At 44.6% G+C, this 288,358-nt stretch overlaps 1 protein-coding gene across 1 annotated transcript; it reads left to right on the plus strand.

The window, feature by feature from the left end:
* The first annotated feature begins 64,868 nt into the window (after positions 1-64,868).
* On the plus strand, positions 64,869-207,558 carry LOC144821643 (uncharacterized). Its single transcript, XM_078678877.1, has 5 exons — positions 64,869-64,874; positions 69,202-69,433; positions 204,625-204,714; positions 206,210-206,353; positions 207,266-207,558. Exons 1-5 carry the CDS (start codon positions 64,869-64,871, stop codon positions 207,556-207,558), a joined length of 765 nt encoding a protein of 254 aa, XP_078535003.1.
* Positions 207,559-288,358: the final 80,800 nt, after the last annotated feature.

Genomic DNA, 288,358 nt, shown 5'->3' on the forward strand with positions numbered 1-288,358 from the left:
ATCAAAGATTTCCAGAAGAATGAGGATATTGGTCAATGGTTTAAAGCATATGCGTTAGCATTGTTGGCCCACCGGGTCCCTGAGAAGGATTGGGGAGCGGGGTTGTGGGGTCGCTTTGTGAATGAGGGAAGAGATACCCTGTTAGACATGCCTGTTGAGGATAGGATGTCTTATACTCATATGAAAGATGCTTTAATGTTAAGGTATGGCCTAACCCCAGAAAAGTACAGACAGGCCTTTAGAGAATGTAAGAAATTGCCTGGTACGACGTGGGTGGAATATGTGTCATATTTTTGCAGAGCCATGGATGGTTGGGTAAAGGGCAGCAAAGTGGAAAGTTATGATGCTCTTTATGATTTGTTTGCTTGGGAGCACTTGTGTAATAACTGTTTGCCAGAGCTGCGCCAGCACCTTATTGATAGCAAGCTATCTAATCCTAGAAAACTTGCTGAGGATGCGGACCGCTGGGTCAGTACCAGGGTCCACAAGGGTCCAGTGGGAGACTCAGCCAAAGGTGGGCAGGGTCCCCAGCAGAAGAGTGGGGGGACAAGGGTAAACAGAGGGAGTTCCAGAAAGGGCCCCAAAGTAATCCCCAAGGGAAACAAGGGAAGGGTTCCCAGCCTCCCCCTGTAAAGAAATCAGAGGCCCCGCCAGGTAAACCTGGTCATAGGGGCCCAATGACCTGCTTCGCTTGTAAGCAGGTGGGACACCGTTTTTATGATCCTCAATGTCCCTTGAAGAATTCTGGTGCACCACCCAGTGCACCACCCCGTCAGTTGGCGAGTGTAGCCCTGGGAGGGGAGGAGATGGTTGCCCATGGTGGGGAGGGTCCCGCAGAGATGTCCCTGGTCTCTCTAGGAGACATGGAATTGGTCCCTCCACCCCCTCTGCCTAGTAACACTAAGAAATATAGGCAGTGGGTGACCATTAATGGCCATAGAGTGGAAGCTCTCGGAGACACCGGAGCGAGTGTGACAGCTGTCAAGTGTCACTTGGTGTCCAGAGAGCAGGTTGTTCCCCACGCATTCTACCCTGTGATAGCTGCTGACAACTCCCAGAGAGAGTGTGAGGTAGCTCAGGTTCCCTTTGAATGGGGGGGAGTTTCAGGTACTCTTCAAGTTGCTGTAAGGCCCGCCATGCCTGTTGATTGTCTCCTGGGCAATGATTTGGAAGACTCCCCTTGGGCTAAGGTGGAGAGGGAGACACATTTGAAAATGTTGGGTGTACCAGAGTGGGTGTGTGCAACCACTCGATCCATGACAGCAAGTAAGGGTGTTGATGGGGTTCTGGAGCCTGAAAGTATGGCCCAGGACCCAGCTGTGTAGAGAAGAGGCAGGGGGCGCGGGAAACCGTCCCCCGTAGTTCCCGTGGTCCAGGAGGAGGCAGACCTTGAGGGGTATGCCCTGGAACCCACAGGTGAACAAGTTGCTGAACTGGGAGACCTGCCCGAGCTGACCCACTGGCAGCAGGATGGTGGTCCCTCCAGGGAAGAATTTTGTGCAGAACAGAAAGTGTGCCCTTCTCTTGTGGGTATGAGGCAGCAGGCCTCAGCCCAGACAACAGGTGATCAGTCAGGGTCACATTTGGTCTACTGGGAGAACGATCTCCTGTATAGCGAGCCTAAGGCTGCTGAGCCTGGGTCAACCCGTGTGCTGGTGGTACCCCAGCGCTTCAGAGCCTTCCTACTGAGTTTGGCTCATGACGTTCCGTTAGCTGGACATCTGGGGCAGGACAAGACCTATGACAGGCTTGTCACCCATTTTTATTGGCCTCAGATGAGAAGGGATACAGATATCCATTGCAAGACCTGTCAAACTTGCCAGGCAAGTGGGAAAAGCGGGCGGAAGCAGAAGGCTCCCCTCCAACCTTTTCCCGTGGTCAGTACCCCCTTTGACCGGGTGGGGATTGACATTGTTGGGCCCCTGGACCCCAAGACAGCCCTGGGCAACAGGTTCATCCTGGTCTTGGTGGACCATGCCACACGGTACCCGGAAGCCATCCCTCTCAGAACAGTGACGGCCCCCGTGGTGGGACGGGCGCTGATGGGTGTTTTCTCCCGAATGGGGTTCCCCAGAGAGGTTGTGTCAGACCGGGGCACCAACTTCATTTCCAACTATATGAAGTCTCTGTGGAAGGAGTGTGGGGTAACCTACAAGTTCACCACTCCTTACCACCCTCAAGGTAATGGGTTGGTTGAAAGATTCAACCGTACCCTTAAAGGCATGATTATGGGTCTTGAAGAACCAATGAGGCGTAAATGGGATGTCCTCTTGCCATGCCTGTTGTTTGCTTACCGTGAGGTGCCACAGAAGTCTCTAGGGTTCAGCCCCTTTGAGCTGTTGTATGGACACCCGGTAAGAGGACCTTTGAGTCTGGTCAAAGAAGGCTGGGAGCAATCTCCCAGGAAACCTCCCCAGGATGTATACAGCTACATGCTGGCCTTTAGGAACCAGACTAGGTGCTTCAGAGATCTTGCTCAGGCAAATCTGGAGGCCAGCCAGGAAGAGATTAAGTGGTGGTACGACCAGAAGGCCACTCTGGTAGGGCTTCAGCCTGGACAGGAAGTTTGGGTCATGTCCCCTGTGGAACCTTGTGCGCTCAAGGACAGGTGGACTGGAACATTTGAGGTTGTGGGGAAAAAGAGCGATGTCACCTACATGGTGGACTTGAAGTCTCCCAGGAACCCCTTGCGGGTCCTGCATGTCAACCGTTTGAAGCCCCACTTAGAAAGGTCCGAAGTGGGCATGCTCCTAGCTACAGATGCTGGAATGGAGGAGGAGAGTGAGCCTCTTCCTGACCTCCTGTATGCAAAAGAGCAAGATGGGTCAGTGGATGGTGTTGTCCTCTCTGACACACTGACCCCTGAACAGCAGCAGGATTGTCGCCAATTGTTGGGACAATTCCCTGATCTGTTTTCCTTGATTCCTGGTGTCACTCAGTGGTGTGTCCATGATATGGACACTGGGGACAGCACTCCTGTGAAGCACAAGGCTTACAGAGTGACTGACAAGGTCAGAGCATACATCAAGGAGGAGGTCTCCAAAATGTTTGCCTTAGGGGTGGTTGAGTCCTCTAGCAGTCCTTGGGCCAGCCCAGTGGTATTGGTCCCAAAGGCTGCAGCGCCTGGTGCTTCACCGGAACTTCGGTTCTGTGTGGATTACCGAGGACTCAATTCAGTCACCAAGACTGACGCGCACCCCATCCCCAGAGCTGATGAGCTCATAGATCGGTTAGGGGCTGCCCGGTACCTTAGTACGTTTGATCTAACGTCTGGGTACTGGCAGATCGCCTTGACTGATGGGGCAAAAGAGAGGTCAGCATTCTCCACACCAGATGGGCACTACCAGTTCCGGGTTATGCCCTTTGGGATGAAGAATGCCCCTGCCACCTTCCAGAGGTTGGTCAACGAGGTCTTGGCTGGACTGGAGGATTTCAGTGCCGCCTACCTGGACGACATCGCAGTGTTCAGCGCCAGCTGGGAGGAACACTTGCGCCACCTCCAGGAAGTGTTGTTGGCCCTGCGCAGAGCAGGCCTCACAATCAAAGCCAGTAAGTGCCAGATTGGGCAGGGTTCAGTGGTGTACTTGGGGCACCAAGTAGGGAGCAGCAAGGTGGCCCCCCTGCAACCCAAGATTGATACCATCCTGGCATGGGCACCGCCCAAAACCCAGACTCAGGTGAGAGCCTTCTTGGGTCTCACGGGTTATTACAGGAGGTTCGTCAAGGATTATGGTAACATTGTGCACCCCTTGACTTCGCTGACTTCCAGGAAGCAGCCAAGACTTGTGATCTGGACTACAGGGAATGGACTTCACGGTGGAACACCGCCCTGGCACAGATCACGCCAATGCTGATGGTCTGTCCAGATTTTTCCGCCTTAGTGATGAGGACTCCCTAGGGTAAGGGTAGTTCTCCCCACATTTCAGCTGGAGGGGTCACGTGTTAGACCTGGCATCATTGGCATGAGTCTCTCCTCCATTTTTTCTGTTTGCCTCCTCTGTTTACGATGTTTTTGCTGGTATATTGCTTTGGGCACTGTGCCACTGCTGATCAGTGCCACAGTGCAAGTGCTCCCTATGTGAAATTGCTGTATTGATTGACTTCCATGTTTGGCTTATTTGGTTTACTGTCAGTCCCTAGTAGAGTGCACCAGGAGTGCCAGGGCTTGTAAATACAAATGCTGCTAGTGGGCTTGCAGCACGTGTTGTGCCACCCACAAGAGCGGCCTAGTAAAAGTATGTCTGAAGGTCTACCATTGCTAGACCACGTGCAGTCTGACTGTCACGAGGACTGCGCAAGTACACCTACTTGCCAGTCTCTAAACCTTCTCTTAACTTCATGTTAGTCACCCCTATGGTAGGCCCAAGGGCAGGGTGCATTGTAAGCATAAGGTAGGACAAGCCTGACAAGGTTGGCATGTCCTGATAGTGAATTACAGCCATATTCGTTTTTCACTCTTATAAGGTAACCTGCTCTCCATCAGTTAGAATGGGCTGCCAGGATTATTAATGCTATAATCCTAGCGGGCTCGGGGAGCATAGTGCAATGTTGAGTTTGGTATCCCTGAACTCAGGGTTTAATAACGCATCCGTTTGGGTGGATGGTTTTTAGACTCCGTGTTTTAAAATAGCACTTTTAGAAAGTAGCTATTTTCTTGTCTAACTGTCTACCGGTCTCTGCTGGTTCTGGTGTGCGTGTGACAGGAGCTGGGTGGCTCCAGAGGTCTGAATGAGTCAGTGTGGGATGAGTGGGGCATTTGCATTGAGAGTAGGGGAAGAGTAGCTCCTGGTAGCCTGCCCTGCCTGATACAATGCTGGCTCCGCCCCCTGCCAGGCGACTGATGACTCTGTGCCTGCCAGGGACTTTCCTGGCCCCACCTCCTGCCAGGCAACTGATGGCCCTGCCCCTGCCAGTAACAATGCTGGCTCCGCTCCTGCTGGGCGGCTGAGGACTCTGCCCTGCACAGTGAATAGGCCAGGTGCCTAGGCCTGGCAACACCCACAACAAACCCAAGATGGGGGGGAATTCCCCTGCATGGACAAAGGGATCAAAGCCAAAAAGGGGTATAAGAGAAGGACCCCTGAACCAAGAATTTAGATCACTTCTGACAAGGAAACCTGAACCAAGGACAAGAAGCCTGCTGATCCAAGGACTGTCTACCCCTTCTGCCAGAGTGCTGTTTGTTGGGGGAATCCTGCAGTTGCTTCTTTATTTTTGCCAAGGAACCAGGAGAGAGGAACTGAGTGTGTACTCTCAAACTTGCTAAGAAAATCTCCAAGGGCTGGAAGAAGTGCCAGCCTCCTGTTGAAGTCACAGGGTCAAAGGACTTCATTTATTTGCTGAAAGTGCTTGTTGCTGGAAACCTGAAAATCCAGCACCTCTGAAGAATCCAGCAATCTCGACGCCGACGGACGTCGCCGAATCCAGCTCGACATCGTGAGTAACGGCTCCAGTGTCCCGCACCTTCGCCGCCGGCCGCCGAGCCCGATCGACGCCAGTAGCAACGCCAGTGAGTAGCGAGTTCGGCTCCAGCTCCAAGTGACCCTGTGTGGACGCCGCCGCTGATCGCATCGACGCCGAGCCCTCTCGACGCCGTGAGCGCTGCTCACTCTTGCAACATCGACATCGACGACGACGTATCCTGCTTCATCCCGTGAGCGCTGCTCCCGCCTGACTTCGGTCAACACCGCTGCAGATCGCCCCGACTCCGAGGCCCGATCGACGCCGAAGACGCGACGCCGGACATCTCGACGCCGCTGATCATCGAGTGCTTCACTTTTCCAAGGTACTGTGTTGTTGGGGTCTGTGCGACTCCGGGCTCGACGTAGCGCTCCTCGCGGTCGACGCCGAACCTTTGGATTAACTTTGCCTCGACGTCGTGTGACTCCCGTGTGGGTTACATTGTTGCCAAGAACTGTGTTTTAGAGAAGAAGAGTTGCTTTTGATACTAAAGACTTTTGTGCTAAGAAGAAACCGTGCTTGAACTATTATTTTTCCTTCCAAGAGTATTTATTAAGATTGTGGTATATTTTTGTCGTTATTTGGTCTTGTGCTAAGCCTTATATAAAAATCCTTATTTTTATAATACTACTGTGTCGTGTCCATTTGTAGTGTATTCACTTTATTACTGTATGTGGTCATAAATGCTTAACGCACTGCCTCTGAGATAAGCCTGTCTGCTTTGCCAAGCTACCAAGGGGGTGAGCAGGGGTTATCTAAGTGTGTGATCCCCTTGCCCTGACTAGAAAAGGTGTGTCCCTATTTGTCAGAAGTGTATACCTCTGCCAACTAGAGACAGCCGCTTCTAACATGATGATATTTACTTAATACAATATTATAACTTATGCAGAATGTTTAAAACAAGATTCAGGAGAAAGGCTGATTGAAACTAAGGAACCGTAAAAGAAGCAAGAACAAAAGAAACAAGTAAAGAGATGAAATCGGAAGAAGGATTGAAGAATCGCAGAGGCGGGACAGCTGCTCCGAAGTTACGAACGTAGGTAGGAGAGGGAGCGAGAGATAGTGATACACACGGATATTCAAGAATGGCAGAAAAATATAAGAGCGTATGCATAAGAACTAGAAGTAGAAAACAGTCACAAGCACGAACAGAGAAAGGGAAAGAAAGGATGGAAAGGGACGTGCTTAAATAGACTCTGAACAGAAGATCTTCCGAGAGTAAAGTCTGAATCGAAGAGGAACGTGGTTTTTGCGTTGGAGTGGACGCTGCGCACGGGGAAGAGTTGCCATCGAAGGGGTGAAAAAGGTTCGGGAATGGGCCGCGGTGCTTGAGCATTGGCACCGCTGGCCCACAGATGGAGCACCCGCTGTCCGCCACCACTCTGGCAGCACGCGGCACACAAGCATGGAACACACCCGCGGCACAGATGAAACCAACACACGCATCAAACACGCAGGCCAAGCTACAGTGCACACGCCCCTGACAGACAGTGCACACTCTACCAAAACACACGCAGCGATACACAAATATACATCCATATTTTTAACACACTGCCCAGCAAACATCTCAATACTAGCACCCCGTCGAAGCCACAGACCTTTGGAAACACACACAATATAGAACATATATGCACTTGTATCCAAACCTACAGTCACAAACGCATACCAGAGAAACACATACATTCATACACTACCCATCAATATTAATGTGAAAACACCACTACATACACACAACTCGGAGAAGACACGGGACTGGGAAACTACACATAGCACCTACACAAATATGTGCACACATATCCATGACCACACACTCGCACACACTCCCCAGACAAGCACATGCTCGCCATATAAAGAAACACACTTAGGAGTACGCGCACACTACCGTCAAACACACCACAACACACGCACTTTGGGGAGAAGACAAAAGACTACGTAAACAAACACACACATCTACATGCAAACATACATATCCACGTCCACAATTACCTAAATTCACACGTACTAGACTAACACGTACACACCACATATACAAACGCACATCGAAAAATGCATTTTACTCCACCCATCAAAAGTTCATGTACGTCGCAAAACATATGCACTCACAGAAGACAACACTCACAGAATTATAACATATGTACATGTATATTCAGTGTTCATAAACTCACAATAACTTGAAACACGTAAATACATTATATCCAAACACACATAAGACTATGCACACACATACACACAATCTATTAACTTTATATGCAAACATACCACAACACACACTCGCCACTAGGAGAAGACACTGGTCGACGGAGACGCACAGGACACAGTTGGAGTCATGTAAAACTACCGCAAGTTGATTTAAGACTCACACATCCCACACACACTATTCACACACACACACACACACTGCACATCAGTCTCTGAGTCTGTTTCTATGGACCCCCGCCACTGCCAAGCATATACATTGCACAGGACCCTGGGTGACCTAGCGCAAAGCTAAGATTTAACAGTGTTCAAAGCACTGAAAGAATCTTGCGGGTATGTCAAAAAGGACTGCACAACTATTTTTTAATATAAACACGTATCCGCATAAGTTTCGGGTCTGTTCAGGGCACTTGTCAGTTTCAAAAACTCAATTTAAAATTATGATTTCAAATAGGCTTTGTTGTGATAATGCATTTAATATAATATATTCGGTTCCGGTTAATTACACTCGGGTGTTCTTTGAATGCTTGTATCTAAAGAGTGGTAATGGGAAAGCTGTTTAGCATGGCCCAGAGATCACAATTGAATTTAAAACACCTATGCATAGGGTTTCAGTTCTCGCTAGTGCTTCTCTTCTGATGATATTTACTTAATACAATATTATAACTTATGCAGAATGTTTAAAACAAGATTCACAGGAGAAAGGATGTGAAAATAGAACCGTTGAACCCAGATGTTGCCTTACGGCCATACATCGTGAAGTCCAATTGACCCCCGATTGGAAATGTTTTTCCTACACAAGGTCTTAACAGCAAGGGTGTGTGTGACGGAGATCTATGAAAGTGTAGACGGGAAAAGCTATCGGCGGTATTTTACTTATTTTACTTCTTCTTTCCGTGTTGAATGAAAAACCCTCTGAGATCGGAGGCACAATATGCTGCGAACTGGAAGCTCCGCAGAGTTTGCTTCTGACAAATGAAGATTCAGCCGTCACCTTTTACTGCCACTCAAATACTACTCACAGACCTATCAGTACCGCTGAGAAGTTTAAATACCGCCGGCAGCGCTCTTTGCGTGACGCTGCCCCTCAGAGCTGGGGATGGCGAAGGTAGACAAATTCGAGATCAGATTCTTAAAAAAGATATGCTTTTATTAAAGAGCAAAGAACAAGATATTTATCCAAATGCATCTTAAGATTAGTTTCAATGACATTAGAAGTGAGACAGCACTGCCGGTGTCTGTCATCATGATAAAGTTACAGATCGCGGAAAACAACTTTATTCTTAATCAATAAGGGGGAGCGGAGCGGGGCCGCACTCTGTCCAGGACTCGGGAGTTAGAAACGCGCTCTATCAGTGGCGCCTGCAGTTTACCCTTCTCGCTGTGCTTGGTTATTCGGTATTATATACCCTTCTTTCTATCGCCTTCTATATCCCTTCATCTTGCCTTTCGCTCTCTCCTTCCTTACTTCCATACTTCATCCTCTTGGCCCCCACATCCTTTATCCAGTCTCCCCGTCCTGTGCCATGCTTTCTTTCCCCTTCATTCTTCCTTCCTCCTCGCCCCTCTCTCTAACACCTCTTTTTATCTCTTTCATCTCCACCTGTTGCTCCTTCCCTTTAGTCTCATCTTTCCCGTCCTTTCCATCGCACAGCTTTCCTTCTACCCTGTCCATTTCTTCTCCCCAAACCACAATCCACTCCTCCATCCCGTTCCTTTCTTACTTCCTCCCTAGGCACTTTCTTTCCTTCCTCTTCTTTTTTCCACATCCCTCTCCCCATCACCTCTTCCTACACTCATGAACTCAAACCTACTCTACCCTCCCCTTCATCATCATTTGAGGGAACAAGCGCACATGCCAGGAGGTGAAGGTTCCTAAAACCTTCAATAAACAGCCCCCTCTCTTTTTAGGTTTCGACCTGGCGAAAAGCTGCGCTAGCAGCGATTCGCGCAGGCGAAATCTCATGTCTTACAGTGTGGCGGGGAATCTGCCCCTCTGTTCCATTGGCTAGCTCCATAAATGGAGGCTAGCCATTGGAACAGAGATCTGTCCGTCAATTGCGGAGCAGATTCGGGGGCGTTCCGGCCATTTTTACTCATCCTGCCCCTTCTGATAACGTCATGTGGCCGTGGGCGGGGTTTATTTTTTTTCTCCTCCATGTTTGTTTTGGCCATTCCGGGGCCGACCGCCGCCGGAGGAAGTCCAGGTCTAGGTGAGTGCTGGCTGTTCCCGCCGCCCCCCCGCCCCCCCTCCCGCTGTCCGTGCTCCGCCCCCCTCCCGCTGTCTGTGACCGACCATCTGTTTGTGTTTTAAGGCCCTGCAATAGCCCGAACATGATACTAGCCTGCTCTAAAACATTGTCATGTATGTTACCCTACCACTTCATATTTTTCTCTCCTCCTTGAGGGGGCGGTCACCTCAAAAATAATGACTCGGAGGAGGACATGAAACAAGCCTAATCTCTTCCTCATCTTCTTTCCCACTCCTTCCGCCTCCTTAGCCCTCCTCTGCCCGTCTTCTCTTCAGTCTGCCAGCCAACTACGCACCTTCCAATTCACTTTCCCTTTAGTATCAGGCCTCTCGCTTCAGCTTCTCTTCCACCCAGCAGAGCCCTGCCACCTCCCGCCTTCGCCCCAAAGCCGTGCCGAGAACCCCACATCACCTTTGCCTCGGTCTCCATCTCTATTCATCATATAAAATATGGTATCGTTCTGTTGCCACAGCAACCGCAACTATCGAATCACAGCTAGGAATCCTCTTCCTTTATAACATGAACCAATAGAAAACCAGCACGGTCTCAGAACCATGGCTTTCTTTTACGGCGCAGAGCTAAATGAGACTACCGGAAGTGACATGTATGATATACTGTATGCCCCGGGTGGCACACATCAGCGGAAGTACACAACTAGGAGTGCAGGAAGGGGCTACCGGAAGCTATTCTCTCGTGACGAAATGTACAGGCCGGGTGGCTTTTGTCAGCGGAAGTTTATTGACCGGCACCGGTGCTAGGGGGTCTTCCAGCTGGCCCAGGCCCGGGTGCCTGCTCGTGATAGAGGCAGGCAGAATTCATCCAATGAAGAGACAAAAGTCCGTTGGGAGACGAAAGGCGGGACTCATAGCAGGTACTTACTGTCCAGGGATACTCTGTCTGGAAGGAAGCAGGCGTCTTGTCCGTGCATTACACATTAACAACGGGAAGCCACGGGCTCCTTCTCCGGACTTAATTGCGACAGGCTCGACCTGGTCACTGACTGTAGGGAGTGGCATGGAGTACTGTCCCCGCCACGGCTAGGGTGTACTTATTAGGGCCAGAGAACAACCCGGTGAGAGTAGCAACGACAGTCATTCTCCGGACCACATGAGGACGCAGTAGAACGTCACATGTGTGCTCTTTCAGAGTGAAAGCCAGTACAGCTTCTGGATTGCTGTTTTTTCAGAGCAGATTATTTCCATTAGAGTACCCATCTGCTGGCGATCCATCCGCTTTTTAATCTGGCCGAGTACAATATACCAGGAATACCACCCTTAAACCAGGGAAAGCATTATGTTAGGGTAAGCATTATTATAAAATGCCACGTGGCTCGGAGTAAAGAGTCTTCTACATATTATCTGTCATCTTTTTAGCCCCGCGGGCGGCTATTTAATGAACCCTATTCTCTCTGCATTGAAGATTTCACACACCTTTACAGCCCTGGTGTTCGCCGAAAGGCTGCGCAGCGCTGCGGGGCTCTGTGTGGGTGTGTGAGGCGGGGCTCACAGTATGTGGGGGGGCTCTGTGTGGGTGTGTGGGGGCTCTGTGTGGGTGTGTGGGGGGGCTCTGTGTGGGTGTGTGGGGGGGCTCTGTGTAGGTGTGTGGGGGGGCTCTGTGTGGGTATGTGTGGGAGGCTCTGTGTGGGTGTGTGTGGGGAGGCTGTGTGTGTGTTTAGGTGGGGCTCTGTGTGGGGGGCTCTCTGTGGGTGTGTGTGTGGCATTTGCGAGATATTGCCATTGTAAATAACAATGCCATTTATTTATCTGTTTTCAAAACCAATACATAAATAAAAATTTTGTCATTTACAATGCCAATAGCTCTAACTTTTGCAAAGGCGAAACCGTTGCATTGTAAATGCTTGTTTTAATATAGTACTTAGCGACTTAGTTGTGGGACTTCATAGTACTTTAAAAGCTGACTGGGTGGTGCTCATTTTATTGACTTAAAAATTAAGGCATAGAATGAAAGAATCTTTTGCTGTATTCAAATCTTTGCTACTGGGCACTAACCCACTGAGCTATATCACTGATGTCCTAGCTTGAAATTTTAGCCAGTGTAGAAGTGCAAGCGTCTTAATTATTTCTGGCAGCATTTTCCTGTTGCCGTTTTTTATACTCGGAGTCAGCTGTGTGGTAGCTAGCATTGTTACGGGCACTGTTATGTGAGAATCTACTGGAATGTGATTTATTTTCAAAATAGACAGAGGAAAGCACTATGCTTAAAAAAGCATGTTTAATGAATTTGAGAGGAACAGGCTGGTGTTGTGGATTGAAATTTGTGCGGCACTATAGAGTGATAGAGAGACATTCTTGTCATGGGAATGTTATTGGAAGGGATATTATTAATGTATTATAACAACATACCTGTATCTTGTACAGGATCAGCAGACCTGCAGCATGTGTTAGCATTTGCGCTTTTAGTATGTCTCTGTTAGAGGCATCTGTTTAAGCAATGCCGGCTCACTGGCCAGGGTGTGGGGGGGGGGGGTGCAAATCATAATATAAAAGTTGATAGTACAACGTGTCTCCAGGGTAACTGAGATCTCCTTTATTCAATCACTACACTTGGTGCATTTCTTCCTTCTTCCTCCCTTCGTTCCTTATTTTTTTTATTCCTGCTCCTTTCATCCCTTCTTTAATTTCTGTCTTTCTTATCCTCAACCCTTCCTTCTGCTTTTCTTTTTCCTTCCTTTCTTCTTTCTAGTCATCCATCACACATTGTTTGCTACCTGTTTCCCTCTATCCCTTCATTTCTTCCTTTCACATTCTTTTTTCCTCCTTTCATCCAGTACTCATTTATTTCCTCACTGCAGACCAGTACTCCCCTTCCTGCCTGCATTTGTTGCTGCCTTCTTTAATATATTTCTTCCTTCGTCCCTTCCTTTCTTTTAAACAGCACAGTACAAGCACATTCTCTTTAAGTGGCAAAGCTGCCTCAAGTACTAAAATGAGCTTCACAAAGCTGCATTTTGATCTTTACACACATTCACTTTTAAGTTGCTATAGGCTCCTCATATTTTATATTATGGTATATTGATTAGTATAGCGCACTAATCACCCAAGAGGGTATCCAGGTGCTTGGGCTGGTGTGCAGGTGTGAGGTACTCGAGGTGCTTATGTGAAGAGCCAGGGCTTCAGCTTCTTGCGGAACTCAAGAAATGAGGAGGTGGCTCTGATGTGTTGAGACTTGTGGATGTGGGTAGACCCAATAATGGAAGTGGGTGGAGCCACTGCAGGTAGTGCGTCGAACCGGGGAAGCGGGTGTGGCCACCCACAAAAATGTGAGCACCTGTACTTAATATTTTACAAATTAAGCACTGGAGTGAACTAATGGGGCTAGACTCAGCCTCCTGCTCTCCTATGTGCCTAGGAGACACCTAGCAAGAGCATCAGGTTTTTGCTCTAACCTAGTTTCCCTAATCACTTTCTTAAATATACTCTGAACCCATTTACTTGCTGTACTTCGCTCTCTTATTATCCCTTCTTGGTCCTTCACTTCTGCTATCTGGTAAAACATGTGCTGGTGTTTTTTATTGTATCTCATGTGTGATATCTATGAGCCTCTCTAATCTAATTCACTTTTTTACATTTTACTGTTAAATGTAAAGCACCCACATAATTCATAGTGCATGAGTGCTATGGAAAGCATTTACTTGTTTTATCATGATTTTGGCATAATGTTATTGTTTACGAATATTCTGAGCCCTTAGAAATTAAAAAAACACATTTTCTACAGGAAAAAAGTGTAGTTAGTCTTTTAAGACACACTAACATAGTGCTCACTGGTACTGAAGGGAACTAATGTGTGCATGGATGTGTTCATTGTGAAAGGATGGCATTCTGTAAATCATGGGGAAGTCAGCCAATGGCTGAAGTGGGCTAATACATTGCCCCTTAATGCATGCTGGAGTGGGTGAAATTTACATGTGAATGACACCCACCACAGACTAATGGGTGACGCCTGGCTGGTTTTAAGCAACTATGTTGTACACATACTTTTAGTCAAATCAAAAGGCTTTAGCTAACATAAAGTCAATCAAGCAGGCATTGATGCAATTCTATTGCCGGAAAGAAAGAAAGAAAGAAAGAAAGAAAGAAAGAAAGAAAGAAAGAAAGAAAGAAAGAAAGAGAAGAGAGGAGAAGGACAGAAAGATGATGGAAGAAACAAGAAGAAGAAGATAAGAGCTGGAAAGGAAAGAAAGAAGAAGACGAAAGAAAAGGAAAGAAGAGTAGCAAAGAAAGAAGGAAAGGAAAGACGGGGGAAACAAAGAAAGAGGAGGAAGGACAGAAAGAAAGAGAAGGAAGGACAAAAGAAGCAGGCAATGCTGAAAGAAGGAGGAAGAAAGAAAGAAAGAAAGAAAGAAGAAAGAAAGAAAGAAAGAAAGAAAGAAAGAAAGAAAGAAAGAAAGAAAGAAAGAAAGAAAGAAAGAAAAAAAGAAAGAAAAAAAATATTAAGAGGAAAAGAAAGAACAAGATAAGAAAATGAAATAGTAAAGAGAGAAGGAAAGAAAGAAGGCAAGAAGGAAAACAGAAAGAAGGTAAGAAAAAAGAAAGAAGGCAAAAAAGGAAGTAAAAAGATAAATGAAAGAAGGCAACAAAGAAAGAAAGAAGGAAAGAAAAAGAAAGAGAGAAGGATGGAAGGAAGGAAATACATCAGAACACAAAGAAGAAGACAAAGAAACAAGTAAAATGAGGAAAACTTAACACAGAACAGTTTAAAATGAACACAATATGGTATGCTGTGAAATAGCTGTAGTCAGAAAAGCAAAACACTCCAAAAACAAATTTGCAACAGCATTGGCAGGAGAAGGGATTTGCTAAAGATGGAATGTGTATAAGAAACGTCCTGCTAGCACATCCGGCTCTAAACACAAATACAGTAATTCGCATACATCACACTAAAGAAATTATAAAGTAAAAACAAAAACACTGGCACGGAAGGAACTAGATTGTGTGCAGGTGTGTTTCTTCTGCAAGAGCAAAGTGCAGTGACTGACAGTGAAGTGAACCAGTGCGTTAAGTAGGCTGACCCACTGCCACATGTTATATGCTGTAGTGGGCGGAAGCTAAATGTCGCAGCAACAGGCCAATAGATGAAGAGAGGTGGCAAAAAAGCGCCTATATGTAAGTATGATATACAGAGTTTAGTAAATTTGAAAGGTCATGGCTAACGCCAGACCTAGAGCTCAACATCCTCAATAGTAGACAATACCTTTAGTATGGTTCCTTGCGGAGCTGAATCTTTTTTTAGAATCACATAATGCTATATATATGTTTTTGGGGTGTTTTTAGCAGTTTTTATAGTGCAAAGTCGACCCAAAGGTATTGGAAAACATGAGCACCAGTTACTTTACACAAGGAAACATTAATTTTTAGGTCTACCCTAGGCAGAGCATGCGCAGTCTCTTAAAGACATTCCATATCTAGACTATGGGCCTTAAGCACCGCCCTTCTTTCTAATTGGCTGCTTTAACTGTCCTTCGTAAATGGCTGCTTTTTATTGGTTAACATGGTCAGTAGTCCCTCTTTTTTTACTTTTGTAACCTCCCATATGGACTGCCCCAGTTACATGTGGCCTTACTCATCATGTTATTTATTACTTTCTATATATATTTATTTATTTATTTAAACATTTGTATAGCGCGGCTGACACCTTGCAGGTTCCTGGCGCTTAGCAAATACTCAAAACTAAGGGGGGGCTGGCGGAGGGGAGCAACTAAGGGTTAGGGATTTTAAGGGAATAGCCAGGTTTTGATATGTTTCCGAAAGGGGAGGAGTTGTGGGATTTGACGGATTTCGAGAGGCATAGTGTTCCACAGCTTAGCCGCTGCGACTCGGAAAGATCTGCCCCCCATCCTGACCTTGTTGTATCTGGGAACAGTTACCAGGCAGGCAGAGGCAGAGCGTAGGGTTCTGGTGGGGACATACCAAGTAAACATGGCCTGCAGAGGTTTGGGTCCAACTCCGTGTAGCGCTTTAAAAACGAGGCAGAGAGTCTTGAACGCCACTCGTTGCCTGAGTGGAAGCCAGTGTAGCTCGGCTAAGGCCGCTGTGGCTGAGGATCTTCTGGTCCAACCAAGAACTAACTTGGCTGCGGCCGACTGAACTCTTTGGAGTCGGTCCAGTAGAGCAACTGGGGACTCAAGTAGCAGCGAGTTGCAGTAGTCCAGGCGGCTGAGAATGGTGCACCTGACTATCTGCTCCCGGGCTTGTTCTGGGAGGAGTGGCATAATTTTGCGCAGGGAACGCAGGAGAGCTGAGCAGGTTCCCACAGTTTTTGCAACTTGAGTTTCTGTGCTCAGTTTATTATTCAGTATGGCCCCAAGGTTGCGGACTGACGTGAGTGGCAAGGGTTTTTCAGGTGTTTCCGGAGGCCAGAAATCGCAGGGGAACTGGCGAGGTATTCGGCTTCCCGCGCAATACAGCACCTCTGTTTTAGAGGAGTTGAACTGCAAGGAGTTCTTATGCAACCACCCAGCCGTCTCCCTTAAGCAGTCATGAAAGGCTGCAAGGGGGATAGAGTCTTCTCCCTCCCAGGAGAGGATGAGCTGGGTGTCATCCGCATAATTAATTGTTTTGAGTCCGTGGGCCTTTATTAACGTGATCAGGGGTTTTAGATACACGTTAAAAAGGATGGGGCTGATGGAGGAGCCCTGGGGGACCCCGTGGGGGACAGGGGAGAAGGTGGATTGAAAAGGGGGGAGGGACACAGCCTGCCTCCTGTCCCGTAGATAGGAGTGGAACCATAGCAAGGCTGTGCCCTCCACCCCAGCCTCACAGAGTCTCTCCAACAGAATCCCATGGTTAACCGTATCAAATGCGGCAGACAGGTCCAGTAGGATCAAGGCTACTGCCTGGCCCCTGTCTGCCCGCATACGAAGGTCCTCCATGGTTGTTAGGACAGCTGTTTCAGTCCCGTGGGCAGGGCGAAAACCAAATTGGAACTCGTCCAGAATTTGATTTTGCTCCAGATGGGCGGAGAGACAGGCGCTTACCCAACGTTCGGCAATCTTTGCCGGGAATGGCAAGAGAGAGATAGGCCGATAATTGGATAAACACTCAGGGTTTAAGGACGGTTTTTTTAATAGCGGGGAGATTAGAGCCTGCTTCCAAGTAGCTGGCACTGATCCGCAATGTAAGGATTGGTTGCAGATTTTACGGAGAGTGACAAAAAGGTCAGAGCAAAAGCTCTTCCAGATTTTTGGGGGCAACGGATCAAGAGGGGAGCCTGAGGTGATCCCGAGCGTCAGCCCCTCAAATTCAGTTTCAGAAATGGGGGGGAACTCCCATAGCTTTTCATTAGGGCGCTGATCTGAGTGTACAACTATAACCCTCGACTGTCCTAGCCCACCTGGTTATATTGCTCCGCTAGTTCTCACTCCGCTAGCTGAGTTCCCTTTCATTATGCAGAAGGAACTGACCAAGATCACGGACCGAGTTAAATCCGGTTCATTGGTGGATCCATGCCCGCCGGAAGTATTTAAGCTAGCTCTCCCGGGCATGGAAGAAGAAGTCTTGCATTTACTGAATACTTCTCTCCACACAGGACAGGTCCCTTTAGCATTTAAGGAGGCTCGATTGATCCCTTTGTTGAAGAAACCTGGTTCGGACACTAAGTGTCTAAAGAACTTCCGTCCTATTTCCCAGTTGCCTTTTCTGGCTAAAGTAATCGAGCAGCATGTGCTGGTATCGCTCTCTAAACATCTTGACAGTAATAACCTGTTGGAGGCCAATCAGGCAGGGTTCCGTGCTAATCATAGCACGGAACTAGTCATGCTATCGATTCTGGATGAATTGAGGAGTCGGGCTGATACTAAAACACCTAGCGCCCTGGTACTATTAGATCTCTCCGCGGCGTTTGACACCGTGTGTCATGAACAACTTTTGTCGCGGTTGAGGTCTTTTGGTATCAGAGGTACAGCCCTGGCTTGGCTTGCATCATTCCTGCAGGGCAGGACACAAAGAGTCCAACTGGGGGACATGCTTTCCACCTCCGCGCCTATTACCTGCGGGGTCCCACAGGGTTCTGCTTTGTCGCCCCTGCTCTTTAACATCTATCTGCAGCCTTTGATTGCCCTCCTGAATAGGATGGACTGTCTAGTCTATAACTACGCTGATGACACCCAGATCATTATCCGGCTTGAGGAAGGGCCAGGAGCGTCTACCAGGCTACAGGACATACTTAAAGCCACGGTTAATTGGATGTCTAAAAACTCCCTAAAAATTAACCCGGAGAAGACGGAAGTGTTGCCCATTTCCATCACGGGCAACCCCTGGAACGAGAGTTTCTGGCCGGTAGAGCTGGGTGTACCACCGAAACCAGCGGTAGCAGTCAAAAGTTTGGGTCTGCACCTGGATGGGAAACTATCCATGGAAAAACAGGTTACGTCTGTAGTAGGAACCTGCATTGGTTTAATGCGGCAACTGAGGAAAATATCGGCACTGCTATCGTTCTCTACCCTGAAACAGGTGGTTTCAGCGACCATCTTGGCCAGATTGGACTATGGAAACTCCCCGTACATAGGGCTACCCCAGCGGTTGCTGGATAAGCTACAGGGGGTTATGAACGACGCGGCCAGGTTGATCTATAAGAAACCCAGGATGACCCACTCATCCCCGCTGATGCAGGAGCTTCATTGGCTCCCAATTCGGCAGAGAGTAGTTTTCAAGGGACTGTGCATAGTGCATAAGACGCTGTACGGAAATGCACCAAAATACCTTAAGTCCAGAATTTCACTCTATACACCGAGCAGGACTTTACGCTCTTCGGATGCTTCTCTTCTATCCCAACCCCGATTTAGACTGGCCACGGTGGGGGGACGTGCTTTCTCTAAAACACTCCCGGCTCTGTGGAATAAATTGACCCCAGATCTAAGGAAGGAGCGCAATTTGTTGACTTTTAGGAAAAAGCTAAAAACTGTTTTATTCAAACAGGCATGGAGCAGCCACTAAGCGCCCACCAAGATCAAGTAAGATGCTCAGCCCCACTGGTTAATTTGGACAACCAGCGCTTAGAGGCCCCGGTGGCTATAACGCGCGATACAAATCAAATAAATAAATAAATAAATCTGGTCACTGGTACAGGCCCTTGCTATGTTAGGGTCGCAAGAAGGAGGGGAGGAATTCAGGTTGTGGATGATGGTTTCAATTTTGTTTTTGAAAAAAGACGCAAGGTTATCACAGAGGGCTTGTGTGGGAGGAGTAGTTATTGTGGCACATTCAGGGTGGGTGAGGTTTTTGAGAATCTGAAAGATACTTTTTGAGCTATTGTTAGCGTTGGTAATTGTGGTACAGAAGTAGTTGGCTTTACTCTGGACCATTGCAGCTTTATATACCTGGAGGTGGTGTTTCCAGAGTGCTTTATTAGTGTCAGAGTAGCCATGTCTCCATTTCCTCTCTGATTGTCTGCAGGCTAGTTTGAGCGTTTTCAGAGAGTCGTTAAACCAGGGAGCTGGAGCTCTGCTCTTAGCCTTACATTGTTTCTGGGGGACGAGGGAGTCTGAAGTAGAGGAAATTATTGAACAGAAGGCTTTATAATTGTTTTCAACCGAGTTAGTGGGGGTGAAACTGTTATCCACATTAAATACAGTGCCAGCCGCTCTGAGTTTATCAAGGGCTTTCCAATCCCTATACAAAAAGTCGGAGGTTGTACAGTGTGGAGGCCTTTTAGCTCTGTCGCAGAAAATGTGGAATTTAATAAGTGCATGATCGGTCCAGCACATGGGCAGGATGTCACACAGCTGTGCTAACTGAGGGGAGGCAAAGATTAAATCCAATTGGTGCCCAGCTGTGTGGGTGGGTTTGTTGACCAATTGTGAGAGTCCTACACCATCACAGGATAGTAGTAGGTTGTTTAGTGCACTGTCCAGGCTTCCATTGGGCCAGAGATTAAAATCTCCTAAAATGATCAGTTTGTGGTGGGAAGTGGCCATGTTGGTAAAAGTGGTGAGCAGCGATTGTTGCTGTTGGGTATTAAAGGCCCCCGGGGGGCGATAGCAGATAATGGCCGTGACGGTGTCTCCATGATGACATTTTATAGAGAGGCCAAGGAGTTCCGTCCCGGCAACTGGGTCAATGTCTAGTGTGCCAACCGACCAGGATGCTCGGAAAATGGCACCCACTCCTCCACCACGGCCCTTAGGCCTGGGGAGATGCAGTATTTTATAATCTTGAGGGCACGCCAGATCGAGATCAATATTGCAGTCAGCAGTGGTCCATGTCTCTGTAAGGAACAGTACGTCAAGGTGATATGTGTCAATGAGCAATTGAATTTCATTGGCGTGTTTGGGTAGTGACCTGACATTGAGTAGGCCACAAGTGAATAGACCCTGGCTGGTGAAGTCATGTAGGGGGTAGGCGGTATCGAGGAATGACAGGTTGCCCTCGTGCGCAAAGTCTCGAAGATGGAAAAGAGACTCGCGGGTTAGTGGTGTAAGAGGGGCAGCAGCTAGCGGTGAAACCAAAGCCAGGGGGGGTGCCACAGGCACGTCCGAGGCGCGGACGAGCGCAGACGAGCTTGCCTTAAGCGCGCCTTCGGCGCGCATTCGTCGCGCCCGCTGCGCTCGTCCGCTGCGCTTCCGGTTGGAACTCATGTTTTATAGTGTGCGAGAGTAGCGAGGAGGGGGCGTGGCCAACCGAGGTGGGCGTGTCCCTCGAGCTGGAGAATGGCGGCAAGACGCGAGATCAGGGCAGAGACAGCAAGTAGTCTGCTTCCCACCGCTGACCAAGGTAATGACAAGAATGTGCAAATTAGGCTTTCTTTAAAAACACAATAGCAGTTTTACAAGAATTAACAAGTTTAAAAAAGGTTGCTCCCGGCTGCTTTGCCTCAGGAGTATTCACAAGTTCTAAATGAAGCGCTAGCGATCAGCGCGGGTTATATACAGTCCTGGGAGGGGGGCGTGGCCAACCGAGGTGGGCGTGTCCCTCGAGCTGGAGAATGGCGGCAAGACGCGAGATCAGGGCAGAGACAGCAAGTAGTCTGCTTCCCACCGCTGACCAAGGTAATGACAAGAATGTGCAAATTAGGCTTTCTTTAAAAACACAATAGCAGTTTTACAAGAATTAACAAGTTTAAAAAAGGTTGCTCCCGGCTGCTTTGCCTCAGGAGTATTCACAAGTTCTAAATGAAGCGCTAGCGATCAGCGCGGGTTATATACAGTCCTGGGAGGGGGGCGTGGCCAACCGAGGTGGGCGTGTCCCTCGAGCTGGAGAATGGCGGCAAGACGCGAGATCAGGGCAGAGACAGCAGGTAGTCTGCTTCCCACCGCTGACCAAGGTAATGACAAGAATGTGCAAATTAGGCTTTCTTAAAAACACAATAGCAGTTTTACAAGAATTAACAAGTTTAAAAAAGGTTGCTCCCGGCTGCTTTGCCTCAGGAGTATTCACAAGTTCTAAATGAAGCGCTAGCGATCAGCGCGGGTTATATACAGTCCTGGGAGGGGGGCGTGGCCAACCGAGGTGGGCGTGTCCCTCGACACGCCCACGAGCACCCTTTTTTTTCTTTTTGCTTGTTTAGGCTCAGGAACTCACTTTTGGGCATGCCTCCTCCCACTCCTCGTTATTCTGAACAGTGGCTCTTCATATTTGCTAATGCTCACTCCCCCTCTTTGGCTGCAGGTGCTTCCTCATCCCTCCTGATTGTTTTATGTCACCAGAAAGCACTTCTAGCACGGCACCTTGCAACGCTGCGCTTTATCTTTAAATATAGTTGCAGCTCCTTTTTTGTATTTACTAAGGGCACCTATTTGGGTGAGTGAGCGTTCCTGCCTCGCTTCAGGCTTCATGAAGCTCAGCAGGTGTGAAGCGGACACCTTGTCGGTAAAAGAATACATGTCGCTGCTGCTTTAATACCCCAGACAGAGCACAGCGCTCGTGTATCCGTGTTCCACCAATCATGTATGCATGTGGTGATTATTCATTTTGGCATACATGATAATAACACTTGAAAAAGCTATAATACAGCACTATGCTGCATCATTTTACACCGCTTAACAATGGCGGTGACTGATTGTTCTTTAACATTGAGTCCTTTGTTAGTGTTCCTCACTTTCAGCCTACATATGCACATTACTATCATCAGGAAATACATTCAACTACCATGGTGGCCAAAGATCCAGGGCCTGCGTGGGACTGGGAAACCGCATATTCCGTCCAGAAATACCAAGTGAGCTTCCTTTTCCTTCTATTCACTGGGACATTATGGTTAGTTTAATTGGCTGCTGTTTGATTCTTGCTGCCTTGCTTGTTTGTGCCATCAATATTATGCAGCTTTTTTTCACATTTCCAGCTTTGACCTACATTGATAGGACCTATTGAAAAATAGATCGCTCTTTGAAGTAGGGCTCTCGGTGAAATCGTACTAAACACTAGAAAGGGGCTCAGAAGTAGATTGTTAAACCGGTTCTCTTTAAAACAAAATGTTTAATTTGCTTGTATGTAATCGGTGCAGCTGTGCATGGCTCTATTGTCTTCTGGATGTTTCTTCAGACAAATCATAGTTTGCTTTTTCATCTGCAGTGCTTTGCATAAAAAATATATGTATTACACATTAAATTTTTCATGTTCATGATGTCCCTGATGAAGGAATTATGCAGAACTAAAAGCTTGTGTCGCAGCGCAGCCTTCCAAGTCTAAGGTGCTAATGAGACGGCAGCTGCAAAGAGCTATTTGGCAGCAACCCTGACTTTGGTGCAGGCTACGTTATACTCAATAAGTTACGATATAAAGCTTCCCTTATTAATCAGGCATAATACATGCTAAATGTGTGGTAAAGTATTAAAATTAACCCTGGGCGAAGAACTACGCTCCGTTCGCGGAGCTCGCGGAGTTTCGGCAACTCCGCGTTCAGCGGAGAACGCGTAGCTGTTGATTACTCCGCGATCCGGTGCGTAGCATACTTCTCGCGCGCTGAATAACATTATCGCGTGCGCGGCAATGGCTTACCTTGGTTCTGCGTTCGCTTTTTCCCGGTCGCGTGTGCCACCATGTTTGTAAACCCTCCCACACAATCCCGTGCGACTGTGCGAACGCGATAACGTCATTTGGATGCGCGATAGCGTCATAAGGACGCGCCAGGATGCTTGTTGGTAAGATCGAGTTGCCGAACACGCAGAAACTGCAATCTTGCACAGAATAACTCGCGAGCATGTTAAAACCATAATAAATTACCATTTTGGTTAGCAAAAAAAGTGAAAAACCCCTTAAAGTTGTACCTTTGGCTGTATTTTTTGGGGGAAGGAATCCTCTTTTTGTTTCTACTCTTTTTTTGAAGAGTAAGGAGGAAGGGCCCTTGAGTTTACAACTTCCTGTTCCTGTCCACCAGGCTCCTCCCAGTGCTTTGTCCATGTGGTGCTCACTTTCATTTGGATTTTGAGCTGGAAGGATCACTTTCTGTGTGTGTTGGCTGCATTACTGCTTTTTCTTGGATTTATTGAGGAATTTTGGATTTGGAATTCTCTTTTTCAAGTAAGTTTGAGTAATGTATGAGTGAGTATGATGTAGACTTGTGTTTGTTTGATTTGAGATTTTTTTTAACTACAGTATTCAATCCTGGATTTAAATTATTGATGGAGGCCTGTACTTTTATGAGGTCCCAACTTGTATTTTTTTTTTTTATTTCATCCAGGCTACATAGAGAGGTACCCATGGGTCCAATCATGTTTCTGTGGTCTGTGTTTAAATTTTTATTTTTTATTCCAGTTTGTAAACAAACATCATGGATGGCATTGGATTATGGTCATTATGCAATAGCAATGTCTGTTGTGGAATTTCTGTTTGTGTAATTTAAATGTTTTTATTTTTTTTAAGCCAATAGCTGACCCTAGTACTCCATGTAGTTAGTGTGTAGGCATGCTTGAGTTCATTGTATTAACTTTCTGTGGTTGGCCTGGCCATGTGTTGGCGGCCATTTTATGTTTCCAGCCACTTTGCTCTTGCCATAGGCCTCCAACCTTGTGGCCTACTCTGCCAGTAGGCCATAGGTACTACTCATAGGGTCATGAAAGTTAATCAAATGTTTTTGTGGTGTACCCTTAATTTTAAAATCATGGATGGCTTGGATTGATTTAGAAAATCTTATTTTTATGTGTGGGGTATTTCAGGTTTTGGGTGTGTTTAACTAATCTGTCAATTTCTGCCATTAGGTAACCCTAGGAATACAGCTTGGGTAGTTTTGGTAACTTCGCACAGTGTGAGAACGTGACCTTACATTTTTTGTCTTGTTCGCGCGCTCAATGTACTTGCTCGGGAACGCGATAACGACGTTTTATTCCATTCGCGCTGCCGAACACGCCGATTTTGCAATCTCGCGAACAATATGTCTCGAGTTGCATAAAAGTTTCTCGAAAATGTTGAATGTGTTTCTTGTGCTACAAAAAGTCCTCATTTCTGTTGTCATTTGGTTGTAGTTTTCTCTTTTTGGAGCATGGTTGGACCACTTCCAGTTTCTGTCCTCTATGTAATGATTTCTTGTTTATGGGTGGGGTGACCAATTTGGGCGGTGGTGTGTCCATTTTGTGAAGCAAAGCATTGTCCCTTTGCCATAGGCATTTATTGTCTGTCTTCTCTTTCTTTTCATGTTGTTGTGGGTGGCCAGGCCATGTGGTGGGGGCCATTTTGTGTGTACTTCCTTTGTGATGATTTTGCCATGTTGTTGTTGGTGGCCAGGCCATTTGGTGGCGGCCATTTTGTGTATGCTTCCTTTGTGATTTTGCCATGTTGTTGTTGGTGGCCAGGCCATGTGGTGGAGGCCATTTTGTGTATACATCCTTTGTGATTTTTCCATGTTGTTGTTGGTGGCCAGGCCCTATGGTGGCGGACATTTTGTGTGTCCTTCCTTTGTGCTTTTGCCATAGGCATCCAAGGTTTTTGACTATTCTGGCAGTAGGGCAGAGGTACTACTACTCATAGCCATAGGTGCATTAAAGTTAATCAACTCTTTTTGTGGTGTATCTTTAATTTGTACATCGTGTATGGCTTTGGATTGCTTCAAATTTTTTTTTTTTATGTGGGTACTTTTCAGCTTTTGGGTGTGTGTAACTAATATGGCACTCCCTGCCAGTAGGTAACCTTAGGAATACAGCTCGCGTACTTTTGGTAACTTCGCACAGTGTGGACACGCGACATTACATTTTTTGTCTTGTTCGCGCGCTCAATGTACTTGCTCGGGAACGCGATAACGACGTTTTATTCCATTCGCGCTGCCGAACACGCCGATTTTGCAATCTCGCGAACAATATGACCCGAGTAGCATAAAAGTTTCTTGAAAATGTTGAATGTGTTTCTTGTGCTACAAAAAGTCCTCATTTATGTTGTCATTTGGTTGTACTTTTCTCTTTTTGGAGCATGGACCACTTCCAGTTTCTGTCCTCTGTGATGATTTCTTGTTTATGGGTGGGGTGACCAATTTGGGCGGTGGTGTGTCCATTTTGTGAAGCAAAGCATTGTCCCTTTGCCATAGGCATTTATTGTCTGTCTTCTCTTTCTTTTCATGTTGTTGTGGATGGCCAGGCCATGTGGTGGCGGCCATTTTGTAGGTACTTCCTTCGTGCATTTATCATTGGCCTCCCAGCTTTTGGTCTGATCTGACAGTAGGCCAGAGTCCCAGAGGTAGTAGTTAGCGGGGGTGCTTTATGTAGCTCTTTCCATTCGGTCTATTCAATTAACATCATTAGGGCATGTGTGTATGGCATTGCATTCCCAAATGTGTTGTCTGGGCAGGGGTGTAGGTAACTTTTTGTGTGTTTAATAATTTTATGCCTTTGGATGTGTTTTTGCGGTGTAGGTTTACAACCTCTTAGCCATGGGGTATTTTATTTTTATTCCTTGCATTAACCTGTCATGTCTAGCAGGCATCCTCCTTTTTCTGTCCATATTATATAGGCCTGCTTGACTTTATTGGTTCTTTCTGGACTTCATGTGGCTGGGAGCTGTGGTGCTGGTAGTATTAGTCTTCTGTTTTGTCTTTTATACATTGGCCTGTGTGTCTTTCAATTGTTAATGTTGGCTTACTGCTTGTTTGACTGATGTTGTTCTGCCTTCTTTGCTTGTAGGTGCACAAAAAAAGACTGAGGAGGTGCTGGTTGTTTCCATCCATCGCCCGTTCTACTGCCAGACGGACGTCCATTAGTTGTACGCCACGTGTGGTGTGTGACTCATCTGACCAGACATCTCTGCAATTTGTGCTGCTGTGTGCTGACATCAGAAGAAGATGGGCCCTAAGAAAGCTACCAGGTCCTCCACCACCAAGAAAGTTGCTGAGAAGAAGGAACAGAAGAAGGAAGTGTCACTTAAGTCTGGTATGGACCCCAAAACCTTTTTTGGGACCCCAAAAGGTACGCCTGCAGCAGCGGTGTCCGGGGTGCAAGCTGGGGCCAGCACATCCGCATTAGTGGGGGCAAGCCACCAACCCAGGGCCAAGCACATGATGAGGGTCGAAGAGGTAGCCAGCCTAATGTTTGGAAGCAGTGATACTGAGCCTGAACTAAACTTATCGCTGTCTCAAAGTAGTACACAATCCACGCAAGATGGAAGTGCTCAACAACCACCGCCAGCAGTAGATGTTCAACAACCACAACCACCGCCCGCAATAGGAGTTGTTCAACCACAACCACTTCCCGCAACAGTTGTTGAACAACCACAACCACCGCCCGCAATTGGAGTTGTTCAACAACAACAACAACCAAATCCCACAATAGTAGTTGATGAAGAACCACAGCCCGCAATAGTACTTCCTGAAGAACAACAACCACCATCTCCGCACGCAATAGTAGTAGTTGTTCCTCCCGAAGTCGGGGCAGTTCAGGAAGTAGAGCCTCATTCCGAGCAAGAAGAAGAGGAAGCCACTTCTGGAGGTGATCTATTGTCTTACAATTCACCAAGGGAAAGGAGGGTTAGTGCATCGAGTTCTTCGCCAAGCATCCCTTCCGATGACCTTGATAAGGATTGGCAGCCACAACTATCTGAGCATTCAAAAGAGAGACATCCCAAGACCAGGCTAGGAAAAAGGAAGTTTCCAGCAAGGCTTGAACTTATGGAGGCCGATGTAGGTGAGCAGGATACTGCTGGTGATAAATACGGGTCTGACACTGTCATCATCACGAGCGTTATTCCTGGTGCAGAGGATGTAGAGACCAACATTTTCACCCTATCCAGAAAGGCTGCCATTAGTGATGAGCAGGTAGCACGCATAACTCCTACACACTCAACACCCAAAGTAACACCAGCTCCCATTTTTTCATCAGCGAAGGCCCGGCAGCATCCGACATCCAGCACAAGCGCCACTTCAACAGAAGGAGGTAGTGGCAGTACTAGGACTGAGCTGTCACATAGGGAAATTCAACAAAAATCCTCCAGTCCATCCGGCATTGGAAGTGGGTCCTCCTCTTCCTATGGCAGGAGACAAAAGTTTACCTCCCCAGTGTGGGACTTCTTTACGGTTCACCCAGGTCAGGAGAACATTGCTGTATGCACCATTTGTCATGTCAATGTTAGTCGTGGTAAGATTGGTACACACTATGGTACTGGAGGCCAAACGACCCATTTGAAAAAAACACACTTAATCAGGTGGGAGAACCACCTTGCAAGCTTAAAAAATGTGAGCACTGGTGTTAGTGGGGATACAGTACTGCAAGGTCCACTCATGGTTGACCGGGAGGTAGAAGAAGAGGGAGACGATGACCTTCTATCGGGGAGTGGTACACAAATGAGCCCTGTCGCCAGCACTGGAGTGGTAAAGTCCACATCCTCCGCATCAGCAACTTCTCAGTGGCACCAGAGTCAGCCGGAGACACCAAGGAGTGCAAAGTCTGCGATGCAAGGTGGTCCGTCTAGCATAACTGAAAGAAATACAAAGCAGCGTACCATTACTCGCATGTTTAGGCAGGAGGGAAAGTACGAGCGGAACCACCCAATAGCACGTTTGTACAATGCGAAACTTGCAAAAATGTTGGCACTGGACCTTCTCCCATTTTCATTTGTTGAGGCTGTGGGATTTCGGGAATTAGTGGCAACCCTCTGCCCAAAATGGAACGTTCCCAGTCGCTACTATTTTGCCAGAGTTGCTGTTCCAGCACTACACCACGACGTGCTGGAATTGATTGGGAAAGCCTTACAACAGAGTGTTGTCCATTGTATCCACCTGACAACAGACATGTGGAGCAGTTGCGATGCTACAGATTACATGTGCATCACCGCACACTGGATCTCTTTTGCAGGTGTTAAAGACAAGTTAACTTCAGGCCTTGACGTTGCTGGGATTTTTAATGATACTCGCAGACATGCAACTGTAGCCATGTTTGCTATGGAGAAAAGTCATACTGCTGAAAACATTTTGTCTGAGTTTAACACCAAGGTCTTTGAATGGCTGCAACCAAGAGGCCTTAAGATTGGTTTTGTTGCCACCGACAATGGCAGTAATGTAGTGAAGGCAATGAGAGAAGGACATTATTTCAGGGTACCCTGTTTGGCACACTGCATTAACTTAGTCGTGCAAGACTTTCTGAAAACTGAAGCCAAAGTCAGCAACATACTGACCATCTGCAGAAGAATATGCACGCATTTTAACCATTCTTTTAAAGCACGGAAGCTGCTACGGGTCATTCAGCGTGAGCATAATTTGCCAGTCAAAGCACTGATCCAGGAGGTCCCAACACGTTGGAACTCTACTTATTTCATGCTTGAGCGTCTCTTTGAGCAGTACATACCACTGAATGCTTATGTCATGTCAAGAAGATTAGGGGATCCTACTGTTAATCTTAAAGCCCTGACCGTTGAGATGTGGCAGTGGGACCTCATTAAATGCTTCACAGAGATGCTACTACCTTTTGAGGTCTTCACACGTGCAGTTAGCAGGGAGGACTGTACTATGGACCAAGCCATCCCATTGTTGTACATGCTTGAGCAACAGCTGAAGGAGGTCTGTGAAACATACGAAGGTGACGAAGAAAAAGTTGATGCATATACCTTGGCCAAGGCCTTAGCCAACCGCTTATCTCTAAACACAAGGCTTCAAATGATTGTGTCAGGTCAACATTACATAACTGTAACAATGTTGGATCCACGGTACAAATTATTTGTCAGCAGTAGCGCAGTAATTCCTTTTTCAGATGGGGATGTTGCCAAGTACAAAACTTCCATAGCTGCGGAAGCTAGTGATTTAGAAACTGAACGGCTGTTACTTAAAGGCCTGCCGGTGCCAGCCCAGGCCAGTCAAAGTACTCCTGAGGCAAGTTCTTCAGAGCATGAGAGCAGTGCGGCTGCTTCCCAGCAGGCACCAACAGTACCAAAAGCAGCACCTACACGATCTGATTCAGCAGACACAACCAAAAGCATAACTGCTTTTTTTCTACAGAAAGGGATGGGTAAGTCTGTTGCTGTTGCAAAGGGGAAAGAGGACCAGCAAAGCCGAGCCCCAATGAACACTGAGCGGATGGTTCAGGCCTATCTGGATGACACAACAGAGGTGTTCATGGAGCAAAGCCCATTGGTCTATTGGTATGAAAGAAGGAGACAGTGGCCAGTGCTGAGCAGGCTGGCGATAAAGTATCTGGCTTGTCCTGTAGCCAGTGTCTCTTCTGAGCGGGTTTTCAGTGCTGCTGGTGCCATTGTGACATCGAAAAGGACTAGTCTCTCCCCCAAAAGCGTGGAGAGGCTGACAATGATAAAAATGAATCAACACTTCATACCACCAGACTATAAAGTACGTGAATCAGAGCAGGATGAAGAAAGCGAGTCCGAAGACATCATCACTACTGGGTTACATGACCTACTTCTGTCCGAACCCCCAGAGTTTGAGGACGAGCTCCTCTTCCCTGACAACTAGGCTTTTAAATTGTTACTTTCTCCCTTCCTTTATTTGTGTTATTTTCTTATTAACAATGGCTTTCTGGTGCAAAACTGCAAATAAAAACCACAACCAAATCCATCCCCACCACTGATTCTTTTTATGTACCTACTGGAGTTGCACGCCTGTGCATTTATTTTCACTGTATCTTTTTATTTACCTACTGGAGTTGCACGCCTGTGCATTTGTTGACTGCACTCCTCAGAGTCTTGCTCCATCTTCTTGACTCCCACTCAAGTCAATACAATTCCATCTTGCCAGCCATACATTTGATGTTGTAGATGGAGTATAGTACAATAATGTAGCCTCTAACAGTCCCTCCATAACAAGTGAACCGTACAGTCATGACTACAGCCATCCTCTATTTCATTTGAAATCTGCAACTCATCACAGTCTTACTCTTAAGGCTACCACCTCTGTATGCAGGCATTCATAGACTACTCTTCAGTGTCAAAACTTGAGCAGGCATCCACAACTGAAGTCAACTTGTTGTGACTCGTCATTACTTTTAAAAGGCTCGGCACTCGGCAGCATCTGTGATCAATCATCTGACAGTGAAAGACAAGAGCAAGACAGGTATATTAAATGAATGATGCAATGCATTGCATTGGATGTTTAGCTGACTCTGAACAAATGTGCATGGAATTGAAGTATACTAGTAACTTCAGACTCACGTGATAGCCAATTTTTCCATGTTATTTAATAATATAAATTATTTACGCACTTGTGTTCCTACTACTACAGGTGCAGTCAGGACTTAATGTATCGTAGTCACTCACTACAGACTGAGTTGCTGTTGCTGTTGGACTAGACGTGCCACACCTGATAATGATGGTGACACCACCATATCTTTGCAAGCTGTCAGGCAGTTGGATCTGAGCTGATTGATGTACGATGTTTCTTGGAGTGGAATACAAGGTAAATACAAATAAGAGGCACAGCACAGTAGACCCAGGCTACTTCATGTGTGTGCACTGTGCAGTGGTAGAGTACAATAGTGGTATGATTGATGACTGAGAATGACGCATTGATTTTGTTGATTAATTTTGAAAACGCTAGGTTGCTTTTTTATGCCCCTTTCTCTGGCTCAGTCAAATTTTTAGGGAAATGCAGTTTGTGTTACGGGCGACCCTGTGTCGGGGCGTGGGTCTGTTCTGTGCTGGCTCCTGTCTTTTCTTGTACTTCTAGATTAATAATGATGTGCAACTAGTAGACTTATACATAACATATTGTATCAAAGCCGCCTCAGTCTGAAAGTCCTCTCTTACGACTACTCCGCTTGTATTTTTTTTTTGATCTTCACTGTATTACAAATACACTTTGTTTAGGTCATTCACATTCTTTTGTATTTGCCTTTTCTTTTCCAATCCACACAGGCTGGACGTTTTTCACCCACTGCTATTATGAGCATCAACTCACCCTTACCACTAATCCTCATCATCAAGCAATTGGATGGCGGGAAACCAAGAATGATATTCAGCGTGTCCTTTTCCTACGTATTCCTTACATTCATTGGCTAGTGGATCATCAACATCATAAATCATCGTCTTCATTGTTTTGCTTTTGTTGTCTCCATGCGTACTGTTTTTCTTTCTCAAACCTTTCCCAAACCCCCGTACCCATCCACTCAACAAACCCTAACCCTCTTCCCCCGGGCTGCGTGGTTTCATTGAGGTGTGATGTTTGTTACATTAAATACACACCAACAATTTGATCACGCGCTTGCTGGGGCAGATGTGGTGAAAGCAACAATAGTGAAATTTCAACAAGGCATGGCCAGGATCTTCTTCTGCTTCCCAACTCAAGCTCTGTGTATAATGCCAAATAATTTACCATTACCATCAAACAACGAATACATCTAATTGGCGTCATTGTTTGGGTTTAAGTTTACAGCATTATGATTTAGAAAAGTTTGACGTTGACGTGAGTAGTACTACAACTACAGTTGAACTTCTTATCTTCTCTTGCACTTATTTTCCAGTCCCAAAAGCATTGTTTTGTTTCAGTTTAGCAGTTGCAATATTGTTTTGGATCAGTGATGTAATGAGTGTACTTCTACCCCCACGTTGTCTATCACGCAAATGACTGCCTCTTTCTTTTTGTCTCAAAATGCTACTGGCAGGGTCTGTCTACTACTACTATCACAGAAGTTCAGAACCACAGATTTTTCTCCATTGTCTTGGGAAACAAATGCAGCCCTTGCAGTGCCACACTTCATCATCAATCATCATCAGCAATCACAGGTAAGATAAGTTTGCTGTGAGGTGTATAACGCAAGACAGACTGGTAGTTCTTCTATACTACAAATATAACTCGGTGAGGGTTGACCTCATCTATCTGTCTGCATGTTAAAGATGTGGCCAATATATTTTTTTATTCGAAAGCACTGTCCGCTGACCTGCATGGCCAATTAAACCTTGCGATGTTGCACAACGTACATTATTTGGTGAAACAGTCCCCCCTCCACCCCCCCAACAAACACAAATGAACTTCAAATGTTTTCTTTTGAAAATAACTTTGTGTCTCATTTATTTTACCATAATATAAAGAAAGATGATACAAAAATAAAATATATATGAAATCTCACCCCACAGCTGTCCCTACCCTCCCCTAACCCCAACCAAATTTCCAAGTTCAATGTAAACCCCAACACCCAATTCCCACCCACCAACAAAAGGATTGAAAAAGGGGCAAACAAACAGGGTCCATCTCAAAGCCGGCGGGCTTTCAAGTGTTTGTCCACAATGAGCTTCACCCGCTCCTCCATTTCATCCTCGAGCCTCGCTACCCTGAGGAGAATCTTTTTTGAAAATCACGGCACTTACACTGGCATGCATGTTGTGGGGTGGCGGCCGATAATGAAAAAATCCGGCGGCGGGCGGCTGCCTGACCACGGCGACGTACTCCTGCAGGCTTGGGGGCCGGGGCATTGGAAGAGGCAGCAGCTGCTGCCGCCGCCTCCTCCTCCTCCTCGGCCTGAGCCACCAGCCGGCGGTAGGCCTCAGCGATGGCCTGCAGTTTCCGCTGCCGGGCCCGGACTGCCAACTCCTTTCTTGTTGGTTTTGAAGGAGTAACTATAAAGAAAGAGACAGAATTGTTGTAATCCAAAATCCCAGCAAATTAATAACACAAAATGTATTCAACACATAGTGACACAGTACAGTAGCACTAGCAAGCAAGCTGAGTACAAAAAATTGTGTTGCATCTACGGCCTATATAATTAATTTGTTGGACTTTTTGGCACGGCATTTTAGCCTGCCCTATTAGCATGGGTGTACTTCAACGGTCACACACATACGAACAACTGTCTTTTTCATATCTCGTTTTATATCATATACTCTGCTTCCAGGAACAGTCTCAAACTAACATTAATTAACAGGGGGCAGCTAGTAGTAAATGTCTAGTAGAGACTATCATTCTTTATATCGCGCAACAAACCTTAGGTGGTTTGTGTTTCACCAGCAACGACCCATACATCCAGTCGTCCCCTCCTTCCCTTGCCTTTGGGTTTGACCAAAACACCGCTGCAGAGACTATACTAGCCACCGATATTGGGTGTGTCTCCCAACCACGCAGGCAGCTGTGTTTTCCCCTTTCCATGCTTCCACAACAACCCATGCATCCGACTGCTATCAGCCACCTGCATTGCTGTTTCCAAAGTATCCTTCTATATTAGATGAATGGTGCTTTTTCCTTGCTCCTTTCATCATACTTAAAACCGATCTCCTTAGTGTTGTTAATCCATCGCGGTCATGTTGTGGATAAGACTTAGTCTGCCACCAACCTTTCACAGCTGAGTTGTAGTCAGATAGAAGAGGCCTGTTATTTTATCAATTCTCGCCGGTGGTAATGCTAAGCATGGTAAATTCGCTAATGACAAATAAAGGTGGCGTCATATACTGTCCAGTAGAACTTCAAGTTCGAGTACAGTAAGGAAGTTTTCCCCTCCCACCAAGTAATGCGGATCACTATTGAATGTAACTTACCATCGCCCACCGCTGTTGGATCCTCCCCCACTGCTGCTGGTGCTGGTGTAGGTGCCTCTGGTCCTCCTGTCCCCTCCGGGATCGCCTCTGCTGACGCTGCGCCGCTGTCCCCGTCGGCACTGGTGGATGGTACCGGTTCTGCACCTATAAAAATAAGTACACCTTTTTAGATGGATGCACAGCCCCCATTGTACTTGTTCACCAAGAATGGAGTTCTGCAAAACAGTTAAGTACAACGTAATCAGTAGTAGTCCACATTGCATAGTACAGCAGAGTCATTTGTTATGGTATGGTACCCAAGCTCATCTCATCTGCTAATCTAGTCCTTGGAAATTTGAACTGAACCATGTAACCTTTGTACATCAATGTATACAGTTTTGCGCATGCTACCTCGCAGCTTGTTGCGCAGTACGAGAAGACGCCTTTGAGGCCACATAATTGTTCAATGCATACACCTGAAGAGGTTGGAAAATAAAAAGGCCCGTATTTACTTTTTTATGTGGATTGTGGAATCGAGTTTGCTTAAAGGTTACACCTTTTTTTAGCATGACTGGAAAAAACTTGCATAAATGTATTTCATACTGTCTAACGTGCACCACTTTTGTCATTATTTTTCGGCAGATGAGAAGATTTCCTTCTACGAAGCAGAGATTTCCAGAGCTTACCAAAAAGAGGCATATGTAACCAGTATACGTTCAATGGTGAGGGGTCTCTGACATTTCCCACATTTCCCTATCGTGCACTATTAGCTGTACAAATGTAGATTACTTTATTCAGCCTTTTTTAACTCTGGATTTTTTCTGGTGGGCCCCTTGACGTATTTCACTGAACAACTTAAAAACATTGATGTTACTTAGTTACTTCTAACAAAATAAAGCTTTTGAAGTACCACATTGACTCTGAAGTATATTTTCAGTGTCTGTTGTCTTGTAGACTTACACGAGTGAGTGAGCAAAAGGGGGTTACTTAGGTTATGGATTGTGTAATAAAAAAGCATTGGGCATCTTGGTATTGGGGTTCAGGAGTGGGATAATTGAATAATTGACCAATGACTGAGCCCATATAGGTTGGGGTTTCAGTGAATTGTGGGTTCCTCAGAGTTCTGTGACTGAGGTGTAAGTAAGGTCCAACCTGCCTATCACCAACATCCAATGTTCTGGTGCATACATAGTTATGTATGTGACTGCATAGAAGAATACCCACAAGAGTAGTAGTGGTATACTAATGTTTACAAAATACTAGACCAACATCTGGATGCATACTTGGTTGGTGTCAATTGGCAAAGCAGAGACATTACAGAGGAAAAAGCATAAGACAGGAGTGGACCCTGTGCCTACAGCTATTCTATCACAGATTTTTTGAAAAGATTAATACCTTAACTAAAGAGTGGGCAACAGGGCAAGCTTACCTACAGACAGTCTAATACTAGTAGTAGCACAGAGAGTCATAGCAGAGGCTCTTTGAAGGAACAGAAAGGCAGGGACAGATACCCAAAATTTTGAAAACATAATGAAAATCAAAAAAGCATTTGTCAAAATATATTTAGGAAGGAAATGTCATTAATCGGTTGGAAAAAAAAGCTCCGTTAGAAAGTTAGGGAAATATCATTGTTCCAAAAGAAAGCACTGTTGGACTTACTGGGGACAGCAGCAGGATCCTCAGTAGAGGAGCTCTGTGCCTGTGGTTCACCCGCCGACTCGGTCCCAGCCTTCTGCTTGCCCCTGGGTTCTGTGGTTCATGTAAGAAATAATAAAGAAAGAGAAAAACATTGAGTGCTGTGAAACATAGACATCATTTCAAAAACCACTGCTAGAACATTAAAAGAAACAAACATTGATCTACCATGACTACTGCCTTGCAGGATTCACTGACTGTATACTTGGAGTAAACAACTCAAATGTTCCATAAACATTCTGCTTGCAGATTACTAAGTAACACAGAGGCAGTAACACCTGAACAACACCACCGATTCAAGAATGGGGTAAGCAATTATCTGTAAGTAGGCATTTCTTTTTTCTTTTTCCCAGCAAAATGCATAGATAGTTCGGCTACTGACAGAATGCTACTGCTGCTAAGCCTACCCACTCACTAAACAAACTACATCAGTTCTATGGAGGGCTGAGGAAGGGGCAGCTCTAGGCTCATGGTGGTCCTGGGCATGGAGCGTAGGTAGGGGGCCCCGGAAGAGGAGGTCGGGGCGGAGCACGGAGGCCAGTGAAGTGGGGGGAGTCAGGGTGTTTGGAAGTGGAACAGAGCCGGAGGCACCAAATCCCTGCAAGGGGCCGCCACGCAAATATGTATCCATCCATCCTCAGAGGATTATTAAATTAAGGATATATATTGATGTGGTGGCCCCTGGCGTTTGGTGGCCCTGTGCAGTTGCACAGCTTGCACATGCGAAAGCCGGCCCTGGCTGAGGTAAAGTAACTTTAGCATTCATTGCCAGAGGAGGATTCATGCAGAAGAGAAGGCCGTGAAAAAAATGATACAATATGCAAACTACGTACAATTATCCATCCACCGCTATTTCACTGACGGACAAAGGAAGGACAAGACTCTATTAATAGCATTAACTAACTTCAGTTCTCTACAATAAAGAAAATATCACATCAATAAACAGCAAAAGCTAGCGCCAAGTTGAAACAACACGCAAGAGTCAGTGAAGAAGAGCAGCACAGACCAGTGTCATACAATTACAGTAGATATAACGGAATACATCGGAAATGTAACTAGGAGCACCACTCATCGCGTTACTTATTCAGCCAAGATTTAGAAAGATACAATAACAATACTTATACTACAATAGAGATATATATATATGTATATATATATATATACATATATATATACATATATATATACATATATATATACAATTATACACACATTTTTTTTTTGGGTAGCCACTCACCAAGACCCACGACCTCGACACCAAGCAGGTCCAAGAGGTCCTGCTCCCGGTCCAAAATGTCTGCCCAGCGGTGGGTCAGCTGATGGTGGGTACGCCGGATACCGGAGCAGCGGAAGACTGCCCGGCGCACCTTCGCCCACCGCCGGAGACGCTCTTCAATCTGGTAGCCGGAGCCGGGCCTGCCGCCTGCTGCCAAGGTCAAGGGGAGGTGGCGCTGGAGAAAAAAGACCAGGGCAGCCAGCTCCTTCTCCCCAAAAAGTTGGCGGGCCGTCACCCCTGAGGGGCGCATTCTGACGCAAGGCAGCCGGGTTTTTTTGGGCACAGGCGCCTTGCCCTTTGAGCCGCCGATGCTGCTGGCGCCCTTCACCATGGTTCTGGGTGGAGGGGAGAAGAAAAGTTCAAGACAAAAAGGTAGGGGAAAGAAGAAGCAAGGTAAAAGAAGGAAGTAAAATAAAACAATAGAAAAGTTGAAAAAAAGTTGTAAAAGTAGAAATAAAATGAAAAATATAAACCTAGGCACAGAGAGAGATAGGTAATAACTAAAGAAAGTTTGAAAAAGTGGGTAAAAAGATCAGGATTGAAGAGATATCAGCTAGATGCTAAAGTAGGCCCAAAACCATAGCCAGAGTGTGAAATCCAAGATGGCTGCGCCCGTCGCGACCACGTGGGTAGGTTCGCGCGATATTTAGCGCGATCACGCACTTTTGTAGTGCGAACGAGAAGATGAGTTCCCGAACATGTCTTGCACAACGCGAACACGTGACTTGTGACCCGGAACAGGAAATAAGGGAACGCAAGCGGGCGGGACAAACCTCTTGGGTAACTTAGCGCGCTAGCCATCCCGAGCATGCAGGCAGCGCCCCGAACACGCGCACCGCGCTCCCGAAGACGAAAAACGGCGCACGAACGGGTCTAGCAAGCAACTACGCATGTCCGCCGAGCTACGCGTAGCTCGCGGAGTGCAAGTGCGTCTTCGCGTAGCTCCGCGGAGTGCGGCTCCGCAAACTACGCCCAGGGTTAATTAAAATGGCTGCAGTTGATTTACGATTGTTTTTGTTTCCGGCGATCTTCAGCTTCATCCATCACTTCCTTTCCACATGCAGTACCCAAATCATCACTCCACTGCAAACAAAAATAAAAAACGTCATTCACAACGCCAATAGCTCTAACTTTAACAAATGTGAGATCAATTGTATTGCAAGTGTTTGTTTTATTTTTTAGTAGGCACAGGAAGATTAAGAGATTTGCCCAGAATCACAAAATGTTGAGCTGACCCCAAGACTTGGAACTGGTTCCCTAGATCCAAATTCCACAGCTCTGGCCATTACGCCACATTCTCTCTATACATATAGTATCATTCTCTTAAGTTAAATGCAGAACACTGTCTTTATCCTGCACAAACACTTCTGCAGACAAAAGACGTGTAGTTCTGAAAAATGGTTTACATTATCATGAAATCAGTAGAAGCAAAACCATCTCAATTCTTTAGTTTATTGCCACACACTTTCAGCCTGAACAAACATTAGCTCTCGACCTGGTTTGGGGCATGCATCTTTCAAATACCAACTTTGTCTCAGAAAAACGAATTGCAAAGCAGCTGATAGACGATTTCTGTTCCTGACGCTGCTCTCTTGAATTGCATCAAGATAGACTTGGATCCCTTCCTTACTGCCTGATGAAATGTGTTTGATGTATGTGGTGCAGCAAAGGTTGCTTGGGCCCTAATGCAAGTGCCTAATATAGCCCCGCTGTGATCTCTGGTTGAGCAGTAAAAACATCCATAATTAGGTGCAGTGGACCGCTCAGGACCCTGGGCCCGGTTTCACTGCACAGATAGATAGCTATGTGTCTGATGCAGTATGACCGGCCATGACTGCAGGGTCTTTTTCAAGAGCTGTTGGATCTCTGAGACACTCTGCTTGATCTAGCTCTCGTGTAGCGCAATAAGCTTAAATCGGAAATTGACAGATTGCTCACTTAAATCCAAATTAGCGTAGAAGCAGCAAGCAATTCTGTGCCCCACATGGGAGTGAGTGGTAAGCACTACATAAATGCTGCAATACAATACAACACAATACAAAACAATACATTGAGTATATTAGTGCTTCCACATCCACAGGCAATGTGCAGCAGTTTCTATGGAAGGTGCATCTTCTATTGCCACACTACTTTTGATTGTCAAACAAAAGCAAACTATAATTATCTTTACTCCACTGGCATGTGAACTATAGAGAAACTGGGAAAGCTGGGGAATCGGACCAGCCCTAAGTATGCACCCTACATGAGTCTGAAGAAGCAATGACACAATAAGTACACCTTATCACCATATAATTATATTTGCTGTTGCTAATTATCCAAATGAAACAGGTGATGGAGCGAGATGCTGAATGAAATTTTGTTCAAACTCGTAAAGTTAAAACTTCCATGAAACTGTAACCGTATTAACAAGCATGAGATGAAAAGTATTAACCAACTTAGTTTTAAAATGCATTTACACACAGAAACATGAGGGACTAACTTATGTGCTCAATGTTGCAATTGCAAGTGCGTGGAAAAATAATAAACTAACCTTGTCTATTGTCTTTGTCAGTATTAAAATGCGGCAGTTTAACTAATGGCATGTGCTTATTTGTGTGCTTATGTTATGTCTTTTCTGTGGCAAAAGCTTGTGGAGAATCCTGTGGCCTAAAAGAAGAAGGTAGATATAAAATGCAGCTTTGTGTGCACAGCTAGGTAACATAAATTAACGGGTTGATAAATAGCAAAGGGGGTGGGTAACAGAATGGGTCTCAATACTCTAATTAATTAATGTTTTGTGTTTGTTTGAATAATAGTTTCTGAGAGAGAGAGAGAGAGGCCTAAGGCCTGTAAAAGATGGCGTTTAGAATCCTGTCCAGAGAAGAGCCTTGCACAGAAGTGGAAACTTTTACCACATCAACAGTTTTGTCAGAAAAATGCAGTTAAATAAGTTGTGCTAAACGTGCTCTTGGAGAGACAGATTCGGGACAGGAAATGGCAAGATTGCCGAGCCAAGGAAGTCAAGAACTGTAACTCGAGTGAAATGTTTCATTTTCGAGAAAGCAAAATGACACGAAAGCAAAGGACAATAGAGCTTAAGAAAAGCTGATCTAGGTTTGAAAAACGGTGATGACGCATTATGAACTGACATAAGTCAACCAATGAGAGTTCTGGATAGCAAAGAAAAGTGAACAATTTTGAGGAGATTAGCTAGTTAGAAAGGTATAAAACCTGGCCCCATGGGCAGGAGGGCGCTTCTCGCTTTCCGATTCCTGAAGGGCGTGACGTGCTGTTGGACTCTTTGGCGCACGTAAGGACAGCAGTCTTTAATGACTATTCTTTTTAGGTGGAGCGAGTTTTAGACAGGGAAATAGAATTTTGAGTATGGAAACTGTTATTTGATTTAATTCATGCTAACTGATTTGCCTTTGAAATGTCAGTCTAATAAGTCTATTCTTTAATAAAATGTTGTTTTCATTTTGCTAATAAAATAAAGATTCTTAATAAAAATGCTCTTTCTTTGAATAATAAAGTAAATAAAAATTAGATTTTGAAATGACAAGCTGGTCTTGTTTATTCATGGTCTAGTTACCATCAGTTGATCCATTTACCTTAGTGACTTAATTAAAATGTTATATGTTTAAAACCATGGTAAGAAATGATAAACTGCAGTTGTATATAAATATGTAAATAGTTTTGTGAATAGTTCTGATTAATTAGGTCACAAGATTCAGTCGCTCAAAAATTGTCTCGTTGGTTTATGGGCCTTGGTAAGTGATTCATGATTAATGGTGAGTATTGTGGAGATAGGTAGCGTTTGTGAGACAGTTTTTCATTAGGAGCGCTGAATCAATAACTTGGTAGCAGAGTTACGGTTACTATGGTAACGGACATGCTACATGGTAATTACATAGTATTAATGACTAAAACATGTTAAGTTTGTCTAGTTGTTATATGTAGTCGATAGGGTTTTTCCAGCAGTGTGAAAATTCCTGGCTTGCCGGCAAAAGTGTAGTGTAACAGGTGAAGTTGCACTGTGCATTTGTTCTGTTTCAAAGTAGTGGTATTGTCATATATCACTAGTGTTGTGGACGTACAGCACAAGTTTAGGGATTTAGGTGTGTAAGGTAGAATGTATAGTGAGGATTGTCTATGAAATCGTAGCTTTCGAGTATAGGGACAGAGAGTAGTAGAATTTATCCAAGCTTGAGTGAAGGGTAAGGAAGCGTCGTCTATCTTACTGGCGAGTGAGGATTTCCATGGTGGGTTAAAGTCCTACCGAGATTTATGTATGCATGCTTAAAGTTTCTTCCGTTTGAATGTGCGTAAATGATTTTGTAATATCCGATCGAGTGAAACTTTGAATTGTCACTTTATGTGCATTCAGAGGGAAACAAGTTCGTTATTACTTGTTAGAAGGGTAGAGTAGCCTTACTTTATCAACGAATTTGAATATTCTGTGAGAATAGCGTCGTCTATTTCACATAAAAGAATACTTGAATAACTGAAAAAGCTATCACTTTATTTTAGCAAAACAGACAAATGGTTTGTTTTTGTGGAGTTAACTGAATTCCATTGAAAAGATTTGTAAAAATGGCGCTGTGAAAATATTTTGTAAAGGAGGTGTCATTGTCAGAGCGGAGCGAGGACAGAGAAGCTGCAGCGGCAGTATACGTCACTAGTGTTGCGCTGTGATTGGCTAGCATACCTCACAGTATTCACGCACTGATTGGCTCATGTGACTAGACAGGCATGCAGCTGATTGGCTTATCCTGTAAAGCAGTAATTCTATTGGTTGAGCAGAATACGGACGAAGCTTAACCTGATTGGCTTGTTGGTGAGTTTCGCACACAGATTGGTTGATTTTACGAAACAATAATTTCCTGGTTGAAAATAGTTACGATCTTTTTCGAAGTAAGCGGAATTGTTTAAAAACATGGATTATTATTACATGAAAGAGGAAAAGAAGCTTTCATGGTTTCAGAAATTGAAAAATATATTGAAACCTGACAAGAAAATTGAAACGCGAGGCAGAAGATTACTTCATAAGTACAAAACACCCGCAGCTTATATGTTAGGTGAATATGGTTATCATACTTGCCTTTGGATGGAGAATTGGATGGAATATACCTAAAATGATGGTGTATTAGCATGGCTGGAAGATGGGTCATTTAACATTAAGGTTTGAAAAACTTAAGAGAAAAAATGATGACTCTTGTACCGAAGCCTAGACCTACTCAATTTGAGGCTTTAGCTGAATGGGAGGATGAGATGTTTGAATTGGAACGAGAAAGTAGAGGTGTAACAAAAGGTACTAGACTAGACATAAATAGGGAAACTCATGAGGATAGAATGCGTCGATGGAGACGTGCAGACATGTGTGATGGTCTGTATCCTGCAAGATTTGGTGAGGCTACTGGTCAAAAGAATGCCCAAAAGAAAAATAATAATGATGAAGAAAATGATTCAGAAGATGCGGTTTTAGAAGAGATTTATATTACAAAACAGAAACCGCCACCTTACCAACCAGTTTGTTCATGGTCTTCCCCGAGAATTCCTCCAGGAACTTCTCCAAGTGCTCCTGTTAGAGAAATTATTGATGAGACACCACCCAGACTAAATTTGAATATTGCAAAAACTCCAGAAAGAGTAGAAACAAGAACTAATTCTAGTATATCAGGAGAAAATAGAAATTATGCTGAACCCCCAGTTCAGAGAAATGAAACCCCAAGAAATGTAATGAGAACAGAAAGATGTGAGGAAATACCAAATACCTCAGAATATTTTCGATGAAAAGATGAATTAATACAGCAGTTAACTAAAAGCATGGAAGCAGTAACAGTACCAGTAACGATTGGACCTGTTCTTCCAGTATTTGATGAAAGGGAAGTTAGACATTAAGCTTTAACTGTTCCATTAAATGCGGAAATTCAGAAAGTGGCTGAAAAATTTTACTCAGATTTATCTGAGATTCACCGAGAGAAAACAATGATGCCTGGTTTAACTTTTAATCAAAGTTTGACAAATAAAACTCCAACTGGTGCAGAATCTGATTCTGGAACTCCAGAAAAGAGCATAAATAAAATAGATTTAACGCATACCCCACAAACCCCGGAATTTAAATTACTTGATGTTGCAAAACTGAAAGCAGATTTGGAGGAATTGATTATTGGCACAATTGGACCTGACAGATTGAAGCTATATCAGGATGATGAATTATTGTTTATTTGTAAACGCATACAATGGAAAACAAAAACCAAGTATGACCAATTAGAGGAAATGACTGCTGAATTAGAAGTTGATTTGAGTAGACAGAAACATTTGCAGAAACATTACATAGTGGATTTCTCTGAAAAAGACATTGAAAACATGAATACCACAGGAAGAATTACTCATATAAAAGATTTAATTGTGTTTCTAAAAAGATTAGGTGAATTAAGTAAATGGAGAGTAAAATGGACACAGAAAAGAGAGGAAGAAAGAAGAGAAAGAGGGGAAGTAGCAAATGAGTTTCCAATGAGAGAAATAGCAGGAGGTGGGTATGTGCATGTTCCATGGACAAGACAGGACATTTTACTGTTTACAAATGATTTTCCTCGGCTGAGAGAAAAACCTGTGGAATGGTATCGACAGGTAGACAGATTTGTTAAGGTTTCAAAAGTTATGTGGATTGATCTTGATGGATTCTTTGACATTGTTGTCCCATCGGATCTTTGGACAGAATGTAAAATTTCTATAGATTGCCCCAAAGAACCTACCAGAGATAGAGTAACAGGTGCTCCTTCAGCAGATGTTATGAATCTGTACGATAAGGTAATTGTGTGGTTGAAAAACAAGATTCCCCCAAAAGAAGTTGATTGGGTTAAAATAGACAGAACAAATCAAGAGCCAAAAGAATCAGTACATTCATTTTATGAAAGATTACTGCTGGTATTTAAACAATACAGTGGTTATGAAAAATTGAGTGAGAAAGATATGAGCCACTTCATATACAGATTTGTTTATGGCTTAAGACCTGAAATTGGTGAAATGATCAGATCTGGAATAGTTGGCTGGCAATCGCTTTTAGTTGATGACATTTTGAGAAAAGCAAAATATTGTAGTGATAAAATAGATGCTAAACAAAAGAAGCTAAAAGAAAAAGCTATTTGGGCACAGGTAAAAGTGGCCGAACAACAAATTGCAACATTAGAAAATAAAAATGTTCATCAGTATCAAGGTAAATTTAAAGGTAATTTTAATAAGCCGAAATTGATGGGAAATATTGAAGAGTTAAAGCAGAAACTCCCATGTTTTAATTGCGGCGAAATTGGACACTGGAAGCGCGAATGTAAAAATCCGCCCAGAAATTTTAAAAATGCATCATTAAATCTACAGATGCAGAATGAGATAAATCAGCAGCAACAGCTACATCAACAGGTAGTGAATCAGCAAAGTCAGATTCCACAACCGCCACTTCCAAACTGTGTGAATGTGCAGAGATACAGTACAGAAACAGGATTCTGCGGAGGTGAACAGGTAAACAGACTGCAAAGAGTGAATGTGTCAAATGTTTCTCAACAATATTGGATGAAAGAAAATGGAGGGAGTGATTCTGAGGATTACTTATGACGGTGCCTGAGAGAGGAAGAAGAGTATGTGCTTGGAGCCACTCTTGAGGTAGATCAGTCTTGTCCATTTGTAAATGGTAAAGTGAATGATGTAGAAATCACTTTTCTAGTGAACACAGGTGCTACCCGTTCTACAGTTAGATCAGTGGAAATAGAAAACCTGCCTCTCTCTGGGGACACAATCCAAGTAATTGGCGTACCAGAAGTAAAACACAGCATTTGACAAGTAACAGGCTAACCAAATATGAGAAAGTTATTCTGGGACCAGATAACGTTTTTATTGCGAGATGTGTGAATTTAAATCCTTCCACATTATTGCCTGATGGTACTGTAACAGAAATCAGAAATCAGAAATGAAAATGATATTGATCATGAATGCTTGGATGTTTTAGAATATTGCACTAAACCTAGGCAGGACATTAAAGATGTCCCATTACCTGAATCAGATTTTGTTTATTTTGTTGATGGTTCATGTTTAAGAACAAATGAAGGTGTTCTGAGCGCAGCATACTCTGTCTGCACAGTTGCAGATGTAGTTGAAGCCTCTTGTCTCAAAGGAATTCGTTCAGCTCAAGTAGCAGAATTGATTGCTTTGATTTGTGCATGTGAAAGAGCAAAAGAGTTAAAAGTTACCATAGTGACTGATAGTCAGTATGGATATGGCGTAGTCCATGACTATGGCCAGCTCTGGTCTCAAACAGGTTATTTAACTTCTGCGGGAACTCCAACTAGGAATGCAAAATTGATCAAAAGATTGATCGATGGTATTCAGCTACCAGAGAAAATTGCTGTCGTGAAATGTACAGCGCATAAAAAAGGAGACTATTACATGACAAAAGGAAATGCATATGCTGATGAAATTGCGAAATTCTGTGCAAAGAATAATATGTCCATTAATCGGGAAAAAGACAATGAACATGTTTTGAACTCACTTATGCTAACATCTGTAGTTGAGACCTGGCAAGGAGTAAAAGATCTACAAGATGAGGCAGATGATGAGGAAAAAGACACATGGTTAAAAGCAGGTTGCAGGCAGCGAGAAGAAGATGAAATTTGGGTTTACAAAGATGACAGACCAGTAATGCCTGATAGCATGATTGCTGACATGGCACGAATGCTTTTTGGTCCAGGACATTTGGGAAGAGATTCAATGATCAGGTTGTTTAGGCAAACATGGTACAATCCAAAATTTAGACTGATTGCAGAATCTTTTTGTCGGAGATGCTTGATCTGCCAGCAGATCAATCCAAACCGAAAAACAGTTGTGAGCATGGGAACCATAGGACGGGAGTGTGGTCCTTTTACCAGATTACAGCTTGATTTCTTTGACATGCCACCCCACAATAAATGGAGATACGTCTTAGTGATAATCTGTCTGTTTTCGAGATGGGTGGAAGCATTCCCAACACGTCACGATGATTCAGTTACTGTGGCGAAATTGCTTTTAAGAGAAATCATATCTAGGTATGGATTTCCGGTGATGGTCGAGACTGATCGTGGCACACATTTTGAAAACAGATTGTTACAATTTGTGAAGCACTGGACATAAAACAAAAGCTACACTGTGCTTACAGACCAGAAGCATCAGGTGTTGTTGAACAAGTGAATGGCACGATAAACAATAGGATAGCTAAAATGTGTCTAGCTAAAGGAATGAAGTGGACAGACGCACTTCCACTTGTTTTGATGTCTTTGATAAGTACTCCAGATAGAAAAATGGGTTTATGTCCACATGAGATACTCATGTGCAGAGTCATGAGACAAGCATTTGTTCCAGTTGACAAACTATTGAGTATTAATGATAGCGTCATATTGGAATACTGCGAGAACTTGTCTGACGTGGCGACTTCTGTGTTCCATCAGGTGGGAACTGAAGTGTTGACAAAAGAAAAGGAACAAGCTCATGATCTCTTACCCGGAGACTGGGTAAGGACAAAAGTACACTGAAGAAGAAACTGCCTAGTACCCAGGTGGCAAAAGGCAAGACAGGTGATACTTGTCACAACAAATGCAGTGAAGTGTAAAGGTTTGAAGAGATGGATTCATGCTAGTCACACCATTCGAGTGCCACCACCTGAAAATCCTGACAAAGGTGACACTACAGCTGATTCAGATTCTGAAGAAGAACCTGAAAGAAATCCAGATCCTGAAGATCGACAAGAAAGTCGACATCTGGAAGATTCAAATGCGAATGAGGCATTGAATGAAGAAATTGAAGAGGTTGTGATACAAGACTCTGAAAATGATGAAGATCTGCTAGAAAAAGAAGCAGAAAAGGAGTCTGAACAAGGAGTGTTTCAAGATCAGGAGAGTATTGAAAAGCAGATTGGAAGCTCTGGAAGAAGGGACGAAAATTCTGAAACTGGTGGATTGGAAGTAATTGAAGAAGAAGAAGAAGACGAATTACCAAGTACCAGCTATAAGGATGATGTTCCTAACAGAGTGAAGCTGCCGAGTAAAGAAGTACCTGAATCTAGAGCTGAAATCACAGACAGTGAAACTGATGAAAGTGATGATGAATCCAAAGTGAAAAGATCAAGGAAAAGAGCTTGGAGAGTGGAGTGTAATCTAACTGAGCCAAAGAAGAAATTATCAAGAAAAGGAGATAATTGGCCAAATGAAAATGAGTGCCTAAAATTCAAATTAGTGGACAGATCAAAGGAGCAAGTTAATGAGGTGTCAAGTCTGAAAAGAGACTCAGATAAGAAAAATCAAGCAGGAAAGAAAATTTAAGTAATTAGCAGTAGGGCAAAGAGGGTGATAAAGCCTAATCAGAAATATAAGTCACCTGAATGGACCTACATTATTATACCACCAGTAGTGGAAGTGAATAGCAGCAGTCAAGAGGATTTAGATGACACAAGTCATAATGATTGAATTTGTTTTGATTCAAGGTTGAAATTTGTTTTTGGCACAAGGCCGAAGAAACTGTGTTAGGTGACACAAGGTCGAAGAAATTGTGTTAGCCGGAAAAACACATTGATGTAAGACGTAAGGTCGAAGAAAAGCTGTTAGAAAGTAGGTTTTTCTTTAAAAAAAAAAAAAAAAAGTAAAAACAGGGGGGTCTATATTTCAAAAATCACTAAATAGATTACTAGATTTATTTTTAATTTTTAATTTTTGATTTTTTTTGTAAGGCTCTTGTTTTTAGAGTAAAGATGCCTTCTACTAATAACAATTCGAGATGTTCTATCTTAAGAAGATGTTGCAAAATGTCTTCTATTTGTGTGATCTTATTCATTTTGGTTTGGTTAATTTTAGCTGTCATTTTTCCTTTTGGAATTGACAAAGAATTGCACAAAACTAATATGACGAGTAAAGTTGTGGCTAAACAAGATAACCATGGTGCAGTAGGCAAAACTAACAGAATCATTGAACACAAGCCAGAGATCCACCAAGATAGATCTGTTGGTGATTTTTCTAGTGATACCTTTTCAAGACTTTTATCTGAATATGTTAAGGTGATGAATGTGAAAGATTGTTACATTTGTGTGAAACTACCTGCTTCTGTTTCGGAAGGGGTAACCTATAATATGCTTCCTCTTACTTATGGCATCACATGTAGTGTAATAGCTAGTTTGTTTTATCGGACAGGTCGTTTAGAGTATTATTACTCTAACTATGACCAGATTTTTGCTAATTTAAAAGTTGACAATAGCCTGAATAAACTGAAACATGCTAAACAGATGAGGGAATTTTTCATAGTAACTAATGAACTTACTTATGAATATGCTTTTAGAAAAAATCTAACATGCAAGTTGAGGTCGGAAAAAAAATCTTTCTTAAACATGGTTGAAGAGAGAAGGGCAATTTACAAACAAAACGAGATGCTGAAACAAACCAAATCTAAGTTTTGGCAGATTGAGGATGAAAAACTCAATGGTAGAACCGAGAATGTTGCTATTCATATAGATAAACCTGTTAGTGGGAAGCTTTGTATTAGAAGAGATAACACATTGTTCGACAATTACTTTGTAGGTGCTAGTCAATGTGAAGATACTTATCAAATCATAGGTGGATGGGGATTCAAAGGTGGAAAAGATCCAATATTTCCTGGAATTTATTTTGTGTGTGGAAGAAAGCTTATTACAATCTCCCAGACCACTGGTATGGGACTTGCTACGTTGGTTTAGTTTTTCCAATTTTTTTTCATGTAGATAGAAATGCAAAAGGTTCATTTGAAATTAGCAATCATCTGAGCAGATTCAGAAGGGAAAGCTTTTCAGAAATTTTGGGTGACATATTTGGTGCAGTAATACCTATGGTGGGTATAACCCTGAATGCAATCAAAATCAGAAAAATGCCTACAATCTTTGATAGGTTGTCAACTGATACTGCTAGTAGAATTCAATGAGTAAATACAGAACTTATTGCCATGAGAACGATGGTAATGCAGAACCGTCTTGCTCTAGACATTCTGCTAGCTAAAGAGGGAGGAGTCTGTGGAATTTTGCATGTCCAACATTGCTGCACTTATATCCCAGACAAGAGCCAAAACATAGAATTGTATATCAAGAATATTACTGAATTACATGCTGAGATCGAACCTATAGAAGATGAAGATTTTTCAGAACGTTTGAGCAAAAGATTTGCAGCAATCAAAAACTGGTTTCAAGAGATTGGTAGTTCAATTTTAGGCAAAATACTGTGTCCTTTATTAGTTATAGTCTTTGTGATACTTTTGTTAAAAAATTGTTGCATGTTACACAAGAGAAAGAAATATCTTAGGGAAAAGAAAAGAATTTACAAACTCAGAAAGGAACAGGTAAAAGAAATAGAATTAGAAGAGTTCCGTAGATCCCAATATGAGAGTTATAAGCAAACAGCAGAATCAAAAGTTTAGAAACACTAATACTGTGAATGTCCAAAACATGTTCAAGGGTTAAAAAAAATTGCTAAAAATTTTGGGTGTAGTTTGGTGATTTTGAAATCACCAGATGAGGGATTTGATGGAGCGAGATGCTGAATAAAATTTCGTTCAAACTCGCAAAATTAAAACTTCCATAAAACTATAACCATATTAACAAGCATGAGATGAAAAGTATTAACAAACTTAGTTTTAAAATGTATTTACACACAGAAACACGAGGGACTAACTTATGTGCTCAGTGTTGCAATTGCAAGTGCGTGGAAAAATAATAAACTAACCTTGTCTATTGTCTTTGTCAGTATTAAAATGTGGCTGTTTAACTAATGGCATGTGCTTATTTGTGTGCTTATGTTATGTCTTTTCTGTGGCAAAAGCTTGTGGAGAATCCTGTGGCCTAAAAGAAGAAGGTAGATATAAAATGCAGCTTTGTGTGCACAGCTAGGTAACATAAATTAACGGGATAATAAATAGCAAAGAGGGTGGGTAACAGAATGGTTCTCAATACTCGAATTAATTAATGTTTTGTGTTTGTTTGAATAATAGTTTCCGAGAGAGAGAGGCCTAAGGCCTGTAAAAGATGGCGTTTATAATCTTGTCCAGAGAAGAGCTTTGCACAGAAGTGGAAACTTTTACCACATCGACAGTTTTGTCAGAAAAATGCAGTTAAATAAGTTGTGCTAAACGTGCTCTTGGGGGACAGATTCAAGGACAGGAAACGGCAAGATTGCCAAGCCAAGGAAGTCACGAACTGTAACTCGAGTGAAATGTTTCATTTTCGAGGAAGCAAAATGACACGAAAGCAAAGGACAATAGAGCTGAAGAAAAGCTCGATCTAGGTTTGAAAAACGGTGATGACACATTATGAACTGACATAAGTCAACCAATGAGAGTTCTGGATGCAAAGAAAAGTGAACAATTTTGAGGAGATTAGCTAGTTAGAAAGGTATAAAACCTGGCCCCATGGGCAGGAGGGCGCTTCTCGCTTTTCGATTCCTGAAGGACGTGACGTGCTGTTGGACTCTTTGGCGCACGTAAGGACAGCAGTCTATAATGACTATTCTTTTTAGGTGGAGCGAGTTTTAGACAGGGAAATAGAATTTTGAGTATGGAAACTGTTATTTGATTTAATTCATGCTAACTGATTTGCCTTTGAAATGTCAGTCTAATAAGTCTATTCTTTAATAAAATGTTGCTTTCATTTTGCTAATAAAATAAAGATTCTTAATAAAAATGCTCTTTCTTTGAATATTAAAGTAAATAAAAATTAGATTTTGAAATGACAAGCTGGTCTTGCTTATTCATGTTCTAGTTACCATCAGTTGATCCATTTACCTTAGTGACTTAATTAAAATGTTATATGTTTAAAACCATGGTAAGTAATGATAAACTGCAGTTGTATATAAATATGTAAATAGTTTTGTGAATAGTTCTGAATAATTAGGTCACTTGATTCAGTCGCTCAAAAATTGTCTCATTGGTTTATGGGCCTTGGTAAGTGATTCATGATTAAAGGTGAGTATTGTGGAGATAGGTAGCGTTTGTGAGACAGTTTTTCATTAGGAGCGCTGGATCACAGGCATTTGTTAAAACATAAACAAATATTCACAGAAAGTGCATGTGCTAAGCAGGAAATTGGTGAAACATTTAACAGATATATCTGATAGAAAACACTTTTGATTGAGTCCTTAACATGGCAAGTTTCATGTTCATATTGCCAATCTGCTCATTTATGAAGAAAGCATAGAAATGGGTTTTGTACTGTTGATAAAATTATCAAAACTCTCCATCACAGAAACAACAAAAATAAACCAAAGTATTTTGATAAGGAAATTGTTCATAGATGCCTGTTTATGAGCCCATTCACCAACTGCACTTTGTAGTATGTTTATTTGTACTACAGTAGAACTATTCATGTAGTATTAAATGCAATGTGCAAATCTACTTGCGGAGACCTCCACACCCACCTCTCCTATATTTCTATGTGGAGTTCTCTGTCCGGTAGCAAATGTAGGTATATGAGTTAGCAGAAAATGTGGGAGAAGCCTGGGGAAATAAATGGAGAAAGGGGATACTTATTCCTAGATGGGAGGGGATTGAGGAGAAGTAATGAGGGGTTTAGGAAGGTTCAAGGAGGGTTTAGGGAGATGTATGCAAATACGAGCACTGACCCAGAAAACAACAAACTCACTACTGTAAGAAATTGGGTTGTAGGTTGAATGGGGGGAGATCCCAGTTCAAGCAACAGCCACAATTTCTGTCAGGGTGAACCACAGAAGTCACTAAATAATAATGTGCTTTACTATCTGGTAGCTTGGCATGAAAAGTAGTCAGGGTTGACTTAGAGGCAATGTGTAAAATTTTTGAGTTTAACTCATTGGATTCATACAGTGTTTGGCTGTACAACTTGGTGGAACCCTAGCCGGCTCTCCGTGTTTTGGTTTAAATTGCAGCGCAATGGGATGAAGCGCGAACAAGACTGCACGCTGATATCGTGACGAATCAGTGTTAACACGGATTAAAATGGCAATATGAAGGAGTGCATCTCTCACCCCCCCAATATTCATTGCATGAACTGTTCGTCTCAAAGTTGGGAGTTTGCACCCATGATGAAAAGGATGAAAAATGTTCAGATAAAATATTAAAAGAATGGTCTGATGTAAGTAAGTGGCTAATGCACAGAGATCACAATGAGTGGCTCAGAAATCGGGTCTCCCATCATGATGGATGTTTATGGACAAGAGCAAATGCAAAAGAAGGAATAATGGACTTTACCATCAAAATGAACTTATTTTATGTACTTTGTAATTTATTATTGATTTCGGGCAGCGCGGGATTAAATCGGGTTCAATTTCCATAAATATCATATTAAGAACGACATGGGATCTCCGGCTTTGATCCAGGGATTGTGTATTTAGAGTAATGTGGGATATTGCATTTTGGGTAATGTAGTCGAGATTACGTGAACAATGTTAAATGTAGAGAGTGAAAAGCAAGAAGTTAGCCCGTTGTTGAGCTTTATTCAGAAGGTGGGAGAAGTAAGTAATCACCTGGCTATGACTAATGAGGGCGTAGCTTGTATATAAACGGTTAGTTCCAGGGAGTGATGCAGTTAATTAAACATGCGGGCCTCGGCAACAGGGCCGGACTGGGAACTGAAAGCAGCCCTGGTAAATTTTGACAGACCAGCCCCTGTCCGACGAGTGGCGAGCGAGCGCAGCGAGCGAGGCCGACCACCACTAGGTGGGTTTGGAGGGGTTCTCCCCCCACGAAAATTTTGAAAAAAGACAGACCAAAATGGTGAATTTTACAGCAAGTTTTTCTTTACATATTCAATTGTATCAACTTTCAAAGCACAGTAAATAGTACATGATGACCTTAAAGAGCACCAGTTTACCCACCCAGTCATATGTACCCATAGTCATTTTTTGAGAGAGCACCAAAATAGACACAAGTAGTGAATCAGAGAGAATTAAGTAAAAGTGAGACCAGTCCCCACATGGTATGTAGCGAGCAAGCCCAGTAAGCAACCACTACTAGGGGGCATTTTGGGGGGTTGTCCCCCCCAAGAACATTTTAGAGATAGACAGGCCAAAACAAAGCATTTTTCAACACATTTTTCATTACATATTAGATTGTATTAACTTTTAAAGCATAGTAAATGATTACCTTATGGAGCACCAGGATACCCAGTTATAAGTCAGAGACATTCCTACAGAGCCTCCAGGTCACTGAGGCCAGAAACTATGGAAATAGCACACATAAGCACACAGGCCAGAAAGCATGAACAATTCCCACAAAGGCACCCAGGCCAGTGGCACTAGAACATTTTTCAGAGTGTGGGTGCTGCCATCAATGTTGTCTGTACATCACTGAAGTCATGGGATTGTGAAAAATTCAAGAATTACACAAATAACAAGGGTAGCAATTCAGCCCTGCCTATTCCGGGACATATACAACTTAAAAGTATATGCCAAACCATTTAAATACACTGCACACAGCACTCTGCCTTATGGAAAGGGCTTGCACTAGTGGTGACATCCTGGTGACATATGTAGTAAAAGGGAATATTTTTAGGCCTGGAAAAAGGGTCCTTTCGCCAGGTCAAAATGGCAGTTTTACAACTGCACAGGAAGACTGCAATGACACGCCCTGGCCTTGACACATGTTTAAATAGGCAACTTACGTGGGTGGCACAATAAGTGTTGCACGACCACTAGCAGCATTTAATTTACAATCCCTGGGTACTTGTAGAGCCACATTTCCAGGGACTTACAAGTAAATTAAATGTGCCCATTCGGTGTAAGCCAATTTTACCACGTTTAAAGGAAAGAGCACAATCACTTTAGCACTGGTTAGCGGTGGTAAGGTTCACTGAGCCCTAAGAGCCAACAAAAATGGCCTCTTTTGATGTAATAAAGCAGATCAAACAGGAATTTAATTTCACGCAGATCAGGCTGCATGGGACTTTACACATCGATTCATCCATGGTAAATGGTAAATCAGTTGTGAAGTGACTTCACAACTGGTTTACTAATTACCGTGGATTGATGAGTTTTGTGTTGTGTACACCGTGTATGAGTTGCGCCAATTTGATGCCCTATTTAGCAGAGGCTCTGACAGCTGACATTGTGCACCACTTGCCTGCTCTGAAAATTAGCCGCAATGTCACGGTGTAAATTTGAGGCAAATCCCCCCTCACAGAGGAGCTGCAGCAACAGCCCAGGATTTCCCACATTCTGTGCGCTCCACCAGTGATGCACCACAAAGCCTTAAGCACCATGAGCAATGGGTTAGCTCCCTGCGGGCCGGCCGCCAGCCACAGACCAGGCCGGCAGCACTGTGGCTGACATACACCTACCAGCCAGCGGCTAAATCCACATCAGGGGTCACACCCACGGCGAGCGAGAGGGCTCAAAAGACCACATGGGGTGGTCATTGTCTGCCCCCCAATGTGGCCTAGAGAGGAGGAGATAGACAGAGAGATAGATAGAAGGGTGGGCGCAAAGGTGCAAGGAATGGATGGGTGGATGTATTGAGGTATGGATGGATGGGTGGCTTGATTGATAGATGGATTAGGTAGGTAGTCATGTAGGAAGATAGATAGACAGATGAAGAGACTCCAGCACCACCAACAAAATGTAACTTTAAATGTGGATAGACACTAACGTTTACATTTAAATGTAGATAGACAGACAGAAAGACAGGCTGACTGACTCCGTATAATACATAGCATGGAAATGACCATATATGCATACAACAGAGTATATTGAAGAAAGAATGTGTGAAATCAATATTAAGGTAGAATCAAAAAAAAGAGGGAGTAAACAAAGTTAAATGGAGTAAAATCAGGTCTCGACAAATCAATGCATAGTAGTGTTACTAGAGAGACAACACAGATCACACGAACTGAGAGGGAGGCACGCAGGACGTCTTTATGGAGGTAACTGGGAAAAGATGCGCTCCTAAACAGTCAGACCCCTGCGTTTAAAAACCGACTAACTGGTGTTTTCCGTGAGCACTTCATTCCAAGCAGTGAGTGTGACTCAAGCAAGACACATCATCACATTTAATTAAGGTCATCAAACATATGCCCTTAAAACTACAACTAGAGTAGTCCTCCTTGTGGCCTGTTTGGCGTGAACGCGTGTGCCTTGAGCACCCGCACCACCCCCAAGGTTTTGGTGAAGCGATAAGAAACAGTGTTTTTGGCATTTTGCTCCGTTTTATGCCTTTTTGTTCTCACTTCTCAGGCCCCATTCAAAGTGAGGATAATGGACTCTGCTTCCTTTGCCCTCACGAAACAACTTCAGCTGTAACTGCTGTGCGTGTCACTCGTCTGGTGATCATCAGACCCAGGTTCTGAGTAGTGTACAGACATGGATGGGCGCAGACTGCCTTGCCTTTGGCGCCCCTTCAGTACTTCAAAATTTAAAACAGGAAGAAATTTGTCCAAGATAAGAGGCTATCTTCCAACTGACTTCCAATTACCACTCACTCCAAATTCCCTCCCCATTCTAAATTCCAAAAATCAACCCACATTCATTCTCACTTTCCCTTTTCCAGTTAGGCAACATTCCAACGACAACTCAACTAAAACCTACAATTAACCATCATAAAAAAGAAGTGGTTTGGCTCTTGTTTATGCACAGATCAAGATTTAGAGCTCAGGCAGGGCTGGACTGGAAGATGTTTAAACCAGCTCCAAACAACAGGGGGTCAGAACTGTAATTGGAATATGCGGCAACGTGCAGGTCATAGGAGCCCGTCCTGCTCTGAAAGCAGCCATCTAGCCTGTAGTCTATTTGGAAAATGACAGTGGTTCTGTGTTCAGCTCAGCCCGGGCTCAGAATGTTATCCTACAGGGCAAGTGTGCTTATGAGCACAGTCTGTTCCCTCTAATCTGAGGGTGTGAGTGGTCACCTATACTGTGCTTTTAATCCGCGCAGTGAGCCTGGGGAAGCGCAAACCACACTGGATGCTCTGACTGATAACCATAAATTACTTCATTAGTCCCTATGTAGTGCAAAGCGGTGATAAAATCTGATAGTGTATTTTTTATCAGCTAAGTAGTGCACAAGGCCTACATAGTTGATTGGGGAAATAGAGAAGTGGCTCCCAGGGACCATTTGTTTGTAGGGATGTGACCAGAAGAGGAAGCTACAGCATATATGTACTGCCAGGGCAGCTTTAGTTGGTGATTCTACATTTAGATATGCAAATAGGGTGAATGTGAACACCTGGAGTGAAACACATTCCTGATTCAGCAGGACAGCATCCCCAAATGCCTTTAATGGAGTCCAAGCTAGTTGCCAGTTTTCAATTAGTAGTGAATACAGTATGGCAACAATCCAAGCCCAAGCCTCATTAGAATGCGCGAATATGAAGCTGCGTCCTGCTCCAAGTCCGACCTCATACCCTAGAGCCAGGAGGCCAGGCCCGCAAGTCAGCCACCACTTCCCCGAACAGTCGCCGGTAGCTTCCTATGGACAGCCTCGAACTCAGAGGGTAGCTTACATCTGTGGATGTGCCTGGAGTCCACAAGAGATAAAAAGAGGCACTCTTTGGTGAAAAGGATGAGGATTTTGGACTGAAATGCCTTACTAAAACCCCACAGTAAGGCCGTGTAAGGTGCAGGGTGCTCTAAAACATGTACAACACCTTTTACCGTAGACTCCCAATGGGAGTTTAATTCAAAAGAAGCCATAATGTTGTTTATTTGGGAGCAAAAAATGCTAATTTGCCATTGCTTGTGGTTCAATTCGCAGACTGCCCATATTTATCCAGTGAGGGGAGGGTTGGGGGGGTTTAGGAGTCAAGTGGCCCGTCTAGTGCTGTCTTGAAGGCACAGTCCGACACCCTACGACCATCTTCACAACCCCCATATGCAGACAGTCCGGTCTCAGCCAGTGGGCCCCACACCCTTCTGCTGTGAACTGTCATCATATTACAGACATAAACATGCTGTAAAATGTGTCCCATCGTTTTACTAGTACATTGAGTTAGCTCAGTGTGTTGAGTGTCTGCGGCAGGAATCTGTGCCTAACCTGCAGATTTCGGACGAGGCCGGCCTTCATTCCCCCAAAATGAGCCCCTGCACTGAGTTGTCTAAGTTCACCCTGTTTTTTTTTTGTTTTTTTTTGTAAATATTTTTTTATTGCAGGAAGTAAATACTATTACAGCATTGGCACCTGTATCTTATTCTAAAACAGTGTAGGCGGTATCTACACAAACTCTATACACGGCCATTCAGCCCACAACCCGGGGGTCGGGCGGCATGTGCCATACTTTTGCAGTGTGTAACCCTCCATTCTCGTAGTACATCACAGGTAGTAGAATAAGTCTCTTCTGCTTTGTCAAAACACCCCGAACAAAGTACCCTCCCTCCCTCCGCCTGTCTCACCCCCCAGAGGAATAAAGTGTTGTTCATCATGATGCATTATTTTAGCGCTTGATGGTCGCGAATGCCGCTCCACTTCCTCTAACCCCCACCCTCCACCCCTCTCGTCATCGGTAGTCTTGTGCCCGATTATCATGTGATATATACGCCGTAGTTCTCCATAGTTGACGCCGTTCGGCAATGGCATGGTATTGGGATCCAGGCTGTCCCTCATCCGTACTGTCTGAGTCAGTATGTGCGTTATGGTCGCGCAGGGCCTGCACTATCGTTTCCCAAGCTTGCGCCGCTTCTAGTGCCCGTTCATCTCGTCGCCACCTTGCCTGCTGGAATCTCAGCGTGCTCTCACTCCCCGCCCACTTGAGTAGTTCATTGCGCCATTTAGTGCCCGACAGACCAACCCGCGCCTTCCAGTGTCTGGTGATTTCCCGTTTGGCCAGTAGCAATCCTAAGTCGATGAATTTGCTAGTAATTTTATTTTTAGGGGTGTGTGGAAACCAGTGTAGAATCCCCACAGCCGCCTCCATTTGCAGCGATCTTCCAGTCACTTCGGTCAGCGTGTCTCCTACAGTCGACCAATAAGAGGTCAGCATAGAACAGGACCACAGCATGTGTAAAAGGTCCGCCTTGGTTGTCCTACATCTAGGGCAGTCTGCCGCCTCCAGGCCGAAGTATTGCTGTAGCTTCTCCGGGGTCAGATAGGCTCTATGCAATACATAGAAGTGGACCAACTGGAATCGTGCATTCCTCGTTCCCTTCCAGATCCTCAGCAGCAGCTGGGACCACGTGGACTCTGGAATTTCCTTCCCTATATCAGTCTCCCATCTGACTTTGAGGACTGTTAGGGGGGTCAACCTCTCATCCACCATTCTGGAGTATAAGCACGACACTGCTTTAATTGTCCCCGCGGACATCATGACATATTGGCATGTCGCTAAGAGCTGTGGTTCCTCGTGACCAGTTCTCCAGTGAGCTTGGAGCGCTCTTGTGACCGCCGCATGGATCAAAAAGTCACCTCGAGGGACGTCGTAGCGGTCCAAAAGTGCCTGGAAGGGCAGCAATGTACCATCCTCGTAGAGGTTACCTACTGTCTGCACACCTATGTCTTCCCAAGCACTCTGTCGAGACCAGTCTCCGCCATGGGGCAATGCAGTGAGCATTCCCAGCGGGATCTCCGGGGCATAGGGTCGCGGTCTGCCCAGTTTGCGATGTACGCGGTTCCAGCAGGAACGTATGGTGCGTTCCTCCTGAGTGAGGTTTCTCAATTCTAGTCTCTGTTGCAGCGCAATATACGATAAAACATGTCTGGGTATGCCACTGCCCCTTGACTCCTCCGGGCCTCGAAACTCACGCGCGACCTCCTGGGTGTAGAACTGTAGCTGGGCTGCTAAATAATACGTCTCAAAGTCAGGTGCTGCCAACCCCACTTCCGCTCTCGGTCTCAGCAAGGTCCGAAGCGCCACTCTACGGCGGCCCGAGCCCCACAGGAACGACACTATCATGGAGTCCAGGCCCTGGAAGATAGATCCGGAAATCCATATCGGGAGTGTCCGGAAGTAGTACAGTAGTCGGGGTAGTGCCACCATCTTTAACAGCGCTATACGCCCTGCCACCGATAGGGGTAGAGTAGACCAAAAGGACATGCTACCCTTGAGTGCCCGGATGCCCCTGGATATATTACCCTCTAGAATGCCAGCAGGGCGATGGTAGACATGCACCCCCAGGTACTTAAAGCAAGCCGGTTCCCATCTTATTTCTCTGTGAATGTCCGGTTGGGGGCTATCTTGGCGGACCGGATATAGGCAGGTCTTAGCCCAATTCACCTGGAGTCCCGATACCTCACCAAAAGTCGTGAGCACCGATTCTGCTCCGGTCAAGGCCGTGCTAGCGTCCTCAAGGAAAAGTAGTAGGTCGTCAGCATATAGGGAGATGTATTGGTGGCCCAACGGAGATTGCAATCCCTTATAGTGGGCCCCTGTACGGATCGAGATAGCTAGCGGCTCTACCGCTAGGGCGAATAGCAACGGGGATAACGAGCAACCTTGTCTCGTGCCCCGTTCTACTGGGTATTGCTGAGATATCAGCGGGCCCGATTTCACTCTGGCCACCGCCGAGGCGTACAGCACTTTGGTCCATCTCAGGAATCCCTCACCCAGACCGAACCTCTCAAGGACCCTGTGGAGATAAATCCATTCTAGGCTGTCGAAGGCCTTCTCCAGGTCTATCGAGAGGATCATAGGATCGGGAGCATCCTCGTGATCTTCCTCCAAGAGTCTAAACAATCGTCGGATGTTCATCGTTGTCTTGCGTTTGGGGATGAAGCCCGCCTGGTCGGTATGTACTAGGGAGCCCATGTGTTCCAGCAGTCGCCCGGCCAGTATGCTGCTCAAGATCTTGTAGTCGACCGTGAGCATTGAGAGCGGTCTATAAGAGGCTGGTTCTGCGCCCTCCCGACCAGGTTTAAGGAGCGGTACCACCAGAGCCTCCCGCATCGAGCTCGGTAGTCGTCCCAAAGACTTCGCCTCTTTGTATACCTGCAGGAGTTTGGGGGCCAGGATGTCTATGTATGCGGAATAAAACTCCACAGGCAGGCCGTCCAGGCCCGGCGTTTTATTACGTGCCATTTTTTTAATCGTGCCTTTGATCTCTCCCAGCTCCACGTCTCGTCCCAGGCCTTTCGCCTGTTCCGAATCTAGAGTGGGGATCGGCAGTTCCCTCAGGAAGGTGTCCGCCGGGGAAGTGTCCGGCGATAACCGACTACGGTATAGCCCCTTGTAGTAGTTCCAGAAGCAATTAAGGATCTCGGGTGGAGTGTAAATCTCCTCATTCTCTTCAGTCCTCATCGCCACAATGGGCGAGGTGCGTTTAGCAGGGTTAGCAAGCCAAGCGAGCAGCGCACTCGATTTGTCACCTTCCGCCAGCGATCTAGTCAGGTAAGTCTTGTAGTCATAGCTACGTAGCCGCTCAACCTCTACCGCCACCGCCTCTTCAGCCGCTAGGATCTGCTGTTGGAGCTCCAGTCGGCCAGGGCGGGAGAGTTCTAGGTCGCGGAGGACTCGATCAGCTCTGGCCAGGACCTCCAGGAGCACGCGGCGCACACCAACCTTTTGCGTTATACAATAGCCTCTAATCACTACCTTAAAGGCGTCCCACTCCGTGGCTCTCTCCGTTGTCGTGCCCTCGTTGATTTCAAAGTATCTCGCGATCCTATCCTCCAGGTCCCCGCGGAACACCTGGTCCTCCAGCAGCTCCGGCCGCAGTTTCCAGGTAGGCACACAAGGGGCCCCTTGGAGCCACCGGAGGTCAATCAATAATGGATTGTGGTCGGAGATCGTCCTCGTCAGATATTCAGACCGCACTGCCGAGGCAGCCACCTCTATCGACCCCAACAGTCCGTCCAACCGCACATGCAATTCGTGCATGCCAGAGAAGTGGGAGTAATCCCGAGTGTGCGGGTGGTGCGCTCGCCAAATGTCCGTCAGTCCCCACTGAGTCTGCCAATTCAATCTACCCTTTGCCATCCCATACGTCGGGGAGTCCGGGAGGGGAGGATGAGATCTATCCAGGGCAACGTCGAGCACCGAATTAAAGTCACCGCCTAGCAGGATGGGTCCCGATAAGTAGCGAGCTAAGGAGCCCGACAGCGTATTTAGGAAGGCGAGTTGGTCCGTGTTAGGCGCGTAAATGCAGCAAATATTCAAATCTCTGCCCCCTAGTTTCCCTGCCAGCGCGACATATCTCCCCTCTGGGTCTATAGTATGATTGTCAACCTGCAAGGGTATCCCCCGCCTTTATCCAGATCAGCGCGCCTCTCGCGTAAGCTGAGTAGGTGGTGCAGTATACCTGTCCTCGCCATCTACGCTGTAGCACAAGTCCCTCAGTTTTGGTGAGATGTGTTTCTTGTAGCAGCGCAATCTGCACTCCTCTGCGCACTAGATAAGCATGGACCTTATGTCGTCTGGACATGGTGTGCAGGCCCCGCACATTCCAGGTGATACATTTCAGATTTGTTAAGTCAGCCATTATCCCATATCGCGTTTTCCTGTCTCTCTGAGCACATCACAGTCATGTGTAAGTTCCCACCGAAACCTGTACCGATGACGAGTCCCCCCCTTATCAACTGTAACTCAACTTGTAAACATGAACCCCCTTCCAACCCCCCAGAACATGTTCCAAATAGTACCATCCAGTCCCCATCCAAACTGTATTCTCCCAAGCCTCCTCTCCTACTAACCTATCGGTAGCCACCGTAGGCGTGCCTTAAGGGCAATGTGGGGGGCCGAGCGTCGACGCGGGGTCCCACTGCTACCCGCATTGCGGCCGAGCTCAACAGCATTAGAGTGTATAGAAAGGAGTCCCCGCGACCCCCCCCGCAAACAATGAATTAACAATTCCCCTTCATGAATCCCATCGTTCCCCCGCATCCGCCCCCTCCCTCAGTCCTCCAACCAGAACCGGCTCACCCGAAAGCTTCATTGTTCATCCAGTAGTCCTTCTGCCGTCTCAGGGGTGACCACCGGGAGCCTCACGCTGTCCGTTTCAGAGCCCTCCGTGTCCGATGGCCCCCACTCTCCCCTGGTTCCGATTGAGCAGTTCCATGGTCTACCTGAGGGCCAGATATGGAAGAGACCATCTCCAGCGCACCACGCCGCTCCGCCGCAGTCTCCACCGTGGAGGGTCGAGTTGTCCTGCCCCTGCGGTGTCTGAACCTCTTAGGTTTCCGCTGTAGTATGTCCTCCATCGTGGCTTGAGATGGGGTTCCGAAGCCATCCTTGCCCGCCCTGTATAATTCCAACCAACTGCATACATCATCTAGGGTGTCAAAGAACTTGGTGGAGTCATCTACAATGATGCGGAGTCGCGCCGGGAATAGTAGGGAGTACTGGATGCCCTCTGCCCGTAGTTCTCGCTTGACAGCCAGGAAGGATGACCGACGTCTCTGCGTCTCGTAGGTATAGTCCGGAAAAATATTTACTCGGCTGTTGTCCACCTGATAAGGGCCCTTCTGTCTGGCAGCCTGCAATAAGAAGTCCCTGTCTCGAAAATGAAGCAACCGCGCCACCACTGGGCGGAGAGGTCAGCCCTGTAGAGGCGGTTTGGCCGGCACTCTATGGGCCCTTCCCAATGTGTAGAAGGGGGACAACCCCTCCTGCGGCACCGTCGTCCGCAGCCAATTTTCCAGGTATGTCACCATGTCCCCCCCTTCAATTTTTTCGGGAAGGCCAACTATGCGAATGTTATTTCTCCTGTTTCGTCCTTCCGCGTCCTCCGCCCGTTTCTCCAGTGCTTCTATGCGGGTTAGAGCGTCCTTCATCGTTGCGTCCAAAGCTTTTTGCGCTGGTTCCAAGTGTCGCATCGACCCCTCAACTTCCTTCACCCTGTTGGACAGCTTGCCATGATCCGCCCGGAGCAGACCCAAGCCCGTCGCAACCTGCGCAATGTCTTCTCGGAGGGCCGATCTGGTCTCCGTGATCGCCAGTAGGATTTTATCCAGTTGCTCCTGAATGTGTGGACCCCCTGGACTTTCCGCGTGCAGTCGCTCTTCGTTGTCCGGCGGTTCTACGTCCGACGCGGTCTGGGTGCCGCCCTTGGGCCCTCTCGGTTTTCCCATGTCGTGCGGTGTTTTCAGCACAGTTGGAGCAGAAGCAGGGGCGAGCAAGGTCGGGTCGATTCCACCGCGGTGCAGCCTCCAGAAGCGGCTCCTCCTCCCAGCTCGTTCCTCCGCGGTCCCTAGGGATCTCCCCGAGGCCACCAGGTCTTCAGGCGGTGGTCAGGTTGTTCGCTCGACAGTGGGCCAGATCAGGGCCCGGGACCATTGGCAAGAGCTCCGCTTGACCACAAACTGCAGGCCAAACGTGCGCACTCAGCTTCTGCAGTGAGGGCAGTCAGGCCCCAGATGAGCGTGGCTCAGGCCCCGGGAGCAGCGAGCCACCACAGTTCTCCGGGGCAGTCTCTCTGTCTCTCGGCCTTTCCTGAAGTCCCCGCAGCCGCGCGGCAACCAGGTCACTCCACAGAGCTCAGCAGTGACCCCCCGTCTGCAAGTCCGGGGTCAGTGCTAGAGCGACGGGCCGCGCCCTTAGACGCCTCACTTCAGCGGTCAATTCGCCTCTGCTTTCCCTACACAACCCCTCCGCTCCGACGGTTGGGCTCACATCAGGGTCCTCCGCTGCTACCGCAGTTCCTCCGGTGGACGCACCTCAGCCCTGCGTCATGGCGCCCAGCGCTGCAGCCACATCGCGGTGGGGGGTCGCAAGGGTGTCCCAGATTTTCCCCGTCGCCACTCCAGCGCTACTCACTTAACTCCAAGCTGGGCGCCAGTGTCCACGCCGCTGGCCTCCGCGACAGCCTCCGCTCGGCGGCGGGCAGATCACTCCGCTCCTCCCCCACTCCGCTCCAACTCAGTGGGTCTCGGCCACAGGGTGTCGGTGTCTCCCCGCGGGGATCGCCAGGGGACAGGTCGCAGGGCGCTGCTTCAGCGTGGAAGGGAACGCTTGGCTCGTCGGGGATTCCGTGTTCCCTGGGGCTCCGGTCGTTCTCAGCTCCGAGGCGATGCAGGAGGAGCCGGCGCCATCTTGGGCTCCGCCTCGCGATCTCCGCTTTTCGTCGTTTCCCCCAGTTCTGAGACCGCCGCGGGTCACTATTTACAGGAGGGGGTGATCAGGTCCCCGAGTGAATTCTTTCGGGGTATAGATGTCCCGGGGACCCCCTCTGCAGCAGGATTAATGAGAGCCCGGCCGTGGAGCTGAGACGCTAGGCGACCTCCGCCATCGGCGCTCAAGCCACGCCCCCGTCTAAGTTCACCCTGTTGCAAACCTTTATAAAGATCATGTCACTGGCCTCACAGACAGACTGATTAAAAAACAAACCTCTGATTCCGGTTTAGATTACTTTAATTTGTTTCAGTAGAGATTAATTTGACCAACTTGAAAAGTTCAAATGGACATGGCTCTGTTCAGAGAATGGGTAATAGAAAGCAATGACTGCATATGAAACAAGACTCTGACCGCGTGAATCTTCAATTTTACCACCAAAGAATAGTTTATATTCTCAAAGCTCTTTGGATTGCATACCACTATTTTCCAAGAGGACACTATGCTATCACCGAACTGTACAATTGGTAATAACAAAACCTGAGGGTTTCTGCCAGAGACGCTAAAGTTACTGGAACAGGTTTTCATTGAGCACAAAGGGAGGAAAAACTATGGCATAGAAACCAGACCAAAATAGACTCTGTACCCTGATACTTATAAAATCTGTTCGCAAACTGGTTGGAAGACCATGAATTAATCTGGATCACTGAACCGTGGCAGCAGATTTTCCCAGCTCTTTGCAGAGCTCAGTCCCGTTATCGGGAATTTATTACAAACATTTATACACAGGCAAGAGCCGAGCCATTTTTCAAGCTAATTATTACCCCAAAAACGTAGAATAGAACACGCAGTTAGAAATCACACTTTTAAAGGGATACAATATCTTATTAGAGAAGACAGTCCCCTCCAAGTGAACATGTCAAAAACAAAATGGCAAAAACAAGATAACTCATCAGTATGATCTGGTGTGTGTGTATAAATGCTGGTATCTATTGTTCTGTTCAATGCAATATGCACAAGAAAAAATAGAAAAACAAGCATCGAACCGGCCTGCTATGTGGGCAAAGTCAAGAAATATACATTCGGGTAGTCAATCATCAAAGAGCATCTCAACAGTACCGATAATGCTCACTGTGTTCCTGAGCACTGGAAAGTGCATGATGCATGATTTCTGTTTGACGCGAGAGATTGGCTTGAGCTTGAACCAAAAGAATTTAAAGTATTGCATATCCGGTCATGGAGGTATGACCGAACCTCAGCCGTCCGCCCTGAGCCTGGTTACCATAGCTGCCAAGGTTTTAGATTGCTATGTGTGACATTTTCATTATTTCAGTGTTACTGTGAGTGACATTTCAACGACTATGAGTGACACTTTCTCTCAAGCTTAAGTCAAGTAATAAAGATGATAGAAGCATATATATATATATATCAGAAATTACACCCATTTCACCAAAGAGAAACTTTAACAAGATATTAATATTACTGCAAAGCAGCGGGTATGGATGGGCACTACCCTAGTCAGTGGTGGCTGTTGACATTTGAAAGTAGTAGGACGATTCAGCACCAGCAGGATTCGGGGTCATGGCTAACTCATACATGCCAATAGACCTGATTCGGGAAGGGGACCCCCAATTTTTCAAGCCAAAAACTACTATTTTAGGAACAGAGACAATATCAACTGCTGTGTTTACAGTAGGCCGGCCAATTGTCATTTGATGGGCCCAGGTAGTTACACCTACAAGCATATATGCATTCTCTGAATATTGTCAGTATTATGAAGTGTCAGGTTGTTCATAAAAGCATCAAACATGGCCCAAATGGTGGTACATGTGAGACACCACTTTTCATCAGCTGGCAAAAATCATTCCACAATTGTGCCTTTCAACACTATTAAGGAGCAAAATAGTTCTGCAAATGGATATACACTGGATATATTTCATTCAAAAGCAAACAATTAGCCCCAGTATAATATATAGCAGTAATAAGAAAGAGGTTGAAACAAATAAAGATGTTGGAGTGTGCGGTACATATCTTACACAGGAGATGATTTATGTTTGTCCAGTCACACGAAGTAAGAAACCTAATTTTCTCTGTTTGTCTGTTGGTGAATATAATTGTGAATTAGTTCAAAACAGGAATGTGAGCACTGGGAGGTTTAGTTATTGTAGAAACAGAAATGCTACTGGCAGTGTTAACTGGGCTCCCAATCTTTCATTTGAGCAGCGCAACAATCATTTTAATTAAATGCTCAGCACATTGGCCCAGCAGCAAATGACAAGCCACATGCAAGAACCCAGGGCATTCAAAGAATTGTTCGGGGAGACTGGGGCTGCATTTAAGCTCTTCTCTTGGCAATGGTTGTCACAAATGTGTACCGAAATACGCTTAACTCTAATAACAATGTACCCTCCCCTCCTACATGCAATCTACCTCACGTTTTTTTTTCCCTGTAGCATTCTGCATACACAAGCACCCAAGAGTAGCAAGAGCCGAAGATAGCCACGCTCCACGCAGTAATCCTGCCATGTTTTATATCTTCAGTCATTTCCACCACCTATCCAATTCTTCTGTTTAAGTAGTAACAGAAACAAAGACATGTAAATAACTGTCTATTGAATGATCTTTAAAGCCAGAGTGACTGGCACGTCAGCAACTCATTCTGCAAAGCAGCAATCCACCTTAGAGTTCGGTCCAGGCTGCCGGCTTCCTCAATGAGTCCTGGCAGGCTGACTCTCAGAGTCCGTTACTACTTTTTGGCCCCGGCCCGGTTTCGTGACCGCAGCCCTGCTCGGCAAGCAGGGAAATGGAAACGCGAAAAACAAACTTTTTATTTACTTAAACAGAAGAATTGGATAGGTGATGGAAATGACTGAAGATATAAAACATGGCAGAATTACTGCGTGGAGGGTGGCTATCTTCGGCTCTTGCTACTCTTGGGTGCTTGTGTATGCAGAATGCTACAGGGAAAAAAAACGTGAGGTAGATTGCATGTAGGAGGGGAGGGTACATTGAAATTAGAGTTAAGCGTATTTCGGTACACATATGTGACAACCATTGCCAAGAGAAGAGCTTAAATGCAGCCCCAGTCTCCCCGAACAATTCTTTGAATGCCCTGGGTTCTTGCATGTGGCCTGTCATTTGCTGCTGGGCCAATGTGCTGAGCATTTAATTAAAATGATTGTTGCGCTGCTCATAAGAAAAGATTGGGAGCCCAGTTAACACTGCCAGTAGCATTTCTGTTTCTACAATAGCTAAACCTCCCAGTGCTCCCATTCCTGTTTTGAACTAGTTCACAATTATATTCACCAACAGACAAACAGAGAAAATTAGGTTTCTTACTTCGTGTGACTGGACAAACATAAATCATCTCCTGTGTAAGATATGTACCGCACACTCCAACATCTTTATTTGTTTCAACCTCTTTCTTACTGCTATATATTATACTGGGGCTAATTGTTTGCTTTTGAATGAAATATATCCAGTGTATAGCTATTTGCAGAACTATTTTGCTCCTTAATGGTGATGAAAGGCGCAATTGTGGAATGATTTTTACCAGCTGATGAAAAGTGGTGTCTCACATGTACCACCATTTGGGCCATGTTTGATGCTTTTATGAACAACCTGACACTTCATAATACTGACAATATTCAGAGAATGCATATATGCTTGTAGGTGTAACTACCTGGGCCCATCAAATACCAATTGGCCGGCCTACTGTAAACACAGCAGTTGATATTGTCTCTGTTCCTAAAATAGTAGTTTTTGGCTTGAAAAATTGGGGGTCCCCTTCCCGAATCAGGTCTATTGGCATGTATGAGTTAGCCATGACCCCGAATCCTGCTGCTGCTGAATCGTCCCACTACTTTCAAATGTCAACAGCCACCACTGACTAGGGACGTGCACATCCATACCCGGTGCTTTGCAGTAATATTAATATCTTGTTAAAGTTTCTCTTTGGTGAAATGAGTGTAATTTCTGATATATATATATATATGCTTCCATCATCTTTATTACTTGACTTAAGCTTGCGAGAAAGTGTCACTCATAGTCGTTGAAATGTCACTCACAGTAACACTGAAATAATGAAAATGTCACACATAGCAATCTAAAACCTTGGCAGCTATGGTAACCAGGCTCAGGGCGGACGGCGGAGGCTCGGTCATACCTCCATGACCGGACATGCAATACTTTAAATTCTTTTGGTTCAAGCTCAAGCCAATCTCTCGCGTCAAACAGAAATCATGCATCATGCAATTTCCAGTGCTCAGGAACACAGTGAGCATTATCGGTACTGTTGAGATGCTCTTTGATGATTGACTACCCGAATGTATATTTCTTGACTTTGCCCACATAGCAGGCCGGTTCGATGCTTGTTTATCTATTTTTTCTTGTGCATATTGCATTGAACATAACAATAGATACCATCAGTTATACACACACACCAGATCATACTGATGAGTTATCTTGTTTTTGCCATTTTGTTTTTGACATGTTTGCTTGGAGGGGACTGTCTTCTCTAATGAAATATATTGTATCCCTTTAAAAGTGTGATTTCTAACTGCGTGTTCTATTCTACGTTTTTGGGGTAATATTTAGCTTGAAAAATGGCTCTGCTCTTGCCGGTGTATAAATGTTTGTAATAAATTCCCGATAACGGGACTGAGCTCTGCAAAGAGCTGGGAAAATCTGCTGCCACGGTTCAGTGATCCAGATTAATTCATGGTCTTCCAACCAGTTTGCGAACAGATTTTATAAGTATCAGGGTACAGAGACTATTTTGGTCTGGTTTCTATGCCATAGTTTTTCCTCCCTTCGTGCTCAATGAAAACCTGTTCCAGTAACTTTAGCGTCTCTGGCAGAAACCCTCAGGTTTTGTTGTTACCAATTGTACAGTTCGGTGATAGCATAGTGTCCTCTTGGAAAATAGTGGTATGCAATCCAAAGAGCTTTGAGAATATAAAATATTCTTTGTTGGTAAAATTGAAGATTCACGCTGTCAGGGTCTTGTTTCATATGCAGTCATTGCTTTCTATTACCCATTCTCTGAACAGAGCCATGTCCATTTGAACTTTTAGAGTTGGTCAAATTAATCTCTACTGAAACAAATTAAGAAAATCTAAACCAGAATCAGAGGGAACCTGTCCCCACATGCTCAAACAACATGCTCTCATTCAGTGGCGTCACTAGGGGGGTACGGGGGGTGCGGACCGCACCGGGTGTCACCCCATCTGGGGGTGACACCAATCTACAAAGTAAACACTGACTACGACGGACAGACTACCGAAGCGAGCGCACCAGTCACACCACCCCGGCCTGATCGCACGTCGTGTGCCTGTCGGGTCACAGTCAGTCACACAAACCAGGCCAGGGAAGGGTTTGCATTGCAATTCTGTGTGACGATTCGAAACCGAAGCCGAACCGAACCCAGTTGCATTACCAAATACCAGGCAGGCAATAGCATGAGCAGCGTTGTTGTTTGTTTCAGTTAATTTCCATTCCCAGCAGCAGTTTGGGTCCCAGGGCCGTCAATCTTAGCCTACTAACAAATTACGTGACGGCCCTGGGACAGGACAGCCCCCGCGCGCTGTGCGCAGTGTGCAACCTTAGCTCTGACGCGTCACCGCGGTCACGCGCCCGCCAGGGAGAGTGCGTGCGCGGTGGTGCGTCGTGTCATGATGAAAGAACAATTAAATACGACGACACGACATCAGAGAGACCGTCGGGCCCGACTCGTCTCGCACTATCTTTTGCTGTGTCTCTCGAGTCGACTCTCCCTGCCCTGACCCTTCAAATTTGGAACGGTGAGACGAGACTGCTGTTGTCACAGAAATAGTATCATTTTAATTTATATATATGAATAATACTGTAACTGTCTGACTGCATAGTACTACTAGTAAGTTAAAAATGTGGCAGCGCAGTGGCACACAATGAAAATAAACACGGCCCCCCCGCCCTGAGAGGGCCCTCTTCGGGCGGGTCACGGGTGCACCACCAGCCAGGCTCAAGCTGGCTTTCTTCTAGTATGCCCAGCCCACCACCACACATGCCCTTGTCGAGGCAGCCCGGCCCCAGCCCATCCCACCCTCCAGCGCTTCCAGTGCCTGCTTTATTGCCAAATTTGCAAAGTCATTCATTGCATATTATATCCATCCAGTCGGCCGGTTTCGAGGATTTAACCCTTCAAAGGCAGGGATGGGTTTTTAATGAGCTGCTGGCTGCGTGCCTGCCTATTAGGGTCTCGGGAAAGGTTGGAAGCAGCGGACAGTATTGCAGGTGTGTTAATAGACACAATTCAATCTGTGAATACAGTGATTATTATTTGACAGGCACTGTTGTGCAGGCCTCGAGTGGGAACATACAATTTCATGTCTTTTTTTGGATATATAATACCAACCAAGGCCAAGAGCTCTGCCTAGAAGTTAGAACCGAGCATGACGCCGGCCGCAGCTGCTGGACAATGACAGCCTGCTCCTGCTGCAGTGCTGCCTGATCGCGCCGACACCGGCAGTGACGCACGCCATAATTCTATTAGGCATTGAAAGGCTCGTACCTCCATCTCTAAAACACGGATCCCTGTGCGTCCTGAGACAGTCCAACCCCTGTACTGAGTCGAGAACAAAGGAGCAAGGTGACAGACGATCTCCATAGGAAAATACCCCTTGTTCAGGCCTCAGTGCGTGAAAATGGAAATATTGAATTGCAGGCACAGGGCACTCACTAGAGTACCTGAGAAGTGCCGGTGCTCTCCCATTAAATATATGTTACAGCAGTGCTGCTGAGAGGTGCAGATACTCTACCCTTCACATTAAGGAAGTGCAGGCACGCAGTACCGGGCAGTATCTTCCCATTTAAAGCACTTCCTGACTCTAACCACTTCACCGAGCCCCTAGAGAAGACTCCACCGAGTCCATCCCCCTGCCTTCTATTTATTCCCTGCGTAGCATGCCCCCCAGAGATGACCTCTGCCTTCTACTCTCGGCACAGCACTGCCCAGAAAAGAAGACGCCTTGCCTTCTACTGCCTGCATAGAGTCCCCCCCCAGAGATGACCTCTTGCCATCTACGCCTTGCATGGCATGGTGTGCCCAATGGGGGTGATGCTCTACAGAAAGACTATCAGATTTTGTGCACTTGATCCTCTTCAGATTAACGCAGTGGGCGTGCGTGGAGAAATATACCTGGCTGGGTGGGAATATAACGATGCTCTCCAGTTGACAAAAAGGGCACCTTGGCACTGGCAGATCTTTCGAGTGAGTGTTGCCTGCGCGGTAATGGCATTTTGTTTGCTTTGATACTTGCACAAATGCCACCATTGCCTACGAACGTAACGTTTGTTCTTGTGCTCGAGTGTCTACCATATATTGCAGTATTATACGTACCTCTTCTAATTATACTTTGTTTTCTCTAGAGCAGACTTCTCTTTAAAATAGTTTATTGCAGGGGATTAGACTGTAGACACCTGGCGCAGAGAGATCTTTGTTTACCCAACAAATTCCAAAGCATGGTAGCTGTAAGATAACTTTGGTAGTGAATACACTTGCTGGCGAGATCTGTGTGCAGTCTAGTTACAGGCCGGCCTCACTAATACAAAATATAAAGAGACAGAGTTAAATGTGATGTCCCAGCTGCAAAGTGAAGCACGCACCATGCAGGTCACAGATTTGTATTTTATATAAGAAGCTCAGTTAGTTACTGCTTTCATTGCAGACATTCTTGAGTGAGATAGGTCTCAGGTTACCACCTTGTAATATACCTGCTTAATGAATTATGAACCATCTTTAAGGAATTGCATGGATGGTAACTGCAAGGTATAAGTTTAGAAACAGTGCTTTTTGCTCAGTATTTCATTATTCAAATGTTTTACAAAAGTGTTCCTTTAGTAATAAAGAGACACATTAGTAGTAATTGCTTTTATACACTTTTTTTAGTTTAATTACTCATGTAGATAATTCATCTAGCATTCAGTCAGTGGATGTGAAGCTCTTACATTCAGGGATTGGAAAATTCAAAACCTGCCTTCAGTCATCTTTTAAGGACTTGTGTAACCTGCACACATGACATGTCACTTTTTCCTCCTGTAATGCACCGTGTGCAACCTCATGTATTTTGTTTGCTCACAATTGTCACTTTTGCCTCTTGTAACTTAACGTTTGCTTTTGTAATTTGTTCACTTGTAATTTTCTCCTTATGTTTCATTACTGTTCCTATTGTGAAGCGCTCTGACGCCTTTGGGTAAAGTCTGCGCTATATAAAAACGCATAAATAAATAGAAGACCAGAAGACCCTGTCCGGCCCGCCCTTCCAGCCTCCTAGGCTAGTCCTGACCCGGGCGGTGCATTGTGCTTGCAGTTGCACCCGGCCGGCTGCATGATTCATTGCTCAAGGCAGGCAGGGAGCAGGCCAGGCCTTTCCTTGAACTCGCCGTCACTTCACTTGCAGATGGTTCACTTCACAGTTAGTTCACTTCATACGTATACTATGAAGTGAACTGCTTAAGTTTGGCTGAAATATGCCTGCTTTGCTGGCCGGTCTTCATCCTGCTGCCTTATTCTCCATCCTGGCAGTGGCAGCTTTGAAAGATGAGAGAGGGACAGAAAAAAAAGGTAGAGAAGGAGAGGTGTAGTAAGAAAGAAGTAAGACCGTGAGAGAGGTGAAGGGAAGAGTGGTAATTTTTAGGACAACACTCTGGAAATTGTTCCGACCAGCGCCACTGGCCTGTTTAATGTTAACATAAATTAAAAAAGACAGTAACATATTTTCTATGTAACTCTTAGTTCTTAACTTCTTCCAATCTTTTACCTCCGACCTTGTTGAATTAAATATTTCTTCTATGGCCTTTATAAATATAGGAACTAAATTTACAAACGTTACTAAGGATTCTGTATGGTCCCGTTATTTGCCATCTGTGTCCACTGGCGGACTCGGAACGGAGGAGGTCCATGCGGTAAGTCGTGAGGGGGTGACACCATGAGTTACCCGCACCGGGTGACACCAACCCTAGTGACGCCACTGCTCTCATTTGTTTTTTAATCAGTCTGTCTGTGAGGCCAGTGACATGATCTTTATAAAGGTTTGCAACAGGGTGAACTTAGACAACTCAGTGCAGGGGCTCATTTTGGGGGAATGAAGGCCGGCCTCGTCCGAAATCCGCAGGTTAGGCACAGATTCCTGCTGCAGACACTCAACACACTGAGCTATCTCAATGTACTAGTAAAACGATGGGACACATTTTACAGCATGTTTATGTCTGTAATATGATGACAGTTCACAGCAGAAGGGTGTGGGGCCCACTGGCTGAGACCGGACTGTCTGCATATGGGGGTTGTGAAGATGGTCGTAGGGTGTCGGACTGTGCCTTTAAGAAAGCACTAGACGGGCCACTTGACTCCTAAACCCCCCCAACCCTCCCCTCACTGGATAAATATGGGCACTCTGCGAATTGAACCACAAGCAATGGCAAATTAGCATTTTTTGCTCCCAAATAAACAACATTATGGCTTCTTTTGAATTAAACTCCCATTGGGAGTCTACGGTAAAAGGTGTTGTACATGTTTTAGAGCACCCTGCACCTTACACGGCCTTACTGTGGGGTTTTAGTAAGGCATTTCAGTCCAAAATCCTCATCCTTTTCACCAAAGAGTGCCTCTTTTTATCTCTTGTGGACTCCAGGCACATCCACAGATGTAAGCTACCCTCTGAGTTCGAGGCTGTCCATAGGAAGCTACCGGCGACTGTTCGGGGAAGTGGTGGCTGCACTGGCGGGCCTGGCCTCCTGGCTCTAGGGTATGAGGTCGGACTTGGAGCAGGACGCAGATTCGTATTCGCTCATTCTAATGAGGCTTGGGCTTGGATTGTTGCCATACTGTACTCACTACTAATTTACTAATTGAAAACTGGCAACTAGCTTGGACTCCATTAAAGGCATTTGGGGATGCTTTCCTGCTGAATCAGGAATGTGTTTCACTCCAGGTGTTCACATTCACCCTATTTGCATATCTAAATGTAGAATCACCAACTAAAGCTGCCCTGGCAGTACATATATGCTGTAGCTTCCCCTTCTGGTCACATCCCTACAAACAAATGGTCCCTGGGAGCCACTTCTCTATTTCCCCAATCAACTATGTAGGCCTTGTGCACTACTTAGCTGATAAAAAATACACTATAAGATTTTATCACCGCTTTGCACTACATAGGGACTAATGAAGTAATTTATGGCTATCAGTCAGAGCATCCAGTGTGGTTTGCGCTTCCCCAGGCTCACTGCGCGGATTAAAAGCACAGTATAGGTGACCACTCACACCCTCAGATTAGAGGGAACTGACTGTGCTCGTAAGCACACTTCGCCTGTAGGATAACATTCTGAGCCCGGGCTGAGCTGAAGACAGAACCACTGTCATTTTCCAAATAGACTACAGGCTAGATGGCTGCTTTCAAAGCAGGATGGGCTCCTATGACCTGCACATAGCCGCATATTCCAATTACAGTTGTGACCCCCTGTTGTTTGGAGCTGGTTTAAACATCTTCCAGTCCAGCCCTGCCTGAGCTCTAAATCTTGATCTGTGCATAAACAAGAGCCAAACCACTTCATTTTTATGATGAGAATTTTAGGTTTAAGTTGAGTTGTCGTTGGATTGTTGCCTAACTGGAAAAGGGAAAGTGAGAACGAATATGGGTTGATTTTTGGAATTTAGAATGGGGAGGGAATTTGGGGTGAGTGGTAATTGGAAGTCAGTTGGAAGATAGCCTCTTATCTTGCACAAATTTCTTCCTGTTTTAAATTTTGAAGTACTGAAGGGGCGCCAAAGGCAAGGCTGTCTGCGTACATCCATGTCTGTACACTACTCAGAACCTGGGTCTGATGATCACCAGACGAGTGACATGCACAGCAGTTACAGCTGAAGTTGTTTCGTGAGGGCAAAGGAAGCAGAGTCCATTATCCTCACTTTGAATGGGGCCTGAGAAGTGAGAACAAAAAGGGATAAAACGGAGCGAAATGCCAAAAACACAATTTCTTATCGCTTTACCAAAACCCTGGGGGTGGTGCGGGTGCTCAAGGCACACGCGTTCACGCCAAACAGGCCACAAGGAGGACTACTCTAGTTGTAGTTTTAAGGGCATATGTTTGATGACCTTAATTAAATGTGATGATGTGTCTTGCTTGAGTCACACTCACAGCTTGGAATGAAGTGCTCACGGAAAACACCAGTTAGTCGTTTTTTAAACGCAGGGGTCTGACTGTTTAGGAGCGCATCTTTTCCCAGTTACCTCCATAAAGACGTCCTGCGTGCCTCCCTCTCTGTTCGTGTGATCTGTGTTGTCTCTCTAGTAACACTACTATGCATTGATTTGTCGAGACCTGATTTTACTCTGTTTAACTTTGTTTACTCCCTCTTTTTTTTGATTCTACCTTAATATTGATTTCACACATTCTTTCTTCAATATACTCTGTTGTCTGCATATAAGGTCATTTCCATGCTATGTATTATACGGAGTCAGTCAGCCTGTCTTTCTGTCTGTCTATCTACATTTAAATGTAAACGTTAGTGTCTATCCACATTTAAAGTTACATTTTATTGGTGGTGCTGGAGTCTCTTCATATGTCTATTTATCTTCCTACATGACTACCTACCTAATCCATCTATCAATCAAGCCACCCATCCATCCATACCTCAATACATCCACCCATCCATTCCTTGCACCTTTGCGCCCACCCTTCTATCTATCTCTCTGTCTATCTCCTCCTCTCTAGGCCACATTGGGGGGCAGACAATGACCACCCCATGTGGTCTTTTGAGCCCTCTCGCTCGCCGTGGGTGTGACCCCTGATGTGGATTTAGCCGCTGGCTGGTAGGTGTATGTCAGCCACAGTGCGGCCGGCCTGGTCTGTGGGTGGCGGCCGGCCCGCAGGGAGCTAACCCATTGCTCATGGTGCTTAAGGCTTTGTGGGGCATCACTGGTGGAGCGCACAGAATGTGGGAAATCCTGGGCTGTTGCTGCAGCTCCTCTGTGAGGGGGGATTTGCCTCAAATTTACACCGTGACATTGCGGCTAATTTTCAGAGCAGGCAAGTGGTGCACAATGTCAGCTGTCAGAGCCTCTGCTAAATAGGGCATCAAATTGGCGCAACTCATACAGGGTGTACACAACACAAAACACATCAATCCACGGTAATTGGTAAATCAGTTGTGAAGTCACTTCACAACTGATTTACCATTTACCATGGATGAATCGATGTGTAAAGTCCCATGCAGCCTGATCTGCGTGAAATTAAATTCCTGTTTGATCTGCTTTATTACATCAAAAGAGGCCATTTTTGTTGGCTCTTAGGGCTCAGTGAACCTTACCACCGCTAACCAGTGCTAAAGTGATTGTGCTCTTTCCTTTAAACGTGGTAAAATTGGCTTACACCGAATGGGCAAATTTAATTTACTTGTAAGTCCCTGGAAATGTGGCTCTACAAGTACCCAGGGATTGTAAATTAAATGCTGCAAGGTGGTCGTGCAACACTTATTGTGCCACCCACGTAAGTTGCCTATTTAAACATGTGTCAAGGCCAGGGCCTGTCATTACAGTCTTCCTGTGCAGTTGTAAAACTGCCATTTTGACCTGGCGAAAGGAACCTTTTTCCAGGCCTAAAAATATTCCCTTTTACTACATATGTCACCAGGATGTCACCACTAGTGCAAGCCCTTTCCATAAGGCAGAGTGCTGCGTGCAGTGTATTTAAATGGTTTAGCATATACTTTTAAGTTCTATATGTCCCGGAATAGGCAGGGCTGAATTGCTACCCTTGTTATTTGTGTAATTCTTGAATTTTTCACAATCCCATGACTTCAGTGATGTACAGACATCATTGATGGCAGCACCCACACTCTGAAAAATGTTCTAGTGCCACTGGCCTGGGTGCCTTTGTGGGAATTGTTCATGCTTTCTGGCCTGGGTGCTTATGTGTGCTATTTCCATAGTTTCTGGCCTCAGTGACCTGGAGGCTCTGTAGGAATGTCTGTGACTTATAACTGGGTATCCTGGTGCTCCATAAGGTAATCATTTACTATGCTTTAAAAGTTAATACAATCTAATATGTAATGAAAAATGTGTTAAAAAATGCTTTGTTTTGGCCTTTCTATCTCTAAAATTTTCTTGGGGGTGGACAACCCCCCAAACGCCCCCTAGTAGTGGTTGCTTACTGCGCTTGCTCGCTACATACCATGTAGGGACTGGTCTCACTTTTACTTAATTCTCTCTGATTCACTACATGTGTCTATTTTGGTGCTCTCTCAAAAAATGACTATGGGTACATATGACTGGGTGGGTAACCTGGTGCTCTTATGTTATGTTAAGGCCATATTTTTAGAGCGCACGGCTGCCCAAAGGGGCGTCCCGGCGCTTTGGCAAAAGAGGCCTGAGATCTACAAACACAAAGGGAACAGCACTGTTATCACAAAATTTACACAGAAAAGAGGAGAGTCTTCAACTCTTTCCTGAAAACCAGGAGGTTCGTAGCTTTGCGTAGAGGGAGAGGAAGCTCATTCCAACAGCGGGCTGCCACAAATTGAAAGGCTCGTTCTCCCATCCGGACCCGCTTAGCCGGGGGCACCTCCAATTTAGCCAAATCGGCAGATCGTAACACCCTCCGCGGCACATAGAAAGCAATCCGCTTCCTAATATAGTTGGGACCGATGGAATGAAGGGCTTTGAAGGCCAGCGTAAGAATCTTAAATCTGATTCTCTTGGAGATAGGCAGCCAATGCAGCCTATTCAGAAGTAGTTGAGCGCTGGCTCTCCTTGGCAAGCCGAAGATTGCTCTGGCCGCCGAGTTTTGGACAATTTGCAGTCTGGCCAAAAGATACTTGGGCAGACCTGCAAAGAGCGCATTAGCGTAATCTAACCTAGATCCCACTAACGCCTGGACTACTGTCTTCCGGTATTGTAGAGACAGTAGAGGAAGAAAGTTCCTCAACATCTTGAGGATGCCAAAACATTTCCCGGATATCCCCATAATATGGGGGCTAAAGGAAAGAGCATCATCAAACATCACTCCCAGATTTTTCACTTGGGAAGATGATTGCTCAGGGGGAAATATATCCTGGGGCCACCAGGTCTTCCAGTCCGGATCAGGAGTACAGCCGAAGAACAGCAACTCAGATTTATCTGAGTTGCACTTCAGGCTGTGTCTCAGAAACCACGCAAATACTGCGCTCAAACAACCCTTAATCCTGTCGCCGTCAAAAGCCTCACCTTTGCTGCAGGTGAACAAAAGCTGGGTGTCATCAGCGTATGAGATGACCCGGCCCCATAAGCCTCCGCTACAAGCGCCAGAGGGGCCATATAGATATTAAATATGGTGGGGCTCAGAATGGACCCTTGAGGAACCCCAACCTCTAGCGCTTGCATTTCGGCGGAGAACGGGGGACCCCAGATCACCTGCCGGCGGTCCGAAAGGAAAGAATGGAACCAATCCAACACCGTCCCCCGCAAGCCGATCTCCCTGAGTCTTAAAAGGAGACCAGCATGAGGGACGGTGTCAAAGGCCGCCGACAAGTCCAACAGGACTAACATAGCCTTACCCCCAAGATCGAGCGTCTCCCTGATGGCGTCGGTCACCTCCACGAGGGCTGTCTCCGTGCTATAGTTCGCACGGAAACCAGATTGAGAGTCATGCAGAATGTTATTCTTCTCAATAAAGGTGGTAAGTGTGAGTTGAACATGCTTCTCAACTACCTTCGCCAGAGCAGGGAGGAGGGAGATCGGTCTATAGTTAGCCAATTGCAGCGGATCTAACTGAGGCTTTTTGATAAGCGGCAGAATGAGAGCATGTTTCCACTCCCGCGGCACCGCTCCGGAACTCAAAGATAGATTGAGCAGGGGGTTCAGCAAGTTGTTAAGTGCCGGAGCCACCCTGCCCAAACATCTTGCTGGACATACGTCCAGAGGCGAGCCAGATTGAAGCCGGGTCAGTAGTTCCAGGGAGGTTGCGCAAGTCATTTGCGGAAAAACCGATAGTGTGGGTACACTTTCGGCTTCTGAGGATGGTACCTGTCCAGTCTGGGCGACACAGTCAGCTGCCCCAGATAAGTCCACAGGGGAAAAGGAGTCCTGAATGGTTTGAATCTTTGTGACAAAGAAATCAGCAAGCTGTCTTATCCACCCTTCGGTGTGAGAGTGTGGGAGAGCTCCTACAGCAGGGTCTACAAACTCCTTGACAATACTAAAGAGTTCCCTACTCGTATTGTCCGCTCGGTCAATCCTACGTTCAAGATATTCCTTTTTGGCTGCAGCAATACTTTTATGGTAGCCTTTAATGGCCACACGGTATTTGGATTTCTCCAATGGATCATATTTACGGCGCCAAAGACGTTCCGCCTTTTTACAGTCTTGGCGCATGGAGTGTAATGTAGCCGTAAACCAGGGAGCAGAGTCGTGACGAGGAGCAGTTCTCGTGAGCTTCACAGGAGCCAACTCCATGAATCTCAGCCGAAGCCATTCCTGAACCAAAATTAGATCAGTTTCTAAAGTCCCTGTCAAGTTACAGGGATATTGGCAAAGAGCGTCGGATAACATATCCGCTGTCACTAGGTGGAAAGCTCTGGATTGACGAGACCCCTCCTTCTGTATTCTTTGCCTAGGCCTAGTCTCATAAGACATAACAAATTTTATTAAAAAATGGTCAGACCAAAGGACTGGAAGCGGCGGAGATACTACTATCGGCGCCGTGGAAAAAAGTACATCTAACATATGTCCTTTGACATGAGTGGGGCTATCAATAAAACCTTTGAGTCCCAAGGTTGTAGTTATTTCCCGTAATTTTGATGCATTAGCGTCGGATATTGAATCCAAGTGTAGGTTTAGATCACCCAACAGCATACAATGCGCAGAACGCAGACAGGGTACAGAAAGGGCTGCCTGCAGATCCTCAATAAAGGAACCAATAGGGCCGGGAGGTCTATATACAAGAATCCCGGTACACGTCTGGGAGGACGAGAGGTTAAGAGTGAAGCCTAAAGCTTCACAGCCTACAATGTTCTCCACAGGAAAGGAGGAACAGTCCAAGGCCTTATCCACTATCAAGGCCACACCTCCTCCTCTGCCCCCTACTCTGTCTTTCCTCAAGATGGTGTAGTTAGGCGGCAAAGTACAGACAACATCTGGTTCGGAGCCTGCCCCTAACCATGTCTCCATTAAAAATAGACATGACATATCAGAATTAGCAAGCAGGTTCCAAATATCCGTTGCATGACACACCAGAGACCTTGTGTTCAAAAGAGCACAATGATGGTTCTGGGTGAGATGAGGACGAACAGGAGTGGGCGAGTGCAAAGGGCGCCATCCACAGGTGGGACAGCCCTTCCCCAGAAGAGGCCCTCCGGGGAAAAGACATTTACACCCCGATGGAAGAGCGCGCAAAGATGTCAATACATCTGCGCTGTAAGACAGCACCCCGGATAGTCGTGCACGACACATCCCCCAAACAAACAGTTAGCCCTGCTATACCTGTAATGTCGTCCAGAGTCCCACCTCGGACGCCTCCGAGACGCTGACGAGCGCAGACGGGCAGGACTCTGGCACGACTCAGGCGCAGGGAGGGCGCGACCGCTGCGCGCGACTGCTGCGCGTAGGGTGGGAGCTTTAACTAGGACTCCCCAAGGGCGTGAGGAGCGCTAGACCGCTCCCTCCTGGAGTGACTCGGTGTCCAGCCCACTCCAAGATGGCGCCCGTCCTTTAAGGTCATCATGTACTATTTACTGTGCTTTGAAAGTTGATACAATTGAATATGTGAAGAAAAACTTGCTGTAAAATTCACCATTTTGGTCTGTCTTTTTTCAAAATTTTCGTGGGGGGAGAACCCCCCCAAACCCTCCTAGTGGAGGTCAGGCTCGTTGGACAGGGGCTGGTCTGTCAAAATTTGCCAGGGCTGCTTTCAGTTCCCAGTCTGGCCCTGGCTGCAGCAGATTTCAGGAAGTGGAAGAGGTTCAAGGAAGGTATCACATGATGTCTGGGGCGCCATCTGGGATTGGTAGGACACTGTGGGCCTCATTTATTCTGCGTTAAAGGAGCGTGCAATGGGTGTTGCTGGGGGCATCCATGGCCTTTTGACACTGCCCCAGATTGACGAGAAATCGTAAATCTGAGGCAGTGCCAAAAGCTTACGCCTCCCCAGGGGAGGCGTAAGGGAGGGGCAACAGAGAGAAATATCTTTATTTCTCCTCGTTTTTCCTTTTTCTATGTGTGCTGCATTCTGCAGCACATATAGAAAGAGGTAAAAACCTCTTGTGATTATTTTTGAACAGAATGGTTTACCTTCCTGTACAAAAATAATCATCCCCGCAGACACCCTAGCACCATTGCGCAAAGGTGCCTGCTTTGGCGCAGGCAGCCCATTGTGCGCAAGCGCAGGGAAAAAGGACAGGAATGCGCCGTATCTTATAGATATGGCGCATTCCTGCCCTTTTCTTTTGCAGTAGGGAAGCGCAGCAGGAAGGCCTGCTGCTCTTCCCTACGGCAAAACCTCATAAATGAAGCCCTGTGTTTGCAGCATTAGCCTTCTGGATTTTAAGTGAATTGAATACGGGATCGTACTTACGCTTCAAATATTCTGTGTATTCCAACATAGCCACAATCGTATCTGCACTTCTTTCTATAGCCACGATTATATCTGCACTTCTTCGATTCTGTGAAAGTTTTACAGAAACTCTGTGTATTATAAAAACTCCAGTTTGGAACAGAGGAAAAAACATTGGAGGGGAACATTGCATTCTGTATGGAAATAGTTTCGCATTGAGGCTTATGGTATAGTTAGTTATTTACGCTTAACACACTTTGTGTTTTGAATTGTAGTTTTGACTTTTAGCACTTATTTCTTTTGTTAATTGACAACATAAGTGCACAAAATCTTTCTTTCGCTCCTCCTCAACCATTTTATTGCCTGCAACAGGGAATCCATGGATGAAGTGGCCAGAGTGGAAAGCATATTTTGAAATTATATTGCTACCATTGATGAACAGAAATATTGAATATTCTTACATTCTGTGGGTTTAGAAGGTTTAAAAAACTTATGAACACATGGCCTGAGATTCCGGGGGAGGTGGTGATGGAAATATCTTTGACAAATCAATTGGTGATTTTGACAGTTATTTTGCTGCAATTGTTTACATGGGGATAGTAAGACGTTTTTTCAAAGGAAACAAGGTCTCAATGGCTCAATTGATGAGTATGTGGCAGCCCTTAAAAGGTTATCATTAGATTGCAAATTTGGAAATTTCAGGAAGAAATATTTAGAGACCATGTAGCTAAGCATGTTAGAGATCATGCTCCACAAGAGAGCTTATGGGTTAATGGTGATGCAGAGTTGAAGGACATACTGGTCACAGTTAGGAAAGCAGAACTATCAAAGCAGGAGTTTGAAAACAATCAATACTGATGATATTGACAAACATGAGGAAATTGGCAGAGTAAAAAGTAAAGTGATTTCAAAGAGTACCATTGTCCAGGGAGACAATGTGAAGCCTATTTGAAGAATAGAGATGGGTTGCAGTGTTATTGTTGCAATAGTGTTTTGCTTTTAGTAAAATGTGTCTTGCGTTACAGTAGAAATATTTCATAAGGGGTATTGTGGTTTGGTGGGCTATTTTTCAAAAGTTTGAAAGAAAAGTAATTATTTGAAAGTAAAGTGTGTTGATGATACAATTCAGGTGATGAGGAGCCTACAACCAGTGAGCATGCATTGATCAACATGGTGAGTAAGGGTTTAGGATTGTTTGCGTTAAACATTGATGACCAAACATTACGGAGAAAACTGGTTTGAACTATGTCTCTGGGAGTTGTGAGTTTGCAAATGTATGCAGATTCAGGGTCTCCTTATACCATCATAAATGAAGAAGTTTAGAGAAAAAAAAATTGCGAACAAATTAGGTCCCAAGTTAGACACACCTGATATTAAACCACAAGGATACTCAGGTGACAAAATGTATTTCTTGGGATTTAGAACTTTAGTATTTAGCTTCAAAAACCGCAACACCTCTAGAAAATTATATGAGGCAAAGAAAGGACCGTCGGTATAGGGGTGGTATGACCGAGAACATTTGCATATAACCTTGAAACCTAACAGCCCTGAATCGGTTATGATATTTGATGAGCGAGGAGAACCTGTGGCGAAGGGTATATTAGACAACTTCCCTAATGTATTCAGTGGCAAGATTGGAAACTTGAAGGATTTCAAACATCGGATTGTACTTAAACAGGAAGCATGTTCCACAATACATAAAATAAGAAATATTCCCATCATGCTTAGAGGTGAGGTAGAGAGAGAACTGGAGAAATTAATAGAAGCAAGGACCATAGAAACAGTTGATTCATCAGAATGTATTGCTCCCATTGTAGTTGCAATACATAACTATGGCAAGATTAGATTGTGTGTAAACTTACATCATTTAAAATAATGATATACTTATTGATAAGTTTCCTTTGCTCAAAATAAGGGAAATGTTAGCTTTAGTCAAGAATACAAATAATTTTTCTACAATAGATTAAACTGCTGCACATAATCAGATTTCCTTGTATTTATTACTCCTATGGGTTGTTACCAATATAGCAGGATGTCATTTGGATTGGCTACAGTGGCTGCTGTTTTTCAATGGCTCATGCACAATTTGTTTGGTAAAATGTACAATGTGAAATGCTTTCAGGATGATATATTGGTATATGGCAAGGACATTTATGAACATAATGAGGTGTTGGAAAAAGTCTTGAGTGTGCTGAACAAAAAAGGGTTACGTGTTAAATATTCCAAGTGCAAATTTTCAGTAGAATCTTTCACTTATCTTGGTCTTGTTCTGAGTGGTAATGGCATATGCAGCTCAAGCATTATTACCATCAGAAGAAAGATATTCAGTGATAGAAAAAGAGACCTTAGCTTGTATGTGGGCATTGGAGAACTTCAGCTGATATGCAGCCAATAAATCTACTGAATGAAAACAATTTGAATTCTTGACTAAAGCTAACATCTTTGAGATTTGGGGTAATGGAAACATATCAATAAGTATATCATTATTTCAATGGTTTGTGTGGGGAAAATTGTGTATACTAAGGAGTGATCATAAACAGTTGGTCAAGTTACTTACCACTGAGAAAATGCACAAGGCCTCTTAAAACATTTCTCGTATGTCAATGAGGTTGCAGGACTACATATATCAAATTGTCTATGTTCCAGGAAGGAGGAATATAACTGATCAGGATTGGCTCATTATCCCTGTTGCTTGGAACGATACTGACGCGTCGATCTACTACACCCCGTATCTTTGATGTCAACACAGTCCGGCTCAAGGTGCTTTTATTCAGCGGGCCTCACTGGGTCCCTGTATCCGGTCTGTTCTCCAGTGTGATTAGCCTGAACTTTTGACTTTGTCCGAGGCTGGCGCGACCAAATATCCCAAATAAGCAAATATTGCTTCTAAACTCTATTTTACAGTTTACTTTTTAAAACTTCATACCTCAAGTTATACTTTTTGCATTTCTTTGTCAGTTTGGTTGGTTTTATTTATTAAATTAATTTCGATTTTTCTAACCTAGCATGGAATCATCATCATCATCAAAGCTTTATTTCGATATACATAATATCATAAAAGCACAAAAAAGTATAAAACCACAATTCATTAGCATTACATTTTTTAAAATAGATTATAATAAAAGACCATTCGTATTTCAATAAATACTTTAAAAAACATATTAAACTTTAGCAGCTTTGTGAATATTTAAAAAAAATCAGCTAAAACTATAGTCATCTAGTAGCCTTCAATCTAATCAGCTAGGCCCAACTAAGAAATTTGGCCACCCCACACACTAAGGTTGTACTAGTGTCAGCCTTTAGTATTCTGAGTGCAGAGGAGTGTCCTTGGTTCCAAGCAACAGACACACAGGTTTGAGCCATTTCTCCCTGGGTTTTGCGTAGGCTGGGCATACAAAGAAGACATGAGGGATATTTTCAGTGACACCTTCACAGATTGGGCAGTCAGGAGAAGTTTGGTACGGGGGCTTCCACTTGCAGGTGTAATCGCGGAGGGGGAGTGTTCCCAACCTAAACTGGATTAAAAGGGATCTGTCTCTTGGTTTCTTGATGAAATCCAAGTAGGACTCCAAGCGAGGCTTTAATTTATGCTGTCTAAATGCCTCAGTCAGCCTACCTTGGTTTGGGTCCCTTTGTTCTTGATCATCAACCCATGTCCAGTAGGCACGCTTCGTTTCAGCCTTGGATAAAGAGACCCCAAGCTCCCAATCAGTTGGCAAGCCAGATTCGAGCAGGAGCTTCTTTATATTACGAATCCAGCTAATTTTGTGAGCACCATGGAGATTCATAACTTCTCTCAAACCATCTAGATACCTTGAGAGCTCCGGGGTCCACCATAACCGAGCCCAATATAAAAGAGGGCGTAAACTGGCTAGATTCTTAATAGAGCTTCGACCCAGATCACTCAATAGTAGTTTGATGGGAGTACCCCTCGGAAGCGATACCAACTCCCTAAAAAACGTATTCTCTGAAGTGACCAGGGCATCAACACACTCAAAGCCCCAGAGCTCTGCGCCATAAAGGGCACAGCCTACTGCTTTTGCAGCGTAAATATCCAAAGCAGGAGCAATGGGCTTAGAGATGGATGTACGATGTTCCCGCCCTAATGCTCCAACTACCCTTTTATGGTTTAATGCCATTTTATCGATGTGGGGCTGCCACTTTAATTTATCCGAAATTCTAATTCCCAAGTAGTCGAATTCTTTTACGCGTTCCAGTGACACCCCATCCAAGGAAAGGGTGGATCTGGATGACTTACTTGGGTTAAGATAAAGGAGCTTAGTTTTCGAGGTATTTATAACAAGGCCCCTGAGCTTACAAAACAGACAAAAGCGGTCCAGCAACTTCTGCAATCCTGTGGGAGTTTTGATACCAACAGCGTATCGTCTGCAAAAAGGAGAGCGGGGACTTTGTCGCCCGCCAGGACCGGGGCATCAGCGTTGATTTCGAGCAAAAAAGAGACTACACCATTCACAAATAGCGTGAAAAGTGTTGGGGCTAACACGCAGCCCTGGCGTACCCCTCGATTCACAGGGATTCTATCGTTTTTTTGTTCTTGTGATCCCCATCTAATACGGGCGTAGGTACCATCATGCATGCATGCCAGGAGATTCAAAATTGGTAAAGGAATCCCCAACTCCTCCATGATCAGCCAGAGGCAGTCTCGGGGGACCAGGTCAAAGGCGGTCTTCAAGTCAATAAATGCCAAATAAAGACCGCCTTTGCCAATGGTGACCACCTTCCAGTGTAAAAGTACCAGCCTAAATGCCTGATCAAGTAAATAAATAAATAAATAAATAAATCTACCGTGCCTGTGCAGGCCCTAAAGCCTGCCTGGAAGGGTGAGATAATGTTGTTCTCCTCAACCCAAGAAAGAATCCTCTCCAAGAGTACCCTGCCAACCAATTTCTGCCCCGCATCTATAAGACTAATTGGGCGATAGTTGGCAGGGTCCTCCCTGGGGCCCTTCTTGTAAATAGGGATCACTTCGGCCTCCTTCCATGAATTCGGAACAGGTGAACCTTCCAGCAGTGCATTCGTCAGGTTTACAAAGTAAGTGGCCCAGCCGTCAGGATTGGCTTTAAAAAGGTCGCCCGGTACACCGTCCTGCCCTGGGGCTTTAGCAGGTACAATTTTAGCTATTGCAGCCAGGACCTCTTTTTTATCAACTCTAATGAGAGCAGCCTGTCCAGAACCAGTGTCCAGGGCACCGCTCAAATGCCCTGGGGCTCCGGGCAGTTCATTACCACCATAGAGTTTACTAAAGTGCTCAAACCATTCACTATCTGTGATATGGTTGGGGATTTGATCCGGGTCACAACCGTTCGATCTTCTGACTAAGGCCCAGAATAGGTCACCATTCTTGATTTTACTTGCAGCTCTAAGGCTTTCCCAATGGGATTCTTCCCACTCCCTTTTAGCTGTTGTTATAGCTTGTCTATAATACAGTCTGGCCAGCCGAACAACTACTGGATTGCATGATTTAATAGCAAGAATTCAGTTATTTTTCGTCATTCTGCAGTTACTATCAAACCATTTCTGCACTGGTTTGACAGTTGTCAAACTCTTTTTACCTGGCTCTATAAACAGTTTGCCAATCAGATCCATAGTAGCAGTGTAAATGGTTTCTACCTCTGCAGGCCCAGCCACGCCATTACATACTACAGAAAGCCTTAAGGACTGCTCGCTAAGGATTCCATCCAGCACACTCAGTCTGATTTCATCCATACTAAACTTAGGCTACTTGAGGAATCTATTGCAATTGGATGGTATAGCTCGCTTGGTTATTAACCTCGCACTATTTGATGAGGTATGTTCCCTTCTCTGCCACAGATCCGCCAGTGTGAAGGACAAGGGGTTATGGTCACTCTCCACTGATGGTATAATTACCATGTCCACCACTGACTTCCAAGCTCTCCTGTCCATCATTATATAGTCAATTCTGCTCTCACACAATACTCTTAGTTTTTGCCTGCATCCTACCCTTACAAGGACTATGGTTGCTACTTGACTTTGGCACATACCCTATCCAACCAACAACCCAATTGCTAACAGGGGGAGTTCAAAGATGTGAGGTAATCAATGCATATATATGACTCATTAATTAGTGAACCCAAATACTTGCTAATTGTTCATTCTTATATGTTATTTATTTTCTATTTATCTATATGCCTTCTGCATTTTCTGAAATGTAGTGGTAAAGTCTGTGACAACAAGATTTCTGTGATATGAGGGAGCATTGTTACAAGAATGCTTCATCAATAAGAAAATCAAGCTGCTATTTGACGCTATTTTTTGCTCTTCAACTGTTGGGTTTGTGATACTGTTTTGACAATCAGTTAGTTTAATTTGCACAGGACCATAAAACCTAAGGGGTCTTGAACATTGCTGCTTACTAAGTAATGTTGCATGGGCACCAGTGAGGTATCAAAAGCCTTCTCTTGGCATGGGGAAGTACTGGAGGCCAATAAGTTGTGATATACTTTCAAACTATAATAAAACTAGAATGCAGCCTGAGGGTTTGTCAACACCAGTTTCTCATATAATGATAATGTCTGTCACCTATGAATCTGCTGATTTCAGTTCCATAAACGTTTTAGCTTTTCCAGTTGTGTGTACTCCCTATAAAGGGAGCAACCAGACAGCACACTTACTGATAAGCATGGTAGCTGTACTGAGAGAGAATGTGAGTCAGAGATACGTCCATCACTTAGCTATTTCCCTTTGTTTCTTCATACTTCTCTTTTTTCATTTTATTTTCTAGATTATTACCTCTTCACAACTGCACTTTATTTGTTAGTCTGGTTAGTACTACTTTTTATTCCATATCTTTTACTAAGTTACTTCACTGTGTAGTACAATTTCTGAACTGGTGCTGATTTCCTTCCTTTCTTACTATTTATCATCTTTCTGATAAATCACTTACAAGTACACCATGGTGTTTCTCAACTGTATTGCCATTACTGTTCAGTTTTATTTAACACAGTGTAGTTTTTCTTTTAACTGCAGTTTTCAAATAGCATGAACTAACTTTACTCTCAATGCTTAAAGTGCACATACCCACAGATCAATCAATAAATCAATCAATCATAGCATTTGTATAGTGCACTACATACCCGTGAGGGTCTCAAGGCGCCTGGGGCGCTGCTACTGTTCAAAGAGCCAGGTCTTGAGGAGTCTCCTGAAGGTTAGGAGGTCTTCGGTCTGCCGTAGGCTGATGGGTAGGGTGTTCCACGTCTTAGCGGCGAGGAGGGAGAATGATCTGCTGCCGGTGGTAACTCTTCGGATGAGGGGGATGGTGGCGAGGGTGCGGTCTGCAGAGCGGAGCTGGCGGGCGGGGGTGTAGAGGCTGAGGCGGCTGTTGAGGTACGCAGATTTGGTGTCGTGGAGTGCCTTGTGTGCATGGGTGAGGAGCTTCAAGGTTATCCTCTTGTTCATGGGGATCCAGTGCAGGTCTCTCAGGTGGCGTGTGTTGTGGCTGTGGCGGGGGGTGGAGGAGGATGAGGCATGCGGAGGCGTTCTGGATGTGTTGGAGCCGTTCAGGAGTTTGGCCGGGGCTCCTGCGTAGAGTGTATTGCCGTAGTCTAGTATACTACAGATGAGGGCCTGGGTGACCGTCCTTCTAGTTTCGGTGGGGATCCACTTGAAGATCCTGCGAAGCTTGCGGAGGGTGTTGAAGCAGGAGGAGGAGACGGCGTTGACCTGCTTCGTCATGGAGAGTGTGGAGTCGAGGATGACCCCTAGGTTTCGTGCATGGTCGGTGGGTCTGGGGGTGCTCCTAGTACTGTCGGCCACCAGGAGTCGTCCCAGGCCGAGGGGGTGGAACCGAGGATGAAGACCTCCGTCTTGTCTGAGTTCAGCTTCAGTCGGCTGTTCCTCATCCAGTCTGCGACAGCCTTCATTCCTTCGAGGAGGTTGATTTTGGCGGTGTGGGGGTTCTTGGTGGGCGAGAGGATGAGCTGGGTGTCGTCGGCGTAGTAGATGATGTTTAGGTCGTGCCGTTGTGCAACGAGGTAGAGTGGTGCCATGCAGACATTGAACAGCGTTGGGCTGAGGGATGAGCCTTGGGGTATGCCGCAGATGATCTTGGTGGCTTCGGAGCAGTAGGCGGGAGGCGGACACTCTGGGTTCTTCCGGAGAGGAAGGGGGTGGTCCAGTCCAGGGCCTTCTCTTGGATTTCGGCATCATGGAGGCGTGCTCTTAGTGTGCGGTGGCAGACTGTATCGAAAGTGGCTGATAGGTCCAGGTGGATGAGGGCCGCGGTTTCCCCGTTGTCAAGCAGGAGCCTGATGTCGTCGGTGGCAGCGATGAGGGCAGTTTCCATGCTGTGGTTGCTGCGGAACCTGCACAAAGGCTTCTCAAACATCAGTACCTTGATACCCTCAAGAAATTAGCACCTACACAAGACGACTTCACAACTGGAATGGTTCCAGTCTGCTTTCAAAACCATTAAGAAATATCAATACTCAAAGCAGTTTTTCCACCACAAGAACACACTTCCATTGGTAAAGGGTGCAATATATAAACAATATGCTTGAGGCTAACTATGAAGGAAATCCTAATACAAGACAGTCAGACATTGCAACAACTCCTCATCCCCATCTGCACATCAGAAATTCAATACAGAAATCCACTAACATCAACAAATTCATTTTTGAAAAAAATGAACACCATTAGATAGAAGATAGACATTACAAATATGTAAATAGTCAAACCGTACATATCTCCCAGTTCCATCCCCATCAGGCAGGCATTCAATCTACATGCCATTCAAACCTTCTCCACCCCCATCAAATTTCTAAAAGCAAACTTCTATGATGATGGTGCTGTCTGCTTATAATCAAACCAAACTCTGTTAATGACCTTCCACTAAATATTGACCTTTCATCCCACATGCTTCTGACAGGTACCTTCCTATGCACTATATAAAAGCCACATATTTGGTGAAAATCCTTGAGATGGCAGTCTCTATCCTGCCCCAAAACCACATTGAATACTAGCTGCCTATTTGATCCCATTGATGGGGCATTCAACCCGTATACACTGATGAAATAGCAACCATCAAGGTAGTTACAGATATTGTCTGTTTCGACAGTAGAGTTATACAAGCATCCTACTATGACTAGACCATTAGAGAATGCTGACCCCAAGGTCCTGCTCACGACCTTCTACTTGCCCAAAATGACTTTGCCCAACACCAGCACACCAAACTTGCAACCCTACATACATGTAGCATCAGATAGTGGTCCTTCTTGACTTTAATCGTTCCTAAACTTTAACCAAGCATGAACGTCCACTACTTACATCCAACTCCACCTGACCAATGCAGAGATCATCCTTGGGATTGGCGGCTTACTACAACCTCGGATCCAATGATGTTTGAAGTTACTGATCCTTAAAGGCTTCCAACCCTTTGTTACTTCTTTGAAATACTTAGTAAAATCCAATCCTACCATTAAATAAAATGTCAAGAATAAATTTGAGACTGCTGAGCTCCTTTAAACCGAGCTCTGAAGGTCACACTGTTCCTGTCAACCAAAACCGTTCACTCCACTGCCCAGTCCCGCACACTCTCTACATTGATGGGGCCCGGTCCCACACACTCTCTACAGTGATGGGGCAATGCCTTGTTCTTCAACCTTCCTGATACCATTGTTGCTACACCGAAAACATGCATCTTCTCACCTCATCATAAGTCACAGAAAACTGTATGGCGCTACACAATTCTGACACAACTACACCAGCCACTCTCCTAGCATCAAAGTCCGAACATAATACATCTTATAGAGAAAACTTCACGACATTTCTATCAATGTCATAAATGGGTTAATGTGTCACCTTAACTATTTCCATGTTTAAACCTGTAAAATTAGCTTTCAATACAGTAAAGTGGAATCACCACACACCTACTGAAGAGACTACAGACCATACAGAACTCAGAGGCCATCCTCGACCTCCCCAAACAACATGCCCAAACGCCCCCAGATTACCCCTCACCTAATGAAACTCCACTGGCTACCCGCCTACAAGAGATGCCAATTCAAGATGCTAACCTACGCGTACAAAACACTGCACAAACAAGGATAATTATACATCAACGACCTCATGAGCTTCCACCAATCTGCAAGGCCCTGCACTGCACCACTCGCTCATACACCCCCATCCGCTGAAGCAAAAGTGGAGAACGCTTGTATTTCTACCTCTCTGTGAAGTCCTGGAACAGACTCCCTCTCCACCTTCGGTAGTCACCTTCCATTCAGGAATTCAGAGAGAAACTCAAGACCTGGTTTCACAACTGATTCCACCTGAGCCGCTTGGCTCTCAGCGCCTGGATACTCTGACAGGTGATTGGCAGCACATTATAAATACTGTTTGATTGATTTATTTACTATGTTAGTACTGTGGTCATTCAAATTGCTTTAAGAATCAAAAATTGTTTTGCCTGTGAACATTAGCACCACTATGTATACGTCCACCCATCTCTAAATGAGGGTCAGTGTGTCATCTATAAGACTGTGCACTCACACAACCCAAACTATCTTGCACAACCTGCAGCTCATCCCTAGCAAGGCAACAAATATGACGCTTTAAAACCTTTTGCATTCTATATCCCGAGTCTATGGAATACGCTACACCTATTAAAAAGACAAATCCTTCAAAATACAGATCCTCAAGAACAAATAAACCTGCCCTGTTCTCTACATTTTTGCCCAACACTCCAGTTCGTCCTTGAAAGCCCAGACTGAACACCATTTTTCCACATACCATATTCCACATCATTGTTCTGATGTATTCCCTATGCTGTGTAAATCAGTGTGAGGGCAACCTGTGACCTCAAACACCTGGCTCGCCTCCATAGTACTTTGTAAAGCATCCTGCTGCGCCCGGAGGACATTTCAGGGCTATACAAATGTTCCCAATAACATAAAAAAATATATTTCTGAATATTCAAGAGTGAAGCAAAAAGCATATTTTAAATTGCACAGCCTAAGACACAGTCCCTGATATAGAGTTTGGCAGATGGATTCTCCATCACATTTGTGACAGATATCCTCTCTGCCTTATTACACGTGCATTATATCCTAATACACGAAGGAAGACGAGATATCCGTCACGTTTGTAATGGAGTACCCATCCACCAAACCCTATATAAGGTCCTTTGTATTTAGAATGTGTCAGTGACAATCTGGTTTAAAAGTACGATAAGGTTTTCGAAAGGCTTCATCTTGTTCCAAAGCAAAGAGCTGACTGATCTTCTAAATATAGAAGACCACATATGCAGAGAGGTGAGAAATACTTCAAGCTGACAGTGAAACTGTTCTATTCTAAAAGGGGAACTGACAAGAAATCATGCCTTATTCAGGAACAGGTGAATTAAGATACGAAATCCCAAGATTTTAGAAACTTCCTATGCCGAGAAAGAATGTGGAATTAAAAAACAGAAATGTAAATTTTAAAAGTGTTGTATTAACTTCCCTTAGGCAGGAGATTCGGAGTAGAATTCACCAGAGAACATGTTAGTTTCTAACTTAAATGAATTTATACGATTTACCGTTGTCCTTATTTTTTAATGTGAAAAATGTTGCTTGGTGTAATTATATTCTAATGTATCACATTAAAAGAGGGGAGCCCTTTTGAGGACATAGACGAAAGAAAGAATACATGTTAGAATTATGATCCTTTAATAATCACATTCTGATAAAAGTGTAGTCCTTTCCGTTTGATCGCCAAGATCGTTTCAGACAAAGTACAAAGAAGTAGAAATGCACTGAAACGATGCAACTCAGCACGTTCTTAAAGGGGCACATGCATCAACCTATTTAGGAAGTGCAAACGGTGCGAATCGGTAAATTCGGCCGTGTGCGCTTCCTAAATACGTTTTTGGGATGCATGAAACAATTTTTCAAAATTCGCTTTTTTTTGCATTTCCTAAAAATGCGAATGCATTTAAGGAATCGCATTTGTGCGATTCCTTAAATGCAATGCATCAATTTTTTAAAAAATGCGAATTTTGAAATAGGAAGTGCAAATTAACACGAGGTTCACCCTCACAAAAATGCATTTTGAAAAGTGTCATGTTACACACACACATGTCCTTAGGACATGTGTGTGTGAAACATGCACTTTAAAATACATTTCAGGGGTGCAATGCATTAACAAATTGCTAATTCCCAAAAAAAGAAATGCAAAACGGCATTGATTCCTATGGGCCTCTAGGCCCATAGGAATCAATGTAATGCCATTCCTTAATTGCGATTCGCAATTAAGGAATCGCAATTTCCGAAAATTAAGAAATCCTAACAACTTTTAGGATTTCTTGATGCATAGGATTTTGCACTTCCTAAATTGCGATTCCTTAATTTTCGCAATTTAGGAAGTGCAAAATCCTACAATGATGCATGTGCCCCATAGTGTCTCCAAGCAGTAGGGCTGCGCACATGTCCTCGAGGCTAACACGATATAAGCAATTTAGAATGCTTCCCCTTCACTGGGTTGCATTTTGTAACAACAACATGAAGTTCACACAAAACATAAAAAAGTGTCAACAGTCTAAAAGACCAGCCAGTGAGTATTTCAGAAAGGTATGTTGAGAGGGGAAGGGACTGGTGGGGACGTATTGGTAAACGTTGTGCTCATAGGGTGAACGTGGGGTCTTGAGACTGGATGGGATAAGCTGACTGGATTTGTTGAATAAATCAGTCAGGGAAAAACAGTCTGTAGAGCAGGGGCATTATATTAAGAGGGAAATGCCTATTCTACAATCTAATGATTTCTTCGTATGTCGGAATGTACCACTGCAAAGTTTAGTAAAACTGTAAAGGTGAGAAGTGTCTGGAGGCAGCTTGGTCTTGCAGTGCTGAACTCTTGCATGTATCTCATCAGAGCAACATATCAAGATTTACCTTTCACCATACCAGCTATATAGCTTTAGGGCTATTTGGGTATCATTTCTAGTTCCCTATGTTTGCATATTTATGGTCTACTTACTCCTTTCAGGCTGCTTCAAACCTCTTTTGTTCAGGATTTCCTTTAAGTTAACCCTATCCTCATCCATATATTTCTAATTGTCTTCTGTTTTTTCTTCTCTGGTGCTACATCATTTCTTTACTTGTGTAAGGTTATGTCTTGACATTCTCTACTCTGATCGGTGCTTGTCCTATTACCATTCAATATTTCCCTTGTTTTATCCTATCATAACCCCAGGTAATTCCTTCTAAACATTGCTCCTGAGCAGTGGTTAATTTGTAAACAAAAACGTACCGGAGCTCACGTGAGGAGGCGGCTTGCACTAGCCCATTTTCTCTGTAAGCGCTGCCTAAAACAGAACTCCTGTGCTGAGCGAAAATGAGACCGTGCTTCATTACCTTTGGGTAGGGTTTGCGCTATAAGCGCCAATGTTCATGATTAAGTGCTGGTGCTGAGCACCGGAAACCATAGTCTCAAACTAAGCACTGCTCCTGAGTCAAAATATGTTGTATTTAAAGATTCTCCATTCATCGCTGCTGTCCTGAACTTTCACAGAGTAATATGTTAAGGGTCCTGCACAATATAGACTTTTTCTGTCCCTACTGTTCGTCTCTGCAGCTCCTTACAAGAGTAAAAGATATTGGTATTACTTGGACCCGCTGTTTTTGGTAGAAGCTGGACTTTGTCTCACTTCAGACCCACATTCATTCACTACCTCTGATCTCTTTATGGCACCGTCTAACTCCCAGGTGAAAAATAATTGCAGTCCCCAAACCCTATCTTGAACTGGGTTCGCTGGGTTATCTGCACCTGTCAGTGAAGTGTAGACACATTCTGATCAATTCAGCGTCGTGTGTGTAGAGCACCAGACATCCAAGGGCATCTCAGAACTGGTAATGCTTGATCTTGTGTGTCTGACTGCTGGGGGTTACATACTAGTTAGCATGGAGGAGTCCATGTCCCTGCTTCCTTATTACAGCCCTGTGTGGCCGTTGTTCTGCCACTGGCCTTCCAGCCTTCTCTGAATAGTTAGCTTGCTGCCCCATCCACCTCTTCCCTATCCTATGTTGTCTGAATCTATGGACTAGCCTCCTCCCTCCTGTCACGCATGGTCTGATGTGCTGCCACTGCCCTCCATTAAGCATGATGTACCAGTCCACTCCTCCTGCCCTCCAATGCCCAATTCTATGCCCCATCATTGACCACCTGCTTAGCCTATGTGCTTAGCTTGCTGCCCCTCTTATCCTTCCCCCTGCCCTCCGATGTCTGTGTGCATGCCTCTGCTCTATCCTTTTTGCCCACCATGTTCCATGGACCTGCCACTCCTATCTACTCTGAGTGTTCTGTTGAGCTGCCACTCCCTTCCCACCTGCCTAGTATTGTCAGATGACTGTAACCTGTCCTTGCCACCTCCACCTTGCCTATTTACATTCCATGCCTCTTTCACCTTCCTCCTGTCCCCCATGATCCATTTTACTTCCACACCCTTCTGCCCTACCTGGTCTGCTGTGCTGCAACTGCTCCTCCTGCCTGCCCCGTGTGGTCTGTTGTGAGACCCCTTCCCCTGAACTCTCTTGTCTGTCTTCAGGGCCTGACCCTCCCTTCTATCCTCCATGGTCCTTTGTGCATGCCCCTGCACCTTCCTTCATGCCCATCATAGCCATTGTGCTGCCACTAACCCTCCAGCTTGCCATGCATGGTCTTCTGTGCTGCCACGGCCCCACCCACCTTCCCTGTGTGGTCAGCTGGCTGCCCCTGACTCCCTGCCACCTTCCCCCCATGGTCTGTATGTATGCCATTATAGTCTCACTGTTGCTCTACATGGTGTGTCTTGCTTCTAGGGCCCATCCTGCCTGACCTCCATCGTCATCTTGCTGCTCTTGCCCTGCCCCCTTGCCTCCAGCCCTCTGTTTCCATGTGCAGACCCCTATTTCCTCCCTCCTGGCTTGTCTGTTCCATTGTAATGTCCCTGATCCGTCCCTCCTGCCCTTTATCATCCATTTTGCTGCAGCTTTCTCTCGTGTTTGTCCATTATGGTCAGCAAGCTACCATTGCCTCTTTTCCCTCTGTTCTCTGTTGTCCATGTGCATAGTCCTGTCCCCTCCCTTTTGCTTTCCATAGATTATTGTGTTGCACTCCCGTCCCGCATGCCCTGTGTGGTGTATTGTGCTGCTGCAAACCCTGATGCCTGCCATTTAGGGTCAGTTTGTGCACCTCTCCATGTCCCTCCTGTCCTCTGTTATCCGAGTCCATGTCCCTACCCCAATTCCTCCTGCCTTCCACGATCCAATGTACCATACTTGCTAACATTTTGAACTTGGTAAGAGGGAGAATTTGAAAAATAACTGTGGTATTGATTTTCCCCTTTGACTTACATTGAAAAAGAGAAGATTGTAGACAGGAGACAGATCAAATAAAGCCGATTTGGGCTTAAAAACATTGGATGTTTCCTGGCTGTATTGGGTCTGTTGGCATGTATTGTTGTACTATCACTACCTCTTCCTTCTGCCCACAGTGGTCTATTATATTGCCACAGCCTCTCTTGCCAGTCCTGTATTGTTGGTTTGTTGCCCCAGCCCCCTTTCCACTGCCCTCCATAGTCTGTTGTGCTGCCACTGCCCTTCCTGCCTGCCCAGTGAGGTCAAATTGTTGCCTCTGCACCCTACTAACTGCCTTCAATTGTCAGAGTCCGTGCCCCTGGCCTCTGCCTCTCAGTATCCTAATGAACAACTAACATTCTATATTTATTACAAAAGTGTGAAATGCCTGACGTCATCTTGATGTAATCAAAACTATAATACCTAGAGCATTTTATTTAGGAATTACATATATGAGAGGGTCTTATTTGCATCAAAATTATGGTTAGTGCTCTAAAAAACTAAAATGAGGACATACTTTCTGAGTTTTCAAATAGCGACAAAGCACTTTTAAATTATTTGTCATCTTCATGTTTTTTTATCCAGTTGACCACTTGATTAAATGTTGCACTTAGGGGAGAGGATATGGTGTTACTTCCAGAGCTGCAGACTTTGCAACTGCCGAACCAGGTTGGAGTTTCTGCTTCAGATCGACATTCTGTGGTTCTGGTCAAATCACTTCATCTCCCCATGTCTAAAACCAAAATGAATTTGTTATTGTGTGATGTAACCAATGCTCATGTAAAGCTCTCCAATACCTGACAAGTCTGCACTATATAAAACTGCAAAAACACAAAAAAATAAAACGTGTTTTGCACACTTCTGTCTTTGGGCTACATGTGGGCTACATCTGGGTGATATTTGTGCTACATTTGGGCTCTTTTGTCTCTGGTGGCCATCTTGGGAGATTTATTTGTTATGAAGTTTCCTAATTTCCTCATTTACTGCAGTCTCCTCAGTAGGAATCAAAGTTTTTTACTTTGATTCCTTCAAGAAGGTATTCAGATATGTCACACATTTGCCATAAATTCTGAATGTTAGCACTCTAGTTGCTCATTAGATCACTGTATTAAAGCTACTGCTCACCACAGAAGTCTGCTGCTGGTATTAAAAGTGCATGTTTCAGTCTGCATGTCACCATTTATTAATGAAATAAAAGAGGATTTGAGAAGTCACTCAAAATGTGCCCTAATTTTTCTTTCTTCAGCACTAATCATAATTTCTATGGCACAATGAACCCCCCATTGTGTTCCTTTTTACATTAAATGTTTTAAGTGTTACCAGTTTATTCCAATCAAGATGGCTTCAGGTGTGCCATACCTTTGTCATAAGTAAGACAGTAAGTGCTCTAGTTGTTCTTAAGAACACTCTGGGACATTCTGTCATTGAGCTATATGTGGGCTACATCTGGATGATATTTGTGCTACATTTGGGCTCTTTTGCCTCTGGTGGCTATTGGGAGACTTATTTGTTACGAAGTTTCCTAATTTCCTCTTTTACTGCAGCCTCCTATCTAGGAAATACTTTCGTTTTTTTACTTTGGTCCATTAAGAAGGCATTCAGATGTGTCACACATTTGCCATAAATTCTGAATGTTAGCACTCTAGTTGCTCATTAGATCACTGTAGTAAAGCTACTGCTCACTAGGGAAGTCTGCTGCTGGTATTCAAAGCGCATGTTTCAGTCTGAATGTCAGATTTTTAATGAAATAGAAGAGGTTTTGAGAAGTCAAAATGTGCCCTCCTTTTTCTTTCTGCAGCACTAATCATAATTTCTATGGCAAAATGAACCCACTCATTTTGTTCCTTTGCAAATTAAATGTTTTAAGTGTTACCACTTTATTCCAATCAAGATGGCTTCAGGTGTGCCATGCTTTTGCCATAAGTAAGACTGTTAGCGCTCTAGTTGTTCTTTAGAACACTCTGGGACATTCTGTCATTGGGCTATACTTGGGCTACATCTGGGTGATATTTGCGCTACATTTGGGCTCTTTTGTCTCTGGTGGCAATCCATGGGAGACTTATTTGTTAGGAAGTTTCCTAATTTCCTCATTTACTACAGTCTCCTCAGTAGGAAATACTTTCAGTTATTTACTTTGATTCTATCAAGAAGGCATTCAGATGTGTCACACATTTGCCATAAATTCTGAATGTTAGCACTGTAGTTGCTTATTAGATCACTGTAGTAAAGATACTGCTCACCAGGGAAGTCTGCTGCTGGTATTGAAAGTGCATGTTTTAGTCTGCATGTCAGAATTTTTTAATGAAATAGAAGAGGATTTGAGAAGTCACTGAAAATGTGCCCTCATTTTTCTTTCTGCAGCACTAATCATACTTTCTATGGCAAAATGAACCCCATCATTTTGTTCCCTTTTAAATTAAATGTTTTAAGAGTTACCACTTTATTCCAATCAAGATGGCTTCAGGTGTGCAATACGTTTGTCATAAGTAGGGCTGTTAGCACTCTAGTTGTTCTTTAGAACACTCTGGGAAGCTGCAGTAGAACACAACTGAATCAACTGACAGTCTTTGCCCTTGTGGCATGTACATGTTTTACTGAGAATGTCAGACTTTATTCTCACATGACTGAGAAAGATAATGTGAATTTACAGAAAATATACTCTTAGTTTAGCTTATAGATCACCTTCCAAACCTCTGTGGGAAAAGCATGAGAAAATAGTTTTCTCTCAAACATGATTCATGATATCCCAGCAGAAGGTTTTTTCACATGGTAGAATCACCTTAGAGCACACCACAATTCCTAAAATGAAAATGGGTTCATCAACAAATGATTTATAATGTAGCTAAAGTCTTAAAACCTTCTATTAACTGCAATGCTTTTTAATGAGGTGCTATCATGTATATTGGTCCCAAGATGGCTGCCAACACTTCTTGGATGAAGTGCTGACAGCCAATCAGATCTCACGATGATATGTGTGGTTAGGCTCCGCCCAGATATATATATTTCTTGTTCCAATAATATTTTGAAAACTACTGAACGGATTTGCAACATTTAACAAAAAGGGCTCTTTCTGAACCAAGGGCTACTTTTTTTGCCAAATTCGGTGTAATTCCGTTCAGCAGTTCGGGTTGTAGCCGTGTCTAAAATTTCCCATGGAAAATTGCATGGAGAAAACACGTTTTGGGACCCCCTTTTTTCTCAGCCCTCGCTTGCTGAATCACCTTAAAACTTTCAAGATAGGAGCAGAACAAAGCGGGCCATAAGTTTTAAAACTTTTGCGAAGATCCGTCAATCGGCGTCAAAGTTATTAGGAATAGAATGTTGCAATTTTCCTATGGTAACTAGGTCCGAACTATAATGACCTACTGGCGACCGCCAGTAGGTAATAAATATATATATAGATAATGTCCAATCCTGTTTCCTTCAATACAAACAGGCACTTTGAACACCAAATGTATTTCTCAGAGAGGCATTGACGCATTTCGAAGGTCAAGCTGCCTTGATCACATACCGGGCGCCATAGTCATCGGCCATTAAATGCTTTTCACATTGACAATCGTCATGTCAACACTGTGGCCACATGAACATAGAAGAGTACACTTCTACAAAATATTAGACATAAAATATATATATATATATTCACTGAAAAAAAGAATGGTTACAGGGACATTATAGTTAGGAACAGATTTCACTTGTAGAAAGTCAGTGAAATTCTGCAGTTACAGTTACCTGAGCTAACTATAACTTACTTCCCGCAATGCACCGCTTATGATCTTGCATATTACTCATGACATGGTCAGTGACATCACTCGTGACATCACTGCCTGCGGGCGCCGGCATTTCTTTTAGACATAGGGAGCTGCTGAACATGCTGTTCTTTCTGTCTACAAGCTATTCTTCTCTGCTTCCAGCATGCAAGAGCATTTTAATGCTCTTGCTTGCTAAAAGCAGAGCATTTGCTGTGGTGTAGTGGGAGCGGTAAAGCTTCCACCAAGCCACAGCATACAGCTCTGTCCCAGTGGTGAGCATTAGACATAGCAGGAGCTGGCCCTGGTGTGAAGGGCCTGCCCCAGGGAGGTAGCGTTATAACCACCCTACTGCAAGCTGTTCTCCAGCATCACTGTGTCAGTTTTATCAAAAACAGTTTTTTCTTTGCATTCTGAGAATTTTAGGTCCACCTAACCTATTAAATATAAATGCAAGAAGGAAGGTACCAGGATGCAAATAAAAAACAGGACTAGATGGCCTGCTCTCACACATAGCATTGGAAAACAAGAGCTGACAAGCTCCAAGTGTCAGTTTTTCTTTAATGTTTTCATTTAAGAGTTAGAGAGACTCTCTGAATTAAACACCATGGCTCATTTATGTGGTGTTCTGAAGTTCGCAACTTCAAATCACATCAAGAATGACTCTTCCTTCCATTATTTCAAGGTCAGTAGATTGACTCCTATTAAAAAACAAAAAAGTCTACAAGAATATACTGGCATATGCACCACCCATATTACTTTACAACAATGTACTACAGTGCAGTGCAAACCCAAGAGCCAACCCTTAGCCTGTTTTAAGGCCCATTAGTCCAGTAGGATTGGATAGTACTACATGTCGAGCACATTTTAAAGGAAAGGCCTTGAGAGTTAGCTCCCCACAGCATTTTCTGATAATTCTATATTTTAACACAGGTTGGTCCAGGAACATGTGAAATGTAAAAGAGTCAAGAGTGGGGTTGGGGTTATTGGGGAGGAGCAGAATCAGCTCCACGAAATTGTCGTTTTTTTTTAATCGACATTTTTTATTTTGAAAGGCTCTGTGTGCATTTTTTCAGTTGTGCTGCTTAGAAAACATGAGCGATAGATTTGTAGTTTAGGCCAGAAAGCCGTGTGATATCTGCAAGATCTGTTTTACCTATGGGATAACTCTGGTGTCTAACTGTTGAGGTATGTGTAACTTGAGTTTTGGCTTTGAGGTGTGCATAATCCGTGCCTATAAGTCCTTTGTTACCTGAGTGTTGTGTCATGTTTGAGCTTGCTATGGTCTTTGTCCACTGAGAGGTAGCGCTACTTTCAAATGCCAGTGCTGTAAGTCTGTGTAACCTACGCTGGCATATGGGACACAAGCCTTTATTTTCTCTGTCACCAGACGCATCAACTCAATCAATTATTATTTTTAAATGTTTCTTAGGGGAAGAAGGGGCATGAACTTCCTCAAAGTTTACTTCTCTCTAACACTTTTAATTTTATATCACAAACCCCCTCTTAAACAACATCTGGGTTGGCTCCTGAAATTGGTGATCCGGAGATGCTGTGATGAGAAAACAAAATAAGAATTAGTAAGAATTATCAACCAAAAAACCCCAGATCTGTTTCACATTTGTTCTCACCAGCAGATTACTCCCAAACCTCTAGCATGATCAATTCCTGATTACATTTAAATTATGTCTTGAAATGATTTATTTATTATTTATTCTGGTGCCACAAAAATTTCAGGTAACATGTTTGAAATGGGAAGTAGGTTAGTTGCCTGGCATAAGCAAGTTAAGAGAGCTCCAGAAGTTCTAACTTGAAGCAATTGCTTTCTTTCTGTGGCAGTAAGGTGTCACATACAACACCCAAACCTCACACACAAGTACACTGAAAACATGGAAATGTCACACCTAAGCAAACTGAAAACTTGTCAGCTATGGACATCTGAATGTATTACTGCTGTTGCGAGGATGTGCGATCATCCCAAAGTTGTTGAGTTTAATTTTCTTGAGTCCATCTAACAGTTCAGGCGGCTGTTTTTGTATGACATGACAGCCAGTGTATTGTTGTTTCCATCAGACTATTTCCTGTTGGCGCCAGGATGCCCGTAGGGTGACAGTTGCGCGTTATAAATAATAAATACAATACAATACAATACAATACCAAAGTGACTGGGTGATACTAGATTTTTTGTGGTCTGATAAATACATGCATCCGTGAAGGTCAGCACTCTAGAGCTACCACAGTTAACAAAGTAACAAATGGAGTGGTCAATAACTGATTTAAGGAGCCCCTTGCAATTTTACTGCACCAGCTGTGTGTGCTCATGCACTTGTATATTCTACTTGCAAGATCAACCACTCCTAGGTGCTTGTTCTTACTTCATCTGCTCCCACTGCTAGCTAAACAAAGATGAGTTAACTTCACCACTTTTGAAGATCCCTTAGTCACACCTCTGTGCTATAATTGATAGCTCAGTCTCCTTGTTTGGTCCTGGTGGAGTATTTTGGATACATGTGCTCCTTCTTCATTGTCATCACATCAACATACTGTACTCCGAGTCACCAGTCCTAATGCCTAGGCAGAGAGGCCAGCACCAAACTCCCCTACCCATTTACAGCTGACAATGTTGTCTGAATCCATCTCATTTGTGTGTTTGGTTACATGTACCCTCTAGCAATCCTAGGTCTCATCTCAGGAACCAGCACACTTGCTCTACAGATTGGATGATGTATCCTCTTAACAAATTCTGACCATAATCCTTTGCCTTCCACAGCATAACATAATTTCTAAACATGCTAATTAGAGTGTTGGATTGTGGAATTCCTGTGAGTCTAGCTGGGTGCTTAGAAAGTCTCTATTAATGTATTCCTTTAGTAAATTCTTTCAAAATGTCATCTTATACACAGGCTCCATATCTTCTTTGATAATAAATCAGTGTGGTAATTGCCCCTCAAACAAGGACCTTCTTAGCAGCACCGTTTTTAAACGAACTCACATTTAAATACAGGCCAAATAACATAGTGCAACGGAATGCTCAGAGTCCAGTGACTTTCTTCACATTATTGGTTTATTTTCTGATTCGGATAATAAACCTTCATGAAGAACATAATTTGGTATTTAACAAGCAAGCAGATTGCTAGGAGCCAGAAGACCCCTTTATCGCACTGAATGTTGATTGATGTCTGTCCTTGCGTAATCTGCAGAACACATATAAGAATCCTTTAACACCTTGGGCGCGGCCGCGATTCTGCGCCTGTGCGGCGTTTTTCAAAGTGGGCGGGTTCATGACGGCCCCCAGCCGTCTTCAGCACACGAGCACCGTGATGCATGATGGCCGTCATCAGCATCGAAGGGGTTAAGGGGCGACTCAGCATGTCAACCCTTCACCTTAGAGAGAAAAAAAGAAGTATTGTGCTGGATTGCAATAACATCTAGTTCCCAAAGGCCAATGGCTATTTTAGTGTAAGGCGTCCATCATTTCCTTTGTTTTTTCTTTGTTCGCCATAAGTTGGCAGGGTCTGCTCAGACGTGAGTCCCTTGCTCACTTTGCCACTGGATTCAAGCAAGCCGGGCTGAAGAAGGCTGAAATGCCAGAAACCGGTCCTCGGTAGCTTGTTTCCGGTCCAGGGAAGGCATGGCTTGGCAGTTCGGGCTGGACTGTTCCCATGAGGCACAGGGTCAGACTGATTTGCATATGGCCATGTCTGAACTGGGGTGGCAGAGTGGGCTAAAGAACGGTGATGGATTAAACCCAGATCAGTTGACTGGGGGTGAGTGCTTGTATTGTCAACGCTCCGTCCATCATTTCCTTTGGTTTTTCTAAGGTGCGTGATATACAGCAAGTTAATATCATTCTTTGTGGATTGATTAGAAAATAGTGACTGTGGGAGAATGTTTGCATTGTTCAGCATTCTGTTCATCATTTGTTCTTTTTGCTTTTATCTCCCTAAGAGGTAAGGGTATGGCCAGATGTGAGTCCCCTGCTCACTGCACCACTGGATTCATGCAAGCCAAGCTGATGAGGACTGATACCCCAAACCCGGTCCCAGGATGCTTCTTTCCTGTCCAGGGAGGACCTGGCTTGGCAGTTCGAGCTGGACTATTCCCATGAGTAGAAAGGCCAAGACTGATTTGCATATGGCTGGGGTGGCATGGTGAACATAAAAATGATGGATTAAACCAGACCTTTGTGACAAAGGATAAATGTTTATATTTTTCAGCATTCCGTCCTTCATTTGTTCTTTTTGCTTTTGTCACCCTAAGTGGTAAGGGTATGCCCAGACATGGGTCCCCATGCTCACTGCACCACTGGATTTAAGCTAGCCCAGCTGATGAAGGGTTATACCCCAAAGTTGGTTCCAGGATGCTTATCTCCGGTCCAGGAAGGACCTAGCTTGGCAGTTTGGGCTGGACTGTTACAATGCAGAGCAGGGTCAAGACTGGGTCCAAACTGGGGGGGGGGGTTGGGGGGCAGGGGGTGGTGAGCAAAAAAATGATGGATTAAACCCAGATCTTTGCGACTGGGGGTGAATGTTTGCATTGTTCAGCATCTCGTCCATCATTTGCCCTTTTTCCTTTTGTCCCCCGTAGTTAGAAAACAGGTCATTTTACATGCGGAACTCCTTGCTCTGAAGAAAGTGATTTACTGCATGTGCTGCCATGGATTACTTTTTAATTAAATCAGTGCAACCCTGTGATTTACAAAAGTGGTCTCCAACTCCGCGTCTTGTTTGTCTTCAGGTTAACTGGACCGATGTCACCATTTTACGGAGCATAAACCAACAACATCTCAATAACCACTATTTATTATCTTCAGTAAATAATGAGAGTTTTAATTTACTTTGAAATACTTTATTCGATAAGAGTTCAGTATTTTCCTATTAGTATCTTTATTCAAATTAGCAATTAGATAAATCCGTGTACAGAAATATCAAGAAAATAATGGTTAGAGACAGTCAAGAAAATTACAGCATGTTCCATAACAGAAATATTAGCTCCATCCCTAATCTACTCTTGCAGATCCTAACCTACCTGAACCCATAAAGAGTCCTTCCAGAAAAGAGTGAGATTCCAAGGAGCACTGAAATAGAATGAGATTGTAGTCGAACTCCTCATAAAGAGTAGTTCTGGAAACTCATCCGAGTCTCCTCTCTCAACCAACATCAGCAAACAGTCACAATAACAACTGTACAAAGTTAGGCTAGGAAAATGGTCACAGTAGTAGCTATAACCATTCAAAAAATTAGACACCCACAAAGTAGTGAGCGGCAGAAATCACCATCAACCGTAGCTCACAGCGATTAGGGCAAAAGGCTAGGGAAAAGGATGGTAGGAGAACAAATAGCTTGGACCAGTCTGGGCAGCATAAAGCTCTTAGAACGTGCTGTAAGAAAGAAGTGATGTAGATCTAACTAGGAACATGTATATTAAACACAAAAATGCATGTATCCATCCATGCCGGAGCTAGGTCATCTTACACCAATGGCATCCGATGGTCTGCTGCTTCTTTCTCCATTCCCACAGTAAGACAGCAAGGTATTATCCACAGAACGCCAACATAGTTGCTAATATTCATGTGCGTTGGATTCACTCTGAGTTCCCATGAGAATCCTGCAATCTAAACTTTTAGCTATTGAGAAATCCACTGACATTTAACTGTTCTAATTCAGAGACTATCTAGTTGTAACTTTACAGAATTAAGTGAGGAGATCCATATTTTTATAAAGTCACCATTTTTTATAATCTACTGCTTAGCATTCATTATAGTGAATATGTGGCAGCTAAAATCTAAATAAATACGAATAGAACAAGTAACACAGTAAGGAAAGAAATGCATTTTTAAAGTCAGCACATTCTACACAGATGACATATCTAATTAAGTCAAACATGAATTATTTATTTAATACAGCACCGTTCAGCTTCTGCTAAAAGCATTTATTTATTTAAGAAGAAAGTTGAAGCAAAGCAAAGAAAGTTTTAGAGAAATAAATGAGGCCTAGTCTGACTTGACAATGTAATTACGATAGAAATGAGTGCTTAATCCCAAAAACTAAAATCATGCTACACGTTTGTACGTTTAAGAAAAGGCACATTTTCTTTTCTATTCTTTTTTAAGGATTCTCATGTTAATATATTGCACAAATTAGGACACTTATTTTAGGCAAAACTTTCATGCTTGGGCTGAAATGTTCCCATGGTGTGCAGGGTCAAGACTGATTTGCATTTGGCTGAGTTTAAACTGGAATGGCATGGGGAGAAAAAAAACAATGGATGCTGGCCAAGATCTCTGTACCGGGGTAAATGTTTAAAATTGTTCAGCATTCTCTCAATCAATTGTTCTTTTTGCATTTGTCACCCTGAGTGGGATGGGTATGCCCTCACGTGGGTCCTGTGCTCTCCCTGCTATAAGAGTCAAACTAGCCTGGCTGATGAGGGGTGATACCCCGTAAAAGGGTCCCAGGATGGTTGTTGGCATACAGGAAGGATATGGCCCCGTAGCTCGGGCTGTACTGTTCCCATGGGGAGGATGTAGGCCTAGATCCCTGTACTGGGGTGGTTGACATTGTTCAGCATTCTGTGCATCAACTATTCTTTTTGCATTATTTGTTTAATACAGCACAGTTCAGCATCTCCTAAAGGCATTTATTTATTTAGGAAGAAAGTGAAAGGACGGGCATGCCCAGATGTGGGTCCGTGCTCTCCATGCCACTGGAGTCGTGCTAGCCTTACTGATGAGGGGTGTTTACCACAATACCGGTCCCAGGATGCTTGTCTCCGGTCCAGAGAAGACCTGGCTTGGCAGTTCGGGCTGCACTGTTCCCATTAGGCACAAGGTCAAGACTGACTTGCATATGGCTGAGTTTAAACTGGAATGGTATGGGGAGCAAAACAACGACAGATGTAGGCCCAGATCTTTGTGCTGGGGTGATTGACATTGTTCAGCATTCTATCCATCAACTGTTCTTTTTGCATTATTTATTTAATACAGCACAGTTTAGTATCTCCTAAAGGCATTTATTTAAGAAGAAAGTGAAAAGACATGTATGCCCAGATGCGGCTCTGTGCTCTCCATGCCACTGGAGTCAAGGTAGCCTGATTGATGAGGGGTGATACCCCGAAACCGATCCCAGGATGCTTGTTTCTGGTCCCAGGAAGAAGTGAGCTGGCAGTTCGAGCTGGACTGCCCCCATGGAGAGGATGGACTGATTGGCATATGGCTGAGTTTAAATTGGAATAGAATGGGGACAAAAAAACAATTGATTTAGGCCCCAATCTCTGCACTGGGGTGAATGTTAGACATTTTTCAGCATTGTATCCTTCAATTGTTCTTTTTGCATTTGTCACCCTGAGTAGGACGGGTACATCCAGACATGGGTCCTGTGCTCTCCATGCCACTGGAGTCACGCTAGCCTTGCTGACAGCGAGTGATGCCCCGAAACCGGTCCCAGGATGCTTGTTTCCGATCCAGGGAGGAGCTGGGCTGGCAGTTTGTGCTGGACTGTTCCTATGGGGCGCAAGGTCAAGACTGATTTGCTTATAGCTAGGTTTAAACTGGAATGGCATGGGGAGCAATAACACAACAGATTTAGGCCCAGATCTCTGGACTGGGGAGAATGTATGACATTGTTCAGCATTATGTCCATCAATCGTTCTTTATGCATTTGTCAGCCTGAGTGGGATGGGTATGCCCAGACGTGGGTCTCATGCACTCTGTGCCAGTGGTGTCAAGCTAGCCTGACTGATGATGTTTGATATCCCTAAACCGGTCCCAAGATGCGTGTTTCTGGTCCAGGGAGGTCACGCCCTGGAAGTTTGGGCTGTCCTCTTTTCATGGGTATCACTATCAAGACTGATTTGCATATGGCTGGGTTTGAACTGAAATGGAATGGGGAGCAAAAAACTAACAGATTTAGGCCCAGATCTCTATACTGGGATGAATGTTTGACATTTTTCACCATTCAGTCCATGAATTGTTCTTTTTGCATTTGTCACCCCGAGTGAGACAGGTATGCCCAGGTGTGAGTAACATGCTCTTCATGCCACTGGAGTCAAGCTAGTCTGGCTGATAGGGAGTGATACAGTGAAACCAGTCCAAGGATGCTTGTTTACTTTTCAGGGAGGACCTAGCCTGGCAGTTCTGGCTAGACTGTAACCATGGCTAGCAGCTTCAAAAATGATTTGCACATGGCTAGTTTTCAACTGGAATGGCATGGAGAACAAAACAAAACAGATGTAGGCCCATATCTCTGTACTGGGGTGAATTTCTCTCCATCAATTGTTCTCTTTGCATTTGTCACCCCAAGTAGGATGGTACGCCCGACGTAGGTCCATTTGCTCTCCATGTTACTGGAGTCAAGCTAGCCTGACTGATGAGGGGTGATACCCTGAAACCAGTCCCAGGATACTTGTTTGCGGTCCAGGAATGTCCTGGCTTGGTAGTTTGGGCTGGACTGTTCCCATGGAGAGCACGGTCAAGACTGATTTGCATATGGCTAAGTTTAAACTGGAATGGCATGGGGAGCAAGAACATTATGGATATATGATCTCTGTACTGCGGTGAATGTTTGACATTGTGCAGCATTTTGTCCATCAAGTGTTCTTTTTGCGTTTGTCACCCCAAGTGGGACAGTTATGCCCAGATGTGGTTCCCGTGCTCTCCATGCCACTGGAGACAAGCTAGCATGAATGATATGGGGTGATACCCCAAAACCAGTCCCAGGATGCTTGTTTCCTGTCCAGGGAGGACCTGGCCGGGCAGTTCGGATTGGAGTGTTCCCATGGGCAGCAGGATCAAGACTGATTTGCATATGGCTAGGTTTACAATGGAATGGTATGTGAGCAAAAAAACAATGGCTGTAAGCCCAGATCTCTGTACTGGAGTGAATGTTTGACATTGCTCAGCATTCTCTCATCAATTGTTCTTTTTGCATTTGTCACCCTGAGTGTGATAGGCATGCCCAGATGTAGGTCCAGTGCACTCCATTATATTAGAGTCATGCTAGCCTGACTGATGAGGGGTGATACCCGGAAACCGATCGCAGGATATTTGTTTGCTGTCCAGGAAGGACCTGGCCTGGTAGTTTGGGCTGGACTGTTCCCATGGGGAGCAAGGTTAAGACTGATTTGCATATGGCTGGGTTTAAGCTGGAATGGCATGGGGAGTAAGAAAATGACAGATGTAGGCCCAAATGTCTGTATTGGGGTGAATGTTTGACATTGTGCAGTATTCTGTCCATCAAGTGTTCTTTTTGCGTTTGTCACCCCAAGTGGGACGGGTATGCCCAGATGTGGTTCCTGTGCCCTCCATGCCACTGGAGACAAGCTAGCATGAATGATGAGGTGTGATACCCCCAACCCAGTCACAGGATGCTTGTTTCCTGTCCAGGGAGGACCTGCCCTGGCAGTTTGGGCTGGATTGTTCCCATGGGGAGCAGTGTCAGGAATGGCATGGGGAGCAGCAGAAAAATGAATTTAGGCCCAGATATCTGTACTGGAGATATTGTTTGACATTAACCAGTATTCTGTCCATCAATTCTTTCTTCTTTTGTGGAATGGGTATTGTGCTCTCCTTGTTATTGGAGTCAAGCTAGCCTGGCTGATGAGGGGTGATACCCAAAACGGTCCAATGATGCTTGTTTCCGGTCCAGGGAGGACCTGGCTTGGCAGTTTGTGCTGGACTGTCCCCACGGGGAGCAGGATCAAGGCTATTTTGTTTAAACTGGAATTGCATGGGGTCAAAAAACTATTGATTCAGGCCCAGTACTCTGTACTGGGGTGAATGTTTTATATTCTTCAGCATTCTGTCCATCAATTGTTCTTTTTCCATTTGTCACCCTGAGTGGGAAGGGTAAATCCAGACATGGGTTCCGTGCTCCTCCATGCCACTGGAGCCAAGCTATCCTGGCAGATAAGGGGTGATACCCCGAAACCGGTTCCTGGATGCTTCTTTCTGATCCAGTGAAGACCTGGCTGGGCTGTTCCCAGGGGAAGCAGGGTCAATACTGATTTGCATATGACTGAGTTTAAACTGGAATGGCATGGGGATCAAAACAAATTTGATTGTCCCTGATCTCTGTAATGGGGTGATTGACATTGTTTAGCATTCTGTCCAGCAATTCTTCTTTTTGCATTATTTATTTAATTCAGGCCAGTTTTTGCATCTTCTAAAAGCATTTATTTATTTAAGAAGAAAGTGAAAGGAAAGAAAGGGTTATTGAAATAAATTAGACTAAGTCTGACTTCTCAATGTAATTAAGACAGAAATTAGTGCTTACTCCCCAAAAAATAATCATGCCACACGTTTATTTGAACTTTTAATAAAAGGAAGGTTTTCTTTTATTTAATCCTTTCAGCATTCTCACAATATTATATTGCACAAATTAGGAAACCTATTTTAAGCTAGATTGTCCTGTTTGGATTGGACTGTTTCTATGGGCAGCAGGGTAAAGACTGTTTTGCATATGGCTGGGTTTAAACTGGAATGGTATGGAGAGCATGAATTTAGGCCCAGATCTCTGTACTTGGGTGACTCTGAATCCGGCGTTGCTGTTTTCACCAGGCTCACCCACCCACGCCTCGCGGTACCCGCTCCGCGGGTCCCGCTTCGTTACCAACTTGCCTGACGCTCCTGTGGTTCCTGCATTCAGCTGCTCCTGTGGGGTTCTGTGAGGCGGCAGGGCTGCGAGCGTGACCCGGGACTCGCTTTCCCAGGAGTCCCGGGGTCTCTGGCCGAGTCACCTGGCCCCGCTCTCCCTAACCGCCTCGCCCCAGCTGCAGTAGGTAAAAGAGGAAAGGAACTCTGCTCCGTGGGACACTCCTTTGCTGACTCTGAATCCGGCGTTGCTGTTTTCACCAGGCTCACCCACCCACGCCTCGCGGTACCCGCTCCGCGGGTCCCGCTTCGTTACCAACTTGCCTGACGCTCCTGTGGTTCCTGCATTCAGCTGCTCCTGTGGGGTTCTGTGAGGCCGCAGGGCTGCGAGCGTGACCCGGGACTCGCTTTCCCAGGAGTCCCGCCCCAGCTGCAGTAGGTAAAAGAGGAAAGGAACTCTGCTCCGTGGGACACTCCTTTGCTGACTCTGAATCCGGCGTTGCTGTTTTCACCAGGCTCACCCACCCACGCCTCGCGGTACCCGCTCCGCGGGTCACGCTTCGTTACCAACTTGCCTGACGCTCCTGTGGTTCCTGCATTCAGCTGCTCCTGTGGGGTTCTGTGAGGCGGCAGGGCTGCGAGCGTGACCCGGGACTCGCTTTCCCAGGAGTCCCGGGGTCTCTGGCCGAGTCACCTGGCCCCGCTCTCCCTGACCGCCCCGCCCCACACTGCCTCATTGGTTCTAGGACCATAAATTTGGAAGCTCCTCGCTGCGCGGGAGCGCCCGGGGCTAAGCCCGGGCAAAGGGCGGGCCCTCTGTGGCCCTCCGTGGCCTGAGGTGCCTGGCCTGGGCACACCTCTATTTCTCCCTGTACTCCAGCCTCGTATTTCCTTTGGACTATTGTCTTTCTGTTTGAAGCCAACCGGACAGCTTATAGTGGGTATTCTATTCACTTGCCCTGTGTTTATTGTTATCTTTGGGTCATCTGTTAGTATTATTTTATTCTCTCTTGTTGTTCTTTACCCTGTCAGAGATGTCTACCCGTAAAACTAGGAGCCAGAGAGCTGGAAACGATAAAACTAAAAAAGTTATTGGCACCCTAGATAACTTCATCTCTCGGACAAACTCTCTGATAGATCAGGGTATTTCTTTAATGGAAAGGAGGGTTTCATTGGATCTTGCTCATGCGAAAAGGTCTTCATTGGGCAACATAGCAATGATACATTCCCCGCCTCAAGGTCTGATTAACCTTGTTACTTCTGCTGGGATGCCCACTAATGATTCCACTCCTGTCAGTTGTCAATCATTAATACCCATCAATGTTCCCGTTATGAGCACATTACCCTCTATCATCCCCCATTCACCCGTGATAGTTAATCATGGCGTCATTGGCTCTTCCCAGGCGGGTGGGTTAGACACTACTATGTTAACTCCAACTGTCACGAACCCAACAAATTCTCCAATTGATAACCCCGCCATAACCTTACAAGGGTCCATGGGCTCTAACTCTGGGGGGGATAATCTAGGTGTGGCGATTGTGAATGATGGGACCTTTCAGGCCCCCATTGATCACACTGAGACTGACCCTTCAGATTCTACTCCGCATTTACTATCTCTAGGGGTTCCGGACGATATAACACACGATAGTAGCCTGGCCAGCATTTTGGATATTAGCGGAAGCAATGACTCACTAATTAATTCAGGGGACGGGCTTGACTCCCTAATGGATTCTATGTCTACCTTGTTAAAATCATTGCTCTCGCCTTTGGAGACTAGGCTCTCTAACATAGAACATCAACTTGCCACTATCCTTGCGTTACAAGATCCCAGGCTGACTACTCCTGGCCCCTGTTCTTCGGTGGTTTCACCGCCTGATACTAATACTGGGACTGTTAACACAAATCCACCCACGGGGAGTATTCCGGTTCCCACAATCAGTTCTTCCACCACTTTTCCGCCGGCAACTAACATAGTGAATAATATCAAACCCTCCACTTCCACATGTCTGAGTGTAGCGAACAGAAATGTACCTAGTGCAGTGAGCAGAAGGACACCTAACAACCCAGCTCCTACTATTCCCCAGTCACAGTCCAGAAAAACCACTACGCGACGTAACATCAATCTACCACCTGATGCATGTCCGTATGTGGTCGCTCTGACGGGGATTCCCGAGCTGTCAATGTCCACCTCTGAGCCCTTTTGGGCGCTTAAAAATAAAATATGCCACTGGCTTGACAAAAATTACCCTCCACCACCTAGTCTAAACAAGAATATACTTATGGTAGAACGGGCACCTTGGGTAGGTGGGAAGAAGAAAAGCATAAAGGGTGATTGTGTTGTTATCACGTTTGAGGACCCACGACTTGTAGAATTTATTTGTTCCTCTCCTCCTTGTGATAGCATGTCTGTGGTATCAGCCAAACCCCTGTCCTTTTTTTATGCGCAAGAGAGCCATAAGGATGCTAGGTGGAGTTGGTTGAGGCCGGTTAAGAAAGGATTGGGTGGAGGCTGTAATGGGAACACTCCATCCGTATATCAGAACCCGCAACAGTGGGGAATGCCTGTAGAGGAAGGATGGAATCTAGTCCATAGGAGGAGGGGGCATCAGTGGAAGGGAGATTCACAGTTCAATGGAGAAGGATGGGGCCCACAGCTCAACTATCCTTTATTTCCTTGTTATAATCGTTTTAGCGGGTTGGAAGAGGTGGATTGACCATCACCTCAGTGTATTGAAGATGCCAAGGGTTGTGGGGCATTTACCCCCGTAGATAGTGGTTCTATCGCTGTGACCAGGGAGGAATTACCCGACCAGGAAAGCATTATTCCAGAGCTCTTTAAGGGGGAAGTTGATTTTCAGGCAACCCCGGATATACTTTTGCTGTCCCCTTCCCTTGTTAAAGTCCTGTCCTGGAACATAGCGGGCTTAAAGAAAAACTTGCCCGATCCGGAATGGAATAAATTCCTAGAAGATTTCCACATCTGTATGTTCCAGGAAACCTGGTGCGTAGAGCCAGAACATAAGCAGGGTTACTCTACATTTTTTGTTCCTGCAACACAGCTTGGGAGGGGGCGTCCATCGGGTGGTCTACTCATTTGGATCAGGATAGATTTGAATTGTGAGGTTATTGTTAACTATATCCCCTGTGATGACATCCTCCATATAACTATTAAAAGGCAGTCGACCAGGAATGCTCTCGAACTTTTCTGTATCTATGTCAGGGGGCTCCCAGGGGGCCATTCGTCTCCAATACTGGAGTTATTGGACAATAGGCTTTCATCCCTCCCCTCTAAATCCTCAGTACTGGTGGGAGGTGATTTTAATTGTACATTTGAGCCTCTTGATGAGGATGAATTTTTGGATTATCATAATAAACCAGGAAACCAGTTAATTCCATCCTTATCTTTGGCCCCAATTAAGAAATGGTCGGCTCGAGCTATCCAGTTAAATGCCCTGGTGTCTGCCCATGACCTATGGGCCCTAAACGGGCGTACTAAATCAGACCGCATGGGCGCCACGACCTTCAATCGAATAGGCTGCCCGTCAAGAATTGACTACATCCTTTTGGATGTATGGTCATGGGCTAAACTTGTTGATATGGAGGTTAGTCAGAGGATCGATAGTGACCACAATCCCCTCTGCATGGGTATGTTCTGGGGAGATAATATTGGTGAAGACGCTACAAATGAGCTGGTTACCAAAGAACTAGTCCCTTCTAACTGTAATCGCAGGATTAAATGGAATGTGGTTAGGTGTAATGAAGGGACACTTGAGAATATTAGGGTTCTAGTTTTGGCTGCCTCATCTGCCCTGGCATCTGTGAATCAAATTTCACTCCAGTCTCAGGGGTCGGTGCTGGAAACTAAGTATAAAGACCTAATAGGGGAGATTAGTATGTTTTTCTCCAAAAAAAACAAGGGATGCCAATTGACTAAATGCACGCAAAAAAAGGGGAACCCTTGGTATACTGTCTCCTGTAGAGAAAAAAGAAAAGCAATCTCAATAGCTATTAAAAATAAGGATGCTTCAGCAGCTAGATCAGCTAGAAATGACTATCGCTCTAGTATTGCGAAAGCCAAAAAAGATTGGGAAGAGGAACATTGGCAGGCTTTAAAGGAAGCGGCTCATGGGAAAAATGCCACTGTATTTTGGAAACTGATTAACGTCCTTGATAGACGAGGCGCTGAGCCCATTCCAAATCATATAACTGAGTCCCAATGGCACTCCCACTTCTCGAAATTATATGGCGTAGGCACTTCGGAAGTTGTGCTAGCACCCCCTACATTAGGTACCGGTTGTTTGGTCCATTTAAACGGTGACTTCACAGATGTATTGTTTACGCCCCGTGAGGTACAGGAGGCCATCCTCAAAATAAAACCGGGTAAGGCACCTGGCCCGGACGGAATACCAGGTGATTTACTGTTGCTTAATCCCTTGGTTTGGGCTGATTTTATTGTAAATGTTTTGAACCTCATTCAGCTGGGCCAGCAAGTACCCGACTCATGAAAGGGTGCTGAAGTTGTCACCATTTTTAAAAAGGGCGAGAGAGAGGACCCTGCCAACTACAGACCAATTAGTTTAATTGATGTTATTCAAAAAGTAGTTGGTAGGGTAATTGTAAATAGGATTGAGGGCTGGCTCATGGAAGGAAATATTTTGTCCCACTTTCAGGCTGGATTCAGAAGTAATGTTGGAGCAATTGATCAAGTTTTTAGATTTTGTGCAGTTTTTTGGAAAATAGTGTCAATAGCCAGAGGGAGTCTCTACCTGGCTTTTATTGATTTAAAAACTACTTTTGATGTAATACCCCGTGTCAAACTCTGGAATGTCCTATTGGATATGGGTTTCCCATCCTATTTGCTAAATTTTATTATTAAACTCCATGAGGGTACCTATGCTAGGATACGTTGGGGGGCACAGGGGCAACTTACTAAAAGTATACCTGTTAACAGAGGGGTGCGGCAGGGGTGCGTGATGGCCCCTACTTTATTCTCCCTTTTTATAAATGGGGTGGTGAAACATCTGCAAGAGACACCAGCAGATGCCCCCACTGTGGCTGGGGAGAAAACGCCATCGCTCCTCTTTGCTGACGACACCCTCCTGTTATCAAAAACCCCCACAGGCCTCCAAACCCTTCTTGATCGGTTTAGTGTTTTTTGTCAGGAACGGGGACTTACAATAAACACAACTAAAACTAAACTAATGGTTATGACCACCAAGAGGAAATATAGGAACATCCATTTGACCTTGAATGGATCTCCTCTGGAGGTGGTCGAAGAGTTTGATTACCTCGGTGTTAGGATTAATAACAACTTGAAATGGGAACCCCATATATGTAAAATGATTTTAAATCTCAAAAGAGTTTCCGGCACTATTTTAAAAAACCAACGTCTCTCTGTGAGTAGGCCAGTTGCCCCTGCCTTATCAGTTTATGAGGGTAAAGCAATTGCCTCAGCTGTCTATGGCTCGGAACTATGGGGCAATGAGAATACCAATGACCATGTCCTAGCGGAGAACAAGTTTATGAGGGACTTGGTATCACTTCCATCTTCTACCCCACTTAAACCTCTATTCTTAGATCTGGGTAGAAAGTCTATCCGGGACATTCTCCAGCTCCGTCCCCTCTTATACTGGGTCCGTTTGAGGAGGACACCCGAATTAGCTAATTATGCCTTAGTGTTAGACGAATTGTTAAAATTAAACACTGCAGGCAAAATTAAGTGGCTAAATGCCTTAAAACATCTTGCAGCAAGTGTGGGTTTAAGTGACGCTTGGGTATCCCAATCCCCTCCACCAAAACTAGTGGTGAAAAAATTATACTGGGACTGGATAGAGGCCAGGGCGCTACAGAACCCAAATTCGGGACATTTGACTGAGACTTTTTTGACCCATAAATGCACTTTAAAACTGGAATTGTTCTTGGATTTCATTCAGATTCCTCGGGAAAGGACCTTATATCTTAAATTTAGATATGGAACATTGCCCCTCAAAAGTTTTACGTCTAGATGGAATAATAGGAGGGAAGAGGATATGAAGTGTCCAGGTTGTACAAATCCCGAAGAATCATTGGGCCACTTTTTCTTTGCCTGTAAGGCATACATCCCGGCTAGGAAGAAATGGTTAAAACCAGTACTAAAGAACCTTGGTGTTAGAGATTATAAATCAGCTTTGCGTATTCTTATCTCCAACACCTCTTCTATGGCTACTATTTGTGGGGTTGCTAAGTTTTTATCATGTGCCTGGATTATTAGGACCAAGATTTTAAAAAATGTTCACCAAGTCAATTTTTCCACATAATTTTTATATGTACCTTGTGTATTTTTGTAAATAATGAACTGGTTTTATAATTATGTGTGTATTATATGTTTGTACTTTTTATGATACATGTGTCGAATAAAAGTATAATGACTTGACTTGACTTGTACTTGGGTGAATGTTTGACAGTGCTCACCATTCTGTCCATAAATTGTTCTTTTTGCATTTGCCACCCCGAATTGGACGGGTATGCCCAGACGTGGGTCCCATGCTTTCCATGCTTCTGGAGTCAAGGTAGCCTGACTGATGAGGAATGATACCCCAAAACCGGCCCCAGGATGCTTGTTTCCAGTCCATGGAGGACCTGGCCTGGCAGTTTGGCTGTACTGTTTCCATGGGAATCAAGATCAAGACTGATTTGCAAAAGGCTGGGGTCAAACTAGAATGGCTTGGGGAGCACAGATTTAGGCCCAGATATCTTCACTGGGCTGAATGTTTGACATTGCTCAGCATTCTGTCCATCAATTGTTTTTTTTGCATTTGCCACTTCAAGTGGGATGGGTATGCCCAGACGTGGGTCACGTGCTCTCCACGCCACTGGAGTCAAGCTAGCCTGGCCGATGAGGGGGTGATACCACGAAACCGGTCCCAGGATGCATGTTTCTGGTCCAGGTAGGGCCTGGCCTCGCAGCTTGGGCTGCGCTGTTCCCATGGGGATCAAGGTCAAGACTGATTTGCATATGGCTTGGGTTAAACTGGAATGGCATGGGGAGCAAAAAAATGGAGGTCGGCTAAGGTCTCTGTACTGGGGTGAATGTTTTACATTGTTGAGTATTCTGTCCATCAATCTTTCTTTTTGCATTTGTCACCCAGAGTCAGACGGGTATGCCCAGACATGGGTCCCGTACTCTCCATGCAACTGGAGTCAACCTAGCCTGGCTGATAAGGGGTGATAACCCGAAACTGATTTGAGGATGCTTGTTTCTGGTCCAGGGAAGACCTGGCCTGAAAGTTTGTGATGGACTGTTCTCATGGGGAGTAGGATCAATACTGATTTGGATATGGCTGGGTTTAAACTGGAATGGCAAAGGGAACAAAAAAACAATGGATTTAGTCCGAGATCTCTGTACTTGGGTGAAGGTGTGACATTGTTCACCATATTGTCCATCAATTCTTCTTTTTGCATTTGTCACCCCAAATGGGAAGTGCATTCCTAGACGTGGGTCCCGTGCTCTCCATGCCACTGGACTCATCCTTTATGCAGTGGCCCGTTCTTTTCCAAACTGGAGTCAAGCTAGCCTGGCTGATGATAGGTGATAGACTGAAACCGGTCCAGTGATGTTTGTTTCCACTCCAGCGAGGGGCTGGCCTGGCAGTTCAGGAAGGACTGTTCCCATTGGGCGCAGGGTCAAGGCTTATTTGCATATGGCTGGGTTTAAACTGGAATGTCATGGGGAGTAAAGAAAGGACAGATGTAGGCCCAGATCTCTGCACTGGGGTCAATGTTTGACATTGTTCAGCATTCTCTCCGTCAATTGTTCTTTTTGCATTTGTTACCGCAAGTGGAATGGGTATGCCCAGCCGGGGGTCCCCTGCTCTCCATGCCACTGGAGTCAAGCTGGCCTGACTGATATGGGGTGATACCCCTAAAATGGTCCAAGGATGCTTGTTTCTGGTCCAGGGAGGACCTGGCCTGGCAGTTTGGTTTGGACTGCTCCCATAGGCAGAAGGGTCAAGAATGATTTGCATATGGCTAGGTTTAAACTGGAATGACAGGGGGAGCAAAAAACAATGGATTTAGGCCCAGATCTCTGTACTGAGGTGATTGTTTGACATTGTTCAGCATTCTGTCCATCAATTGTTCATTATGCATTATTTATTTAATACTGCACATTTCAGCATCTGCTAAAATCATTTATTTATTTAAGAAGAAAGTGAAAGAAAGGGTTATAGAAATAAATTAGGCCTAATCTGACTTGGCAATGTAAACGACAGAAATGAGTGCTTATTCCCCAAAAATAAATCATGCTACACGTTTATTTGCACCTTTAAGTAAAGGCACGTGTTCTTTTATTTCATTCTTTAAGCTTTCTCATGTTAATATATTGCGCAAATTTGGACCCTTTTCAGTTACGTTTTCCTGCTCCTTCACGTGTGTTGCTCTTCTTTACCTTTCATTTCATCGTCTGCCACTTGTGGAAGCCTGAATGCTGATTCTTTAATTAATAATTCAAAAGATTTGGGGAGGCAATCTGGTTGTGGATGCTTCCACTCACTATTTATACATCTGTATATTTTCCAGGCAATCCTTTTAAATTCATATGGTTGTCCAGAGAAGTACTCTTCTACAAATTGATTCCTTTTTCTTCTCTACAACAACTCGCCATCAATTTTGTGCCAGAAAATAATTTTTGTGGTATGCCGCATAAATAGGCAAATGACACTAAATTATTTAAATCATTAATTAATAATTCATTATTTTAAAAAAAAATCTAATTTCCAAAAAGATACATCGATCTGGGAATTAATGTAACAGTTTCTGCAATATGTCTAGAACAGGTTGATGAGTCTAATCAGTAAGAAATAAGGTATAATGTTCTGAAGTTGGCCATTGGTTACTATGGGCCATATTACCAAGATGTGCGTTAAAAAACGCACATCTCGCATTTCCCTATCGCCGGATTTTATCGCCGTGTTAGCGCGTCATTATCAATGCGCAACACGTAGGCGATATTAAATCCGGGGACAGCCGGCGATAGGGAACATTAGCGTGTGAAAACAAGCGTTATTGTCACGGGCTAATGTGTGCCTTGATAATATGGGGGGGGTGGATTCAGCTTTATGATCCACACCCCCATGTTATCAATGCCTGACACCTGATCGGAGCAGGCGTTGGGAGACCTGCGATAAACGAGTTTATCGCAGGTCTCCTTCTCCCAACGCCGGCCTTGGTAATAGGGTGTTACCACCTCCAACCACATTTTACATGTCATTAGCGATGTTTCTCGCTGACATGCAAAGTGGGCTTGAGGCAGGCGTTAGCATGCCCTTGTTAATAGGGCGCTAGAAGTATCGCCGCTTTCTTGGCACAATTCGCCAAAAAAGCGGCGATACTTCACCTTGGTAATATGGCCCTATATTCGGTCTCCAAACTCAAGTAGGTCAATTAAAGAGTTAGTTAATCGGAGCACAAGCCCTTCACCCACCAACAAGCATGTTTCATCATTGGGCTGTGCTCTTTGTTGGGCTGGCGCTGCAATGCCCAACGGGCCCCTGAGGGGACTCTTTGCCACAGATCTTTCTGAAGATTATGGCCTTAATGGTTGCCAGTGTGCAAACCTGTTAACTCCAGAATGAAAGTCAGAGGTGTGAAGTAGGATTGGTGAGGAACTGTGATGTAGAAAATTAACTAAAGAACTATTTACTCATATTTATTATTGGTGCGTATGTTAACGTTTAAAAGTAGAAAGGAGAATGTGCAGTATCATAATGTTCTTTATATTCTCACAAATGGCTGTTGGTCAACACGTTTCTATCCCATCCAGTTCCTAAGAATCTATGGCAATTCGTCAGGACCGTGAAAACTACTTAATCTTCTATGCGCGTATCCTATCCTATTCAGAAATACTATGCAAACCCACACACATGTGAATGTCACTCAGTGACAGCAAAACAACAAGGAATGTTGTTCTGAGGACTTACATCCCTGATTTAGGAGTGTATTCGTTGGCAAAGACTTATGACCTGTTGATAAAAATAAAACAAACAAATAAACAGACAAAACAACCATATATTTATGTTTATATGTTATGCCACGATGTTGTACAATATCTCTCAAGTAGTTTGTTTTAAGTGACTTCATTTGTATTCATCACACACTCACAAAAGATCACATACATCAGCTCATGCAGAAAGTATTGGTATGGCATCACAGTGTTTGAGATACAGGCATCTCCTTTGTGTATAACTCTTCTCACATGCATATAAGCATCTAGTATCATTCTCTCCAGTGCATGGGCAGGAACTGTCCGTACTGAGTAGCTGCACAGATTTAATGCTTTAATTTGAAAGGGAGAGTTCTGGTACTTTTCAGCAGTGCTGCAATACATCTAATGGGGGAGTACCAGCACTTCGCAGAAGAAAGCAGGTACTCTACATAGTAGTACCTGAACTTCTATAGTTTCATTTAAAGAATTGGTTCTCTCATATCACCCTAATCCCTTGGTAAAAGAGCCCCTTGGAATACTTGGAGTACTGAGTATTCAGAGGTCATCTAAATCATAGGAAACAAATACATATTTGCTTAGTCATGAACCCCAAAAACTGTCGATATTGTCCTGATTAAGTTATGGGATCGAATTACAGGCTTCTTTAGCAGTTAACACGTTAAACTCTGTCTATACTATATAAATTAACTTCTATAACATTTTTTATTCCACTAACCCTGTTTTACGTGAGAGTATCGCTTTTATAATATGACGACTCTGATTCCACTCAGGCGATTTTGCCTGAGTAACACTGGACGTTGACACTACATCACGTGTCAGTGTGAACCCATTAGAGAAGCTCTTACAAAGGAAGATGTTTTCTGACATTCCCCATGTTCGGGAATGAGAAAGAAGGGTAGGTGCAACAGCAAGGACTACACTACGGGGCAGTGAGTAACTATTTCCTGGAAGGTATCCCTCATTAAAAAAAGGTCAGACCAATGCACTCTGACTAAGTGAATATTTATTTGTTTCCTATTATCTAGATGGCACAGTGTGGTGGGTTAAACACACAAGATGGTGGACGGAATGTTGCACAATGGCAAAACATTCACCCCAATCACAGATCTGGGTTTAATCCATTGTTATTTTGCACACCAAGCCCCCCCAGTTCAGACATGGTCATATGCAAATCAGTCTTGACCCTGTGTCTCATGGGAACAGTCTAGCCCGAACTGGCAAGCCATGTCTTCCCTGGACCGGAATCAAGCATCCTAGGACCGGTTTCTGGCTATCAGCCATCTTCAGCCAGGATAGCTTGACTCCAGTGGCTTAGTGAGCACAGGACCCACGTCTGGACATACCCTTCCCCCATAGGGTGAACAGCAAAACACACAAGATGATGGACGGAATGTTGCACAATGGCAAAACCTTCACTCTGAGTCACAGATCTGGGTTTAATCCATCGTTATTTTGTGCACCAAGCCACCCCAGTTCAGACATGGCCATATGTAAATCAGTCTTGACCCTGTGCCTTATGGGAACAGTCCAGCCCGAACTGCCAAGCCATGTCTTCCCTGGACCGGAATCAAGCATCCTAGGACCGGTTTCTGGCTATCAGCTGTCTTCAGCCAGGATAGCTTGACTCCAGTGGCTTAGTGAGCACGGGACGTACGCCTGGGCATAGCCTTCCCACATAGGGTGAACAGCAAAACACACAAGATGATGGACGGAATGTTGCACAATGGCAAAGCATTCACCCCCAGTCACAGATCTGGGTTTAATCCATCGTTATTTTGCTCACCAAGCCACCCCAGTTCAGACAAGGCCATATGCAAATTATTCTTTACCCTGTGCCTCATGGGAACAGTCCAGCCCAAACTGCGGATGCGGTCTCAAGTAGGGTTCCAGAACCATGCGTCTCCAGTCTTCAGTCAGTCATGACATGAATGTTGCTATTCATGTTGCCATTCATGTCGTGACTGACTGAATACTGGAGACGTATGGTTCTGGAACCCTACTCAAGCCCACACCCGCAGCTTGGTTTATATTCCTAAATATACATTCTGAATCTTTCCTAACCGCACTGGCAAAAGAATCTAACTCGAATCCGTACAAGCAGCTTGCTCCAAATTGAACTATCGTCATCTTGGAACCCTGATATCCGGTCTCAGACCTCCGGTACATCATCCCTCGTACCTGCACCCAGACCTTTATTCAAAAGGTCCCACGCCGGTCATTTTTTATCATGCCTCCATAGGCAGCTTGGCCATTAACCCAGGCAATTAAGTCATATGTAAACAGGCATTCTTATTAAAACGTGGTTGCAAATAATTTACACATTTGCCTTGAAGATAAGCCTGGCTGCTCATGCCAAGCTACCGAGGGGGTGAGCAGGGGCTATCTGAAAAGGTGTCCTTCCTTTCCCTGACTTACAAGCAATGGTCCCTATTTGGACTAAGGTTCCTACCTCAGCCAACTATAGACCTCCAGTTCTAACTATGAGCATACGTTAACCAGCTGCTGAGAATCAAAAATAAAACATGCATGCACACATAAAACCTTATTCAAGCATAAGTCAGGTTTATGTCTGATGAAAGATTTGCGAGGAAACTCGTTCATCAGCAGAGGTGTATCTTCTTTTGTTACATTGTGATTTTTGCTTTAGGTTTAGCATGGTTGTGGATGACGTAAATGCACAGCCTTTTTTTCTCGATTACTTTCATAGGTACATCTCTTTCAAACAATGCTGAACGCTTTAGAAGTATTGATTGTGTCTTCCAGCTACAGAATGAGATTGTGTTTTCCCAGAACGACCTTAGTGAGAAACACATTTTGCGCCCATCATCACGTCCCCCTGCATGCTCTTCAGCAGTTGCTAGAGAGCTAGAAACTCATCAGCTGTTGAAACCATGCCGGCAGGCGGTGTCTGATGCTTACAAAGTAATTTGAGTCTCAAGTAGATACAGGCATTAAATATGTCAAGGTCTGCCAAGAAAGCTTCAAGGAGAAAGTACAAAAATACATTTGTATTTGGAGAACCACCTTTAAGCCAAGTCACCAAGCATCAAATAAGTTTACCTGCCCCTGTTTTTTTTGTGTTTGCAACCTGTTAGACCTGACATCCTTGGTGTCGTACTCCCCCAAATGTTTGTTTTTAAACCTCCTGTTTTCCTGAATTCTTTTTTGTTGGCATCGGGACTCTGTGCACTTAATTATTGCTAACCAGTGTTAAAGTGATTGTGCTCTCTCCGTATACCATAATAAAATTGGATTACACCTGACTGGCACATTTAGTTTGCTTATAAGCCTCTAATATATGGTAGTACATGTACCCAATGCTGTAAATTGAATGCTACTAATGGGCTTGCATTACTCATTGTGGCATCCGGTCAAGTCATGTCTGAGGCGTGGCATAGTAGTCTGTAATTCAGTTTCAAAATGGCATTCCAACTGGAAAAAAAACCTTTTGCGAGGCATAAACCTTTCTATTTTAATACATATAAGCTACCCTAAAGATCATAGGGCAGAATGCGGGTGGGTTAAAATTTTACATGTCCTGGTAGTGACATAGTCCAAAATTTGTTTTTCACTACTGTAAGGCCTTTCCCTCCAACTGACTAACACTGGGTTACTTTGTTACATTTAATATTTATTTATTTATTTGTTTATTTTAAAGGTTTTATATAGCGCTGGCTAGACCCGGAGGTATCAGAGCACTTTACATGAGTATCAGACCATAGTTGCAGGTACATCGGTATAAAGGTTACACAGTTGTTAGAGCATGGCAACATAGTTACAGGTAAGGTCGAGACAGACAATAAGGACATATACGTAAGGGAAAAAGCAGGCAAGGGGAGAGATTCAGGGGAGGAGGTGGGAAGGAGTAGGGGAAGTAGACAGAGAATGAAGAAGGGAAAGAGGAGGGGAGGGTGAGAGACACAGCATGGAAAGAGGAGGGGGATGGTGACGGGGACACAAACCGATAGACAAGTCAAAGCTTCCAAAGTCCAGTAAGCTGTGATCCCAGGGGAAGTGGTATCATTTCCCCATCTCGGTTGCGAGAGGTTCCCTTTACGCAGTGGACTCTCTCAGAGGGTTCTCTGAGACTCCAAGGCCTACATACTGGATCCTTCCCCAAAAAGGGGAGAGGGAGTGCTTTGGCAAGGGGTGCCATACCATACCTCAACTGTGAGTGGCTCCGTTGGCGCTGTGGACTCTCTCAGCGGGTTCGCTGAGACTCCAGAGTATAACTATTGGTTCTTTCCCCAACAAGGGGAGAAGGAGTGCTTAGTCAAAGGGCACAAAAGGACAGGGGGCTAGGAGGTGTAGCAGGTAAGGGCAGAGATTCAGGGGAGAGGGGGTAGAAGCAAAGGAAGTAGAAAAAGAAAAGAGTACTAAATGGGAACAAACAACATCAGTTTGGGGAACAGACTGTTTTCTGTCTGTGGCCATGAGTTTGCACCATCTCTAAGGTAAAAGCCTAGCAAAGGCCATTCCAGAAGCTTTGCCATCCAGGACATGAAGCACACAGTTTGTAATTCAAATTATTTTTCACAATTCACAGAAGTTTATAGTACGCTGCACATCAGCAATCCAGATGTTTTCATATTAAGTTCTTGGGTGCAGAGGATGATGCTCAGAACTAAGAGTGTTTAACCCATTCATCACCCAGGGGAGATAGTTCAGAATCATGAAGCTGAGGGAGAAGATCATGAACCTGATGAAGGCCAATTCGTGGACCGCAGGGTTCTCTGTAGAGGACATGTATGTCAGAGGGAGCAGGCATTTATTTATTTATTTTATTTTAAAGGTTTTATATAGTGCTGGCTAGACCCGGAGGTATCAGAGCACTTTACATGAGTATCAGACCATAGCTGGAGGTTACATCGTTGCAAAGGTTACACAGTTACATGTAAGGTCGAGACAAACCAGAAGGACATATACGTTAGGGGAAAAGCAGGCAAGGGGAGAGATTCAGGGGAGGGGGGTAGGAGCAGTGGAAGTAGACCGAAAACGAAGGATGGAAAGAGGAGGGGAGGGTGAGAGACACAACATGAAAGAGATGGGGAAGGGTGACGGGGACACAAACGGGTAGACGAGACAAAGCTGCATCCAAAGTCGAGTAAGCTGTGATCCCAGGGGAAGTGGTATCATTTCCCCATCTCTAAGGTAAAAACCTAGCACAGGCCATTCCAGAAGCTTTGCCATCCAGGACATGAAGCACACAGTTAGTAATTCGAATTATTTTTCACATTTACAGACGTTTATAGTATGCTGCACATCAGCAATCCAGGTGTTTTCACATTAAGTTCTTGGGTGCAGACGATGATGCTCAGAACTAACAGTGTTTAGCCCAGTCATCATCCAGGGGAGATAGTTCAGAATCATGAGGCTGAGGGAGAAGATCATGAACCCAATGAAGGCCAACTCGTGGACAGCAGGGTTCTCTGTAGAGGACACGTATATCAGAGGGAGCAGGAATAAGTTCTCCAGGACGTTCAGGATGAACTTAATGTGGCACAAGACGTGGCACAATAATGATTCCAGTAGGCCACATCCACCAGGAAGCAGGGTGCAGAGTGGAAGCCAATGCAGAAGAACCAAGCACACCTTTGTGGGCTTCCCTCCCAATCGAAGCACTAATGGAGGGGAGATAATTCAGAACCCCAACCTCATCAGATACCAACTGCGCTCATCTGGTCCTGTACTTGCTGAAACTGCTGCTCCTATTTGGTGACTGCGGTCGGCGTACAAGGTAGAGACATGATGAATCTCCCCAGGAGACAAAGAAATCTTCCTTCAGGTGTGCTATGCCGCCATCTTAGAGCCAGGCAAGATATCTCGTAGTGCAGCGACGCTCATCCCGGCGCAACTCTGAATATAAAACATTTCCTCACCGGACCTCAGATGACGATGTGGACACGAGGATTCGACCATAAGCAGGATGCAGAGTTTCCTCATCTGCCCGCCGTAGCCTTCAGAAGAAAAAGGAGTCACTCTGTCCACCATTTTGGTTAGCTGGGGATCACTATACACAGACTTTAATCAAGTGTGTGCCCTTAGGGACTGTCTAGGGTCCGCGGTGGTGGGAAGAGAGGCTTTGCCTGCCCGCTGAGCCATGCACGCCTGGTGCTGTTCCAGGTTTCTAGCCCCATGTCGGTCGGTGCCGAGATGCACTGTATCCTGCCGTAGTCATAACTGTTAACCTTGGATTGGGAGCAGCTAGAGATATGCTGTTTGAAGTTCTTCCCTGCAGCAGGAAATCCTATTCAGTCGGAACTCTCAGTGATGATATCCAGCCTTGTGGAGCCCTCTTCGGCTGTAGCCTGCAGTTTCGTCCCACTGGAGACTTTCAACTTCCAAAAAGTTGTCCCAGTCTGAAGGTAGAAATCTTCACCGGGCCAGAGGATGACTGATGGCCTCCTTGGTCTGGAATTTCACCTTTTCCCTCTCAGAGCTTCACCAAGATATGTCCTATGGCTCCCCGGCATCAACAACTCATCCTCAGAGACAGGTTGCTGCCTTGTCCAGCTGAGTTCTCCCTTCTGAGAAACTTTCTTCAGATTTGTTTTTAAGTTTGAAGGTAAGCCGAGATCAGACCCAATCCACCCCTTGTATCCTACCCATGATTCATCACGATCGGGCTTAACGTTTGACTTTGACCCCGTCTTGCCAACTAGATATCTGCAGTTTGCGCTTTGTTCTTTTAGTTGCTAGACTTCAGTGACAATTTTCTTAATTCTTAACATCGGTTCTACTGATTGGACTTAGTTAATTTGATGTCACATTATTTATTGCATTTTACTCCTTATTTCTAGATTCTTCTTGTGTTGTGTTCTAACTTTATTACTATCTGTGTGCTGCACAACTGCTTTTCACATTGACTCTAAGTTAAGCCTGATGTCTTTTGTGCCAGACTACTAAAGGATTAGGCATAGGTTAATTTAGTGACTGCTCGTGGTTCACCCTGACAAGTTTTGTGCTTATTATTTGAGTGGGCTTCCACCCCTCTCAACAAAAATTTCAGTACCCAATTCACAAAGCTAAACTGAGACGAAACGAAAGTCTAACTTTACGACTTTCTGTATTCTCAAAGGGCATTTACAAGTAGTAAAGTTAGACATTTGTCTCAGTTAAATGTAAGTTTTGGTCTTAAATTTAACTGTTTGGTCTCAATTAAACTTAAGACCAAAACCTAAGTTTAACTGAGACAAAAGTCTAACTTTACTACTCGTAAATGCCTTTTGTAAATACCGAAAGTCATAAAGTTGGACTTTCGTCTCAATTTACTTTTGAGAATCGGTCCCCCAGTTTCTACACAACCGAATGCCATCAATAGGTCACCCCGAATAGGTTTTGGGCATACAAATACTGGGCTTTATTAGAGGTGCAAACAGCAATCCTGTGAGATATATTTATCAGGCCTTTGTGACAGGGTGAGCAGTCATAATGCATTACCTCTTCCTATTCTAAATGTGTATTGCAGTCAATCATTGTCTGATTGATACAGTATTTGGGTTTATGAAGTGCAAGAGGATTTATGGATGCTTTGAAATTGCCAGCATTTTCTACAACCATACACTTCTTGCTTTCAAGGCATCTTCTCGGAACAAACTTCAGTTCTGTTGAAAATAGGTAGTCTTAAGAATCCTGGATGTTGGCTATTAAAACAAGGAAGTGAGAATGAAGGGAGTCAAAGAAATAAAGCCGGGCAACATATAGTCACTCCATAGCAAAGAAAACTAATCTCGATGTAAATTTGCTGTTTTCGGATATTCACTTCAATCAACCATAGAGTGGAAACAAGCAGACAAATCCAATAGGTTTGGCTTACATTTTGAGTTCTGATTGAAACATTTTAAAACATTTTTAAAGTCCTGCAGAGCAAACAAACAAGTTAAAGGCAAAGTCTTCATCATTTTAAATGAAAAAATAGATACAAATATCGTAGCATATATATATCTTCTCGGGCACGAAAGTTGTTGAAGGCCACAAGAAAAGGTCTGGGTTTAGTTATATTTTGCCCAGATCGAAGTTGAATATTGAAGTGATATCTATGGGCGCGCTCGATCTCTCGCTCCCAGTCCCATTTATTCAGATCCGGGAATGCCTTCTGAAACAGTTCCACTATAAACTTACGTGAATCCTGCCCTTCTTTACCTTCAGGGATTTGCATAAGTCTTAAATTATTGCGCCGAGCGCGGTTTTCAAAATCGGCCATTTTCCATAGTAAGTCCTCTTTATTAGCACAAAGTTTCGGTGACCGCTTTCTGTTTTACCAATTCGTCCTCAATATTAGATACTCTGGTTTCAACCTCAGTAAACCTTTCCCCGAAGTCAGACTGTGACTTTGCTAGTCTCCGGATAGAACTTTGAAGCTTTCGACAAGAGTTTTGAATTTTATGGCTTTCTTGCTCAGTTTTGTCCATATGACTCAAAATTGTCTGATATATCGTGGCTAGAGTAATATTATCCATCAGGCCTTCTTGATACCCTCCGACGGCCCCCTCTGTCATAGACACATCCCCTTCACCCCTCACTGTGATCGGGCTATCTTCTGTGTATTCACCAACTTCATAATCATCAGCCTCACTCTCAACTTCCTCCATACGCATTTGTTTAGAATACTATGTGGCCAAGTCTTCACATGATGAGGCTGAGTTTTCTGATACCGAGTAAAAATCCACTGATTCTGCCTCATTAGCTGCAACTGTATCCAACTTTGCAGCCAAGCCTTTTTCTAGCGTAATTGAGCCGTCAGGGGGATCTATAGCATTACTCTCCAATAATCCGGAGCTAGACTCACCATCTATCACAGTGGGACCAATGCTTTCATTTAAACCACATGAAATACCAAGTGGTGATATAGCATTTTGTGGCACACTTATTGGTACTTGCTCTAGCGACTTATCGTTCAGCATCGCCTCTTTTAATACCGGCGTGGTGGGTTCTTCCGTACAGTTTTTCGATTGTAATACTGATTGTGCACTGCGCGCCGCTTCCTTTAGTTTTTTTTCCTCTGCCGCCAAAAACAGGGCAGAAATCGTTTGTTTAACTATCCTAGGACTCTCAGAAACTGCCCCTGCCCCGTTTTGTTTTGCAGCAGCAACCCCACTCAAGTCTTTCTCACCTCCGCATGCTGTCGCGGTAGTATTTGCCTCCTGGTCTCGTTTTTTGCGTGTACCTTTCGGGGCCATAGCGTCAGAAAATCTTGCAGGCTCCTCTCTCCACACGATCTCCAGTGAGGCGGCATTCACAGCGAAGCCAAGCCGCAGCACCTGTGTAGGTTACTGCCCACCAGGCTCGGCGGAGTCTCGCAAACGCTGTTACCACTTCGAGCATCGACGTTCTCCTCCTCTTCGCGCTTGCAATATTCTCCAAAATCTGCTAAAAAGCTGCTCGCTTTCCGTTCCGATTATATCGCTGCATCGAAAAAAACACCAGCGTTTTCACGGTCTATCTCGCACTGCCGACAGCTTACTCCGGACCATAGACCTGTGGGTCAGCGAGAGAGATCAGCTCACACATCCGACACGTCCAGCCGTGCGGGCGCCATCTTGCCACTCGACCAAACAGTAAAAGTATGGGTGAAGGGTTTACTTTTTTTGCAACACCAGACTACAGTAAATACACAATGGATACTCGTTGGCAGCTACGACAGCTGGTGAATCAATTTCAAACAAAGGGCGCACAAGCCTCTATTATGAACCCGGCTAAACTCAAAGTGATTCACAAGGAGAACGTTCGGTTTTTCACTAATGTTGCAGCCGCAAAGGAGTATTTGCAGTTTAGAAAGGATTCTTAGACTTTCAGACTTATCAAACTGGACCACCCTTTTGTATGAAAATGTGCTAAGTGAACGATACTATGGTCACCTTAGTATTTATAGGTTGTTTTTTTTTTCCCTTGTCTTAGCTTATTAGGATTTTTTTTTGCTGTATTGAGGGGTGATAGAAAACCGAAGTTAAGATGAATATGTAGAGTGATTTTTGTGTTTAGACCTGTGGGAAAAACGACAGAGGGGGCGGGAAGCTCGCTACCATTAACAGGACCGCGAGTCCAACAGCCTCGGTAAAGGGGGGGGGATATGGGGGGGAGGGAGGGATCCTGGAGGGGGGGAGGGGGGTAGGCGGGGGGGTAGGTGGCGGGCACATGGGTTAAAGGGGGAAAAAACCACGCTTGTATCAGGTGACAAAAACGAAAAGAAGATACATTTTTGGTATAGAGCTATTAATTCCAGGTTTGCAATTAAGTCAGGACACATTCTTACTATCAGAATTAACATTGGTCGAAGGAGGTGGAAATTAATACCTTATGTCCCGAAATATTCAAATCTGTACTTTCAATGTATCCGGCCTCAATAATATTAATAAAAGGAAGAGAATAGCCTCCAAAATTCGTTTTATTCAACCAGATATCCTTTGCCTACAAGAGACACATTTGCCGTGGGATAAACGGATGCTTATAGCAGATTTAGGATATACCTTAATTGCTGCTTCTCAACAAACCAACATGACTAGAGGGGTAATGATCCTCTCTAAACCACGCTTCTGTACTTTAGTTCGTAGTTTGACGGACAAGTGGGGTAGATGGGCAATATCGGAATTAAAATCTGTGGGTGGGCAATTCACAATATGTTCAATTTATGGGTCTAATATGGGCGAGGGGGAAGTCTTAGAATGGTTAAATATTGAACTTGCGAATTGGAGCTCTCCTTTAATCTTGTGTGGGGATTTTAATATCAACTTAAACACGAAGGAGTTAGCTGATGGTCTGGAGAATTATAATGGTCGTCAACCACGTGTTTTTAAAGCCTTATATAATTTGGTCACAAATCATGGCTTGATAGATATCTGGAGTAAAAATCACCCGACACTTCCAGGATATACTTATTACTCATTTCCACATAAGAAATTTGTTTGTTTGGATTATTTTTAAATTTCTACATCTATTCATTCTGGGACAAAGATACAGCTATTCCCTAGGGTATCATCGGACCACTCCCCGATCTTAATTGAATGTCCAATAGTAAAAGAGACAAATCATTCTCTGAGGTTCACGTATGATAGAAAGCTTTGTCTAGATGAACAGTATAGAGCTTATATGCTTAAATAGATACCAGAATTTATTAATGATAATGCGAACTCGGCTAGCACTGAGACAATATGGGATACATTCAAGGCCTGTTTTAGAGGGGAGACGTTGAGCTATGGGCTTTATCATCAAAATAAATTACGTTCTCAAATGCGAGATCTTTATAACTGTTTAAGGGTCGCGGAAGAAGATCTGATCAAGGAAATCGGTAAGAGGGATAACTTATTGAATGTCTCTGAGGCTGAAGGGAAAGTTGCACGGTGCTGGGCTAATATAACTGGGATATGGAGTGAAGAGATAGAGCGGAAATATTTAGTTAATAGAAGACACGCTCATGATTAAGGGGAGTCTATTGGTCGATCTCTAGCATTGAGATTAAAAATGAAGGAGACCTCCCGTTTAATTCCCAAGCTACAAGATCAGAATGGGATGGTTCATGAGGAATCGGGGAAAATACTTGATATTTTTCAGCAGTTCTATGCGGAGCTATATATTTTTCAGCCGAATCCAGAAGCTGGCTCTGTATGGGAAGACGGTATTGTTAATAAATTAACAGATAGTGAGAAAGAATTTTTAGATAGTCCCTTTTCCATGGAAGAATTGGAGGTGGCAGTAAAAAATATACCGAATGGAAAGGCGGCAGGCCCAGATTCGATTCCGGGTGAAGTATATAAGTGCTTTTTTGAACAATTGAAAAATATCATGCTGGAGACCTTTAGAATGGCACAAATTGGGAGAGCCCCGCATACTTGGAACGAGGCCTCAATTGTGGTGTTTATTAAAAAAGGGAAGCCTCCCGAATTACCCGGATCTTACCGTCCAATATCTTTGCTTAATTGTGACAGCAAGATATACTCTAAAATGATTGCGAACCGCTTATCCAAAGTAATTACACCGCTTGTCTCAATAAATCAAGATGGGTTTATCCCAAATAGAGGCACGGTTGCACATATCAATAAGGTTATTACCTTATTTGATATAGCAGAAGCGGAAAAAAGAGATCTGTCGCTTATATTACCCGACGCCGAAAAGGCGTTCGATCGTGTGGAGTGGCAATATTTATGGGATGTGATGATAAAGATGGGATTTGGAAAGGATTTTCTGACTACAATCCAGGTTTTATACAAGTCACCAAATGCAAGAATAGTGGTGATGGGTATGAGATCTGAAAAGATTTTAATAACTAGAGGGACACGACAAGGGTGCCCCTGCTCCCCATTGCTTTTTGCTTTATTTATAAACCCTTTTATTACAAATTTGTTCAATTCACCTCATATTAAACCATTCATGGTTAAATATTGCACATTCAGTATTTGCTTATGCTGACGATATTGCCATTACCACAGTTGATCCTGGGGGGGCAATAGCGGAGATTGAGCAATTAGCCAGTGATTTTGGAGCAATTTCTGGCTATAAGCTAAATTCAGTGAAGACCCAAGTGTTGTGCACAGATAATATACAATTTAATGACCCTAGGGCAACCACTGAAGTAACATATTTAGGTATAAAAATCAAAACCCAAATGCAAGAGATAATTGATATTAATTGGCAAGAGACAAATCAACAAGTAAAGCAATCACTTGAGAAGTGGGGGCGGCTGCAGCTATCTATAATCGGTAGGGGGAATATCATTAAAATGAACGTTTTAGCCAAGATACTGTATTTATTTCGTAGTGTCCCTCTGGAATTTCCATTGAAATATATACAACAACTTCAGTCTCTATGCTCGAAATTTCTTTGGGCTCCGGGGAAAATCAGACGTGCAATGAAATGGTTGACGTTACCAGAGGAACGGGGAGGGCGGGGGATACCGGATTTTGTTTTTTATTATTATGTATGTTTTTTGCAAAGAATGAGATTTATGGTGACAGGGGAGCCAATTGAGGAAGAAGCGGAAGCTCCATCCGATATTTTTTTTGTTATTAGGGGAGCACGCAAAGGGGTGTTTATTAAAGGAGTTGGAGGGGAACTATCACAAACATACACGCTTTAAGGTACTAGACTCTGCTTTTAAAGTATGGAGAAGGGTACGGAAACTTATAAAGCTTGGGAATATCACATATTATACCCCCTTTAGTGCTGATAAATTGCTTCCCTCGGTGTTCTGGGACAGGATGGCAAAAGATTGGTCAAAGAAAGGTTTAGGTAAAATTGGGGACTTATATGAAACTGATGCGATATTCACTACCTATGGAAATTTAGTTGCTAAATATAAGTTGCCCCAACCTTCCTTTTTTAAATATCTTCAAATTCGTGATTTTTGTTTAAAGAAGGAAATCAAACCTACCCCTAATAAATTAGTGGAGGGTATTCGCCTTAGGAAAAGGATTGGTACGCTATATCAAATCTTGATGGAGTATAGAATTGATGATATGCACAAATATAACATGTATTGGCAGAATCAGTTAGGGGAATCAGAAATCGACATTCAAAATGCTATATTGATGGCTAAAGAGGGATGCTTGTCAGCTAATTCAAAGGCTCAAGTATATAAGACAGTGTTTAGGTTATACTATACTCCAAAACGGATGGGAACTTGGGGCACACAATATGATGGCAAATGCTTCCGCTGTGGTGGGGCGGACGCAGATATTTTGCATATATTTTTTAATTGCCCTAAGTTAACATTTTTTTTGACTAGCGTAGAAACCTTTATTACTAATGTCCTACATAATCCGTTCAGGATCTCTCCCGCGCTTATGTTGTTAGGAGGGGGGGAAAATCTGGTGAATGATAATGTATTATGTAAGTATAAATATTTTATATTTCTGGCCATGACTGTAGCGCGTTTATGTATCGCAACTGAATGGCTTCAACCTGAGGCTCCTACATTTGAATTTTGGAGAGCTAAGTTGTATAACATATATGACATGGAATGGAGTCTGTACGCATTGAAGGGAGTTAGGAAAAAACGACTAGGTATGTTAATTTGGGGTGTCATTAAAGACCATATGGAGGAGTGATGAGTTAATTATCATCTGCTGTTTAAATGTTAAGTAACTCCTGAATTGATATTTTTATTTTCTGTCTGTAATTGTATTGATTTGAATGAATATCATAGACACTGTCACTTGGTACAACTGTGGAAATAAAATAAAAAAAATATCGTAGCAAAAAATGAGAAAAGGGAGGTAAACTATGACGTCTAAGTAGAATTACACATTTTGTAAAGGTCGATTGGTACAGAGGTTGGTCCACAAGTGATCCAGCACTAATGCATTTTATATACTCTTAAAGTATCAGTGTAAAATATGTATTAAAGAAATATCAGTGCAAAATGCACTTTCACCAGTGCAATCAATGCGTGAAGCTGGGGTTAGGACAGTTAGACAGGGTAAAATCAAAGAGCAGCCTGACTCACTAAAAAGTTTTGAAACCTTCTGTTGAATTGACAATGCGTCTTCTACCAAGTAATTAATGGATATCTGTCCCAGTTCCTGTTGCAACACTTAGAAGGCAAGCCTTCCTTTTAGCATATGAATTGTTGTCTACCCTGAAAATGATTTGTAAGGTAGTATTGCTTTGATAGTGCCTTTGCTTACGAGAGGGCTTAGGAGAATCTAATGAGTTTCAGTTTCTTGAATTTCTTACATACACATCATGTTTATCAATACCCCAGTGTGAAGCATGAATGGACGGGGTGATCATCTACCTTCACCAAGACAGTAGAATATTTCTTAATTTTGCGTGGGCTATAGAGGCGATGTAACTGTTCACTGTGGGCCCTGGGGCAATTTATCATCTCTAGATCCAATGCAGTCACATTCATGAAACACAAAAGACATGGAGGAGGTACCTCACCTTCCAGTACCTGGATGTCTTTGGTGACTCTTCGTCCTTCATACTGTATGCAAACTGTGAGCTTGCCTCTGCAAACTAAATAATTAACAGTGGCCCTATGTAAATTTGTGGCTCTGATTTATCAAGCCCTAATCTGACTAACAGTTTCTTGAATTCCATGTACCCCATGAGATTCACTAAGGCTTTACTTGACTGTATCTTATCCAGAGTCACAATGATGGAACTTGTTCAAGTGCTTAGCCAACAGGATAAATATCCTCGCTTCTGTAGGTAGACACACCAGAGATGGCAGACCCAGCACAAACTCATGGCTGTCTCCTGGACGCAGAGGCCATAGGCCTTACAAGGTGCCTTACATGCCTTTCTCTATCCCACCCTTTCACGCCAGATCCTGAGGAGTAACTCACTTTCCTTGGTTTCTCTTGTATTGACACACTGTATTGAAATGCTTCTTCCTACACCATTTTCAATCAGGGCAATGGCTAGGGATTTCCCTTCATACGATAGCAGATTGTGTGTTTGCTCTTCTGGGTTTCCTTTTTTTTAAAATATATTTTTTATTGGTTTTTTGGCAGTGAGACATTGCATGGTGGGGAATACAGACAATACATAGAAGCATCATAATACTAATTAATTCTAATTAATTCATTAGACAGAAAAAACATTTTTTTACAGAAAATTAATACAGGAACAACCGGATTTAAATCCAATTTACAATCGGTGACCATAATTTTTGACCGAAAATCTTTCTTTTCCGACCTTTAAGTTTGTAGACAGCATTTTCTAATCGATAAATACTAAGCAGTTTGAATTGCCAGTGGTGAAACATCGGAGGATCGGCGTCTAGCCATCGCCAGGTTATGCAAAATCTGTATGCAGACATAGCCAAGAATAGAAAACCTTCTTCTTCAGAAGTCTTATTCCCTATCTGGTCAGCTTGAATTCCGAAAATGACTAATTCAGGTGATAGAACAACAGTTGATTTAACAATCATATTTAAAAAATCTTGCACTTCTGATACAAATTGAGTTAATTTCGGACAATGAAAAAACATGTGAATCGAGTCTGCAGCAAAGAGGCCACAGCGACTGCAGGTGGTAGCCTTCTGAGCATTCCATTTAGACAGTTTTAAAGGTGTATAATAAAGATCGAAGATGGACATAAAGTGCTGGCTTTTGAATGATCCGTTAAATATGACCTTACAGCCAACCTCTAAAGACCTAACAATATCCACCTTCTCAATACCCAGACTTCTTTGCCATTTGTCTGCATAAACATCTATATTCTTGAATTCTGCTTAGCATCATTTGGTATATTATACCGATTCGGTCTTTTTTTCCTACAGCTTTCGATCACATCTATTTTATTCATGGATTCTGTACTTAATAGGTACTTTGATTCTAAAAAACTACGAATTTGCAGAAATTTAAAAAAGTCCCCTCTATTAAGACCATACTTGCTCTGTAATTCAGCAAATGATGCAAATCGCTTATCCTGATACAACAACCCTAATGAGCAGATGTTCAGGTCATTCCATCTATACATAACAGTATCATTGAAAATCCCAGGCAATAAAGGATTCTTCGAAAGAGGCGTATAATAGCTCAAATTGGACAAAAAATGAAATTTCTTATTAATTTGTTTCCAAATTTGAAACGCCGAAACCATAATTTTAAACTTTGTTTTTTTATAATAACTTGGTTCTAAAATCCTAAAGAAGCATTGTCGGGCTTCAGATCCGAGCAACATTTCGTCAATTGATGGCTGCATTGCTTCGTCTAGAGACGGATCTTAAAACAATAAGATGCCCATTAATCTTAATATGGCTGCCCAATAGTATAGTCGAAAACTGGGCATCCCCAAACCTCCCCTTGGTCTTGGCAAAATACACCACTTCAGGGATCGTCTAGTTCTCCGGTAGCCCCATAGAAATCTAGAGATAATTCGGTCTAGTTTACTAAAAAAAAACGAAGGAAACAAAAGAGGAATGGTACGAAATAAGTAAAGAAATTTAGGGAAAATAATCATTTTAATTACATTGGTACAGCCGCAAAGAGATAGATGTAGATTATTCAATCTCTCGAGTGTCCTATTAGTGGAAAATAATAAGGGATCAGTATTAAGGCTGACGATGTCCTCGACTTTAGCAGTAATTGTAACACCAAGATATGAGGCGGTAGATGCAAATACACCTCCTTCTGGTCTTCGATCAGGCGAGTGAATAACCTGTGTCTTTGAGATATTCAGCTTATATCCTGATAACTCACCGAACTCCTGAGCGAGTTCTATAATCTTGGGTAATGATGAGACTACATCAGAGGTGACAATCGCGACGTCGTCAGCGTATGCAAGAATTTATGTTCTATCTGATGCAGTATAACTGGAGAGATTCCGTCTTCATTTATAAGTCTATTCAAATAAGGTTCGATATATAATGCGAACAGAAGGGGGGAGCAGGGACAACCCTGTGTGTCACCCTGGTAATCGGAAAAGGACTGGACACTTCGGCTCCCACACGAATTGCAGCCTTAGGATTGAGATATAGTGCCTGAATGGCCGTAATATATTCTATAGGGAACCCCTTCCATGCCATGACAGACCACAAGAACCCCCAGTTCACCCTGTCAAAAGCTTTTTCAGCGTCCAACAGGACAATGCCGAACGGGGATCTCCTGGCCTGTGCCCAATCCAGCAGGGTAATAATACGTCTGATGTGATCAGTAGTATCCCTATGCTTAATAAAGCTGTGCTGAATCTTTGAGACCAAGACAGGCATAAAACCGTTTAGTCTATTGGCTAATATTTTAGAAAATGTTTTACTGTCTGATGTAATAAGAGATATTGGTCGGTATGACCCTAATTCATTAGCATCTTTCCCGTTCTTTTTAAATATTACAATGGTAGCCAGAGACCATGAAGCAGGTGGGTGACCTAAAAAAGCTTGGTGGAATACCTTGAGTAATTCAGGTTTAAGCATATTTCTGAAACTACGATAACATTCTAACGGGATTTGATCTGTCCCCATCGCTTTCCCGGAGGATAGACTAAGGATTGCTGATTCGATCTCTTCCTAGGTTATAGGCTCTGCAATAGTAGCAGTATCTTCCTCCGTCAATGGAATATTATCAATGTTCCTAAGGTAATCCATTGGATCTTTGGCTTCATGAATTTCATTGCTTGACTTATTATACAATAGCTTATAGAAGTCACTGAATGCCTTCAATATTCCCACTTTAGAATCTTGAGTCACTCCTTCTAAATCTATTATTTTAGTTATTTCATTTGAGGTGGCCTTTTGCCTTAGCCTTGGAGCTAAAATTCTCCCTGTTTGCTCACTTGGTTCATAACACTCCATTTTGTGTTGTTTGTATTTGGCAGCAACCTGATGCGCTAAGTGAGAGTATAGAGCGGCTCTTTCAATAAATAAGATTCTTTGAGCTTCTTCGGCATCTTGACCATTTTGAATACTAGCAGCTAGATTTAGTTCTAAAATCCTTACTCTTTCGAGTTTGTTCCTGTAGTCTACCTGTATCTTCCTACGCTGAAAGTTAGAATAGCTAATAGTTTCCCCCCTGATTATACATTTAAAGGCATCCCAAACGACTTGGATTGGGGCTGTATTATTATTACTCTCAAAAAAATCTTTGATAATTTCAGCCATATGACGGAGATCATTTTCATCAAACAGAAGACTCCTTTGGAATGACCATTGACTATACATATTACATCGCTTGGAGGGTAATGATAATTCCAGTATGATAGGATTGTGATCTGAGATCAGGTGGGGTAATAACTCAATTTCAACGTTTTCCAGAAGTGATAAAGAAGTAAAAAAATAATCTAAGCGAATAAATTTACTATGAGGGATCGAAAAAAAAGTATAGCCAGGATCAGTGGGATATAATTTGTTCCAAACATCATACAATCCACTTGCTAGTACCAATTCCCTTAAGGCTCTGTAAGTCCTATTCTTACGGCCTCTATAATTCCTAGTGGTCCTGATGTTACAATTAGATTCAACATGAATATTTAAATCCCCACAGAAAATTATAGGCTGACACCAGGACGACAGTTCTAAACTAACGGTATTAGGACCATATAGACAACAAACAGTAAATTTATTAACATCAACAGCAACTTCTGCCAGCCCCCATCTGCCCCATTTATCCGCTAGTGACCTAAGACATTTCCCAATCCCTTGTTTCATACAGATTGCTATTCCTCTTTTAATACCAGTTTGCTTAGAGTTACTAGTACCTCAAGACCCAGGTTCCTCAGTATATTGCTTTTGTCCCATGAGATATGGGTCTCCTGTATACACAAAATTTCCACACGTAATAACTGAATAAATCTACGTACGACCGCTATTTTTTTTGCATCATTAAGGCCATTGACATTCAATGTGCATAACTTAATATTTTTATCCATTTGACAGGCATTGAAATCTAAACTTATTAAATTGTTCCTTCTGTTTTCTTACAGTCGAATAGACAAACCAAAGAAGCCAAAAAAAAGATAACTAATCTTGCTGTATGTACCCCTAGCAACCACCACTGCCTTACACCCCCACCACCACCCCTGCCCTACCCACCCACCACCCAGCACAAACCCTCCCCCCACCCGCCCCAACAAATGAGGCTCAGGAACATCCAGTTCCTGATAAGTATGGAATGCCGTGTCCCCTCGCCCTCGAAAGCCCTAGGAGGTAAACCAAGTCAAGGAAGGAAAAAATAACGTCTGATCAGACATACATCAGCTCAATAGTATTAACGTTCTTATTGTTTATGACAAATTCATAAAGAATCTAAGTATTCCTTCGCTGTGATTTCTGATAAAAAAAATTGGTCTGCCCTTTAATCACAATTTTAAGTTTAGCTGGGTTTTGCAAAAATACAGTGGCCCCCTTCTTCTGGAAATCTGGAATAAGCTGGCGCAGATGCCAACGTAGGGACACTGTGGCCTGACAGAAATCTAGTCTTACAAAAAACTCACAATTCTTAGCTTCTGCTTTTCTGTCAGGTCTAGCTAATGAATAAATTTCTTCTCTAGCGAGAAAATTGTTGAAACAGACCAAAATTGCCCTAGGATACACTTCGGACCCCTGACGTTGTTTTCTTATGGTAAATGGAAATCTGTGTGCTCTTTGCACTTCTTTAGACCAGTCCCAAGAAGTCACGTCAGGAAAGGCTTCATTTAGTAGCTCAATTATAAACCTTCTAGCATCAGGCCCTTCCTTTTTCTCTGGTATGCCAAGAAAGCGCAGATTATTTCTACGAGCCTGGTTCTCTAGACCTGTCAGTTTATAAGTTAGTTCGTCCTTATGGGCTTTAATGTTCTCGAGTTCTTGTTTTTGTACTATAGTCTCGTCTTCCAGAGCAGAAATTCTTGCCTCAGTTTCTGTCACTCTATCAGCAGTTTCGGCACAAAGTTTTATAGCTCGTCGGACTGCATTCTTAACTTTAGAGCAGGTTGCCTGAGTGCGCTGATTCTCTGCTTTGCTTTCAGCGCGATGGCTCATCATAGTATTGTATATAGTAGTTAGAGTAATCTCATTAGAGTTTAGAGTATTATTCCCTTGGACTATGACCTCTGAGCCATTAGCCATCCTTTCTCCTTCCTGAGATTTAGCCATAGGTGGTCCTTCTTTCGGCAAATCTTCAATATGAAGTTCAAAATCCTTAGAGGCAGCGCGCTGAGAGCACTTTTTTGTACGCCTTTTCACCGTAGAGGCACTTACATTCGGTGAGTTAGGATTGGAATTGGGCTCCGCTTCTAATTCGATAGAACTACTTTCATCACTATACTCTGCCCAGTCCTTACTGATATTCGTGCTCTCATCGGAAGAGAGATCAGATAAAGAGTAAGAATGTTCAACCGCTTCTAGAGATCCTGAGTACTCGGGTTCCGAGGTGGTACCTGCAATACCAGACGCTAGCGGCATACTTATTTCTTGTATTACTCCATCATGCTCTATACTTCTCAAAATATCCCCCTCTGGCCCTGAGACTCCGCTGTCAGCAGTGCTCTTTCTCCTGCCCTCTGAGACCGATTTTGGCAGTGTAGGTAATACCAATGAAGCAGCACTAGTTGCAGCCCCTCTAGCTAGAGCAGCTTTGTTTCTTTTCTTTGCAGACTGCTTCTCAAACAGCACTGGAAGCGTTAGAGTAAGGGGAGCTTGTTTCAAAGTACATGCTGGTATCAATGCAAGAGTTTTTACAGAAGGTGTGTTCGTGCTCTGCAGACCATCAACACCATTAACACCACTAGCAGCGCAGACAGCAGCATTATTCACAGCGTTAGCAGCATTATCGGGAGAGTTCTCACCTTCGCCAGACAGATTCCTTTTGCTGTTTTCCACTACATCGCCACTTGGGGCCCATTGGGAAAAGGAAGGGGGGGGAAGAAAGCACCGACCCGAGACTCAATATAGGTGTGATAAAGGCCGCTTTATTGGAAGCAGGTGCATCCTATACAATAACAACCTTGGCCTGCGCCGCACAATCTAAACCTCATAAATATGTAATTTCCTGACTCACCCCCACCCCATCCCCTAACTGATTCCCACAATCCACAAACAGTAATAATTAGCATAACGTCAATTTTCGTCTCCACCTAGCTAAATACTTTATTGTGCTTGACCTACCCCCCGATAATCCAAACAGTTCTCCTACTCTTCCCCCATATATTAGGAAGAACCGCCCCTACATGCAGAATGCACCCCACACCTGCTCCAGCGACATGCGAAACCCCCCACCCAATCATAAAACCCCCTATGCACCAGCCTCCAACGAAACATCGCCCAAAATCCCCCGACAACCCCAAACTCCCTTGAAAACGAAACCCCCCCCGAAAAGGGGAATACCCGCCCTCGGGGCCCCCCCTATTACATGACCCAGGGAGGGAGGGAGGGGAAAAAAAATGTCTTCCGCCACCCCCGCCCGCCGGCCGAGACACCACTTAAAATGGTGTCTCTGCCGCGTCCCCGGCCGGATATCCCACCCCAGCCCAAAAGGAGCCCAACCAAGCCCCGCCCCCCAGCCCAAAAGCTACCGGACAACCAAAACCCTTCCCCGGGCGGCGCCAGCTCCACCCCCCCCCTTCCTTTCCCCGGCCCCAAATTCCCCCGGGCGGGGCAGGCCTCCCTTCGGTCGGCCGCCCGCCACAGGACCCCCATTGGGGCCCATTGGGGAAAGGAGGGGGGGGGGAAGAAAGCACCGACCCGAGACTCAATATAGGTGTGATAAAGGCCGCTTTATTGGAAGCAGGTGCATCCTATACAACAACAACCTTGGCCTGCGCCGCACAATCTAAACCTCATAAATATGTAATTTCCTGACTCACCCCCACCCCCTCCCCTAACTGATTCCCACAATCCACAAACAGTAATAATTAGCATAACATCAATTTTCCTCTCCACCTAGCTAAATACTTTATTGTGCTTGACCTACCCCCCGATAATCCAAACAGTTCTCCTACTCTTCCCCCATATATTAGGAAGAACCGCCACTCGAGGGACGTGCTAACGGTCCTCGACCCCCCCCTAGGACTCCCCACCGCTTAAACCCGGTACGTGCCTCATGACCCAGCCGGCAGGACCACACCCTTAACCATATGGCGCGCCACGGACCACCCTCAAACACAGTGCTGTCAGGTCAATGCCTTCTTACCGCCGGCAGGTCCGCCCCCCTAACCATAGGACCATGTCCTCCGTCCCAATGTGTAGGGCCATGCCCTCCGTCACCCCGTGTAGGGCCATGCCCTCCGTCACCACGCACAGGGCCATGCCCTCCGTCACCAATGTATAGGGCCATGCCCTTCGCCACCCATGCATAGGGCCATGCCCTCCGTCACCACGTATAGGGCCATGCCCTCCGTCACCACGTACAGGGCCATGCCCTCCGTCACCACGTACAGTGCCTTGCCCTCCGGTACCCATGTATAGGGCCATGCCCTCCATCACCAGCGTAGAGGGCCATGCCCTCCGTCACCAACGTATAGGGCCATGCCCTCTGTCACCAATGTATAGGGCCATGCCCTCCATTCCCAATGCACAGGGCCATGCCCTCGTCACCAACGCATAGGGCCATGCCCTCGTCACCAATGCCTAGGGCCATGCCCTCCGTCACCAATGCATAGGGCCATGCCCTCCGTCACGAAATGTATAGGGCCATGCCCTTCCTCACTAAATGTATAGGGCCATGCCCTCAGTCAACGTCACCCCCGGGGCGTGCTTCCCGGTCGCGGAATCGAGCTCCCTACGAAGTATGACCGCACTGAACCGGGGCCGTGCCCTCTCTCTGGCACCCATGGCCCCCCCTGTCAACACAAGGCCTGGGAAGCCGCCCAGCGCCTGCAGGCAGTCCGCCGAAACCGGCCGTCTCACCAGAGAGAAGCCCTTCGGATGGTGCGTCCCACACCGGGGCCCGTCCGCCAGGAAAAAACCCCTGCCGCAGTGCCCCCCAACACCCCCGTCACCTACCATACCCTGCTGCCCCCACATGGCTGCGTCACCGTTCCGCGTCAGACCCCACCGCGCGTTGCGACCCCCCTGTCCTCCGGCGGGCGTGCTCCCTGACCATGGAGTCGAGCTCACTACGGAGAATGACCACACTGACAGGGGACCGTGCGTCCTCTCTGGCGCCCAGAGGGAAGTCCTCCACACAGTGCGACACCCTCCAGAGCCTGTCCGCCAGGAAAAAGCCCACTACAAAGAACGTACCTCTCACCCGCGCACGACTCCTAAATGCCCTTGATATGCCCGCGGCCTAACCGAGACGCTTGCCCTGTTCACGTCTATACGCCCGTACCGACCGCTCGGGCCCCCCAAACCTGCACCGAGGCCGACACCCCAAAAGTAGTCAGCACTTACCAGACGCCCCCATGTTCACCCTCACGGCAAGAAAAGGATCCAGTACGCTCCGCCCAAAAGCCCCCGACCCTGCGAGACGGGTAGACTCCCCCCTTTTCAGAACCCCAGGTCACCGACAAAGCTGCACCGGAGCCCGAATGAGGCCCGAACGACTCCCCTATCAATGCCCCCCGTGTCCCTACATACAACTCCATCCCCCCCCCAGACCTTCACCCAGGCCGCCCCAAGCAAACGTGTAGCCCTCCCAGACAGTCTAGACAAACCTACCCCTGCCCTCGTCTCCCCCGTATAAATCCCAACATGTGCTCATCTTTTTTTTTTTTTTATTTCAAATCGTTTTTATTGAAGTAAGAAAACAAAAGCAAAAGACATTACATTAAATCTTCCATCAAAAGTGAATTGATACAGATGTTGTCAGACCAATACAGAAACTACAAATAATAAAAATAAAGAGAAGAATCACTCTTGCTTGTCACATCGTTATTGATTAAGTTGTTAAACTCTTGACATGTGGATGTAATGGGAATAGCTCTAACATACGGACTAGGTACACACCCATATATCTAAGGTACTATTACAAGGTCGTATTGCTTCAAGGCGGCTCAAAATGGAGGGATGAATTGTCTAGTGACTTCCATAGCTTCTTATTGGATGGACACCACGTGGAGGACTGTAACGCCTGATTCGTGGCACCTCTTAGGAAAGACAGCCATTCCTGCCAAATCTTGAAATTTACTTCCTTAGCACATTTCCACTTGCATAAAACAACCTTACATGCCAATGTCAGCATTAAATCCAAAAGCTGGCGATCATGCTCATCTGCTAATCGCGGTTCCAGCCCCCCTAGAATGACATATACAAATTCCTTCATTGGCTTTATCTTAAATACATGCTGAATGCATACAAATATTTTCTCCCAGTATTCTCTCAGTAGGGGGCAGTTGAATAGCATGTGAGGGAGATCACCAGTCCCTGATTGGCAATTCCAGCACTCCGGAGAGTCACGTAATTTACATTTAAATAGCTTTTCCGGAGTCCAGAAGGACCTATTTATGAGCATATACTTCGTCTGGAAAAGGATGGGTGATACTTTGTGGGCAAGTGCTGACTTATGAATCAATTCCCAATCCAACTCTATTCCTGTGGAGTTAGGCTCCGCTTCCCATTTCGCTTCCACAATTCTGTGAGATTTTCTAGGCATCGGTAGCAACAGTTTATACACCTTGGAAACGAAGTGACCTGTGTGCATAATGCGTGGGAGATGAGTTGTCAGCCACGGAGTGTAGGGTTTGAAGTTACGGCTGGTTAGTGTCGCCTTGACTTTTAGAAAGTTATAGAAGTCTATCAGGGACAGGTCAAACTTCGTCTGTAAGCTTGAGAACGGGATTGGGTCGCTATTTTCATACAAATCTCCTATGAGATTAATACCTTTCCCGGACCATGACTCCCAGAAGAGTTCCACGCCCGCGTGTTTAAGGTAGGGGTTTCTCCATAATGACATACATGATGATTTAGAAAATGTCAATGTGGTTTTATGCGTTTGGTCAAGTCTGAGTAGGGCCCTTCTGGTATTTAACATTATATATCTGGAGTGAGGCAGGTGGGACAGATCCATGGTGAGCAAAGACTCAAGAGGGGCATTGCCCACTATCGACCTCTCAATGTCAATCCACACAGGAGTGTAAGTTGGTGATTTTATTAACCATTGAGCACCTTGCTTACAAAGAAAGGCTGTCTGGTAGTTCCTGAACGATGGCAGACCCAGGCCACCTTTATCTTTCGCCAGTTGTAGTTTCTTTAGAGATATCCTGGCTTTCTTGCCTCGCCACAGGAAGTTACCAAACAGCTGGTCTATTTTCAAGACAAAATTATTAGAGAACGTCATGGGGAGCATACTGGCCAGGTAGTTAACTAAGGGTGTCAACATCATTTTGAGAGTTTCTGCCCTGCCCCACCACGAGAGAAATTTTGGGGACCAACTTTCTAGAAGAGTAGATATTTTTTTCAAAGTCGATTCTTCATTTATTTTTAGAGTGGAGACTAAATCCTTATCAAAGTCCAACCCCAGGTACTTAAAGCATTTGGGCTGCCATGTAAGACCAGAATCCCCCAGGATCCCTTTATCCCCTATATTGTTCAGCAGTTTGACCTCCGTCTTGTCTTTATTGAGCTTGTAGCCCGATACCTTCGAAAAATCTTCAATATCCGACATGAGTGCAGACACTGCCTCATCCGCCCTTTCAGATAGGACGAGCACATCATCTGCATATGCTGTCAACTTGACCGTGCAGTCTCCAAACGGTATACCTGCAATTTTAGGATCTTTCCTTATATGCTGTAAGAACGGTTCGATTGCCAATAAAAATAACGATGGTGATAGAGGGCACCCCTGTCTCGTACCTTGTTTTAAGCAAAAGGAGGACGAAAACGAACCACCCGCCCTGACTCGTGCCGAGGGGCAGCAATAAAGGGACATCACTAGCCGTGTAAATGTTTCCCCCAAGTTAAACTTATTGAGGACTGCTTCGAGAAAGGCCCAATCAACCTTATCGAAGGCTTTTTCGGCATCTAACGTTATTGCCACTGTAGGGGTTTCTAAAAGTTTAGCTTTCTCCAGCACATGCGCCAAAATCCGTGTGTTATCACTGGACAACCTATGCTTTAGAAAGCCCGCTTGAGATGGATGGACTAGTTGTGGGAGCACCTTTTGTAGACGTGCAGAAAGTATCATTGCTAAGATCTTACAGTCAATATTAATTAGCGAAATTGGCCTGTAGTTTTTTGGGAGCGATGGGTCTTTCCCATCCTTAGGGAGTACTGCTATTGTTGCCTCCGCCAGAGTGCCCTTTACTTCACCAGAGCCATTTATTTCTTGGAATAGGTTTAGCAAGGGCCCCGTTAACATAGTTGAGAATGTTTTATAGAATTTTGCTGTAAAGCCATCCGGGCCTGGTGCCTTCCCTGATTTCAATTTTTTAATCGCACTTTCCACTTCTTCAGCATTGATTGGGCCATTTAGACCAATCTGATCTTCAGCAGTCAACCTTGGAAGATCACACTCATCCAAATAATTCTTAATTTTATCTTCCTCCACCTTTGTATTTTTTGCATACAGATCCTCATAGAACACCCTAAACACCTCAGCTATCTTGTCTGGCTCAGAATGTGAGTTCCCTGAGGCGTCCTTAAGGATGTTAATACAGTTCTTTTGTACTTTAAATTTCAAATATGAAGCGAGACTCTTCCCCGCTTTATTGGATTCACAAATCTTAAACCTCCTACCTTTGTCTAGCCAAATTCCGGCCCTTTCACTTATTAACTTATTGTATTCATATTTTTTATTTGCCAGAGCATAAAGAGTCATATTGTCTCTTAACCTTAGATGTTTACTTTCAAGATCTCCAATTTCACTTTCAAGGGATTCTAATTTCGCGTTATAATTTTTATTCATGGCAGACCTAATCTTGATACATACTCCCCGTATTGTACTTTTCATAGCATCCCACCTAATAAGATCAGATGTGTCTCCTTCTTTATTAATTTGCAGGTAAGAGACAATGGCAGCTTGTACAGTAGATCTGTGTTGAGCATCGCTTAATATCTCGTCATTCAGGCGCCAAGACATCTGGCGAGGAGATGATTTGGCATTTGCAATGGACAGGGAAATACAAGAATGATCCGACATCACACGAGGTTCTATGGTGGTAGACTCTATTCTGGGTACCCCGTTCTGTGTTATGAGAATGTAGTCAATCCTGGAGTATGAGTCATGCGGTGTAGAATAAAAAGTATACTCCCTCCCTGTAGGGTTCTGGAGCCTCCAAGCATCCACTAAATGAAAGCGTTCACACAGATTATTAAAGGCTCTATGAGATCTGTTTGGTTTGAAAGGGCAGTGGGAGTCCCTATCTAGCGTTGCGTCTTTTGGAAGATTAAAGTCACCACCCACTATGTGAACAGCGTTATCTGGGATATTTTCCATGTGTTTATTTAAATCTTCCCAAAACTTGAGGTCACTGGTGTTAGGAGCATATACGCTCGTGACATAAAACTCCGTATTATCCTTGCTTAGTTTGGCCGTAACCCACCTCCCGTCTAAGCTAGCCTCATGAGATAAAACCTCCACCTTTGATTTCTTTGCGACAAGAATCAACACCCCATTCTTTTTTTGTACCGATTCTGCACCAACAACCTCACTGTAAAACTTATTCCTCAGGTGGTAAAACAGCTTAGCTTCCAGCTTAGTTTCTTGTAGCAATACAATATCACCTTTCAACCTACGCACATAATCTAAGATTTTTTGTCTTTTGATCGGCTGGTTCAAACCTTTAACATTGAGTGACAATATCTTCATTTTGTCCATATTACATACTCCCATCGGAGTATTCACAGCGTTATGCTTGAACAGTTAAAGAATGCTTCATCTGGAGAAAGACATGCATCTCACTTGACCAACTACCAACTGTTAATCTTCCATCTCCCCGAGACTTCAAAATGACATATGAGTGAACATAAAGGCTATAACCCACACCACCATCAAGTGCCAGCGCAATAGTGAAAATGCAAGCAAGAAGAAAAAGAAGAAGAAGAATCAAACATAAAAGACATGTAACACATACCCGAACCCCCAATCCCCTCAACCCTCCACCCTCCCCACCCCACCTGTATTCAGTAGGCATGGCGATTGGAGAGAGAGTACGGTGTAGCCTCCCCGTGCCAAAACATATCCATATTATTGGAGCATACAAGACTATTACCATTTACTGTAAAACTCGCGAGTTGTTCTAACTATCACAACTATAATAAACCATGTATCTAGTAACCATGCACGTATGAAGGAATTCAAAGACTGCAAGATAAGAGATAAACGAAACAAGGCATTACCTTCATTTGAATGAATAACAGAACCCACAGCAGTATCAGCTGATAAAGGTATAGAGCTACGTAGTGAGCCATGCGAAAGCGCATTAGACGTATCAAACGAAATAGCTCAAGGTAGAAGAATATAAATATGTAGATATGGAAACATCAGTCAAAGCTTTAAACCTGGGCCCTAACCTGTGCCCTCAAAGTAAATAGAAAAATGTTAACAGTATGGAGACATATATGGAGACATGAACTCCGAATCAAAAGCCTTAAGCTTTGGCCTTAATCCTTGCTTTCAAAAGTACTATATTCGTGTGACACAATAGCTGAACATATTCCTTTGTTCTGCTTAACAACCAGGAATAGAAAACCATTGGAAAATGAGTCTACCAGGATGCCCTTCATTTATAACCTGAGGCTGAAGCCTGGTCAGCGGAGCTTTCAGGATTATTCGTCTCCATGTCCAAGTCTTCAGGGCCATCCAGCATACGTTTCAATTTTAGTGGATCTGAAAAAATGTGTGGAGAGCCCTGAATAATCACTCGATACCTTGCCGGACCAATGAATCCATATTGGAAGCCCCTTTTCTTTAGCTGCGGTCGAAGCGCCAAGAATGCCTTCCTGACGTCCACCGTCTCTTTGCTACAGTCTTGAGATATATAGACCTTAGCAGACTTCCACAAGATGTGATTGTTTTTACGCATGAAGGTAAGTATCTGTTCTACATGCTGGTACCGGAGTGGTTTACAAACAATAGCTCTGGGACCCTTTTGATCCTTTGAGATCCTGGCCGGGACTCTATGGGCTCTATCAAATTCTAAAGGGTGTAGAAACGTCATGTTTGTAGCTTGGGTAAACCAGGACTCAAGAAAGGCCACGCAGCTCCCCATTTGATCCTCTGAACCTTCCGGAATGCCAAAAATGCGTAGGTTCCCCCTTCGATTCCGGTCCTCCAATTCAGCGAGTTTCCGTGTTGTTTGATCCGCTGCTATGCACAAGCGTTTAACTGCGTTGCAGGTCTTAACTTCCATATCCTCGAGTTTGCTAATCCTCGTTTCCGCCTCTAAAAGTTTTGCGTTGGTGTCGCGGTTATCTTGCCTGATTGCTGCCACTTCTTCCTTAGTCGCTTTCGCCAGATCCCTGACTTCATCAAGTCTGCTAAGTATTAAATCTATTGGATCCGGGTTATCCTTCTTCCCTTTGCCTGGTGAGGGCAGATCAGACTTAAGTCTCTTGAGGCTTTTTGCTAGCTCTTTGTCTGACATGTTCATTCGTGGTGTAGACTGACTGATCGTGGACAGCGATTCCCCTGATTTGTGCCTGCCCGCTGTGGCGCACTTCCTTATCCAGCCTCCGGAAAATGTCTCTATTTGTTCCTATTTGTACCTCCAGATGACCACTAAGAAAGCCGAGACACCCAGGAGCCGGCAATCAACGCAACTGCCCGTTAATTGATTAGGTCGGTCACTGTGCTGAAGGCACCATTCTTTATCTCATGGTGGAAGCTTGCGTCGCCGTTTTGGAGACCACCACAGCGTTAAATAGGTAATATGTGTGAAGTGGAACTCACACTCATTCGCAATGCAGTGACACAGCGTGTGATAGGCGCAATCTCAAAGCATACATTCAGATTCTTCACTCTTTACAGCCTTTACCAGCTTTTACCAATCCTCGGTTGCCCACAACTTTTGCCCAATATAAGACATCAGCTAATCATTCCTTCACGATGAGCCAGCATCCAGCCGTCATAGCGTATGAAATTGTGGCAGCCCTGATGTCTTAGCAGTATCAAAGTAATTAGGTTGAATTGGGATCATGGTTAAACCTCATAAACAAGATCGCTATTAATCCTCAGGGGTCAAAAACATCACAGAAAGCACATTTCCGCTTGCCATCAGTTTACCGATTTTAAAGTTCCTAATGATTTCAGTGCTCACTCGTTTTTAAAGTTCAGTCGTTTTTAGCTCCTTTACCCCGGTGGAAACGCTGACAGCATATGGGCAAAATTAATTTGTATTCCATGCAGTCCCCAACAAATGCGTTATGCCGCCATTTTGTGAGGGTACGAGCGCTGGCTGTTTTCCGTGCTCTTTCGTTGTGCCCGCCAAGCGTTATATTTACTCACGGTTTATTCCTCCCGCTACCCTTTTTGTGCATCACACAGTCCGGTTCGCCGCCGGAATCCTTAGAAGACTGCTCTCATGTCGAGCTGGATCCTCGATTTCCGTCTGCCGGCGTCCTCGGCGGCTTGCTGGGCGGTCACGTAGCCTTCCTCCCGCCGTCCTTCACCAGAGCCCGGCAGCACCCGGAGCGGAGCTGCAAATCAATCAAAACCGGACTTCTACTTCACGTAGCTCGTCGACTGAGCGCTCTATGTGACCCGCTCACATTCCGGCGTCCAATTCTTCTATTGTTGTCGGCGCTGGAGAGATTTTGCACGCTCCAGATCTAGGCGATTCTTCGGCACGAGCAGAGAGACTCAGAGAGCCGCCATCTCTCTCGGCGTCCAAACCACGCCCCTCCCAACATGTGCTCATCTTAACTGATATTTGCTGCAACTGTTATTGCCTCCACTTATAGCATACCAGTAACCTTACACCTACAACAAGCCATGACTATTGGCGATGTCCAAGGTTGTTCGTTGGATAATATAAATATACTACATGCAGATATAACACCACAGCGTCGTTGTACATACTATTGAAAACGCTTTGGTTCTTGTGCGACTGGTTGTGGCATAACGGCTAGAGAGCTACCAACTTTGGCGCTCAGGAAGCAAGTTGGAGTCTCATCAGCAGCTCAAGGTACAGTGGTTCTGAGCAAATCCATGAATCGCCAGAGCCTACCAGAATTAAATAAATATGTCCTTGGTGCCGCTCAGGTCAGGCACTTCGAGTTCAACCCCATTTAACTGCACACAAATAAAAGTTACGGCAAAAACAGTGCACCGCTGCAGGGTAAGATTTCTTTCCGTTCAGAGAGCGAGGACGAAAATGGTGGGCCCGACAGGGACCCGTCTCGGTACCTGCTGTGGGTTCGCGCGTGATTTAAATGTGCGTGACCGCGGCAAAACGCAGAAATCACGGGGACGCGCAGAATACACAAACCGCTGTCCGGCCTAAAAACAGACAGGGCGTGGCCAGCCCGCCCTGTTGACACTCCGCATCAAGTTGTTCGTGTTTAGTTATACTGCCCACCCTTTGCACACTTGCGGCCCGGCCACTTTCCTCGAAGGCAGTGTCTGTGACGCAGCCTCGAGTACATAAAAGGCACACTCTGAAAGCAGGTGCCTAGAAACGAGGAACTTCCTTCAGGGCCCAGCGAGCGGAGCACCGTGTCGGCCCGGGCAGCGAAACAGGCGAGATTCACAGAAACAGCACTGTATTAAGGAAACGTCACAGTGTCCGACCAGGTGTGTTGAATGTGTAGCCGCGGGTGCGGCGGCAAGACCCGCAGTCCTTCTGCAGTACCTGTCGGAAAAGTTTGGCACTCCTGTCTCCCATCTTACAGTCAAGCCCCCTAATGTCAGAGACCATAACAGCTCTAAAAAACACTAGCACACTGTGAACGGGTATAGCTTCCATATGGACCACCAGCGACGGATTCAATTCTATCGTACCCGCGTCCTCAGCATTTGTATTCCTATTTAATTATTTATTTCTGGATTTAATTATGTTGAGTTCTATCCCTCCGCCCTAATACTTCTGCGTGTCGCCATGGATCATACACCGACCTGAAGCGGTGGTCCGCGTGAATGCCGTGACGCCGAAAAAAGCCGAGAGTTCACTGCATGCAAAGATAGTCCTGCTCAGTGTTAGCGATCTGAAAAGCCACCTGCTGGAAGGAAGCAATAATCCGGCCCCTTCTGCAATTCCACAACTGTTGGTTGTATCTGCCTTTCAAATGTCCAGGCTGTGCTCATAAAGGAAAACGCTCGTCGTTTAGCCAACAGAAGGTGCACATATAAATGGAATAAAACTGAGTTGGAAAAATTCTTTAACAAAAAGACTATTTACTTGAAGAAAAGGTACCCCGGAGGCACGTACCAGTACGCCTAAACGACCTCGCAGGCGATGCATAGCCGGAGTCGTGGATAGTCTCTCAACGCGCCCCCCCGACCGGCATCGTCAGGACAGTGGCGCGCGCCACGCTGGGCTGTGACCGCGCTCAAGAGCGCGAAACAAGCGCCTGTGGCAGCGGAGCGCCGCTCCTCCACCTCCGGCACGTGGCAGGCACACCCCGCACCCACAGAGCGGACTGACAGCCCAGCGGCACTGAACGCACCGCCACCTATTTGCCAACCATGCGCAGTAGGAATATGCACATGCGCTGTAATAAATTCACCTGTCCGCAAACCCTCCCCCACTCTCAAGGGTGGCAAACCTCCCCCCTGTATCACCCATTCCTCCTCTCTCTTCCCGCCCCCCATCCCCCTACACCACCGAAAAGTCCATACCCCCCCCGCGCACTCACCTAAAAAAATTTCACCCCCTAGGAAGTATTTAAGTATTCCTCTACGTACGCTTTACTATGCAGCGCGGGCCCCTCCCGAAGGCGCCAAAGCGCCTCACAACCGGGACAGAAATGAAACATAATGAGAAACAGTACAAAATAACATATCCCCCAGCACACGTCACGTTACATAAGGCAATAGTGACAATTTTGAGCAAACAGAATACATGAGGCAGTAAAGATTGCGAGCAACCAAAATCCATGAGGTGAAACATAATGAGAAACCTTACAAAAGAACATATTACCCAGCATACGTCACGTTACATAAGGCATTAGTGGCAATCGCGAGCAAACAAAATACATGAGGCAGCAAATATTGCGAGCAACCAAAATCCCCGAGGTGAAACATAATGAGAAACATTACAAAAGAACACATTACCCAGCATACGTCACGCTACATAATGCAATAGTGACAACCGTGAGCAAACAAAAGACATGAGGCAGTAAATATTGCGAGCAACCAAAATCCATGAGGTGAAACATAATGAGAAACATTACCAAAGACATATTACCCAGCATACGTCACGCTACATAAGGCAATAGGGACACTCGTGAGCAAACAAAATACATGAGGCAGTAAATATTGCGAGCAACCAAAATCCATGAGGCAGTAAAGATACTAGTGACAAGTGTGCTGCCCCAAACGAAACCCCGGCGGCCGTAGGGACCCTTCGGGTAGGGGCAGCTGGGACTCACCTAGTCCCACGTGGGAGCGCGACCGCCCGCACCAGGCAGAGCCGGCCCATCCGCTCGGCCGCGTGGAGCCGCATGCTGCTCACCCGAGCTCCACCGTCGTCCAGCGTTGTGTCCAGCATACCTCCTGCGAAATGTCCAGCCTGCCGGGAAAGTCCTGTTTCACCGAAGTCTAAAATGTCCCATTGTGCCCTACCTACAGTAAGTCCATTCTTCCACAAAATTTTACTTAAAAAAATTTTTTCTTCCGCCACCCCCGCCGGCCGGCCGAGACACCACTTAAAATGGTGTCTCTGCCGCGTCCCCGGCCGGATATCCCACCCCAGCCCAAAAGGAGCCCAACCAAGCCCCGCCCCCCAGCCCAAAAGCTACTGGACAACCAAAACCCTTCCCCGGGCGGCGCCAGCTCCACCCCCCCTTCCTTTCCCCGGCCCCAAATTCCCCCGGGCGGGGCAGGCCTCCCTTCGGTCGGCCGCCCCTCCCAGGACCCCCATTCCAGCACTTGCAGTATTTTCACCGGGGGCTCCCCTTACTTTAGTTTTGCGGGTAATGGTCTGAGTTGGATTTTTGGGCGGCATTGTCTTTTTGCGGGACCCCAAAGCTGAAACGCGGGGAAACGCCAGAGCGGGGCGCGCCGCTGAACTCGGAACAAATCAATCAGCATTCGGCATTCAGATTAAATGCACCGAAGAACAGGACCCAATCCCTCGGATGATCTTCTTTCAATCCTTACAGTCTTTGTTTTTCGCTCCCCTTAGGTCGCAGACACGAAAGCTTTACCCTCCACCTGATACCTGATGCCGATACCGCTACGGATTGTAGCTCCGGCAGGCTCAAACCCGCCTTGCCAAATCATCCACACCTGAGGCAAATGAAAGCCGCAGATGCTCCGTGGGAGACTGCTAGATACCACCGAAGCTGCCGTAGCCGTAGCAAACACGGAATTTTTCAGGTAAGCAGGGAGCGTCGGTATATATTCGTCGAGATACTAGATACCAGATAGTCCGTAAGCGCCGTAAAAATCAGAGACAATGCATCAGAGCAGTTCCACCTCCATAGGCGTCCGGAGCAAGGGGATAAGCTGCTTACACAGCCTGTGTCACGGCCGCCATCTTGCCCCCCAGAAGACCTAGTCGCTCTTCTGGGTTTCCTGATGTGGTGTCCGTGTTTTCTCTACGTGATAGCTTCTGACTTCTCTTTGCCATTGCATCCTCTGGCTGATGTATGCTCGCATCCATGGCAACTGCTTGTTTTTCTGCTCTTTCTTCGTCTCTTGCTGTTGACAACATTTTGTCCAACATATGCGATACCGTTAGAAAGCATTTCCAAAATGATTCCCACAGACAGCCATCTAGGATGTATAATGATCAAAAGGAACTAGCTACTTCGATAATGTACGTGTTTTATGTGTCTGGTTGGTAAAACCTATTTGTTTTTTAGATGGCCCTCATCCACCACTCATCCGTGGAGAAGTGTGGCTCAGGGGTTAGAGGCAGCAGACCCGGAAGCTGAGATCGGTCCTGGATCAGGGTTCAATTCCCGCCTCGGCGGGTCTTGGGCTAAAAATTCCACGGACTCGATAATTCTCGCCCCGGTGCCTACTCGACTCACGGGTTCACACTCTGCGACTCTGGGCAATAGCTTGCTTAATCTCCACAACGGCCCCTCGCGGCGGGATGCCTGACTTTCACCTTGTGGATACCCTGCTATCTCACAGGGGAATACCAGGAAGGGTTCCCTAAGCAAGCGCCGGGAAACCCACTGCGGGTAGCTGTGCGCTATATAAGCTCAACTACATTTACACTTTTGATCATTATACATCCCTTGGGGAAGTGAACTCGCTCTCTATTGTGATTTCAAACAGCCATCTATGTCATGGCTTTCTTGCCAGTAAAGTTGCTGAACTTACTGAGTTTTAGCAGTCTTTTCCAGGTGTTCGGCAAATGCATTCATCATTTCTCCAGGCATTTGTGATGACTTATGAAACATATACCTCGTGTAGTCAAAATTCATAGGGGGATCAAACTTTCTGGTAGGAGACTACTTCTTGTTTTGGCCAAACAGAGATTTCCTAAATTAGTCAGTGGGCTAAGCAAAATGAAGGACACAAGAGTGCATTTGCACATTGATCATAGAATATAACCAGTAGGTCAAAAGCTATAAGAAAATAGCCCTTTACACACAGAAAGCAGTTTAAAAGTAAATAATAACCTCCTCATACTAGACATCATTGAACCACCCAAAGGACCAACACCATGGATCTCTTCTATACTAGTAGTTCTCAAGTAGGATAAATGGAGTGTGAATGAACGTTGATATGTATCAATCTATCAGGTGCATAGAGGGGGAATGCCGCCTTGGGCCACATATCTCAGACATGACCATGTAGTTGAATAGTGCAAATGTTTTCTCAAAATTGGATCTTAACAAGGGCTAGAATTGGAAGAGAACTGCTGCACATCATAACTTGTCCTACACATTTAGGAATTTTCAGGAATACGTGACTAAGCTTTGGAGTACTATCAGGAGCTGACATTTTGCAAAAAGCCATCCACAGAACAATCCAACCAGTAGTGAACGCTCTCAACTACAGTGATGAGAAAAGTGTCTCTTTTTTTAGTGGTCACCCGCATTTTCTGTGGACTAATGCTGCTGGTATTTTACTCTGTTCACTGGGATACTGCTAAACAGGCCACAGTGAATGTGCTCTCACCCCTAAAACGTGTCAAAATTAGCTTAACCCTAATTTGCCTATTTACATTTCCTATAAGGCGCTAGTATAAGGTGTCACAAAATATGCACTTGGCATGCCAAATTAAAATTATAATGTCCTTGCAGTGAATAGCACCAAAGAGCTATCTTTGCTGTAGGAAGGCTGGCTGGCTCATAGAGAAACACTGAGAAGCAATATTAAACATTAATTCTGCTGTCTTAGCATAGGGACCAGCTAGAAAAATTATTAACTATTTGTAATATTTTTTAAAAGCTCAACGTAATGGTGAGGTTACATTTTTAATAAATATTTTTTAAAAAGGGACATTTAGAAAGTTACATGTCCTGTGCCTGAAGCTCCAGGAGGATAATTTGCAATAGCCGTTCAACTGTCACCCAGCTAGTGAATGAAACTGATGAGGTGTGGAAACTGCTCCTAGAACAGACACAATGGCCTGGGTATGGTTGCTTTTTGTTGTTCTTCCCGGAAGATCAGTTGGGCTGTGCCCAGGAACTTAATTTACTTCAAAGGGGCCTCCCTATCACAAACAGGTAACAGGTGACCCCTGCTTAGGTCACCTACTTTGGCCACTGAGTCAGGCAGGCTCTGATCTTCTCCAGGCACAACCTCACTGGGCTGAAGGAAACAGGTCTCTGCCCCAATTGAAGCTTTTCTGTAGCAGCAAATCTGTACAGCTGGGCCTCGGCATGAAGGTATTTGACCTTGCGGAGCCCTCATCAGCCAGAGTCTTGCTCGGCTAGAGGATTCTGAGCTCCGAAAAAGATGGGTATATTTACTAACATATCACTCAACACAGTACAGCAAGGGAAGGTGCTGTGCTGCGTTGCGTGAAAGGGAGAGAGCAGAACTGCACCATTTTTTAGAAAGTTATGGCACAGTTCTGCTCTCTCCTAGCACTAGTTCACTTGTGGCAGCCTTGCGCCAATGCAGACATCCTTTCTTGATGGTACAAAAGTGCCTGAGTTGTGGTCAAAATAGTTTGTGTGAAGGAAGACATCCCTTCCTTCTTAAAAACTCTTCTTAGAGGCTTATTCCTCTTTGTATGTGTGTTACAGAATACAGTACAAATGCAAAGAGGGAGGGAGGAAATAAAGGTATTCCTCCTTCTTATGCCAACCTCGGGTAGGCATATAATTGACTACTGACTTTATTTAATGTGGGTTGCATAAAAATAACATGCGTAGATGCACGAGAACCCCCATGCTTCACCCTTGTAATGCCTCTCCTATGCAAGGTAACATAAGACAGCACTATGTGTTGTGCAACCTTTTTTTTCACAAAGCCACACGAATCAGACTTTGCGTGTCTTAGTAAATCCCAAAATAGATTTTGTGTCGGGCTGTGTCACAAAAGTGTTGCAACCCAGATACAAAATCTTAGTAAATGTGGGCCTTTATCCGAAGATAAAAGTCTTGGATGGGTGAAGGTGCCAAAGATACTTGGCCGGCAACAGGACTTCCCCAGGTATGAACTTCAAGCTTTCCCACTCTAAGGTTTTAACGCCAAAACCAATGGCTTTGAGAACTCGTCCAACACCTTTACTATGTTATGGAGCCCTCCTTAGATACAGCCTGTTGCTCTGCCCCGCTGAAAGATTTTGACTTCCATTTTTAAGACTACAACCCACAGTAAAACCTGCCCCCTTGTTGAACTATGCCTCACTAAGAGAAATAACAAATCAAGTTAAACAATTAATGAAGTCCATAGAGTGTAAGAAGGGATTCCAGAGTGTTTGAAAATTGGGTTAAGGGTTGAGGAAGAATGAAGCCCTATTCAGGCAGCAACCACAATCTCTGTCAAGGTGAAACACAAACACACCCCAAATTAAACTGCTTAACCCTCTGGTAGCTTGGCTCAAAGCGCCATGGTTTAACTTTTAGGCAATGTTTAAAATATTTATGCAACACTTCAAGCAGTAATAAAGTGAAAATACAATGCAAAAAGAATGCCACAGCAATGCAGAAAAATTAATACATTATTTTATACCAAAATGACAATCGGTAGAATTGGGGATATGCAGTTGTAAAGATTTAAGTGCAAGTAGTGCCTAAAAGCACAAAGCGCCAATTGGGGTTATCTGGTTGTGCTGGACAGAGACAAAGTCACAAGATCAGACCAACTGCAATGGTGTGCAGGATGGATACAGGGACCATGTTAGGCCCGCTGAAAAAAGTGGTTGTGGAGTGTTGCAAGATACAAGGCGAGGATGCATTGCACATCGGTAGTTCTGAAGAAACTGCAGGGCTGTGATGCAGACTCCTGTGTTGTTGTTGAGGATGCTATTGATGAGGAGCTTGTGATGTGAAAGGCCTTCTGTCTAGGATGCATCACACAACGGCAGTTCCAAAGAGAATGCAGGCTGGGATGTGAAGTCCTCTACAGGGGATGCGTCGCACTGCTGCAGTTTTGAAGTGGAGCTGCGAGAAGGTGCATCACGCTGTGTTGGTTCTGCCTTCTGGGCGAATGCGAGCACGTTGTATGCGGCAATTTTAGGAGACATCGGACTATGGCTTAAAGGCAAGCTTGACCACATTATGGTTCGCTGCCCCCTACATATCGCAACTTAGTCAACTTTGGAAGATCAAGACAGAAAGGAACCTACGGATCGATCGTAGTATTTTTAAGTTTGGAGGCCCGTCTCCTGGCGGTGCGATACTATTTTTCCGCCATACTGTTCCTGTGTCGAAAACGCCCTACAGGATCAAAGAAAGTAAATGTGTGAGATTCAGGCATTGAAGCTTCTGAATTCTGAGCAATTGTTCCTTTACGAATGATCCACAGGATTTAACCCCCGCAGACGCAGTTATTGGTGCTCAAATTGAGCTGAAGTTCTCTGTGTTACTTCGGTATCTATTCATAAAAGACGTATATCGGAACCTATTAGGAAGGTGCTTATACTCATTGTTGGAGTGTGTGTTTTTACCCTTCCTGGGTAGAGTGGCCCTTTTTTCCTCCCCTACTTTGGGGCAGTATATCTGGCAGGTCCGGATGAAGGTGGCATTTCTTCAACGTGCAGCCACTGAAACGCGTCGATCACGGCCTTTATAACATCCTGGTATTGTGCAGTTTTTGTCTTTGGTCACCCCAGTTACTTTGTCATTCTGTAATTGTGTTCCCCAGATATATTATGTATGTGAAGGTGTGTCTGGGTATGTGTGGGTTGAGTTTGATTGGTGGTTGTGATGCTTTTGGTTGTCTCTTTCCGGGTTTTCATGATTTGATTATATGTACTGTGTTTCCCATTCATGTTGATTTGTGATTTAATCATGTTGAAATATGATATCTGCAATAATATTTATGGATTTGAATAAATTATGAAAAAGCATTTTACCAAATTAAATGAAAATAAAAACTGTATATTTTTCAGGAATGTTGGTAATATTTTTCTAGTGGGATCACACATTAGCCTTGGCGCCCACAGGCGGTTACTGGGATTAATTCCTTTGATAAACAACTTTGGTCATGAGGGAGTTCTGTCTTTAGGTTCTGCCCATTGGGCCACAGCAGGCTGCCAGAGCACATTCAAGCCAACTTCCAAGGATCCAGAACTGGGGTGACCCACTTGTTAGGCATGAGTCACAGCAGACTGACTCCAGGAACGAAATTCAAGGTGGTTGGAGCTTTTCCCTCCCTGAGGCTCTGATCAGGAGGCAAGTCAGTTAGCCCTTAGAGTCACTCTAGTGGTCCTGGGATGAAGATGCAGGTTCAGTCCTCTCACTCAGCAGCAGGACAGTTGGGCAACAGAGTAGCAGTCGTTCTTGCAGAGTAGCACAGCAGTCTTTCTGAGTCTTCCACAGATCCAGAGGTGTACTGAAGAGTTTGAACGGGTTCATCAAAAAGGAGGAGTAGGGCAACGGTTTAGGGGAAGACCACCCTAAGGCTGACAGGTCTAACACAGAGCATCAAAGATGAGGTATGGACTGCTACATGCATATCATACTTTGATCACAGATTAAACACAGATGTTACAGTAGAATCGGTGCACTAGGAAGTAATTCTAGCCTAGCACAAGGAGTGCAGAGATTCACAAAGCCAGATGGGGATACACTCCAGTCACAGTCTGGCAGAAGTGAAAAAGGCCTACTTAAATCATGAAGAGGTCATCAAGATCATCAAGCCCTTTAGACAATCTTTGGTAACCCAAGAGCAAAAATGCCACCAAGTATCAAAAGATGGGGGAGGTGAGAATGTTTACAAAATCATTCACAGACCAGACAAACAGCAAACCCAGCGGACTACCTGTCTCGTTACTCTCTCAAGTCCACAAAACAGATGCCATTGATGGCAGAAGAGTACCTCCACTTTCTCAAAAAGACGTGTATACCAAAGTCAACATTCATGTGGCCATTTATGACAGGGACCAGACAAGATGTGAATCTGTCTGAAGTCAAGCAACAATCACTAACACATCAGTGGATATACACCAGCCACCAAGGATGGGGGGATTGAAACATAGATGAAGCAGAAATTACAACATTTAATAACATACTTGAGAAATTGTTAGTGACCACAGAAGGACTATTATTGTATGGCACTCACATTGTCCATCCACAGGTTTTAAGAAAACAAGCAATATGTAGCACCCTCCCCACCCCAGGTACCTGCAATTGATCACACCACACACAGAGCTCAGAATTACACATCTCAAATTCCTCAGTGCACAACCATTAACTGAATATTCTACATCATGAATTCCATCACCCACACCCTTACGTCACTGTTCTATGGAGTACGTCAAGAACCAAAAAGGTCTCGTCATCTCGAACTCTGAAGGCATTAAATATCCCCCGTTTGTTAAATAAAAAGTACCAATAATACATATAAACATTGCAACTCTTCAATAAGTGGTTTTGGTGCTTGAATCAATTGCCCAGATCTGCTCATGCACTGCAGAGATACCGGAGAATTGTCCATGACTGGTGTTGGTGCCAGAGACATCTGTACAATCATTGGGCACTCTGGATTTATCAGGTGGGCAAGTCTCACTCCTGACATCTGGAGTTGGTGAAGGTCAAGGCAGTTACTTGAAATGCAAAGAATCTCACTAAATTTACTTTCCAGGACGGTGAGCAGTAATCATGTGTCCTCTACTAGTCACATCCCTCAATGGGTCAGCATCAAAAGGAACATCAAACTTGAATTTACGTTTCTTCCTTACAACAACTTGGTCTCCTCTGTTAAACATATTGCTCCGAGCACAGCAGCGTCTGTCCGCATAGTTCTTCATTTTGCGTTTGTGAGAGGAATCAGTGGTTGGAAGTTTATCAATGTCAATAGATCTCTCAGTGGTCCATTGTGGCAATTTCGTTCATTAGGATCTCCCAAACATTAATGTGGCAAGCTATCACCCGTGGTAGAATGGGGAGTTGACCTGTATGCACGAAGTATAGACTGAAGAACTGTTTTGAGTTCAAGCGTTTCCAGCACAGCACGCTGAACAGTCTTCTTGAGGGTACTCAGAAATCTCTCAACCAGACCATTCACGTGTGGCTAGGAACGTCTGCTTTTCTGATGCTTGACATTTCATTGAGTGAGAAAATCTTACATTCTTGGCTATTGAAAGGTGAGCCATTGTCAGGTTTCAAAATCAAAGGAACACCCCATATTGCAAAAATACTTTCTAGTCTCTCAATGACTCTATCATTAGTAGTTGCTGACAGATCTTCCACAAGGGGGAAACGGAAATATTCCTCAACAATTATTAGTAAATGATGTCCATTGTCAAGGGGTCCAAATAAATCAATTGCACTCTTCTCCCATGCATGCTTTGTAAGATCAGACATGTTTAACAGATACAGGGTTGTCTTAGATGAAAATCATTTGCACAAATGACATGCCTTTAACTCTTTCTCATCTCTTTCCTCAAGATGAGGGAACCGTAAAGCTTGTTTTGTAGCAACAAGTCCACAGTGTCCCTCATTGGCCAGTTCAATAACTTGTCCATTTATTTATAAAGTTTTATATAGCGCAAACATGACTCTTGCAGTGTATCAGAGAGCTTTACAATGATCAAGGCGATATGTATACAAGTAAAAAAAATATCGAGCATAGACGAGGTAAGGGCAACTCTTTTTGAGAGCAAACCACAGGGTCCAGATGCACCGCAACCAGTCGAACAGAGTAAAAGTATAGTTTGCAAGGCATAAGCATGCGTGCAGACAAGTGGTAGATCAAGTTCTGGAGAATAGATCATGTGTTCAACTGCATGAATTTGTTCGCCACTATCTTTTTGAATTCTTTCTTGAATGAAGCTATTGAGGGATTCATTCTGATTTCAGGGGGAGGGCGTTCCAGATTCTTGGGCCATGCCTAAGAAGGTTCGGTTATAAGTTTTCTTTCTATGGAATTTTGGTGATTCCAGCAGTAGTAAAATAGTGCTTCTAGATGCTCTGAAGCCACCAGATAGCTCTAGGTTTTGTGCAAGGTATCTTGGATTGTTGAAAAGAAGGGCTTTATGTGTCATGCAGGCAATTTTCAAATGAATCCTTGACTCATATGGAAGCCAGTTAAGTGATTTCATGTCCGGCCTGATTGTTCCTTTTTTAATGAGTCTAGCAGCAGAGTTAAGAGAGGTCCTTAGTGGTGCCAACTTGGCTGTGGGTAGGCCGCAAAGGGTTGCACTCGAATAGTCGAACCTGGGAATCACTAGAGTTTTAACAGCAGGCTTGAGGTCATCAAGGGTAAGGAAGGGTTTTATTTTTCTTAAGATGCCCATATGGAAGTTCGTTCCTTTGGTGGTAGAGCTAATGTGTTACTGCATGTTCAGATTCTAGTCCAGTGTTGCTCCCAGAGATCTAGTTGACTCTATGATGTGTGGGACGCAATTCAGAGCTGTTAGTTTTTCATCCATTCTGCAATGTCTGGAGAACGTTTGGGCGGAGCAATCAGCAGGCATTCTGTTTTTAGAGCGTTTAGTTTGAGGTGGTTACCAGTAAGCCAGATTTGTGTTTTTCTAGTGGTATGACAATTCTGGACCCTCATAAGATTATGATTTCTGGAGAAATAGTAAGTGCTTTTTGCACATTTTAGAAATTCCGGTATTCAAGGTCATCATGAAGGGGCAAAGTATGTTTTTGCCATGATTGGTGTGTAGTGATGTCTTTGAGTATCAGCAACTCTCTGTACACATGGCATCAATAATTTGTTTTACGGATATGGCAGCAGGGGTTCTAGATTTCACACTGAAGTTAACATAAGCATCAGCCGCTTTAGAATTAGTGCCATTACACTGTATTGACACGTGAGAAGTAGTCAGCAGGGTTTTGATCTTTTCCTGGATGATGCACAATCATATAATCATACTTCTGAATTTGAAACTCCCACCTCTCAATGTGAGGGGGCATCTTGGCTTTAGGATTGCTGAAAATGGTAAGCAGTGCTTGGTGGTCAGTGACAACTGTGAAATGCTTTCCAAATAGGAACATATGAAAATGCTCACAAGCCCACACTACACCTATTTACAACAAGGGGTGGTGATGGACAGAGTCTCTGAATTAAGCAGAGTACTCTCACCCAGTCAAGAGATCAGGGCTAGATCCAACACCGTTTTTTAGCTCATTGCACCATCCCAGTTTCAGAACCTGGCTGTATGCAAATTAGTCTGTCCCTGGCCCAGTGCATCATGGGAACAGGGCAGACCAGACTACAAAAGCCAATTCTTACACTGGGAAGGAAACAAGCTTCCGGGGACCGGTTTCTGGCATTACAGCCGTCTTCGGCCCGGCTTGCTTGAATCCTGATGGTGCAATGAGCAAGGGACTCACATCTGAGTATACCCTTCCACGCTTAGGGTGGACAAAATTATTTACAACAAGGGGTGGTGATGGACAGAGTCTCTGAATTAAGCAGAGTACTCTCACCCAGTCAAGAGATCAGGGCTAGATCCAACACCGTTTTTTAGCTCATTGCACCATCCCAGTTTCAGAACCTGGCTGTATGCAAATTAGTCTGTCCCTGGCCCAGTGCATCATGGGAACAGGGCAGACCAGACTACAAAAGCCAATTCTTACACTGGGAAGGAAACAAGCTTCCGGGGACCGGTTTCTGGCATTACAGCCGTCTTCGGCCCGGCTTGCTTGAATCCTGATGGTGCAATGAGCAAGGGACTCACATCTGAGTATACCCTTCCACGCTTAGGGTGGACAAAATTATTTACAACAAGGGGTGGTGATGGACAGAGTCTCTGAATTAAGCAGAGTACTCTCACCCAGTCAAGAGATCAGGGCTAGATCCAACACCGTTTTTTAGCTCATTGCACCATCCCAGTTTCAGAACCTGGCTGTATGCAAATTAGTCTGTCCCTGGCCCAGTGCATCATGGGAACAGGGCAGACCAGACTACAAAAGCCAATTCTTACACTGGGAAGGAAACAAGCTTCCGGGGACCGGTTTCTGGCATTACAGCCGTCTTCGGCCCGGCTTGCTTGAATCCTGATGGTGCAATGAGCAAGGGACTCACATCTGAGTATACCCTTCCACGCTTAGGGTGGACAAAATTATTTACAACAAGGGGTGGTGATGGACAGAGTCTCTGAATTAAGCAGAGTACTCTCACCCAGTCAAGAGATCAGGGCTAGATCCAACACCGTTTTTTAGCTCATTGCACCATCCCAGTTTCAGAACCTGGCTGTATGCAAATTAGTCTGTCCCTGGCCCAGTGCATCATGGGAACAGGGCAGACCAGACTACAAAAGCCAATTCTTACACTGGGAAGGAAACAAGCTTCCGGGGACCGGTTTCTGGCATTACAGCCGTCTTCGGCCCGGCTTGCTTGAATCCTGATGGTGCAATGAGCAAGGGACTCACATCTGAGTATACCCTTCCACGCTTAGGGTGGACAAAATTATTTACAACAAGGGGTGGTGATGGACAGAGTCTCTGAATTAAGCAGAGTACTCTCACCCAGTCAAGAGATCAGGGCTAGATCCAACACCGTTTTTTAGCTCATTGCACCATCCCAGTTTCAGAACCTGGCTGTATGCAAATTAGTCTGTCCCTGGCCCAGTGCATCATGGGAACAGGGCAGACCAGACTACAAAAGCCAATTCTTACACTGGGAAGGAAACAAGCTTCCGGGGACCGGTTTCTGGCATTACAGCCGTCTTCGGCCCGGCTTGCTTGAATCCTGATGGTGCAATGAGCAAGGGACTCACATCTGAGTATACCCTTCCACGCTTAGGGTGGACAAAATTATTTACAACAAGGGGTGGTGATGGACAGAGTCTCTGAATTAAGCAGAGTACTCTCACCCAGTCAAGAGATCAGGGCTAGATCCAACACCGTTTTTTAGCTCATTGCACCATCCCAGTTTCAGAACCTGGCTGTATGCAAATTAGTCTGTCCCTGGCCCAGTGCATCATGGGAACAGGGCAGACCAGACTACAAAAGCCAATTCTTACACTGGGAAGGAAACAAGCTTCCGGGGACCGGTTTCTGGCATTACAGCCGTCTTCGGCCCGGCTTGCTTGAATCCTGATGGTGCAATGAGCAAGGGACTCACATCTGAGTATACCCTTCCACGCTTAGGGTGGACAAAATTATTTACAACAAGGGGTGGTGATGGACAGAGTCTCTGAATTAAGCAGAGTACTCTCACCCAGTCAAGAGATCAGGGCTAGATCCAACACCGTTTTTTAGCTCATTGCACCATCCCAGTTTCAGAACCTGGCTGTATGCAAATTAGTCTGTCCCTGGCCCAGTGCATCATGGGAACAGGGCAGACCAGACTACAAAAGCCAATTCTTACACTGGGAAGGAAACAAGCTTCCGGGGACCGGTTTCTGGCATTACAGCCGTCTTCGGCCCGGCTTGCTTGAATCCTGATGGTGCAATGAGCAAGGGACTCACATCTGAGTATACCCTTCCACGCTTAGGGTGGACAAAATTATTTACAACAAGGGGTGGTGATGGACAGAGTCTCTGAATTAAGCAGAGTACTCTCACCCAGTCAAGAGATCAGGGCTAGATCCAACACCTAGGCTTTCTTTTTCAGGTTGTGAAAGGCACGTTCTGTCGATGGCAAACTTTGGCTACCATAAGCCACAATGTGTCTTGGGCCATGGGGATGACCAGAGTGCTGGGCAAGCAAGGCGCCCAACCCCACTGGGCTTGCATCATCATACACCTCCATCTGAAATTTCGGATCAAAGTATGCCATTTCAGTAGCATTCTCAATTGCATGCTTGATTTTCTTGAAGCTTTGTTCACATTCAATTGAACTTTGAAATGGGACATTTTATTTTGTTAAGTCTCTCAATGGGGCACTTACAGTGGCAAAGCCACGTATATACCTTGAATAGTAACTGGTCATACTAAGGAAGGTTTGCAGCATAGTTACATATTGTGGGGGAGAAGTGGCTGACAAGGCCGGTACTTTATTTGGATCCAGAGTCATTCCCCTTCAGAAAATATGTGACCAAAGAACTTGAGTTTGGCTTTCTGAAACTCACGCTTCTCTGCATTTATACTCCAAAACGTAGCCTTTTATATCAAAACAAAGCAACATGAGTAGAAAAAGTCATAATGTACCTGCAGTTCTCTTCCAGTTCGAGCTGGTGATACCCTTTGTTCAACTCAAGCCAGGAATAGACTTTTAGCTCCATTCAGATGTGTAATCATGTCAGCAGTAAGCAGACCTGGATGTTGTTCTCTTTCAAACGCCTTGTTTGCTTGGCGCATATCAAAGCAGAGGCACATAGCTCCTCCACTTTCCTTTTTCGGCACGACTACTAGGGATGAGACACATGCCGTCAGACCAGTGGATCACTCAATGATGTCGTTCTTTAATAGTGTCTCAAGTTCTTTCTCAACAGCCTCTTGTAAATAAAATGCAATTCGACAATATCTTTGAGCAACAGGACAGATGTCCTCCTTTATGTGAAGTTGCACTTTCATGGTTTTAAGTCTTCCTAGTCCATGAAACAATAATGGAAACTGATTCACTATACCATGATAGGCATTGACATTCTACTTTACAGAAATCCGTCCCATGTCAGCAGCAGTACTCAAACTGAGCTCAGTATTACAAGTCTTTATTCCTTAGTGTACAACCTTACCTGAACATTCTGTATCATAAATTCCATCACCCATGCCCTTACGTCACTGTTCTATGGTGTCCATCAGGAACCAAAAAGGATCCTATCATCTCTAACTCACAAGAAACTACACAATACACTTAGCTTATGAGGGGCATCGAGGAGCGCTGGCCATGAAGAGATCACTGTGGGAACACCTGTGGTTTTTACTTTTAGACAAGATGGTTGAACCAGCATTTTAGGTGTGCCACCTATGCTAAAGCATCACACTATCACACAGGCTGGTACCATTAGGAATGTTTTAACTTTCTGAGAGTGCCTGGGACTTAGTAGCAATTATATTTTTTACTCCAATGTCATCTGGAAAATACCTCTGAGTGGTAACAGACGAGTACTCCAGCTTTTCCATGGTGAAGATCATCTCATCGATTGGTGCAGCACATGTCATTTAGCACTTGATAACATGTTTTCAGAATGGAGTATTGCCCAAAGAATAAAGTCTGACAACAGAGCACTTTTAATCAATCAAGACTTCTAGGAGTTTCTCAAGCACCTGGCTATTGAAAGTGAATGGCATGATTGAACTATTTATGGGAACTCTAATGAAAACAATACAACGTACAGAAGCAGAAAGAATGGCATTGAACAAAGCAGAATGTTAGGTTTTGAAAGCGTATTGTATCACACCACAGTTCACAACCAGAGAATGTTCAACAAGCCTCACCTGTGGACAGTGAAGCATTAAGCTAGCCCAGTGTCTGCCATGTAAAGACAATGTCGAGCTCGAAGCAGATGATGAAATCAAGAAACAGAAAATAAAAGCGTGTGCTGACACTTGAAGACACGCTAAAGAATTAGACATGAAGGAAGGGGCTGGGTTCTTATGAAATAACGACAGAAGAAGAAATCGGACATGTCCTGTGAGCTGGAGCCTCTAAATATGTTGGAGAGAATGGTCGTGACCTCTTGCTTGGGTAAAGCAATCACCAGAAACATATCTCAATTCAACCCATTCGGCGTCTCAACAGGAGGCTGATGAGAAGATGGAAGAATCCAAGACTGAATAGAATGAGGAAAGCACTGAGCCCTCGTCAAAAGTGACAGATCAACTGATGAGGTGTCTCTTGGCTTGGACGATAAAGTTCGGTACTAACCATTACAAACCAAGGTGGCTAGTTGAGGAAATGTGACAGCATTTTGTTGTATCACAGAGAAGGAGGAGGTATAGCGCAGGGGTAAGATCCGGGGACAGGGAAAAGAAAAAGGGTAACTTGACCCATTTAACACTGACTACTCCCTGTAAGGAGGGAAAAGTATAGTGTCTGCAGGCATAAGGAAACGCGGTGTTTGAGAAGTGAGGGGCAAGAGAGAGGTAGTGGTGGCTAGCAGGACTAAAATATGGTTGGCACGATCGCACCAAACTCATGATGTATGCGGCTCCCACGGTGCAGCATTTTTCCCCCAGCATCCATGAGCAGGCATGGAAGGACATCCTTTCTGCTCAGTGAAGCGGGTATCCAACCAATCCTGGAGTTGCTCTCATGCGGTCTGCAGCATGAGAGCAGTTCCAGGATTGGTGGGAGTAGGCTAACCCAGCGCTCATTTTGAGGCTGGGTCCTGTGACAGCAATCCCCTGGCTGTTCCACAACCCTGGGATTGCTAGGTCTACAGTTTGCATGTCGGGCTAGCCGTAGCAAGAGGGCCGGCCAACCCGACATGCACACTGAAAGGGGCAGCAGTCCTCATGCAATTGTAGGATTCATCCCGCCCCCTTCCCTCACGCTCGCACTGTACACGGTGCAAGCTGGTGGCAAAATAGAATGTCGTTATTATGCCATTTTATTTATTCGTGTTTGCCTACAGCACTCGCAGCAGGTGGGGCGACGCTTCCCCGCTCTTTAGGAGGAACAGCCCCTGAACACACTAGTATCTGAGTTTGCTGCAAACAAGATATCGGATGCCAGTACTTGCGTCTGTGGACATTGTTTGATGAGGGCCCCACACGAAAAGAACACTATGTAATATGGAAATAGTGCAAAAGTACTCTTGCACTCTTGCTGTGTATGTGATATGTAAGCAATAGTGCAAAACTGCAATGGAACGAGTGCAACCCATATATTCCCCTCTATCTAAAAATACCCCATTTGCTGGAAACTTAGGGCCCGATTCACAGAATGAACTTAAGACTAAATCTTAAACTTACTACTATTTGGTATTCACAGAATGCACTTACTACTTTCGGGATTCACAGAGTGAACTTACTACTTTCGGGATTCACAGAATAAACGTACTACTTTCGGTATTCACAGAATAGATTTAAGACTACTAACTTTACGTCCGAACTCGGGCTGGAAATTCCGGCCCGGAGGTGGAGCTTCCGGCTTGGGGGCGGAGCTTGTGGCCTGGAGGCGGAGCTTCCGGCCCGGAGTCGGAGCTTGCGGCCCAGAGGTGGAGATTACAGCCATGGCTAAAATCCCCACCTCCGAGCTGGAAGCTCCGCCTCCAAGCCGCAAACTCCGCCTCCGGCCAGAAGGTCCGCCTCCTGGCCACAAGCTCCGCCCCCAAGCCGGAAGCTCTGTGAATACCAAATAGTAGTAAGTTTAGGATGTACGGCCACATGCATCATTGTAGGATTTTGCGATTCCTAAATTGCGAAAATTAAGGAATCGCAATTTAGTAATTGCAAAATCCTATGCATCAAGAAATCTTAGAAGTTTTTAGGATTTCTTAATTTTCTGTATTTGCGATTCCTTAATTGCGAATCGCAATTAAGGAATGGCATTACATTGATTCCTATGGGCCTAGAGGCCCATAGGAATCAATGCCTTTTTGCAATTTTTATTTTGCGAATCGCAATTTGTTGATGCATTTCAAGGGTGCAGAGGGGGGTCCAAAGGACCCCCTCCTGCACCCTTGAAATGTTTTTTTAAGTGCAAGTTTCACACACACTTGTCCAAAGGACATGTGTGTGTGTAACATGACACTTTCAAAAATGCTCTTTTTGAGCATTTTTGAAAGATTTTGCAAATTAACACGAGGGTTAACCTCGTGTTAATTTGCACCTCCTATTTCCGAATTCGCATTTTAAAAAAAATTCATGCATTGCATTTAAGGAATCGCACAAATGCGATTCCTTAAATGCAATCGCATTTTTAGGAATGGCAAAAAATTGCGAGTTTTTTAAAATTGTTTAATGCATCCCAAAAAGTGATTTTGGAATCGCAAACGGCCGATTTTTCCGAATCGCACCGTTTGCGACTCCAAAATCACTTGATGCATGTGGGCGTTAGTCTTAAGTTCATTCTGTGAATCGGGCCCTTAGTGTAAATATGTGATATAACTGAGAAATTAAGAACATTTGGAAAACAAGATTAGGAAAGTTACAGAAATTCAACGTATACAAGTAAGCGGAACCCCTTAAAATTCTGAACATTCTGAAAATATATTCATTTCTCACAGTATTTTTCCTATAAATGAAGACACTTGTACAGCAAGCTTAAACCTGCCTGTCTCATCCTGTCAAAGTACATTGCATAAGGAAGGAGCACCAATATACGTCAGTTAACATTTTAAAAGATGTCAGTGCCGTTCCTAATAATAGCTTTTCAGAATCTCTGCAAGAAAGAATTGTGCTTTATAGGTATAACATTTAGGTTTGAGAAGTTGGTCACAGCTCATCTGTCAGGAGCCGTGGCTTGTGGAAGCGAATCTGAAAAATAGACTGCTCGCATATTATATTGGAGATAGTGTGATTGGATGAAAACTGTCCCACCAATCAAATCCAATCAAAGCAGAGTAAGATGGCACACTAACTCAGAAAATCAGAATGAGTTCAAGCGCAAGCGCCACATGCTGCCAACAAGAAACTGAACACTTGTGGAAATATTAGGGAAAATCTATTCTGAGCTCGTTTTCAGCTTGTATAAGGAGTAATTTAACACTATCAAACAAGCAAAAACTTTTGCAATTGATACATCAGAAAATAGAAATGGTGCTTTTTATCCAGATTTGTCAGGGATCTAAGCACCACCTTTCTACAATAAAGCATGACTAAAACGTATCACAAAGGAAATGTATGAGTTTAGGGTAACCCACCATAACAATACAGACTTCAACAATGTGCAAAATCAGGCAGTAACACAAGCAAAGCTAATAATAATGGCAGATTGTTTTATATGGTGCTTATTCACATGGTTTAAAGGTACATACCCAGGGGCAGATTCACAAGGCCCTTACGCCACCGGTGTGTCATTTTTGTGTCACATTGGTGGGTTTTTTTACACCCGATTTACAAAGTGACACATCTATGGAGATGTGCCACGAAAGACAGACATGCGACGGAATGAAACTGTGCGAGAATCTGCAGCGTCACATATGTACTAAAATATGCAAAGTAAGCATTCCAAAGTTAAATCCAATGCAGGGATATTTACAAGCATACCCCCCGGTGACGCATCCTTTGGCTGTGTCACTCATCTTTGAAATTGTACTCAAAATGTTACGCACACAAGTCCATGCACAAGAAATGACGCATGTACCATAGGAATAAAAGACCGGACCAGCAGAGCAGTCTTGCAACAGATTAGACAGGTTGTACCTACTAATCCTGCAGCTGGGAGTTGGATCAAGAAGCCAACAAACTCTACCAGACCAATTACCACCACCACAACCTCCACCATCACCACAAAGGCAGCACAGGAGAAGGGAGAGCATCTACCAGCAAAGGACCAGCCTCATTGGGCTCAGGGATGAACAAGTCATCAAAATATATTGTCTCAAGAGGGTGTCTATTGTGACCCTGCTCTGTCAGATCTCACCACGGCTACAGCCACCAAATGACAGGGTATGCAATATTCCACCGCAGACAAAGCTCCTGGCGGTCTTACACATGTTGGCCTCAGGCTCTTTCCAAGCAACAGCAGTGCGAGTGGCCGGTGCCTCACTGGCATCTATCTCAGCCTTCCTCTCTTCTGTCTTGGATGTCATAATTCAGCTCACAGAACATCCATTTCCCCAAAACACAACAGCAGCAAATGGATATTGAACATGGCTTCTATGCCATTGCTGGCTTCCCACATGTACTTGGTGCAATGGACTGCACGCATATCCAACTGGTACCACCTGCACCAACTTCACATCTATACCACAACAGGAAGCACACACAATGTCCAGGTCATTGTGAACAATTGGAGAATATACACCAATGTACTTGCAAATATCCTGGGAGTGTGCATGATTCATATATATTCCGAAACAGCATCTTCCATGACGTTTCCGAAATGGACAATATGGCAATGGGCTACTCGTAGGTAAGCAAAAATCAAGAATCACACATATTAATACCAAGTAAGAATAGTTGGCCATCTAACACATGTCATGCACATTCCATAATAGATAACAAATAAAGTGACATGTCATAAACAATGTGCAACTCAATGTTAAACAGGACATATAAGTAACACGAACAGTTTTCGGACTTAAAATGTTTGCAAACATGATGTACACCACATGCCATGTATACTCAATTGTACCAAAAGTCAATGCATTTGTCTTAATTTCCACTTACAGCTGATCAAGCATATGGCCTACATATGTGGTTGAAGACACCTTTTGGCAAACCCCAGACTGAACTGCAAATGGCATACAACCATGTACAGTGTCGAACAAGAAACATCATAGAGAGAAGTTATGGCACAAGTCCAGTTTTCAGTGCCTGGATGTATCAGGTGGAAGGCTACTGTATACACCAGAAGTGGTCTGCAAGATGATTATGGTATGTGCAATACTTTATAATAAATGTGTTATGACAAATGTGCCTTGGGATGAAGAGGAACAGCCCCCAGAACAAACGGATGATGATGATGAGGAATCAGAAGCAGAAGGACGCACCATACACAACACTGCTGCAGGCATAACACGACGCTCTCACATTGTCACCCATTTTTACACATGACGTTGCCTCTCAACATTTGTACCAATTAGCACCAATGTCACAAATAAATTTAAAAAATACACATGAAAGACTTTCATTTGTGTTCATTTTGTATACAGGTCATAAGATTCTACAGCATCAAATGTGATCATATTTAATGTCTTTTCAATATATCATGTTATGTATCATCCAAATGACATGTGTATGTAACGTGTGCACATATGCATTTGCATCCCACATAGGACAACATGAAAAAGTAGGTGCTCCATCTGCTTGGGTGTTCAACACATTGCTACAGATAGGACATGTGCATTCATCACGCTACCAACATCTACAGATGTGCAACACTGATTGGTATATGTGCACGGCAATATGTAAATGGGTACATACATTAGTCTTTCATTGCATGTTCACCTGCCTCAAGCAGTGACTGTCTAAAATGTTTATGCGAGGCATTTTTGGAAATATCACAAATGTAGTGACACAGAATGCCAATAGGCAATGTAATAAAATTAGCAACAGTGCATACTGACCAATAATGTGATGTGTCACATCACAAATTCCTACAACTCCCATTTAAAGTGTTAATACTGTGCACAACTCTACCTGTGTACTATCAAGTAACACCACGTGTTACTGAAAGTACGTTTGCAGACTCAAGTAGGGTCATTTATGAGGCATAGACATGCTACAAATTTGCTAACACATGTTGTTCTCTTGGGTTTACTGTGTGCATGCACACAAACTGTCGGCATGTGTTTTGAGAAGTGTGCATGCACACAAACTGTCGGCATGTGTTTTCAGAAGCACACTTGCACCATGATGTACGGATGGCTGTGTGGTGTAGATGACATGCTGTGATGCAGAAAGGGGCACCGCCATGCAGATACAAAATTCATCTATGCAGACAACCCGTTAAAATGTGTGCCGTCTGATGCAATGCACATTAAAATTGTGTAAATGTATGGGCAAATACAAATTGTCACCTCATTGTGGCTTGTGACACCAACGCTGGTGTGCTGTAGCAGTTCCATGCATATACACATGAACACTTCACAATAAATGTGGAAATGCAATACTGGATATTTGTGTAGAATGGAAAAGCCACACCAACACACATGTACCACACAACATGCAAAGTTTTGTTTGTTAAGTGGAAAAATACACAAGCGTATGTAAAACCACGCAGCGTGCCTGGTTGTTTAATTGGAAGTATGCGGCCTGCAGGAAGTTCTGCTGGTGCATGATGCAACTGGAGCCACCTATTGCGCAAGTTGCTTATAAATGTACCTCAATCATCAGAACATTTCAATGACCAAAACAGCATGGACACATATCCCATGATGACCACCACACAGCAAATAAAATGCGTTCTATGGAAAATAAACCCTACATGGGCATTACATGACACATCACATGACACATCACTTGCACAATACCAGACATCTCCACTTACTCACACATAAATCAGTGTTGAGTCACTTTGGCACACAAAATGTGTCGCATCTTGATGAATAGTAACTCAAAATGAAAAACGGGTCACATCTTGGAAAATTGTGACGCAAACAGAAAAATGGTTCGCATCTCCTGTACAAATGCCGGTTACCGCATGAAGGCTAACGCAACACACTTGAAACTCACGCAACACAGAGAAACATCACACATGTAGATTGAACTGTGAATGGCAATTGCTTCTAAATCACAGCGCTTTGTCTGAAAAATGACTTAAAACGTGAAAACGTGTTGCATCCATACTGGAAATGATGCAATGACTCAGCCATGCTGCAAATCAGGAAGTACACAGTTACTTTCTCTTTTACTTACTAGTCCTAGGAGTGTGCTTGGTGGAGGAGGCTGTTGTGAATTCTTGTGCTAGTTTTCTGAACTTGTACTGTACTTTGGCTGTATTTTGTGAACTTTAAACATTTGTTTGTCTGTGAAATGTTCCTTTAAAGTCTTTGTGTTGTCTAAATTGTTGTCATTTGGGGTGTGAATGAATGAATGAATGAAGCCAGATTTATATATCGCGCAACTTAGCCCCAGCGGGCGTTAAGGTGTGAGTGCTTATTTGGGGTAGAAAGTTGTAGGTTAGGTATAAGAGTGGTTTGTTAGTTTTTTTGGGTAAGTTTCATTTGTTACAAATTAAGTTTCATTAAAAATGTCAGACAGTTTGGGGGCCTACTTTGGCTAATTTTTCATTTCCTGCCCCGAATGATCAGCACAGGGGGCATGGTGAGCAAGGGTTACTCCCCAAATGAACGGCGGCAGAGGTGGTCGAAGGTCCAGCACCACATGACCCACATATATGATGTGGCGCGAACAGTCCACCAATTGAAACACCGCTGGCAGGATGTCGTCAGCACAGAGGGAAACTTGCTGGACCTTCTTGGACTGGAAGTTGGTGGCCCAATTGGTAAGTCAATAGTTATTAACACATTTGTGGCCTATTTACAGGTCTACAGCAACGCCATACATTGCCCCCTTAAATGTGAAGGACTGGTGGCGCAAAGGTGTCAGAGAAAAGACCACATGATTTATTTTTGCATGTTGGAAGGTTAGTGTTCCCATATGTCTGACACCCAACAGGAAATACAATGTCAATGGCATAGTTGCTCATTCACAAGCACCCAGTGCCGAGGGTGGACCACTTTGTGTGAAGCACCGAAAGAGCATTCAGCATCACCATATTACCAGTAATATGTTAAGATAATGTGTGGCATTCATGGACATATTTTTCTGGTACTTTTGAATCACAGGCCTGTTCCATAGGTTTTGCTGTGTGTGTTCCCACTTAACACCCATGGACATTCAAACATTTCCTGAAGTTGTTGAAATGCAACATAATGGAAAGGCATTGCACTGCCACGCCTTCCCTTGGGGGACATATGTAGGCACAACTGTGAGAAATTTACTCATTTATCATTTGTCAGAACAACTTATAAAGCGTGATGCATCCTGCAGAAAACATGTTGCTAGTCAAACAACTATGGTGATTTATCATGTGCAAGAAGGTGTCCATTCATGCACATACACAATCATCTTCTTGACACAGATATCCTTGCGCAAGTGTGCCTGCGTCAGGGCATGTCTAATGATTCTGGCCTAGCACAGGCAATATCACAGGAATGCAACACATCATCGATTGACTCTCAGAAGACGGTGCTGTGGAAGTGTCACAGCATAGTCAAAGGGCCAATGGCACAGTGTCTTGTTCCCAATGCATAAACTGCATATATGTCCTACATTCACAGCTCATTGTGCATCTGTTCATGTGGCCTAAGTGGACCACAGCTATACACGCAAGGAGAGGTGGACTCGTTCGAGGACCCCAGTGCTATAATTTCTCAATGATTGTGATGATGATGACCGAGTGGGAAAAATTCCATTTGTGTGTAAATTCAGAAAAAAATAATTCTCCACATCCAGCTGATGTCTCTACTTGGCTTACGCCATTTAAGTTCTACTTACATGAGGCGCAGCATTGTCCGTGGTGTACTGTGTGAAGACATGCCTGACCCTATGATTTACCATGATAGTGTCACACATGCCTTTAAGCAGTCCACAATGCACAATGCAGTGCCTTTCGTCAATTTGACTGGAGTAGCGGAAGACAAGAGGAGATAACAGCATTAGCAGGATAACGTTTGGTGAGTAAGTCTACAAACAGGCTTTGCTACGTGGGAGGGGTGGGGGGGGGGGGGTGTCCTGTTGTTTAACAGGAGATTGTGTGGGGTTTGCAGTGGGCGTGCAATGTTTGAGTCAGCCAGGCCAGGTAATTCCAGGTAATTTAAAGGAGTTTGGCAGTAAGTACATGTAATCACACGGAGTACAATGAAGCAACATCTGCCCAGGCTTAGAGCCCGATTCCAATCTTGTGCGGAAAGCAAACCGAACGACTCGTGTCTGGAATGTTTTCCATACGACTCGTGTCAGGGGAGTCCGACTGAACAAGAACGATGCATTTCATTGCATCCGGATAAGATTTGGTTACACTCCCGTTGACTTCAATGGGAGACTGTGTACTGAACGCGTACACAGGCTCCTATTGACAAAATGGGTGGTTGGGGATAATCGTGCACCCTTTGATGGGCACCCCTTGGTGCCTGCCACATTGTGCATGGTCTGAAATGGGGGACCCCTGGGTACCCCTATGGGCACAAACCGGAGGGCCCTGGGTGAAGGGGGGCCTGCTATGGGCCCCCAAAGACCGATTCCGGCAGCTTTTTTCGATACGGGCAAAATGAATCGTAAAGACTGTCCGAATCGTTCATCGTACTTGCTCGCTTGGAAAACCTACTCCATAGAGCTCTATGATTCGCCTCCGGAGGGCCCGATCTCTCTGTATGCCTTCTGGAAACAATTCAGTCAGGCCTAAGGATTTCCAGGCACCATACCTGGTCATTTGGAATTAGGAACGTGTCAGTCGGAAAGAAGGTCTCCGGATCGGTTTAGGTAAAACCAAATCTGATTCTGAGCCCTTCCGACCGAGATCGGAATCGGGTCCTTAGTGTGAATCCTGTACATCTAAGTTAAAATAATTTACCAACATCACATGTGAGCAACTTGACATTTTGAAACATAAGATGTGGTACATCCATCAGATCTCGGATGTTTTTTACTGACACTTTGGATCAATCATGCATTGTCAATGTCCAAAATTAGACTGGTCCAATTAGTAAGCAACATATGTCATAGATTGCCAGTCTGTCTTGTGGTGTGTCATGTGATAATTGTGCGATGTCAGGGACAAGATTTGAGTGTGTATTGATGCCATCAATTTCCATCTTGTAGTCAGGAACTGCCTTTAGAGTCCTGACTGTGTGATACTGAATTTGTTGATCACAAGTGTTTGCCTTGGGTATCAGCATGAGGCCTAATTCGTTGACAACAAATAGTGTTTCCACAGAGGATTTGTGTATGTACACGATGCACTAGTCAGGATTGTTGCACAAATGTGATGTGTTGTTGAGTGAAAAATGTACCCAATACGCAAGGATGTTGTGTTACAGTTAGGGACATGCAGCCCTACATTATCAAAAAATGGGTAGTTTTCCCTGCTAGCTAGTAATACATGGCATGCTGCATGTCATTCAACATTTGGAGTGGCATTCAAGAGGTGTGGCATCATTATTGCACCACAGAGCGCATTGCTGCTTCCCACAAGGCCTCTGTTGCCACCGGTGCAGAAGATTGTAAAGGTGTGAAATTGATGTACAGCTGGCACAAGTGGCTCATAAATAACACCTTTGTCATCAACACACTGTGGCACTTTCTGATCACAGCACAAATCTCTGGTCATGGATCACATGACTACCTGAATGTATCATAGTGAGGCATAGTACCTACATTATCTGGAAAGTGTTCTGAGACCATGATGTATGTTTAATAGCTTGTTGCGGCTATGATTGTTGTTCTCAATTGACTTCCAAAACTTCTTATGCATTTTCATGAACTGATGAGGGTCAGCTGTCACAGCATCGGCACAGTCAAAGGACCAGTGGCACAATGTCTTGTTCCCAATGCATAAACTGCATATATGTCCTACATTCACAGCTCATTGTGCATCTGTTCATGTGGCCTACGTGGACCACAGCCATACACGCAAGGAGAGGTGGACTCGTTCGAGGACCCCAGTGCTATAATTTCTCAATGATTGTGATGATGATGACCGAGTGGGAAAAATTCCATTCGTGTGTACGTTCAGAAAAAAAAAATTCTCCAGATCCAGCTGATGTCTCTACTTGGCTTACGCCACTCAAGTTCTACTTACATGAGGCACAGCATTGTGCGTGGTGTACTGTGTGAAGACATGCCTGACCCTATGAAATACCATGATAGTGTCACACATGCCTTTAAGCAGTCCACAATGCAGTGCCTATTGTCAATTTGACTGGAGTAGCGGAAGACAAGAGGAGACAACAGCATTAGCAGGATAACGTTTGGTGAGGAAGTCTACCAACAGGCTTTGCTACGTGGGAGGGGTGGGGGTGTGTCCTGTTGCTTAACAGGAGGTTGTGCGGGGTTTGCAGTGGGTGTGCAATGTTTGAGTCAGCCAGGCCAGGTAATTCCAGGTAATTTAAAGGTGTTTGTCAGTAAGTACATGTAATCACACGGAGTACAATGATGCAACTTCTGCCCAGGCTTAGAGCCTCATTCCGATCTTGCGCGGAAAGCAAACCAAATGACTTGTGTCTGGAATGCTTTCCGTACGACTCGTGTCAGGGGAGCCCGACTGAACAAGTACGATGCATTTCATTGCATCCGGATAAGATTTGGTTACACTCCCATTGACTTCAATGGGAGCCTGTGTACTGAAAGCGTACACAGGCTCCCATTGACAAAATGGGTGGTTGGGAATAATCGTGCACCCTGTGGTGGGCACCCATTGTTGCCTACCGCACTGTCCAAGGTCTGAAATAGGGGACTCCTGGGTACCCCCATGGGCACAAATCAGAGGGCCCTGGGTGAAGGGGGGCCTGCTATGGGCCCCCAAAGACCGATTCCGGCAGATTTCTTCGATCTGGGCAAAAGGAATTGTAAAGACTGTCCGAATTGTTCATCGTACTTGCTTGCTTGGAAAACCTACTCCATAGAGCTCTATGATTCGCCTCCGGAGGGCTCTAGCTCTCTGTATGCCTTCCAAAAACGATTCAGTCAGGCCTAAGGGTTTCCAGGCATCGTACATGGTCATGTGGAATTAGGAACGAGTCAGTTGGAAAGAAGGTCTCCGGATCGGTTTAGGTAAAACCAAATCCGATTCGGAGCCCTTCCGACCGAGATCGGAATCGGGCCCTTGGTGTTCATCCTGTACATCTAAGTTAAAATAATTTCCCAACATCACATGTGAGCAACTTGACATTTTGAAACGTAAGACGTGGTAAATCCATCAGATCTTGGATGTTTTTTACTGAAACTTTGGATCAATCATGCACTGTCAATGTCCAAAAATAGACTGGTCCAATTATTAAGCAACATATGTCTTAGATTGTCAGTCTGTCTTGTCTTGTGTCATGTGATAATTGTGCGATGTCAGGGACAAGATCTGAGTGTGTATTCATGCCATCAATTAGCATCTTGTAGTCAGTAACTGCCTTTAGAGTCCTGACAGTGTGATACTGAATTTGTTGATCAGAAGTGTTTGCCTTGGGCATCAGCATGAGGCCTAATTTGCTAACAACAAATAGTGTTTCCACAGAGGATTTGTGTATGTACACGATGCACTAGTCAGGAATGTTGCACAAATGTGATGTGTTGTTGAGTGAAAAATGTACCCAATACGCAAGGATGTTGTGTTCAGTTAGGGACATGTATCCTTACATCATCAATAAATGGGTAGTTTTCCCTGCTAGTAATACATGGCATGCTGCATGTCATTCAACATTTGGAGTGGCATTCAAGAGATGTGGCATCATTGTTGCACCACAGAGCACATTGCTGCTTCCTACAAGGCCTCTGTTGCCACCGGTGCACAAGATTGTAAAGGTGTGAAATTGACGTACAGGCAGCACAAGTGGCTCATAAATAACACCTTTGTCATCAACACACTGTGGCACTCTCTGATCAAAGACAAATCTCTGGTCATGGATCACATGACTACCTGAATGTATCATGGTGAGGCATAGTACCTACATTATGTGGAAAGTGTTCTGAGGCCATGATGTGTGTTTAATAGCTTGTTGCGGCTATGACTGTTGTTCTCAACTGACTTCCATAACTTCTTATTCATTTTCATGAACCTATGAGGTTCAGCTGATAGCACAGTATGTGATGCACAACCTTTGGGGTGTGCTGTTGCTGTGTGTTGCCCACACAGTGATCAGATGCATGGCACTAGTTTCCTAGCACTAGTAATGTACTCATGCACAGTCTATCTTTGAATGTCAGTTTTGTACACATTTACTGACACCTGTGTACTTCTTGTCCAACAGATAACAGGTCTGCTGAGGAGGAACGGGCATTCAGGATAAGGAAGACATGGTATTCTCACATCTGTGAGGTAACAAAGGGGTTCTGTTGGATGTCACGTCTGTATGAAGACAAAGGCAATGGAGCTGGAGATGCAGTGCAGGCTGGACCATCATCCAACCTAACACCAGCACCAGCCCCCGGACATGATGCACACTCAAGTGCTTGTCAATCTTGTGGTCAGGGGATGGCCACACAAGATGTGGATTTTTTTTAACTTAAAATACACAGTTTGGAACTGCAAATGGCGACAATGTTACAAAAGATGGACCAACTGCAGCAGTCTGTGGACACAATTCTGGCACAACTTTAGTGGTCATGTTATTTATATTTTTTAAGTCTGTTTTAATAATACTTAAGAATAGTTATAGTGTAGGTGTAGTGTAGATTAGATTAGGCAGTGTTAGGTATGGTAGTTCATTTCTTAACATGTTAATAGGTTTACATTTCTTTTTCAATTTTCATTCTTTGATATTTTGGGGTGGGTGGGTGAGTTTATGTTTTACTACATCTTTCCATCTTTACCCAAAAAAGAAAAACAAAAAAAACAATGTATGTTTTTTTTCGATTTATTAGCTTAGTTTATGTGTAGATTAAGTATGTGTATGTCCATTGTGCATTGATGTGTTAAGGTGGGTGGGGGCTGATGTTTTAGTGGTTTAAGATGATACCTGTATAGAATAGGATAAGTTAGGTTAAGTTATGTAGGTTAGTCATAGTTAGGGTAGATATATTTTTAGATAGAGATTCAGGTTTTATGATTAGTTAGGATAAGGTATTTAGATATATTCATAGATACTTTAAGTACTATTGTTATTGTTCTTAAGATGTACACATTTGCAATGTATGTTCCTGTTGTTTGATGATCAGCATCTCAATTTCAGTATTTTAACATTTGAGTCATTTGGTACATGGAATGTAATCTAGATTTTGTGTTTGTGTTTGTGTAATGGACACGTGATTTCAACACTTGAGACTCAACAGTTTGGGGCAGACACTCTTGTGGGTTGACATACATAGGACTATCATTTTTCAGCTGGCAATGCAATGAACACTATGTAACAAGATTACATGTCATCAATCTTTAGAGATATATATTTGTGTACATATGTGTTATATCTTACACAGATGTACAGGACGTACACACCACACATTGTCAGGCTAAGTGTTGTTTGAGCTATTTCATGATAATGGTCAACAAGTTAGTTTATTACAATTAGTAAATTCAGACCACTGCCCACCACAATGGCTGGATACAGGACAAGTTGAGTGGCACTGATGGTGTATGGAGTACACAGGAACAACTTTGCAGACATCTTGGTTACTGGTATGACTCATTTCACTTGCTGTGGCTATGTTGATAGGTTTACACAGCATCATTACAGTTTTGAATGGCAGTAGTTGAACATGGTTTTCAACAAGCACATCGTAATACTTTTGAGACAAAGATCGAGTCATTACACACTCTCTCACAGGTGTTCAATTTTATTTACATTTCTCAATTAAAATAACAAAGGGACACATAGGAGAATGGGACATTGCTCTTGTAGCATGAGTTGGTATGCTGCACTCATGTTTACAGGGGTGTGAGGAGTGAAAAATTGTGTTGTCAAGTAGTTGTGTCATGAGAAAGTCATTGTTAGTGGCACACATAAGGACAAACAGGATGGAGAGACACAGGTGTAACATATATGAAGAGGACATTGTCTCCTGGTGATATTTTGCAAAACTGGAGAGAAAGTAATTTTAGGATACAACACCTGTGGCACAGTGTAATGTCAGTATCCTGTCTTGCACTTAAATTATGCTGCAGTTGAGGCATGTTCATCCGATGATTCTGCTTGTTGCTCCGTGGGCTTGGTGTTTGCAGATTGTGTGTGAGGAACGAGACCAACGACTGGGCCAGAGGAGCTTTGAGACAAAGCATTTCCCTGTGACAAGAGTTTGGGCATAAGTGCATTGATCAATATTTGCTAGTTGCTGAGGACAGCTGATATATCCCTGTGAAAGGCAGACATTGTGGCAAAGTAAGTATCCTGCTTTTGCTGAATGTCATGTATGATCTCTACAATTTGTTTCAGATGTTTTGCCACCTGCCTGGTGTCACTGTGTTTTGGCATTTGTTCATGCCTCAGCCTCATTACTCCTGAGATGTTAGCCAATGATTATACAAGGCCAAGGGTTTGATTGTTGTTGGGGTGGTCCTCCTCCAGGTTGACAGGTACTGAATTCAGACTTCTGAGGAAGGCCTGTAGTGTACCTCCCTCACTGTCCACAGTCACATGCACCTCTCTCAGAAGGTCACGCTGTAGTCCAATAGCTGTTTTTTTAAACTGAAGCTGTGTATCCTCGGAGTCAGGGGGTGGATGTGTACTGACAGATGAAGTGTTAGAACTTGTTTGCGGTTCATCTGCAGCTGCAACAACATTGGTGTAACTCTCAGGAGGTGGAGAAGGTGACCATGTGGTGTGCAGGATTTCATCAAGAGTATCATGATCTATTGTGGGCAGATTGTTGTCCATCTCTTGGAAATCAGGTGTGTAATCAACCTGTTCAGATGTTTTAGGTGCATCTGGTGCAAAGAGATGGAAATGTGTTACTACTCCTTGCATATTTAATCTTTGCAATATTTTTGCCACAGCTTCACATGTGTTTTTCCAAAGATGATCTTTGTGTGGCGGGCAAGTAATCTATATTGTGATGCTGACAAAGGAGCAAGACTTATACCCCCTTGCATCATCATTAAACCACCTTTTGTAACACCAGTGGTTCAGTGTGGTGGGACTTATTTTCACAGACATGTGAAGACACACTGCCTTGCTAATTTTGATCTTGATGGTATGTACACTATGCAGCCAACACTATGAAAGCACATTTACTTTTGAGTGGTATTGCAGTGTGTTGGCCTCCTTTGCAGCCCACCATACTGCACCCCTTCTGATATTTTGGCCTGCCACATCTTTACAACATTACGGTGCATGAAAGACTTTCACCCTGTACAGGCACTGAGTTTTTTTTTTAGAAGCACCTTGAACCCCCAGTTCATCATTTTTTCTCATGTTAAAAGTGATACACTGGCGGGGCAAGTGGCTTGTTAATAAGCCCCTAAATTTCTAGGAAAGTTGCCAAAGAAGGCACTCTGGCACCATAGTGCACTACTGTCTGCATTAGGGGTAATATTGTTTATGTACAGGGAGGGACACCTTCTTTCACACATACAATTGATAGCGTTTGTATGTTTATATGTGAGCTGCACAACACAACACACATGGCAACAGCATGGTAAAAGGATTTTGCACATTTGCACATTTCCAACATTTCTCGAATGTCAGACTAGGGTCTAAATGGTATTTTTTTTGTTTCCAAAGCTTTTTTAAGCAAACTTTTCAAACATGTGTCAGCATCAACAATCACTAGGTGTAACAATTGTACACTCACATGAACACACATTGCCTGCACCTTTGACAATGAGTAAGGGGATAAGGGATGACATATCTACAAAACGGCGTAAAGCATCGTGAAGTGGCTTAACACAACTTTGTGATTGAGCCAAGGACCATATTCCCAGGGTTATTTCTTATTAGGTGACAGGGGTTTGGGATTTGGCTTGTAAGATTGCCCCTTTTGTTTATGGTCCATGCCATGGGTCTTGAGTTGTGTTTTCACATGCAACAGCTGACACTTAATTTGACATTTTGAGAAAACCTTAATCTGGGTATGCTTCATTAGCTTAATGCTACATTAGAAGAGCATATGGGTTTTTAATGGATCTGCTGTGACATTTCAACTTTCAATGGATGCAGATTTTCAGCAACGCATATGGAGTGAGGTAGACATCTATTGTGTGAGTCCTTGTGTGCAGGAAGGGTCATGGGCCTGCACTAAATGATTCACTCATACAGCAAATGCACCATTGCACCATGGTGCAGGGATGCCAGCAATGTGGGGCGATTGTTTTTATGCATGAAGGGGCACCTTCATGCACATGAACATTCTACTAATGTGAATTTGTCTACTGATTCATGCTGTGGAATGCAGTAGGCATTTGAAGAGGATAAATAAGCTGGTAACATATGAAAAATTCTCCTTGTTGCACCTCGCTAGGCCAGCCCTATGGTGGCATAGCATTTTCATGCATTTGCAGATTAACACATGAACATTAATCTGAACATGCATCAGTGGACATAGTTGTTGCATGGAAATACCCACAGCAACACACATGTCAAACCACTGACCCCCAAAGTGTAGCATTAAAATGGTAATATTTACGGGCACAGGTAAAGTCACGCAAGAGCTTTACCAGTCCTTGTAAATATCATGCAGCAGGTTACACCGCTGGTGCCTCACATAACGTATCGCTCGGGCGGCACATGGGGATTGTAAATCTTCCCCGGCAAAGAGAGACATGGTAGGGCTGTTTTAGAATGTGTAAAGTGTGATTGTCATATGTGATTTACTTCTATTACGGATAGGGGGACTGGGGACAGGTGCCAGTACATCAAGATGCACACATCAGACTGTGGCACAGGGACATATCTAGCAGACATCACCACCATGACCCATTACTCACATATTTGCACTTCTTCTGACTTAGCGGTTGACTGCTGTTGATTTTCTAAGGCTACACTGTCCTGTTCCGAGATTCCAGTGACTAACTCTTCCAGGATAACAGCTGCCACCCGCTCCTCCAGGGCATCCAAGACCTCCTGTTCTGCTAGGCTTCCTCCTCCTGTCTGCAATTTCGCCTTGTGGTTTGCCGTTAGCTTTTCATTTGTTCTGCTCTTGCAGTCATGACAGCGCTCTTTACAGTCAGCGACAGTCCTCTTTGCTTGTCCTACGCGATTTATTTTCTGGACAATGGTCTGCCATATCGCCTACTTTTTGGCAAGTGGCAACTTTGAACTCACGAAGAACTGGTGCAGATAATTGGTCACCTCAGTGACCAGTATTTCATTCTCCTGTTGAATGAAGTTAGATTTGCCAGGTCCTCTGCATGTGCATCAGGACTTTTGCTGCAGTTGGTTTCTTGAGGGTCCTGACTACTGCAGTGTACTTCCTGGTCCATTGCAGACTCCTCTATGGTCCCCAAAGAGTTTTTTTTTAGTTGCGTTATTTCTGGGGTGCTTTTTTGCCGCTTCATGCAGTGGTGAGTGATGCAGTGTGCTCAGACTGGTATTGGGTAACGCAAATCTGCCTTATGTCACTTTTTCAGCAGTTGCGTCAGGTTGACCCATGACATTTTTGTGGCACCTATGTCAGTTCTTCTGACGCAGGATGCAGCGTTGCGCCACGGGCCAACAAGATGTAAATATGGCGCAACCCTGGTGTTTTGCGATGCTTCAGTGGTGGTGCATTGTTTATAACACATTGCTGCATTGCAGCAGCGATGCATCACTTCTTGTAAATTTGCTCCTCAGTGTTTAATTTTTAAAAACAAAGTGCCACAGCACTTCTCAGGATGCCACCGCAGCTTGCACCACCTATTGCTGCTGCCAATGACTGCCAGCACAACTACTAACCATCTCCTTCCTACAAGTGTGACAGTTCAGACTATTCCAGGCCACCCAAAAATATACGAAAGACCTTTGTGACAAGTATTATTAATTTTGAATGTGTATTGAATTATTAAACACTGTTATTGTGCTCAACTCAAAATTAGATATACAGTGTCACCGTCTGGTGGACTGGTATTAGTGCCGCTGTTGAGAACAAAGTGTCTGTGTTGAGCACCTGAAACCACCGGCCCAAATTAGACACTGTTCGTACCACTATAAAATGGGTTATTAGTATTGCATTTTATGGTTAACAATGTATCAACCTCACAAGGATGCACAAATGATTGGGCACACAATTAAACCTGTTAGCTGCAGGTGCGTGAGTGCGTAAACCATCAAGTTACTTTATAGGAAACTTCTTACACAGCCCCAGTCACTCACATTCCCTAATCCCCTCATTCACTGATTCAGCTTTAGATGCACAATGGTGCAATGCGTTGCAGAATATATATTTTTCTTTTCAAACTCTTGATGAAACTCAATTAGAAACCAATGCATTTGAACACTGAGTTGTTAGTACACCAACAAATGCACATTTAGCTTAAAATCACTGCATGGTAGGCAGCAAATACAGGATGTCAAACAGGCAGCATCCTTTCAGGAAGAGTGAAAGAAAGCAGTTGTAATAGTAGACCGAAGACAGGAAAAGATCATGCCCTATGAATTCAAATGGATTGAAGTAAGTATTGATTTCATTTCAAGACCAGAGGCTACCATTATGCTTTATATATTTTAATGCTACTCCTGCAGCACCTTTAAAGAACATTATAACAACTAAATACACTAGAACCAGAACACTTCAGTTCATAAATGACCCTTTCTCTGAAAAGTATTCCTCTTTTAATTGCTGCTCCAGTAGAGATAAGTAACACACTGATTTGTTCAAAAAAATGTTATTGCCCGGCTCACGCTCCTGGAGGCCAAAGCTGCCCGGCTGGAGGCCCATCCGCCTCGAGAACGAACGGAGGCCCAGGATCGGAAGCTCGCATTTCTCAGGGATGAGCTCAGACAGGCCTCCGTGGAGTCCGCTAAGCTGTTGTGGAGGTCCTCCGTGGTGCAAGTGTATGGGTGGGGAGATAAAAATGGGAAGCTCCTCCACCGCCAAGCCACTTATCCAATGGCTAACTGTATTATTCCTGAGGTGATGGATTCCCACGGGAGACCCATCAGACCCCACGGTGGTGGCCCAATGTTTTGCATCATACTATGCCTCTTTGTACTCTGCCCAACCTCCGGACCTTGCCCTTTCGGAGTGCCTACGGAGTGAAAGATTCCCCCTCCCGTGGCTCACTGACGCTGAAGCGGAGGGCCTTGATCTCCCGATTACTCCGGAAGAAATTAATGATGCTATCTCTCGCATTGCGGCGGGTAAGACGCCTGGACCAGATGGCCTCCCACAGGAGTTCGACGCATCTTACTGGGACATGCTGATCCCCCATCTTCTGGCACTGTACCGTGAGGCACTGCTCTGATTACTGCCTTATTTCCCTGATCAACTCGGAACTCAAAATATTTGCTTCAGTTTTAGCACAGTGCATACGCACTCACCTAAACACATTGGTCCAGATGGACCAATGCGGCTTTATGCCCGCCCGGGGTACCAGGCACTGCCTCAGATGGTTCTACCTTGCTCTGGCACACTGACAACAACTTACACCTTATCTCTCTTTGGTCCTCGTGGATTTTGAGAAAGCATTTGATTCCATGGACTGGCGGTATCTGGGGGCAGTGTTGTCGGAGATGGGCTTTGGGGCCTCCTTTCGTAATCTGGTCAAGACCCTTTACTGCAAGCCGCGTGCCCAGGTGATGGTTAACGGAGCTCTCTCATGCCCCTTCCCCATTGGGAGAGGCACGAGGCAAGGTTGCTCACTCTCACCCCTCCTTTTCGCATTAGCAATGGAGCTCTTTGCCTCTCTCATTCGCGCGGACCCGCTACTCAAAGGGTGGCAATGGCCTGTAATGGCGGAGGACATGATTGCTCTCTACGCCGACGACGTCCTGATCTTTCTGTCGCACCCAGCCTGCTCGGGGCCTCAATGTCTCAGAACCCTACACCTCTTGGAGTGTGTCTCTGGTCTCAGATTGAACACAGCCAGGATTGGCAGTCCTCGATCCCTCTTTGGCGGCAGTCGTTCAAGTACTTGGGGATCTGGGTGACGCTCCTTCCTGATCTCGCCTGGTCTCTCAACGTCAGCCCTCTGGTGAAACGGGTTTGCGCTGATCTCCTTCGATGGCAAATGCTGCCACTGAACCTTATGGGCAGTATCGCTCTTTTTAAGATGATGGTTCTGCCCAGTTTCCTCTATATGCTCCAAAACATGCCCCTTGCCTTCTCGCGGTCCTGGTTCCGAGAGATGGATGGCTTGGCCACTATATTCCTGTGGGGGGGGGTCGGAGGCGGAGATTGGCCCTCAATGTATGCAGGAATCTTACTGTACATGATTGGTTCAATGGTGGCTGGGGGGAACTGGCCTACCGCCTGGAATTGCATGCCCTGAGTTTCTCCGGTATTCAAGGAATGATCTACGGAACTGCTATCCCCCACACTCTGCCAGAAGTTACTCGTGGGGTGTTTTTGGCCTGGCGTGCCGCCCTGCACCACACCCACTGGTCAGGCAGATTAACCCAATATACCCCCTTGTGGTGCAAAACACAGCACAAAGACGTTGCCACTCTCTCTGGTTTTAGGGCCTAGGACCTCATCGGACTTTCTCAGCTGGGGGATGTCTGGAGCGAGAGCCACATTTGTAAATTCTCAGACCTGCAGACCCGGTATTCCCTCCATGCCTCTCAGTTCTACTGCTCTCTTTAGCTGCGCCATGCATTCCATATGCACATCTGGGAGGGCACCTCCTTGCCCGAATATAGCCCACCTGAAGCACAGGTTATGACTGGCAATTTGGGGCAAGGGGGGATTTCCCGCATTTATTGTTCCCTCACAAATACCACCCCCAATTGCCTCTCCTCTCTCCGAGATAAGTGGGAGGGTTGGATTGATCCTTTAAATGACTCTTATTGGAGGGATGTGCTGAGGGCCCCTAAAATAGTTACAGCTTCAGCGCAGCTCCGATTAGTTCAAATATACTATTTACACACGGCCTACCTCACGCCACTGTGCCTTCATCGCTCTGGGCTTCGGCCTGCTGCTTCTTGTCCCAGCTGTCACTGCCCCCAAGCAGATTTATATCACATGGTATGGCTCTGTCCCACTATTACGCATTGCTGGGAGCAAGTGACTGCGGAACTTACCGAGGTCCTCGGCTGGGAGGTCCCACTGAACCCGATGACCATACTCTTGGGTGTTACTGATGGGTTGGACTGGACCAGGGCAGAGAAGCTTCATCTCACCACGGCTCTGATGGTAGCTAAACGAGATATTGCAGTGATTTGGCTGGATCCGATGGCCCCTTCCATGATACCGTGGTGCAGAGGGGTAGATTGGTGTGCAGCGCAGGACTGCCCAATGTTTGTTGCCCACGGCTGCACTAAAAAGTTTAGACGGGTGTGGGGTAAAAGGATTGGGGTGGTAGAAGACTGAACTTCTTGAGGCTTTCCTATGGACATGGTTGTGGACATTGTCGCTTGGTATTCCTAGTCGGACTCATGTACGTGGGGGCATTAGTCCCCCCTGTTTTATCTGTCACTGTTTTGTGGTGCTCACTGTGCGAAAATCTGGCTGTGTTTTATTGCTGCATATGTGTTCATTTAAAATCAATAAAACTGATTATCAAAACAAAACAATGCTTTTTTTATGAGTACGAATTGATATATATGTATATATATGTGGGTTGTTTCTAATTTATGGAAGCGTGGCTGTGATTGATTTATTGTCTAGAATGAAGGTTTGCTAAAAAAAATTCTTACGGTTTGGCTTTTCGCATTTTATAATTTGTTTAATAACGTTTCTTTGTGATGAACAGGAACCGTTTTACATAAGAGCTTGTTGACACAGGCACTTGACGCATGTTTACCTGTTGGTTGACGGTCTGCATCAACTGGTGCATGCGAGTGCGGCTCGTGGCTTGTGCAAGCACTCCTCATTGCAGAATCATTGATGGTTCAAGTGACGGACTTATGAGCACAGCTCGTGAAAGTTAAATTAGGAATGAGCACACAAGTCGGAGCTCCCGGACTGGAGCCCCTTGCTCGCGCATTCTGGGATATCGCAGCGCAAGGAGTCTGCACGTGAGTTTTAGCACACTCACACAAGAAAAATGAAGCCATTTTAGTTTGGGCTGTTTTGAATAGGAAATAAATAAAACATGCTAGCGTGGAGGCGGTTGAAATGAAGGACATTTAGGAATGCTTGGCAGATTTTGATTTTTCATGGTCACAGGGTAGGTGGAAGGAGTTTGATTTTTTTGGTAAGAGTAAAGTAATTTGGGTTTTAATCAGAGATTATGACTGAGGAACAGAGTGAAGAGTTCCAGGTCACAGGAGAAATCGTAAATGATGAGGTTGTGAAGACACTTATTCAACATGAGATGATGAAACAGGTAAGGGAAGCTGTGGATGGTGTTCTTAAGAGTAGGAAAAGAGAGTTTAAGTGTGGAGAAGAATATTTTTCACTTTCTGAAAGAGAAGGTGTAAGTGGTAAGAAGGAAACAAAAAAGACGAGACATGTTGAGGACATTGGTTGTCAAAAAGGAGATAGGATGACTTGATGGTCACCGCAAAGATGGGTGTCCGTGGGGGCGCACAAAGAAAAGGTGTTCTTAGAGGCTAACATGGAAGATTGCCCATGGTGGCACAGAAAAGGAAGGGAATATCGGGGGAGAGATGAACAGAACTGATGTAGATGATGAGAAAGATTTGTATGAGTATATTTTGGACTTACATCAGGATGATGAGTTTGATGAGGATTTCGAGAATGTGGAAGGGTCATGTTCAATATATACTATTAAAGACCCGTGTGGGGGAGAGATTTTTACTCCTTTGAATAATAAACACCCACGGTATGGTGATTGGTGGCCTATGGACCACATTGGGAAGTTTATTAAATCATCGATTTGCAAACCCTTAGATAGGGAAACGCGGAGTATTGAGTGTGGAATGTGCAAGGCCAGTGATAGACGAAAAGGTAAAATACACCAAATTTAGATCCGAGCTCATTAGCTTCTTGTTTCGTCTTGGCAGGGACCCAAGAAAGGGATTGGAAAGGTCTTTAAAGATTTGCCAGGACAAACTTTTCGATGTTGTGGGTCCTTTGGCCCGAATATTAGACATAGCAGAGGAAGCTTATGTTAATAAGGAGAAAGTTGACATAGATTTGCTTAGAGGATGGAGCCAGTGAGCTATGATCATGCTTGGCAACACTAATGCTGGATTTTTCACGGAGAGAAGAAGGGCAATCCTTATGAAAATAAATCTCAAACTTGAGGATATGGCACAGAAGGAAACCAGTGAGGAGGCTAAAGTATTGCTTTTCGGAGAAGGTCTTGTGAAAAGTATTGGGAAATATGTATATACTTTCACTGACTTAGACAAGGCACCAGGAAACATTAAGGGGTCCATTACGATGTCGGGCGGATTGCCTCCGCCAGGCTGGCGGTGGCCACTGCCGGCCTGGCGGAGGCAATCCGCCCGACAGCGCAAGCCCAAATGCCCCCCGCCATATTAGGATGGCGGGGGGCATGGCGGCGGTGAAAAACACCGCCCGCCTGTTTTCCGCCCCAGTCGCCTTGCGACCGCGGCGGAATGGGAATAATATGGTGGCGGTGTCCAATGGACACCGCCAGCCATGTTACGATGCAGAGCTATAGGTGCCTTTCCGCGGCGGCAATGCCGCCACGGATAGGCAGGTGGTGTTTGCTGCGGGGGCCCCCTGCGGACCCCCCTGGTGTAGGCAGAGGTGGGGGAGGACAGTGGGGGTACCTATGGTACCCCCCCACATTTGCATATGCAAAGCGGCGGGCACCGCGCGGTGCCTGCCGCTTTGCATATGCAAATGCGAAAAAGCATTTTTGCATTGTGGCGGGCGGTGCAGAGTGCACCGCCCGCCACAATGCTAAAACTACAGGATGTGCCCGCCACAGTGGCGGGTACATCCTAATTCCCCCCACGGGACCCCCGCCCTTATGACGGGCGGTCCCGTTCTCCGATAGGGTGGCGGGCGGACAATGTCCGCCCGTCATCCTAATGGGGCCCTAAGTATTTGTAAGTGGTGTTTTTGACATGGCCTGTAGAAGGGGACAGACTACTGGTCAAGGAGTTCAAAGGTCCCAGTTTGGTTCCCAGTATTATTCCCAGTATGGCAACATTTAGAGGTAGAGGTTTCAAATCGGCCACTGGATTTTACCCTAACAGGAAGATTAGGTAGAGCAGGCCAAGGAAGATTTGCAAGAGGACAAGGCCAGTTGCAAGGTGCAGGACAAGGTGAGTATGGAGATTTCTTCTGGTTTTATCCATGCAATAGTAGGGTGACGTCTGAGATTTTTCACAGAGGAACGGAAAGAAATAAGGCAGGGTCCTTGGGTATTAGATGAAATACGAGGGTATGTGATAGAATTTACAGATTGCCTTAATCAAACAGAGGAAAAAAGGGAAGTAAGAATGTCATGAGAACAGGAGTTGGTTGTAGATTTAGAGATAGAATCTTCAATTCAATACAATAGGGTGCAATAGAGCACGTAGAGGAATCTGCAAAGGGATTTGTGAGCAATATATTTTTATTAAAGACGAAGGATGGAGGCCAGTTATAAACCTGCGAGAACTGAACAGGTATTTGGTATAATTCCTACCATTCAGATGGAGGAGGATTCTCTACCATTTTCAGTGTCTTCCGTATGACCTATCTTCGGCACCTTGGTGTTTCTTGAAGGTGATAAGGGTGGTTGTGTCTCATTTTCATCAGAGGGGGTTGTGTATTGATAATATATTTGGACGATATTCTGTTAATGCCACAAGATCAGGAGGAGTTAAGGAAAGAGTTGAAACAAGTTTTGGTGAAGCTGAAGGACTTAGGTTTTTTTGGTGAACGAAGAGAAATCAGTTTAGGAACCATCTCAAAGGATGGTATTTTGGGGTTTTCATGTAGATACAGTGGGAAGTTTGATTTTACTACCAGAAAAGAAGGTGCAGATGATAAAAAGAGAGATCAGTCAGAGTATGAGGAAAGAGTTTTTGACTTTGAGGGAATTGGCGAGGATAGTAGGTTTGTTGTCCTCTTCAATTCAACAATTTTTCCAGGCCCACTTCATTATCGAGGTTTACAGAGGTTGAAAGGGGAGGCGTTAAGGAAAAGATTATGGTAAGGAGACAGGATTTCTTTGATTGCAGAGGCGAAGGAGGAGTAAATATGGTGGATAAAGAATACGAACGCTTGGAATGGAAGAGCAATTTTTGGAAGTTCACCAGATTTTGTTTTAAAGATAGATGCATGTTTGAATGAATGGGGAGCACGGTTAGGACTTCAACAGACAGTCAGTGTTTGGTCAAAGGAGGAGTAATTCGATCATGTAGACTGTTTGGAGTTAACTGCGGGATTGTATGCATTAAAAAGTTTCAGGAAGAGTCTAGGGGGTCGGACTGCATTGATAAGGATGGACAATGTGTCAGCAGTAACATATATCAAAAAACTGGGGGGAACAAGTCCCAGAGGATTGGTGAGTTTAGCAAAGGATTTAGGGATTTTTTGTTTGGAACACAAGATTGCAGTGAATGCAGGATTTACATCAGACCGCAGATTGGAATTCAAGGCATTTGAGAGACTACAGTGATTGGAAATTGGATATAAAATGTTTTTGGAGGCTGGACAAGTTGTGGCGTCCTCTAGAAGTGGATCTATTTGTTAGTCGTTTGACCGATCAGGTAGAGAATTTTTATAGCTGGAGGCTGGATCCTTTGGCGTCAGCGGTAGACGCATTCCAGCAGATTTGGTAAGGTAGAAGGGCTTATACTTTACACCCATTTACAATGATACAGAGGGGGAAATGCTCAAGAACGTGTGATAATTACCGCAAAATCAGCTTAACGCAACTCTCCTTATTGCAGTCTATCATGGGAAAAGAACGCTGTGTTAACATAGCATTCACAACTCGGTGGTACCATGCGATAGGCCCAGGATAACGCATCAAATGTCCGCGATAAACCCAACGCAACGCAGCAAAAATGTGAAACAGGAACACAAAAAAAGTTGTGATGAGGCCAATCGTGATAAAAAAAATAGCAACAACCAGCGACAGGCCTGCAATCCCCACGCGTCAAGCGGGAAAAGGCACCATAAAAGCAGAACAAAAACAAAGGGAAACATAAATAAACCACGTAGCACCATGGATGCACCCAGACCGAGTGCAGAGGTCAATGCGAACCCCACAAGCCGCACAGACCACCAGCAAGGAACAATGGGGTCAGGGAAGGCCAAGGAAAAAAGGGAGAGGAAGACGGGGTGCGGTCCACAGGAAAACCACATCAGCGTCACAGAGGTGATAGAGCACTACCATCAACTGACCTACGATTAGAATAACGTGAATGCAGACGAAGTGTCGAGAAGGTCAATGAAGGAGGCTAAGAGGTGCTGGCATGATGTAAAAAGCAAAACCAAGCACAAACCTGCTGCCAACAGGAAGGCAGCAACGGTGACAGGAGGTGGGAGTCCAGGGCCAGAGGAGGAGCTCGAGGAAACGGAGGCCACTGTCATCAGTGTGGAGACGGTGCAAGGAGTTGGGAGTCCGGACACAGCTTGATAGGACCTGAAACAACATCAACAGGGTGAGTAATGACCAGGGACTGGGGGGACGATGGGAGATGGGCACAATGACACACATGCACAACGATGTGTAGCACACTGCACACCCACAATGACCCAGGATCATGTCCCTGATCCCCGTGGCACACTGCAGCACACACACATCACAATAACAGCACATCCACATTAACGACAATGTGGTAAAATGCACAACCCCGACACTGCAGAACAGAGGACACAACTGGTTCCGCCCATGCGCAGAAACAGGCCAACTACATCTATCAGAGAAGGAAACTCTGAGATGGAACCTCACATGCGTCATGTAGTCCAAATGTCCACTGTCACGCATCAAAATCCAGCACCTCCCAAACAGTCACAATGTACATTATCATACATTCTGCATGTAAACAAGAACAATGCGCCAACATACATGTCAACACAATGTCAACATGCATCCCCCCTTCACATTGCACAGGGACAAACAACACCTGCAGCAGATACTGGAGAGGACCACCACACCTTCAACTCCGGTGCCCTACAACAGCTAATTGACATCCCAGACAACCCACCACCAGGACCAGGGCAGCTAAGCTACATAGAGGAGAACCAAACCTCTGCACATACCACACAGCAGGAAGCACCCGCCAGCACGGCTGGCTCCCAACACTTCACCGAGGCACACCTGGCATTCCAATGCCAGGTGCCAGAATGCCAAAAGGAGGTGTCTGAACAGGTGCGTGTGGGGTCCGAACCTATGGAAGACGAACTAGGTCACATACGTGGCTGTCTAATTCCCTTCAGGGACCATCTACACCCAACAAAGGAGACCCACACTGCGACAGAGACACATGTATTTGCACATTTCCAGTACTTAACCACGCCCAGAGGCACGCAATTATCATTCACACACCCACGCTGGACCTGTGGAGGACGGCCCAGTCCACTCCTCTTACGTATTGAGTGGGTGACAACAAAGCTACATGTCCAAGGTCTAACCCGCTGCCTGCGGTGACATGTTTGCGTCTGCTGTATACAGCACAATGTAATGTTGTAGGGCCCGGGGCCCTCATGCATATATTGTGAACACACGGACAGACGCAGATAGTTTGTGGAACTGGCTACGGGCACGTGCGCCCAGCCCCTTTATTGGCAGGGCCACATATACAGTGACGCTTATGCTGGATGTGTAGTGAGTGTAAGCCAGCCCTCACAGAGTGGTTGGTGCTGGCAACAACTTGAACAGTGTACACTATTAAAAAGGAAGCTGAAAACATCAGCAAAACAGAGACAACTGCAGAGCATCATGGAGGTAGCCGGAGCAAGTACAGAGGTCACCCAATATGCAAACAGAAGTGTCCATGAGGTTGGGGAGTAAGAGCTGAGCACGCTAATGTGAAGAAATTGTCTAGGATTGTGTCCCTCCGGAATATTCCTGATGAAGCTGCAGTGGGGTGTGTTACACCTGCATCATCTTCCTCATCATCGTCCCAGGTCTCCCACACTGACTGAGGTGACATTGCTGCGTAACCTCTCCACAGCACAAAACTCAATCAGTAACGGTCCATGGGTTGTGGTGCACGGAGTTAGTGGCACCTGGAGTGTTGAGCAGGGCATCAGGCAGATGATGGCATCCACGACAGGTGTAAGCAACTCCGTTAGTCTGCCAGTAAGAATGTTTCAACTCTGGCAGTTGGCAGTTGAAGGTGGTCCTGGGGGTGGTGGCGTGTGCCTCCTGCGATGATGCGACGTCATGGCCGGTCAGGATTTGATTTGATGTGTGAGCCCTGGTGGACCGCAGTTGAAGCCGGGGGCAGCGGACAGCACAGGGCCACATTCACATAGCGTCAATGACCCCAAGGCCATCGTCTCAGAGGCCATCCAATATCTCAGAAGATAGGGTCCCTGACTTGAGCTGCACAGAGTTAGTGGCCCTGGATGTACTGCCGCTGGCACACCGCCACGGGATGGTAACTTGCGGCGCACTGAGGTAGGGCCACGCGGACTGAGCGGGCCCTCATCAATGTCGAAGGTGAATGTGGCGGAGGGTTGCGGGTGACAGTGGAAGGTGTCCTGCAGGGCATGATGCAGAGGGCAGAAGCCATCCGGAAGTCGCAAATTGAGGAGTGGAATGCTACAGCCTCGTTATTACCAGCAAGTCGGTATCAGCTACATGAGGATGAAGACAACCCCAGTCCGTAGACTCAGATGCCACCAAAGTTCAACCAGGGAGTGTCCATGAATTTCGGGGAACAGACTTAGTGGCACCGGGGCTGAGAGGGGATGCAGTCTGCAATGATGCCGGAACAAGAATATGAACTCTGCCATTGCTAAATCAAGACTCAGTACCAAATGTGTGACCTACTCAACCGCAGTGTAGGCCGGAGGAGGCGGTCAGCAGTGGCCCACAGTTGACGGTAGGGTTCGATCACCTCCGTAACGATGATCCTTTTTTCCTCCTGACTGAAACGCGTCATCCTCTTACACCTCTCCGTGCGTGCAATGATATGTACTATGCCATTGAAAAGCAAGACTCAGTTCCAAATGTGTGACCTATTCGAGCGCAGTGTGGCTCGAGGGCAGTAGTCCATGTGGGCCCACAGACATGTGTAGTTCGAATGCTATTCACAGACTTGGTGGTACCACATCGAAGGGAGTATAGTGATATAAACTCTGCCATAAATAATGTTCTCTGCCACAGTGTAATGAAGACTCAGTTTCAAATGTGTGACATACTAGTCCTCTGTGTATGCCGTTGGAGTACGTCAAAGAGAAAGGAGTACTGCGGGCCTGTGCTGCGGAGGCCGTGATGGTCTGAGGAGGCTGCCAGGATTGCGGCCCTCGGGCTTGGAGCTTGCACCGGCATGTGGTGGGCCCTCTTTGACACACGCCGGTGTCGGTAGGTGAGCATTGAGGCCTGGTTGCGCAGGGGTGGGCACGACGGGTTCGGGGACCAGCAGCACGGGGTGCAGGAAGTGCACAGGATCGCAGGCAACACCGATTAGGCGACGGCATCGGCCTCGTGGCAGGGTGAGAGGCACCGCCCTGGCAGACACGTTGGGCATACCGGAAGAGAACCACGCACAGAGTTATGTGCTTTATATTCACACCCCTACGCTGGCCTGTTGTACGTCAGGCCAGCCCACTCTGCTCACACTGAAAGGGGGGGATGTAATAAGCTAAATTTCCCCAAGCTTCCCCACTGGCTGGGGTGACATGGTTGCGTCCACTGTCCACTAAACTCCAAACACCAGCAGTGTATGTCGACATGAATATGTGTGTGATCTGCATACTGCAGTCTGGCCATCACATCCACGCCACACTTGGCATTGTGTATATCCTCATTCATGGGTCACTTGCCACCTTCTCACATGCCTGGTCCCTACCTCTTCCCACAATCTGCTATCGTGTGGCTGAGGTGCCATGCAGTTGATGGCGTATGTACATGGCTGGCCCAGGTTCCCACAGTAAGTTGTGCTGTTGTGTCTGGTGGGTGGGCATGTTGTATGTGAGTTTGCAACATGTGTATTCCCAGTGTTGTGAGTGGCATGATTGTGGAGTTGAGGTGTTTGGTGTGTTCGTTTGGTACTTGCCAACGAGCAGTGCATTTCCCTAGGTGCTATCCTGGTAGTGCTGGTTGATGATGGACTTTCAGAAGATGTAGGAATCATGCACACTGCATGGGTAGTTGGCATGGACGTTGGTGGAGATTCCCCGGTGGTCCACTATTGCCTGAACATCGATGGAATCGGTGTGCTTTCTGTTGTGGTTATTGCGTGCAGTGTTGCCAGGGGGCACAAGTAGGACATGTGTGCAGTCAACTGCCCCCTGACACATGCGGGAAGCCAGTGATGGCATAGATGCCTTGCTTGGTCTCCAGCTGTTCCTGCGCAGTGTGGAGGAAGATAGATAGTGGGTTACCAAGCTGATAATGTCATCCACAACCGTTATGAGGAACTTGGATTCGGCTGGCTGTGAGACTCCTTCGACTCCGATGGTTGTTGTTGGAGGGTACCAGAGGCCAACACATGCAGCACGGCCAGCAGCTTTGTCTGAGGTGGGATGTTGTTTGTCAGCTGTGTTGGTACCGTCGGCCTGTGCGCAATGGTGGTCAGTGTGATGGTCCCTTTGAGCCTGTAGTGGGCAATAACATTCTCTGGTGTTTTGTCTGTGCGGTTAGTGCATTTTCTGAAGGTCGCTGTCTTTGTCTGCGCTGCATCAGTGTTGATCCGGAGTGGGGCGGTGGGGTCTGGGGAGTAGGGGGGCATGGGGTGGTGGCAGTGGGTATTGTGGCCCTCATGGGTGTCCGGCCTGCATGATCAGTGGCTCCATGGCATCTGTTGCCCTTCAGGTGTGGCTCTGGCCTGGGATCCCTTTTCTGGTGCAGGCTGTTGTCCGACTTTAGTCCGACTTTAGACCAGGTCAGAGCAGGTGTTAATTTCCTGCTGCTAACGTGCCTTGTCGCATTTTTTGAGATCTTCTCGCTGATCTGGCTTGTCGTTTAGAATGTTGCAGAGTGGTGTTGTCTCAGCTTTTGGCACGGGAAACCTACTCTGTATCTCATTAGCAATAGTTGCCGGGGTCATCTGGGCGATGTTTTTTGTGGCAGCTATCACAGGTAAACTGGTGATATGGGCTGTTATCACCAGCTTGTGAATAGGACAATAGTTTTATTGCAACTTTGGCTGCGATAAAGTGCAGATAACTTGACGATGCATCCTTGAGAATATGCCCCAGAGAGTTCTTTTGAAGGTGAGGAATGATGTCAAATAATGTTAGTGATGCCGTTTTGGGTGTCTCAGGTCTGGTTCCCGTCAGTAATGGAGTTAGCATGTATAGAATCTTTTTTGATACCAGCGAGAGAAGGTCTTCTATGAAATGCAGAAGAAGAGGAACATCTTTTAGTTCAGAGCAAGATGCTGAACCTTCTTATCAGGAGGATATCCCAAGATCTAGTTGTTTCAAGGAACTTTCTAGTAGGGCTACAGGGTTGCTGAGGAATCATGGGCTGCTGGAATCAGGAGAAGGGTTAAAGGGATTTGGAGAATATAGTCTTGTTGGAGCATGGAAAGTATTTGGGATCCCGTGGAGGCTCCTATAGTTCAGCTGCTAAATGTTTTGGTGGAGAGGTTTGAGGAAGGATAAGGGTATCGTACTATTAATTGTTACAGGTCATCAGCATTAGCAGGACATGTGCTTGTCAATGGCAAGACAGTGGGCAGAAATGTTCTGGTGTGTAGAGTTCTAAAGTGTATGAGATTGAGAAGATATCCTAAAGGTTATAGTGTGTTGTGGGTTGTAAATGCTGTGTTGACATTGTTTTTGCGGTGACCTGCAAATAGATATTTGGATTTAAAGAGACTTTCTGAAAAGTTGGCAACTTTGTTGGGTTTAGTGTAATGCAGGAGAGTTTCAGATGTGAAAGCATTAGAGGTATGTAATAAAATATTAGGTTCAGATGGAGTGTATTTTGTGATTTGGAGGAAGACAAAGACAATGTCAGAGTCCATTTTTTCTCTAAAATTGCCTGAGAAAAAGAATTTGTGTGTAGTGGAATGTATGAAGGAATATAAGAGTAGAGTTATGGAGTTCAGAAAACATGGAGAAGATCAGTTATTGATATCGTACGTGAAACCATATGGCTGTGTGAGCACAAAAACTATTGCTAGATGGTTTAAGAATATTATGAAGGAAAGTGGCATTAATGTGAAGAGATACAATCACATTCTTTACAAGGGGCAATGGCAAGTAAGTTATATTTGTCTAGTGGTCGACAGGAGGAAATTTTGTAAGCGGTTGACTGGTCTAATGAGGATGTTTTTGCAAAGCATTATTTTAGACAAATAAAGCATGTGTCAAATAATTTCCTGAAGGGCTTTGAACTAACCCTGGGAGTAGTTCGCGGAGCCGCACTCCGCGGAGCTACGCGAAGACACACTTGCACTCCGCGAGCTACGCGTAGCTCCGCGGACATGCGTAGTTGCTTGCTAGACCCGTTCGCGTGCCGTTTTTCGTCTTCGGGAGCGCGGTGCGCGTGTTCGGGGCGCTGCCTGCATGCTCGGGATGGCTAGCGCGCTAAGTTACCCAAGAGGTTTGTCCCGCCCGCTTGCGTTCCCTTATTTCCTGTTCCGGGTCACAAGTCACGTGTTCGCATTGTGCAAGACATGTTCGGGAACTCATCTTCTCGTTCGCACTACAAAAGTGCGTGATCGCGCTAAATATCGCGCGAACCTACCCACGCGGTCGCGACGGGCGCAGCCATCTTGGATTTCACACTCTGGCTATGGTTTTGGGCCTACTTTTGCATCTAGCTGATATCTCTTCAATCCTGATCTTTTTACCCACTTTTTCGAACTTTCTTTAGTTATTACCTATCTCTCTCTGTGCCTAGGTTTATATTTTTCATTTTTTTTCTACTTTTACAACTTTTTTTCAACTTTTCTATTGTTTTATTTTACTTCCTTCTTTTACCTTGCTTCTTCTTTCCCCTACCTTTTTGTCTTGAACTTTTCTTCTCCCCTCCACCCAGAACCATGGTGAAGGGCGCCAGCAGCATCGGCGGCTCAAAGGGCAAGGAGCCTGTGCCCAAAAAAACCCGGCTGCCTTGCGGCAGAATGCGCCACTCAGGGGTGACGGCCCGCCAACTTTTTGGGGAGGAGGAGGTGGCTGCCCTGGTCTTTTTTCTCCAGCGCCACCTCCCCTTGACCTTGGCAGCAGGCGGGCAGGGCAGGCCCGGCTCCGGCTACCAGATTGAAGAGCGTCTCCGGCGGTGGGCGAAGGTGCGCCGGGCAGTCTTCCGCTGCTCCGGTATCCGGCGTACCCACCATCAGCTGACCCACCGCTGGGCAGACATTTTGGACCGGGAGCAGGACCTCTTGGACCTGCTTGGTGTCGAGGTCGTGGGTCTTGGTGAGTGGCTACCCAAAAAAAAAAGTGTGTGTATAATTGTATATATATATATATATATATATATATATATATATATATCTATTGTAGTATAAGTATTGTTATTGTATCTTTCAAAATCTTGGCTGAATAAGTAACGCGATGAGTGGTGCTCCTAGTTACATTTCCGATGTATTCCGTTATATCTACTGTAATTGTATGACACTGGTCTGTGCTGCTCTTCTTCACTGACTCTTGCGTGTTGTTTCAACTTGGCGCTAGCTTTTGCTGTTTATTGATGTGAGATTTTCTTTATTGTAGAGAACTGAAGTTAGTTAATGCTATTAATAGAGTCTTGTCCTTCCTTTGTCCGTCAGTGAAATAGCGGTGGATGGATAATTGTACGTAGTTTGCATATTGTATCATTTTTTTCACGGCCTTCTCTTCTGCATGAATCCTCCTCTGGCAATGAATGCTAGCCTCAGCCAGGGCCGGCTTTCGCATGTGCAAGCTGTGCAACTGCACAGGGCCACCAAACGCCAGGGGCCACCACATCAATATATATCCTTAATTTAATAATCCTCTGAGGATGGATGGATACATATTTGCGTGGCGGCCCCTTGCAGGGATTTGGTGCCTCCGGCTCTGTTCCACTTCCAAACACCCTGACTCCCCCCACTTCACTGGCCTCCGTGCTCCACCCCGACCTCCTCTTCCGGGGCCCCCTACCTACGCTCCATGCCCAGGACCACCATGAGCCTAGAGCTGCCCCTGCCTCAGCCCTCCATAGAACTGATGTCGTTTGTTTAGTGAGTGGGTAGGCTTAGCAGCAGTAGCATTCAGTCAGTAGCCGAACTATCTATGCATTTTGCTGGGAAAAATAAAAAAGAAATGCCTACTTACAGATAATTGCTTACCCCATTCTTGAATCGGTGGTGTTGTTCAGGTGTTACTGCCTCTGTGTTACTTAGTAATCTGCAAGCAGAATGTTTATGGAACATTTGAGTTGTTTTCTCCAAGTATACAGTCAGTGAATCCTGCAAGGCAGTAGTCATGGTAGATCAATGTTTGTTTCTTTTAATGTTCTAGCAGTGGTTTTTGAAATGATGTCTATGTTTCACAGCACTCAATGTTTTTCTCTTTCTTTATTATTTCTTACATGAACCACAGAACCCAGGGGCAAGCAGAAGGCTGGGACCGAGTCGGCGGGTGAACCACAGGCACAGAGCTCCTCTACTGAGGATCCTGCTGCTGTCCCCAGTAAGTCCAACAGTGCTTTCTTTTGGAACAATGATATTTCTCTAACTTTCTAACGGAGCTTTTTTTTCCAACCGATTAATGACATTTCTTTCCTAAATAAATTTTGACAAATGCTTTTTTGATTTTCATTATGTTTTCAAAATTGTGGGTATCTGTCCCTGCCTTTCTGTTCCTTCAAAGAGCCTCTGCTATGACTCTCTGTGCTACTACTAGTATTAGACTGTCTGTAGGTAAGCTTGCCCTGTTGCCCACTCTTTAGTTAAGGTATTAATCTTTTCAAAAAATCTGTGATAGAATAGCTGTAGGCACAGGGTCCACTCCTGTCTTATGCTTTTTCCTCTGTAATGTCTCTGCTTTGCCAATTGACACCAACCAAGTATGCATCCAGATGTTGGTCTAGTATTTTGTAAACATTAGTATACCACTACTACTCTTGTGGGTATTCTTCTATGCAGTCACATACATAACTATGTATGCACCAGAACATTGGATGTTGGTGATAGGCAGGTTGGACCTTACTTACACCTCAGTCACAGAACTCTGAGGAACCCACAATTCACTGAACAACAACCTATATGGGCTCAGTCATTGGTCAATTATTCAATTATCCCACTCCTGAACCCCAATACCAAGATGCCCAATGCTTTTTTATTACACAATCCATAACCTAAGTAACCCCCTTTTGCTCACTCACTCGTGTAAGTCTACAAGACAACAGACACTGAAAATATACTTCAGAGTCAATGTGGTACTTCAAAAGCTTTATTTTGTTAGAAGTAACTAAGTAACATCAATGTTTTTAAGTTGTTCCGTGAAATACGTCAAGGGGCCCACCAGAAAAAATCCAGAGTTAAAAAAGGCTGAATAAAGTAATCTACATTTGTACAGCTAATAGTGCACGATAGGGAAATGTGGGAAATGTCGGAGACCCCTCACCATTGAACGTATACTGGTTACATATGCCTCTTTTTGGTAAGCTCTGGAAATCTCTGCTACGTAGAAGGAAATCTTCTCATCTGCCGAAAAATAATGACAAAAGTGGTGCACGTTAGACAGTATGAAATACATTTATGCAAGTTTTTTCCAGTCATGCTAAAAAAAAGGTGTAACTTTTAAGCAAACTCGATTCCACAATCCACATAAAAAAAGTAAATACGGGCCTTTTTATTTTCCAACCTCTTCAGGTGTATGCATTGAACAATCATGTGGCCTCAAAGGCGTCTTCTCGTACTGCGCAACAAGCTGCGAGGTAGCATGCGCAAAACTGTATACATTGATGTACAAAGGTTACATGGTTCAGTTCAAATTTCCAAGGACTAGAGTAGCAGATGAGATGAGCTTGGGTACCATACCAAAACAAATGACTCTGCTGTACTATGCAATGTGGACTACTACTGATTACGTTGTACTTAACTGTTTTGCAGAACTCCATTCTTGGTGAACAAGTACAATGGGGGCTGTGCATCCATCTAAAAAGGTGTACTTATTTTTATAGGTGCAGAACCGGTACCATCCACCAGTGCCGACGGGGACAGCGGCACAGCGTCAGCAGAGGCGATCCCGGAGGGGACAGGAGGACCAGAGGCACCTACACCAGCACCAGCAGCAGTGGGGGAGGATCCAACAGCGGTGGGCGATGGTAAGTTACATTCAATAGTGATCCGCATTACTTGGTAAGAGGGGAAAACTTCCTCACTGTACTCGAACTTGAAGTTCTACTGGACAGTATATGACGCCACCTTTATTTGTCATTAGCGAATTTACCATGCTTAGCATTACCATCGGCGAGAATTGATAAAATAACAGGCCTCTTCTATCTGACTACAACTCAGCTGTGAAAGGTTGGTGGCAGACTAAGTCTTATCCACAACATGACCGCGATGGATTAACAACACTAAGGAGATCGATTTTAAGTATGATGAAAGGAGCAAGGAAAAAGCACCAATCATCTAATATAGAAGGATACTTTGGAAACAGCAATGCAGGTGGCTGATAGCAGTCGGATGCAAGGGTTGTTGTGGAAGCATGGAAAGGGGAAAACACAGCTGCCTGCGTGGTTGGGAGACACACCCAATATCGGTGGCTAGTATAGTCTCAGCAGCGGTGTTTTGGTCAAACCCAAAGGCAAGGGAAGGAGGGGACGACTGGATGTATGGGTCGTTGCTGGTGAAACACAAACCACCTAAGGTTTGTTGCGCGATATAAAGAATGATAGTCTCTACTAGACATTTACTACTAGCTGCCCCCTGTTAATTAATGTTAGTTTGAGACTGTTCCCGGAAGCAGAGTATATGATATAAAACGAGATATGAAAAAGACAGTTGTTCGTATGTGTGTGACCGTTGAAGTACACCCATGCTAATAGGGCAGGCTAAAATGCCGTGCCAAAAAGTCCAACAAATTAATTATATAGGCCGTAGATGCAACACAATTTTTTATACTCAGCTTGCTTGCTAGTGCTACTGTACTGTGTCACTATGTGTTGAATAAATTTTGTGTTCTTGATTTGCTGGGATTTTGGATTACAACAATTCTGTCTCTTTCTTTATAGTTACTCCTTCAAAACCAACAAGAAAGGAGTTGGCAGTCCGGGCCCGGCAGCGGAAACTGCAGGCCATCGTTGAGGCCTACCGCCGGCTGGTGGCTCAGGCCGAGGAGGAGGAGGAGGCGGCGGCAGCAGCTGCTGCCTCTTCCAATGCCCCGGCCCCCAAGCCTGCAGGAGTACGTCGCCGTGGTCAGGCAGCCGCCCGCCGCCGGATTTTTTCATCATCGGCCGCCCCCCCCCACAACATGCATGCCAGTGTAGGTGCCGTGATTTTCAAAAAAAGATTCTCCTCCGGGTAGCGAGGCTCGAGGATGAAATGGAGGAGCGGGTGAAGCTCATTGTGGACAAACACTTGAAAGCCCGCCGGCTTTGAGATGGACCCTGTTTGTTTGCCCCTCTTTCAATCCTTTTGTTGGTGGGTGGGAATTGGGTGTTGGGGTTTACATTGAACTTGGAAATTTGGTTGGGGTTAGGGGAGGGTAGGGACAGCTGTGGGGTAAGATTTCATTTATATTTTATTTTTGTATCATCTTTCTTTATATTATGGTAAAATAAATGAGACACAAAGTTATTTTCAAAAGAAAACATTTGAAGTTCATTTGTGTTTGTTGGGTGGGTGGAGGGGGGACTGTTTCACCAAATAATGTACGTTGTGCAACATCGCAAGGTTTAATTGGCCATGCAGGTCAGCGGACAGTGCTTTCGAATAAAAAAATATATTGGCCACATCTTTAACCTGCAGACAGATAGATGCGGTCAACCATCACCGAGTTATATTTGTAGTATAGAAGAACTACCAGTCTGTCTTGCGTTATACACCTCACAGCAAACTTATCTTACCTGTGATTGCTGATGATGATTGATGATGAAGTATGGCACTGCAAGGGCTGCATTTGTTTCCCAAGACAATGGAGAAGAATCTGTGGTTCTGAACTTCTGTGATAGTAGTAGTAGACAGACCCTGCCAGTAGCATTTTGAGACAAAAAGAAAGAGGCAGTCATTCGCGTGATAGACAACGTGGGGGTAGAAGTACACTCATTACATCACTGATCCAAAACAATATTGCAACTGCTAAACTGAAACAAAACAATGCTTTTGGGACTGGAAAATAAGTGCAAGAGAAGATAAGAAGTTCAACTGTAGTTGTAGTACTACTCACGTCAACGTCAAACTTTTCTAAATCATAATGCTGTAAACTTAAACCCAAACAATGACGCCAATTAGATGTATTCGTTGTTTGATGGTAATGGTAAATTATTTGGCATTATACACAGAGCTTGAGTTGGGAAGCAGAAGAAGATCCTGGCCATGCCTTGTTGAGATTTCACTATTGTTGCTTTCACCACATCTGCCCCAGCAAGCGCGTGATCAAATTGTTGGTGTGTATTTAATGTAACAAACATCACACCTCAATGAAACCACGCAGCCCGGGGGAAGAGGGTTAGGGTTTGTTGAGTGGATGGGTACAGGGGTTTGGGAAAGGTTTGAGAAAGAAAAACAGTACGCATGGAGACAACAAAAGCAAAACAATGAAGACGATGATTTATGATGTTGATGATCCACTAGCCAATGAATGTAAGGAATACGTAGGAAAAGGACACGCTGACTATCATTCTTGGTTTCCCGCCATCCAATTGCTTGATGATGAGGATTAGTGGTAAGGGTGAGTTGATGCTCATAATAGCAGTGGGTGAAAAACGTCCAGCCTGTGTGGATTGGAAAAGAAAAGGCAAATACAAAAGAATGTGAATGACCTAAACAAAGTGTATTTGTAATACAGTGAAGATAAAAAAAAAAATACAAGCGGAGTAGTCGTAAGCGAGGACTTTCAGACTGAGGCGGCTTCGATACAATATGTTATGTATAAGTCTACTAGTTGCACATCATTATTAATCTAGAAGTACAAGAAAAGACAGGAGCCAGCACAGAACAGACCCACGCCCCGACACAGGGTCGCCCGTAACACAAACTGCATTTCCCTAAAAATTTGACTGAGCCAGAGAAAGGGGCATAAAAAAGCAACCTAGCGTTTTCAAAATTAATCAACAAAATCAATGCGTCATTCTCAGTCATCAATCATACCACTATTGTACTCTACCACTGCACAGTGCACACACATGAAGTAGCCTGGGTCTACTGTGCTGTGCCTCTTATTTGTATTTACCTTGTATTCCACTCCAAGAAACATCGTACATCAATCAGCTCAGATCCAACTGCCTGACAGCTTGCAAAGATATGGTGGTGTCACCATCATTATCAGGTGTGGCACGTCTAGTCCAACAGCAACAGCAACTCAGTCTGTAGTGAGTGACTACGATACATTAAGTCTTGACTGCACCTGTAGTAGTAGGAACACAAGTGCGTAAATAATTTATATTATTAAATAACATGGAAAAATTGGCTATCACGTGAGTCTGAAGTTACTAGTATACTTCAATTCCATGCACATTTGCTCAGAGTCAGCTAAACATCCAATGCAATGCATTGCATCATTCATTTAATATACCTGTCTTGCTCTTGTCTTTCACTGTCAGATGATTGATCACAGATGCTGCCGAGTGCCAAGCATTTTAAAAGTAATGACGAGTCACAACAAGTTGACTTCAGTTGTGGATGCCTGCTCAAGTTTTGACACTGAAGAGTAGTCTATGAATGCCTGCAGACAGAGGTGGTAGCCTTAAGAGTAAGACAGTGATGAGTTGCAGATTTCAAATGAAATAGAGGATGGCTGTAGTCATGACTGTACGGTTCACTTGTTATGGAGGGACTGTTAGAGGCTACATTATTGTACTATACTCCATCTACAACATCAAATGTATGGCTGGCAAGATGGAATTGTATTGACTTGAGTGGGAGTCAAGAAGATGGAGCAAGACTCTGAGGAGTGCAGTCAACAAATGCACAGGCGTGCAACTCCAGTAGGTACATAAAAAGAATCAGTGGTGGGGATGGATTTGGTTGTGGTTTTTATTTGCAGTTTTGCACCAGAAAGCCATTGTTAATAAGAAAATAACACAAATAAAGGAAGGGAGAAAGTAACAATTTAAAAACCTAGTTGTCAGGGAAGAGGAGCTCGTCCTCAAACTCTGGGGGTTCTGACAGAAGTAGGTCATGTAACCCAGTAGTGATGATGTCTTCGGACTCGCTTTCTTCATCCTGCTCTGATTCACGTACTTTATAGTCTGGTAGTATGAAGTGTTGATTCATTTTTATCATTGTCAGCCTCTCCACGCTTTTGGGGGAGAGACTAGTCCTTTTCGATGTCACAATGGCACCAGCAGCACTGAAAACCCGCTCAGAAGAGACACTGGCTACAGGACAAGCCAGATACTTTATTGCCAGCCTGCTCAGCACTGCTCACTGTCTCCTTCTTTCATACCAATAGACCAATGGGCTTTGCTCCATGAACACCTCTGTTGTGTCATCCAGATAGGCCTGAACCATCCGCTCAGTGTTCATTGGGGCTCGGCTTTGCTGGTCCTCTTTTCCCTTTGCAACAGCAACGGACTTACCCATCCCTTTCTGTAGAAAAAAAGCAGTTATGCTTTTGGTTGTGTCTGCTGAATCAGATCGTGTAGGTGCTGCTTTTGGTACTGTTGGTGCCTGCTGGGAAGCAGCCGCACTGCTCTCATGCTCTGAAGAACTTGCCTCAGGAGTACTTTGACTGGCCTGGGCTGGCACTGGCAGGCCTTTAAGTAACAGCCGTTCAGTTTCTAAATCACTAGCTTCCGCAGCTATGGAAGTTTTGTACTTGGCAACATCCCCATCTGAAAAAGGAATTACTGCGCTACTGCTGACAAATAATTTGTACCGTGGATCCAACATTGTTGCAGTTATGTAATGTTGACCTGACACAATCACTTGAAGCCTTGCGTTTAGAGATAAGCGGTTGGCTAAGGCCTTGGCCAAGGTATATGCATCAACTTTTTCTTCGTCACCTTCGTATGTTTCACAGACCTCCTTCAGCTGTTGCTCAAGCATGTACAACAATGGGATGGCTTGGCCCATAGTACAGTCCTCCCTGCTAACTGCACGTGTGAAGACCTCAAAAGGTAGTAGCATCTCTGTGAAGCATTTAATGAGGTCCCACTGCCACATCTCAACGGTCAGGGCTTTAAGATTAACAGTAGGATCCCCTAATCTTCTTGACATGACATAAGCATTCAGTGGTATGTACTGCTCAAAGAGATGCTCAAGCATGAAATAAGTAGAGTTCCAACGTGTTGGGACCTCCTGGATCAGTGCTTTGACTGGCAAATTATGCTCACGCTGAATGACCCGTAGCAGCTTCCGTGCTTTAAAACAATGGTTAAAATGCGTGCATATTCTTCTAAAGATGGTCAGTATGTTGCTGACTTTGGCTTCAGTTTTCAGAAAGTCTTGCATGACTAAGTTAATGCAGTGTGCCAAACAGGGTACCCTGAAATAATGTCCTTCTCTCATTGCCTTCACTACATTACTGCCATTTTCGGTGGCAACAAAACCAATCTTAAGGCCTCTTGGTTGCAGCCATTCAAAGACCTTGGTGTTAAACTCAGACAAAATGTTTTCAGCAGTATGACTTTTCTCCATAGCAAACATGGCTACAGTTGCATGTCTGCGAGTATCATTAAAAATCCCAGCAACGTCAAGGCCTGAAGTTAACTTGTCTTTAACACCTGTAAAAGAGATCCAGTGTGCGGTGATGCACATGTAATCTGTAGCATCGCAACTGCTCCACATGTCTGTTGTCAGGTGGATACAATGGACAACACTCTGTTGTAAGGCTTTCCCAATCAATTCCAGCACGTCGTGGTGTAGTGCTGGAACAGCAACTCTGGCAAAATAGTAGCGACTGGGAACGTTCCATTTTGGGCAGAGGGTTGTCACTAATTCCCGAAATCCCACAGCCTCAACAAATGAAAATGGGAGAAGGTCCAGTGCCAACATTTTTGCAAGTTTCGCATTGTACAAACGTGCTATTGGGTGGTTCCGCTCGTACTTTCCCTCCTGCCTAAACATGCTAGTAATGGTACGCTGCTTTGTATTTCTTTCAGTTATGCTAGACGGACCACCTTGCATCGCAGACTTTGCACTCCTTGGTGTCTCCGGCTGACTCTGGTGCCACTGAGAAGTTGCTGATGCGGAGGATGTGGACTTTACCACTCCAGTGCTGGCGACAGGGCTCATTTGTGTACCACTCCCAGATAGAAGGTCATCGTCTCCCTCTTCTTCTACCTCCTGGTCAACCATGAGTGGACCTTGTAGTACTGTATCCCCACTAACACCAGTGCTCACATTTTTTAAGCTTGCAAGGTGGTTCTCCCACCTGATTAAGTGTGTTTTTTTCAAATGGGTCGTTTGGCCTCCAGTACCATAGTTTGTACCAATCTTACCACGACTAACATTGACATGACAAATGGTGCATACAGCAATGTTCTCCTGACCTGGGTGACCCGTAAAGAAGTCCCACACTGGGGAGGTAAACTTTTGTCTCCTGCCATAGGAAGAGGAGGACCCACTTCCAATGCCGGATGGACTGGAGGATTTTTGTTGAATTTCCCTATGTGACAGCTCAGTCCTAGTACTGCCACTACCTCCTTCTGTTGAAGTGGCGCTTGTGCTGGATGTCGGATGCTGCCGGGCCTTCGCTGATGAAAAAATGGGAGCTGGTGTTACTTTGGGTGTTGAGTGTGTAGGAGTTATGCGTGCTACCTGCTCATCACTAATGGCAGCCTTTCTGGATAGGGTGAAAATGTTGGTCTCTACATCCTCTGCACCAGGAATAACACTCGTGATGATGACAGTGTCAGACCCATCTTTATCACCAGCAGTATCCTGCTCACCTACATCGGCCTCCATAAGTTCATGCCTTGCTGGAAACTTCCTTTTTCCTAGCCTGGTCTTGGGATGTCTCTCCTTTGAATGCTCAGATAGTTGTGGCTGCCAATCCTTATCAAGGTCATCGGAAGGGATGCTTGGCGAAGAACTCGATGCACTACCCTCCTTTCCCTTGGTGAATTGCAAGACAATAGATCACCTCCAGAAGTGGCTTCCTCTTCTTCTTGCTCGGAATGAGGCTCTACTTCCTGAACTGCCCCGACTTCGGGAGGAACAACTACTACTATTGCGTGCGGAGATGGTGGTTGTTGTTCTTCAGGAAGTACTATTGCGGGCTGTGGTTCTTCAACAACTACTATTGTGGGATTTGGTTGTTGTTGTTGTTGAACAACTCCAATTGCGGGCGGTGGTTGTGGTTGTTCAACAACTGTTGCGGGAAGTGGTTGTGGTTGAACAACTCCTATTGCGGGCGGTGGTTGTGGTTGTTGAACATCTACTGCTGGCGGTGGTTGTTGAGCACTTCCATCTTGCGTGGATTGTGTACTACTTTGAGACAGCGATAAGTTTAGTTCAGGCTCAGTATCACTGCTTCCAAACATTAGGCTGGCTACCTCTTCGACCCTCATCATGTGCTTGGCCCTGGGTTGGTGGCTTGCCCCCACTAATGCGGATGTGCTGGCCCCAGCTTGCACCCCGGACACCGCTGCTGCAGGCGTACCTTTTGGGGTCCCAAAAAAGGTTTTGGGGTCCATACCAGACTTAAGTGACACTTCCTTCTTCTGTTCCTTCTTCTCAGCAACTTTCTTGGTGGTGGAGGACCTGGTAGCTTTCTTAGGGCCCATCTTCTTCTGATGTCAGCACACAGCAGCACAAATTGCAGAGATGTCTGGTCAGATGAGTCACACACCACCCGTGGCGTACAACTGAAGGACGTCTGTCTGGCAGTAGAACGGGCGATGGATGGAAACAACCAGCACCTCCTCAGTCTTTTTTTGTGCACCTACAAGCAAAGAAGGCAGAACAACATCAGTCAAACAAGCAGTAAGCCAACATTAACAATTGAAAGACACACAGGCCAATGTATAAAAGACAAAACAGAAGACTAATACTACCAGCACCACAGCTCCCAGCCACATGAAGTCCAGAAAGAACCAATAAAGTCAAGCAGGCCTATATAATATGGACAGAAAAAGGAGGATGCCTGCTAGACATGACAGGTTAATGCAAGGAATAAAAATAAAATACCCCATGGCTAAGAGGTTGTAAACCTACACCGCAAAAACACATCCAAAGGCATCAAATTATTAAACACACAAAAAGTTACCTACACCCCTGCCCAGACAACACATTTGGGAATGCAATGCCATACACACATGCCCTAATGATGTTAATTGAATGGACCGAATGGAAAGAGCTACATAAAGCACCCCCGCTAACTACTACCTCTGGGACTCTGGCCTACTGTCAGATCAGACCAAAAGCTGGGAGGCCAATGATAAATGCACAAAGGAAGTACCTACAAAATGGCCGCCACCACATGGCCTGTCCACCCACAACAACATGAAAAGAAAGAGAAGACAGACAATAAATGCTTATGGCAAAGGGACAATGCTTTGCTTCACAAAATGGACACACCACCGCCCAAATTGGTCACCCCACCCATAAACAAGAAATCATTACAGAGGACAGAAACTGGAAGTGGTCCATGCTCCAAAAAGAGAAAAGTACAACCAAATGACAACATAAATGAGGACTTTTTGTAGCACAAGAAACACATTCAACATTTTCAAGAAACTTTTATGCTACTCTGGACATATTGTTCGCGAGATTGCAAAATCGGCGTGTTCGGCAGCGCGAATGGAATAAAACGTCGTTATCGCGTTCCCGAGCAAGTACATTGAGCGCGCGAACAAGACAAAAAATGTAATGTCGCGTGTCCACACTGTGCGAAGTTACCAAAAGTACGCGAGCTGTATTCCTAAGGTTACCTACTGGCAGGGAGTGCCATATTAGTTACACACACCCAAAAGCTGAAAAGTACCCACATAATTTTTTTTTTTTAAGCAATCCAAAGCCATACACGATGTACAAATTAAAGATACACCACAAAAAGAGTTGATTCACTTTAATGCACCTATGGCTATGAGTAGTAGTACCTCTGCCCTACTGCCAGAATAGTCAAAAACCTTGGATGCCTATGGCAAAAGCACAAAGGAAGGACACACAAAATGGCCGCCACCATAGGGCCTGGCCACCAACAACAACATGGAAAAATCACAAAGGATGTATACACAAAATGGCCTCCACCACATGGCCTGGCCACCAACAACAACATGGCAAAATCACAAAGGAAGCATACACAAAATGGCCGCCACCACATGGCCTGGCCACCAACAACAACATGGCAAAATCATCACAAAGGAAGTACACACAAAATGGCCCCCACCACATGGCCTGGCCACCCACAACAACATGAAAAGAAAGAGAAGACAGACAATAAATGCCTATGGCAAAGGGACAATGCTTTGCTTCACAAAATAGACACACCACCGCCCAAATTGGTCACCCCACCCATAAACAAGAAATCATTACATAGAGGACAGAAACTGGAAGTGGTCCAACCATGCTCCAAAAAGAGAAAACTACAACCAAATGACAACAGAAATTAGGACTTTTTGTAGCACAAGAAACACATTCAACATTTTCGAGAAACTTTTATGCAACTCGAGACATATTGTTCGTGAGATTGCAAAATCGGTGTGTTCGGCAGCGCGAATGGAATAAAACGTCGTTATCGCGTTCCCGAGCAAGTACATTGAGCGCGCGAACAAGACAAAAAATGTAAGGTCACGTTCTCACACTGTGCGAAGTTACCAAAACTACCCAAGCTGTATTCCTAGGGTTACCTAATGGCAGAAATTGACAGATTAGTTAAACACACCCAAAACCTGAAATACCCCACACATAAAAATAAGATTTTCTAAATCAATCCAAGCCATCCATGATTTTAAAATTAAGGGTACACCACAAAAACAGTTGATTAACTTTCATGACCCTAGGAGTAGTACCTATGGCCTACTGGCAGAGTAGGCCACAAGGTTGGAGGCCTATGGCAAGAGCAAAGTGGCTGGAAACATAAAATGGCTGCCAACACATGGCCAGGCCAACCACAGAAAGTTAATACAATGAACTCAAGCATGCCTACACACTAACTGAAATGAAATGAAAAATTACATTTGTATAGCGCATAACTACCCTGAGGCCTCGCAGCGCAGCGCAACTACATGGAGTACTAGGGTCAGCTATTGGCTTAAAAAAATAAAAACATTTAAATTACACAAACAGAAATTCCACAACAGACATTGCTATTGCATAATGACCATAATCCAATGCCATCCATGATGTTTGTTTACAAACTGGAATAAAAAATAAAAATGTAAACACAGACCACAGAAACATGATTGGACCCATGGGTACCTCTCTATGTAGCCTGGATGAAATAAAAAAAAAAATACAAGTTGGGACCTCATAAAAGTGCAGGCCTCCATCAATAATTTAAATCCAGGATTGAATACTGTAGTTAAAAAAAATCTCAAATCAAACAAACACAAGTCTACATCATACTCACTCATACATTACTCAAACTTACTTGAAAAAGAGAATTCCAAATCCAAAATTCCTCAATAAATCCAAGAAAAAGCAGTAATGCAGCCAACACACACAGAAAGTGATCCTTCCAGCTCAAAATCCAAATGAAAGTGAGCACCACATGGACAAAGCACTGGGAGGAGCCTGGTGGACAGGAACAGGAAGTTGTAAACTCAAGGCCCCTTCCTCCTTACTCTTCAAAAAAAGAGTAGAAACAAAAAGAGGACTCCTTCCCCCCAAAAAATACAGCCAAAGGTACAACTTTAAGGGGTTTTTCACTTTTTTTTCTAACCAAAATGGTAATTTATTATGGTTTTAACATGCTCGCGAGTTATTCTGTGCAAGATTGCAGTTTCTGCGTGTTCGGCAACTCGATCTTACCAACAAGCATCCTCGCGCGTCCTTATGACGCTATCGCGCATCCAAATGACGTTATCGCGTTCGCACAGTCGCACGGGATTGTGCGGGAGGGTTTACAAACATGGTGGCACACGCGACCGGGAAAAAGCGAACGCAGAACCAAGGTAAGCCATTGCCGCGCACGCGATAATGTTATTCAGTGCGCAAGAACTACGCTACGCACCGGATCGCGGAGTAATCGACAGCTACGCGTTCTCCGCTGAACGCGGAGTTGCCGAAACTCCGCGAGCTCCGCGAACGGAGCGTAGTTCTTCGCCCAGGGTTACTTTGAACATGCATAATGGTAGTCTCCGGTCTTGAAATGTAATGGTGATTCTCCAAGCGGAGTGGAATGAGAATCAAGATTTCATTTAAGACACAGAGGCTGCCATTATCCCACCCTCCAACACCCATTGATGATAAAAATGTACAAAAAGAGGAAGGAAGAAGCGGGGGCCATACTTCACCATGCAAAGAGGGTGAAGGCTGATATCCTCATGTTACAGGAGACACATCTTATGGGTACAAAGGCCCTTTGCTTACAGCGCTATGGGTTCCAACAGGTTTTTCACTCTGGTTTTACGAGGGGGTTGCGAGGGGTGGCCATTCTGATACATCGTAGGGTCCCCTATAAGCTTGAGCAGCAGTGGACCGATATGCAGGGGCGCTACTTGTTTCTCCGGGGTAGGGTGGGGGAGGATCCTTTGATTTTGGGCAGTGTATATGCCCCTCCACCATTGCAGTAGAATCTGATTGAGAGGCTGCAATCACTGTGGGCCGAGATGCCAGACGAGTTGTCCTTATTGGGCGGGGACTGGAATGATATCATGGACAAGGCTGCGGATAGATCCGGGGTTGGGGATGGCCATGGGAGCGTTCTACCTACAAAGCTATACTCTCTGGTGAGGGGCCTGGACTGGGTCGACACCTGGCGGCGTGCCCACGTGGCGGCTCAGGGATTCACATACCTCTTGGCAGTTCATAAATCCTTTTCCAGACTTGATTATATTTTTGTTCCCCAGGTGATGGCTAGCAGAGTGGTGGCTGCAGGTATTTTGCCTCGGGGTCTCTTGGATCACTCCCCGGTGTACATTGACCTATGCATGGGCAGGCATAGAAAACTGTTTCAGTGGCGCCTGGCAGTGTGGCTCCTTCAGAATGCGGAATACACAGCGCATATGGGGGTAACCATTGCCCAATACCTGTCTGCAAATGTGGGTTGCGTCTCTTGTGCGGCCGTCTTGTGGGAGGCACTGAAGCCCACTCTGCGAGGAGAGGAAATCTCCTGGTGTGCGGCGGCCCGCAGGAAGTGTAGGGAGGAACTGACTCACACTGAGGTGAAAGTGGAGATGCTCGAGCGACAGAATCGTGAGACAGGGAGTGATATAGGGGTGCAGCAATTATTGTTGGCCCAACAGGAGTGTACCGCGCTGCTAATGGACGAAGATCATCAAGTTTTGTTGGCGACACGCAGTAGTGTGTATAAAAGGGGGGACAAGTCTAGTAAGATGCTACATCGCCTCTGTCAAAGCACATTTCACTCGCAGGCCCTTCCGGGAATCTTGCACCAGACGGGGACCCCGATCACGGAATCCCCTGCCATCGCGGAGAGTTTTGCGACCTATTATGCGGATCTGTATGCCCCCGAGAGTGTTTGTCAGCTGCTACGATAGATAAATTCATCACTGATTTGCCACCCAAGGCACCTACCTGATGAGGTAAGGGACCAGCTGCAGGCCCCCTTGACGGACAAAGAGTTGGGGTCGGCGTTGGGAGAACTTAACCCTGGGAAAGCGCCCAGACCCAATGGGTTTCCAAGCAAGTTCTTTTGCCGGTACAATGTGCAGCTGGCCCAGCATTATCGGGCGGTGGTGGAGGAGGCCCGGGAGGAGGGCGTGCTTCCCCCGGACGGGAGACATGCGGAGGTGGTGGTGTTTAACCGTCCCCCGGTAAAACATGCCCCCTACAGTCCTATCTCCCTCCTAAATGTGGAGGCCAAAATCCTGGCAAAGGCGCTGGCCAATCGCTTGCTGCCCTATAGCACAACGCTCGTGCACCCAGATCAGGTGGGGTTTATGCCCCAGCGGGCAACCCGGCACACCATTAGGAGGGCGCAGGTGGTGGTCGCGGCGATCCAGCAAATTGGGGAACCGGCGGCACAACTGGTGGCAGACATGGACAGGGCTTTCGATTCCCTAAGCTGGGTCTATCTGTTCGCCCTGCTCCATAGACTTAACCTGGCCAGCGTTTCTTCTCATATGTGAAACTCCTTTATACGGGGCGCACAGCGTCGGTGCGGGCCGCCGGCGCTATCTCCTCCACCTTTCCTATTCAGAGGGGCACCAGGCAGGGGTGTCCTTTGTCTCCCTACCTCTTTGCCATGGCTATGGAGCCCTTTGCGGCCTGGGTGCGCATTGATGCCCAGATACCGGGATTTGAGTGAGCCACGGGCCTGTCCGATAGAATTGCGCTATATGCAGACACCGTTCTTTCTTTCTTGACGGAGATTGACAGGACAGGTCCACGGATCCTGCAAATTATGCAAATCTTCGGGGAGACATTGGGTTTGTACATGAATCCCCGCAAGGAGTTGGGAGGTCAGACGAGAGTGGACACGTGGGCCTCCGCGGTCCAGCTGGCCGAGGGCGGATTTAAATATCTGGAGGTGGTGCTTTCAGATGTACCGACCATAGCCTGGGAGCGTAATCTAACACCAGTGTGGCAGCGGGTTCACGCAGACATTACGTCCTGGTCACGTATGCCCCTGACGCTGTACGGTAGATCGGCCATCTTCAAAATGGTAGCACTCCCCGACTTCTCTACCAGCTGCAGAATCACCCGTACCCGATCCAGCCTAAATGGTTCCGGATGGTGAACTCTGGACTGAGGCAGTTTCTGTGGGAAGGGGGAAAGGTGCGCGTGGCTATGCGCACATGCTTCTTATCCACCTATTGTGGCGGTCTAGCCTCTCCGGACCTTCTTTCATATTACCAGGCCTCGCTCCTGCTGGTCCTCAACGAGTGGTGGTATGGTGGTAGGGGGGACGCAGCGTACGCACTGGAGCGCTGTCTGATGGGAAACCACTCAATACACACACTGCTGTATTCGGCACGGCTCCGTAGCACACTGCCATCAGCCGCATGGGTAGTATTCATGGTTTGGAGGCAGGCGCTGCGACGCACGGGCTGGTGGAATGTCCTGACCCGGGAGACCCCACTATGGAACAATGGGCGACTTCCCCAGTTAGTGACCCTGCCGGGGTTTCGGGGATGGGACGCCATAGGCATCTCCACTCTGGGGGACGTATTGAGGGATACGACACTTAAGTCATTACGGGACCTACAGGAGGAGTTTCATATGCCCGGACACAATTCTATCGCTACTTACAGCAACGTCACGCACTGTCCCCTAGTCTGCGGGGCCTGGAGTCGGTACCCAAATTTAGCCCCATCGAAGCGAAAGTCTTTATGGGGGATCTGCTGGACAAGAAGATCTCTCTTATTTATCGGTCCCTGGTCACACACTGCTCCCCCACACTTGAGAAACTCAGGGGGACTAGGAGGCAGATGTGGGCGGGCTGGAGGAGGAGGATTGGACATGTCACGTTCCTCCTCACGAATCCTCAGGGTTGTGTTGATGCTCTAAAGGAGCCCACCTCTGGCCAACTCCAAGTCTGGCATTTGGAGAAAATCACAGACTTTGGGGGTAATCGAGCGGGGGAAGGAAAGGGTAGGGACTGCGGGGAGGGAGATCTCAGGAGATAAAAGAACACAGTATAACCAGTAACCACAAGTACATAGAATTAAATCTGCAGAAACATTAAGTGCTGTAACACGTATTGAATGATTCTCCCCCCTTCCCTCACCTGAAAGAAAATATAATTGGAACCCAGGACATAGAAGAGAGCAGAGGGCAGCGGCAATATCACCTCAACATCTAGGATTGCAAAAGACCAGGTGATTATGTGAAGGAATTTAGAAGGGTAATATCCATATGACAATGTATACTTTCATATTCCTATTCACCTACCATAGTGGTTTGAAGTGATGTCTAGCGCCTAGCCTAGTTGGCACATACCCTCTCAGACCCTCTCTCCTATAAAGAAGACAAAACAAACAAAAGCCAATAATATGTGAGGCATGACGTTCAGCACAATGAACAATATTCTCTTGTTTGTAGTCTTGGTCAAGCAAGTATGAATACAGTAAAAGTCACCAAAAACTGATATAGTTATATGTATCGCCAAAGGAAATGATTCCAGTAAATCTCCTCTTTACTGGACCCAAAGGAATTATATGCAAATGTTCCTTTTCTACCATCTGGTTCTACAAAGTAATTATAGAAACAGGGGCTCCTCTGCGTGAGACTTGGTGCAAACAATCCCAATCCAACAGAGAGGACAACAAGTCTAGGAATCAACAGCCGATAATGGAACACCTCTGCATGAGACCGCTACGAGGTCTCTTCCAACAGAAGGGCTCGGGACTGCCTAGCTTCTTCAGCACGTAAGCCGCGTTGCCTCCGTGAAGACCGGAGGGGCGCGGTACTTGCCATTACGAAATAACACTGAACAAAGAAATCACCTCTGAAACGGAGTTTTGCTCAAAATATAGGCGATAACAAAGAGTTGTGCCTGAAGCACTCTTATCACCTTGACAAGGTGTGGAGGCTGAAGTGATGCCGACCGCATCAGGAAACAAACCAGGATTATCGGCACTGCAGCCTTCGGGAACCGCTGCTATGTTCTGGTTCCAGGTTTGCATGCGTGTCACGTGCTACGTGAACCGCAAGTGCTGCCGGGAACAGTAGTTCCCATCCTTAGATCTCCCCGAACATCGGCAATAGCAGGCTGTGACTACCGGCAAGAATTTCGTGACAGGACGGAGGCTCTAGCAGCTCCGCAGGGGGGCGGCCATAGCAGCACGGCTCCGCCTACTCCAGTTTAAATACCTCCACAGGGTCTACTATACTAGGGCTCGTCTGTGGCGGGCGGGGTTATTAAAGTGTCTCCCATGTGGCCAGGCAGAGGGTACATTTATACACAAGGTATCGCACTGCACATCAGTAGATCGTTTTTGGAGGGGGGTGTTCGCATGTCTGTCTGAGGTCCTGGGCTGGAGCTTCACGCATGACACAGCTTGTGCTGCTTCATGTCATGGAAGGTGTGGGTGGCAATATCTATAAGTGACATCTGCTGTGTCTGGGCCTCACGTTGGCTAAACGGGATATTGCTGATGCATGGGAGGCGACTAGGACCCCCTCAGTGGCTGCCTGGAAAAATGGGCTAGACTTTTGCATGGGTCTGGAGCAACCTATATTTGTGGCCAGGGGGTGCCCGCACAAACACTACAAAATATGGCTGCGATGGGGGAGTATCGGGGCCTCTGGCTGGAGCCCCCAGCGACAGAGGAATCTCTGTTACCAGAATGAGGCGCTTGCGCCGATGCAAGGGGGGAGAGGCTAGGAGCAGGGTGGGCGTAGCTGTTTGGATTTGGATATTTGGATCTTTTCTACAAGTTGCGTAGGAGACAGTGTGGGTTTAGTGCAATCTTTAGGAGGGGGGTGTGGGTGGGTGGGAGTTGGGGAACGGGTGCAACGTTGTTCAATGATCATATGTTTTTCATTTTTGCTCCTGCAAAAGTCGATTGCTGTCATGATTCTATTTGGTTTGATTTGGCAGATGACTCAGGTGTGCAGAGCTCTGCGTGACATATGTGAATTGACAAATAAAATATGTTTTTAAAAAAAAAAGAGGAAGGAAGGAGGAGTGGTAAATGTAGAAATGCATTAATGTTCGAATGCTTATCAATAAGTTGTTTGAGTAATACATTATCTTGTTTTGCAACTGCAAGGATTATGTGGAGGTTGGAAAGGAATGTTCTTGGGTTCCTTGTTTTTCTTTCGGCAGAATAACAAGCGAGGAGGAGGTTTTGGAGGGATTCCTGGTGGATAAGAGAATAACGTTTGGAAAGGAGGAAAGATGTTTGCAAGATTAAATGAGGAAGAATGTTCAGTTAAAGGGTTATTTATGGACTGGACTGTTCTGGTTCTAGTATTTTTAGTTATTATAATGTTATTTAAAGGTGCTGCAGGATTAGCATTAAAAGATATAATGCATAATGTTAGCCTCTGTGTCTTGATTCTGATTCCACTTTGCTTGGAAAATCGCCATTCTTCATGTTACTCATTACTTGAAGAGGTCCTGCAACAGAAGAGATTTTTCTCACATCGGAACTTTCCAGATTCACAGTACAACCCCATGCGTGTTCCTTCCTTCTGCATAACCTAGAACTGAAAGAAGGCCAGAATCCTTTCCGCAATATGGGGTCTCTTAAAATTATTATTAACACAATCGCCCTTACAGGACTTAAAGGAGCTGCCTATCCAATTGACCCTTTGCACTATGTTGATGTTTTTCTCTACCCTCATTCCTAGGGTGGTGGTACAAGATAGCCTGTAGGACTTTGTTCTTCAGATGAGAGAATTCCTCTTTAGTGCCCTGCGGGAGAGTTGGCACGTTCCCTAAAATCACATCATATGGAGTCGATTCTGCTGGCAAATGAATAACGGGCAGGTTCCGCATAGAGACCTCCCCTCCCCCCTGGGATTGCACCCCAGGTAAGTTACTCTCCAAGGCAGATTGATCCTGCATGTCCATAGTTTGTGCCCGGAATTGGCGGTTGCCTGTCCCCCTGATGACTGTGGTTGTTCCCTGGTGTTTGGGTATAGGATTGTAAGGTGGACCGATCTGTAGCTGGGGGAGCCATTGATGGTCCTGGTTCTGAGCTGACGGCTACCCCTCCTGATGGTACACCACATTTATGGTCCGATAGACCCTTTTCAATCGAGGTCAAACATTGAATTAACAAACCCTTTTTGGAGTCCATCAGAGCCTTCAAGGCTCTGGAAAGATTCCAATATGCACTTGGTCAGTGCTTGAGCAGTTGGGGACTTCTGCGGTGTCTGATTAGGTCTTGATCTTTTGGCTTTTTCCCCTGGAGTTTGGACCTTTTTTTGTGCCTGACCCTAGTCTGACAGCATCAACACATCCCGATCTCCCTTGCGTGGTGAATCTGGCAGCTATTGATTTAACCGGATACTTGATGGAAGTAACTGTCGCATGCCCTTGGCTTGAAGGTGCTTTATCAGCCCTAGGATTATTGATTATAATAGTGGGAGGAAGGGGTAACTGCTGGTCTGTTGAGTGACTATTTGATCCGATGGGTTCTTGCACGAGTTCTTGCACCCCGGGATTATTTGAAGATTCATAGGCGCTGACCAGAGACGATTGTATATCTGTGGACATGAGAAAAGGGCCACTAGCGGGTGACCTAGAAAGGTCACCAGCTCAATCTCCTTATCCAGCACTGCTGGGGCCCGCTGCATAAACAAATCCATGGTTACCACCAAGCCTGCATTGCCTGCCGTGACCCTCCCAGGAGCTATATTCACCTTATGCTTCCCCATTTTGTAACCAAGGCAGTGTGCTAAATGACAGGTCTCTGATCCAAAAAGCAGGCAAAGTCAGTAACTATTTGACTACTTGTACAAAGGGAGGTGGCTAAGCACACATGCCTAGGTTTTCAGGTTACAAAGTCCCTTAACTTACAGAAACTCTGGCCCTGTAGCCATCGAGCAGGATACCGATGTCTGTAATAATCAAAATGAGGTAAGCTGTCACCCTACCTGGTCCTCTGCCACTGCCACTGGTGCTGGAGCTGTATGGTGGTCGAACTTGCTGTGACAAGGTGCTGGGATATTGTAGTGGAAGGAAAATACAGCCAAGAGGGTAGGCTCAGCCCAGCCTCCTCCTGTCTTGGACGGGCGCAGATAGGCCCGCCCTTGGCCCGGACGCATCCCGGGCTTGCCTGCTCGCCACCCGCGCTCAAGGAGCCTACGGTCCTAATATGCACTTTCAGGTGCGTCCCCAAGATGTGGCAGCCGCTGGTCAGGCTGGGGACTGTGGTCCTTCTGCTTGCGGCGGCTTGCGGCGGCAGTGGTGTAAAACTGCTCCACTCCAGTAAGTTTTTTAAACGGCTCCCGTGCTGCGGGAGCCCTATGGGCCTCTTATGTGCCTCCAGCCACGTCCGCAAGATATAGCAGTCGCTGGGCAGACTAGGGACTGTGGTCCTTCTGCTTGCGGCAGCTTGTGACGGCGGTGTTGAAAACTGCTCCACTCCAGAAAGTTTTAAAAACAGCTTTCTGATGTCTAAAGTGACCAAATATAGCTGGGATAATCTATTTTGGCTCCTTTTTCATTGTGAGGGCAAAACGTAACCTCTCACCTCATTGGAGGCCTTCAGAGAGCTGCTAGGTCTCACCCCACCTGGGGATCTACCCCCTTCCCAGCATCACCAAGGAGACAACCATGGAGAGAGCAGTGGATTAAGGTTAAGCATAAGCATAAGCACTGCTACAAGAAACCAAACAGCAAAGAAATAGAAACTAGTATCATCTCACACCTATGCTGGATAACTGGAGATGATTCAGAGACCCAGATGGTTGTTGAGGACTCAGGATCCGCAGAGCAAACTTCTGAATAACTGCAACCCAACTATAACACAGTGCTCGATTTGCAACATTCAACCTGCATTCTCAATCCAATTCAGTTCGGAGAAGGGGTCCTTGGGTGGGATTCTCTGAGCAGACCATAAGGGCCGATACACCCTTGTATACTATTTGTAGTGTTGCCTAGAAGAGACTCGATAGCGTGGGAATACACTGATTTTCTTTATACATTCAGGATGCTTCACGCTTGCTCATTACGGATTGTAATGTAATGTAATGTATGTATACTTGTAAAGCTCACCATCACCTTTCAGGCATCCTGGCGCTGTATACCGCTGTGGAACCCTTCCTCGCTTTCCCTGTGAGATGCCGCCTACTGGGCACCCCCAAGGTGAAGCCAGGCATCCCAGCTCTTTAGGGGCCGCTGTGGAGATTAAGCAAGCTATTGCCCAGAGTTGCAGAGTGGGACCCATGATTAGTGTAGGCACCGAGGCGAGAATTATCGAGTCCGTGGACATTGAGCCCAAGACCCTGCCACGTCGGGAATTGAACCCTGGTCCCGGGTCAGACCTCTGCATCAGGATCTGCCACTTCTAACCAGTGGGCAACACTTCTCTATTGTTATGTCATTTTGTTACATTAGTAGGAAGGTTCTTCTTGGGACAGAGGGGGGCTTCACACCACGTGCTATAGCTATATCAGAGGCGGCATACTCCCCAACCTCATCGGGATCAAAAGGCTCCCAGTCCTGCACTACATTACAGACTCGGCTCCACTAAATTACCAGCACTACAGCTACTTACATATTCTATTCGGTAGTGAGACAAAATATCGAAATTAAAACATCGATATACAATAATATCTATGTTTTAATTTCGATGGTATAGAATATCGATGTCCAAAATATCGACAGACAGAATATAGTTTTTTTAAGGTATGTATGTTACTAGTATCGAAATTTACTAATATCGAAATTTTGTTTAGTGTTATGTATTTTATTATGTTGTTTATATGTTTGTAAAATATGTTTTGTAATGTTTGTTTGAAAAATAGTAATTTTGTTTACATTTTGCGTTTTAGTATCAGAGCGGGTTGTGGGTTTATAGGGGAATAGGGTGGGAAGTAATTTAATAATAATTAATTAATTAATATATTTTTGTAAATATGTTTAATTAATAATTAATTGGTAATTAATTAATATTGATTAGTTAATTAATTAATATATTTTTGTAAATATTTGTAATTAATAATTAATTGGTAATTAATTAATATTAATTAGTTGATTACATTATTTGAGTTAATGTTTTAATATATATACATTTTTGTTATTGTTAATAATGTAATTGGTAATTAAATAATATTAATTAGTATATTAAATTAATTAGAGTTAATGTGCTAATATCTTTAATTTTTTGTTATTGTTAATTAATAATTAATTGGTAATTAATAATCATTAAGTGATTAAATGATGTGATTTATTTATGTGTAGTGGGTTGTATGTTTATAGGGGGATAGGGTGTGATATAATTAAATGTAATTAATTAAAGAGATTGTATTTATTTTGTTGGTATTTATTGTTAAGTAATTAGTAATTAATATGTGTTAATTAGTTCATTTATAATTACATCAATTTAGTAATATTAATTGTTATTAATTGATTAATTGAAATTTATATTAATTGTGTTTGTTTGTATGTGTAGTGTGTTGTGTGTTAAAGGGGGAGTAGTGTGGAAAGTAATTTTTACCCCCATGCTATACAACGCTTTCCCTACTGTTGCACCCTCTGGAGTGGGAATAGTAATTTAAACTCCTACGCTATCCAACGCTTTCCCTACTGTTGCACCATCTGGAGTGGGAATAGTAATTTAAACCCCTACGCTATCCAATGCTATCCTTACTGTTGCACTCTCTGGAGTGGGAATAGTAAATGTTACCCCTACGCTATCCAACGCTTTTCCTACTGTTGTACCCTTTGGAGTGGGAATAGTAATTTTTACCCCTACGCTATCCAACGTTTTCCCTACTGTTGCACCCTTTGGAGTGGGAATAGTAATTTTTACCCCTACGCTATCCAACGTTTTCCCTACTGTTGCACCCTTTGGAGTGGGAATAGTAATTTTTACCCCTACGCTATCCAACGCTTTCCCTACTGTTGCACCCTCTGGAGTGAGAATAGTAATTTTTACCCCTACGCTATCCAACTCTTTCCCTACTGTTGCACCCTCTGGAGTGGGAATAGTAATTTTTACCCCTACGCTATCCAACGCTTTCCCTACTGTTGCACCCTCTGGAGAGGGAATAGTAATTTTTACCCCTACGCTAACCAACGCTTTCCCTACTGTTGCACCCTCTGGAGTGGGAATAGTAATTCAAACCCCTACGCTATCCAACGCTTTCCCTACTGTTGCACCCTCTGGAGTGGGAATAGTAATTTTTACCCCTACGCTATCCAACGCTTTCCCTACTGTTGCACCCTCTGGAGTGGGAATAGTAATTTAAACCCCTACGCTATCCAATGCTTTCCCTACTGTTGCACCCTCTGGAGTGGGAATAGTAATTTTTACCCCTACGCTATCCAACGATTTTTCTACTGTTGCAATATGTGGAGTACGTATATATATTAATTTATATGTAGAGTTTTTAATTTATTTTAAATGTATATGTATTAGTTATAATTTTTTAAATATGTTTTAATGTTTTTATTTAATATTTGTAAAATTATATGTATTTTTTAATTATTTTTACATTATTATTAATACATTTAAAAAAACGATATTTTAATTTCGATATTTTTGTACTACGATATTAATTTTTCGATATTTTTGTACTTACCTTTATGAAGATATAACTCCGATATTTTTGACTTCGATATTTTTGTGTCGATATTTTTGTATGTAGATATTCTGTCTTTCGATAATATGTCAGTGATTCATAATATTCGAGGCCTTAACTTGACGAAACCCCTTAGTGTCGTACACGGTCTAAGGAGATCAGGCAGATATCTGTTGGATCACTGAAACAGTATCAGGGTGTTTAAAAATATCGGTGACAAAAATAATGTGGCAAAATATCATTTACATACAATAATATCATGCTCCTATACTTATAATACTAAGTACAAACATATCGGGAAAAAATAGCGCTGACACAAATATTGTCCAAAATATTGTTAAAACAAATATACACAGATAGATGCATATAGATTGGGATGGTACTACCGAAGTGTTTGCATTCAGTGGGCGAATTATTTAATATATAGATTTAGCATTTATTTTGTTTGGTCTAAAGGCTGCGGAATTTATGTCCTGGTGGGAATATATGAGGCTGGAAAACAATGCTCAATTCAATGTATAATTTCTGATATTCCAAGCTTATACAGGGCTCAATTTGTGCCGGCTGATTCTAATATATGTTTGCAACAAATATCTAACACGTTTTGATGTGTTTCATTTTGGACTAGAGGTTTTATTTTTATTCTTCCTGTTTGCAAACATGCTTGTTCTTTCACATGAAATAGCTACGCACTAAGGTTTGATGGGGTTTGTGGGAAAGGTGGTGGTGTGGCCATGTATTATATGGGATATATAATACATGGCGTACATGATAAGGATACCACAAGTAAACCTAGAGTTCCTTAACCTTATAAAGGATCCTGGCCGTTAGCCTTATTCCTCTATATGGGTATGGAACTTGTAATATCCTTATAATGTACAGCAGGAGGGACTTTACACCTTATATATTCACCCAGGTAAACTTACACAGCACCAGCCCAGTATACAAGCTTTTGTGATATAGCCTCATCTGGAGGGAATACATTTATAAATCTTCAAAGCAGGTGAATTATCCATAAAGAATGTATGTTATGGTGTCAAAAGGAAAGCGAGAGAAAGAGAACATTCTGTAATCTGGAGCACTTGTATAATGCTAAAGTGATATGCATTTCTTACAGTATGACCATTTTAACTGTGGAGTACACAGAAAGATGTTCTTCAGTTACAAACTTCATACCACCGTTGTTTGTCTCAAAGAGTGTTATAGTCAGGTAAGGTATTCAAGACGTGTCTTTCAGTAATCCTTGTAAAGTGTTAGAATACTGCCCACTGCATTTCAACATCTACTGTTGGAGCTGAATGGGTGCTCGGTTTTATTGCTTTTGTCATTTTCAAGAAATCTCATTTACAAATATTTATGGGTTTGACATTTGTAAGGATTTCCCATTTGTCTTCTTTCAGAGTTTTATATAACGCAACTGTATTTACGGGAATGGCACTGATACATACATACACAGCTATGTTCTCCCAAAGTAAAAGAATGGTATAGTCCTAGGATGTAGATTGGACAACTTATTATTTGGGATTCACCATATAGTTTGTGTGGAGTAAATACTTATGATTACTGTTTTTGTCGTATTTATAAATTTTACAATATATTGGTAGGAGGGTAAAGCTACTATCCTATAAATGGCTACCCTTTAAGTGTAAATACTTGTGACTTTGGAAATTCATTCACCCTGGGCAGCTTTTGTCATTTCTTTCACTGCGTTGTAAGTGAAGACAGCCCTTAGGTTGACATAGCCCTGGGTAACCAAGAAAGTGAGATATAATTTCCAACTGAAGTGAAATTCCAAACCAGTCATATGCTTAATCAAAGGGGAGGGCTGCACTGTTAACTGCACACTTTCAGTACCAAGGGTAGGAAATACCTCCTCATCAGAGCAACAAAGAAAGCAGCCCACCAGGAATGCATCAACGCCAATGCACACAACAGCAAAGAACTCTTCTACGTGGTCAAAGAATTTGATAAACCGAGCACAGAGACAGCAGACATTCCCCCGTCTCAAGACTTCTGTGTCAACCTCACCGCCTTCTTCCACCGCAAGATCAAGGAGATCTACAGCTGCTTCGCAACCCAAGACCCACCCACCTCACCTGTAACCACTGCACCCAATGGCTCCAAACCCCAGTAGACCTTGACTAGCTGGAGTACCCTCATCTCAAACAACACCCGCAGGAGAATGAAGAGCATCCACTCTGGAGCACCCTTGGATCCCTGCCCTCACCACATCTTTAACAGAGTCAGCACCTCCATCGCACTCGAACTCTGTCGCATCATCAACTGCTCCATTGAGTCCACAACCGTCCCGGAAGATTGAAAGCCCGCAGAGATCAACTTCCTACTGAAGAAACCCTCTGCCAATCCGATGGACCTCAAGAACTACAGACCCATCGCCCTGCTCCCCTTCCCAGTCAAAGTCATTGAGAAAGTCATCAATGCCCAACACTTTGAGTTCATCAAAATGGACTACATCCCGGACCTCTTGTAGTGTAGTTCCTATATTACCAATAGGCTCTGCGCATTGAAATAATATATCCTATAGTTTGGACGTAGGACTGAGGTCGACTTGGTCTCTATCGAATGTGTCAAAAATTAATAGTGAGTGTGCCAGCTAACTCAGAGGTCACTAGAAATTTTCTCGCATACACAAGAAGGGATTCGTTTCTGACAACCGCATAAACATGACAACTTTGTTTCCCAAGAATAAGAATTGTATCTCTAGAGTTGCGGAAATAATAGATAAATATTTCACTCAGTCAGTCGTGCATGCTTCGTTTCAACAGAGGTGCAGAGAACTAGAGAGATGGGCGTTTTCAATAAAAGGTTTTATTGAACAGTCTTCTTTCTCATGCAAGTAAAGTGAACTGCTACAATCGTAATGCAGGCTGCAATGTATAATGCGTACAGCGAGACTAGTATTATAAAATAATACTGTAAAAGCATTGTATGGTTTCTAACCCATATAAAAATACATAGATAAATTCACAGGCTAAAATACTCAACTAGTGCTTCTGAAATACGCCTACCCCAATACACCTAACCTAAGTCTAGTACGCGGGAGGGAGTAAGTATTGTGTAGCATAGGTTTGATTTTCTTTGCCAAGAATCTATCCAAGATTTCTCTTAGGTTCTAATCAGCACCATACCTTTAGTTTAGAATGAAGGAGGTCTGGTATCTGTCTCGGGACTCGATTTCCCAACACCCCACAAGGGGAGCTTAGAAACACTGAAGCTGGATTCTCAGCGAGAGAAAGGACAGCTTCTCGATCAGTGCGTCAGCTGGAGGGTCGGCTTCCTTCGGCACTTGCTGTAGCAAGCTGCGTCGGGCAAGTAGATAGTCGAGCTGCTCCGAACCACTGTGTCTTGCTAGAGCAAATGAAGGCCTATTTATACCTTGAAGGTGCCTAGTTTGACGTAAAGTCTGGCATAATAACGTCAGTAAAGAACCCCAAGGGAATAGTAGTTCTTTGTAAAGTCCATAAGTTCTTGGACAAATCAATATTCAAGCAAGGGGAGGTCCCTAACTGCTTAAGCCGATTTTCCAAGAAATCGTTTTGACGTTTTGGTATGGGTGGAAGTAGCCATGACTGTATTTGGACTGCATGGGCTATGTCTCAATAAGGGAATGATTTCTATGCCTATATTAGGGCAATGGGAATTGGACCAATATAAGGGCATGAATCGGGAAAATTCACTAGGATCCTAACATGCCATACAACACTCTCCCAGATGGGCTTCAGAAGCAACCACAGCACAGAGACCACTCTCCTTGCCACGACAGATGACATCCGCATCCTCCTTGACCTAGGCGAGACTGCTGCCCTCATCCTCCTGAACCTCTCAGTCACCTTCAATACTGTCTCCCACCACACCCCATGTGCAAGACTCCACAACACCAGCATCCATGACAAAGCCCTAAAATGGATCTGCTCCTTCCTCACCGTCGAATGCAGAGAGTCAGACTTCCAACATTCAGAACCCACAGAGATCAGCTGCAGAGTGTCTGAGGGATCCTCCCTGAGCCTCACCCTCTTCATCATCTACATGGTCCCGCTTGCAGACATTGTCAGAAGCCACGGACTCAACATCGTCTCCTATGCCGATTACACCCAGCTGATTCTCTCCCTCACCGACGAACCCACAGCCGCAAAGAACAACTTCCACAATGGGATGAAGGTTGTCGCTACCCGATGAAGGACAGCTGCCTCAGGCTTAACTCAGACAAGACTGAAGTCCTTCTCCTGGATTCCTCCCCCTCCACCTGGGATGAATCTTGATGGCCGCAGTGATCGGAAACCCCCACAGCCATGGGGGCTGCACAAAACCTCTGCATCATCTTGAACTCCTCGCTCTGAATGAATCGCCGAATCAACGCTGGTTCATCCTCCTGCTTCCACATTCTCCACCTGCTTTGTAAGATCTTCAAGTGGATCCCCACTGTCCAGGATAGTGGTCACACATGCGCTTGTCAGCAACAGACATGACTACAGCAACACACTCTATGCTGGCACCACCTAGAAAGTCCCAAAAAAACTGCAGAACCTCAAGAGCACCTCCGCCAGACTCACCCAGAACATCCCAGGCCACAACTACATCACTGGCCACCTGAGAGACCTACACTGGCTACCTGTCAACAAAAGAATAACCTTCAAGCACCTCACACACACCTACAAATCCCTCCTCAGCGCCAGACCTGCATACCTCAACCATCGCCTCTCCTTCTACACTCCCACCAGACATCTCTGCTTCCCTAACTGGCCTTAGCCACCATCCCATGGATCCACAAGACCACGGCTGGAGGAAGATCCTTCTCCTACCTCGCTGTGAAGACCTAGAACTCCCTGCCTCTGCACCTCAGGCAATCACCATCTCTGTCATAATTCAGGAAGGACCTCAAGACCTGGCTCTTTGATAGAACCGCAGACCCCCTCCCACTTAGCTCCTTGAGACCCTAACTGGTGTGTAGTCACGCTTTATAAGATTGCTGATTGATTGATTGATACACAGAAAAGAGTTGCATCTGGCGCCTTACATGAATGAACATCACGATTCACACATTTTCACCATTACATTGCATAGGTGCCTGGAAGCTCATTTAGAATAAGGCACACAGTCTGTCGCAAAACACATGCTTCAAAATAGCACATTTTGGGCACCTACATAAAAGTAATTTAGAGGGGGGTACAAATGATGTCCTTACTGAATAGCCCTTATTAACATTTATGGATAGACTGTGTAACTCACCAAAGGGATTGCCATTTTAAGAGCTCATCCAATTTACTTTTAAAGGTTCAGGGTTTACTACGTTGGCCAGATTGACAGGAAGCCTATTCAATTAAATATCATTTGCAGTGTAGAAACCTACAAAATGCCACCCTTCCAGATATTCTATGTTCACTGTAAAATTCCTTTATGTTTTATTAGTATATGGTACTGATCAAGTCTCTATGAAAGCAGTACTTTTAGTAAACTTTGTCAGCTATGCCATTCAAAGATCTTCTTGTACTCAAACATTACAATTGTAAGCTATTTGACTGTGTTGCCTTCTTTTCTGAGTATTATCAGAACGGATTTTGTCAATTGTACAGTTTATAAATAATAAGAAATGCATAAAAATGCAATATAATTAGTAAATTTGGAAAAAAAATACAGTGGGGTAAAAAATGACTATTTTCCTGTCCGATAACTTGTTTCTCAAAAGTATTGCATATTGGTCAGACAGTAAGGGCCAGATGTATGACCGTGGCAATAGCGCCTCGCAAATTTCGAGTTTTTTGTGACTCGCAATTTGCGCGGCGCTGTTTCCAATGTACAACAGTGTCTTTCACACTGTTAGTGATTCCCAATGGGGTCGCAAATTGAGAGGCTCATGAATATTAATGAGCCTCTTGCAATTTGCGACCACATTGGGAATAGCAGGCCCTCCCAGGTATGGTGGCCTGCTGGGCTCAGCAGACCACCATGTCTGGGACTGCTTTTAAATTAATGAGTATTTTTTTAATGCAGCCCGTTTTCCTTAAAGGAAGTCGTCAGGCATAAAAAAAAAAGAAATGTGAAACTTTTCGTTTCATTTTTTTAGGGAAGGCAGTTGTCCCTGGGACCACTGCCTGCCCTTAAAACATATTTTCACTGCATTTGCAAAGGGGAAGGGGTCAGGGGACCTCTTCCCTTTTGCGAGTGCATTACCACCCTCTTGAAGAGGGTAGTAATTTGCGACTGTTTTGCGCCAGCAATTGCGGTCGCCATACATTCTTACATAGGGTTACGCTCGCTAATAGGAAAGGAACGCCCCTTCCTATTAGCGAGTCGCAAAACCCTATTTTGCGAGTCGCAAAATAGGTTTTGTACATTCCCCATGCTGTTTTTGCATGCACAAACGGGTTCGCAAACCCGTTTGCGCATGCAAAAATGGTCGTAAATCTGGCCCTAAATTGTTTAAGCTCCTATGCTATTTGATCTTTGCAACAGAGGAGGCTCTTCTCTCAGTTTATTTACTGAAACACCAGCTTAGCTCCATGAATGCTCGCAAAGAAAATCAGCTTTGGGCGCCACACAGCCTTTAAGTAGAAAATATACGGATCGATTGCAGTGATTGATTATCTCAGTCACGTTGTTAAAGAGAACATGATCTTTATTGGGTATTTGTCACGATGTCACGGATGTGCCTTAGAGAAAAATCAATGAATTCGAGTGAATATTAATAAAGTGTTTCTGCTGTAGACCACAGATGCCTGTTTAACAAATAGCAAAAATTACATGTAAGCCCCTACCCTAACAGCTTTCTTTTGAGTAAGCATTGCCTGCACTCATGTAATAATATATTCATAGCTTGTCTTGGAATCCTTTCTGCCTCGCAGCAGTGAGTGAGTTTTCTACAGGACTGTTGGCAAATAGTAATATGGCAGGAGTACTTTTCGTCAGGGAGTTAAGCTTATAAAGACAGACCCCTTCAGTAGCCAAGACAAGGCCTTTAACAATGCTCAACCTGGAGCCACGGACTGTTCTTATTTTATGATTCCGAAGAGTTGCTAACTGAAGTAAGGGCTTTGCGAACATTACACTGTTTCTTCATGTTTTGCAAAGCTCGTGCTTTTTGTCATCTTACCAAATTTTTGCTTGAAGGTGAAAATTCACACAAAAAGTTTAGGGGATTGTTTTTCCAATAAAGGTTACTTTATGCAAAAAAAACTAGTTTTTCAGGGTTTCCTTCTTTACTTCCGTTGGTGAAGTTGGAGGGGCATGTCACCCAGAGGAAATCCTTTCAAATCTGGACACTCCTAATTTAAATCTCAAATGAAGCGGTGTCCTTGGTTGTAAGGCACTTCTTTTAATTGAATTGATTATTTTCAAGCTCTGCTCTGCATCAAGATGTTGCCTTTTCATTACTTCAGTGCACCATGAATACTATGATTCAAAATGGTGAGGAATATATTAGGCTAACAGCGGTGTTGTACATACAGCCTGGGCATTTGGATGACCCATCCGGTGTTCAGCAGGGATTCCCACAAAAGTTCTGCTGATGTCCTGGGTAGAAATGGCACATCTGGTGAGTTTAAGAGAGTATCTGGATTAAATTAACTTATATTGAGTGCAGAGGATCTGGCAACCTGGCATTTCCCAGTTCTGTCTTGGGGTTCTCAAATTCTAGACATACAATTATATGAACAGTTGTGGTTGGAGGGCACCCAGTTAAATCGTTTGATCCTGGCTGACTGTTGGTCACTTAAAAATGCACATAAAGTTCCCTAAGTCTCTTAGGTAAAGGTGTCTTTCACTAGTTTAGGCATGGCAGACATCTTTCATAAAGATGATTCTCTGAGTTCTCGAAGGCTTAGGCATGTGATGGACTTGTTTTTTAGGTCTCGCCCTGCGATTGCAGGCCAAAGGCCTGCTGTCGCAGAGCGAGACTATTGTTATCATTCCGGCTTTCAAGGACTGAAAGGGAGCCGGAGAGGACAACAGACTGTCACGCGCACGCAGCAGCAGCAGCCTGCCGGGATCCGGTCGCGCGCGTCAACACGCGCTCCGATTCCGGCAGGCTCTTCACAACACATGCACAACACACATACAGCCCCCCCCACGCATACACACACACATACATACAGAACCCCCCCATACACACACGCACACACACGCACACACACACACACACATACACAGAGAACCCCAGGCGCTTACACGCACATCCCCTACCTCGTCTCGGCGTCTTCGCGCTCCCTTGCCCCCGCTCCTCTGGTGCGCGCGCACCACAGGTTTCGATTCCCGCGTCGGCTCCTCTACAGCCAATCAGGAGGCAGAACTCCTTTTAGAGATGCTCCCTCTCTGGTCCGCTACCATTTTTTTCTTTTTTAAACAGAAATCAAATACAATATTAAGTATACATTTTCCCCAGTGATGCAAGTGAGTGCGGGCACTTAAATAACGCCACTGTGAAGTCACCCGACACAATGCAGTGGCGGTAAGGTGTGCAGAGGTGTGTAGTGCGGTGAAAGGAAGAGGCGTGACGTGAAATCCAGACAAGGCGTCATGACATTCGGCAGCCCCGAAGGCGGACCCCAGGGAAAAACGTTGAACACCTGCACTTATTTATTTGTTTACTTGTTTATTAATTCATCCATTTTTACACATTCAGGTAAAACAAAAGGGTTGTTCAGTGATTAGCCCAGACCTCAGTGTTCACTGTAACTTGTACTGTAAGGTTCGAGAAGACAAAGAGCGTCACCGAAGCCAATCTGTTGTTGGCCAAGAACAAAATGAAAAGTTCCGAACCAGGCTCCTGCTGAAGACTACACGCACGCACGCACACGCACACACATTCATGTCGAACGCATCAGTCACCCTCGCGGAGAAATTACATTTAATACATCAAAAGATATCAACTAAAACCGCGCTTACCTTGTAATTGAAAGGTTTCGAAAGTCTTGTGTACAATAAGAAATTCTCCATTTTAAGCGAGTTTTCAGGCACAGAGCATAATGCTTTAACGGAGCAGGGTCGAGTCCGAGATAGGATGAACGGGGTATAAAAATAACCCATTCAAGTATCAGACACCACATGACAACTAAAAGCGTGCTCCCAATCAAAACTCTAATTGCCAAGAGTCTGTCCGTGATCAGCGGAGTGTCACCGAGGCGGAAGGGCTTAATTTGTGCCGGTGCTTAGCACCGGCACCTAATTATTAGGGCCGGGTCTACAGTCACGCATTAAGAAGGGCACCGTCAGTAATTTGATTTATAATGATTCGTGGGTGGCACTGGCATAGAGAGCGTGTGCTGTGCTCTGCTGTTGTAGTACTGTAGGTGCCGCTGTCACTTAGTTACCGCGTACTGGTGTAAAACACTTACTGCCTTAAATGTGGTGACGTCTGAGTCTGACGTGACTCACTGACTCCGATTCTCAATTTCAAATTTTCTCCGTCCTCACTCTTAATGACTTCAACTTCCGGCCGCGGATCAGTGTTGCCGCCGCAGGCCCAGTGGGCGGGCTGGTCTTCTTCTGGGGGGTTGGGGCTGTGAGCAGGCAGAGGCAGCGATGCGCGCGCAGATTTTTCATTTTAATGCGCGCGCATTCGCTTTAATCTTGACACGGCACGCCCCAGCATACCCACAAGGCCGCATGCACCTCACCACCGCACCGAGTATCCACTGGTGGTTGAACTTCATCGCGCCGCCGTTCAAAGAAGGGGGAATCGGAACCTGGACGACGTTGAGGTTGGCTGCGTTGAGGTGGAGTAGACTACTGAGGCAGTACATCGCTCTGCTCACCAGGTGAGGGTGAGGCATGGCCTTGGTCGGCCGCCGGCCTATAAATAAAGCTGCGCAATTAAAGCCAAATATTTTTTCTTTAGGGTTGCTTTCCTCAATGTGACATCTTGCATACGCACAGTTATGCACCACTATGAACGAACTCTCACCGTGTTCATTAGCGTCTTGTGTGGGTCCGGCTGTACACCCTTCTTAGCAAGATGTATCTCCAAGCCTTCTCCAATTGGTTACTGAGATGCAAATCATTCAACATGCCTAAAATAGTCTAGTTAAACATCGATTTTGATGGCAGGAATTTTTTTTGCAGAGTTTTATATAGCGCGAACCAGACCCGAACTGAATCCGGTATCAGAGCGCTTTACATAGTACCAGTTACGTTACATGAGGACACGCATTAATTTTAGGCACGGGGAGATTAAGTGATTTGCCCAGAATCACAGGGGGTTGATTACCCACAGATTTGCTTTCTGATGGGCGTTTTCCACACTCACCATCTTGCCACACTTTGCTATTGTAGATCTGTTTCCATGTTGGTGGTCCACCCCTCAGATCCATTTATCTCAACCATGGCTGCAATTTTGATGTCTGCTGTCTTGGGTTAGGTTTTCATGTTCTACAACAGGGATGACTGCTGACAAATTATCAAGCTTCTTAAGGATGCATTACTCTTTTTCCCTCCTCTGCCCAATATCACTCTGTCTCCCCAAAATCTTTACCCCGACTCAGAGGGGGCCTGAAAATATTCCACTGCCTTTAGGGCTTTTTTTTGGACATTGTACGTTGGAGATCCACTTCTCTTCCTGCTGCTGGTCTATTAGCTACCTATCAACAGTGTCTTCATCCAGCCCCCATCCACGGACTCCCAGTTTGGCACAGCCTTGTTCAAGAGGTTTGTTCTACTCTTGCAAATGTCCCAGTGCTGCATAAAGGACATGTAAAGATTAGTTCCCTCTACAGTGAATAGCGTAGGCGCAATCTCTGACCTTAGCAACCACACTTAGCAGCCAACTAAAACACTTCCTAGGACAAGGGAACCCAACAATGTCATCTGTGCTCAGCCATGTTGGTCAGTAAACCTTGGAATTGGAAATGAAAGCGTTTTCTCTTTTCTGAACACAATGGAGAGCCATTACCTCGCGCAGCAGGATTTCTTACCTTAAAATATTATAACTCTTGACAAGGTTATTCTCATAAATATTTATAAATGCAGTCAAGCCCCTCTCCGGTTGATTTTTAAAATACTGATTATACACGTTTGTTGCTTTATGGCCTATCTTTCAAGTTAAGAAGTTAGAATATTAATAGAATCTTCAAAACAATGCATATTTTAATTTATATGGTATTCTACAAGGGAGGAAGACATACGATTTAGGGCATGCATGGACAGGAACAATGTGAGGTAGTAATGTAAAACCTGCTATGTGGGACGATGGTTTGTGGTCTCTGGAGTTGGTATCTGCGAAAGTGGTGCAAAGCACAACACCATGGTTTGGGGGTCAAGGTTTTTATAAAGCAACTGATGCCTGTCATAACCCCCCCCCGACTTTCAGCTTCTTGTAATGTGCCTGCATTCACCATATACTATGCGGAAGGACTGCGCCATAATCAGGACTAACTATGAATATAAGATCTTATTTTTTGGGAGAGGGGCAAAGATCTGGAGCAGTCTGAATAAACACTCACACACACATAGAGATGTGGTGGTAGAGGTATTTCTAACACCAAGACATTCAATGCAACTTCATGGGGTGGCGCTCCTGCAGCACTGCTGGTGCCTCAAAGACACGATATAGTATGTTATGGAACCACTGATTTATGAATCCTGCTTTTTGTGCTGCCAATTGCTGAGGACAGATGAAACATACATCCTGTGCTAAAAGGGATAAATACATTAGTTTATATATTTAAATCAATATGTCACTTCACAAAACAATAGTCCCACTTTAGCTAATTCAAATTTAAAATTTCTGTAATGGACACATGAAAATGTTCTCAAAAAAAGCCCAAGAGATTAAATCAAGTAGGCACTTGAGAGGTGCGGTTATGGTGGTGAGATCCTGATTTCTGACAGAGCCTTTTGGTTTATTTTTCTCACGTAAGATATGTAAAAGTTGTATCTTTGAACTTGTGACACACAATTAGACTCTGCTAAAAAATAACACAAAGCACATTTGTACATACCCAAGTATTGTTCCCAAAATCATCACATAGAGCACTGGAATATTTCACATGTCCCTTTTTAAGGCATTAGTCATTTTAGCCAATTTATTCCAAAATTGTGCTGTAAATGCACTTTTGAGTTCATCTTTTTCAAAATGTTCGCAGAGTAGGTGGAACCTCCTATCAAAACCTTACTTGAGGAAGGCCCCCTTGCTGAAATTCAGAATGGGTATTACATCTGGCTTTCAGCAGTGTGAATTGAGAGTGTGGATGGCGCCAATAGATTAAGTGGGTGAAACCAGCGGGGGAAGTGGGAGGAGCCGGTGGAAAAGTGTGAGCGGCCTCCTAGAAACATTTGAGCACCTGCACTTAATATTTTACAAATTAAGCACTGTGGAAGTCCTCATAACACGTTCTGCCTGCTGCAAGCTTACACTTTTTTCACAAGGCAATTTCCAAACCACTTCTTTAATTCACAAAGTTCGGATTACACTTGACAATGCATTTACTTATGTTTTCAGTGCAAGTAAAATTCTTTACGTTGTGCGACATGTCTTGAAGTGTGTAGTACCTACAACCTTACGCATAAAAATTAGAATACATAAGTTACCCTCTCACCCTCACCCCCTCACCCCCACACACCCTCAATCTCAAACCCCTCACCCTCACAACCCTCTCACCCTCCCTCACCCTCACTCACCCTCACCCTCACACACCCTCATCCTCAAACACCCTCTCACCCTCACACATCCTCACCCTAACACACCCTCACCCTCAAACCCCTCACCCTCACACTGCCTCACCCTCACACCCCCTCACTCACCTCACCCCCACAACCCTCTCACCCTCACACTCACATCCCCTCACCCTCACACCCCTCACCCTCACCCACCCTCACACCCTCACACACCACCACTCACACTCTCACACACCCTCACCAGCATAGCATAACAAAACATAGCATAACAAAACACAGCATAACATAACAAAACACAGCATAGCATAACAAAAAAAAGCATAGGTTAGCAAAACATAGCATAGCATAACAAAACAACGCATAGGATAGCAAAACAAAACATAGCATAACAAAACGTAGCATAGCAAAACACAACATAGCATAGCATACCAAAACACAACAAAACATAGCATAGCATAACAAAATATAGCATAACAAAACAAAGCATAACATAACAAAGCATAGCAAAACAAAACATAGCATAGTATAACAAAACATAGCATAGCATAACAAAGCATAGTATAGCAAAATACAACAAAACATAGCATAGCATAACAAAGCATAGTATAGCAAAATACAACAAAACATAGCATAGCATAACAATACACAACAAAGCATAGCATAACAAAACAAAGCATAGGATAGAAAAACTAAACATAGCATACCAAAGCATAGGATAGCAAAACAAAACATAGCATAACAAAACATAGCATAACAAAAAATAGCATCGCATAACATAGCATAACATACCAAAACATAGCATAACAAAACACAACACATAGCATAACAAAACATAGCAAAACACAACAAAATATAGCATAGCTTAACAAAACACAACAAAACATAGCAGAGAAAAACAAAACATATAGTAACATCGCAAAACATAGCACAGCATACCAAACACAACAAAATATAGCATAGCATAACAAAACAAAGCAGAGCAAAACAAAGCATAGCATAATACAACACAACAAAACATAGCATATCATAGCAAAACATAGTATATCATAACAAAGCATAGCATAGCATAACAAAGCATAGCATAGCAAAACATAGCATAGTAAAACATAGCACAGCATAACAAAAAACAGCATAGCATAACAAATAAAAGCATAGGATAGCTAAACAAAACATAGCATAGCATACAGCATCACTCAGCACCACCACAGCATCACTCAGGGGCACCACAACATCACAATGCGCCGCCACTGCATCACTGAACGCCACAGCATCACTCGTTCGCCATCACAACATCACTTAGCGCCACCACAGCATCAATCTGTGCAACTATTCAACAACAGCTGGTTCAAATATGTTGTCTTAATGTTTCAAGCTATATTACAAATGTAACAAAAAGATGTTAATATTTCACTTCTGTTCTTGGATTTTCTTAACAATAAAATACACTGAACATAATCTTCACAACAGTTATTTACAAAGTTTAAGCTATTGCCATTATAAAGTACAATAACTTTGATTTAAGTATTAATTATTAAAAACATTAAAAGCCATTGTTATTTGTAATATCAATACATGCAAGTCACGTAAATATGACACATATTGCATTACAAATGCTACAGGTGTCACATTTGCGAAAATTATAACTATTGGCATTGTAAATGACAAAGCTATTATTTTCGCTATTTTCAAAAACAAAACATGAATAAAAAATGTGTCATTTACAATACCAATAGCTCAAACTTTCCTAATGCGAGACCTATTGCATTGCAAATGCTTGTTAAGAACGTCCTTTCTCATAGTGAGTGCGTAGAGCTTGTGAAGCCTGCAGTGCAGACATTTACTGTTGAAAACTGTGCAGGGAAGGGAGATTTACCTTTCTCCTCTCAGTTGCGAAAGGGACAGTTTTCTGCTGGTTCTTTTTAGGTTTAACCAGCTACACCACTTCTAGCCACCCCATCTGGCTGGTTTCAATCAAGTATGCTAGGGTCCTGGGCCTGCGAACGAAGGTCTCCACAGGATACCCTGCCTTTTGTGCTTCTTTGCAAATATTTTAGCCTCCCTAGGAAGCAGTTTCAAGGGCCTCTCCTGAAAGCCCTGAATTTTATGCAAGCCCATGTGGCGCCTTTTGCAGTAACCTCCTTTCTTCGGGCAGCTTTGAGGTCAAGACAATTATCATTTTCAGCCCTGTGTTTTGTTCAGTCTGTGTTTTGCTTGAGTCAGCTTCAGTGTTTCTGTAATCACATACTGTGATCGCATAAGTTTTCATGGGATACTTAACGTTGGTGGCGTCCAGTGCAATAACCTGCTCCACAGAATTCCCTCATGGCTGTCCTTCTACAGTGCCCCTCATCTCTCTATTGCCCCCCTCTCACATACATTTAATTTGTTGTATAGCGCTGCTCATACAAATTTGGGGTGTCAGAGCACTGTAAATCACACACATTATCCAGAGGCAATGAATCATAGGTGTGTAAATCAGTGTATAGGAAATGTTAGATAAAACAATCAATGTGTAGGAATCACATGTCCTTCAAGCTAGTAGACAGTATATTTTAGGAGTGCTTGGTCTGAGGAAGCTCAAACTCAGGTTTGAAATGTAGCACAGTGACTGTCTTTACTGATAAGCAACATTAAGGATAATGAAAAACTGGAAAAAAATATAACGTTCTAACCAACACCATGCAGTTTGCAAGCAGCTCTTTGATGCCAGTCTATACCCCAGTGCGTTATATTATGATTGTGACTTATGATCTGGAAGTAACAAAACGATCTCTGTGATAAAAGCAATAATCCACTGAGCTATCTACATACGATACAATACCCTGATCTTATTGGGACACGTTCTTTGCAACAGCAAGTTTAACCCTCTTTGCTACTTTATGATTTGCCACTAGACAAAACTCCCTCTCTCTCCAGCAGGCATATTAATTCCAAGAGGATTTTTTAAACATTTAATTGCTGTGTGAAAGTTAGTAAACACACAAGGAACTCTGCAGTTGCTGCTTTTAAACCCATAAGATGTCTCAAAACACTGCACCACCTCCACCCCAGCTCGATGCCCAGTCCGGTGCCACCGGTGGCACAGCCCTACAGCCACCCCTGTGGGTACTTATCATCCTGTTGTCCTAAACTGATCAGTTTGATAACTGTCTACCTGAATGTTTGCTTTTTATATTACATTAGACACAGGATGAATCTGACGAAATCAAAGAGCACAGCATGGAAGTCAAGAAGGTACATAAAGACAGGAGAAAGGAAGAGATGCATGCGCCACTAAGGTCTTCGTTAAGAGTAGCCCATTTTTTCAGAAGGTAATACTGCACCCAGATGTGGTATTTACAGTAAATGAGTATCACTTCCCAATTTAAATCTACTTAATCTCAGATTTGGATATAACAAGGAAATAAAAACATAATATTATGCGGTTCTGAAATGCTAAACTGGGAATGTGCAGTATTTTCCTGGCACTACTTCCACCGAGTTTACCCTGCCCAATAGTATAAATAGTATTTTTGCACAACTTTTTGTCCAGATCTAGGCATAAACTCCGTTTTGCACCCATAATGGAATTTCTGAGGCCCACTGAATAAAAGCTGTGTAGAGTCGCGCTCTAGTCTTTGCGGGTTGCGTCACGACGCAACACGCAAAGACGCCCTGTCCGGAGCGAGTGCGCATGCACACAGAGATTGCAAGCAGCGGAGGAGAGAGCACGCTCGGCGCTCTCCCGCGATTAATGTAATTAATAAAGCAACCTTCCCCACAGTCCCAGAGTCTGCCTCCTCGTTGCCCAAACACAGGATTCGTACCTTTACAGTGGCGACGAGGAGGGGGATTGCCCACAACAAAAAAAAAAAGAAGGGCAGAAAAACGGAGGAACAGCAGAAGGCCAGGGGAACACACCCCCACATAGGACCACCCTGACAGGGGATGACGCTGGAGGAAACAACGTCCAGGAAGGCACAGGAAGATCGCAGGGAGAGCGCGGTAGAAGCGCAGAGAAGCGGGGAGCACCTACCGCATGCACCAGCGGCAGAAAGCGGCAGCCACAGGGGAGAAGTACGAAACAAGTCGATAATACCCCACAGAGGCCCTGGCGGAACTGGAAGACCGCAGAGCAGGGGGAGCAGGAGAACCCCGACCGAACCTGGCGCAAGGTGGGAACGCAAGCGCGCCAGGCAGCCCAAGAAACCAGGGAGCAGAACCGGAAGAACAGGCCAGAATGAGCACGCCGACGTCGTCACTCACTGCGCCGGTCCCGTTCTTGCCCAAACCAGGTGAACCCCAGATAAAATGGGAAGACTGGAGGGAGTATTTCAAAAATTATCTTGAAGCACTGGAGGATGAATATGGGGAACCCTTCCCCAGTGCGAGAAGAAGAAGGATACTCTTGCACAATCTAGGCCCGGAGGGGATAAGAGTGTTCACGAACTTAGTGCCCGCGACCAGACCACAAGCGGATTTCGATGTCTTTAAGCATGCCTTAGAGGATCTGGACAATCACTACCGCCCAGCGGTATGCCTCTCCATCGATCGCTACAACTTCCAGCAAAGGAAGCAAGAAGCAGGAGAATCCATAGATGACTATGTCGCAGCTCTAAGACGGTTATCGATGACATGCAAGTACGGAGCCCTTCATGACGAATTCATAAAAGACCAAATTGTCATGCACACCACCAACAAGACTGTACAAGAAAAACTATGGGCACACTGAGAAGCGACGCTGAAAGAAGTCATAGCCATGATAAAGAAGGCGGAGTTATCGAAACGTTGTGCCGAAGTAGCGAAAAGGGAAACCACCCCGAAGACAATGGTGAACAGAGTAGAAGATTTGGAGCCTTCAGGAAGGAATAGAACAGCGCCCGGAGAAAGTAAAGGCACAAACAGATGGGCGGAAAAAACGGATAGACAAGGAAACAGCCCATGGAAAGCAAGACCACGTGCTACAGGTGCGGAAGCCCGAACTACGCAGCCCAGGATAAACGCTGCCTGGCGTTCCGGGCGAAATGTATGTTCTGTGGCCTACTCGGCCACTATGAAAAAGTGTGTCACAGGAAAATGAAGAGACCAGTAGTGAAGTACGTAACACAAGACCAAACAGAAGGAGAAGAGGACGAGCTGGACGAGGATGACCATGTATTGTGTGTAGAGGAGCAGGTGCTGGTAATAGGGAACAAGCGTTCTCGCAAACCTCAATGCGACATGGTGATAGGTGGTGTGAAAATCAAGATTGTGATAGACTCGGGGTCCCCGTTCACCATTATCCAAAGTTCAGTATGGGAGGAAGAGTTCGAGCCCAGCCTAGGATCCAGACTGGAACCACCAGACATACGGTCGGTGACATACTTAAACACACCCATCCCCATGGTAGGGTACAGAACTCTAAAGTTTGAATTCAGAGGAAGGTCAGCAGAATGCAAGCTGTACGTGGCAGAAAAGGGTCTTAGGTTGGATGGATCAAGGTGACTTAGGGATAAAACTGGACCCAGGAGGAGACATTCAAGTATTTATGACAGCCCCTGAGAGCTGGCCGGACCTGGAGAAAATAAAAAAGGACTTCCCGAGGGTGTTCGGAGGGAAGGTCGGCAAACTAGAAAAGTTCACACACAAAATTCTACTCAATGAGAACTCCAATCCAGTGTCCCATAAGGTTAGGAATGTGCCCCCAGCAGTAAAGGAAGCAGTACAACAAGAATTACGTAGACTGGAAGAACATGGAATAATCGAACCCATAGGCAGTTCAGAGTGGCTGGCGCCCTTGGTTGTGGCAAGAAAACCAAATGGCAAAGTGCGTCTGTGCATGGACCTCCGAGAACTTAATAAGTGCCCGATCGTGGAGAAATTCCCGTTGCCTCGCATAGAAGAAATGCTGGCCAAAACGAGAGGAGTAAAGTGGTTCTCCACCATCGACCTCACGCCTGCCTATCACCAAATAGAACTGCACCCCACAAGCCGGAAACTCACATCCTCCATAACGCCCTTTGGATGCTATCAATTCCGCAGGATGCCCTTTGGTCTTGCCTCGGCCGCAGCGGTGTTCCAGAAGCTAATGCACCGTCTATTCAAGGACATCGAGGGCATCTAATACTTTCAGGATGACATTTTAGTAATGGGGAAGGACCGGAAAGACCATGACAGGCAGTTGGACAAGGTGCTAGGTGTGCTACAAGAAAAAGGCCTGACAGCAGAATGAGAGAAATGTCGACTACGAATGACATCAGTCACTTACCTCGGACACGAAATAGGAGAACACGGAATAACGCTGAAAAGAGAGAACGTAAAGGCAATCTGTGAGGCCAGGGCACCCGACAGCAAAGAGGTGGTGAGATCCTTCCTGGGAATGGCCGAGTATTATAGCAAGTTTGTCCAGCACTTCGTTACCAAAACACATCACCTGAGGCAACTGATAAGAGACAAGACAGTGTTCAAGTGGAATGAGGAAGCACAGAAGTAATTTGAAGAGTTTAAAAGGAACATCAGTCAAGCGGTGCCATTACAAGGATATGACCCCATGGGGAGGACCATACTGACGACGGATGCCAGTGAGAAGGGACTGGGAGCAGTCCTCGCGCAGGAGAGAACAGACGGAACCGTGGAGACCCTCAGCTTTGCTCCCAGGACTCTATCACCCACAGAACAGAAATTTAGTGTGATTGAGAAGGAAATGCTAGCAGTGGTGTGGGCCATGGGGAAGTTCAGGCAATTCCTGTGGGGCACGAGATTTCGACTGCAGACAGACCACAAACCGCTAGTCAAAGTGCTAACCTCAAGTGGACATGCAACTGCCACGCCACGCATAGCCAAGATGTTGTTGAAGCTACTGGAGCACTGGTATGACGTGGAGTATATACCGGGGACACGCAACAAGGTGGCTGATTACCTTAGCAGAGCATCAGCCATGGAAGAAGCCCCAAACCCCTTGGCTGAGGATGAAGAGATGATAGCGATAACGGACGATCCAGAAAGAGTGATCAGTAAGCAGGAATGGGTCCTAGCATATGATGAGGATGAAGAGATCCGTGAAGTCAAAGAACACATAATCAAAGGCTGGCCCAAAAAGAAGAGAGTGAAGGAGGAGCTCCGGAAATTTTATGAAGTCCGCGAGGAACTGTCTGTGAGTGACTCGGGCATCTTTCTATACCGAGGAGACAAAATGGTGCCTCCTACGAAATTGATCCCGTTCCTGTTGACACAGTTGCATGAGGGGCATCTTGGCATTGTCAAAACCAAAGTGAGAGTGAAGCAAATGTACTGGTGGCCTGGACTAGACGTACAAGTGGAAAGGCATGTGAGAAACTGTGACCAGTGCCAAGGAGCTGACAAAATCCTGAGACCTCTAAGACCAGCTTTGGGGAAATTTGACCAGCCACGCGACCCCTGCGAAGATGTCTCGGTCGACATTCTAGGACCTGTTCTGGACAACCAAGGAGTGCCGAAGTATGTATGCGTCTTGGTGGACAAATACTCCAAGTGGCCGGAAATTCTCATCCAAGAAGAAATGGACTCCGAAAAGGTGATAAAGTTCCTCACTTCGGTTTTCCTGAGAGAAGGGATCCCGAGGACAATCCTGAGCAACAATGGCTGGCAATTCACCTCGGAGAAATGGTACCAGTATGCCGAAAGGAATGGGATCAAAACCAAACACACTTCTATATACCACCCCTCGAGCAACGGTCAGGTGGAAAGATTTAATCGGGTCATCATGAAAGGCAAGGATTGGGAAAAAGAGATACTGAAGATGATATGGGCCTATTGGATTACCCCTACATCCACAGGGTAGAGCCCATTCCAAATCCTGAGAGGCAGGCACCCCTTCACTAGGGACAATGTGGTCTGGAGAGAAAAGACCATCACCAGCAAATGGTCTCCTGCAGTGGTACAACATAACCTGGAGAAAGCTCAGAAGGTATATACTGAACATTACAATCGGAGAAGAAACGTGCAAGAGACAGCACTTGAAAGAGGGGAGTGGGTGAGAGTCAAACTGGCAGTGCTGAAAAGGAAAGGAGAAAGCAAGTACAGCCCGCCTCTGCAAGTAGAAGAAGTATACGACAGAGCGGCGTTACTCAGCGACGGGAATGTGTGGTCCCAAGACCGCATGGCTAAAATCAACAAGATCCTCCAGTGGCCTGCGGAGGAAGAGAGAGCCCTACAAGATCAAGGACCAAGAGATAGAGAAGGAGATACTTCCGCAGAAGAAGAGCGCCAGATGGAAGAAGGATCTTACGAGGACCTGGGAGATCAAGAAAGGCCCGTTGCAGAGGAAACACAGGGAGAAAGGAGCGTGACACCAAAAAGGGAAGAACAGAGTCATCAGAGAGACAGGACAGTAAGCCCTGCAGAGATCTGCACCAGAGAAGCCTCCGCGCCGGTAAGACGCACACGCGCTGGTAGAGTGGTGGTCAGACCCAATCATTTCAAAGACTTTGAACTAGGGGGATGTTAAGCCCCTGGGGACTCAGAGAACTCTTTTGTATAGGTATAAAAAGGGGAGATATGTAGAGTCGCACTCTAGTCTTTGCGGGTTGCGTCACAACGCAACACGAGAAGACGCCCTGTCCGGAGCGAGTGCGCATGCGCACAGAGACCGCAAGCAGCGGAGGAGAGAGCACGCTCGGCGCTCTCCCGCGATTAATGTAATCAATAAAGCAACCTTCCCCACAGTCCCAGAGTCTGCCTCCTCATTGCCCAAACACAGGATTGGTACCTTTACAAGCTGATGCCCCTTTCGATTGTCACGTAGTCCTGTAATGTCAGAAGACGTTGTTCCTGGTACTGCTCTTTGGTTGCCATCCCTGTAATAAGCGTCCATCATGTGCAAAAAATGGGCTTTGCTTTGCTCCGTGGACTTTTTCGGAGACAGGCTGACCTTTAGCAGTTATGTTTGTTAAGACCAATCTTGTACCCAATCAGCACCAAGTGTCAGCCCCAGACTGATCTAAAAGTTCATGTTTAAGGAGATCAACCTAAAAGACCCTGAGCGAAAGACTGGGAGATTTGTAGACCAGCAGCACTTTCAGCCAACTAGCATCATTCCTGTTGCAGAAACAGTAGTGACCTTATGGGTGTAGACAACTAAGGAAACCTAGGAGTGAGAATGCTGTGTTGTGCACTGGACATGGGTGAACGTGTTCCAGCCAGGTACATATGGCAGAAAGTGCATGCGTGGATGACAAATGCACATGTATAAATCCAACCACGGAGCACCTCTTTATCTAGGCAAGATGCTCCACATAGATACAAGCCTGAATATACAGTGCTTATGTATCCAGATCCAACCATGCACTATGTCTTTATCTATGAGATTCATGGCATCCCCTATGAAAAATGATGTTACTGGCCTCTTAAAAGCCAGGTTTTACAAACACGTTATGTTTCAAGAGTAATACCAATACCAATAGCATTGTTTTCAAATTTAACATACAATTATATATTTATGAAATCCCTTAGAGTTGTATTCATATAAGCAGCGTCCCTGTGGAATAGTGTTATGAATGTCCTACCAACGTACAATATTCCTGCTGAGACGAGACTAACATCGCAATAAAAATGACAAGTACTGTACAGTTTTATAGAATGCCCCAGCTGTCTAATTACAGAAAGTACAGAAGTCCTGCTGAGATGTATCTGCACTGTTGGATTAAAAGCAAACCTATCTTGGTGAGAAGTATTCTTATTGATCATGTAAAAGCACTGCGGTGATATGAGATACATGTTCCTGCTGTACAATGGAAAGGCAAAATAAGCTCTCAAGTGATATACCAGAACACCTCCAATGAGTCGCTTGCAGTAGTCAAGGAAGAAATCTGGAACAGCTATGGTGATAATCATACAACAGGGTAGATTTGATCTAATGTTAAAAATGTAAGACAGGATATTATAGGCAAATGAAGAGAACAGAAAGGCATTCTGTGCCAGGAGCGAAATATTCAACATTTGAAGGGATAATAATTTCTGAAGCTTTGAGAAACACTTTCTTTTTTAAAAGTTTTTTAAAAAGCTTTTATTTGATGAAAATATGTATAACATAATACAGTAAATGCGAGAGCACATCATAAAATATAAAAAGATAATGATAAGTCATATATGTAGAAAGAAAAGGTTCGAAGGAATAAGGGGAGGAGGGAAGGAAAGAAAGAAGGAAAAGGGGGAAAGAAAGAAAGAAAGAAAGAAAGAAAGAAAGAAAGAAAGAAAGAAAGAAAGAAAGAAAGAAAGAAAGAAAGAAAGAAAGAAAGGGGGAGGAGAATATAATATCAACTTAAGCAAAGTAGTGGTACATAAATGTTCCTAATGCATTAGATTAGCTTGTAACAAGAGAATATAATGAATTAAACAACCGTATTTATAAAAGTCAAGGCGGTTTGAGTACTTCTTCAATGTAGGGTTTATGTGAAGATATCCTTTTAGCTGATACATTTAAAAAGACAGTGCGAGGTAACCAAAGTAAATCTCTTTTAATCATAAGTGAGATGGCATATACATAAGCTCTATCCAACCAATGATTGTAGCAGATTCCATACCACCATGCCTAAAAAGAGACCACATACGTATCTTTCCATGACTTTATAACCTGTTGAAAAGCAACAGCAAGGATTAAATCGATGATACGTACCTCGGTGGCTTGAGATGACCAAACCTCAGAAATGCTCCCCAGAAAAATATGGGTGAAAGAAAAAGGAATATGTGTATCAAAAATATAGTTGACTTGTTGCCAGACTCGAGTCCAAGAAATATGAATAACTGGACATTTGAATAACATGTTTGAGGTCTGCTGATGAGGCAGTACAAGACCAACAAGTAGAAGGGATGTCGTAGTCAATCCAGTGAAGCTTAGCTGTGGCGATAATTAATCAGTCTAATAAAAACAAAAAACAAAGTTTGAGTTGTGTTTGCTGCTCTAGAAGACCTCCTTATTTTAGCCCAGATTTTATTCCATATTTTAATAGGGAAATATTTTCCAAGATCAGTTTCCCAACATCATTCTATTTCTAATTTACCTCGAGCAAGGGGAATATCTGTTAAATGCTTATAGATTTGAAGGCGGAGGGAGTGTTGCATAACATTGATCTTATGGTAGGGGGTGAAGGAGCAAGCGTAGGGTTAGAGGATAGAGCATTATAAGAGGTTTGAGCTACTGCAGCCAAGGACATGTATTTGGACTGACATGAAAAAGGAAGGGAAAACGGGATTGAATTGTTGAAAAAGGAACACAGATTCCATCTTGAAAAAGCTGATGGGTCCATTTAAGGCCGTAAGCTAACCAATCTTTTCCAAAGAGACTTTTATTATTAAGTTTGATATGTTTATAATACAAAATTGCTCAATTAACCCCTTCCATGCTTGTGACGGAACCACCCCGTCATGAGTCATGGGTGGCGTGAGCTCGTGACGGCGTGGATCCATCATGCCGCGGCCGCTCCACCAACACGGCACTAATTCCACGCCTGTGCAGGCAAATTAGTGAGTGGGCGGAGGCATGATGGAACCACGCCGTCATAAGCACAGCCGGCCCGTGGCTCATGACGGCGTGGTTCCGTCACAAGCATGGTGGCCGCGCGCGACCCTCCTTCCCCCCCAGCGCCGCAGCGGAATTACCGCTGCGGCGGAATTACCGCTGCGGCCAACGGGTTAAAAAACTGTGTACGTTCATCTTGCAGAGATGAGAAGAGTGGTTAGGAATTTTTTCAAACATTTTGAAGAAAAGGAAAAGATAATGTTGAGGGAGTATGAGAAAGGGACATATATTCTTCAAAGGAAAACGGATGGAAAAGAGATTTTTCAACCTCTACCCACAAGGGGTAAAGTATATAGTCATTTCTATTGTTAGATAATAGAAAAGAAGACTGTTTAGGAAAAAATGCAGTATGATTGGAGTGAAAATCTGAAAGATTAACTCCTCCCATATGCTTAGGTGTTTTAAGTTTACAAAGAGACATTCTATCTTTTTTATTATGCCATAAAAACTTTGATAGGATACTATATAACTTTTTATAGTAAGATTTAGGAATATTAATCTGAATATTGGATAAATAAAACAATATTACAGGGACTGACATAATTTTTACAGTGTCTAGCCGACCCCACCATGATAAATATAGGGGGTGCCATCGCAATGTAGACAAAGATGTTATTGATAGTAACTCCTTCAGATTTAGAGCAAAAGTGTCTTTAATGGAGGCATTGAACCATAGCCCAAGGTATTTAGTTTTATTTGAATTCCAATGAAAAGAGGAGGATGAAAAATCAGCATGAAAGCATAGTTTATTCAGAGGAAGAATTTCACACTTACCAGCATTTAATTCATAACTAGAGACGAGGGCAAAATCGTCTACTTCTGACTGAAATCTGGTAAGGAAGTTTGTGGGTTTGAAATAAATAATAGAATGCCATCTGTGTATACTGAAAGTTTTAAATGTTTGTCACCATACGGGAATCCTTTAAAAACTTCCTTCAATCTAATTTACATTAAAAAAGGTTCTAGGACAAGAATAAATTATAATGGAGATAGTGGGCAGCCTTGCCAGACTCCTCTATGAAGAAAGAAAGATGAGGATACAAGTACATTAGCTAAAATAAAGGACCTGGGAGAGGAATATAATAGAGAGACATAATTAAAACATTTTGAACCAAAACCAATCTAAGCAAGCATTGAAAAAATAAAACGCCAACTGATTCTATCAAATGCTTTTTCGGCGTCTAACGAAATTGCTGCTAAATATATTTGATATATGTTTTGGATTTGCTTAAGACATTAAAAAAAAAATCGTGTGTTATCAGATAAATGTCGTCCCTTGATGAAACGGCATTGTTCCTTCCCAATCAAGAGGAGTAATAAAGAATCTAAACGAAGGGCAAGTATTTTTGCAAATATCTTATAATGTAAATTGATCAACGAGATGGGTCTATAATTTTTACACAGTGTATGGTCTTTGTTTTCTTTCGGGAGAAGACATATAAAAACCTCCTGAAAAGATACTTCCGATTTCTGGATAAAGATAAAAGACTGAAATGATTGATGCAATTTAGGAAGAAGAATGGTGGAGAAATGGGCGTAAAATTCAATAGTAAAACCATCAGGTTATGGAGCTTTACCTTTTTTCATAGTCTGAATGGCAGTCAGAATGTTGTTAGTTTGAACATCTTCTTTTAAGGGAGAAAAATCCACATTAAGAGAAGGAGGAGTTATTGAAGATAAGTAATAAAGAATATCCTTTTGCTGATAAAAATTAGTAAATTCTAAAATAAAATTTTCATTTTTCTGAACCATAGTGTTGCTCGAAGTTTAAATTGAACCAATTTTAGTGTGCTCTTTTTTAATTTTGAGGTAATTGGCGAGAAGCTTCCCAGCCTTATTTTCAGCTCCGTAGTATTTAGCACTGGATTTAGGCAAAAATGAATTCACAAATTCAGTTGAAAGTTTATTAAACGTAAACTTGGCTTTGATAAATTCAGCTAAATCAGATTGGGATTTTTGTAGAATAAAAGGAGTGTTCTAATTGTGTAATATTTTAAGTGGTTTTATGTTTTAGAAGAGGAGTTTGGTTTCTGGGCTACAAAAGAAAAATAAAGTCTCTAGAAGCAGCCTTGAAGGTGTCCCAAACATAGTTGCAGCGAGGCATGCAGGGATTCATTTTCTAGAAAAAATGGATCTGCAAGCTTCTGAAAAGCCGGGGTAAACTTAGGGTCTAATAGAAGGGAGTTATTGAATCTCCATCGTTTAGCTCCTTCAATAGGGAGGAGTAAGTCTAAATCAAAAGAAACAATAGCATGGTCTGAAATTAATATAGATCCTATATCGGAATGTGAGATATGTTGTGTAAGGGCTTTAGAGATAAACAATAAATATATGCAGGATTGAGAGGAATGGACAGGAGAGAAAAAAGTAAATTCTTGAAGAGTGGGGTAGCATAGTCTCCAGGCATCAAAGAAGGATCATTGAGCAATAGAAGATGTGAATTGCGAGTGTACATAAGGGAATACATTTAGAATGAGAACCCCTATCAATAAAGGGGTCAAAAACCATATTACAATCTCCACCAACTATCAGATAATCATCAATATATGCCATTAATTTAGATAAAATCTGGGGCCAAAAAAGTTTATCAGGATTAGTAGGTGCATATAAATTAAAAATAGTCAATGGAATCTTGTTGACTAGCAAAGAGACTGAGACCCATCTACCTTCAGTATCTGCTTTTTGATTTACAACATGGATATCCAAACGTTTATGACAAAGAACTGCTACACCATTACGTTTCCCCAAACCAGGAGAAGTAAAGACATGACCCACCCATTGTTGCTGAAGCTGGGATATCTCTTTATGTGTAACATGACATTTTTGTAATAAAACAATATCACCTTTCAAACCAGCAATGTGCGATAAAACCCCTTGACTCCGAACCTTTAACATTCCAAGATAAAACTTTTAACAACATCTTAATTTACAAAGCATTTTTGTAAACTTGATGTGAATAACTGCAATCCATGAATTACATTAATGCAAAATAAAAACATTTTCTAATAAGAGAAATACAATAAAATAACAGTATATATGGATATGATATGAAAGAGGAACATAAATCCAAAAAATCATGAAATAACTAGTGAGAGAAGGGAGAGGGAAAAGCCAGTAAGAGTAAAAGAAAGAGGGAAAAGGAAAGGAAGAAGAACTTAGATTTTATACGAAGAGATAGGAAAAAGAACCAGATGAGAAATATATAGTTGAAAAGATATACCAAAAAGGGATAGGACAGAGAGAAAATAAAGAAAAAACAAAAAGACATACCACAAACATACAATAAACACAGGTGGGGTGGAGCCACATAAGGAAGACGGCACAGCCAACCGGGAAACTCCAGGATGAAGACAGGAAAGGGGAGACTTCATTAAGGCTAAGTGAAAATCACATATCAGGGAACCACTAAAACCATACCTAATAGTAAAAAGCGAATGCGTTATATAGGAGTATAACAGTGCAACTGTAAAACATGACAAAACAAGGAGAATATAGATAACGACAATGTTAATAAAGTAGTCAAATCATCGATAAAGGGGCAACTTCCATGTCCTCTTCCTTACAGGTATCCAAACATTGCTGTAGAAGAACAGGATCTTCATAGTTAGTGGTTTTATTTTTGTAAGTCACCTTAAAGAGGCACAGATGAAACAAACCATATCTGGCATTCAAACTTCGAAATGCAGGTGTCATGTCTAGAAACTGCTTCCGTCGATCTGCTGTCGCTTTTGCATAATCTTGAGCAAAGAAAAGAGTGGATCCTTGCCAAGAATTTTTCCTTAAAGTTTGCCAGCTTGTAAGACCTTAAGTAGATCAGTATATTCCGAAAAATATAAAATAACACCTCTTGGTTTAGTTGACTGAGAAGAAGCTTGTGGGCCATGCCCCAAACAATGTGCTCTTTGGATATTTAATGGTGGAGATTCTGGAAGACCAAGAAGGTTTTGGAGAAAAAGATTGAAAGAAAGTAGGAAGATTAGTGCCTTCAAGCCCCTCCACAAGGCCATAGATGCGTAGGTTGTTACGACTATTACGGTTTTCAAGGTTCTCAACTTGTTGTTTTAGACAGGAAATTTCCATATGCATAGAAGGCACTTGATTGAGACCAACTTGAACAGAGTCATCTCGATTTTCCAAGTGAATACCTTTTTGCTCTGCATGTGACCAATTGTCCTCGAGACTTTGGAGGCGAGCATTTGTTTCTTCCATGTAAGGTTGTAGAGCACGTATTTCCTCAAGAATTAACTCCATAGATATAGATGATGGCGAAGTGGTAGGAGAAGGCGGGTCCTTCTTAACTCGTTTAGCTGATGCTGATGCTGAGGCAGAGGGTAAGTGTAGATATGATTTTAGGCACATTTCGAGGGGTGTTGAGTGGCGCACCCCTTGTGGCAGAAGAAGTATGGCTTGATTCAAAATCCTCCATATTTTGCTGTAGAATACTGAAAGGATGATAGTCCGCCAATGATTAGGGTCAGGAGGGTGAACGCCACTACCAGTAGATCGTGTTTTTGCCATAAACCATATAATAATATCAATAATACCCTTGTGCATAAATTAAGTGCAGCAACAGATAATGACTTAAAAGAAACAGGTAACTAAAAAAAGAATTCCCCATGCAAGTCAGCCAATAAAATCCATTCATAACTTGTGAGAAGAGAAAAACAAAATATGCCATAGAATAGCCTTTATATAGGTATCCTTTACCAATGAGCGCTCAGTTCATTAAAAAATAAAGCAAAAACGTTGTGTTTGAAGGTTCGCATTGAGGCGTTTATACCTTCATTAGGAGAGGAGTTCTAAGGAATTGAGTGATAAATACTCAAAATGGTGGCTCGGAGAGCTGACTAGATGATGCGACAGATAGGGAGAAGATAAAATGCTCACCCCGGATGCTCGCAAAATGTGAGGAAAGACTCCATCTCCACTCGCTGGCAATTTGGGTCCCGAACAACGGGTAGTGCCGCCTGGTGGTCTCCCGTCCCTTCGCACTGCCGCGGAGCCTCACGTAAAGGCGGCCATCTTCGTTGGCACCGAAGCCACGCTCTCCTTTGAGAAACACTTCTAGTAAGATTCAACAACACATGAAATTCTGCTGTCAAAGTTTCATTTCAGAGGTACAAAAAGGACATAACAAATTATACAAGAGCATAATTTATAATCCCCAAAAGACCCTACATATCCTCAGTCCTCTCTACCCTCTTTCGATCATCACCCCTATGGAATAGGAAAGTAGAGAAGTTGCCAAACAAGATCAAATATCCTGAGATTACCAGTTAACCCCTACCAACCATCATGCATCATACATCAAAAATATGAATTTGCAGTGAGGTCATAGACCTCTGTATGACGCTGCTCAGAAGGCTAATGACAACCGACTGAAACAGAATTGTGAACAGACCGCGCAATGCACACCGTCTCACATTTACAAAAAGTTATGCCAATATGCATTTTCAACTATGTTGTTTAATGTGATACCATGTATTACATGCTATACACAATACTATAAATATAGTTGTTCCGATGAATTAATGCTAATTTTCCACACCTCTGGTATGTGCAAGCATCACCTTTAGGGTTAATGTATGCCTCTAAATCCCACCATTGCCACATAGAGTTTTTGTTTTGTAGCACAGGTTTCCAAGCTGTTGCTTGATGGCCAGGTTTGTTATATTGATTTTTAGTTTGAAAATGCTCTTCTTGAACGAGATGTAGAACTGGTTTGTTTGCTTAAAAGTCCAAAAATACAAAATATTGCTCAATTATAGCTCAGCCAACACCTTCTTCAGTAGTGGCCGGTGTGTTTATAGAGTGGCGGGGTGGGGGATGGATGGACCAACTGACAGATGTATGCCAAAAAAAACACTTACCTGGTGCATTGTGCCCCTCTTCAATGCAGGCACAGATGCTTAGAGTCCCTGGTGCCAATCCTGATACTGCTTTCATGCTGCTGAAAGCAGTGTTAATGTTAATGTTAATGTTAACGGATTTTTAGAGCGCATAGCTGCCCGTGAGCGTCCCAGCGCTGAACAGTACTGATGAAAAGAGAGGGGGAGAAGCTCACGGGAACAGCCATGTCTTTAAGGATTTGCGAAATGCCACAAGATTGGGTTGGGCACGAAGGTCAGGAGGGAGGGAATTCCACATTTTGGACGCATTGTAAGAAAAGCGCCGGCCTCCTGATCGTGCTCGAAAGATCTTGGGTATTTTAGTAAGGTTGGCATTGGAAGATCGAAGGGGTCTGGAGGTAGTATAGGGAGTAATCAGATCTCTAAGTATGGGGGGGGCTTTCCCGTTCAGAATTTTGTGTGTGAGGCAGAGTGACTTGAACTGCACTCTTTCCATGATGGGCAGCCAGTGCAGTGCTCGCAGGGCTGGTTTGGCTGAGCAGCGGTTCCTAGTGTTGGTCAGGATCCTGGCGGCGGCATTTTGAACCACCTGAAGTTTGGTTGTGACTTTTAAGGGTGCAGCAAGGTAGAGTGCATTGCCGTAATCCAACCTTGACAGGATGAGACCCTGCATCAAAAGTTTCCTGGATTGGAAGGGGAGTAGAGGAAGGATTTTTCGGGTGGATCGCAGGAGACCAAAGCAGACTCCGGCAGTTTTTCTTGCTTGGGTTTGCATGGTGAGGTTTTTGTCCAGCCATAGACCGAGGCTTTTAATATCGGGCTTGGGGGTTGGGGGTTTACCCATGCAAGGGGGCCAAAGGGAGTCTGTGAGGAGGTGGGCTTGATTACCCATCACCACAGCCGCGGGCCGTGGAGGGAGTTACGGTGGGGCAGGGAGGCGGGGAGGGGGAGGGGCAGGGTGGAGAGGGCTAAAAACCGGCAAATGGATAATTACAGGTAAGTAAACAATTTAAATAATAAAACGAATTTCGTAGCGCGTACTGCATCGCAAAATGTGATGCAGTGCGCGCTACGAAATTCGTTTTATTATTTAAATTGTTTACTTACCTGTAATTATCCATTTGCCGGTTTTTAGCCCTCTCCACCCTGCCCCTCCCCCTTCCCGCCTCCCTGCCCCACCGTAACTCCCTCCACGGCCCGCGGCTGCATCACCATGATCTCCGTCTTGTCGCCGTTGAGCTTTAAGTGAGATCTGTCCATCCAGCTGACAATGTCATTCAGGCAGGAATAGAGATCTATGTTGGGATTTTTTTGCTCGGTGAGGGAGACCACCAGTTGTGTATCGTCTGCATATGTTAGGAGTTGTATCCCGTGTGGGGCAACTATCTGTTCCAGGGGGGACATATACACGTTGAAGAGTGTGGGGCTCAAAGAAGAGCCCTGGGGCACTCCACAACGTACAGAGGTCTCCCTGGAAGAATAGCTGCCCTCTATGACCTGGAATGATCGGTCTTGCAGAAATGATTTCAGCCAGGATAAAGCGAGGCCTGAAATCCCAAGATCGCTAAGTCGCAGGGCCAGTATCTGATGGTTGACCGTGTCGAAGGCCGCGCTTAGGTCAGGATTGACCTGAGCGCCGATGATTTACGCTCACAATCAGAATTGGAGCCTGTGCCTGCTCACTCCAACCCGGCCATGCAGCTCGGTTTGAGAGAGTTTCAGTGCGCATGTTGGTTTGGCCAGCCCGAGACAGCCAGCCAGACCGACCTGTGCACAGAATAGCAGTTGAACCACTCCTCCACCAGCCTATCATCCCCCTGGCCCCGCCCCCAAGCCTTGGCTCCAAGAGCAAAAATAAAACAATAATAACCAAGGATTAATTATCATTTTATTTTTATTTTTTTGACTGCTGACAGGTAGGGCAACACTCCTCTGCCATAGCAGAGAGCCTTGGAGCCCCCTCTTCTCCCAACAGTTGGACTGTGTTGCCCCTCCCCGCCGCTGCACTCATGGTAAAAATTAAATAGCTCTGCCCAGCTCTCTGGGACTTTGTTTTAATTTTTTCGCCTCAAAGTCTGGTTTTTAAACACCTCCTTCTCTTTCTAGGTACCCACCTCCCCTCTCACAATACACTAGTCCTGATGAAGACCCCAATAGTCAGGCTACAGACACCTACAGACTAGGGGTTGAAACGTCAACTTTAGAAAATCTGCCATCATCCGTTCAACAGTAATCTATTAACTGTGACTCTATGTGTGATAAATGGCATCATGTTTCTAATATTTAGAGGTTACCTATGTGGTATATAAGCATTTCTATAACTGAATTACCTGTGATTCTTTGTCACTACCTCCCAAATACCCTACCCATCACTAACTACCTTGCACTTCCCCTTCCCCTCACTTGGGCACCGTCTATGCGAGTAATTATGAGATGTTCTCATGAAAAGTCATATATGTAAATAAGCACCTTCTCCAATGTGATTAAATAACATTGGATGAAATGAATGTCTTCCTTTCGTCTCTTTGAAGTTCTACTATTTATTGTTATGATTTAATGTTGTCTTCCCTATGTGAATTTATATATCTCCAGTACACTGGGATCCTTCTTTTGCATACTACATAGCAGAGGAGCCGCCACTGACCTTTTAAAATTCTAATACCTCAAAAACTACATGATAGATCAAACCACATAAACAATTGTTCATAGTAAAAGTTCTAACTTTATGCCAATAAGCTGTTGGGTAAGCTTCAGGTGGGTATGAATGATGCAGCAAGACTACTGCTCAAGCTACCAATATAGGGACATGCTAATCCACTGTTGGAACAACTGCATTGGCTGCCTGTCAAACAAAAAGCCATGTTCAAAGGCCTCTGCAGTGCACATAAGACATTGCATGGCACAGTTCCGTCTTACATTAGGAAACAGCTATGGCGATTTGTGCTTGGATGCTATCTATGCTCCTCTGAGGTATTTTTGCTGACCTTGCCACACACCATGAAAACTACTTTGGGCAGTCGGAAATTTTCTATTATGATATGGACTTATGGAAGGTTTGAGGAAAGAAACTGCTCTCTTTCCCTTTCGAAAGAGATTAAAAACTTTCCTATTTAAACAAGCTTTTGGAAAAGATCAATACTTCGTATCAATATCAGTAGTAACATGTTATCATAACCCTTGCGCAAGTGCCTAGAGACAAGTGGTATTTGTGCGCTATATAAGTGTTGTTAACATAACAAGTGTTGTGTAAATCACTTTAACAGTTGTCAATGTACTAGAAAATAAATATTCCAATGGGTGTGAAAATATGGAATTTGTGTTTGTGCCCCCAAATATCCTGTGACTGTCATGACTAATCTGTATAAAACGTCAGAGGATGAACTTCGGGCGAATGACTCAAGCTCTATCAAAGTGCATAGTTGCTCATTTCTGCAGGCTATTAGCAGATACAAAATGTTTTTCTATTGAGTATGCACATCAACCAGAACCCCTTTAAAGACCTCATACCTACAGCTTAAAATCTAATAACCACTGGAATAGCTCCATTATTGTTAGTTATCAACTGCTTAGCCATATTCTACCCATGCAATCCCCCTGCCATCACACATGCCAATAAAGAGAACATAAAAATGATATGATTACTATCAAAACAGGTGATGTTACATATGACATAAATAATGCCATCATCAATTATGTGCACTCCATATCACTTTACGTACTGCTGAAAAGCTGTTGGGCTAGCGGCCAACAACATTTTCACAAACCTTACATGGATACCAAAGGCAAACGTTGACTGACACTATACGACTGAACCGTTTTTAAGGCAATTCATACTGTATTTTTATAAATTATGTTAGCACATAAACAATAATATCCCTTAATGAAATATTTTTCTGTGACTATTAAGAATTTTTTGATGACCAGTAGTGATGGTGCCTACAAGAGATAGTCCATGGTAAGGCCCTGTCAGTACAATGTACAGGGCTTGACATTCAGCCATGCCCTGTTCCGAAAAGACCAAGGGCGCTGTTCCGAAAAAAGACCAAGGGCGCTGTTCCGAAAAAAGACCAAGGGCGCTGATAACTTTGTCTGGTACATAAAAGTGAGAAATTAAGATCAAATGTCTTTCAATAAGTAATTACTGTGGACCTTCAGGCTGCTCGCTATTGTGTCTAGTGTTATATATAAGTCAGATAAGTAGGGGAATTGACGTATGCATCCAGAGATTGCCAAGAAAATGTTTTATTTTATTAAATTGGAAAAACTAAATAAAATGATTTTAAAAAAGCCATGCCTTCTTCCCAGTATCTCAGTCTTCAGGTCCCTGCACACACGTGTACACTGTCAGACACAATGTGCATGTAGTACTGGTGACACCAAAACCAACAGTGCCAATTTTGACATTGATGGAGTAGAACAAAAATATGAACAGCAAGACAATGAACAGCAACACACAAAAGCAAATGTAGCTAAACCAATTTCATGTACATGGTTGGAAAGCACCACTGACAACATCAAAATCAGCAGTTCTCACAAATCCTCTACTGGATGGTACTGTCTTGTGAGTCTTCAGAAAGACCAGGCAAGAAAATGCGCACAACCAGAGCCACAATCATCAAGTTCAGTCAATTTTGTGTCTGACTGATACTATCACATCATGACACTCTTAAAATCACTGTTGCAAGACTACTTTATTAGACCACAACATTGCAATTTGATAAATGCATTTGAAATATGTTGGTATAAGCAGACCAAGAGGATGTTTGAGTAGGAAAAGTATACGTGTGGGGGGATCTAAGGAAGTCTTGCCATTTCTTGAGACAAACCAGACTTCCTAGACATGAGAAAAGAACATGGAGACCGGGAAGACGCAAACATGATGCTAGAGGTGCCGGCAATGTTAGTGTCTTTTTCATTCATCAGTGTGCCCGATACATTGGAAAGTACTTTCACTTCCCAATTGAAGATGGTCTAGTAGGGAAGCAACAGTGTTTAACCTAATATGATTGTGATGTGCATTTTGTTAGCTTCACTTTTTTTTTGTACCTGTTCATACCCAACCTTCCTTTCACCTTCCCCTTTGTTGTTTTTGTCACTCTCTTTGGTTCCCATTGTTGATATTCGGCATAACCTCTGTACCCCTTCATCTCTGTTTATTGCTGCTATAAACCCTACTACTGCCATCTGCTCTATGTCTACAACTGGAGAGTTTCTTCTGTCATGGGTGATATCTTATCCTAAACATACAGGGCTTAGTACTGTTAGCTACTTGGCATCAGACGTATAACAAGCTTACCATTGATGCCAACTCATAATAATATTATGTGTCTTACCATAGGGGGGTGGACAACTACAGATTGAGGGTCGGTACTGGAGTCATTCCAGTGCTTTTCCTTTCCCTTATCCTTCTTCCCTGTTTCGCACGGAATCTAATACTTAGTGCTTGTTCGTTTAAGTACTTGTGGTACTTGCAGTCTAGACTCACAGGGAGGTTAGGCACAGGGTTGTCATCAGCATCCATACAGCATCCATACCAGAGTCCTGACAATATGGCTCACAAAAGAGGCTTTGTAAGTCTATGTAGAATCAGGGTAGACTGTCTAACCAAGAAAGTGCCCTTTTGGAAATGACTACCCAACAAGCAGCTTCAATCTTGTGCCAGATATGGGTTACATGTTAATCAGAATTACTAGTTAACCATCTCTGCAACAGATCCGTGCCCATCAATGTATTTTCTAATGATGAAGAAGACCAGGTAATGACATCTTGTAGACTTGCTAATAGCAGATATCACAGGGACAGAGGCCCAATTTACAAAAAACCTTCAAAGTCAAAACTAAATACCACAGGCAATATGACAATGAATACTAATTGAATGCATTGATAGCCACCATGTTGGCCATTGTTTGCCTTTCTTTTGAATTTATTTGAAACAAGTCAACATATTTTACCTTACAAAAAGTTCCTGTTTCTGAAGTATTTCAAATCCTTCCACACTAGGAAACAGATATGTAATTTAAAATGTGGCCATGATAGAAGAGTAGCTGAGGCTTGATCCTCCAAAGAATAGGTTTGTTACAGTAGACTATAGAATCAATGCAAAACATAATCCTATCTAGCCAGTATGGCCTTTTTCACATTTTAGTACAAATACACAATCTAGTGATGATTAATTTCTTCAAATGTAATTATCTCATATCCTGCACTCAAGCCTTTGACCAGGTATTAGTATAAATAACACTGACCACAAAAGCAAAATAAATTGAAGAGGGATAACTAGATGAATTTCCATGTCAGGTAAAACCCTGCCAACCTAGTATGACATAGCTGCACTGCAAGGCTTTGGGTGTCACTACCTCAAAAGCCAACTCATTTTTGCTGATACATCTATTAATCCTTTTTGAGAAAGCAACAATAAGGATACAACAGAAAACAGGCATTAGAAAACACAAAAGGCGTTGCCTTTGTGCAGTCACTCAAAGTAAAGGGAGTCAATGGATAAAGTGCATTGATCCATTGCTTCATACATGTGCGACAATTGGGCAAAAGCAAAATGCGAATGACAGTTTACCACTCCAATGGATGTTTATGTTTTGTAAAGCACATGGCTACCCGAAGGCTTCCCCGCGCTGGTGAGTACTGCACTGAGAGTAGGGCCACTAGTACATTAAAGGGGAAACCGCCATGTCTTGAGTTTCTTCCTGAAGGGAAGTTCATTTTCCAGTGCTCAGAGACTGGGTGGAAAATCGTTCCACAATTTCGGTACTACGTGTGCAAACAATCTTCCTCCCCATCTCATCCTTTTTACCCTGGTTGTACTGAGGAAATGAAGATGTGAAGATCCCAGGTGTCTAGTTGGATCATAAGTAGTTACCAATTCTCTGAGCTTTACTGGGCCCTTGTTATTTATGGCCCTATGAGTGATACAGAGGGATTAAAACGTAATCATTGCTTTAATTGGGAGCCCATGCATCTGTTTGAGGGGTTCTCTTGCGGAGATATAACTAGGAACCTTATAGAAGGAGCCTTGCTGTCGCATTTTGCACAGTCTGAAGTCTCTTTTTTTACATAGTTGGGTGTGCCCACATAAAGTAAATTGCCTTAATCCAGACAGAAAACTATGAGGGATTAAATTGCCATTTTCCTTAGATGCTCTGGGATCAATACCGGTATCTTCCTGAGCATTCGAAGTAAGATCTTCTGGCTCCGGTCTTCTGGGGGTTCCCAAAGTAAAATAGGCGCGCATGGGGGGCAGGTCTTTTCGATTTCTGGCAGCCAGAAGCTGGAATAAGCTCCCGATGGAACTGCGCCTGGAACCGCTAGAGTCGAGGTTTAGGGGAAAACTTAAAACCCACCTATTTGTGCAGTAGACTGGCTACGTAGGCTGCTGCGGCAGTGCTGTTTCCATTCATTAAAGCGCGGGGACACGCCGGTGTGCGTAACCAGGCGCTCTATAAGCTTCCCTATTATTATTATTATTATTTTAATGTTTACTTGTTTAAAAGAGGACTCACACTATTTCAAGGAAGAACAATAATGATGTCCCTTTGGCACAGTGCTGGGGTTTCAATTTTGTATGGAATTTTCTCATTACATTAACGATAATGGCAGAATAAAAATACACAAATCAACTGCCATGCAGGGTGAGAATATCAACAAAGTCAAATACAATTGCACAATCCATCCATAAACCAGATCCTCATTAAAGCAATTAATGAGTAGTAATACTAACAAGAGGGAAAGAAGAACACAACACAACAATTGAAAGAGGTGAAAAGAAAGGGAAAAGGAAACACGCACCTGTTATGAAGGGGGACGGTGGCATGATAGAAGACACAAACAAAAAAAACTAATATTCAAAACCTCCTATAATGCGAGTCAATATCATATGGGTTCAAAGTCTGGGGAACCTCAAGGGGATTGGAAATGTAGAATAGGAATATGCATGGATCATGAAACAGAACGTGATATTCTATAGGCACCTGCGGCAAATGGGTGAGTACAGAGCATCTATCTTTAAGAAAGGGCCCCATATCTCTTAAAAATGTATGCAATTTATCATTTATTTTATAAACAAGGTGTCAAAACTTGCCATTTCATACATGTTCTCCAAACAGTTCTGAAAAAGTGGGCATTAAGGCCGATTTCCAAAGTCACAGAATCGCTAATTTAGCAACCCCTCGAGCAGTGGATAGCCATCTATTAACATTTTGGGTCACTGAAGAGGTCAGCAGTATCATGCAGGAGTACTATCCAGGCAGGCAATGGTCTATCTACCCAAAGGCGTTCTCTCATATGATCCCAAACCTGCGACCAGAAGGTCTTCAGTCGATCACATTCCCATACAACATGGAAAATAATCCAGTTTGAGCGGCCACATCTCCAACACCATGAGTCCACACTTAGATGGATATTATGTAACCTTGCTAGAGACCAGTGCCAGTGGTAAAGGATATAAAACAACAGTACTGTAATCTGTCATTATAATCTGCCAGTAAAGAATCCCAGTTATCATCTAGGAATTGTATGCTAAAATGAGATTTCCACCAGGCTCTAAGTGCAGTGGATGTGGAGGACAAAAAACAGTGATTCAACAGTGTGACATACAATCCTGAGATAGTCCCCCCAGTTTTTTCCAGGTGTAGATATATTGAGTAATGAGTTATCTGGGGAGAACAGTATGCATGTTCCCCAGGACATGTGCTAGGGCATGAGACAATTGACTGTATCCCCATAATTAGGAGGATTGCATCCCAAAGTCCAGTCTCAAGTCAGGAAAAGATTTGATAAAGCCATTAGATATAAGGTGCTCAATGTGGTAAATGCCATGATTATTCCAGGTGGGCCAATTAATTTCCTCCCCACTAACCTTTACGGCTGCATTGAGCCACAATAGAACTTTAGCATGGATGCGACTTGAGACTTGCACGAGCATGTGGGCCCGATGCCATGCATATAGAGAGGCGTGTATGATCGGATTCACGAGGTGAGTAATTCAAGGTCTCGAAGTGTAATAAACTGCCAGATCTCCGGAAGATTGCAAGATATGGCGCTCTAACTTTACCCATTGTGGTGTGACCCTGGATGTAGGTAACCAGTACACAAAGTAGGCCCACTGCTGTACCAACCAATAACCCCTGAAGCCATTTCAAAGGCAGACTACACATAGAGGTACTTGTTGTGATAGGCATTAAGGGCAGGGCAACATATTTCAACCAGTTTATCTTACAGCTTGAAAACTGACAAAAAAAATCCAGTTGAGAGACCAGAGAGGAAGCTGAAGCCAAGGGGTTTGAAAATGTCAAAAAAAATCATCTGCATAATAAAAGGCCTTAACCTCCCCCACCATTGTGCAAATACCCTTACCAGTATCCTTATATCAAATGAGCAATTAATATGGGTTGCAGAGCCAACATAAATAATAGAGGGATAGGGTGAAACCTTGTCTGGTGCATCGATGTATGTCAAAGTACAGGGAGAATAAACCTCCACAAGTGACTGACGCAATGGGTCTAGAGTACATTCCTCTGGTTAGTGTCAGGAAATCATGTCCTATGCCCATCCTTTCCATGATCTGATAGAGATAACCTCAGTCAACATGATCAGAAGCCTTTTCAGCATTCAGTGAGTGGAGAACCTGCTCTTCCAGCTCTTCCCTCACCTGCTACACAATATGTGATAGAGTGAGTAAGTGATTGATTGAGTAACGTCCGGAACACAGCCTACATGAGAATAATCAACAAGAGTTGTGATAACTTTACTTAGGCACATGGCCAAAACCATTGCCAAAATATTAATGTCAATGTTTATCAATGAAGTCAATCAATCAATCAATCAGGAGTTTGATTAGCACAGCAACTCACCCATGAGGGTCTCAAAGTTCTGTGGGGGGGGGGGGGGCCTGCTGATTAGTCTGGGCATAAAAGACCTGCCAAAGAGCCGGGTCTTGAGATCCTTCCTGAATTGCACTCCTAAGGAGCCTACCCAGTTTAAAAAGAGTAACTGGTTGTGTAGACATAAACAGACATAGAAGTTTTTCAATCACATTAACTCTGACTTTCTGCTGGAATTATTAGAATCACCTTAGGTTGTTTATACTGTGGACAAAACAACAATAACTGAACATTGTTCTCAGTGTTTCACACCCACATGGAGATTGGTGATCTAGAGTCCTTTCCACTTTGCCATCAACCTTGAGTGACAATTGGTAATCAACATTCAGTAATTTGCTCTAGATGCAATTGTGAAGAGGACTGTTACTCCATCTGTTGTAGAAAGTGAGACAAAACTATTAACTAATCTCATGCCTTGTACATCATGTATTATTTTCTCAAGCTTATAATCTTTATAGGCACTCTTAAGGATTCAGCTTGCATCCTGACGAGGTTACGTTTGCCATCAAACCGATAGTTCAGTTGAAGAGTTGCGAAGAACCTTTAAACATATTGAGTGACCATGGCATTATAATGCAAATATTAAATATGTGTAAATATCAAAGAGGTTCCTTTCTTTCCAAATTGCCACCCATTAAAGGACAGCTTTTAATTCTAAGTTATTGACCAGTTAGTACTACTAATAGCACAAGCTGCTCTGGTTATGCGATTCAACAAATATTGGTTGCCAGAAAATGTCACAGAACTATAAACTTTTGTGCAAGGACTGCTGATGGGTAATCTGATGATAATTAGGAACATTAAAAGTAATAGGATCTGATAATGATTTCTAACGATTCTACATTATATGTTTGCATTATGCAAAACTATAGTGTTTCTTATTGTAGCCCTGGATGCTTAACATGATGGGTTTTTTCAAATCAAATATTTAAATTTGTTTGCTGCTGGATTGCATTGTGTGTTTTTTTACCACCTTTGACACGTCAGTACTACAAACCTGCTTTTGTGCAATACTTAGAAATTATGAATTTATGGCTGGTGCTTCTTTCCTTCACTGGACCAGATCCAAAAATATTTACAATTATTCTTTTATTGCAGCAGAGCGCATACTCGGCACCTTCTCAGTCTGATGGCAGACTTTCATTGAAACATTCCTTTCTTTTCAAGGAGTCCGAGGGGAGACATGGAAAAATACCAGGGAGAAAAGAGAGGAAACATGTGCAGACACAAAACTGAATCCGTGTGTTAGAAATAGGGACCACAATCCTAGTAGGGGGAAGCTAGATACACACTTTAAATTAACCTATGCTCACCCTCTGGTATCTTGGCACAGAGCAGGCAGGCGTAATTTAAGAGGCAATTTGCAAAGTGTTTCTGCAACATGCACACAGTAACATGATGAAAACACCACAAAAAGACGCCACAGAGGTTTCGAAAAATAGAGGATATGTATCTAAAAGTCGAGATATGAGTTTTTAAAGAGTAAGAGCAAAAATAGGGCTTAGAAGTCACTAGCAGTCAAAAGGTTACTTGAGGTCGCGAGGGACCAGTACAAATCCAAAGTTCGGGCCGACAGCGATGGAAGGCAGGCTGGCTATGAGACTCATGCAGGTCCCTCTAAAAAAAGTACAGTGAAAGGAGCAAGCATCGACATCGTGAGCACGTTGCATCAATTCCGAATCATGCAGTGGGTTCCCGTGTCGCAGTCTAGCTCTGTAGAGATAAAGGCACTGCATTGCCATCGAGCTGCACAGAGTTTTGTCGCAGACTATGCAACGGTGGTCATTGAACTGCCTCTGAATTGGCGTTGAAGGGCGATGGGTCGGTTTCGACCAGTGCAGTAGTGACGATGTGTCGGTTTTGTAGCAAAACAGCTAGAAAACTCACTTCTGAGACTCAGGACTAGAGGGGGCACCTCTGGTAAGGGTAGGACTCACAGATGGCAGAATCCAGTAGCGCCAGCAGGACTGCAGGAAGTCTTTCGTGTCCCTGAGACTTCAGAAAACAGGACGCTAGGCAGCAGTCCATGGAGTCACCCTGTGTTCAAGTGAGATGGGTCCAGTACTTGTCCTCAGCAGGGCAGAGATCAGCAGGCAGGAGGTCAGCCCAGCAAAGCAGAGAAGCAGTTCCTCAGAACAGTCAGTCAAGGGAAATTGGCAGTCCTTACAGCACAGCAATCTTTACTCAAGTCCAGTAGTGTACTGATTTGGTAGAGTCAGAGCCCAAGCACTTATACTCAAAGATGCCTTTGATGTAGGGTGTGACTTCAAAGCAACTCTCTCAAGTGCACAAGGATCCCTTTCAACCTGGCCCTGTCTGCCAGGCTATCTGTGGGGGGTGAATCAGTGCTTTGTGTGAGAACAGGACACTACAAATTGAAGTGTAAGTGTCCGCCCCTCCCATTCCTCCATGCCCAGGAAGACCCATCAGAAACAGATGAGTGCTCAGAAAGCAGATGAGCTTCACCTTCCTATGCATGGGGCTGTTTAGAGGGAATGCATAAAGTGTATCTGTCACCCAGCCCAAACGTGTATCGGAGGCAGGCTGCAGGCACACACAGCAAAGTTTACAATAGAGAAATGTCCACTTTTTAAAAGTGCCATTTCTAAAATAGTAATGTCAAATCCAACTTTACCACTAAATAGAATTTATCATCACCATTCCAAAAATATGAAACATGAGTTAGCTACTCCTTTCTAATCTGCAATTACAGCTTTAAAGTATGTTAAGGCCTATCCAATACTAGCCTATGGGAGAAGTAGGCCTCACAGTAGTGAAAAACGAATGTAGCTATTTGTCATAACCAGGACATGTAAAACTTATACGTGCATGTCCTACCTTTTACTTACGCAGCGCCCTGTCCTTAGAGCTACCTGGGTCTGCCTGAGGATTAACACATGTGTAAAAAAAAAAGGAGTTTCAGGCTTGGAAAGTGGTTTTAAATGCCATGTTGAAGTGGCAGTAAACTGCACACACAGGCCTTGAAATGGCAGGTCAGACGCAGGTTTGAGAGGCCACTTGTGTGGGTGGCACAACCAGTGCTGCAGGCCCACTGGTGCCATCTAGATTACAGGCCCTGGGTACATGGTATTTCACTTTACAAAGAACTTATACTAAACTAAATATGCCAATCAGGTATATACCAATGTCACCATTTTTAGGGAAGAAGCACATGCACTTTAGCACTGGTTAGCAAAGGTAAAGTGCTTTTTTAAAAAAAAAAAAATGTATTAACAACCCGACAAGAGAGGATAGAATAAAACAAAACAAGACAAATCAGGATGGGAATAGCTAACGACAATGTGGCAGAATTAATACATAAACAATTACTTCATAATACCGAAAAGCAGGAAAGTAAAAACAGCAATGAAACAGTGAAACAATCATATTAAATTCAAGCATTACGGGAGATTTATCCCTTAAATGTTCCAGATAAAATACAAGTTTAATGCTTTACATTTTAAATCAATTTAAAAAAAAAAAGCAAAGGTAAAGTGCTTAGAGTCAGTCCGAAAGCCAACAAAAAGATACAGCAAAAAGTGGATGTAAGCAAGTTAAAAGTTGGGGGAAGACCACTGTAAGGATAACACTGTGCAACAGTAACCACCAGACTAATTAAAATATTTTAAACTTTTGCATTTGAGTTGTGTATTTTCCCAAAACTCAATAAAGAAAATAAAAACAATGAATGGTTATACAGGTAGGAGGAAGAGAGGAGCATCCCAGAGATGTAATGGGGGGACGGTAGGGAGAGAGAAGGAGAGTTAGGCGTATGAAATGTTTGTCCTTTACATCTCCCTCGCATGACTTTGAAAATAAAAGAGGGAGACATTAAAAGTGGCATTAAATAATTATACATCAAACATATCTCTTATTTAAGTGGAGAAGTGTGGCTCACTGGTTAGAGGAGGCAGACCGTGAAGCAGAGGTCAGACCCGGGACCAGGGTTCAATTCCCGACGCGGCAGGGTCTCGAGCCCAAATGTCCACGGTCTCGATAATTCTCGCTTCGGTGCCTACTCGAATCACGGGTTCACACTCTGCAACTCTGGGCAATAGCTTGCTTAATCTCCACTACGGCCCCCCCGCGGCGGGATGCCTGGCTTTCACCTTGGGGATGCCCAGTAGGGGTTATCTCACAGGGAAAATCCAGAACGGGTTCCCAAAGCAAGCGCCTTGAGACCTTTCGGTGATAAGGTGCTATATAAGAACCTTTGACATTTGACATTTGACATTTACAAAGGGTATCATGAAATACTAAGAAGTTCTGCAGGCTGGTGGAGATGCTATTCCAAAGAGGAGTCACAGGGCATCATGCACAGGTAAGAGGTAATGAAATAACCACAAAAACAAACAATGTCATAACCTGAGGCCGCTCAAACAGTCAGTATTAACAACAGTGAACAAGCCACTCCCCCTTGCCCTCGAGCAACACCGCCCACTCTCCCTTTTCTCTATGTATGCTGCAGCATACTTAGAGAAAATGACCCGTGTGGGGCAGCGGCCTCACCAATCACAACGCTGCCATTGCAGCATTGTGATTGGTGGAGGGGTGGGAGGCTGCCTTCCTGATGACGAGCGCTGCAGCCAGGAATTCAACCCAGGACGGCGGGAGTCAGGAGTCTCGGGAATTAAGAAGAAGCGGGACGGTAAGTTTTATTTTTTTATTTTTTCCATTAAACCCCTCCCGCCTCCCCCATCCCCTCTGTGGCGCGACAACCCCATTTCCACACCCCCACCCACCCGTAATGCCTACCGCGACTGAAGTTGAACTCCATGGAGTGTTGGACTGCAGTGCAGAAGACTACCGACGCTGGGGTGCGAGTCGTACGACAACAGGTAAGTGGCAGGCAGTGCAATAATTATTAAAACATTTTTACTGTGGGTCTGCTGTTTGGGGAGGGCAGGTTGTCTGTCGCATCGAGGGGGATGCATGGTGTGTCTGTTGCCTGGGAGGGAGGGACAGTTTGCCAGTTACATGGCGGGACCTGGACAGTATCTGGGAAGGAGGGTCTGTGTGCCTGGTGGGGAGGGAGGGTGTTTGTCGGTTACAAGGAGGGCCTGGACATTGTGTCTGTAATGGGGAGTGAGGTGTGGGGGGTGCAGGAAGTTCTGCAGTGTTCCGCCCCACAACTTTTACCATCTACCAGCCGCCGCTGCCATCAAGGGTCATGCACTCTACTCTTTCAGCCTGGGGCAGAGTGGCCATATCTTGTGGGCTTACGACATTTCCGTTCCCAGTTCACAACTCTGCATTTATCGCTGGATCAACACAAACGCATTTGCTCAGTGGACTAAAGAAGGCTGCCGGTCCATAGGATATTTCTTTGATGTGGAGGGTCCCTTATCATTTACGGATTTCTATACACAACAGAATCTTCCAGAGAAGGAACATTTCCATTATCCTCAAATCCAGCATTCGGTTATGCAGACAGAGGTCCCGGAGGGGGCACAGAGGGCCCTTATGCCATTCGAGAAATGAGAACTCTATAGACCCTCTCAGAAGAACCCCTGGGGCAGATAAATCCCCTTGACAGTTCAGGTGGGAGGGGGAACTGGGTAGGACGCTCTCGCAGAAAGAGCAGTCAGACATTTATTACAGAACTCACCACATGGCACCAGGCTCGCTAGGCACCCTAACCCACCTGCTGTGGGAATGCCCTCAAATATTGGGTTACCTGTTGCAAGTATTAGATGACATTGACGCCCACTTTGACACCCCGGTTCCCCGTTTTCCTGCCTACACTCTATTGGGAATCCCCAACTCTCTCACCTTTCTACTTAGATCACGGCGGGGCCGACAAATTGCATTAGCGCTAGGGGCAGCCCTCCAAAATATTCTATCTCACTGTGGGACAAACACCTCGCCCACTTACCTGGGGTGGCTTCACAGGCTCTGGCATATTCTTGGCATAGAAAGAATCTCCCTCTCCCTCTCCAACCCAGGGGCCTCGTTCCAGGATCTCTGGAAACCCTTTCTGTCGCTCCTGACCTCGGAGTTTAAAGAACTTACCTGCCCAAGATACCTGAGACTAGCAGACCCTCCTCACACAACACCACAAGAAGAAGAGACGCGCCAGCGGTTATAGACTACTACGGGTTAAAGGTCGCCAGCCGGGGAGTGAGTCTAAAGGCACACAACATAGGGTTCCATTCTTCAGAGAGAGGAGGAGGGAGGAGGAGGGAGGAGGAGGGAGGGAGGGGTGGGGGTGGATCTTTATTTATTCTTTTCTTGTATCTAAGCCAGCCCAATTGATGGGGCTCATAGCAATACTCACAAGGTTTATTGTGTTGTGGTTTGTTTATGGTTATCATGAAAAGTCAGTAAAGAAATTTAAACATAAAGAAACCCACCCAACACAATCTAGACCCCAACAATTACAGACCCATAGCAAGACTTCCCTATCTGGCCAAATTAGTAGAAAAAACTATGAATTTCCAACTCTCCTCCTTTATCAAGGCCAATTATCTCTTAGACAATACGCAGTTCAGCTTTAGAGAAAATCACAGTACCGAAACTGCTCATAGCTACGGAGGAAATTATATCATCTCTTGATAGTGGGGGCAATGCAGTTTTCATCCTGCTGGATCTCTCTACGGCCTTCAATACGGTCAATCATGAGCTACTGGTTGCCCATCTGCAGGATTTAGGGATTGAAGGCTCTGCACTGGGGCTAATACAATTCTTTCTTTCAGGGCACCAACAAGTGGTATCACTAGGAACTTTCAACTCAGAGCCTTATTGTCTACCTTGTTGGGGTTCCTCAGGGGTTATCACTGTCCCCTACTTTGTTTATCCTTTATGTCACACCCCTTACCGCTCCTGATAAAATCCTTCAGTCTGGCCTTGGCATCTTACGCCAATGACACACAAATAATAGTCTCACTGGCAAAAGAGGAAAGTTATTCTGGTAATACAGTTAATAACTGTATGAGTGTAGTGAGCAGATTGATGGCCAATAACTGCCTGAAGCTTAACTCCAGAGGTTATTCAGTTCGGCAATGATCCAGCCATTTGGTCTTTTAGCTGGTGGCCCTCTGATTTGGGTACGGCAACTACGTCAACTTCCAAAGTAAAAAACCTAGGATTTATGCTGGATAGGGAACTGGAATTCAAGGAACAAGTCAGCTTGATCACCTCCTCCTCCTTCTACTGGCTTAGAACCATAAAAAAAAATGTTTAAAAACTTCTTCCGGCTGATCTTTTGAAAATGGTGGTCATCACCTTAGTTTTATCGCGACTGGATTACTGTAATATTCTTTACATCAGCCTTCCAAAATGGCCATTTAAGAAATTGCAGACCACTCACAAAGCGGCTGCAAGCTTTCATCTAGGAATTCCTAAATTTCAGTTAGTTAGGGCCTTCATTGGACAATTGCATTGGCTCCTGGTCTGCCACTGCATTACCTTCCAGGCTCTTTGCCTAGCATATAAAACTTTCCATGGAAAAGCTCCAACCTACCTTAAGAAACATTTTATGCGTACATTCCTGGCAGAACGTTACATTCATGTTCAGCCAGTCTCCTGAGGGTTGCTTCCTTCAGACGCGCCACCTGGGGGAAGACGTTTTTTCAGAATTACGGCTCTTCATTGGAACTGTCTGCCACTTGAACTGAAAACTGCGCCTCCACTCTCAGTTTTTAGGAATAACCTCAAAACCTTGTAATTTAATCAATAATCATTACTGATATTTGAAGCTCACATTTGCTCCTTTTCACTCTGCTTTAGCGCCAAGATGCCTCCAGGTATCCATGCACTTTATAAGTTGTATCATTCATTCAAGAATTGTTCATGAAAGTCTGACACAAATACTGTGCGTGGGAGCAGAGGTGCAGTCACTGTGTCCAGGTCCCAAGTGCAAGGAAGGAGATTGGTCCCATGTCTGCTGTCTTCAATTGCAAAGTACATCAATAATTAGGGTTCAGTGGGCCCCTCAGGCAGCTGGGCCCCGGTGCCACTCCACCTGTTGCACCAGTGGAAACTATGCCCCTATGTGGGACCAACTGGCTAATCAGCAGACTTTTGATTTTACTTCAGCTCTACTCTTCATATACTAGAGAGGAAGGGTGAAGCTCGCAGCCTCGTCCACAGCCACTACTAATTTAACAGTTGCAGCGTTCAAAAGGAAAAGTGCCTTGTCAAGATTCAGAGGAATACATAAGAGAAATGCAGGTGATATGTCAGGATTATACGGAGGCAACAATATGGAACCTTATAGAGACACCTTCTCCAACTTTTTCTATGCTGAGACCGACTTCTGCACAAAGAACGTCATCTAGTTACTAAAAAGCACCGCACAGTAGTGAAAAAAATATGTTAACATTACACAAGTGACCATCTCATGTTGGATTATCAGTAACAAACTCAATTTGCTAAAGGAAATTTGTTTATGAAAGAAAGATAATTTTTACTTTCAAAATATGTTTCCATATTTAGTAAATGAACAGGTACCATACACCAGCTTGTCATTTTCATCAATTAATCAGATTAACAAATGCCTCACATGGACAAATTCAGCTTCACATTTCTAACCATTAAAATGACATGCCATGGATGATCACCATAACCACAAAGATGCCTATGATATGTGAGCAATGTTCAACATTATCCTAGCAGTATTGTGCCAAGGTCAGATTCCATAATGGCCAGGATGCCCACAATATGTTATTCATGACCATTATAATGCAAGACCAGCCACCATTACGGGGTGGATGGTCAAAATTAAGTCATTCTTACTCACAGTATGTCACTGATTGCTGATAGCATGGCATATCTAGACCACGAATGCCCAAAATGTGTAAAAAAAAGTAACATTATTATACCAGGATTGGACACAATTGTGCCAGAGATCAATCCCCTATAATGAGGAGAAACATATACATCCGTTTGGTACTGGATACCATGCACAGCTTGCGGGAAGTAACAGTATCAGGAAGTACCAAGCACATATGCACAAACACACACACACACATGCACACGCACATGCACGCATACACACGCACATAAAAGTGTATCCATGCACAGTTATATACACTCATACATACACATGCATGCACAAGCCATATTCATTTCTCTGTGAGCGACCCTTGACCCTGCTCCAGGCAGGTTGCTCCCCACGCCGCAACAGCATCACCTGTTGTGCCTGTGTTTACCTGCTCACTGCTGCTGCCACTGCCGCGAGTTCGAGGCCCTTTTCCACCCGCAGGCTCCCACCTGCGCCTCATCCCTGGTGAACAGTGGCTGGCTGTAGGTCTGCTTGCACTGTATTGCTTCTGTTTATTGTTAAATTGTTTCGTTTTCTTTCCTCCTCTTGTTTTATTGCTTGATTTTGTGCCCTGTGCCCTCTTTTGCCTTCTGTCTCCTTGCCGCTCCTGCCCCCGTCTTTCCCACCACTGCGTCCCCTGTGGCCCCGCCTCCCCTGCTTTGTACTGTATTGCTTCTGTCTTTATTGTTTAAATTGGTCGTTTTTCCTCCTTCCCCTTTGTATTCTGTGCTCTGTGCACTCCTTTGCCTTCTGTTCCCTCGCCGTTCCTGCCCCGTTTTTCCCACCGCCCCCCCGCTCGCCCATTTGTCCACTCCCTCCTCCCAGTTGCTCCTCCCTCGCTCCTCCCTCCTCCCTCCTCCCCTCCTTATGGCGGCCGCAGTGTGGCTGCGCCAATGGCGTGCCAAAGGCACGCCAAAGGCAGGCCCGTCCGCGCCTGGACCACGCCCAGCACCAGAACCCCTGGCACCCTCAAACCCCACGAAGCCCGTCTCCGCTATGATGCCAGCACCCTCCACGCACTCAACAGCGGATGATCACACACCTGCATCCTGGCAGCCCAGAAGCGCACCCAAAGACCCGTCTCCTGCCGGAACTGCAGTTTCACCAGCATCCGATCCACCAAGCCACCCAATTTGAAAGAACGCAACCACCTCAGATGCAACCTTCACAACAGCCGCTCCGCCTGCAAACACGCCGTTGAACTCTGGAACCTACTCGACTCAACCTCACCAGATGTCGCTTTCCTGACGGAGACCAGGATGAACCCCTCCTCGGCACCCGGCATCGCCATAGCCATCCCTGACGGCTACAAGATCACCCGCAGGGACCGCACCACTGGAACAGGAGGAGGAATCGCCAGCATCCACAGGAACACTCTCAGAGTCTCAAACAACACCGACGACACCCTCAGCACCGCCGAACACCTGCACTTCCAGATCCACACCGATCCCAACACCACCCTCAGAGGAACTCTCATCTACAGACCCCCCCTGGACTCCGTCCACAGTTCAGTGACTCCATCGCGGACTTTGTCAGCACACACGCCCTCGCCTCCACAGAATACATTCTCCTCGGGGACCAGAACTTTCACCTCGAGAACAACAACGACACCAATTCCACCACCTTGATCGCCAACCTCAGACTCCGACAGATCATCCCAAAACCCGCCCACTCTTCCGGCCACACGCTTTACCCCATCTTCTCTGCAAGCTCCCACGTCTCCTTCAGCCACTCCAGCCTCCTTCAAAGACCACCTAGATGACAACGCACACAACAGCAAAGAGCTCTTCAACATAGTGAGGGAACTCTCCAACCCCAGCTCCAACACCAACAACATCCCACCTTCGCAAGACCTGTGCGATTCCCTTGCCATCTTCTTCCATCGCAAGATCGCAGACATCCACGACATCTTCAATGTCACGACCGCCCGACAGCCACTGAGACCCCCGCCCCCACAGCCACCATCCGCACCGAACCCCTGCTCTCCTGAACCAACATAAGCGATGACGACACCATCAAAATCATGAATACCATCCACTCTGGATCTCTGTCAGACCCATGCCCATGCCACATCTTCAACAAAGCCAGCACCATCATCGCACCCCATCTCCGGAAAGCCATCAACATCTCCTGTGAGACATCGACCTTACCGAAAGCTGGAAACACGCTGAGATCAACGCCCTACTCAAAAAACCCAAGCCTGACCCTAAGGACCTCAAGTTCTTCTGGCCCATCTCCTTGCTTCCCTTCCTGGTGAAGGTCATCGAGAAGCTCGTCATCAGACAAGTGACCCGCTAGCTTGAGGAGAACAGCATCCTGGACCCATCCCAGTCCGGGTTCCGCAGCAACCACAGCACCAAAACTGGCCTCATCGCCACCACTGACAACATCAGGGCCCGGCTGGACAAAGGCGAAACCGCTGCCCTCATCCTCCTGGACCTGTCAGCAGCCTTCGACGCTGTCTGCCACCACACCCTACGCACATGCCTCCACGAGACAGGGATCTGAGATAAGGCTCTGGACTGGACCACATCCTTCCTCTCCTGCAGAACTCAGAGCGTACGGCTCCCCCCTTTCCGCTCCGAGGCCACCAAGATCATCTGTTGCGTACCCCAGGACTCATCCCTCAGCCCAACATTGTTCAACATCTACATGGCACTGCTCGCCCACGTCGCCCGACTGCATGACCTCAACATCATCTCCTACGCTGATGACACCCAGCTGATTGTATCCCTCACCAAGGACCCCCTCACTGCCTAAAACCAACCTCCAGGGAGCGGGTCAACGCAGTCTCATCCTCCTGCTTCAACACCCTTTGCATGTTCCGCAAGATCTACAGTTGGATCCGCACCGAAAGAAGAACGGTCACCCAGGCCCTCGTAAGCAGCAGGTTGGACTACGGAAATACCCTCTATGCAGGAGCCTCAGCCAAACTCCTGCAACGGCTACAACGCTTTCAGAACGCCTCTGCACGCCTGGTCCTCGACATACCCCGTCGCAGCCACATCACACCCCACCTGAAAGACCTACACAGGCTCCCCGTCAACAAGAGGATCACCTTCAAGCTCCTCACCCACGCACACAAGGCACCCCACAACACTGGACCAGCATACCTCAACAGACGTCTCACCTTTTGCACCCCCAACCACCAGCTCTGCTCTGCCGACCTCTCCCTTGCCACAGTCACCCGCATCCAAAGAGCGACCTCCGGCAGCACATAGTTCCCCCACCTCGCCGCCAAGACCTGGAACACCCTCCCCACCCTCCTTCGGCTGCCCCAGGACCTGCTCACCTTCAGAAGACTACTCGAGACCTGGCTATTCGAGCAGTAGCAGCATCCCTCCTTCTCCCCAGCACCTTGAGACCAGCACAGGTGAGTTGTGCGCTTTATAAATGTGCTGATTGATTAAAAGTGAGACTCTTAATAATCTCAGCTTTGGGTCCAGAATCCGCTCTCCTCACCATCCGCACCTCATATTCATTTCTATGACCTTCAGATCATCAGCTATTTAATGTATCAAGACACCCTGACCCTAAATCAGTTGAAATTGAGAGATGTGAAAATAATGCTGGTATAATGAATAACAGATTAAAAGGACCGAGGCAGCTAATAACATATGCAGGAATGCCATCTGCTACCACCTTACCATAACATTTGTATTTGTAAAACACACATCACTCAGATGGGTATATTGGTGCTGAATAACTGATGTTGATTGTTACACAGTAGTATTCATTTTATCAACCTCAGGTGGGTGAAAGGCTGAGAGGACCCACCGGGTTTTGAACCTGTGACCAGGAGGTCCAACGCAGGTCCTTGTAATGGATGCATTAGCCCACTAAGGCACTACCTGCTATGGTTTCATCTGCAGGAGCATATGCATAACAGGGCATATGAAATGTTTCCAGCTTGGGGTCAGAGGAAGCAGTTTCATATTCACAGGATGGGTGTGGGCAGCACCAGAAATAAGCAGATGTGTGGCGGGGGGGTGCTGGGGATGGGGCTTAGGAATTAAAGGACATAGAGGGGGCAAGGGTCCTTCCAATAAATAAAAAATAAACGAATAAAATGGCAAAGCATTAATAACAATGTGCGTGTGTGTGTTTTGTTTAGGTAATCAACAGCCATAAATGCAAAGTGCTAAAACCAATCCTGATGGACAAACCTATCAGCCGATGCTTAAAAACGCTGAAACACAGTAACCAAGTGCTGAACGGGGCTGTACAAAAATCCCCTTTCTATATGTATGTTTGTGTATGTGTAAGATTACATAAGCTCTAGCCGGATAGCTAAATATGTGTGTAGGTGAGATCTAACAATGAAAGATGTCCAATCAATCTCGTCTATTTTCCTCCTGTTACTTGCAGCATGTAGGAATACAATAAACCTCATAGTGAAGGTATATTCGACTCTGCCATTGGGTCTTCCATGTAATTGGGTAGCCCTACTAAAAAATTATGGTGAACTGGTAGATGATTTTAGGGTGATCAGTCTGCTATCCTTTTAGGTTTCTTCACCTGCATGATACACCACTACGTAAACCATGATGACTTGTCATTGTATTAAGACAAAACAAAATGAGTATCTTCAAGACATACTAATTTCTGTGTTTATGGAAAGCAGGACAGCGACCTTGTGGGGCTGCTTTACAAGATATTTTGGCATGTAAGTTTACTACGCCATCTGCCGAACCGACAGGCCTCAAGAATTTCAGATCCATCTTCCTCCTCCCCTTCCCAGCCAAGGTCATTGAGAAGGCCATCAACGCCCAACTCTCCGAGTTCCTTAAAGAGAACTACATCCTGGACATCTCTCAATATGGCTTCTGAAGTAACCACAGCACCGAGACTGCATTCCTTGCCGCCACCGATGACATCCAATCCCTCCTAGACCATGGTGAAACCGCAGCCCTCATACTACTGGATCTCTTAGCCCCTTCGATACCGTCTCCCAGCACAGCCTAATCACGAGACTCCATGTGGCCGGCATTCACAACAAGGTCCTGGACTGGATCCACTCCTTCCTTACCGGGCAAACAAAGTAAGTCAGACTAGCTCCATTCCTCTCAGAACCTACAGAGATCAGCTGCAGAGTGCCCAGGGCTCCTGTCTGAGCCACACCCTCTTCAATGTCTACATGGCCCCCCTCACTGCTATTGTCGAAAACCACAGACTTAACATTGCCTCCTATGCCGACAACACCCAACTGATCCTCTCCCTCACCGAAGAACCCACAGCCTCTAGTACCAACTTTCACAGCAGGATGAAGGTTGTGGCCACCAGGATAAAAGATAGCTGTCTCAAGGTCAACACAGACAAGTACTCACCCTGGTACCCGCACCCTCAGCCTGGGATGATTCCTGGTGGCCCGCCACACTAGGAACCCCTCCCACCCCCACGGACAATGCACGTAATCTCTGCATCATACTGGACACCTCGCTCACGATGAACCACCAGATCAACACTGTATCCTCATCCTGCTTCCACATGCTTCACCTGCTTAGAAAGACATTCAGGTGGATCCCCACAGAATCCAGAAAGACGTTAACCCAAGCACTCATCACCAGCAGGCTCACTCAGAAACAACTCAGGAAACGCTCAAAACACTGCAGCCAGACTGGTTCTTGACACATCACACAACACCTCAAACAACTTCACTGGCTCCCAGTCAACAAGAGAATCACCTCCAAGCTCCAGCATATCTGAACCACCGCCTCTCATTCCACGGACCCAATTAGGAAAGGATCTCAAGAACTGACTCTTCAACAGAACCTCCATGCCCAGAGGATCTGCAGCCCCCCTGACTCCCTCAGTGCCTTGAGACCCTCACGGATGAGTAGCCAGGCTATTCAAACTCCTTATTGATTGATTGACTTGATTGATTTACTTTGCATATGCAAATAGCATTTTTAGGAATGTAGTGCCAATTTAGAAATTCAGGAAAGGTTTTTTTTGCACTCAAAGGAAAAGTTACCTAGAGTACACATAGATTTCTATTGCCGTAAATCTGCTTCCATTAATGACCATTAATGACCTATTCCCAGCCTGCCAAGGATTTATGGTTTTCTCCTGCAAAGGGCAGGGATAAATCACCTTCAAGGTAAGTAATGAAACGCCCGCAAAATCGGTGGGGCATAAGAAAAGTATATTTCCACATGAAGAAATGTTTTCACTGTGAAGGAAAAACAGAATAAAGTGCAATAGAATTTATGGAACAATATTTCCTCATGTCAATTCCGAAAAGACAAAAGGATCCTTTCTATTTTCTTTTGAAACAATTCGCCTTTACTGTATGTGACAGGATCTATGCTAGCAACTATTTTACTTTTATGGAGTAAAAGCTGCCAGTGTTTAGAGGTAGTCATTTGTCCGAACCACGTACAAATCGGGCACAAGGCAAAAAATTCTGATATGGAAATGCAAAGCAATTCTCGGGTTCTGCCGACGATGTACCACAGTATCATGAAATCCCTTACACGAATACATTTCTAGCCTTGTAGATGTGAACGTGGTTCTATCTCTCAATCAACGTTTCAAAATGCAGTGACTCGCCTTTCCTAATCCATTTGAATTTTCCATTATGCGCCCTGGATCTAAATGCAACAGCATCGGGCACTGAAGGGTCAGTCAACAGTCATATGAAAATTAAAGAACACTAACACAAACAAGTGCTTTGCCACGGGCACATTTCTTTTTAATAGAAGGGAAAGCAGGCCATGTTATGGACTCCATGGTAAATGTGCTCTTGAATATATTAAAGAAAGAGAGCCATATAAATGCATTGCACCCAAAGGGATGTATGACGTTATAACGCATACTTTTACTCCGCAGACCATTACAACGCGACTTTTACTCCGCATACCGTTACAACGCATAGCGCCTTGGGGCGCTGGATAGTGGTAAGTATAATTTACTATTCTAACTCCAGTCCCCGTGGACCCTAGGGAAGGTGTTGGATAGTAAATTATACTTATTACCTATCCTAGAGCGCCCCCCAGCGCAATGCGTTGTAATGGTATGCGGAGTAATGGTTGCGTTGTAATGGTAGTGCGGAGTAAAAGATCCGTTGTAACGGGTGTATACCCACCCAAAGCAATGCCTTAGTGCTTTATTAATACATGAAATTACTTCTATCTAAAAAAGATTGCATTACAAACTCAGAAGAATGCACACGGCACACTGCTAGCTACGTAGTATTTTGGCGTTTTTTCATTTTGTTTACATATAAAAAGGGTCCGATTTATCAAGACTGCACTGCAGCAAAACCCTGCAAAGTTATACAACGTGGTGCAAAGTCGTGAAAGGGTTGTTACTTTTCAGTACTAAAACATTTTTTTTGCTGGAAAAGTACCCATTCCAAGAACAAATAGTGTTTTGTGCTGCTTTGCACCACTTTGGATTAAGAGGGTGTTAAATAGGAGGAACATTGTCATTTCTGAGCAAACACCCGGGTTTTTGTTTGCAAAGTCCTAGCTACTAAAATTGTCTGACAAGTCTAAAAACAACGTCACCTTGAGGCAGGTGCAAAGTTGGAAACATTTATTTATTTCTCTACCAAAAGTTCACACGTTGCCTGCATATTGAATGAACTGTACAGCACACATCCAATATGTGAAATGTTTTAAAAACTGTCTAATCTTAGGGTTTTTTTCTGAAAAAGTATGTTTCCAGTGCAAATCCTTTTCAGGACATCACATACCTTTGTACAATGGTTCCTGTTTGTGCGTCAGTGTAAGGGAAGAGAGCAGCAGCAGGCCACATTTATCCTTCTGAGCTGCTTTCACCCCAAGCCCAATGCAGTGCAGCAACTTTGGTTGCTGTGGTGCTGTGTATTAAAAGTTAGTACCCCAAAGAACTCATTGATCTGGGGCGATACCTCAGAAGGAACAAGTTCCTCAAATATTAGCAAAGTGCAATTTCCTGGACTATTCTTCACTTCCATGTCTGTGCTGACAATGCTCCTTCCCTTAGGAGCCCCTGTTCATTATCAGCATATCATATCATTGTAATGCTCCTACATATTTCAGCCCTCCGAACTCGGCATAGCACAGGGGCACTTCCCAGTGCACCTCTTGATAGCTTCTCTGCCTCTACGCCTGTGTCTATAATAATAATAATACTAGGGCGTGAGCGCAGAGGCAAAGAGATTCACTCATTTGCATGGAGAGATGCCCCCATGCAATGATGGAAAATCATCTTAAGAAAGCGTTGGTACTACATATGTGCTAGGGCTTTCAGTATTACAAAAGGGGCTGCACAAGCATCTGTAGCTCCTTCTATAATATCAACTTGCCCGAGGCCATGCAAAGCGGGCATACATGCCCCTTGCACCCCTAGGGCACGCTCTGTATTATGGCCCTTGGTGTTCCAAAAAATCTCTGGGTGATATTGAGAAACAACAATCACAACAATTACACGTGTTCTCCTCCCCTCTTTCCAGCAGACTGCTAAAAATCTATAATCACACATACCGCCTCCAATGATATGGGAGGATTCCTACACAGAGCTGGACAAAGCACTATTCCCTACTATAGAATGAAGTTGGAGATCAGCTCTGAGAATATCGGTGCCCGGTGCATAGGTGGTACATTAAGAATGTTCTCCTGACCGTTTTAATTCATGTTCTATCAGTTTCTGTGACAAACCAATGGTAATATATCTGTTGTTTTCTGCAGAGACCAAAAATACTTGAAGGCATCTCATGGACGAGAAGGACAATATCATCATCCATCCTCAGTGTATTTCTTGGTTTAATTTGCAGAAGACCCACACAGACATTTCATTCCACAACAAAGAATCCATCTGATTCCTATTGCCACTGAAAAAACTCTGACGATAAGTGGAGTCAGTGTGCCAGTCTATCATCAACAAGGTAATCCAAGCACCATTAAGGGTGATAGTTGCTCTTTTTCAACTTCATTTTATGGGTTTATGTAAAGAAAATCCAGAGAATGTTATATAATGCTGTATGTGCCACACCTGAACCCCGTGACAGCTATCTATTGCTTACACCTTCAGGGTTAACAGCCTTACAGAGCTCTGTGAAAATATTTATAAGAGCTTCAAAGTGTGGTGAAAATAAACATTCCTTTTTTCTGTATTCTACAACAAGGTATTGGAAGAAGCTAAACAGATACATCTCTTTATACCACTACATGACAAGCATGTGATCGTTAGACAGTACCTACCTGTTAATATTGCCAATCTCATCCATAGGACGTGGAGATGGAGATTCTTATGATACTCACACCTTCATTACAAGAACTGTGGCAATCTTAATTAACTGAAGGCTGTCACGGTTTCCAACTGCGAAAAGTCCCTCAAGTGCACAGCAGAATGCCCACATGGAAAACTGATTTAAACTAAAGTTAAGAGGGTTTTTGCAAAACAATTATTTATTGTTCAAAGCATAAAATACTTCCGGGATAGTTCCATGAATTAATCACATCATTCAGATATTGCATTGAATAAACATCTTATGACATGGTCCAGGTTATCTCCAATGCATTTTGGGCATAGTCAATGGACTTCATCAGGGGGTGTGTCACTAGAAAAAATATAAAGGCAAAATTGGAGCGGCAGCATAGGAATGTGAAATAACTACCGTAACTCTATTGATGTTGTGCCCGAGCTCAAACGTGGGATATTGTGCAGTAATATTTGTAAGCATCTTTATTCGATTCACAGAATCATCAAAGCAATCAATACAAAACATTATTATTAAATATAAGAAATACAAGTATCGATCTTCATTCCAGTTACAGAACAATACCTAAAGTGCAATTTAGCAGTTTTAGCAGCAAATGCATAAAAATTTAAAGTGCAAAGTGCCTAGCAATCTCATCTTGAATACAATACCTAAGGCGCAGTTATGCAGTTTTAGCAACATATACATAAATATTTTTTTTTAAAGTGCATGGTGCCTAACAATCTCATCTTAAAATTTACAATTAAAAAAAAAAAATTCCATTTCGTATCGATCGGGAGTTAGTTTAAAAATCAATAACAGAATTTTAATTACATAAGTGCAAATACCTCGAACGAATTTTCCATTAATGATAAATTTTAACAATCGACTATGATATAATGTACTATCATAAAATACAAGTGCTGCAAAGAGAGACATCAATCCCTATAGAAGGATCACAAGATCAAATTTCGCACTTTTTCATTGTTCATTTAGAACTTTAAACCTTGCTGTGATCTAATAAAATTAGCTGATAATAAAAATCTACTTGGTCCAAATACAACCGACTTCGAGGTATTTGACTTTAGGATACGCAGCATTTCAATATATTTCCTGATGCACAGATTCCTGCCCAAAGGTTTTAACTATTTTTTCCTTGGGATTTCATATAACGGGCAGAGAAATAGTACATGAGCAATGTCCTCGTCTCTTCCTAGAGAGCACTGAATACATTTAGAGTTGTTTTCCTCACCATCCCTTTCCCCCCACCTGGATGTAAATGTCTTGATTTGCAGTGTGCCGTATCTAAATTTTAGGTACAGTACTTTGGCGAGTAAAAGCTTGATCTCATCTAGGAAAGATTCAAAGCATGGGGTTATTTTGAAACTCAAGAACTGGTTTGTGAGCGAGCCATATCTACTATTTAAAGTGGTGCTCTCCTCAATAAAATTCCAGAAGATGGTTTTACATTCCTTTTTGGATTCAGGGGTTAACAGGTTTGGCTGTTCCCAGAACCTGCTCAAATCCAGATCCGAGAACCATCTACGAATATGGACCAACCATGGGAAAGTAACAAAAGTATCAAGAGTAATCAATTCACTTAATGCTGGTCTATATATTTGCAGTTCCTCTGTGGTCCATATTTTTATCCAATGGGAAAGGGTCATCCAAATGGCCCTATGCTCAATCCGCCTAATGCCCAAATCAAGCATTAGGGGGTTCACAGGTGTATTTTGTGGCAGGGCAGTAAACCTCCTCAAGATCTTGTTTTTCTCTATAATTAGAGGTAGGAGGGTCGCCCCCCCCCCCCCCACAACTCCACGTCATATAGTAGGCAGCCGCTTGGGCCCTAGATTTATAGACTTGAAGTGCTGGTGTAATAGCCTTGGACTTAGTAGAGAAAGGCTTTTTTGTAACTGGACCTGCATTTTGTATAAGGATCGATTTAGATTTAGTAATCTGTGGATTCCGTGAAAATTTGGAGTCAATAGTTACCCCAAGGTATACAAAATTTGAAAAACGCTCTAAAATTACTCCGTTCGAATGCATTTTTTGGGTCTGA

The sequence above is a fragment of the Lissotriton helveticus genome, chromosome 2_2, assembly GCF_964261635.1.
Source record: "Lissotriton helveticus chromosome 2_2, aLisHel1.1, whole genome shotgun sequence".
NCBI lineage: Eukaryota > Metazoa > Chordata > Amphibia > Caudata > Salamandridae > Lissotriton > Lissotriton helveticus.

Coding starts and splice junctions, on each gene's coding strand:
- LOC144821643 (XM_078678877.1), top strand. Junction 69,434..204,624: donor GACCCTTCAAATTTGGAACG/GTGAGACGAGAC, acceptor CATGAACCACAG/AACCCAGGGGCAAGCAGAAG. Junction 204,715..206,209: donor GGATCCTGCTGCTGTCCCCA/GTAAGTCCAACA, acceptor TTATTTTTATAG/GTGCAGAACCGGTACCATCC.